Source organism: Danio rerio, chromosome 8, assembly GCF_052040795.2.
Source record: "Danio rerio strain M-AB ecotype USA chromosome 8, GRCz13ab, whole genome shotgun sequence".
NCBI lineage: Eukaryota > Metazoa > Chordata > Actinopteri > Cypriniformes > Danionidae > Danio > Danio rerio.
In genome coordinates, this window is record NC_141028.1 from 48,236,331 (window position 1) to 48,524,688 (window position 288,358).

The 288,358-nt window shown below is 36.5% G+C and overlaps 7 protein-coding genes across 15 annotated transcripts in view; 4 read left to right on the forward strand and 3 right to left on the reverse strand.

Moving 5' to 3' along the window:
* The first annotated feature begins 14,546 nt into the window (after nucleotides 1-14,546).
* On the forward strand, nucleotides 14,547-21,934 carry LOC147842822 (uncharacterized). Its single transcript, XM_087265244.1, has 2 exons — nucleotides 14,547-16,148; nucleotides 16,237-21,934. The coding sequence occupies exons 1-2, from the start codon at nucleotides 16,040-16,042 to the stop codon at nucleotides 21,099-21,101; spliced, it is 4,974 nt and encodes a 1,657-aa protein (XP_087121370.1). The 5' UTR covers nucleotides 14,547-16,039; the 3' UTR covers nucleotides 21,102-21,934.
* A 30,299-nt stretch (nucleotides 21,935-52,233) lies between these two features.
* On the reverse strand, nucleotides 52,234-99,611 carry dok2 (docking protein 2). 2 transcript variants are annotated; one of them, XM_087265254.1, is made up of 6 exons: nucleotides 99,534-99,611; nucleotides 85,339-85,470; nucleotides 83,963-84,130; nucleotides 75,755-75,857; nucleotides 58,188-58,363; nucleotides 52,234-55,397 (listed from the first exon to the last, which is right to left on the reverse strand). In XM_087265254.1, the coding sequence occupies exons 1-6, from the start codon at nucleotides 99,591-99,593 to the stop codon at nucleotides 54,399-54,401; spliced, it is 1,638 nt and encodes a 545-aa protein (XP_087121380.1). In that variant the 5' UTR covers nucleotides 99,594-99,611; the 3' UTR covers nucleotides 52,234-54,398. The 2 variants fall into 2 exon arrangements, with proteins under 2 accessions (XP_087121380.1, XP_087121381.1); XM_087265255.1 differs by lacking the exons at nucleotides 75,755-75,857; nucleotides 83,963-84,130; nucleotides 85,339-85,470; nucleotides 99,534-99,611 and adding an exon at nucleotides 72,869-73,034.
* Nucleotides 99,612-111,725: 12,114 nt separating this feature from the next.
* kazald3 (Kazal-type serine peptidase inhibitor domain 3) lies at nucleotides 111,726-124,014 on the reverse strand. Its single transcript, NM_001123319.1, is given in 4 exon segments — nucleotides 111,726-112,258; nucleotides 112,361-112,508; nucleotides 120,997-121,157; nucleotides 123,407-124,014. Coding segments are annotated over 4 exon segments (891 nt in total). The 5' UTR covers nucleotides 123,906-124,014; the 3' UTR covers nucleotides 111,726-112,175.
* Nucleotides 120,938-136,350, forward strand: crybb2 (crystallin, beta B2). 3 transcript variants are annotated; one of them, XM_087263337.1, is made up of 9 exons: nucleotides 121,361-121,387; nucleotides 121,884-122,479; nucleotides 122,561-122,700; nucleotides 129,250-129,556; nucleotides 129,733-129,820; nucleotides 129,899-130,017; nucleotides 132,378-132,510; nucleotides 133,705-133,847; nucleotides 136,043-136,350. In XM_087263337.1, exons 5-9 carry the CDS (start codon nucleotides 129,758-129,760, stop codon nucleotides 136,209-136,211), a joined length of 627 nt encoding a protein of 208 aa, XP_087119463.1. In that variant the 5' UTR covers nucleotides 121,361-121,387; nucleotides 121,884-122,479; nucleotides 122,561-122,700; nucleotides 129,250-129,556; nucleotides 129,733-129,757; the 3' UTR covers nucleotides 136,212-136,350.
* A 5,536-nt stretch (nucleotides 136,351-141,886) lies between these two features.
* Nucleotides 141,887-211,953, reverse strand: si:ch73-138n13.1. The gene is made up of 13 exons (XM_087265243.1): nucleotides 211,664-211,953; nucleotides 195,538-195,629; nucleotides 193,250-194,549; nucleotides 191,724-191,799; nucleotides 187,385-190,567; nucleotides 187,107-187,229; nucleotides 154,376-154,491; nucleotides 152,053-152,206; nucleotides 151,584-151,749; nucleotides 149,327-149,466; nucleotides 148,214-148,353; nucleotides 146,510-146,599; nucleotides 141,887-143,298 (listed from the first exon to the last, which is right to left on the reverse strand). Exons 3-12 carry the CDS (start codon nucleotides 194,539-194,541, stop codon nucleotides 146,518-146,520), a joined length of 5,472 nt encoding a protein of 1,823 aa, XP_087121369.1. The 5' UTR covers nucleotides 194,542-194,549; nucleotides 195,538-195,629; nucleotides 211,664-211,953; the 3' UTR covers nucleotides 141,887-143,298; nucleotides 146,510-146,517.
* Nucleotides 211,954-216,254: 4,301 nt separating this feature from the next.
* Nucleotides 216,255-222,565, forward strand: zgc:194007 (the record flags this gene model as incomplete). 4 transcript variants are annotated; one of them, NR_137284.1, is given in 6 exon segments in its annotated part: nucleotides 216,255-216,308; nucleotides 216,401-216,440; nucleotides 217,140-217,240; nucleotides 218,113-218,201; nucleotides 218,324-218,401; nucleotides 221,053-222,565. NR_137284.1 is itself a non-coding variant. In NM_001135974.3 (6 exon segments), coding segments are annotated over 4 exon segments (363 nt in total). In that variant the 5' UTR covers nucleotides 216,255-216,308; nucleotides 216,401-216,440; nucleotides 217,140-217,170.
* A 37,505-nt stretch (nucleotides 222,566-260,070) lies between these two features.
* kcnip3a (Kv channel interacting protein 3a, calsenilin) overlaps nucleotides 260,071-288,358 on the forward strand; it is a 153,453-nt gene continuing 125,165 nt past the window's right edge. For 2 of the 3 annotated variants that reach the window (XM_087262973.1, XM_087262972.1), the window contains exon 1: nucleotides 260,071-260,179. Coding sequence is in view for 2 of the 3 variants with exons in the window: in XM_087262972.1 (XP_087119098.1) it covers nucleotides 260,174-260,179 (6 nt within the window). In the remaining variant the exon portion in view is untranslated. 3 annotated transcript variants of the gene reach the window in all.

Here is a 288,358-nt window from a genome sequence, read left to right on the forward strand (position 1 = left end):
CATACAGGAGTCTCTGGAATAATTAGGTAAAAATAAATGCAGATTATAAGACCATGAAAGTGTTTTTTGACTTTGCATGCATATTAGACTGTTGTTGGAGACCCTTACAACCAAGATATGACCCTATTTCATGTATAATATGGGCTCTTTAAATATATATATATATATATATATATATATATTTATATATATATATATATATATATATATATATTTATATATATATATATATATATATATATATATATATATATATATATATATATATATATATATATATATATATGTGTATATGTTTTGGCATTATAAGATAAGCTTATTGTGCTGTAGGTTTTTGCTTCAACATTTTACTAACAGTAAACAGGAGCATTATTGAACAAAGAAACATACAATAAACATGGCCTTAACAATAAGTGACATAGCAAATCTACTCTTATCACTTATTCAGATAAAAAGACAAAAGTGAACCCTTCCTTTTCATTGATACAACCTTTATGCAAAAATCTCCAAAAATGGGCTCTCTACACTTTTGAGCGAACTGTTAATTTTCCTGGTGTGAAGCTGGTGCTGTTAAATTGCTTCCTGTTTGCAAAGTACAGCTCTGCAATTGCAGCAAGCTGAGCCACTGCATTTTGAGAGACACCTTTTCTCTGGAACGCTCTGGTCATGGTTGGTCCACGTCTTGTCAGCTTCAAAAGCCTTTTGTAGCAATGTATGACATCACGAACAGCTGAAAAACAATTTAAAACAATTAATACCTTCATGACCAAATAATCACAATGCAACCACCTATCGTAAGCCTAACGAGCACGTAAAATTATAGAAATAAGTATCATTAACATGCACATTTGTTTGTGTGTGTGTGTGTGCGTGCGTGCGTGCATGTGTGTGTGTGTGTGTGTGAAAGACAGCATGTGCTAGGGTGTGTAAGAGAGAGAGCCAGTGCATGTTTATGAGAGAGCATGTAGAAGTGTGTGTGTGAGAGAGAGGGCTTATCTTTGTGAGTGAGAGCATGTACATGTGTCTGTGAGATGTCTATGTGTTTGTGTTGGCAACATTGTATCATTTAGCCATGCTAAAAAAAGTAATTCTGAATTGAATTGAGATAGAATGTAGGTGTGTGTGAGAGAGAGCATGTACAAAAGAGTGAGTGTGTTAGTGAGAGTGTGTACAAGTGTGTGTGTGTGTGTGTGTGTGTGTGTGTGTGTGAGTGAGACTAGTTAGTTAGTGTTGTGCTGAAATTTGCTATGTCCTGAAAACTTGTCAGACCAAACAGTTATTTACTTTTTGGGTTTATTTATTTAATTATAAAGAATTATAAAGAATATTTTTACATAATCTAATCATTTTTATTTAAAAATTTTATTTTAAATAATAATAGGCCTACACACACACACAGTCTAAAAATTGATTATTAGGCTTGTAATACACACCCAGTCTAAAGACACATTATTAAAACATGCAAAATTACTTGAAGTTTATACAAGTTTTCATGACAGATGGTGATTAAGTGGCCAAGTAAATTGTTTTTGCCTTTATCAATCCATCTGAACTTGAAAACAGAATTATTTATGCTTTTTAAATCTAGTTTTATAACAACTAACTACTATATACTGTATATAGGCTAAGTTGAAATGGATCTAAGAAACTATGTTGATGCGAGCTGATCACTTTCCATTGGGCCTACTTGAAACAGTAACACAGTAAAATCACAAGTAACATTAGGTCAAAACTTCACACGTACCTTTTCTTCCACGGTCGTTGCATTTGGGTTGATCACGGAGAACAAATTAGCGTTCCTGTCGTTAGGGGAGCTTCATTTAGGCAGCAATCCTTTATAAGCGCCTTTTAAGTAGTTTTCCTGTAGAGGGCGCATAGCTGTACATAATTCAAAGTCGAGTCTTATGGAAAAGATTAAAAACACTCATATTTTTATAAAAACGAGTTATATTACAACTAGCTATATCATGTACAAATCAAAATGGTCCAGCAAACATTTAAAAAAAATTATTGAATAAAGTTTTTTGAATCATCGGAAATGACTGTGATGACAGCGCTTAGAAATGTAACAGTTACCCTGTGACATCGACATAAGTTAGTACCCCGAACAGTTGGGACCAATAATTTTAAAAGCCGATAGAGATATAATAAAAATAATAAACTTTACGAAGATTTCTGATTAGATTAATATTATAAATTCAAACCGCAAAGAACAAAATAACTTTAATTATCTGGGCCGCCAAGTCCCGCCCATTTTCGGATTTGTCTTTTCCGCGCCAACAGAGCATTATGCTGCATCTAAATTCATGAGTTCGTGTTGTAGCAGTTTAGGTAATGTATTTTCGCGAATGTAAATTAGTAAAAATAATAGGTTTAATCAGATGTGTAGATGAGCACTTTTTTAAGATCACTCTGAGACAGCTTATATTAGTGAAACAAGTCACGTCTGAAATTAATACAGTGAATGCAAAGAAAAAGACAACGAAAAGCATGAAAATGGTGAATAATCTTGTAAAATAAAATCTTGTAAAGAAGGCTACATCTGGTAAGTATATTACATTTATTTTATCCATATCCTATTCAGAAAATAACATCAATAAAAGTAAGTTATTATTGGGCTATTATAGCATATTTACTTCAAGTTTAACAATTATTTTAAGCACTTACAAGTTTCACCCTCTTATTGTAGCTGACGCTGATTGGTCAGCTTGTAATTTTGTTTATGGTTTTGAATTTCATTATTTAAATGTGTATTGGTATATGTTTGTTAATAATTTCTTTGTTTCCGGTTGGCCTGAGTGAGAAGTCACATGATTCTCATTGATTGATTTAACCTGCGAGAGTTTGTATGGTCACTCAGGATAGTGAGATCTCAATGCAAGCACCTGTTTAATGTTCCTGCGTATTCTACAGCTGGTTATCAGGCCAACACGGTAAACTAAAGATTGTTTATATATTATTTGTTTATTTTGATGTCCTTTTGATTGTGTTTGTGTGAAACATTTGGTTTGTTTATTTGTTTATCTTTTAGTTTTCACGGTGTTCAATAAAGAAAATCCATATGGACATCAGTATTTGGAAGCGTGGAGTGTTTTATTAACCGGCGGGTAGTTACAGTGAAAACGTGGCCCAAATTCCACCTTACCAAGGTGTTTATCAGCGGTGCACAGCAACGGTGAGCAGCTCGTATCTCTGGACGGACCTTTGTGCGCGGCTGGGCTGCCTCTGCGGTGACGGAGGACGCTATTTTCGGCGCGTGATTCCTCCGTGAAAGTCTGGGACTGTGGAAGCTATTTAGCAGCGGCGGTCTGTGAGGAACTGGTTTCGTGACGTCATACAAGCTGCTGCCTTGGTGTTGGCAGCAGCGAGATTCAGAGCGCAGTTTGGCGTCTTTCTCACGTGGCGGATCCTTTCATTCATCGGCGTCATAGCAGGTCAGACTGTGGTATTTGAATGCCGTCTTTTGGCGAAAAGTTGATGTTTTAAAGAGTTGGATCCAAGTTGTTTAAAGGTAAAGTTGCTTATAACCAGAGAGAGAGAGAGGAAAAAATATGTGCTGATGGTAATGGTTTGAAATTGCTGTGACTGTATCAATGTTTAAGGGTTAACATAGATATTAACTTTTTGTAGAAAAAAAAGGTTTTAAAATGCAAGTAAATATTTCACAGTATTAAGGGTATTTTTTTGAAGTGAGTTTGAGTGTCTAATAATCTCATGGTTGTGTTGTGTAAAGTGTGTGTGCACATAGAAAATAATTTACAAACGAACAAAAAAAATGTCTGTTCAAGATGAGTCAGCTGAGCAAAATGAATGTTTATTACAAGAGCAAGTAGATTTAATGGATGATGTATATGAAATTGAGGGCACTGTGAGAAATCGCTATACATCATGTACCACATGCACTGAAAAATCTGAGGCGAGATTTAAAGAACTTAATTCTGGTTCATCAGCGGTAAATGAAGTTAGAAAATCTTCCCGTGACAAGCGTTTGACACCAAAGATGCAGGAGTTGAAAGAGCAAGAATTGATCCAGAAGGAAAAGAAATTTAAAACTGCTTATGAGAGTTGGAAGGTCTATGTAAGAGATGTTCGCTTTAAACTGAAGCATGAGTGTCCTGAAAGTGATTTGTATGATATGATGGATGGGGTGGAGAAGAAAGAGTCTGATATGAAAGGGTTGTATGATAACATTCGATCTCAAGTAGTACCAAGTCAAGAAACTAGGAGGAAAATTGATGCATGTTCAGCGGTCACTGCATATTTGCTGAAGATAATGAGGGTACGCCTGGTGGAAGATGGCATGGAGTTTGATGCTGAAGCTGAGAAGGCAAGACTGCGCATGCTGCTGGACTGTGAGTATGCGAGGTCCATTTATGGATCTACAGTGTCTAGAGCTGCAGCTCTTAGTAATCATTCAAAACCCCTTTCAGAATCTTTAAGCATTTCTGTTAAGAGAGCAGAGGCTGCTGCTTTGTTGGCCGCAAAGAAAGCTGAAATTGAAATGGAGGCCGATATCAATGAGCAAAGGCAGCGATTAAAGAAACTTGAAAATCGCAGAGATGTTGAGGTCATGGAAGCAAGACTTCGAGTGTACACTGAAGAGGAATCAAGAATGAACAGCCAGCAATCTGGTTCAGCCTGCGCAGATGTGAGTAACCCTATTCTCCTTGTTTCTAACACACCAGATTTGGATAAACAAGACCCAGAAAGTAAAGTATCTGTCACACAGACATTACAAGAGTCAGTGGCCTTATCCCGTCTTCCTGTTCCAGAACCTTTTGTATTTTTCGGTGACCCACTTAAGTTTATAGAATGGAGCATAATGTTTAAGTCACTTATAGAAAGACGGTGTCCAAATTCAGCAGACAGACTCTTCTATTTGCAAAGGTATATTGATGGTGAAGCCAAATCAGTTCTTGAAGGCACCTTTTATAGAAAAGATGATCAAGCTTATCAGCAAGCATGGGAAAAGTTAAATGCCAGATATGGTCACTCCTTCGTAGTACAACGTGCCTTTAGAGAGAAACTTAGTAAATGGCCCAAGATTGGTGCATCCGAATACGTTAAATTAAGAGAGTTCAGTGATTTTTTGCAATCATGCAGTGATGCCATGCCACACGTCAAGAGTCTTAATGTGCTGAACGACTGTGAGGAGAACCAGAAGATATTGCTTAAACTTCCCAATTGGGTGACTCATAGGTGGAACCGTTATGTCACAGAACAGTTGGACTTGAACAAAGAATACCCAAGCTTTTGCACCTTTGTTTTGTTTATCTCTAAGGAAGCACGCATAGCATGCAATCCTGTGTCATCTTTGTATGCATTAAAGACATCTGATGGGAATTCAATTAAGGAGATAAAGCATCCTAGGATAAGCTCGTTGGCAACCACTACGGACAATGTAGATGGAGCATGTGATTTGGCTGATTCTAGCAATTCTAAGGCGTCCAATTTAAGGAGTACATTAGTGCTTGGTGCAAGTTCAGTCGAATGTTTGTTTTGTGGAGAGGGACACTCAATCTATAAATGTCAAGATCTAACAGAGAAGACTGCAATGGAAAAGAGAGGGTTTATTATGGAGAATAAGTTGTGTTTTGCATGCTTGAGAAAAGGACATTTCTCCAGGGACTGTAGAAACAGGGCCATATGTGCTGTATGCAAGAGGCACCACCCCACTCCGCTGCATGAAGATCGTCAGATAACAGATAAGCCAACTACTCAGGGTGTTTCACAAGTTGAAGAAAGTACATCCTCTTTATGTTGTATGAATGGTGGAGAAAAAGGTTTAACATCCATGATTGTTCCTGTATGGTTGTCTTCATCTAATTCTGAGAAGGAAATCCTTGTATATGCTTTATTAGATACACAAAGCAGTCACACTTTCATTGATCAAGAGATATGTGAGCGATTGCAGGTAACAACAGATCCAGTAAAATTGAAGCTGTCCACTATGTTGGGAAAGGATCATATTGTAGAGAGCCAGAGAGTTTGCAGACTCCAAGTTAGAGGGTTCTTTTCAGATAGTTCATTCTGTTTGCCTCCTGCTTATATGAGGGACTTTATTCCCTTTGAACGAACACATGTTCCTACCTGTGAAACGGCTAAAAGATGGAGACATCTAGCAAAGATTGCTGATGAAATTCCTGCACAAATGGATTGTGGAGTAGGTCTCCTTATTGGTTATGATTGCTCTAGAGCATTGGCACCTCGACAGGTCATCAGTGGACGTGATGAAGAGCCTTATGCCATCAAGACTGACCTGGGCTGGAGCATTGTGGGGGGTACTCCACACTGTACAAAGGTGAATGTGACTGGCTTATGCCAACGTATATCAATCCAGGAGCTTTATCCTGTGACACCTGCTGCTGTCATCAGATCATCGGAAATGGATTTTGCAGATACTCGATTGGGAGAGAAGATTATATCACAGGAAGATGTTCCGTTTCTGCACTCTATAACCGAAGGTGTTAATCAGAATGATGGTGGCTGTAATAAAAGTCTCGCATTAATACGATTAAAGCACCCTAAATGGAAACACTGCCCTGGCAAGTCATCAAAACACTTCAAAAAGAGGAAGATGTCACAGGGGAAGGGCCGTCCCCAACATAAGAGTTTTAAGTCTGCTGACTGGGGAAAGAAAGCTTACGGAAAGCAGTTTGGGCATGAGAAAATACTGGGAGGAGGTAACCGGTTTAAAAGGAGTGGAAGTGGCAAGAAATTCTTTTGGAAAGGTGAAGTGATGGTTAAGCAAGGCTTATTGGTGGGAGGCCCAGAGGTAAAGGATGTTCAAGTATTAAAAACTGATGTTAAAATGCAAAGTGATTTTCTACAGCAACCATCACTGGTCTCAAAATGGACTACAGTTTTAAACGTTATTGCCCAGTTTCACAGACATACAAAGAAGTTGAAGATGTCAGAACCTTTAGGAGTGAAGTGTTCCACTTGTACAACAGGATGCCTTTATGGAAGTGTTGCATGTACTCAACCTGGAATCAGGAAAGATGCCTTGTAATCAAACATATCAGTTTGACCAGAGTCCAATTCAAAAGTTAATAGTACTGGTGAGCAGAGTTTAAAAATTGAAATGCTCTATAGTTTCTTTAAATTACTTTGGTATGAAGCCCTCATTTTGTAATATAACCTTTATACTGTGGATAAATTGAGTATTAAAGTAATTATCAATTTTAACTAGAATGTGTATTTAAAAATATAAATAAATAATAATAAAAATTGAGTACTTTAATAAATTGTAGATTTTAATTAGAATATACAAATTATGAATTTAGTTGGTAGGGTAAAATTTATGGTGTTAAGGTTGGAAAATTCCCATTGACTGTATTAATGTCTGAAGTCAAAGGTAATTTGGTGGGAGTGTAGCTGACGCTGATTGGTCAGCTTGTAATTTTGTTTATGGTTTTGAATTTCATTATTTAAATGTGTATTGGTATATGTTTGTTAATAATTTCTTTGTTTCCGGTTGGCCTGAGTGAGAAGTCACATGATTCTCATTGATTGATTTAACCTGCGAGAGTTTGTATGGTCACTCAGGATAGTGAGATCTCAATGCAAGCACCTGTTTAATGTTCCTGCGTATTCTACAGCTGGTTATCAGGCCAACACGGTAAACTAAAGATTGTTTATATATTATTTGTTTATTTTGATGTCCTTTTGATTGTGTTTGTGTGAAACATTTGGTTTGTTTATTTGTTTATCTTTTAGTTTTCACGGTGTTCAATAAAGAAAATCCATATGGACATCAGTATTTGGAAGCGTGGAGTGTTTTATTAACCGGCGGGTAGTTACACTTATAGTACTGTAACTGTTTGAAACCTTTTAAATTTAGATTTTCTTTCAATGCTTTCAACTTTTAAATTACTTTAAACTATTGTTTTATTCAATATAGAAGCAGTCCTCTATAAATGAGACTGAGATTACTTTAACTTGTCTATTTGTTTGTTTGTTTGTTTGTTTGCATTGCCAAAGGTAATACATGTTTATGAATAACTTTACTACTTATTTGCAGGCAGTGCAAGAAGTCATGTTGACGAATTTGGAAAAGTGTAAGGACGAAGTCTGTATTTTTCCATTCCCATGCAAGTCATTTCAGTTGGATGAAGTGTATTTACAGGCAAGTTTTCATATGATCTCTACAGCATATTTTCTATCTCTAGTAGCCTGTTCTCTAGTATTCTACATATACATTTTTTCATTCAGTTTTTTTACTGTAATATAACATTATTTAGATTTCACAAGGTCTTCATATGCGACAAGTGGATATGATGTTACCATTGTGTGTATATACATAATATAAATATACTGTTGTATACAAAATACTGTTGAAGTCAGAATTATTAGCACCCCTGTTTATTTTTTCCCCAATTTCTGTTTAATAGAGGGAAGATTGTTTCAGCACATTTCTAAGCATAATAGTTTTAAAAACTTATTTCTAATAACTGATTTATTTTATCTTTGCCATGATGACAGTAAAAAATATTTTACTTGATATTTTTCAACACACTTCTATACAGCTTAAAGTGAAATTTAAAGGCTTAACTAGGTTAATAAGGTGAACTAGGCAGGTTAGAGTAATTAGGCAAGTTATTGTATAACGATGGTTTGTTCTGTAGACTATCGGAAAAAAAAATAGCTTAAAGGGGCTAACAATTTTGTCCCAAAAATGATAAAAAAAAAAATAAAAAACTGCTTTAATTCTAGCCGAAATAAAACAAATAAGACTTTTTCCATAAGAAAAAATATTATCAGACATACTGTGAAAATTTCCTTGCTCTGTTAAACATTATTTGGGAAATATTTAAAAAAGAAAAAAAATTAAAAGGGGCTAATAATTCTGACTTTATTTCAACTGTGTGTGTATATATATATGGCGACGCAGTGGCACAGTAGTGGTGATGTTGCCTCACAGCAAGAAGTTCGTCGGTTCAAGCCTCAGCTGGGTCAGTTGTGATTTTTGTGTGGAGTTTGCATGTTCTTGCAAGTTCGCATGGGTTTCCTCCATGTGCTCCGGTTTCCCCCATAGTCCAAAGACATGTGGTACAGGTGAATTGGGTAGGCTAAATTATCCATAGGGTATAAGTGTGTGCGGATGTTTCCCAGAGATGGGTTGCAGCTGGAAGGGCATCTGCTGCGTAAAACATATGCAAAATAAGTTGGCGGTTCATTCTGCTCTGGCAACCCCGGATTAATAAAGTGACTAAGCCGAAAAGAAAATGAATGAATATGAATATATATATTAGTAGGGCCTAAAATATCATCATACCCATTTGCTTTAAAATTCAAATTTCTTTATTCGTCATACAGCCTGCTAAAAAAACATTTTTGTCATTAATTGTAATTCTACAGTGAGATTATTGTCTGTACAAGGAGTCTGATAAAAGGCAGTGCTCCACCCAGAGATCTGATCATCATACAGTCTGTCTGGAATGACATGAATAAATAGAACAAACTGAGACAAACAACTGTACATACAGAAGAACTTTGGCAACATCTCTAAGATGCTTCAAAAAACCAACCTGCAAAGCTAAAGTACTGTTCAAAGTTTTAGGCTGTTGTGCAAGCAAGCTGTAAAATGAGAATGTGTTCAAAATAATGCTTAAATACTTTTTTAAAATACTTTTTATTTATCAATTAACTTATATTAACTAAATCAAAGCAACTATTTGTATGACACACTTAGTATTTAAAACATTTGGTACACATGTCCACAATTTTTCAGGTAGCTTTACAGGTAGGTTTTTTGAAGCATCTTAGAGATGTTGCCAAAGTTCTTCTGTACGTACAGTTGTTTGTCTCAGTTTCTATTGTTTCATCATATCAATCCAGACAGGTGATGATCAAATCTCTGTGTGGAACACTGCCTGTTACAGAAAGATATAGAAATAATAATATAGTGTGTGTGTGTGTGTGTGTGTGTGTGCGGTGACGGTCTCATTTCTCAAACAGCTTATAAATCCTACAGAATGAGTTTTATCACAGAGTAAAGCTGTACACAGTCTCCTGTGATGGTTGGGTTTAGGGGTAGGGTTGGGTGAGGGCAATACAATATACAGTTTGAACAGTATAAAATGAATGAAAACCTATGTAATGTACCCACTTTTCACAAAAACAAACGTGTAATTATATATATATATATATATATATATATATATATATATATATATATATATATATATATATATATATATATATGAGCAATATCACACGAGTAGCAGTGCGATATGGCTGTATATCGGCACCGGTGGGAGGCGTGCGTTAGTGTCCCCAAGAGTGGCGATATACAGCCATATCGCAGTGCTACGAGTGTGATATTTCGTTTATACAACAGTTTGATAGCATAATTGTGGATATAAAAACTAAATTAAACATGGTCTCAAAAACCCTTTTGTATGAGGAACTACTTTCTTCCGCATTGGATTCAAATCATAAGCTGACAGTTAAACAGTTGAGCAAGCATTTTTTAAACTTTAGATCTGTAGTGTCTGCATTCTGCTGGCTGTATGTGGGCGGAGTAATACACAAAGGGTAAAGAGGCTGTAGGAGTTCTGATATTACTTAAATATATCACTGCTATCAGCCAATCAGATTCGAGAACCAGAATTGTTTTATATATATATATATATATATTTATATATATATAAATAAAGAAAGAAAGAGAGAGTGAGCAAGAGCCATTTAATGTTCCGTTATGTTTACTGCATTTTTTTGACAGCAATACATTAAAAGCAGTTGGACGAACTAATGACTCTGGTATTTATTTTTATGTTCTTGTATGTGTGGTGCTGTTGTGTCTGTCTTCAAATACTTGCACCAGTGTTGCTACTACCTGTCTGTTGACTATCTGCTGAACATTTACAGAATAGTAACCATGCTGTCTGTGATGTTGGCTTCTTACAGTCATTCAACAGCATTTCTTAGGTTTTCACTTCATTTTGATGGGCCTAGCCCTAGTGTGACAACAGATGAGCAGATAAATGTAACTTAAAGTAAACTAACTGTCTACTGAAAGTTAGGTTAAATGCAATGAATAGTTAGTTTAACACTTGCAAATACATGTATGAAATTTGTACCTAACCCTAGCTTAATATTTGTTTAAAGTTCATTTTAAATTATGTTACGTTGCTACTTATAGGCATCTGAATGTTTACTGAAGGTCTATTCATAAACTGATTAACAACTACATGCAGACACTGACAACAAAAAAATGTTGATGGTAAATGTACTGAAAACTTGCTGAAGATTTGTTGCATATCTACTAATACACTGTAATACACTACAACCTAATTTGGTAGCATGTAACTTATCAAAAGTTTAATAAATGTTGAGGATTTGTTGCATATCTACTGATACTTTGTTGAACATCTGTTGAAGATTTGTTACATATTTACTGATACATTGTTGAACATCTAGAACCTTAATGCTGAGGATTTGTTGCTTATCTACTGATACTCTGTTGAACATCTAGAACCTATATTGGTAACACAACTTACCAAAAGTTTAATAAATGTTTACATGTTGTAGACATTGTAATGATTGCCTAGAAACATTTAAAAAACAATCTACAGATACTACCCAGATGAGAGTAAACAGATAAGAACTTGAAAAGTAACTTATGGTCAACAGACTATCTAAAGGGGGACCATCAAAATAAAGTGTTACCAAATGTTGATATTAAATCAAAAAGTAATTCACAAAAATTTGAAAATTATATGATTTAATGACAATAATTCTCTATGGTTACAACTGAATTACAAAATATTGTATAGAATGATAAAATATGGAATGATAAAACATGATATAAATTGTACCCAGCTTAAATGTAAAATTAAAGTTACCAGAGGTAAAAGGAGAGACACAGGGGGAGGGAGAGAGAGACAAAGAGAGCAGGCCCAGAAGTTAGCCTGATTGCAGTAGAGTCAGAGAAGATAGACTCCAGAGGAGGAGAGGAGCAGAGCAGGAAAAGACAGGCCAGGAAAAGAGACAGAGCCAGAGTTTACCACCTATTTTGTATCTTTCTCGACCATGTGACTAAAGCCCAAATGCTGTGACATTTAAACTTACCAATCAACATGTGACCACACCATAAAACCCCCAAAGTCCACATAACAGGCCCTGATCTTATCAGTATCTCCCTTTGTAGTCAGTATGGACCTTCTTGAGACAAAAAGACATGTTTGTCATATAAACAAATGCATATCATAATTTAGCCTCTTACACATTTACACCAGCTAGAGTGTGCTTCCCTTTAAAACAAAACCACATGTCATAATATATTGCTTACAGAAAACATTAATGAAGAAAATCATCAAAATCATCATCAATTTGAAAACACATACGTACAAATACCCACAACACGTGCAAATACAGAAATGTGGTGCACCTAAAAAAAACTAATTGAGAAAACATCAATTTGACAACACACACATGTACAGGCACACACACATGTGAATTCCCACAATGCATGCAAATACAGAAAGGTGCTGCAGATATTTCAGAGCCCTAAAAGGGATAAACTTCTTATTTAGAGTCAGTTGTGTTGTCGGAGGTCTGCAGGAAAAGTGATTTTTTTTTTGTTTTGCTGTTTGTTTATTTGAACTCTAAACAGGACGCAGCTGGGTATTTGTCAATTTTTTTCAATCCTTCAACATGTTTACCTTGTGGTCTGCTCTATTTGCTGGGTGTTTCATTATTTGTATGCATTGTGATAATTTGCATGTGTGTGTGTTTTCAAACTGATGAAAATGTTTTTCTATTAGCGTGTTTTATAACTTGCAGCACATTTGAGCTCTCTTGGCCACTTTAGGAAACAAACACATTGGTTAATGGGGAGGTTTGACATTCTATCATTGTATTTAGAATGCCAGACATATATGAAAGGCAGCATATATGAGCCTTCCACACATATACTGTATACTAGAGCTGCACGATTCTGGCTAAAATGAGAATCGGAATTTTTTTTTTTGGTTAAAATAAAGATCAAGATTCTCTCACGATTCTGTAGATGCAAAATAAAGGTTAATATGAGTCTGCAATTATTATTGTTTTTTTTTCATACGTATGGTAAAACTACGTTTGAGGTTACAAAAGTAACCCTTCGTTCCCCGTAAGTGCTATACAGTGCTATACAGTGGATTTGATATTGAAAATCCACGTATGGGAAGGATTCGGTTCAAAAGACGCTTGTCTGAAAGAGTATTGAACGGGCCAATGAATGCAATGAATTGGCAGCGTAAGCTTGCACAGGTATGCTTCATTGCCAATTATCCCAGCATATAAGCACACCTGGACCGAGCAAAAACCATCCTTTTAAGCTGAAGAGACTTTCAAACAGCTGAGGGACAGTCATTATGGCGGCGGAGTATAGCACTTCCGTTCCCCTCCTCGGGCAACAAAGGGTTACTTCTGTAACCTCGAACGTTCCCCTTCGGTTGGGGAACTTCAGTGCTATACAGTGGATTTGATATTGAAAATCCACGTATGGGAAAACTACGGTAAGCGCCATAATGACTGCAACTTACCAACGCCCCCAATGAGGGGATAGTCAAGCAAGCGTGACGCACACCCACATCATGGGAAGCGCGGTCCTCCAACGTGTCCCTGGCCCTAATTTATCCTACTTCAACAGAAGTTTTACGGATTTGGATATATTTTTTGGGAGTCGTGAGCGTCTAGATAATTTTGGGAATATACGACAGTACGTTGGGAAACGTGCAATCCCTATAGAGAGGACGCTGCGGAGGCCATCTGCTACCCAAGGTGGGAATAGATGGCAGAATTTACATATGGACTAACCCTAAGAAGTGGGAGTACCCATAGAAAAGTGGTTAGCGAAGAGGGAAGACACGGGTCCACCCAGGGGGGGGACTTAACCGTGGCGGAATAAGCATATGGGACCGCCAAGTGGGGATCGCACATAGCAGGCACCTATACCCAAAACGCGGGCTGACCAGCGGGCAGACCTACAACGTAGTGGGCCTGCAAGGGACTCCTCCGCTGAGTCAGTGCTGGGGGCCTCGGAGGAATCTGCAGGGCTCACCTGACGGGGAACTTTACTGACAGATAAAAAGGTGCACGTATCTCCGTGTTAGGGAGATTGGCGCAGCAAGCGTGTTTCAACACCCTACCGAGTTGTTTCCTCAATCACCAAAGGGTTGTCTAATACCCTTGAGGAAACTGGCTCCACTCGCAGACTGTAAGACCTTGCAAATGTGTTGGGTGTCGCCCAGCCCGCAGTTCTGCAAATGTCTGTTAGCCCGCGCCCAAGAGGATGCAACGCTCCGAGTGGAGCGTGCACGCACTCCTGGGGGACATGGCTCACCTCTGCTCGAATAAGCGAGTGAATGGCATCCACAATCCAGTGGGAAAATCTTTGTTTCGATATGGCACTTCCCTGCTGCCGACCGCCATAACAGACTGTGGCGGATAAAATGCTCTCCCATTTTCTCAAAGTGCCACTAGGAGGCGCTGCTTTGTTCTGCCCTCCCTCGAGCTTCCAAAACCTTATTTCCGGGGTCGGGAGGAAGCGGAAGGGCAGGTACACAATAGGAGACCATAAAAGGGGGTGTTGAGGGTTGCTCCGGGTGGCTGTTGTTGTTGTTGTGGTTGCTGCTGTTGGAGTTGCAGTTTTCTTTGCTGTTTTTTTTATTCGTGTGTTGGTGGTGAAATCGTGGGGAGAGAAAAAGACGAGAAACAAGAAAGATGCAAAAGGTGAAGAGCTGTTGGCTTTGAAGATGGAGGTGTGGCGATAAATACTGTGGTGTGAAAGTGATGGTGGACAGGCTGACCAGAAAAACTACACGAGCGATTAAGTGCGAGGGGTCTGCAGGATCTTATGGGGATCGAAAGCCAAGGTGGACCTGTACAGAATCAGCGTTGTTTGCCGGGTCAGTTATTTAGGTCATTTACATTCATTCATACACCCATACAATCCACACCCATTGCTACTCAATTTCACAAACTTTCTTTGCAATTCTCTTTCTCTCTGGTTTCCGTTACCTCAGCCACACGTTATTATTGTTTGCTTGATTGATTGTTTGTTTGATGTTTTCTTTCTTTTATTTTATTGACTTATCTAAGCAGTGATTTCTTTTTTGTTGTTGTTGTTAAAAATCGTTCAACCAAGATTGAACAGGGGTAAAAAGAATTGGTTATTATTTAGAAAATATATTTGTTGTACTGTGTGATAAAAATACAACAGTTGATTTCATTTAAAGTGTGTTGCGTTGCTATTATTTATCCTTTTCTTTTGCATTGTGTATGGTGGTTAAATGCCGGCTGTAGCTAACCAGGGTATTGGTAAATGTTTTTCTTTTTGGCAAGTAAATCTTGTCTGGCGCCCAAAGTTTAATTAAAAATATCGATAACTAATTTTTTTTTTTTTGAGGTCTGCTGGGAGTGAGATTAAGGGCCGGGAAAATATTTTTTTATTTTTCTTCATTCAAATTATATTTAAACTGAATTATTATTTCCAGCCACCGTTACATAAATGGCGCCCAACGTGGGGCGTGGCCCAACTTGGACTGAACTTTGAACATTGAACTCTGAACTTTGAACTCTCATTCAAAAAAAAAAAAAAAAAAAAAAAAACGCACACACAACTTTACAAAAAGGCATTTATTGTGAACATTTGCATACTAATTGTGAAAAGTTTTTTTTTTACTGCTTACTTTGTGAAAAGAGGGTTTTCCTTCCTGTGAAAAAAATGGATTTTTCTTTGTGAAAATTGATAGTTTTCTTTGTGGGAAAAAAACAACCTTGTGTTCTTAGTGAAAGGGTTACATCTTTATTGACAATTGTGAATATTTTGTAAGTTTTTCTTATCTGTTGTAATTGATATTTTTTGGTGCTCCTGTCTACTTTTCACCAAACATTGACCATACCCAGTTTTCATTTAGGATTTTTTATTTTCTTGCCATTTTTTTACCTGTGCCCTTTAGAGATATTACCTTCCACCAAACATGGCCAATACTCCCCCATCACCATTTGCCTGTGTGGAAATTGATCCTCCAGACATTGCAACCCCTAAATGGCCACATGTGCAACAAATGATACAACAGCCTCATTCTCAACCACAGCAAGTTTCCACCTTTCACTCAACTCCTACCCAATTCCACCAAACCCCTCTCCAAACTCAGGTGCACTTTGGATTTCCACCTCCAAGCATTACTGCCCCTCTTTCTTCATCTGCTACTCAATTCCACCAAATCTCTCTCCAAACTCAAGTGCGCTTTGGATCTCCACCTCCAAGCATTACTGCTCCTCTCTCTTCATCTCCTTACCAGGATTCCATGCAGTTGTGCTCTGTTGCTAAAGCCACACCATCATCTGCAAGTACTCAGCATGACTTGCCTGTATTTCTCCCAACCCCTGGACGAGAAATATATCAGTTATCGACACAGGTACAAGGAAACTGGGATTATATTCTTAATTGTCTGAAGCAGCAAGATGAAGTTTTAAAAACACTTACTCAAGAAGTTGCAACAACCTCTTCACAGTTTCAGTCAAAGTTTGAAATTTTGACCACCAAAATTGACTCCAACCATCAACATCTTCAAACTGTATTCGCTACTCAGAAACAGCATGAGCAAGAAGACAGTGGACAGTTAATTAAAGCTTTTAAAGTGATGCTGGAAGATAATCTGAAGCAATGCGAACTGGCTTTAACGGCTGAATTCAGATTCATGGTTGAGCAATTGCAGCTGGAGGTACAAAGAGACATTGTAAACCTTGAAAAAAATTCACAGAAAAATTATGATCAACTTTCACAAGCCATAAGTCAATGCAACAGCCAAGTTAATGCTCTAATTCATTCCATCAAAGAGCTTAAGTCTGATGTTGTTAATATCAAACCCTTTGCACAACCAGTGACTGCTCTACATGTGATGACTCAAACACCTTTACTTTCCACCGATCCAGAAGATGACGCTGTTCTCCCAAGCACAGATACTTTACCTTTACACCTACCTCATCCCACAAGTACCATACCCAAAAGTGATCATTTGAAATTGACCTTTCCCACTTTTGGTAGACCTTCTGATGATGGTGATCCTCTGTCATATTTAAACCGTTGTTATGACTTTCTAGCAGTACATCCCCTGAATGATACTGAAATCTTGGCCACCTTTCGCAGTGTTTTATATGGTACCGCAAGAGACTGGTGGGAAGTCGCCAGAGCTAATATAAAAACCTGGACTGAGTTTGAGACCGCATTCCTATCAGCATTTCTCGCTGAAGATTATGAAGACGAGTTGGCTGAACGAGTCCGCACCAGAGTCCAAGGGACAAAGGAAACTATTAGAGACTTTGCTTTCTCTTATAGAGCTCTTTGCAAAAAATGGAAACCTTCACTGAGTGAGAATGACCTGGTGAAGATGATCTTAAAAAATATTAATCCTTACCTGGCCAGTCAACTGCGCAGCAGAGTAAAGACTGTAGATGAATTGGTAAAACTTGGTCACCAACTTGAGAAAGACCTTGCACAGCAGTTACTGTATGAGGGAAGAATCTCAAGTAACCCTATAGCACCCAAACCTACCTCCAATCGTCCATTAGAGAGATCTTCTGTTCAATGCTGGAGATGTAAAGGTCAGCATGCCCCAGGAAATTGTCCGCAATATTCTTCTGCATCTGCTTCCACGCAACGCAGCAACCAGCCTGTAGGAGATAAAAGAAATATACCTGCACAACATCAAAGAAGTGCACCTTCCAACAATAGCATTTCTGTTAAAACTGCAACTCCAATTACTGAAAACCCACGTCATCCTCCGACCTATGAGTTTATACCACAACAACTTATTGTGCCAATCACCATCGGAACATGGTCTGGCAAGGCCATAATCGATACTGGAGCCAGCTACACCCTACTTCATGAAAGTTTGTGGTCAGCACTTACCTCTCTTGATGGTCTTCATAAATGGCCCCATGGTCCCCTCTACCTGGCTAATGGTGAAACAGCCGTTCCTTTAGGATGGACAAACGCAGATATCAGTCTTCACAATATGGTCTTTCCTACCCCTGTTGCTATCCTCCCTTCCACAGCACTCACTTATTCAGTGGTCCTAGGATTGGATTTCATATTCACTAGTGGACTACAGATCAATGTGGCTGGCGGAAATTACACCTTTACAACAGCCCCAAATCAAGTGTATCCTTTTCAGCCTGGGCAGGCCAGCATTCCCGAAAAAACATACCTGCACCAGAAGAAAAAAGTTCACAGAAAACATGCAAGCCAAGTTCTTTCATTGTTCACGTCAATCCCCCCACCACAAAGACTGTTCCAATTACCAGACAATTCAGATGACAAGACGCTAATACAAGCATTAGTTGATAATTCTCACCTGCATCCAGAGGAAAAGTATCAGTTACACCAGCTACTTCTTAAGAATCCTCAAGTCTGTACTTCCCAGCTCGGAAGAACAACTGTGTTACAACACCGTTTGTATACTGTCCACCCTGTGCCAATCAGACAACGTGCATACCGTCTAACCCCAGAAAAACAAGCAATTGTAGAAAAGCAATTCCAAGAAATGCTCATGAATGGACTCATAGAACCCTCACACTCAGCGTGGGCCTCACCCATTGTCCTCGTCCCCAAAAAGGATGGTAGTATGAGGTTCTGTGTAGATTATCGGAAAGTGAACGCTATCACAGAAAGAGATGCCTACCCCTTACCCAACATCACGGAAATATTGGAATCCCTCTCCGGTGCTGCCATTTTCTCCACCATTGACCTCAACAGTGGGTACTGGCAGGTGACCATGGAACCTGGAAGTGAATCCAAAACTGCCTTCATTGCTCCCTCGGGCCTATATCACTTCAAAGTTATGCCCTTTGGACTTAAAAACGCTCCCGCAACATTTCAGCGGTTAATGGAGTCGGTCCTAGGAGAATTACGTGGAAAAATATGTTTCGTGTACATTGACGACATCATTATATACTCACCCTCAATCACCCAACACCTCAATGATCTGCAAAGTGTCCTCACTCGGTTGTACAGAGCAGGCCTAACCATTAACCTGAAGAAAAGCAAATTTTGTCAACATGAATTATCGTTTCTGGGACATGTGGTGAACACCCAGGGTATCTCTGCTGATTCCACCAAAGTAGAAGCAATAAAATCCTACCCGGTCCCTAAAAACATCAAAGATGTTCAAAGATTTCTTGGATTGGCAGGATGGTATCATAGGTTTGTGCCCAACTTCTCTCAAATTGCAGAGCCTATCAACTCCTTAAAGAAAAAAGGGCGAAGTTTTCAATGGACACCACAATGTCAACAAGCCTTTGAGAAATTAAAGGCTTGTCTCACTTCACCACCCATTCTAGGACATCCTGACCTCCGACTCCCATTTGTAGTTTACACTGATGCCAGTGATTGTGGCTTAGGTGCTGTGTTGACACAACGCAAGGTGCAAGGGCAGGAGGAGGTTATTGCCTATGGAAGCCGAACTCTGACCAAACCAGAGGTAAATTATTCAGCCACAGAGAAAGAATGCTTAGCCATACTATGGGCTATCGAAAAATGGAGACATTACCTGGAGCCGAAACTTTTCACTATAGTCACTGATCATTCCGCTCTGCAGTGGGTCCTGAACTCTACAAAGACCACCTCACGTCTAATCCGCTGGGCCCTCCGTCTTCAAAAATTTGATTTTGTGGTTGAATACAGAAAGGGAAAACTGAATGAAGCACCAGATGCTTTATCTCGCATTCATCCTCTACCTGGTTGTCATGTGTATTCCGCTCAGCAAGAACCAGAATTTCCCATCTCCACTGCAGAAATCTGGGAAGAGCAACACAAAGACCCAGATATCATCCATATATTCAAAACCCTGGCAGACAAAGATTCTAGCATGCATGAACAGTTCGAGGTGATTGATGACAAGTTATACCATCGTACCCTATTAAAAGAAGGACACAAGCACTACAGGATTTATGTACCTGCCACCCTTATTCCAAATCTCCTCCACCATTACCACGCACACCCGTTAAGTGGACACTTGGGTATATACAAAACTTATCAGAGAATACATCACGTTGCTTTCTGGCCTGCAATGTGGACATCTATCAAAACGTATGTGAAAAGGTGTGTGAGATGTCAAACACTAAAAAATGAAAGTCGAAAACCTGCAGGGAAACTTCAACAGACTACTAAAACTCGGCCAAATGAAATGTTAGGTGTCGACATCATGGGACCTTTCCCTTGCAGCCCTCGCCGATCACAGTATCTGTTGGTTTTTGTGGATTATTACTCGCGTTGGGTTGAATTATTTCCCATGCGAGATGCCACTGCTCAGACAGTTGCTAAGTTCTTCAGAGAGGAAATACTTACTCGATGGGGAGTACCCGACTTCATTTTATCTGACCAAGGCACCCAATTCACATCCGCAATTTTCTCTGAAGTCTGTAAAAAATGGAAAATCAAACAGAAAATGACAACAGCGTACCACCCCCAGACCAATCTCACGGAACGAGTAAACAGAACCTTAAAACAAATGATTTCCTCATATGTAGATGATAACCATAAAAAGTGGGATCAATACTTGCCGGAATTTCGCTTTGCTATAAACTCCGCAGTCCAGGAAACAATCGGCATGACCCCAGCAGAACTTCAACTCGGGACGAAAATCCAAGGTCCTGTAGACAAGTTAATGCATGGACATAACCTGTCTCCTGATTCTCCGGCCTATGAAGTTGCAGAACAACTATCAACTTTGAAAATGAAAGCCAGTGAGTGCAGCAAAAAAGCTATGGCACGACAACTCCGCAATTACAATAAAACACGACGAGAGGTATCCTATAAAGAAAAAGACCGTGTATGGGTAAGAAATTTTCCTCAGTCAAGTGCATTGTATCATTTCAGTGCGAAACTTGCAAATAAATGGAAGGGACCCTACCGCATAATTCACCAGCTAGGACCTCTGAATTATCGGGTTGCACTGGAAAATACTGGAGAGGATGTACGAACTGTAAATGTCTGTAACCTTAAGCCTTGTTTTCCAACAGCTGAGGAATTGGAGAAACAGGAGAAAGAGAAACTTAAGGCCATTTTCCTCCAACCGCTAGAAGAAGAAGAATTTTTTGGGTTCTGATAGCTCTTTTTCAAACAACCAGGGGTTGTTTTCTTCAAGGGGGGGAGAGTGTGGCGAATAAAATGCTCTCCCATTTTCTCAAAGTGCCACAAGGAGGCGCTGCTCTGTTCTGCCCTCTGTCGAGCTTCCAAAACCTTACTTCCGGGGTCGGGAGGAAGTGGAAGGTCAGCTACACAATAGGAGACCATAAAAGGGGGTGTTAAGGGTTGCTCCGTGTGGCTGTTGTTGTGGTTGCTGCTGTTGGAGTTGCTGTTTTCTTTGTTGGTTTTTTTATTCGTGTGTTGGTGGTGAAATCGTGGGGAGAGAAAAAGACGAGAAACAAGAAAGATGCAAAGGTGAAGAGCTGTTGGCTTTGAAGATGGAGGTGTGGCGATAAATACTGTGGTGTGAAAGTGATGGTGGACAGGCTGACCAGAAAAACTGCACGAGCGATTAAGTGCGAGGGGTCTGCAGGATCGTATGGGGATCGAAAGCCAAGGTGGACCTGTACAGAATCAGCGTTGTTTGCCGGGTCAGTTATTTAGGTCATTCACATTCATTCATACACCCATACAATCCACACCCATTGCTACTCAATTTCACAAGCCTTCTTTACATTTCTCTTTCTCTCTGGTTTCTGTTACCTCATCCACACGTTATTATTGTTTGTTTGATTGATTGTTTGTTTGATGTTTTCTTTCTTTTATTTTATTGACTTATCTAAGCAGTGATTTTTTGTTGTTGTTAAAAATCGTTCAACCAAGATTGAACAGGGGTAAAAAGAATTGGTTATTATTTAGAAAATATATTTGTTGTACTGTGTGATAAAAATACAACAGTTGATTTCATTTAAAGTGTGTTGCGTTGCTATTATTTATCCTTTTCTTTTGCATTGTGTATGGTGGTTAAATGCCGGCTGTAGCTAACCAGGGTATTGGTAAATGTTTTTCTTTTTGGCAAGTAAATCTTGTCTGGCGCCCAAAGTTTAATTAAAAATATCGATAACTAATTTTTTTTTGAAAATCTGACACTTCCTAGTGGTCACGTGGACTAGCGGTTGAGCGTTGGACCGTGGTGCAGACGGGCCCGGGTTCGAATCCCACCAAAACTGTTTTTTGAAATTTATTTTTATTTTTCTTCATTCAAATTATATTTAAACTGAATTATTATTACCAGCCACCGTTACAAGACAAAGAGCTGCTCAGCTGATCTAAAGTTCTGAGTACGGTCCACATAATGCGCAGGGCGCGAACTGGAAAGGGCTGGGTCTGCCTCCTCCGGGGGCAGCGTTTGCAGGTTCACTACCTGATCTCTAAAGTGGGTGGTAGGAACCATGGGCACATAACCGGGGCGGGGTCTCAGGATAACCTGAGAGTAGTCCGGCCCAAATTTCAGGCACGAGTCACTAACCGAAAATGCCTCCAGGTCCCCGACCCTCTTGATGGAGGCCAACGCGACCAGCAGAGCTGTTTTCAGGGACATAAATCTTAGAGATACTGAATTGAGTGGATTGAAGGGAACTGCACGTAACTCGTGAGAACGAGGGCGAGATCCCAAGAGGGCATGAGAGGGGGGCGGGATGGATTAATTCGCCTAGCACCCCTGAGAGACCGGATGATAAGGTTGTGCTTTCTCATGTTGCCGCCAGCTACCGCGTTATGAAGAGCGGAGATGGCAGCCACGTAAACCTTGAGAGTGGAGGGCGACAGCCTGCTGTCCAGCTTCTCTTGGAGGAAAGAGAGCACAACACTAATCTGACAATTTCGGGGGTCTTCTCTGCGAGAGACGCACCATTCAGTGAATGGACTCCACTTCAGGGCATAGGCGCGCCTCGTGGAGGGGGCTCTAGCCTGAGTGATGGCATAAACCACCGCACTCGGTAGGTTACCTAAGTCTTCCTCGCATCTAGGGACCACACGTGGAGGTTCCAAAGATCGGGGCGAAGAACCCTGTTCTTTAGTTTTGACATATTTTTGTTGTAAATGTAAAATATATGTTAATGTTTTGATATTATATCTATTTGCATTTTTGGAGTGTTTTTTGGCGTCTGGAAAATCTGATATTTAGGCAAAATAATAAAAATTGGAAAATGGGAATGAAAATCTTAATTTTTTCCAGCTTTTGTTTCTTTTTTTTTACTTCTAGAGATTCAATGAGCATTTGAACATTAGAAAAAAAGTTGTAACAAAAAAGTGAGCATTTTATCTGCACAGAACGCAAGTGATTCTTGAACAACAATCAAAAACAAACCAAAAACACATCTGTGGATCATTCAGGTACAACAATATAGGAATCAAGTCGTAAGTAAATGTTTAAACATGATCACCTGTTGCTAGAGTAATTAGCAGTTCATTCTGCTGTGGCGCCCCCAGATAAATCAGCAAATAAGATGAAGGATAGTGAGCGAATAAGACAGCAAGGTGTATATAAACTTTTCTCTTCAGCTGTAGCTCTAAAGTAGAATCCTGGTCTCTCACAGTTCAGTATGTTACCTCAGTTTTGTGGTCATGGTTCGATATGGTTTGGAACAACAGTAATATGCAACAAATCCCCACTCCTTGCTCCTTTTTTGTGAATATTGATCATGGTGTTGATGTCTATTTTATTAGATACAAAAGTATAAACAAAAAACCTATTAATAAAATTTATAGACTGTGTATTAAAACGTCAAAGGTTGAGCCCAACCCTTTCGTTAAACAACAGAACAATATTAATTGTGCATTAAATTTAAGATTTAGTAACCTTCAATGAGAAATCTTAGTTAATGGAAATGCCAGCATGGGTGGTCTGCCCATCTGTTGTTAATGCAACAAGTCATGTTCAATCACTGCTCTTGTGTATGTGAGAAGGGACCACAGAACGGCTTGTGTGAGCACAGGATGGAACAATGTCTAATATTTCCATTGTGTTTCTATGTAAACATGTGCTTGATGGACGTGTGTGACCATTATTCATTTCTGTCTCTTGTAGCTTCTTGTACACATGAGCACCATGCTATTTTAGACACCATGTCAAGATAAAGGAATTTTTTTATTCACATTTTTCACCTCTCCGGCACGCAAGTGCAAATGACCATCTCTTTGACTGGGGAAACATCAAATCATCCAAATTAAATCCCATTTGCCAAACTTACAAACTAATTTCATATTTGGAATCAGCAATCTCACCTGCTCTTTCAACAGAAACTTCGCAGCAGGCACAGGGCATCAATATTATGTCAGATTGACATTGCACCCCATCGTCGTAAGGACGTTTCATTTTGTTTGGAAATGAAAATTGGGTTGACATCAGAACCCAACGTCAGGCTGACGTTAACGTTCAACATTCAACCTAAAATCAACCAAATATCAATGTCTAATGATGTTACAGCTTGACGTTGTGCAGACATTACTGTAAGATTTTTTTCTATCAGCCCAACAACGAAATCTGATGAATGGACAAAGGTTAAATGCATGTAAGCCTTTTTAGCACTTCTGAAAAGAGTTGTGTTATTTATTCAAAGTTATTTATATTTGTTTTCAGCTCCGAATTCAATCTGACTCCAATTTTAATTGATCTTAAAATTTAGACTGTATTTTTAATTGTAAGAACAGATCACATTCATCATTTATGACTTAATTTAGAGTTTTGATTTGTATCTGATCCCATACTTTTCAGGTATACATTCATTAGATACCCAATGCCCCACAAACTGTTCACGCCCTGGAGTTTACATGTTTCTCATGGACAGGATCTCGACATTCTGAATTTAGTCAGCGGATGCCGGGTTAACTAAAACCCAATTAGTCCGGTTGCCTCCTGCTCACGTAAAATAAAAGTGTAGTTAATTTAGTCATTTCCTTGCAACTTGCATGTAACTCAAATTGTCTGCGAGCTGAAGTGCCGAATGCTTCAAACACTCTCTTGCCATTCGTTTGGATATCATGTACACAGATCAAGGTAGCACCAGCCTCCACATAATCTACTGGATATAAAAGATTTCAGGAGAATTCAGAATTAATCAAAAAGGTTAACATTTGTTTTTGTTTTTTTAAGACACAAGTGTATCATGCCAATTACAGAATCAAACAATACAAACCAATTCAGAAATAAATGCACAACATCAATTAAAGATAAATCTAAGAGTAAAGATGGAAGTTCAAATTATGCATAGTGTTGAGAGCTTTTTATCATGGGCCCCTATGAATACAAACTTGCAACCTGAAAACATTTCGTCCTTCTCTTTAAATATCCCATGAAAGCAATGAATGGTTATTTTGTCAAAGTTAACTAGTCACTCGAAGATTTACTCATGTGTTGGGATTTAATCAAAATTTATCAAAGATAATGAACAAAACCTTGTTACTAATCATACCTGAGTATTTATCAATATCAGAGGGGAAAGAAAGTTCAGAAAAGTAGATCCTGGGCCTTTTTCTTCTGATCAAAGAGTTTTTTGTTGTTTTATTACATGGCACATTTAAGTCTGTCTAAAATTCGTCCCTACATTATCATTATGAAGTCCATCAGACATTGGAATTTGGTTGTTGTACCTAACAAATAAATGTTAGTTTTTGACATTTGTTTAAGATGTTGGCTCGACATTGGATTAAGGTCAAGTTCCAACACAACCTTAAATCAGCCAAACGTCAATGTCATTTGACATCATATCGGACGTCAAAATAACATTGTCCTTAGAAGCTGGCTGGACATCAAATTTTGGTCACCTGACATCACAACCTAAATCTAACCTAATATTAATGTCTAATGACATTGTGTGCCTGCTGGTTTGTTACCACAGTAAAAATTACAGTTTTTTTCAGTTGCTTTGGTGCATTTCTCACTACACTATTTACATTTGCACAATAGTTAACGCATTTCTCAAAACAATTAGTCATTTGTGCACATCCTAGAAGCAGTTTCTCATTCTTTTCAACACATAGCAAATGCTTTTGGACATGCATCAATTGCTTTCGTACAACTCTCTGCTAGTTATAACATTATCATTTGCTTATGTCATGTCAGACAAAATTAACTAAACTTGTAAACGCTGAATAGTCATTCCATATAAAACTAATAGTCCTTGTTTCATTACTTGAATCATTACATACAAAAATGTTGAACAAGTTGTCAAAATCTGTCTAGCAAATTTTATTAAAAAAAAATTGTAAATCTTTATTTTCCTGAAAATGTCTTAAAAATTGAACAATTTGATGAATAATTTACATACCTGTGTATGTTGTAGGTTCAGTTCCAATATGTACTGCAATATTGTGTACAGTTGTGCACAGCTCTACCCAAAGGAAATTTATGTTTGTTGTAAATAAGGGTGTATTTATTCTTTTGCACAATGCTGTAAATAAATTAGGATTGTAAAGAGCAAATGCAGTAAAAATGTGAAACATACATATTCAGTGTCTTGGACTCAGATACCTTACTAAATGCAGTGATGTCTAACTTTACTGTAGTGTTCAAATGGCTGTACAAATAGTATATAGTGCTGTCTTGAGCATTTTCAGCAAGTGTCACCAAAATCTGACATTTTTTGCATTGAAAAAATGTACAGAGTAAAGTGTCATAATGAAAACATGACTTAGCCATTTGACTATCTTGTTCATAAACAATGGTGACAGGACTTTTCATTTTGATGACACTGACACTTTGATTGACATCAATACTTGCTTTTGAGGAATGAACTATCTATTTTGAGCAAGTGACGCGCTTTTGCTGGTTATCAGCTAGGTTTTGCAGTTTGCACTAATTGTTTTCCAGTTTGCATTAACTGTTGTGCAAATGTAAATAGTGTAGTGAGAAATGCACCAAAGCATCTGAGAAAAACTGTAATAACTTACTTGTTACACATCATCATCATCATCTGAATAATGTCATATAAGTATATTGTCACGCCCTCTGCTCGCTCCTGCAGTCCCAGTCACCGCACTCAGTCAGCATCCACCACACCTGTAAACCCTCACCAAACTACCAATCACCCTCTCACTACATATACTCACCTCTGTCATTCACTCACTGGCTGGAATCAAAGTCAGATGGTTCTCCTTGACTATTGTTACGATTTCTCTTGTGCTCCTCCTTGGATGTCTTTTTCCTCCTGTGGATGCAAAAATGCCCGATTCAGGGAAGTGAAATTTGTTAAATTGGTTTTTGCCAAAGAACTGAACTTACCTTATGAACTGTGAGATCGCTCTCCTTTTGCCACACTACTCACCTGCTTCACTTCACTACTGTTGTTGCATCGCAATAATAAACCCTTGAAGTAATTCCTGCTTTATCTCCCTTGTTTAACCGTGACAAATATAACATAATAAATAATTCCCAACTTTATTCCTGATGAGAAATCTCCTGCCAAAATGACCTCTTTGTTTATACGTTTGTGGTCGTTTAAGTGTTTGTAACATTCAGTTTCATATAGATTACAAAACAGTGAATAGATGGTTTCAAGTGTTGCTTAAAAGTAGAGATTCTAAGCTTTATGTTGATATATTCCTCATGTCTGTGTGGCAAGTATTTGCTCAGATTCCAGTGTGTCTGACACCAGAGGATTTATAACAATGAAGCTGCAGAAACTGTCATAAAGAACACACTACTGGACTGAACCCCTTCACTGGAGAGTCAGCAGTCAATAGTAATTGACGATTGGCTCCTTTACTAGAAGGCTTTACTTTACTAGAGTTTCCTTCAATAGAACAGTTATATTTCCCCATTCAAAACTACACGAGTGAACAATATATTGTGTACTCAATAGTCTTTGAAACAGTTCTGCTCATAAGTTTCAAAGTAACTTTTCTGACAACTTTTTATTTGATGGTTTTCAGATGCAAAGACATTTTGTTTGAATGGTTTATATGTTTTTGCATTACTTTGGTCTGTTTTTTTTTTTTTTTTTTGCCTAACTCCAGTGACTGACACATCTGGACTGACTGTATTTGTCATCACAGTACATCAATCAAACTCCAATGCCTGCATCGTGACGGTTCAGGACATATACATGTACTGCTACAGCTCTAATATCTGGACATGTTTTATTACTTTCTTTGCCAAGTCTGTTCCAAATGGCAACAAATGGCTTATGACAGTCAAGTGCCCTGCTCACTCTGAAATTCCCACTTCAAGGCTTCTTGCCGTTCAAAGCGAGTGTTCCCGTTTCTGATTGGAAATCGCCTCTAGTCCTTTTTATCCAAGCATTCGGAGAAAATAGCTGGATCCCATTACACACACACAGACCTTTATGCAAACAGCAGTGCTGTGGCTCCAGTCATGTTGTTGCTAGTGCAGAACTCATCGTCTCACTGAGCAGAACTGCAGCGGCGTAATAGATGCAGGTGTCACGCAGCCCGTTCTGCCGCTTTCCTCCTGTGCTCCATCTAGCCGAAGGAGACTTTGCAGAGGGGGGAGGTGGGGGTGAGCTGAAAAATGGGGATAATTGTCCTCATGCTGCGTGGGCTCTGAATTGCGGCCATTGCTCTCCACACAATGCCTTTCTTCTTTTTTCTTCTGCTTTTTTCGCTCTGTTTTTCTGTCACACAGCCAGTGGCACTCCACGTTGACCTGTCAGTCTGCAGAGCTCGCACAATGCCGTCGGCCACAGAAGTTAATGCTAGTGCGTGTGTGTGTTCATATGTGCTTTGAGTCGTGTTGGCGTGTTGTGTAAGGAGTGGGGGAGTTGACGGTTTGGCCCCAGCTGCCCTATTATAGTCGATATTCACACAAGGTCCCAGGTCAATCACTCTTTGCCCCCTCTTTTGAAGTCCAAGGGATTTATGTATTAAAATATGCATGGTTATGTATTGTACAATTATTTATGTGTGTGAAAATATCAGATTGTGTGTTTCTGAAATCTAGTAAGAGTACTTGACATGCAATAGATTATATGGGTGCTTCAGAAACAGATCTTAAGACAGCCATTGACTTCACATCTACAGTACATGCTACTCTTTTTCTTATTGTTGAAAAGAGAGAGACTCTAGAGATTTTCCTGGAAAGTATAAAGACTATGGCTGTATCAAGCACCTTTAACCTTTGACCTTAAATGTCTGTGTGAATCACTGTAACAGCTAAAAATGTCAGGACTGGAATATCTTAGGGGTTTAAAAGTTTGAAAAACTGCCTCTGCCTTACGTAAGGGATGATGTACAGCCATCTGCTGTGCTGCATATGTAAACAACAGGGTAAGCAGAGCTGGATTTTATATTTGATTTGTTTTTGACTAACTGAAAATGATCCTGCTTATTAGACAGCTGCTCGCCTGATAAAAAATAAATATGTGGACATGAAATTACTGATTTTGATGTTGTTGATTGTCTTAATGCTTCAAATAAATATGCTGTTATTAGCTCTACATTCCAAGTGCTTAATATATTTAAAAATTTCTGTCATTCAGTTCATTGGAGCTTTTATTTTTAAGTGAGAAAGTGAGAAGCTCAGGACAGTTTTCAGAGTCTTAGGGTGCTTTCACATTTGGTTCAAATGTCTGGACCATACCCAAGTTCGATTGTCTCCCCTTGCCACTTTCTCAGTTGCTTTTTTTTTTTTTTTGTCCTTCTGAACCCCGGTACGCTTGTGTCATCAACCTGCTGTTGTGTGTATGGCTGTTTTTAGGTGATGGACATGAAAGCATAGCGCCAAAATGGAAAGACATCCGTACATTGCGGTCATTCTGCTTTTACTGAATCTTTTGGTTTTAGGCATACAGAAGCGACTTGCGTCTATCTGCTGCCAAAATATTATAAACGTTCAGAATATAATGCGATGTCTGCAGAAGCTGTTTTTGGAGGAGACAAGCAGACATGATTATATATCTGTATGTAACCAATGTACAGTAAGTGATACACAGACACACACACAAATGCACAACCCAGGCTTATTCTGAAAACGTTGTTTTGTGAACGTTTCTGGAGACCGCAAAATACGTCCTGGGAGGTACATATTTTTTCAGTTTTTGTGAATCCGCAAGATTCCGCTGTGTGCGCTTTTTCGTATCTCATATGCCTCTCGTGAGTGCGGTTCACGCCCATGCTGTTCTCACGTAAACCCACCAGAGGCCGCTGTCGACCGACTGAATGACTAAATGATTGACTGGGCCAATCGACCGGCCAGTCGACTGACCCACCCTCCTCCTTCCCTAAACCCAACCAATTTTCCCGATTGATTTGCCCACCCACTTCCCTAAACCCACCCAACGGTTTACAAAAGCCATTCAGAAAAAGAAAAACTCTCATCTGATTTTTACCACGTTTTTGGATTTTACCACATTCTCACCCTGTTATTCACTTGTTAATTTTTTATTTTTTTTTTTGGATTCTGTTTTTGTCTTTTTTTTTGTTTTGTTCTGCGGCTTAGGACGCAGTTCAATTTACAGCCACGCCACAGAGCGCCATCTGATTAGTTTCATGTTAAATATCATTCGAATGTGCGTGTCTGGTAGGTGATACTTTAAACTGTCATGTGCGTGCCGTGTCGCGGCGCCGAGCGGCGCTTCTGGTGTGCGACATGCTTTACAGTGGCCCAATTTATAGTAAGTTCTTCATTACATTAATTCGTGTATAAGGGCCTGTTGGTATGAGTGGTTTATGCGTTTTAAAATCCAAGATTCAGAAAGCATCTCCCAGAGACTGTATCTATAATCAGATAATGATTTGAAGGTGATTTTGAATGTTTAGGTTAGGACTCTGTGCTGCCATTTCAGTATATCAGTGTTTTCAGCTTCAAGGAACTACTTTAGCTTTTTTGCACTGTCTAGGCTCTTTGTCCTTCATAAAAAAATAAATAAATAAATAAAAAAATCTGGTTAATTGAGTGATGAATGCAGGGAAAGAACTGCATGTTGCAGAAAGGACTTCTGATAAACATTTGCCTCTAGTATTTACAATTATGAGCTAATAATGAGAGTGGCACAATGGTTCAGCGGTTAGCACTGTCGCCTCACAGTAAGAAGGTCGCTGGTTTAAGTCCCAGCTGGGCCAGTTGGCATTTCTGTGTGGAAATTACATGTTTTCCCCATGTTCATGTCGGTTTCCTCTGGGTGCTCCGGTTTCACAGTCCAAAGACATGCAGTATTAGTTGATTGGATAAACTAAAATGGACTTAGTGTATGAGTGCAAGTGTGAATGTGACTCAGTGAGAAGGGCATCCGCTGTGTAAGTTCATTCCTCTGTGGTGACCCCTGATAAATAGGGGACTAAGCCAAAGAAAAAGGAATGAGCATTGTTCATTGTTAGTTCATGTTAACTCATAGTTCATTAACTAATGTAAACAAGCACACCATTGGATTTTAATAATGCAGTAGTAAATGCTGAACTATGATTAATAAATGCTCTACAAGTATTGTTCACTATTAGTTCATGTTTGTTAATACATTTACAAAAGTGTGACCAAAATGGCTGATGCTGTTTTATTTTCTATACTAATTCATTAGTTATAATTCGTCACAATTAGCATTATAATTAATAGGAGCATGCTTTTGGACATAATAAATTCTCTTGCTTATGCTACTTATATTCCTGATAATGTTCAAGTTCTTTTCATGTGTTGTATCTACATTCCATAGACATATGGTACTATCCTGTAATTTGACGTTTGAAACATATGCATTTGAATTTGTATTAGATGTTCTTTCCCAAACCTGGTATTTACATACATAAGTGCCGGTCTGCTGCTTTTGCACAAAGGGTGTCAAAACCGCAACCCACATGACCAAGACTTCACTCTGACCTAACTAGCTGAAAAAAAAAAAAAAAACATCTTGTAAGATGTATATTGGTGACATAATGGATACACTCATTTGACCTTTAGTGATCAGCATAAACATCTGGTGCTGACAAGATGGAAGACAGAAGTTATCCTCCCTTTTAAGCACTTGCTGCCATGTCCTTGTTTTTTCTGTAAGCATATTAAACTCAGGCTTTAAAACTTAGATCATACACTTAGATTGTTTTGGGTTTTAGATTACTTAAACTTTTTTAGATGAATTTGTTAGTTCTTTGTCCGAAGTATTGCATCATATCTGTTGACTATATGTGATTCCATATATGATTGATTAACAGTGTTGTAAAAATAAAATGATTACTTCCAATCTTGAGGAATCTGGCTGACTAAACCTCATGCCATATATATATTTAAAAAAATAGGCCATTATTTAGGCTTATTAACGTTAAATTAACTATTTTTCACAATACATTGAACTTGTGCTCACTGTAACATTCAAAATGTGCTTAACGTCAGCATTTTAAGTTTAAAAAAATGGCTACAAGCAGCAGGATTTTTGATTTGATCACAAAACTACTGCAAATTGCTGCTTTCCCTTTGACAAGTGTGTCTCGCACCCCATGAGAAACTATTGTAATATTAAAGTAAGGCTATTGCTCGGCCTGAATGTGATTCCCAATTATTCACTCAGGGTTTGCAGCTTTAAAGTAATTCTTTAAGAAATGTAGCCTACTTCTTTATATCAGTCAGCGCTTTCTTAATATTATTTTTTTCATTAAAGTTTTGTAATTCATATACAGTATACAAATATAGCTAAGTACGCTCCTCACAGATCCCTCTTTTAAATTAAAATGTTCTATAGGATGCTTTACAATAATATATTTATGCATATACTTAAGATTATTCAGTACCAAAGCAAAATTTGGAACTAATTTAACAAAAAGTAAACTTAGATCATAGTCCAAAAATGAATACACCCAAATTAATATATTGGGAGAAAATATAAATAAAATTTTAATAAACAGAAAAAAAAATCAACAGTAACAAAAAAAAAAGTAGTTGAAATGTTTCATTTGCAATAACTTATTTGAATTTAAATGTATTATCGTATTTCATGTGTTAAAGATGTTTGGTGCACACACACACACACACACACACACACACACACACACACACACACACACACACACACATATATATATATATATATATATATATATATATATATATATATATATATATATATACATACACACACACTATTAAGTGACAATAAAGTTTTAATCATTATTAGAAGGGTAATTCAATTAAAATGGCATGCAGGCGGATGTTAAACTTACTTTGATTAAGCATGAACTTAAGACTTAGCCTGAGAGTTAACCTGCCCCAGAACAGACTAGTTACTCAGCAAAAGTTGCCAGAGAATGAAATTCATGATTCATGAAACAAAATCTGCCATTAATTAAATTGACTTACCACAATAAGCCTGGCTTATTCTGTAAGCTAGGTTTATGGAACTGCCCCCAGACTTGTGTCTAGGGGGTTCGTTTTGCACATGATTCCCTCATAGCAAACTAACAGTAAGAGGGGCATGTTAATGAATATTGTGGTTGAAGCATCAACCAAGACATAAGCAAATAGTCAGACTTTGAAGATTAACAAACTTTTTTTCAGCATATTAACTTGCTCAGATTAATTGTTCACCTAAAAATAACAATGTGAACAAGCTCAAAATACATTATACATTTTGATTTCTCACAGACTTCTAACAGAACAGTACAAGTTTCATGATTTCCAATAATTGGATTTTTATATTCGGTCACACTTTATTTTAATGGTTGGTTTGTTGAATTTTAGTTGCATTGCATCTGCCAACTAATTTTCATTAGATTATAAGTAAACTGTTAGGTTGGGGTAAGGGTTAGTGTAAATTGACATATACTGGCAAAGTTTCTTATAGTCAGTTAAATGTCTGTTGAAGGAGCAGTATCAGCAGATATTAAGCAGACAGTCTACTAATACTCAAATGGACCATCAAAATAAAGTGTTACCTTATATTCAACCATATTTAGTCCAGAAAAAAAGTAAAATGAAATAAAATAAAAACTAAACTGGAACATATTTCATAGGTTTAATGCCTAGCACTGTTAACACCTACTATAAATACATTCAACAAATAAAGACATGGAGGTGAATGCTTTCTTTATGTCCTTTGGCACACTGGGCTATTTTCGCTGTTTATATGCTGCTTTTCACCTCTTCATCAGTTTATCAGATGGGCAGGTCAGGCAAGTCTTGTTCGTTATGTTTATTTGGACTTTGATGTAACTTAAATAAAGCTGTGATTTAGTTGGCAGCATCAGTTCCACAAGGACAGAGCGTTGCCTTTTTCTGACCTCACCATTAGACTCCATAAACACTGCATGTTACATGAGAACACGCATTGCTCATAGCAGCCTAACGTCCAACTGAGCTAATCAAGAGGTGAAAAGTTACTTGTAGATGTAGGCTGTTAACTTTAATCACCACATATAACTTCAAAGATTGCACAGAGCACGATTATCTACCATTGGCCGACGTCCAGTTTCAATCTGTTATTCACTTAGATCTCCATATGTCTTCACTGTGCTGCAAGAGTAGATCATGCTCATTTGAAGAGATGAAAAAAATAAATCCCAGCATCATATCAGAAAGTGCTTCTAACTCTCAGTACACTCTAGTTAAAAAAGAAAAAAAGTATATGCAAATGTGTCCGATATATCTTTAAAGTGACAGTGACCCCTATTTTGCTGTCATCCTGCAAGACAAGCAATGCGGAGGGTAGAAGTGATTCTGAGAAATGGCTTTAAATGCCATACATTAAGCTGTCAGAACAGCATCGCTCCATGTCAGGGTGCAAGAAAAAAGAAAATGTTTTCATTTTCTGATGTCACTGCAGCAGGCGATTCAAGAGTCCTGATTGAAATATCAGAAAAGCGGACATGGATATGATCATGCAGTAAATTAAGTCAGATATGATCATGAAAAAGAAAAAAACATGTTGCGGACAAATGCACATAGGGTCAGTGGCTAATAATATATAAATACTTTTTGCTGTCATCATCTTCATTAGTAAGAATTGGAGTATGAATGGTAAAGAACTGTGCATTCTCTATAAAGCATATATGAATGTTCCTTCATTTTAGCATGACTTTGTAAATGATTAGCTAACTACTTAAAGGTGTCCTATAATGCAAATACTGATATACCAAGGCATAGCTGAATAATAGTCCACAAAATTACATAATGTATTTCTTAAATATCATTTCCTTGTTCTCAAGTTCTGTAAGTGTAAAAAAAAAAAAAAAAAAAACTGTTACATTTCACATGGGATCTTTAATATGCAAGCCACAGGCTGCATTTCATTGGCCAAAATGTTACCCAGTGAGATAACAGCAATGATTATTTTTCCCCTTAGATTTAAGCTTATCTAAACTTATATTGCACTTAGGACCAATCCCAAATCTACCTCTTAGCCCTCCGTCCTTACCCAGTGCTTAATTTGTAGATTGCAAGATGCCGGACCAGATAAGGGTAACGAATCAGGCATGTTACCTAAGGAGGGAGAGTTGTCGGAAGAAAGTGAAGAGTGGGTGAGGTGTTGCGAACAAAAGTGAAGAGCAAGGGAGGGGGGTGTAGGTGTGCATGTGGGCTTAATTTTAAATTAAGCTCTGTTCTTACTATTCATGTGAAGGGGTAGGGGTATCCAAATTCTCTTAGAAAAAAAAAGTCTAGTGGCTGGGAATGACCTTTTTACAGTGTCTGGTATAATATTCATTTTGTTTTCTTGTGTTTACATTAGGGTTGGGCATCTAAGCTATAATGCCGATCCGATACGCATCTCGATACAAAGAATACGATCCGATATATTAGCGATACATTTGTGACATATTGCGATGCAACACGATACGATTCTCACCCATATCACAATACGATGCGATATTTCAGCACTAACTAATTAGATCAAGTTTATGAGATGATGTGAAAGAGGATGCTGTGCCATTGAATGAGTTTGATTATTTATAAACCAAGCAAAACCAATACTTTTTTTACAAACTGGCTCTTCTCTCAGAGCCAGAGTGTCAGTTTACAGTAGAGGGCCATTTTAGAACATATAGCACATATTATTTAAGTATTTTCAAGATAAACAGAATGTATAAGTGCAATGTATATTAAAAATATATATATATTTGCACTCTTTCAACATAAAGGTTTACCATTGCACAACAAGAATTGTGATTTAACTTTTCAACTATGAAAACAAGTTTTACAAAGATATTTTGCCACTGATTATTCAAAACTTAAGGTTGTGAACTAGCAGTGTTATGCTGCTTTGAAACATCACTGTCACTGTAAACAACAGGCTAATAAAAATATAACAAACCAGCAATCTTCTTGCTGTGAGGTGGTCAAATTACCCACTGTGCCACCGTGACACCCATTATTTTTATCATTATTATCATTCATATTATTATTATTATAATTAAATAAAAATTAACAGGAGGAGGTGTTTAAAACCTTCGTTCTCCGTGACACTAGGCTGAATATCTTTGCAGATGAACAATGCAATAGCATTCGTTATTGGTATAGAGCGCACAAAACTGTTGCGCACGGAAAAAAAAACTTGCAATGCTTTTCTCACCACTTTTGGAGCTGGTAGCTACAGTTGAAGCAGTGCAAAAGCCGGGGATGCAGGAACACTGGAAGATGCTTTCACAACAACACCGTGGCGCCGCTTCAAGTGAGATTTCAGATTAGTCATACTGCCCGCGTATTTTACAGATGCGCGGCACATTTTGCAAATTGCATCTGTCCTGTCATGTCATCCATCCTTAAATCCATAATGTTGCTTGCCATACTTTAGATTTAAAACTCAGTGAGGAATAAAATGTTTGTTTTGCTTCTCGCGCTTTCTGAGGGCGCACCACTAGCTTCATCCGCACACCTGATACACTGAGTTGTAGTGTAAGTGTACACATCTGCAAATCCGTTGCTAAAGCTTACTTTATGTAGGTCGATTAAATTATGCGCCAAAAACAGGTTGACAACACTTGTTAATAAATAAAAAATACATTCTATATTAAAAATATAAGCTGTATCTCGGAAAAATCGATGCATCTCGCAAAAACCGATGCATCTCGATTTGCTTCCAAAATTTCATTCATCCTCTGCGGCTCAACCGATGTACTCGCATCGTGCACGCGCATGACCGCGTATCGATACATATCGATGAATCTTCCCATCCCTAGTTTACATGGATGAATATGCCCATGGTGTAAATGCACAGTACAGTTACGATCATATTGTCATATTACATCATTATAACATGATATTGTTGCCTTCTGTGACTTCCTGAAGATGAATTCAAAAACAATACGCAACTGGGATAACTACAGCAGGCGCAATGGTCAATCTCATAAGAAGCAAGAGATTGTTCCCCCATAGCAAAATTTCTCTGACCCAGATCTGGCCCACACCATCAGCATTTGCTTGGCCTACATGCCACAGTGAATTACGGTACATGATTGGATCAAGTCTGGCTTCCATACAAGTGGCAAACATGGACCATAACTGAGCCAAGCCTCAGCCAAGTTAATAGCCCATAACTGGGCCTGAACTGGGCCAGATGTGTTAGTGTGTCACGACTGCAATGTTTTTATGTAAACCCATGAAGCATTCTGCTTTATGGCTGTGCTTTTTCTTGAAGCGACCTGATTGATATAATTGTTTTTTAATCAAACGTAATTTAAATGTATTTTAAAAGTGGGTCAAAATAGGCCACACTTACGTGGCCCACATATAGACTTTTAACATCTTGGCCAAATACTAGATTTAACATCTGGCACAAGTCTTGAGTGCCGCCTCTAAGACGGTGCCACCTTGGCCAAACCTGGGCCATGTTTGACCCACATGCTGTATGCCAGTGTCAGACGAATGCCTGCTGTGCCAGCTTAATGCCAAATCTGGGCCAGAATTCTTTGCTACCTGGGTTACGACTAATGATCAGGTGTTGTAGTGGTGTCCCATTTCTTGGGGGTAAATTTTGTAGCACTTCCCCTTCATATGTAGGACTTTATATGTGGGACTACTTTTTTGAAAATGAGCCAGGGAGACTAAAGCCTACAAAGTTGTGCTGTGCCACATCATTGTTACTTTAATCTGTATATCGATAAATTTGCTAATTATATTATGTTTGTAACAAGGCAACAAACACATGTAATCTACTAACACGTTAATGCACATTTGTGCATTGTACCATATTCAGAAATGTTTTTAGGGCTACATTTTTTAGAATGAGCCTATGCTGCAACCAAAGGAGTCCAGTCCAAAGCAGCAGCATCACAATTCCAGCCATAGGGTTTCTAAAGGGTGTAGAGAAGTTAAAGTCAGGTGTGTCCTATAGCAATTAGATTAAGGCGGAGCCTCCATCCAAACCAGACGGAATCCACTATGTCATAGGACGTTACAGTGGAAGTGAATTCTTTATATGGGTTGAGCATCGGGCCAGCACCTGGGCCAGCGCATGGATGAATCTAATATTTTGCTTTTTGTGTGTGTGTGTGCGGGTGTGTGTGTGTGTGTGTGTGTGTGTGTGTGTGTGTGTGTGTGTGTGTGTGTGTGTGGCTGTGGCTGTGGCTGTCAGTTAGTGTGGATTGGCACTTTGGAGCCAGAGATTCTTACATCTTGACAGTTTGACCCAAATAAGAATTTTCAACAGAGAATGTCCTCTGCAAGGAACGTGTGTCACTTTCGATCTGACCAAATGAGGTAGTGATTATATGACTTCAATCCATTCAACTAATATGTTACAGATATGGCCGATCAGACACCGTTATTTTGCTTTATTCAACAAATAATAAACAATCAACCTCTCCTACCCAGAAAGACTGGATGGTCAGTGTGTGATACGATTCCAAAGGTATTTAAGACAGAGAGGAATGTGCCCCTTTGGAATTGTACAGGTGGGCCACTTCAGGCTCACATCAATTTTGTCTGGGCCGGAAGTAGACCACCAGTCCCCCATAACTGCCTAAAGTGGCGCACATTCATATGCTATCTGGGTATTTTACATTTAGGTTGGTGCACTCTAGAAAGCTGCTCAAAATCCTGCTCAAGCTGGGCGTTTTTTTCCAGTTACTGGCTCATCTTCGTTATCAGTCGTCTCCTCGCTGCACATCTACACTGCGTTTACCAGGGGATGTTTACACATGCTGTGAAATTTTTCACACCTCCCCGGCTGCGCACTTCACGATTTTTGCGTGCTTCATTATTTATTCACAAAATATGTCCGCATCTACAATTTGCAAAGGGCAACAGCCAATAACATTACTTTTCCAGAGTTGCATAAATGTGATTAGCTAGCTTATGCTCTAGTGTATTTGCACGGAGCGATCTAACTGGGATCTGTTTGGCGATTTAAAGTTCACATGAATCTTTGATGCTGACATAAAAAAAATAACATTTTAAAAACGACTTTAAATAATTTGATGGCAGGTTCATTCAGCGAACCACCCTAGTGTGTGAAGTTGCCATGTAGTTCAGGTCAAAAAACGCATGATCTGCGAAGCACGACTAGTCGACGTTAATCAAAAAACGTGACGGCAGAGGATTGAATTTGACTAGTCGATGAGTCGATTTTGTTACCCTACTTGGTGGACTTTCCACTTTCCATGTTTTTTTCATCATTGCACTCTCTCAAACGCTTGTTTTTCTTCCTTTACCCTTTTCTACAACCTGTATGAATGTGTGTTTGTGTTACGTGTTAAAAGCTTCTTTTTGTATAAAAAATGGTGCCGCACATTTTTGAATCTAATGTCTTAAACTTCGATCTTAGATGCTTAAACATTAATGTTTTTTTTTTTTTTGTTTTTTTTAAGTCAACTCTCCATTCAAGCGAATGCTGGACAATTTGTTTGTTCAGATTTAAAGAGTTGATTCTTTTAAAGCCCCGTTCAATTTAATCTACACTTCACATTGAGCTACAAATTATTTTCATACATTGTTCTGAAATTGTTAGCGATGACAACAAAAGAATTGTGGATTTTATTTTCTGTGTATTGACATTACATTTAGATTCCATTTTCTGTACTGTCTATTATTTAATTGTCATAACATTTAAAATTCGTATTATGCCAGAAAATTAAACCCAAAAAGCAAATTGAAGCTCCTTAGAACTTGTTCTCTTTTCAAATTTCCCATTTATTGTAACTGCTATTATAAAAGGCTAAAAGTGATCCACCACCTGCAGCTCCTCTCAAAAACCCACCGGTACCACTCAAATTATTAAGCACTATTACAAGCTTACCACTGTGAATCAGACTAAGGTAAGGAGATCAATCAATTCATTTTGGGTCATTTTTAACAGCAAAAAAAAAAAACAACAACAACAATAATAATAAATGTCAGACTGCAGTCCAGCAATGAATGCTTGCAATAACTAGCAACATGTTGGTGCAGAGGCTTCACACAGCAGTGTTTTTATTCACAGAACTTCAAATTTGACTTCTAAACATGAAAAAATTGACTGAAGTCTAAACCTCTGTGACCTCATAACCGCCTACAGAGGGTCATTATAACCTCATAGCCTGCATAAAAAAATCTTTACATTGTCATTAGTGTAATCAATGGTGATGAATTGGAGTTTAAAAGCCGAGTTTCTTGGATATGAAGTGGCCGTTAAGTTCAGTCTATTATATTAGGTAGTTGCTTATCATTAGAAAGTGCCACTGCTAAATTGGATCCACTGGAGCCAATTAACCACTCGAAGACACTGAACGCCGTGCATCCTCATGTATTTATTGATCAGACACAATTGCTTTAAAGTAGGGTTATCAGTGTTGGAGGACACGCTTCTTGCTCTTTAACAACACATGAACTAAATATGTTATATAGCTAATTATACCAAGAGGAAAACAAAAACAAACAAGCTTGTATTTGCATTTGGGAAACAGTTTAATATTCCTGTTAGAGATTTGCCATTTTAACAGATGCTTTCATTTAAAAGGGGCTTACAGTGCAGTAATAGTGGGCCCGATGCCCGTGGGATAACCGGAGGTGAAGTGTTTTGCTCAAGGGCACAAAAATGATTGAGACGGACTGTAAACTCAGTACTCAACAGTTCACTGTTGTCTGGGACTGTACATGCAGCTTTTGTGTTGTATTAGGCCTGCGGCTGCATTCTACATTCATCCTGGAGCACAATATGTACACCAATGGTTACAACAATGAAAGTAAAATACTATTTTACAGTATAAGCATATTAATTATACAAAATGTCTTTATTTATTAATACTATCTGTCTGTCTGTCTGTCTGTGTGTTTATCTATCTAGTTCAATCTTGCAAAGAAGCATCAAGCATTAACAGAAATTCACCCTACTGGGCGCATATGAGGGTAAAATAGGGTTCATGGTGTTAGGGCTTAGGGTTATTTATTGTTAGGGTTTAGGGTTATTTACTGTTAAGGTATAGGGTTAGATTTATTTAAGAGGGTATAAAGCGAGTTATCAACTTATTTCTTTCACCATCATTAGAATATTCAATCTGATTGGCCTAGATTTACATGGCTGTAGAGGCCCGTAGCCAGCCTGGTGAAAGGGTTGGTTCTTTTTTTCTCAAAAAGTGGATGTTTTTGCAGTTATACACCTCAGTTTTTATTTAACTATAAGATTTAAATACTGCATTTTAGTGACTTTTTTTTCTGGATTAGCTAGTCAGATTTTATCATAACTACACTTTTTGATGTACTGAAATATTTCCTTAAAATTGCAATTACATTTTTTAAACAAGATTAATTAAAAAAAAAAAACTAATTACATCATATATCATTAGAAAAAATAGCAATCTGTTAAAGTCCTAAAGTAAAAAAAACTGTCTACTTTAATTTATTAGACAAAAAACAAACTGACCAGCACATTCAACTGCCTCAGTCACAATTTGGACATTTCAATTAAAAAAAAAAAAAAAAAATATATATATATATATATATATATATATATATATATATATATATATATATATATATATATATATAGTAAATAAAATAATATATATAATAAGTAAATAAAAAAATTACAACATAATAATAATAATACAATATTAATTCATTCTTCAGATTTTTTCTATCTTTGGTTAAAAAACATAAAGCCTTATTCAATGGATTATTTTCATTATTTATGATGGCATAGCAGTCAAAATAGGATGAAAATAGGACAAAGCTCATATATGGGACAAATTTTGGACCTTTGTCAGTGAAGGGTGGGTCTTTCGAACCACCTGAACCCCCCTGGCTACAGGCCTGAAACGTTATAACACGTTTTATGCTTATAAATGTTTAATAGAATTTTGGCTGTAAAAGCGCACCTACAGGTGTTTCAGGCGCAGGTCAGACGTGACGGGATTAGTGCCTTTTGCTGTGAAGTGACACCTGATGGCTGAGGACTCCGCTTGCCATTAAAGCCTTCGTCGTACAGTTATTAAAAAAATAATGTCAAAAATAGATTGTGTACAGGACAAGTCAATAAACATACAGGACGTCCCGGCTAATGCGGCCAGTTAGCCTATATGGATAGATTTTCATCTGTTATGAAGTTAGTAACTTTTGCCTTAACATTACCCTTCTTGGCAGTCTTTTTGAACATATGTTCAATATTTTGCGATAATGACGCCGCTGCCTGCCTTTTCTGCCTTGCTCTTTTCGACCAACACAGTTACTCAAGTATCCATGTCGCATCATTCAAATGTTACCACTCAGTGGGTTATGTCACGTGATTCACGTCACATTATTGAGCCTTCGAGGCTTTTTGGGATTCAAATTACTGGCCAGAGTTATTTAAAATGACACTTTATTACAATATATATTAAATATAAGTATATTATTTTAATTATTTAATAAATATATTATATAATATTAAATTACATAAAATAATGAAAGGGACAAATTCTGGACCTTTTGGCTGTGGGGGGTGGTTCATTCGAACCATCCGAATCCCCCCTGGCTATGGGCATGCTGTATGTCTTGAAACATAGGTACGGCGTGCATGTATAAGGCGTCAATCGATTCTCTATCTATTTGTCTGTCTGTCTGTCTGTCTGTCTGCCTGCCTGTCTGTCTGTCTATCTATCTGTTTAGCTCCTTGTCTGTCTGTCTGTCTGACTCTATTTATGATAATGATTCATTCATTCATATTTTTTCCGGCTTAGTCCTTTTATTAATCCGGGGTCGCCACACCGGAATATGATGATGATGATTATTATTTGTTATTTTTTTTTAATTATTATTAACATTGTTTTTTTTTTCTGTGTATTACTGTTATTAAATATTTATCTGTTATTATTTTTATTACTATTATTGCATGTTTATACTATTATTATTATTAGTAGTAGTATTATTATTATTAATATTAGTGATCTTGTATTATGTACTATTATTTTTAATAATAATAATAATAATAATAATAATATCATTATTTTTTATAATAAATTATGTGTAATTATTGTTATACTTTTAATTAAAATGTTTCTGTCTATCTGTATATCGGCCTGTTTGTTTGTCTCTGTCTATTGTGATTCCTCTGAATATATATGTGTACGCTCACATTCAATTAATTGATTTCCATGTTCACATAATGTGTATTATATTAATCTATAATATATAGTATTCATTGAATATGCAAATGGACTATTATAACACATATAACTAAAAAGACATGCTAGCAATCACTGATATGGTATACAAAATTTTACAAGCAACCTATTTAATTTTTTCCTAATTTACATGTTATTATTATTATTATTATTATTTAATTAGTATTAATATATGCATATCTAGATTATAATAAGTTTAAATGAAGCTTATTTGTGTATTATAGACTTCAAATGGATTGCTGGAATCTCACAATATCAGGGAGTGCTTTATCAGTATTTCTAAAACGAATGTGTTTGCAGACCTTCCAAATTGCATTGACGTTAACTTACTGCCATGTGTACTTCAAAGGAATCATGTACATGGAGCATAACTCATATATATATATCATAACTGTAACTCATAATATTCATGACATAAGTAATCCAGCAGCTCTTATTTATTCAAGCACATTCTGTAGTTTTTTCCCCATTAATAGTTTGAAACATACCACTGGATCAATTTCTGCACAACAATAGAGAAAATATTTTCATTAAACAAAAAAAATAAATAAATAAAAAAATCTACATGCCTGAAGCTTTCAACAGTCTCCCAACAAACGCACACCATGAGGCCGCATGAGCAGTGTTTTCTGCAGAGGCTCCCTATTGAGGACAGACAGTGACCCCTGCTGATCAACAGCCCATTTTACACACAGAGGAACTAGGCCAGAGAGTCGGTGCTCAGCAAAAGCTTTCATCTTTTCAACCATTTCAGCAGAAGAGCTCATCTCACGCCAGACTTCCAAAGCTGGAATAAGTGCATAAGTGTGTACCATGCGTCGCCTGAAGTCTGAGCTAGTTTGATGAGTTGCACAGCTATGCTAATCTACTCCAGTCGCAGCTGCCGCCACATCCAGATCCACTGTCCTCTGCGGTCTGATGGAGAAAAACAGCTTGCCATTGCCCTCACGTTTGCTCTGAACTGTATCCAGTCTAATTACACCCATATATGCAGTGCGCATTTAAAATGTGATAATTATACAGTAAAATGTGTCAAAACAATTCCCATCACGTGCAATGCTGTTCTGGAAGGCTCTGAAGGAAGAAGCGGAAACTGAATTGATAAAAGCTGTAAAGTGTTTTTTTTTTTTTTTTTCTTTTGGCTTTTAAAAGTCTGGAGTCTGTGTGGGACTCATGAAGCGTGGCAGGCAGGAGCCCAGCAGCATCCTAACGGTGCCCCAGTTTCCCTCCACAAGACAAGTTATTATTATTCATGTGTTCCTCAAAATAGGAAGCCTGTGAGACAGAAAGTCAAAGTCTGGCCTGAATAACACCATGACACTCGGGCGAAACTCCCTTGTCCATCATTAGCGAGCTGAGGATTAAGTGATGGGCGTCATCCATTCTGGGAAAGATCTGCAGGACTTTAATTACCTGTGTGAGCTTCTATTGAAAACTCGTTGAAATGAGAAAGTAAAAAAAGAGCTAGCGCAGTACTGAAGGAAGCTAAATTACTCTTTGATTTACAACCGGATAAAATCAACTACGCCTTTGTAGATGGATGAAGGTCATAGCCGGAACGTTTGTCTGCTATTAGAACACTTATAAGGCAATTCACTAAAAGGTGCATTCACACTTGGCTGATTGTTTCGATTTAAGGGGTCATGAACTGCTTCTGTTGTTTGTTTGTTTGCTTAGTTCACCCAAAAATTAAAATCTTCTTATGATTTACTCTTCCTCAAGTGGTTTCAGATCTTTACGAGTTTCTTTTTTTCTGTTACTACCTGACAAAATATATACTACCTGACAAAAGCCCCTTTCACTCATACACACCTTTCCGAGAAAATTACCGGCAAATTTTCCGGAAAGGTGTCTATGTGTGAACAGGCCCTTTTTGAAAATCCCGGTAAATTCATTCTGGCTATTTTCCGCAAAGAGAAGTTGTAACATTATTGGTAATTTGCCGGAATGCTGTGTGAACGCAAAAGGAAGATTGCCGGAAAGAGCGTGTGCACGTCTAGAACGTGCTGACATGAGACGTCTGCTTTAGCCAATCAGATCAGTCAGACGCATTCACGTCCACACGGTTTGTGAGAATAAAAGCCTTTGAATATTTTTCCAGACACATTTAGCAGCTATAAATTAGTCAGATAACGTTTAAATGTTCATCTTAATGCCGTGTAATTAATTATCGATAAGATGCTTATGATAAGCCGTTGTTTGTTTACCTTCAAGCTTTGCGTGTGCCGATGAAACAGTCCATGAGCACCAGCACACACACATATCATGTACATCTCGACATGCGAAAGTGTTTCTCTATATGTTTTCATCGAAGTTGTTCACAATACTGATCATCCACAGAGTTTGTGATGTAGTCAAATGTTTACAAATACAAGCGCAGCCGTTCAGAGGTCATTTCTGGTTAATGATGTCAGAATTTACCGGTATTTTGGAATGGATGTGTGAATGCTCTTTTCCGGAAAAATTCCATAACGTCCTCGCCTGTGTGAACAGCGCTTTTTTTGAATTTACCGTTAAAGTCGTTCCGGAAATTTTCCAGATATTTACCGGTATCACTGTGTGAAAGGGGCTAATGTCTTGTCGCCTATCCAAGTATTTAGAACAACATATAATAACTTGGCTTCTAGTTGATCATTTGGTACCAGAAGTGGCTTTGTGACATTCGTCTCTCTGATTGGGGCTTTTCCTCAATATTAAGTAGCCTACACGCAGTTCAGTCCTGCATCCTCTCCTTGTAAGTTCAGACTTCAGACAAAAGGAACAAAGTTCTTTATAACCTTATTCACATCATTCTGGCTACGTTGTTTCACTATCTTAACAATAAAATGAAAACATGATATACAGTAAGGAACTGCTATTTTTATTTGATATTAACAACTTAACAGACAGCAGAAATGTTGAGTTGTCGTGCTGCATATTTGAGCGTCATCTTCACTGTATGCATATTTATAACAAAACGGAGCCTATATCAATCACTGCCTCCTTTCATTTACATTAAAATTACGAAACATACAGTACCCTCTCTTTTGCTGAATATCAGTTTTAATAATCAGTATTGACCATTATAAATGTATAGCGTACAATAAGTTTATACAATATAGGAAATAAAGTCAAACACTTAATCAATATACAGAATGTACGTGGTTACATTAATTATTAACTTATCTTTGAACTTAGCCAAAACACGTTACCTGAGAACAATTAATAGATTCAAAAGACCAAAGTCGGGGAATATGTCGTTAGATATAGACAACAAGACGAATTAAATATCACGTTTAGCAAATATAGTGACATTGGATCCAGCGGTAGATGCTTGATGAACACCTCGACGAGCACAGCTCTTATCTGGCTAGACAGGCTGCAGCGCATGCCAGTGTGTGTGTGTGTGGTTATGTGTTTTCAGTGGTCTGGTGTAGATGGAGAGCTGTTCAGAAATGCTGGGTGAAACGCTAATGTGGACGCGGATTGTTTTCATTCTAAAACGTTGTTTTAGAACTAAAACGCACTAGTGTAAATGGGGCCTGAATGTAACCCCAAACCGTGATTTTTTCATTCACCAAACTTGACTGACTTTTATGAAAAATTTGGGTCAATGTGGGTATTAATAGCTCTTAGTATTTGTGATGATTGTGATGCAGTCCAACAGATGATTTATCAAAAAAAAAATCTACCTTCTGCCACTTTTCCTAATGATCAACTAGAAGTCAAGTTAATGTTTTTTGCTCTTACAACTGGGATTGATGACAAGTCTTTTATCAGGCAGTGTATATATGATATAAAACTAATGGCCTATTTTTAGTCCTGTTTTGACACCCCTCAACAGAACACACTGTTTGTAGACTCTGAAGTAAATGTAAGTGTTCGAAATGTCAGCTGTGAGCCCACCGATGTAAACACGTGCATGTATGTTTGACAGCCTATATGCTTCATAGATGGATGCTGCTGTGATTTAGATTAAAAATTCATGAATCGCATATCAAATGATAGTGAACACGTCATAGAAACATGCTACCTGTGCAACATTGCTGTCAGATTTAATACCATGTATTGTATAAAAAGTTAAATTTAAATTTAACTGAAAGTGTTTTCTTCAACGTTGCTTTTGTCAATATTTTATGCAACTTTGGGTTATGACAATCCAGCATTTTTTATAGTGCAGAAAGTTTCAAGTTGTGAAACTAACAGGATGCTTTTTAAAGTATAATAACCTCTTGTATTGTATGTCAAGCAATTAGGGGAATTTTGATTTCTAAGTTTAAGATCCTTAATAATCGTTTTGTTACATCTATGTGTCTTTTTTTTTAGTAAATCATTTAAAACTCACTTCAAACCACCTGCAAAATCCAATACTTTTTGCATTAATATATACTTTTCTTAACCATTGCTGTGTGCCACAATTCACACAATTAGTCTCCAAGGAAAACTTAAAAAATATTAAAATAAAAAACTTACTCAGCAGCCATATTTACAATGCCTCAGGAATGGAGGAATCCTGAAATATTCTATTGAAGTTTACTAATAAAGTAATTTCAAGAGGATTACGTGCTTATGATTGACCACGGCTGGTCCTGCATTATCAATGATTTACCAATCAGACAAATCCAAACATAAATAAATAAACAAATTTTAATACCTATAAGCAGGGCTTGACATTAACTCTTTTGATCACCAGCCAATTTCGCTAGTAGATTTCCAACATCACTAGCCACAATTTTGTTGTTAGGAGAGTATATTTTATATGCATAAATTTGATTTTGACATGCTAAAATCACTTGATTTAGATTATGTGTTATGTCCACATGCATTTAACTTTTTTTGTGTTGTGTGTGATCTTGCTCAATGTGCATGAGCAAATGGGTTGTAGTGTAGCACTGCAATTAGTTTTTATTTCACATAACTCTTCAGGGCTCAAAATTAAAAAGTTTATCTCTGACCACACCAAGAAAAAAATAATTATTTCTTAGCCACAAATTTTAAATGTGTCAAAACAAGCAAAATATAGCTGTATACCTGCTTTTTATTCAACAAAACTTTTTTAATAATTATTGGCATCTAAAAAAATGCTTAAACTGTGTCATGGCTAAAGGTCCAAGATCACCAGTTAAGTAAACAGGGAGTTAATCTCCTATTAAAGCAATCTTATTGTAAAAAAAATGCAATTAAACCATATTAGCAAAAATAACTATAATCAAAAGAAAGCTGGTAAAAACATACCGTGTGTGATAATGAAAGGATCGCGTTAACATTAGGCCTGTTAAAAAAAAAAATATATATATATATATATATATATATATATATATATATATATATATATATATATATATATTTTTTTTTTTTTTTTTTTTTTTTTTTTTATCTGGAACTCTTGAAAGTAACTGGACTGTATGTGCACAAGCATCACCTTTTGTCCAGTCTATTTTAAAGAAAACGAATTGCACCAGTTGAGTTTCCAGGCACAGTTGCTTCGCGGAAGGAAACGGGAGCATGTACGCTTTGTAAGCAGCCGCTCGCATCACATCACCTGTGTGTACGAATGATCATCCTCTCATTCGGTATTCATCTGCTTTCTTTTCCTCGCGCGAACACAGTTATTTTTGTTTTTATTTAGTTTATTTCGTGCTGCTTCTCGAATCTAAGATCACATTTGCACACTTATTGGGCGATCTTTATTATTCAACCCTGCTTTTAAGAAAGTTACAATTTGAAAGTTATTTCCAACTAGCAAAAGTGGCTAGTGGGAGCAGCTGTGTTACCTGCCGCTGCTGAAATCTACACGCATTTGGCGGGTTGGCGAGTGTTAATGTCAAGCCCTGCCTATAAGTCATCTTTGTCTTGAAAAATCCCCCCATCCACTCCTAGATTAATCAAGGGCAGGGTGGCACGGTGGCTCGGTGGTTAGCACTGTTTCCTCACAGCAAGAAGGTTTCTGGTTCGAGTCCTGGCTGGGCCAGTTGACATTTCTGTGTGGAGTTTACATGTTTTCCTCGTGCTTAGGTGGGTTTTCCCCTGGTACTCCGGTTTCCCCCAAAGTCCAAAGACATATTGTATGTATGTATAAGTGAATTGAATCAACCAAATTTGCACTGTATATGAGCGTTTTAGTACTGGGCATTCATAGGAATGTCCCAATATGTTTTTTTTTTTTGTTTTTTTTTGCCCTCAAGCCTGAGTCAAAGTAATTTGATTTTGAGTATTTGCCAATACCTAAACACAAAACAATACTTTTATAATCCATAAAGGCTTAGTAGAGACATGGGACAAGCTTCAAATGTCTGTGGTGAACGAAACATGGGGTACATCTCATAAAGGACTAGTAGTTTGTCAGAAATCTTCTTATAAAGGGAAAAGTGGCGGGAGGCATTCCAAATTGAGGTTCTACGTTTGTTTTTGAGGTGTCTTATCAGGTTTGTTGTGTTAAACGTAGCCTTTTTCTTTATGCCTCTTGCAATGCCAAGTTTACATATCTCACAATGTTGGCAATGGCAATGTTATCGTCATCAACTTTATAATACCTACATACCACAGACGTACTCGTACATTCCGCATCAAGCTGCTTTCGTGTTCTACTTTGCCGGGATTTAACCAAAAGTATCTCTGCAAAAAAGTGATGTCATGCCGCACGCGTTGCTGTCAGATTCCTATCAAGTCTGAAACCTTATGATGGGATCTGGACATCCCTAAGCATTCACCACCTAAAAATATGCTGGTATAGTTGGCAGTTCTTTCTGCCGTGGCATCCCCTAATAATCAAGGGCGAACAAACAAATTCAGGAGAGCTCTCGAGACTTTCCTGAGCTTAGACTCCCCGTTTCATTAGGAGTGAGCCTTGGGGTTGAGGATCCTCTCAGCTCGGGGCTCTCTCCGGAGACATCCTGCCAAACACGATTTATTATCAATCATCAGCGAAGCGTGAACTCCTGAAATTACATATTTCAAATCAGCAACAAAACCTGTTTCATTATTGTTGTTGCTTAAGCACTAATTAAGCTTAAAACATGCTTTTTCCAGTTTGATTTAGCAAAGGCTGACACAACACCAATCTCCTTTATGGCTGTTTCAGTGCTAACCAGACAGTCACAAACACTGGAAGAAGGCAAAACCTGCAGCAAAAGCTAGGGGACAACACTGGCAAGACAATATGTGACGTTTGTGCTGGCCTGTAATGTCATCCCTACTGTCAAAATTATTGCTGGCACACAGTTTTCACCAAATAGCATGAGTTGCGATAACAAACATGCACATCTGTACAGACTGCTCCCCGCAAGAACAGAGAATGTATAAAGACTGATGGATTCATGGGCTTATTTCAACCACTGGGAGGGGCTTTTTACGTGTCTTCTTGTAGAAGAACTTGAAAAGGAATTCCTGGTGCAAGATTTTGACTGCTTTTTATATCTATTTTATAAGCTCTCTGTGAGTTCTTACCTTGCGACTTGTTTTGGATGTTCCGTAAGTTCTGTTACAAAATATTTATGATAAAAGCCATGTATTTGAAGGGACAGCTGCAGAAGTTCTTGACTTGGCTCTTACGTGGTGGAGGCCTGATGTCCAAGTTTAGACTCTTGACACTGTTAAGAAGCTTCTCTGTTGGGGCTTCCAGTCTGGAGTGTTGAGGGCTTTGTGGGAGTTTGGGCCCATCTCTGATCGATGTGTCACTCACCATACTATAGATACATATATTCTGCACCGGGGCTCTCATTGGTGAAGAGGTCATGAGATCTGGGTTTTAATTTGATATCTGCTTTGTTAGTATATTGACTCTTATAGATTGATAGCGGCCCCTTTTATATCTATTTTATAAGCTCTCAGTGAGTTCTCAGGTTGTGAGCGCACAGACTTGTTTTTGATGTTCCAAAAGTTCTGTAACAAAATATTCATGGTAAAAGCCATGTATTTTTAGATTTGGCTTTTAAAAAAAAAGACAGCATGAACACTAAGTGAACCAATGCAAATGAGTTAACACTGCAAATGCACTTGTGAAGAAATTGTGAGGAATGCAAGTGCTCAAGATTGGTTTGAAGGAGTTCAAGTTTGCCATTCTTTGTTATAAAATGTTATCTATAATAAGCCGACATTAGATAATAATGACATGTTTGCATGAACAAAAATATCCATTAGCCATTTCTTCAATAGTGCATTCAACGTCTGGTTAAATTGGATTGCAAATGCTCATTCAAAAACCAAAAATGTACGTGGCTGAATAAGTAACACTGACAAATAGGTTCACATGTGTTCTTACTTCTCACTCTAGGTAAGTTTCCATTATGACTAACCATACTTAATAGTATTCACTTCAATTCACTCAGTGGTTAGCACTGTCACCTCACAACAAGAAGGTCGCAGGTTCGAGTCCCAGTCCAATTGGCATTTCTGTGTGGAGTTTGTGTGTTCTCCCCGTGTTGGTGTGAATTTCCACCGGGTGCTCCAGTTTCCCCCACAGTCCAAAGACATGCACTATAGGGGAATTGAATGAACTAAACATGTTTGAAGTGCATGGGTGTTTCCCAGTACTGGGTTGCAATTGTAAGGGCATCAGCTGTGTAAAACATATGCTGGGAAAGTTGGCGGTTCATTCTGCTGTAGTGACCTCTGATGAATAAAGGGACTAAGCCAAAGGAAATTAAATTAAATAGAATCACATAATCAAACTAAAAAATAGCAGGACATATTGTGACTAACATGCATTACATATCAGATAATTGACATAAAAGCCAAGCTTCTGCTTAAATAACCATATTTATTTCACATTTATTTCTTTTATTTGTTCATTCTCTCTTTTTTTTTTTTTTAATTGTTAAACCAGATTGCGGGTGCTCTTTAAAAAGCCAAAAGTGAGCTTGGTCAAATAAATTCAATTGAATCAATAATTGTTCACCTCATTCATACAACACAACAATAATCTCACAAGCAAATAGCAAAGCATGAATAAGGTGCAGTCTTCTCTGCGTATCATTACATTACCACTACAGAATTTAGATGATGATTTTCAGGCACTCTTTTACATTTTTTCCTCAATTGCTTTGGCTCAATTCTCGATTGAAATTTTTACTTTATAAACAATACATTTAGGTCTCAGAACAATTAGCTTATTGTTCACTTCAGAGTGGCATTTATTATTAATTTAAGCATATTGCAAATGCTTTAGCACATGTGTGCAACCAGTAAGTAAAATTTTCTGTAGTATGGACAAAATGGATGAGTCAGTTCTCAATTAAACTGTCAAATTCTTCACAACTTCTTAATTATTTTTTATCGTGTAAGCCTTTACACTCAAAACTGTTTATTCAATTATCACACATTTGTATCTGCATTTTTTCACCATAAATATCTGATTCTGACATTGCAATATCTGCTAAGTTGGAAAATGACCTCAAGTTGCGATACAATTTGCGATCTACTTATTAAATATAGTACCAGAATGTACACAATTGAAGTCAGAATTATTAGCCCACCTGTTTATTTATTTTCCCTATTTCTATTTAATCAGAATTTTTTTAACACATTTCTTAGTTTCAATAACTCATTTTTAATAACTGATTCATTTTAGTTTTACCATGATGGCAATATATAGTATAACTAGATATTTTTTAAGACACTGGAATTCAGCTTAAAGTGACATTTAAAGGCTTAACTACATTAATTAGATTAACTAGGCAGGTTAGGGTAATAAGGCAAATTATTGTATAATGATGGTTTGTTCTGTAGACTATCAAAAAATAGCTTAAAGGGGCTAATAACTTTGACCTTAAATTTTTTTTAAAAAATAAAAAAATATTTTTTTTTCAGCCAAAATAAAACAAATAAAACTTTGTCCAGAAGAAAGAATATTATCAGACATACTGTGAAAATGTCCTTGCTCTCTAAACCATAATTTGGGAAATATTTACAAAAGAAAAAAACAAATTTAAAGGGAGGGCTAATAATTCTGACTTCAACCGTATATAGATTGCCCACAGCACAATCACTACATTCACAATCCCGAACTACAGTAACATGCTTGTGGAAGAGCAATTGGAAGAAGTGTAATCTCTGAGTAAAAGAATGTCTACCAAGAATATTTTTTTTTCATGGATAAGTAATTCGACAAGCAATATTGCACTTTGCACGTAATACATTTGTACACAAATAAATTTACTCTATAAATACAAATGTTCCTTTATTTGTTTATTTTTTTCTATGTACTTTTGACTCTTCTCAACAAATATCAAATTTTTTTAAACCTTAATTTTCATGGTTGACTGTCATGGTGAGAAAAAAAAGAATCCTTTTGACGAGCGAGTCTCACACAATAACAAATAGACTTTGTGTTTTGGTGGCATTGGCCAAATTAGTTACAAATTAGCAAGGTTTTGAAGCATGGATTAAATGTTTTGGGGGAGTAACTACATTTTGCAAAGTTCTGAAATTCCATCAAACAGTTTTGAGATTTGCACCCACAATTTAGAGAATGTTAAGTCTGTTTTAATAAATGAGCCAAAGCAATTGAGAAAAACTGTAAAATCTGAATAAATAAAACAAAGTGTGTTATTTAAAAAAAAAAAAAAGGTTTGTGTTTGTTCAAATAAATGGCTGGTTATTTCACACATGATATTTTAACATAAGTATTCACACATTTAATATAATGCACTGTTAATTTAATTTTATCACATTGTTTAAACTAGTTTGCTGTGCATAAGATGTAGGTTTTTTTTATCTTAGAACACAGCAGGCAAAAAGTATTTAGTGAATCTGCAACATAGACAATGTTGCAGTGAATCTTTTCTCCATAAATGATAAATGTTGCAGATCACAGCTTTTTGGAGAAGAGTAAAGCACTATCTGCATGTTAATTGTTTAAATATACTCATTCATTTGCACACTTGTACTTCACTTCATTGTCCTCACAGCATTCCAAATCACTATGGTTTTCTTATATAAGATTCTGAAGCAGTCTTTAGTTATTCTTTTGCATTACTTTCACCATGATGTTATCATATGGTGAGCAGTCCTCTTCCTCACCCTCCATTTGTTTTGCCAGCAAGGCCCTCCGTGGAGGTTTAGGAACAGCGTAGTCATCAACAGAAGCATTATACGGGTACTCATGGCCACTCGGATCCATTACTGTGCCCAGCATCTTCCAAGCATGACCTTTAACCTCCTCTGGTTCATCATAGAGTGATGGAGGTGCATTTGGGGCAACACCACAACCCTCCGGTTCATCATAGATGTGCTCAACTCTTTTGTATGAATGCGTTTGTTTATTTGCGAAACGGCTTCTAATAGCAGACTCATCTATGATGTCGTAAAGTGGTTCAGTGTTCTCTGCAGTGCCTTTCTTGTTATTTTCACAATTGGATTCCCCTGCGTTTGGTGGAAAGTTTGTTGTGGCAAAAATATCTACCATTACATTCTTGGCAATGGTATCGAAGGGCAGCGAATAGTCCGATTCCTCTGGGTTGGAGCACGTGGAACGTCTATCCTTCAGTTCTCTCTTCTCCTTTGGACTTCCTCTTTCCGGATCTGGGGCCATTGCCCGGGAATACATCTCGTCCTCGGTGTTGGCCAAGGGACAGCTGCGGAAGTTCTTGACTTGACTCTTTCGCGGTGGTGGCCTGGTGTCCAAGTTTAGACTCTTGACTCCGGTGAGAAGCTTCTCTGTTGGGGCGTCCAGTCTGGAGAGTTGAGGGTTTTGTGGAGGTTTGGCCCCATCTCTGATCGATGTGTCACTCACCATACTATAGATACCTATGTTCTCCACCGGGGCTCTCATTCGAGGTGGAGAGGGCATGAGATCTCGATCTGAATTTGACATCTGCTTTGTTGGTATGTTGACTCTGTGTAGATTGATAGCAGCTTCTACGGATTGGAAGATGGCGTTGCCTTGCTTTGTGTCAAACTCAAAGCTGCCTTCCCCGGAGTCGCATCTTCGCCCGGCCTCAAAGGAGAATGTTGCCTGTTTTATGAAAAATTACAGATGTAATTAGTTGCAGAATTAGTAGCATTAGCTTAATTAAAGATCATTTTCACCAGAAAGATGTTATGTTTTTAAAAGAGTGTGTTCCAACTTAGGGTGTACTACATTGAACCATTCCTAGGTGCGATTGTGCCCCCTTCTCCTTCCCACTCGGCCTGCACTCACACGTTTTTTTTTTACCCTCCAAGCCCGAGCACACTTACATCATCGATGATAAGACTGTTCAGTTAGAAAGAGACGCGCTAAGTACAATGGAGATTGCTGTAGTTATATTGTTTTGTATTATTTTAAGTCGTTTGGAATGCAGTGACACACAGTCAAATCTTTTGCTGAACATATCCACCACGTTTGATGCTCAGAAATGTTCATGAAAGTCATTGTGCTGCACGTATTATGAGGTTTACTGATGGTGGCACCTGAGGTACAGCAAGGTGTTCGCATCTTTAATAAACCATAACAATTCGTAGGATTTAAAATGTAAGAATGAATAATAAATCCACTGGAAACAGTCCCTTAAAAATGAAGTCGTGTCTTCAGTTTTTCCCATTCAGGTGCGCTTTGCAATCACACTACAAACATACTACGTCTGACCCCAAGCCAACCACAATCTAGACCACCTCTTCCAAATGGCAAGAGCTGGCCAACTGAACTCTGCCCGGGCACAATTTAGAGCACTCAAACTTGTCAAACGAACCGGGAAATGGGGTGAAATGTGCACCGGCACAGTTCCTAGTCTGAGTACACCCTTATGCTGTGTTCACACCAGACGCATCCTGCACGGTTAAATCACGCTATTTGCATGTGAACGTTTTGAGTTTACTTATTTTATTTGGGTGTTAAATCCATTTCAATCGCGCATCAAATTCACTTCACAATTGACATGGATTTGTCTCATGTGAAGGGCTTTTGTCTGCCCGATGACTCTAGCTTCGTTGCTAAATGGCTAACATGGATTTAATTGAGGGAATAACTGTGTTTATGTTCTTTATTATGGCTGAAATACAGCGTTATTTGTTTGGAGCAGTCTTTGAGTCCACTAGATCCTTTCAGAGGTGCACCCAGGTCTGTGAGTTCATAAACTCCCCCAGAAACTTAACTTGGATGATCGAGGCTTTCAGCAGTGCTTGCGACTGAGCCGAACCCAGTTTGATCAGCTGTTGTGTCGGCAGGAGGATTTCCCTCCAGGACAATAACAACAGGCGTTATGTCATAAGCACGCCCCTACAAGCGAAAGCTCCTGATTGGTTAACGCAGCGCGGATGTTCGTTGAAGTTCAGATATTCCAACTCGAGCGATTTGCGAGCGATCAATTGCACGAATTGCATCATTCACTCCGCAGGATGTCTATGTCGATCTTTGCATTGACTTAACATGTAAATCCCTTGCGCTTGACGCTTCTTCCTTCTTCCACGTCTGGTCTGAGCACAGCATTAGTCTTCCATTCTAAGTTTGTCAAAGTCGACTTTGACTCCCAACTCATACTGTAAGAGTTGATGGAATCGACTTTACTTAACATTTACTTTATATAAAAACAGGGTCAGGAATAAAAGCCTTAAATTGCAGCTATATTCCACATTTAATTTATTTTTCTCCTTCTACATTTGCCTTATTTCAAAAATACACTTTCAGCTAAACTGTATGATTACACCTGAAGCACTAAAGTCACATGGACTGGTTTGACAATGTTTTTGGCTCCTTTTCTAGACTTTGAATGTCTTTGAATGATGAGGGCGCTCTTAGATTTCCTCTACATCAGTAATCAAATTATTTGCCTTAATCTGATTAGGACAATAATATAATTAAGGTGTTTACATCGTTACTTTTTGAATGTTCCTTTCATGATCTCGTTTTACATGATTTAGCACATAGATCAATTAACGTCATTGCATTACCACGCTCTCCCTGTATCCTCAAGAGTTTCATGTAATTATGGGTGTTTCATTTTTAATTTTTCAGCTTTAACTGCACTAACTGCATTTAACTGTTTCACTTTTATTCAGGAACATTTCCTTTTTGCCCCTATGACAAAATAAGGTATTGTATTCGAGTATGAATTAAGGACTGGTGGAAGAGTGTTGTTTTAGTAGATTAAACTATTTGGTCCCACTTTATATTAAGTGTCCCTAACTTCTATGTACTTACATCAAAAAAATAAATAAATACAATTTACTTACTGTGTTTATAATGTATTTGAGAACACTTGTGGTGATTTTGGGTTGGAATAGAGGTTGGGTTATGGACAGGTTTGGTGGCATGGGTAGGTTTAAGGGTAGGTTAAGGTGTAAGGGATGGTCAATAGTGTATTGTATTGTAAGCATAAGTACACAGTAAATACATGTATTTACACAATAAGTACATTGTAACAATTATAAATAGCAACTATTAGTTCCTATGTAAGTACATATTAGTTAAGGCCACTTAATATAAAGTGGGACCAACTATTTAATTTGACTTGATACAGCACACATGACGGTAATAGTTTGATTGCTGTGTGTACATATCTGTTCTGCACTTCAATAATGCGACTAAAATTGGCATACTTCATGTCTTAATCCAATTTCTGTTTTGTTCGATTATGACCTTAATCAGATTAACTTATTCAAAAATTATTGTTTACATACTCTTAATCAGAGTATTGCCTTAATCGGATTAAAATTTAATTTAAATAATCATTTGGGGTAAACTAGTTATTTAAGAATCACACATTGACACATCTTGTCGTCTCACTAACATTAAATGATTGACTACAAAGTATTTTCAAAGGCATACCTTGTCTCGTCCGAACCTGCGGAGGAAACGGTAGGGCCAGGAGTACAGGACCTCTCCTGTCTTCGGGTCTTTGAGAAGAAGGCTATCAGTATCAGTCCGTAAAAGTACTACTCCCTTCAGACTGCATCTCTCAGAAGCCTCCGATCGCCTCACTGTCACCTTAAAGTCTTTCATTGCTGCAGACAACAGAGAAGAAGCTTCACATGAACGATGTGCCCAGAAAACAGAACATATATTAGACACTTTTCACTCAGATACTCTACACTTCACCTAAAAACCAACAATGAAGTCAGCTAATTTTTAGAGGGCTAGTTTGAGTTAAATATTTGTGAAAGCTTTGTTTAGTTTGTTTTACTGTTTATTCCTGTCTGCTGCCTGCGTTTAGACCATCCGCCTGTTTATAATCACGACTCAGGATTTCCCTGCACCTGTACCTGTTTTGACCCTGTTGACCATTGCTAGTCTGACCATTCTTGTTAATAAACCTGCATTTAAATCCATTTAAAATTAAAATACATATATTTTTTATCCTAAATATGAATATAACTGTTTAATTCAAATTATTTTGTGTATTCAAAAACATTCTTATAAAATATTAAAGGCTTTTCTCTGTGAATAATTATAGATTTCCATCTGTTTTCAGCTCTTTTTTCAAGCAGATGGTATGTATCAAAGGTTACATTCTCACATATGTACAGCATAATAGTTTTTTTTTCTTCAAGTGCACAGATTTAGCACATGCACTGCTGTGAAACAGGCATCTTATTAGCTGTTTTCGGTTAAGAAAGGTCAACACCCCGTTCGTTACTGCTGAACTACATGATGAACTCTGCGGTATGCTTGTTTCCGCTGCTTCTCCAAAGGGATTGACGGTTAGAGGCCTCGCCATGCAGATGTTTTTCTACACGGGAGCAGACATGGGTGATGAAACTCCATTAATTTCCTGAGGTGAAGTGTCAAAAGGAGATTTTTGCTCATGCTAATTTAGTTCAAAACCAGTCGATATATAACTGGAATATATTTTAAGCCGCTGAATCAGGGCCATTGTAGTTAACTAAAACTAAAACCAATAACTAAAGTTTCACTAAAATAAAAAAAAATAAAAAAAATGTTATGTTATAGTAATAAGGCTTGTAGTAATGGCTTAGTCCTTTATTTATCAGGGGTCACCACATTGGAAAGAACTGCCAACTATTCCAGCATATGTTTTACGCAGCGGATGCCCTTCTAGCTGCAACCCATCACTGGAAAAACCCCAATCACACACACATTCACACTCATACACAACAGCCAATTTAGTTCACCCTATTCACTTACAGAGCGTGGCTGCGTGCAAAACCACCTACTACACAGTAGGTACTGCATTTGAATTCAAACGTACTGCTCGGCCGTTAGAAAAGTACGTTCTATACCAGCGTCTGACCAGAGTCAATTCTCTCGTGGGGCATTATAGGATAGCGCAGCGTGCATGGGATGTGCACTCCAGAATCTCGCCAAAAGTAATAAGTCATCCGCGTACTTCTCGCATACTGATTTTCGAATTTTATGAATTCGAACATACTACTCGGCTTGCAAACTGATTTTAGCGTACTATATAGTAGGGAAGTATGCGGTTTCGGACGCAGCCCATGTCTTTGGACTGTGGGGAAACTGAAGCACCCAGAGGAAACCCATGCCAACACGGAGAGAACATGCAAATTCCACACAGAAATGCCAACTGACCTAGTTGGGACTCGAGCCAGTGACCTACTTGCTGTGAGTTGACAGTGCTAACCAGTTGCGTTTCTAGTTTAAATGGCACCTTGGGCAAACCACCCAATATACAAGCTATCAATCCTAAATGTAACTGGAAAACAATGTAAAGACACAACTGGAGTAATACTGTACGTTAAGATCATTTAAGAAATCATTGGCATGAATATTAATTACGACAATTCTATAGAATACACAAAAAATTTTTTTTTTAGTTTTATAGAATTGTCTGTTGTCTTAGACCCGACTTAATAACATCACATTGTATAAACTTAAGTTTTGTCGACTTGCAACTGGGATTCACACCGGGAGTGTGTGTGTAATGTGTATTTTTTTTTTGTGTAATGTGTATTTTTGCAATGTGTAATGTGTGGAATGTTTTTTTTTGTTTTTTTTTTTGTTTTTTGCCAAAACTGTTGTTTCAGCTGCACATAGACAATAACAAACTTGCATGTGCAAAAGATGCCAAATGTGAATGGCCCCAAATCATTCTTTTGGAGTTACCACTCTAAATTAATACACTTGTGTACAGTAAATTGTATCTTACATTTACTGGGGCACTGTTAATTTTTACTAGGCCACTTTTTCTTTTTTTTTTGTTTGTTTTGTTTTGTTTTTTGTTTTTTTGCACCAACAACCCGTGCCTCCCCAAGCAAGATCCCTGGGGTGCGTTTACCCAAAGAAAACACATAACTCATGGTTGAACAATCATTGTAAGATGCATAATTTGGGAAAAGAACAATATAGTGATGAGTGTTTCCCAAAACCGTAGTTTCTGTTGCAGATCCATCGATTGAACCATGTTTGTTATAACATAAAAACCTCCATAATGACGTTCTAAAGGTAGTGGAGTAATAACTTTTTTAAAATGAATATCCCCAGAACTTTTTTATGCAAATTGTTTTACACACACACACAAATTTTACCTGAAATATTTGTAAATGGCACATACAAGGCCTATGTTTTCTTTGCAAATAATATTGAGAAAATTCCATATTCTATTCTAAAACTAAAAACCACTTACAAAAAAGCTAACGTACGCTAATCTCATATAAATCATCACATTTATAGCTTTAATTTATACTAGACTCTTTGTTAAGAAATAAAAAAACAACACTCTACTACATAATAATAAAAATGTATACAAAACAATAGACTACGTAAAAGTTATGTTTGTATAATTTTTAAGTAGTCTATTGTTTTATTTTTTTATGTCAACTTTCACAGCTTTGACACATTTAAACCACTGCAGAAATGTTCTAGCAGGCCCAATGCGATACATATACAGTTATAACTCATTTTGAGTAACTGGTTTATTTTAATCTTTGCCATCATGACAGTATTTAATATTTGACTAGATATTATACAAGCCACTTCTATACAGCTTAAAGTGGCATTTAAATGCTTACCTGGTTAATTAGTTTAACTAGGCAGCGTAGGGTAATTAGGCAAGCAAGTCATTGTGTAATGATGGTTTGTTCTGTTCTGACTATCAAAAAATATATATAGCTTAAAGGGGCTAATAATTTTGACCTTAAAATGGTTTTTAAAAAGTTAAAAACAAAAAAAAAATAGCATCAGACATACTGTGAAAATTTCCTGTGCTCTGTTAAACATCATTTGTGAAATATTTAGAAAAAAAAAATCTAAGGGAGTTTGATTTTGATTGCAACTGTACATTTCTTAAAAAATAGCCTAGGCTACTATAAATTAAAACCATTAATATATGCTATATATTTTTGTTTTCACAAGCTCTGGAGACAGATTCCGCTTTCCATAGGTCACCTATAACTTGCTTAATGAGCCACAGCTGCGTTCAAAATGGCATAAATGATTTCAAAGTGCACTACGAAGAGGATGCAATTGTCAATATGAAGATCACTCAAACTGAACAGTAAAAAAAAATTGAAAGCAAATTACATGTAAGAGAGATGATTTACAAGTTTGCGACGGAGTTTGCGAATGTTCATTGGAACGATGGATTTGGAAAACACCAAATCAACGAACGACAGAACTTACGACCTTAGTTGGCTAACGATGGTTTTCGGGAAAAGTACCTCAGGGCAATCGCCCACATTGCCCATGCCTAAATCCGCCACTGGTGCTAACCACTGAGCCACCATGTAAGTGAGGATAAAATAAGCACTCTGAATCTTCACAGAGCAGAAGATGCTAAACTAAAACTAATAATTAATGCTAAGATATAACTAATAAAGATGTGCTGCAAATCATCTGAGAGCAGCAGAAAAATAATATTAAATCAATACTAGTATAGTACAAGTAGTGCTTAAATAAACTAATGCTAAAGTAAACTAATACTAATACTTAAAAAAATACTAAAATCAGATTAAAAATATAGTAAATCACTATTACTTACTGGTTCTACAAAGACCTTTGACAAGGTGTGGCACCACTTTTTAGATTATCTGCTGGCTAACACCTGATTCTTAAGCTGAGCAATATATATATATATGAAATTGTCAAATAAAAATGTGCTGCAAATGTTTGCTTCATTGTTCAACAAAAATTGTGGATTTTTTAAATATAATATCTACATTGTTTATGATTAAGTCTTATACTACAAAATACCTTATTATAAACAATACAAGCAATACAGCATTTAATGGCTCATTGCTCTAAAGGTATCAAGTACAACTATAATAAAAGGTCAATTAAAGTAAGTGCAAACAAAATGTTTCTGAAGTTGCAATTTAATTATGAATCTAAAAACCCATAAAATTTCCATAGATTATTTATGTCCTGCTTTTAGGTAATTAAGATTTTTTTTTAAATATTTTTACAATTTATACTTTTTATACAATTAACTTTATGGCATACAGTAGATGAGAGATATTTCAACAGAGAACAGAAAGAAAGGGGAAGCATCGTGACGGCATGTTGCCCAAGGCGCATCTATTCTAAATATCATCCCTCTGCTCAGCAGCACATGAATATAATCACACGATTATTATTTATGCCATCTTTCCAAACACAAATACTCAGTTGCATAAGTCTGTCAATAAATACAAACAGAGTGTGTCATGTGGTTTAGAGGTATCATTTTTCCGCTTGAAGCATGTGGCTATTCCAGCCTTACACACACTTCACTGAGAGGAAGTGTGTTTTTGCACAGACAATGAGCTTCTGTTTGCAGCTGTCAGAACACATACTCCGCACCTCTCAGCGAATGAAAAAATGACACTTCCTGCAAAAGAGCTAAAAAAAAAAAAAAAGCCACACTTCATATACAGAGTAGTGTAAAAATGTAAAAAGAGACTCATTTCCACATTTGCATCCTGTTGCCACTGAGCATCAAGTGGTGAGATTCATGCGCGAGGTTTTCTCTCTTAAACTCTCGCTCTATACTGCTCTGCATTTGGCATTGCACCAAATTTAAGGCAACTGTTTTGTGGTTGTAACCCCCATTTCCACTTTCCACATGACCTCATTTGCATAACAAGCTTCTCATACTTTGTCTTTTTCACTCCCTGCAGGTGTGTTTGAGTTCAGGATGTTGTAAAAGTGTAAATGCATGTTTGATGCTGACTATTCATTTCAGGCTCTAGGGTGCAAGAATGTGTTCCTGCTTGTAGTTTGAATGGTTTGGACTAGATCGAAAACTAAAATGAGATATTTAGTGCTCTATTTTAAAATCTAAGAACATGATCTGAAGCTCACAGCGCAGGTGCATTTAGGGCATGTCTAAATGCACTTTTGCTATTTTAAGGACGAGAAAAACCATTGACATGCCCAGCGCATAGTCTAAAAGTTGCCGTTCTCTTAATGAGTTATATGCGTGTGTTATGTAATGTGCATTGCACCAATCAGAGTCTCATCTCCTATTCCTTTTAAGAGCAAGTTGTGGTTACACTATGGTGCATTCGCTATTTACATGGCGAGATTTTGTAAGTGGGAAAAATTGACCACTTCACAGGCAAGAAAACAGATCTATTTGTGCTTGAAGTTAAAGGGTCACGAAACACCAAAACACATTTTTGAGATGTTGATAGTCATATACAGTTAAAGTCAGAATTATTAACCCCCCTAAATAATTAGCCCCCCTGTTTATTTTTTCCACAATTTCTGTTTATCGGAGACAAGATTTTTTTAACACATTTCTAAACAATAGTTTTAATAACTCATCTCTAAAAACTGATTTATTTGTCTTGGCCTTGATGAAAGTAAATAATTCTTACTAGATATTTTTTTCAAGACACTTCTATACAGCTTAAAGTGACATTTAAATGCTTAACTAGTTAATTGGGTTAACTAGGCAGGTTAGGGTATAAAGCGAGTTATTGTATAATGATGGTTTGTTCTGTAGACTATCGCAAAAAAAAAAAAATTGCTTAAAGAGGCTAATAGTTTTGTCATTAAAATGGTGTTTAAAAAATTTAAAACTGCTTTTATTCTAGCCAAAATAAAATAAATAAGACTTTTTCCAGAAGAAAAAAATATTATCAGACTTACTGTGAAAATTTCTTTGCTCGGTTAAATATAATTTGCGAAATATTTAAGAAAAAAAAAAAATCAAAGGGGGGCTTATAATTCTCACTTCAACTGTATATAAACTGTTCCTGAACGAGCTAAATGACTTTTATGCCCACTTTGAAAGAGACAATAAAGAACCCTACACCAGGATCACATCCTCAACCGACCGCTCACCTATCACACTCACCACCTCAGAAGTCTGTACCTCACTGAGCCGAATCAATGTGCATAAGGCTGCGGGAGCAGACGATATTCCTGGGCGTGTCCTCAAAGCATGTGCAGAACAGCTCGCTGGGGTATTTACAGACATTTTTAACCTGTCGCTTAACCTAGCAGCTATGCCAACATGCTTTAAAACCACCTCTATTGTGCCAGTGCTTAAACACTCCAGCCCAACATGCCTGAATGACTACCGCCCTATAGCACTCACACCCATCATCGAGAAGTGTTCGAGCGGTTGGTCCTGGTACATCTGAAAGACTCTCTGCCATCCTCACTGGACCCACATCAGTTTGCCTACCATGGCAACAGGAGCACAGAAGATGCAGTCTCCGTAGCACTGCACTCTGTACTCACACATGTGGACAATAAAAACACTTATGCACGAATGCTGTTGACTTCAGCTCAGCATTCAACACTGTCATATCCTCCAAGTTAATGATCAAACTTAGAGACCTGGATATCGACACGACTTTCTGCACCTGGGTTATGGACTTTCTGACCAACAGACCTTATAATGTTAGATAAGGCCACATCTGCTCCACTACGATCACACTCAACACTGGTGTACCACAGGGCTGTGTGCTGAGCCCCTTTTTCTACTCCCTTTTACCATCGACTGTAGGCCTATGAACAGATCCAACACCATTATCAAATATGCAGATGACACTACAGTGATTGGTCTAATCAGCAACAATAATGAGACGGCCTACAAGGAGGAGATACAGCATCTGGCCACTTGGTGCAACTACAATAAGCTGCATTTTGTTGCATTGTACTTGTACATGTGTAATGACAGTAAAGTTGAATCTAATCTAATATGTTCCATGTTGCTAAAAACACTATTGGGACACATATATTAAGCTAACAAGTGAAAATTGGTTGTTTTTGCATTGTTTTGAGTAAATTCGTTCTTATGGTATGAAAATAAATTTTGAGGCTATGGCAGGGCAATGAAATCATTGTGTAAATTCCAGTGTGGAGACTGAATGTCTGTACCGGCCGTGTTTCAGCTTTAATACATGAGAAAAACTTGGTTTGAACCAATCAGCGCACTCTATTGTGAATGATATGCAACATCATTAATATGCATGATATAGCTTCAAGGACTTTTACTTGTTACAGTGTTCAGAGAGACGCCATCCTGTGTTGCCAGCCTTAATTAAAAAAGTGTAAGAAGAATTGTTTGGAGACAGGGACTGTTAGGGTTCCATTTTTAAATGTGCCAAAACAAAAGTTTTGTTTTCATTTTCCTACGATGAGAGCTCAGCTCGCGTCTAGACCCAAGCAGTTGGATAACTGTGGTCTGCTAACAGGCGACAAATATATGTTTGTAAAAAACATTTTTTACCCAAGACCTTTTCAAATCTGGAAATGGTGAAATCCAGATTTGCCACTCATCTTCTTTTAAAAAAAGACGATGTTCTAGTTTGTGTTGATTGTCCTGCCTCTCTAGATGGCAAAGATAGTTAGTATCGTCATCAATACTCTTTTAGTTTTTGAAGACAAACAATACCTTAGTCAAAATGAATCTAGTTACTAAGTTTACAGTAATATCACTATACTATTCAGATTGCAAAGTTAGATTGTATCGCCAACAATACTCTTTCAGTTTTTGAAGATTACTTAGTGAAATGACTGAAGTTACTAAGTAGTTTACAGTAATATTACTATAATTTTATGGACCAAAAATTATTTGTTTGGTGTCTTTTTAAATGGTTGTACAACTGGTTGTCCTCTGAACTCTGAAGTGTGGTGTCAGACTGATGTTTTCACAACAGATGTAGCATGCTAAGATTACAACAGAGACAATTACGATTACGATTGTATTTAATAGTTATTTGTTTATTTCAACAAATACAATTGGGAACAATAACTACCACTGCGAGACTTCAATATTCGCCTCGTAATGAGCATTTTCCCTTGCATGCATGGGTGTGTTTGTGTTGAAAGGTTAAAATGATAAGGCAGTGGACTTGCACTGTCATCAACCAGATAACGTGACAGAGGATAATCTGCTGGGGAGAAATCCTCCACTTCCACACAGCTCTCAGATCTGTAAACGCTGCTCTATAAATTGCTGTCCGTCTACACTGCGTCTGTGTTTTGGTTGCCGCATGTAATGAAACTCCCCTTTACATGCAAACCCTTCCTTCTTTTGCCGCTGGACACTCCCACCTAAACAAAGCTGCACTCACCCACTTCCCTTACTTTTTTTAAACTACAGGTGTGAAAACACCCTCCTAAGACAGGGTGGTTTCATATCCCTTTAAAGTGAGAAAACCTTGTAAGGAACTAGATGAAAAAAAAAATATTATGGACAATAATAATCTTTTACATTTTAATCTTTGGTGCATCAAGGTGGTGCAGTGAGTAGCACGATCGCCACAAAGAAAGAAGGTCGCTGGTTTGAGCCCCAGTTGGCATTTCTGTGTGGAGTTTGCAAGTTCTCCCAGTGTTCGCGTGGGTTTCCTCCAGGTGATCCTGTTTCCCCCACAAGTCCAAAGGCCTTTCTTTCAAAATTTACCATTCTGTATGTGTGTGAATGAGTCTGGATGTTTCCCAGTGATGGGTTGCAGCTAAAAGGGCATCCACTGCTTAAAACATGTGCTGGATAAGTTGGCCGTTCATTCCGCTGTGGCAACCCCAGATTAATAAAGGGACTGAGCCGAAAAGACAATCATTGAAAATACAGTCAGTAAGCACATTATATATGTGCTTAGAAGTCAAGAATGGAGCATTTGTATCTACAACTGCTTACTAACATCTGTTAATGTGGAGGTAATGCTTAACAGATAATAAATTAACTAATTCCTAATGCTTAACTAATTATTAATATGGTGTTATTATGAAGTGCTACTAAATTATTCTGTGGCCATACTTTCAAACAATACAACATTACCAACACTATGATGCAGGGTCTGTATACAGGAGTTTGCTGTATTGGATATGGTAATGATAATATTTTTATTGGAGGAAAATTCTAAATGTTGTAATATTGCATTGAAAAAATAATGGTATGCTTAATTTATTCAAAATATCAAAGTGGTCCACAGCTGCCATTATATCTGAGATATATACAATCTGCAGTATATATTTCATACACCAATCCAACTTTGACTGTGAGCCAGCACTAATGATTTATTTACCCACCATGTGGTTTCAGTGACTACATGTTCTGCTTCTTTTTGTTGTGGTTTTAACATTTTTTTTTTCTTGGGTATCACTAATTCCACCAGTGGGTATTTTTCATTGATTCATTGATGTTTTTTTGTGTTGTAGTTAAAATCCTGCCTTGAATATTTGCATATAATGTAAATAAAGCTGTAGTTTTACAGTTCCCTTCAGATCATTTAATTCCTCATGCTTCCTGTTTCCCTGCTGTCGCTCGACAGAACAAGGCCTTCTGATATTAAAACTGAAACAGATGGATTTGATCAATTGTCGGAATCTGAAATTCCCACAAGCTCAGCACATTCCACAGAGAAAAGAAAGCAGTAGCTCAGACATATGGTCCAACTTTTTGCATAGTGGATTAAGGCAGTTACTGTAATGAGATTTTATGTGCTATTTCTGAATGCAAGTATACCATCGGATGTTCTGTTGTGTTGACATATCCCCAGCATCTCATGGAAATGAGACTTTTTATTAATATGACAGCGGATGCCTTTCCAGCTACACCCTAACACTGGGAAACACTCATACACTGTCATCCACATACATAAACTATGGCCAATTTAGCTTACTCAATTCACCTATACCGCATGTCTTTGGACTGTGGGGGAAAAGCTGAGCACCCGGAAACCCTTGCCAACACGGGGAGAACATACAAACTCCACATAGAAATGCCCACTGACCCGGCCAGGCTCGAACCAGCGACCTTCTTGCTGTGAGGTGATTGTGCTACCCACTGCACCATCGTGATGCCTTATTTAATTATTTATTTATTTATTTCCAAATAGGCTCATTTTACAAGTCTTTATAAATGTTTTAATCCATTCTCTGGGTTTTTTTCTAAAGAACTTTTGTTTGCTTAGCATAAATCATTGAATCAGATTAGACCATTAGCATCCCCCTCAAAAGAATTCAACAAAGGAGTTTAGATAATTTTCAGCTTTACTCTTCTGCAATTACATTGTGTGTTAATGATCAAGGAGTTTTGCTGCTGTACCATGGCTACAGCCTGTGCAATTATATTACCCAATGCTTGAAAATTAGCCCCAGCTAGGTAACATCCCTGTGTAAAAACATTACATCTGTTGTCATCATGATACGGCAACACATTTTGTTATTAGGTATCAATTTGATGTCATTTTGACATTAAAGAGCCCATATTATGGGTTTTTGAAAACGACCTTCCATGCAGTGTAACACAGCTCTAAGTGAAGTGAAATATCCAGCTAAGGCTTAAATTTGAAAGTGCACTGTGTTTAAAACTACTGATTCATATATAAAAGAGTCGACTCATAGTGGTTGAAATGAATCGTGGACAAATGTTTAGCCCTATAGGCGTGATATTGATATAGAACTCAAGCCCCGCCCATCTGTTGCGCACGCAAACCCAGGAAAATTGAAACCCTCAGCCCCACCCACAAACACTGTAGAAAGAAAAAAGAGGAAGACAAACACTGAAGCAGATCCCAGTTGAATTTTCTGGTTGAAGTCGCGAAGACGCTTTGCTCTAAAGTGTGAGGGAAAGTTAATGTTACTTTCCCTACCCGAAGATGAGGCTGTGCAGAGTCAGTGGTTGAAGTTTATTTTTGCAAAAATACCTCAGCATTATAGCCCCAGCCTTGTGCTGTGTTCCCATCATTTTCCTGACGAGTGCTTCAGCAATCTACATGCTTACAACAGGGGATTTGTTGGCCATTTGTTAAAGGAAGGATCAGAAAAGACTATCGATGTATGGGACTGTCAGAACTTGACAGTTCTGACAGTAAAATGGTTGCCTCCTTGTTTTTTCTAGCTTGCACTGCTCTATGCAGCTTGTACTGCATCTGGTTAACTCGTTACACTCATTGCGTCTAAAACAATGTTGAAATGGCGTTATGCAGCTTTGTTTACCGATTTAAATGTGCTTGTGAGCTCGCAATTGACTACTGTTTGTCATTGCTATGGCCACCGTCAGCGTTTCCTGTACCTGTTCACACATGTGCAGCGGTCAAGCTTCAAAGTAGTTCAGCTTTTGCCACTGTGTGGATTAAAACTGAATGTGTGTCGTGACTAAAATAAAGCAATATGCTGGTGTTAAACATTATTCTCTCTGTCTAACAACATTTTTTTTTTCTGTCTCACACTGAAAGCAGTCGACCAATGACAATAGACTGGGCCATCGGACCAAGAAGTGCAGATTAGCTTCACGCTAAGGAGGGGTTTGGGAACAAATGAATCACTGAACAAATCAAATGGGAGTCATTGGGATAATTAGGTAAAACAAATGCATATTATAAGAGAATGAAATAGCTTTTTTGACCCTGCATGGACTGTTGTTGGAGACCCACAAAACCAAAATATGACCTTTTATAATGCATAGTAGGGGCTCTTTAATGTAGTTTATATGCATTGTAGAGATGCAAAATCCACTGTAAATTTATAATTTGGAAAGAAGCTTTTTGATTACTGAACTTTTTCTTATATTGTAATACTTTTTAGTGGTCAAAAGGGCATACAATTTATTTGCATTTTGAAATTATTTTTTTTTAATGTTGTTTTGACATTAAGGTGCACGCCAAACTGTTATGCAGTAAATGAAGTAGACGTCTAACATGATTAAATCATTTAATCAATTACTAATTATTGAAACAATAATCAATTAATTAATTATTAATTTCACCAACGATCAATCAAGGTTGCATTTAAAGGTGTAGTTCACCAAAAAAAAAAAAAAAAAGAAAAATTCATCTCCATTTTTTTTCCTTTTTTTTTTCTCTTCTTTTTAACTCAAAACAAGATATTCAGAAGAATGTTGCAGACCAACAGACATTGACTTTTTCTAGTGGAAAAAAAATGCAGTGACAGTTAATAGCTACTGCTTTACAATACCTTTCAAAATATCTTCTTTGGTATTCAGAGGAAGAAAGAAATTAAGGGTGCTTTCAAACCTGTGAATCAATTCAGTTGTTCCTAAACAGGGATTAAAATTGTTACAATGTTGCTCTTTGTTCTTGGTGCGGTTCGCTTTCACACGGCAAAGTTTCTAAATGGACCAAAAGAGCTAAAACAAGTCACGTGTGAGTAAACTCTCCTCACATTGGTCAGTTTCACGATTTAATTCACGGTTTAGTCCCGCTCAGCTGTCAGGGGGGTGGTGGTTTGGTGGTGATTGACAGGGTGCGTGTGACCTGTCTGAAAAGCGAGAAGGGATGCAGTGGGGAGGGGATAGAAGCGTGCGCGGTGTATTTGAGGACCAGGAGGGATACGCGCGTTTTCCAGGGGATAATCACTCATTTGCGGGCATCCGGGAGTGTCTGTGCATTTGCGGGAGACTCCCGAAACTTCCAGGAGACTTGGAATGTCTGTTAAAAGACCTCCCGCCCTACTCATGATTCTCTCTTCATATAGCCGTATGCCGATTATACACCCATAAAAAACCTTGTGATATAACCATGCTCGGATCATATCGCTTTCTCACTACAATCGATCCGCTTCAGAGTTCACTTCAATTGAGCCGAGACCACCTCATTCAAACGATTTCAGAGCGATTGTTTTGGCGCGGATCCGAGCACGACTGGTGGATTCACATATGCCAAACGAATCGCTCTAACTGGGCAAACAAGACAGCTTCCGAAACAAAAGTCTAGGTGTGAAAGCACCCTAAGTATCTACATGCCAACTAATTCTCATTAGATTATTAGTTGGGGTTGGGGTTAATGTAAGGTGATATGTACTTGCAAAGTTTCTTATAATCAAATTAAATATCTGTTGAAGGTATCACAGATATTAACCACTAATACTCTAATGTCTACTAATACTCAAGTGGACATCAAAATAAAGTGTTAGCAGAAACTCAAGCAGGTTTGGAACAAGTGAGGGATGAGTAAATTAACACAGGATATTCATATTTAGATTAACTAGCCCTTTAAATGGCCTGTGTTGTCAGATTGTCTGGCACCTGTGCTGCATCACCGATGTGTGTTTTTTCATACTTCCTCCTCCTGTCATCTTGCTAAGAGACACAAAGTGAAATGTGTCCACTGAGGACTTTTATCTGCATTTTTCATCTTTGAGGAAGTGTTTTTGGTTATGTGGTTCTGCATTTGTTTCATGGTCTGTTGGCCTCTTTTTCCATTTACTCAATGCAACTGAATAGATGAAAGAAGAAACACGAAGCAAGACTATAGAAAATAGTGTGTGTGATAGAATGTGTTTGAACAGAGTGTTTGATTGATTCATCGTGCACTCAAGCAAATTTACGCAATCTGAGGTGTTTTGTCCTATTTAAACATTAAAATGTAAATGATAAAATATAAAATAGACATTTATTTTTATTTTAAAAATTTATAATGTATATTTCTAATGTATGTTTGATCAAACATTGCCGGTTTTGTGAGAAAAGAGGTTATATTAAAAAAAAAAAACATTAATAAATAAAAATAGAAATAATAAAAAATAACGTGAATATAAATAGATAGATAGATAGATAGATAAATAGATAGATAGATAGATAGATAGATAGATAGATAGACAGACAGACAGACAGACAGACAGACAGACAGACAGACAGACAGACAGACAGACAGACAGACAGACAGATAGACAGATAGATAGATAGATAGATAGATAGATAGATAGATAGATAGATAGATAGATAGATAGATAGATAGAATTTCACAACACTTGAACTTTTCACTTAACACTTTCTTTTCTACTGTCCTTTGTACATGTTGTAAGTATACAGTATACTTACAATACCAGTAAACTATCCAAAATATATGTAATAACCCCAGTAGTGTTGAAATCTTGTTCTGGCTTTTCAATCTCTTGGCTTTTTAATCTATGTTATGCTGCTTTGATATAACCTGCATTGTTAAAAGTGATATAAAAATAAACTTGTCTACTACACTCATCTACTACATTAAGCATATTGTATAATTATATTCCTCTACATTTAAACAGACAATAACACTGCAACTATGACACCATCAAATAAAATGTGATTCTAAATTCCCAATTTACAAAGACCAAGTGCACCACATCAATTATAAAACAATAACACTTACCCATCATTAATGAAGAGTTAAAAATAGACAATTGATAGAAAGGAAGTCAAAGAGGGTACTGAAGCATCTCTGAGAACAGCAGGATATTGCGCATTTACACACTTAGGTGGTCAATCTGCAAACAAGGCGGACACTTGTGTGATGTTTTTTCCACCACAAGTGAACTAAAACGAGCCACGACTTTCCACTACGTAATAGAGGAATGAAGAAGTTGACTGTTTTGCTTTGCAATACTCTCAACACAAAATGAACTACACTGAAAAGAGTAGTTCATTGGATGTTTTTAGGGGTTGTAAGCATTTTATATGGGCTGAATTTAGACAAAATAATAATAATAAGTGGAACATTACTGAATTTTATTTGTTTGTTTAAATGCAGCCCATATATTTAGTTTGCAACCACTTACCTTAAATAAAAAAAGTTCATAAAATGAATCATTTTTTTCAGTGTAAACACCAAGCGATCATGGCAGTGTACATACAGTAATCAGCATTTTTTTCTGCCTCCACTTTCTCAGATGAGCTGGGTTACCTTTTAAGGTGAATATTAATGGTGGAAATTTACAGATATTTATCACTATCCCTTCAGTTGACTGATTGCATTAAAAACTGCATTGTTGTATTACATGTGTTTTGTTTAAATATGTATATGGTTGTTTAATTCAATAATGTGCAGACATTTCTAGCACAAAAATCAGAACATTTGGTAGAGTGGGGATGGGGGGTTGGGGTCAATTTCCGGGAGATTATAATTTTTTTACGGACATTTGGGAGTCTCTGTGCATATGCGGGAGATTCCTGAAACTATGCGGGAGAATTGGGGTGTCTGTTTACAGGTAATATTGGGGATATTTATTATTATTATTATTGTTATTATTATTATTATTATTATTATATTATTATTATTATTGTATCACTGCTAATCCAATTATTTTATGCAAATAACAGTGCAGATGTTGGCCAATCACATTTGTGTAAAGCTTTTATAATGACAGCTGGTGATCACACTGTGCTTTATGATCAATCTTTATACTATACACTAATCTGCCACTTTATTAGGTACACCTGTTCAACTGCATGTTCAAGCAAATTTCTAGTTAGCCAATCATATGACTGCAACTCAATGCATTTAGACATGTACAGGAACAGAAAACTGAGGCTACAATTTAAACAGGCTCACCACAATTGGAAATAGAAGATTGGAAAAATGTTGCCTGGTGTGATGAGTCACAGTTTTTGCTGTGACATTCAGATGGTAGGTTCAGAATTTGGAGTCGACACCATAAAAGCATGGATCCATCCTGCCTTGTATCAACGGTTCAGGCTGCGGTTCTCTTGGTTCATTTTGGGCCTAGTAGTACCAATTGAGCATAATGTCAACGCCACAGCCTACCTGAGTATTGTTGCTGACCATGTCCATCCCTTTATGACCACAGTGTATCCATCCTCTGATGGCTACTTCCAGCAGGGTTACACACCATGTCATAAAGCGCGAATCATGTAAGATTGATTTCTTGAACATGACAATGAGTACACTGGACTCAAATGGCCTCCACAGTCACCAGAACTCAATCCAATAGAGCACTTTTGGGATGTGGTGGAACAGGAGATTCACATCATGGATGTGCAGCCAACAAATCTGCAGAAACTGCATAAAGCTTTCATGTCAATATTGACCAAAATCTCTGAGGAATCTTTTCAGTTCCTTGTTGAATTTATGCCACAAAGTAATAAGGCAGTTCTGAAAGCAAAAGGGTCCAACCAATACTAGTAAGGTGTACCTAATAAAGTGGCAGATGAGTATATATCTTTATACACTACTACTACTACTGTGCTTTTTTGTGTCGCGGTCAAGCTGGATGCGATTGGCTGATGATCTCATCAGTGTGAAGCTTTAGACATACCCTTTATCAAGCGTTAACCACAATACCCCATGAGAATGACTCCATAGTAAATGTATGTCCTAATGGCCTGATGTCTTTTGTTTTCAGTTTATTGGTGACAAAAAGTGCTCTTGGAGTTTTGTATGATTACTGTTTAACCACTAAAGTCACATTGAATGCTTGACAATGTTTTAGTTCTGGACTTGTCTCAGGATCCTTGCTGTCTATGGGCAGTCAGAGAGCTCTTGAATCTAAAATATCTTAATTTGTGCTCTAACACCAAAGGTAATGGAATGACATGAGGGTGTCAGAGAGCTTTTCATTTTTTTAGTGAACTAACCGTTTAAGAAGGCGAACAGCAAATAGCCACGAGAAAAAAAAGTTGTGTACAACAAAATGTTGCATATAATCTCTCAAAATATGTACAGTATGAAGACATAAAATAGGAATGAACCCTCTGTTAAAACCTTAAGAAAGCAAATATGAATAAAACTTTTTACCATTTACAGCTCAGTACACGAGAAATTTGAAGAAAACTGCCTTTAAAAACCTGTATTACCATTGTTTTTAACTGACAAAATCAATGAAGTGTAACACTTAAAGGACTTAAATGTGTATTTTGGATATTGTCTGTACATATGACTGAAGAAAAAAACACTAATGAATCTTTTGTTTGCCTTTAGTGTAAGTAATGGGACTTAACAGGTCAGTGACATTCTGGCTTTGTGACTGTAGCAGTTCTGGGAATATTCTGCTGAGTAACTTGTGTTTTTGACAATGCTATCTCATAGCAATTTGTAACTTTTTGAATTCATAATTTGCACAGTCTCGTTCCTACATCATTTACCCCCCCCCAAAGAAGTGCAGGGTTAGGTGGTGTGGTTTTAGGGGCACACATCCTGTTGTGCAGTTTATTATGAATTAGTCTTGACAATACATACAATGCTTGTTTTTTTGTTTTTGTTTTTTCGTGAGATCAAGATGTGTTTGCTGTAGGCTCTTACTTGTTTCTCTGCTGCAGTACAATGTGTTGTCTGCCATCGTGGCATCATCAGGTTCACCATGTAAACTGTTTCCTCTCATCGTACCTTTCTCTGGCCAGTTCATCTATAACAAACACAAATACATGATAGCTGAAATGACATAAAACACAAGCAAACAAGTCAGTTCTTAACAGAGTCACAAAAAAAGAAAGACATTAAGTGATTTACATTTTGATAGGTTTTGTAGGAATTGCAAGAAAATAACAGTGTAAAAACCATAATCCTAAATTTCTCACATTACAACTATAACTAGTATTAGAATAATCAATTATGTAAATTAGTTCCATTTGAATATTTGTAGACTGTCTGCTTAATATCTGCTGACACTGCTCCTTCAACAGACATTTAACTGACTATAAGAAACTTTGCAAGTACATGTCAACTTTCATTAACCCTAACCCCAACCTAACAGTCTACTTATAACTGTCAGAATTTCACCAGCATTGACCACACCACACTTTGAGCTGGACTTTACTGTAGGGATGTAGGGATGAAAAGGATGGTGAAAGAACAGTTGGATGAAGGGGAAGGGAAGTAAGAGGATGTCTGGTGAACAGGTGGGAAGGTTGATCGAGAGTACTACTATGCCCAGATACTCAGAGAGGGGGTACTGTCTCTATAATATGTAGGCAGTGATTGGACCCCCCGATTCAACCTCTTCATTTAGGAGTGAAGAGGGTTATAGGATTGTGAATGGGAAGTGAGGACATAGAGGAAGGGAGGAAGGGTTCAAAGAGAATGAGAGAAACAGTGCTATAGAGGGATGGTATTCCTTAAATATGTTTAAGGGAGTAGGTTATTGGCTAAGGAGACAAAGTGAGGCTAGGTTTCGCCGCTGAACCGTTATTAACAAGTTAACTCCATTAGAATGATTACAAAGGTACGTGTCAATTCTAGACTAAAAAGTATTTACTACCAAATAACTTGACATTAGCACATTTTTCTAGGAGGACATTTTATGACCAGCATAACAAGTAAATAACTTACTTAAGTGGGAAAATTGACTTCTTACAAATGTTGAGCATCAACTGGTATTAGATTTGTATTATAATTTATTTTTAAATAATTAAAGCTAATTGTTTTGTTATGAAACTTTTGATAAAGCTTGGAAATATCAAAGGTTTTTAATTGGCTAGTCTTCAGGGCTTGACATAAATTGTTTGATCACTAGCCACTGTGGTTAGTAGTTTTCCAATGTTACTAGCCATTTGCCTTTTTCACTAGCCACAATTTTGTTGTTGGGAAAATATATTTCGCATAAATTTGACTTTGGTAGCCTAAAATTACTTGTAATTTTACTTGATTTAAATTTTGTGTTATGTTCACATGTATCCTCTTTCATTTAACTTTTTTATGTGTTGTGAATTTGCTCAAGGAGCATCAACAAATGGGTTGTGGTTTTCTCTGGCCACAACAACACACACAAAATAATTATTTCCTTGCCACAAATTTTAATAAAGTGTCAAAAAAGCTAAATATAGCTGTAAACACTCTTTATTCAAAAAAAAAAAAAAAAATATATATATATATATATATATATATATATATATATATATATATATATATATATATATATATATATATATATATATATATATATATATATATAAACAATTGACATTTAAAAATATATATTTTCATGTATCTAGTTTGTCCAGGCTAAAGGTCCCAGATCACCAGTTAACTACATATAAATATGGAGTTAATCTCCTATTAAAGCAATGTTGTTGTAAAAAAAATGATAATTAAACCATTTTAACAAAAATAACTGTCAGCAAAAAAAAAGCATGTGAAACACATTCTGTGCGGATAATGAAAGGATAATCGGTTAATAATAGGCCCAGTAATAAACTGTTCAAAGAATGGTTAAAGTGAAAGCAGCAAAAAAATCTCAAGTACTTGAAAGCAGCAGGACTGTGGATGCATGAGCCACAATTTTTTCCAGTTCAAAGAGAAACAATCGCACTAGTTTTATTTCAGGGTTGCTTTGCTCTAAAAAGCGGGACACAGTATCTTTTAAGCACTCGCATGCTCACGTCCGCTGTGCGTGCAACACCAAAGCCCTTGTCAGTGAGTTATGATAGCCTGTCTCATCATACACCAGATCATTCTCTCATTCAGTATTCATCTGCTTTCTTTTCCTTGTCATCAGTCCTCCTGCTTCTTGATTCTAAGATCACATTTGCACGCACATTAACAATTTTAGTTAATATTTTAGTCTTAAACTAAAATACTCAAAGACCTGGAAATTTGAAATTATTTTCAATCAGCCAAAATGGCTAGTGGGGGTAGATGTCTAACCCACCACAGCTGAAATCTATCTGCATTTGACAGGTTGGCGGGTGTTAATGTCAAGCCCTGCTAGTTTTACATACAAAAGATAGTGTCTCAGTATTATTCAAACATCTGTGTCAAATAAGACTTTTCTATGTTACATGATAAATTAGTTTTTTGACAAAGAACCAAAACAAGCAAATGCTAAAGTTATGGCCTGTGGTGAGACAAACTGCAAAGTAACATCACATGCTTCTCAGGTTACGGTGAATAAGTAAATGTAAGTGTACAGCAGTGTCAATAAGCCAGTTCAGTAAGTAAGGGGCTACTTACACTTTGGTATCCAGACCGTGCACAGGCCTGTTTTCCGTATCGTTTGAGAAGTGTGAATGCTCTGAATCGGGCTTAGGCACGGTTCACTTTGCTGGCCCTGGCCTGATAGGAAGAGGTGTGCCAAAGCACGGTTTATTTGTGCTTTGGCGCGGTACGCTTGTGTGTAAGCGCAAAACGCGCCTAAGCCCGAAACTGAAAGCGAGATGTGACTTTTAAGGGACTGTTTCATATAGATGACTTTATCATTCTTACTGTTCAGCGAGCGCAAACTATCGTAGTTTATTAAAGATGCAAACCCTTCACTGCACAACAGCTGCACACCTTCAGCAAACCTCCTAATTCCTGCAGCACGAGGACTTTATGATCTTTATGATCTGATCTGTTCAGTGAAATGTTTGACTGCGTGTCACTGCATATCAAATAACCCTAAACGATATAACTAAAGAAATCTCCACTGTCCTGAACGAGAGCGTTTACTGAACAGCGCAGAATCTATGACATAAGCGTGCCCAGGGCCGAATGTAATGTGAGTGCGGGCCGTCGTGGGAGATGGGAGGGGGGACAAGCGTGCTGTGGCCAGGTTCAAGGCAACTTTACATAGTGTAAGTACGCCCTTGTTTTCCCTCAGTCCTCTGTTTTGCAAGTGTCATTTTTTCAGTGGCAGCAAAGGCTTTTAAAATACTTGTTGCACGTCTTCATGTTCTTGCCCCAGCTGAGAAGAGCAGTTTAACTTCACCACGTGAGGTTTGGACAAATGGCCTTTGTTGGGAAGCAGCGTTCTGAGCCAAGAAACCCTCTCCAAAACTGTGCCAAAGTGATCATATTTTGTAACACAACAGAAAGCTCCACAGCATAAAGCCGTATTCATTTCCCCTAATGCATTACATCAAGCTGTTCTACTCCTCACAGTGTTGCTCATTCAGCACATGACACAGCTTCACTGCTGGCTTCTGGAGCAGCTCTTCAGTTGATAATCCTCAAAGACAGCAATCTGTTTTAGAAGAGGCCAAAAAGCTAAAGGAACCTGACATCTAATACATAACATTAACTTGCCTGTTGTTCTATCTCAGTATGGTGGTCCTTCGCTATAACGCGGTTCACTTTTCAGGACCTCACAATTTTAACGATTTTTTTCATGCAATTTGACATGCTATTTTTCTACAGCGCATTGTGTTCTGCGTCCTGACTGTTTGAAGACCATTATCAATCAATCTCCCCTTTGTCGTGTCTCCTGTACAGTACAGAATGCGTTCAGCTTGCTAAATTTACATTAAAGAGCCCATATTATGGGTTTTTGAAAATTCCCCTCCATGTAGTGTGTAACACAGCTCTAAGTGAAGTGAAGTATCCAGCTAAGGCTTAAATCTGTTAGTGTACAGTGTTTAAAACTGTTGATCCATCTATAAAAGAGTCGACTCATAGTGCTTCAAACGAGTCGCCTTTTCATTAGGTGTTTCGCCATGACGTACGAACGAAACCAAGTTGTTCACGTGCACGCGCAAACCCGGGAGATTTCAAACCTGAGGCCCCGCCCTCTGACGCAGAAACCCAGACACACACACACACACACAGTCACCCACAAACACACACACACACACAAACATGCCGGTCGATTGAAGTCACACTGAAGATGGATATATTGAGTCTCTACCCAAAGATGAAACCTCAGCATTATAGCCAAGCAGTTGGAAACTACTGGAAACTTCTGGAAGCTACATGCTACAAAGTATACTTCCTCAGCATTTGTTAAAGGAAGGATCAGTAAAGAGTAACTTACTGATGGACGTCAGGATGGGTTTCTTCCTCCATTTCTCAAGTGTAAGTACGTGCGATTAAAGTTGCCTCATTGACTCTAGCTTGCAAATGTATTTAGTTGTGATTTGTTACTTGTAACCGCGTGTACTGTATCAGGTTAACTGGCTATATTCTCTTATCGCGTGCAATGTCACGTTAAAAACGCGACGCGTGCTGCTTTGTTAACGGAGCTCCGTGGAAGAGGAGTAGTGTGCGTGTCTGTGTGTGCGTGTGCGCTCGCTGTCGTCCGGAGGTGTGTGTGTTTGTGTGTGTGTGTGTGTGTGTGTGTGTGCGCGCGCGCGTTGTCGTCCAGAGCAGGGTTAAGTGCGAGCCTGTGTGTGTTTGTGTGTGTGTGTGTGTGTGTGTGCAATATGTGTGTGTGTGTGTGTGTCTGTGAAAAGAGCAGAGTGAGAAGCTAAGAGATCTCCTCAACTGTTTTTGGAGTTTTTGCTCAATAAAATAGTAAGTCGTCTGAATTTTCAAGTTCATAGTCTGTATTTACATTGACCCACTGGCAGCTAAAATCCACGCCTACACTATCGAGCGTGTATGAACTGTGATTAGTTTTATATTGCTGATTAGCTGTTTGGCATTTCCCTCTCTGACTGAAGGCAGTCGACCAATCGCGACAGACTGTCATTGGTCCAATCAGCGCAGATTAGCTTCGCGCTAAGGAGGGGTTTGGGAACAAATGAATCACTGAACGATTCATACGGGAGTTGCTGGGATAATTAGGTAAAAATAAATGCAGATTATAAGACCACGAAAGTGTTTTTTGACCTTGCATGCATATTAAACTGTTTTTGAAGACCCTTACAACCATGATATGACCCTATTTCATGTATAATATGGGCTCTTTAATATTTGATCGCTAGCAGTGTGACTCTGAATGTACTCTGTTTGCAATTTTTTTTCCCTCCACATTGTCGATGAAATGTTCTGAACCGTCAAAAGCACCGGCAGTAGCACTCAAAATACAGAGAAAGATGCTAGCCATCGCACAAAAACTTATGGACATGCTAAAGGAAGGTGGAAGTTACACAGCTGTAGGGGCCATTGCTGAATGGATAAATGAAGATCAAATGGTTTTGATCTTTGGTTTCATTTTATAATATTAGACTTATTTTTCTACGAAGGTTTGAACTTCGAGAGTGTTTAAACAAAAGCGAAAAGTTTAAAAATGTTAATGCCTGTCTGAGAAAAGTGTAAATAGTGTGTAGCGAGAGGTTTTACAGTCTTAAAGCATCTATAATGATGGTAAAAAATAAAGCTACTTCATGGATTTGCCTATTGCTAGTTTTAGAATGTAACTCCCGTGAATAACGAGGGACCACTGTATACTGAAATGCATCTGACAAGCATTACTATTAGCATTGCTGAAACTAAGGAATGATGATTTGAACAAACAAGCGCAAACATTTAAAGGCACATTATGCAATATTTTTTTGCCTCTAGAGGGCGCATATTTACAACAAACAAATGCATAGTTTTATGACGTTGTGATTGAATGTGGACTCATGGAAGTTGTGGTCTATTACATCGTATGGGACTTTTGCATAAATCATGTTCCTTTATGAAGAAAGTATGTAGTATGAAGCAGTATGTAGTATGAAGCCGAAAGCTGTCAAAGTAAAAAAGCGACTACAGAAAACCAGTCATTATCTGGTGTGAGCCCTATTTACCACATGTAGTGCAACACATCTTGCCAACTTGCAACAATTCATGTTGCCCATGAATTGAATGTTCATTTCACTGCATGGCGCATGCCTTGCATTTACAGTATACTTCTCATTATGTTTTTGGCGCTCTACAGTAACACTTCTGAAATGCTAGCATACATCGGAAATGTGTGAAATGCTAACTTACAGTAGAAGTACGCTGAAACTTACACTCATTCAAGAAAGAAAGAGGCAGACTTTTTATCATAAAGTAAATGCAAATGTAAGTTATCCATCTAGAGTTAACCAAGGAACTATTGCTAAATATTTTGCACCGAGATCGCTCCTTTCCCATGGCTCTCTTCTCTGTCTACACTCGTCAACAATATCTATCTATCTATCTATCTATCTATCTATCTATCTATCTATCTATCTATCTATCTATCTATCTATCTATCTATCTATCTATCTATCTATCTATCTATCTATCTATCTATCTATTGTCAAAACTAAATTTATTTAGCCCTTAACAATTTTAGCCCACTGTATTGGAAGCATTGTTGGCTATTTTATGTCACAGTTTACTTTATTTTGCTATCCTCACTTATATAAATGAAATAGATCAGGGGTGTCAAACTCAACTCCTGGAGGGCCGAAGCCCTGCACAGTTGTTCCAACCCTGCTCCAACACACTTACTTGTAGGTTTCAAACAAGCCTGAAGGACTCAATTAGTTTGATCAGGTGTGTTTAATTAGGGTTGGAACTAAACTGTGCAGAGCTGCGGCCCTTTTGGAACCGAGTTTGACACCTGTGAAATAGATGATATAATTAAATTATTAAATAAAACGTTTATTTATCTGTATTAAATGATTTACATGGTTTCAATTGTTTACTTAATCCCATTGTCTTTTCAATAAAAAAACTTCAGTTCAAAATCCACTTTAGTTCAAATGTTAAAAACTGAGTTTGAAAGCCATTAATAATTTGTTTTATGCACTGTTGGAACCAAAACTTCACTCCAGCCACTTTAGAGTAAACTTTAGTAACTTTAGTAACCACCCAAGCATCACCCACATGTACTTCAGACACCCATAAAAAGTGTTACAGGTGATAAAACTCAATCAAAAAAGATGTGAACTCAGACCTGGTAGGAACTGCTGAAGTGATAAAATAAGAATTAATAGGAAGAGGAACTCTCTTAACATTTGACACTTTGCACCAAAAAAGCTCATATAAGACCACAAAGCATTTAGTCTGACTCACAGCCAGAGCAAGAGCAAAAAATTGTCCTTTTGCATCCATGAAGTCATGGTAACTACCTATTAACTTCCTATATCACCCACAATGCAAAAATACCATACAATGTGATAAACTATACAAACAACTTCCCTTTTTTAAAGCCACAAGTGAGCAAGGTCACGGTGAACAGAAGCTTTTCTTTGCACAAGCATTAAACTGCTAGCATGAGAACCCCGATGAATCATATGAGCAAGTTTCTGATCAGCTTTGACGGGTTTTTACATCTGCTTAGATGACAAAAAACAGTGGCGAGCTGCTGCAGTCTAAAATTTCATGTCTGCAGAAATTTAAGCACAAGGAGCTGACAAGCTTTCAGCAAAGACAATCTCTCTTGGCAGACAGCAGAAGTAAACACAAAATGTCTGAAAGATTTCAGGAGTTAAAGCACAACTCTGGTTACAATCCCATGAAAATAAGACAAAAACTAAAAACTTTGACTATTTTATAACTGTTTTATACTGTGTACAATGTCGAGTGATCTGGTTTGCACTTGAATACATTATAATAATAATAAATATTATTTATTTATTATTTTTTTCCAGGGCCAGAAAAAAAAGGAAACAAAGTAAGACTTGTCAGACGAACAAAAATTGTAAGATATAAACTCACGAATCTGAAAGTGTGAATAGCGAGACCCAAAGAAATAAAATAAATATTTTTTGCTTGTCTAGAAAACACTTCTTGAATTAAGCATTTTTAAAAATGTTGACTAGAAATAAGAAAAAGTAAGAAAAGCATTTTTCCAGTGCAATGTTCCATGGTTAATATATATACCGGAATAATATATTATATTATATTATAAATATATACCGGAAAGGCGATTTCACACAGTTTTTGAATCCAGTCATCCAGTTCAGCTGTCTCAACAGCAAACACAAATGTTTTTTCAGTTGTCTCCACCAAAAAAGGCCCACAATCCCGTGGACAGCCTTCCACGTCAGCCTCCGAAACACGAATACAGTCGCTCATTTTTATCACCTGTAAAAAAAAAATAAAATAAAATAAATAAATAAAACTTAAGTTCAACACAGCTTGTTATCTTTTAGAATATTCCATACTGACCATTTAGCCTTTTTATAATAGTATATTAAAATAGTATATTGAATTTTGGCTTTCCATATTAATTCATTCATTCATTTTCTTTTCGGCTTCGGAGGAAAGCAATGCGAAAACAGGGAGAACATGCAAACTCCACACAGAAATGCCAACTGACCTAGCCGGGGATTGAACCAGAGACCTTCTTGCTGTAAGGCAATCGTGCTACCCACTGTGCCATTGTGACACCCATTTTCCTGGTATTATATTTCTTTTTGCTCATTTTGGCTTTCCATAATATTGTATTTTTTGTCCATTTTGTATTTTCATAATACTATATTGAATTTGGACCATTTTGGCCTTCCATAATATTATATTAAATTTTGGCCATTTTTGCTTTCCAAATTAGTATATTTTATTTTGGTCGTTTTGGCATTCCATAATAATATATTTTTTTGGCCATTTTGGCTTTCCATGATATTATATATTTTTCGCCATTTTGGCTTTCCATAATATTACATTTCATTTTATAATACATTATTTGGCTATTACTACTACTATCAATAATAGTATATTGAATTTGGGCCATTTTTGCCTTCCATAATATTATATTTTATTTTGGCCATTTTGGCTTTCTTAATAGTATATTTCATTTAATAGTATATTTTATTTTGACCATTTTGGCTTTCCTATATAGTCTTATTTATTTTGGCCATTTTGCCATCATGGTATATTGCATTTAGGTCATTTTGGCTTTCCATAATATTATATTTTATTTAATAACATATTTTTTGGCCATTTTGTCTTTCTATAATAGTACATTTCATTTAATAATATATGTTTTTGCAAATTTGAAACATGACTCATAATTATCAAGAACTAATTATCATCCACATGCTTTCATTTTTGAAAATACTACAATTGTGAAAGTCCTTTTTTTTTTTTTGGTAGAAGGGATCATAGCAGAAATAGGCACATGTTTAATGGTACTTCCCACAAAATTTTGTTCTCCCACACGTAACGCATGACCCATAACTGGTTTTGATTATTCATAAACCGTGGTAGATTTTGAATTACATCACTCTCCTCAAATACGCCACATCTTATGTGTTCTATTCTGGAAAATTTGAGCTCCACAGGCTGTCCTTTACCTTTTTGTTTTCATGTTTGCGGTTTGCTTTCTCCAGCGTGTTAGGGGTTCCATCTTTAATCTCGAAAAACTCAAGGCGAGAGATAGAGCAGGAGCTTTCTCGATACAACACAGACCAGACCTTTCGCCATTTCTGAAACAGAGAGAAGGTTGAGAGTCAACTTACATATTTTTTATATTTCAGAATGTTTACTATCAGACAGCTTTTGTTAAACTTATCCAAGCTACATAAATATAGTTGAAGTCAGAATAAGCCCCCCTGAGTTATTAGCCCCCTGTTTTTTTTTTTCCACAATTTCTGTTTAAAAGAGAGAATGTTTATTTTAAACAGATTAGTAAGCATAATAGTTTCAGTAACTCATTTCTTATGACTGATTTATTTTATTGTTGCCATGGTGACAGTAAATAATATTTTACTAGATATTTTTCAAGACACTTCTATACAGCTTAAAGTGACATTTAAAGTCTTAACTAGGTTAATTAGTTTAACTAGGCAGGTTAGGGTAATTGGGCAAGTTATTGTATAACGATGGTTTGTTCTGTAGACTATCGAAAAAATATATAGCTTAAAAGGGGTAATAATTTTGACCTTAAAATTAAAAACTGCTTTTGTTCTAGCCAAAATAAAACAAAAAAGACTTTCTCCGGAAGAAAAAATATATATTTATCAGACATACTGTGAAAATTTCCTTGCTCTGTTAAACAATGTTTGGTAAATATTTAAATATTTAAATAATAAATTAATGTTGTGACAAAATTTCTAATGCTACATGTGTTAAAATTAAGGACTGTAAAATAAAATATATGTTGTAACCTAAATTAAAACATAGTAAAATTAGTCCACAAAATAGTCATGTAAAATTATTTAAATTAAAAGTAAAAAAAAAAAGAAATAGAATACTAAACTTAACATTTTAAAAACATAGACACATACAGAAAAAAAGAAACTTTGAGAGAAATGAATTGTGAGGGAAGTAAACGTCACTAAGATATAAATGTATCATTTAAAAAAAAAATTATTATAAAATACATTTATAAATTTCATACTAATATTTCAGACATTCATAATTAGCATATCTTTATGCTATTTTATAGTTGATAATGTTTAATAATTAGTATTAATTCAATTATTATTTGCATTACTTGAATGAATTTAACATTAACATTGCACATAGTTTTTAAAAAACATTATTTATTATTATTATTATAATGTATTCAAGTGCAAACCAGATCACTCGACATCATACACAGTATAAAACAGTTAAAAAATAGTCAAAGTTTTTATCTTCAGCCAATTAATTCTTCTTTCTGTAATACATTTTAACTTGGGTAAATTTATTTTACCTGCCAAAAAAGTCCTCAAACATGCATTGAAAACTGCTTACATGCATCATGCAATGGCATATGACCGGCCTTTTAAAATATATGGTGTCTACACAAACATAATTCACAGCTATAGGCAACAACTTAACAAAAAGAACACTTAAACCAGAGACTTTTCGGTCCCACTTTATATTAAGTGTCCTTAACTACTATGTACTTACATCAAAAAATAAATACAATGTACTTACTGTGTTCATAAAGTATTTGAGAACACTTGTGGTGCTCTTGAGTTGGGATAGGGGTTGGGTTAGGGACAGGTTTGGGGGTGTGGGTAGGTTTAAGGGTGGGTTAAGGTGTAGGGAATGGTCAGCAGTGTATTTACAAATGTAATTACAGAAGTTAATTACAGATGTAATTACATACAGGGCATAAGTACACAATAAATACATGTATTTACACAATAAGTACATTGTAACAAACTATTAATTCTGTGTAAGTACATATTAGTTAAGTACATACAGTTAAGTACATACAAGTACATATTAGTACATACAGTTAAGTACATACAAGTACATATTAGTTAAGGCCACTTAATATAAAGTGGGACCGACTTTTCAAAATGTCAGTGATCCAACATAACACTGCATAAAAAAACTGCTCTTTTGGCCACAAAATGGGAAGTGATTTAAGGCAAAATACCCCAAATACTTCCCGTATGCAAATGTGATATATGTGCATATATTAAACTTGTGTAAATAACAGTATAAAAAAAATACAATTATACTAATGTGCAAGTTATGTAAATGTTACCTACATATATGTATCAGTCTTAGTATGGGTTTTACATATAAAAGACAAATGTAAAATGTGTTTTTTCATGATGACTACATGGGAAATATAAATATCTAAAAACATGGTGTGCACATATAAATCATATGTAAATATAAATAAATATTGAATATGTTTGTATTTATAACTTCATATATTCTTTATATCAATTGCAAAAATATAAAAATGTATTAAAACAAATGTGTTCCACATAAAATTGTAGACAAGTATACTAATATAATTTGCAGATATGTTGTTTAGTTCAATGTGTATATATAAATGAATCCTAAAATTATTGGGGGATAAAATTAATGGTGTTACTAGCATAAGCACATTTGTCATTTAAATATATTTGAATTACTAATTTTATTAACCTAAATATGAATTGAACACAATGTTGAACACATTTTCATTAACAAACCAGTAAATATGGACCTTGTGGGGACATTTATTTGATTCAGTACTGAAGTTTGAAGTTAAACAACTAGAATGTATAATAATTGAGGAAGTATTTGAGTCACGCTGAGGAGGTAATCTGAAAAAAAGATTAATACAAAAAGAAGCGCACTGGATTCATATTTATAATCACTTACACCAAGAGGAATAAATGAGTTGTACCTTTTATTTAATGGTTTGTTGTTTATCTATAATATTGTGGAATTTGAGTATGTAATAAAACAAATAATGAGATGGAAATGTATTTTCTAATGGTTTTTTTTTTTTTTTTTTTTTTTACTGTCAGACTTACATTGTATTGATGTAGACATGAATAATTGAATGATGATAATTGAAATGCTATTTTCCTGTGCAATGGATATAATGCTTTTAAAGGTGAAGGAAAATATTTCTTGTGTATTCCTCTGTATATAAACGTAATTGACCATATCACTTTAATAACAACAACCTTCATTTATTGGATAAATCCAGTAAAAAAAAAAAAAAAATATATATATATATATATTTATATATAATTAGCCCCCTTTTGATTTTTTTTTTCTCTTTTAAATATTTCCCAAATGATGTTTAACAGAGCAAGAACATTTTCACAGTATGTCTGATAATATTTTTTCTTCTGTAGAAAGTCTTATTTGTTTTATTTTGACTAGAATAAAAGCAGTTTTAATTTTTTTTTAAACTATTTTTGGGACAAAATTATTAGCCCCTTAATTTTTTTTCAGTAATCTACAAAACAAACCATCATTATATAATAACTTGCCTAATTACCCTAACCTTCCTATTTAACCTAATTAACCAAGTTAAGCCTTTAAATGTCACTTTAAGCTGTATAGAAGTGTCTTGAAAAATATCAAGTAAAATATTATTTACTGTCCTCTTGGCAAAAAGTAAAATAAATCAGTTATTAGAAATAAGTTTTTAAAACTATTATGCTTAGAAATGTGCTGAAACAATCTTCTCTCCATTAAACAGAAATTATATTCTAAATGCAAATAAATACACCAATGTCCAATGGTGAAATGTACTCATCTCGATTAGAACCACACGTAGAACATTGAACACTGATTATAATAATGAGAACTTGTTAAAGCTTTTTACATCGACACAAAGTGCCCACAGAGAGTTGGATCATGAACCATCAACTAGTATTTAAACTGTGAGATTCCTCCATCAGGAAACAGCCATAATATCACGAAGAGTTTTAAAAAACCTCTGTGGTTCAGACATTACCTACCATTTCAGCGAAATCCATGGCCTTAAACAGCAGATAATCTATCACAGATGCACCAGACTGCTTGCGGTTTGCTAAAGAGACGATTCTGATCCTATTGCTAACATTAGCTTCCTTTAATGGACTCCAGCAGCCCATAAGTCCTCTCAGTGATGCCAATGGGCTAATTCCCCTCTGCATATGGCACAAACCAACAATATGATCAACGGCATCAATCAAAATCAAGCCAAAATGGGTTTAGATCAGAATATTAATTTGTTCGAATAGATCACGTAGTCAGTTTAAGACGTGGTTCCTGACACTGGCAGAAAGCTTAATATGATTCATGAATTTCTTTCTAATTCTAAACGCTCTATTGATACAGAGTATTCGCTGACAAACATGTGGTTCAGATTGGGGGAAGGCAGCTAAATGAAGCACTAAGGAAAGCAGCTAATTGAAATGTATAGAAATGTATAGAAATCCACAATATATATATATATATATATATATATATATATATATATATATATATATATATATATATATATATATATATATATATATATATATATACATATATATATATATATATATATATATATATATATATATATATATATATATATATATATATATATACACACATATATATGTGTATATTATGTGGATTTCTATACATTTCAATTAGCTGCTTTCCTTAGTGCTTCATTTAGCTGCCTTCCCCCAATCTGAACCACATGTATGAATATATATATATATATATATATATATATATATATATATATATATATATATATATATATATATATATATATATATATATAAAATGGAGAAGTTACTACCTCTTAACATCCAATGCGGTTTGGATTTAGAACTAATCACTACACCGAATCTGCTAATTGTTATCCTATAGAGAATATGAAATCCAAACTTGACAAATATGGAGTAAAAGGAGCAGTTTGACACAGTAAATCATAAGGTACTCTCAAAGCTCACTCTTTTTAACTTTTTATCTGAGGCTATTATGTGGATGACTTCATATCTAACAAATAGGAAACAATGTGTGAGTGTTGATAATAGTCAATCTGTCAGGGTTCTGCCACTTTGGTCTTGAAAATTCTTGTTTTGGTGGCAGAGCTCTGACACTTCTCATGTCTGGTCCTGTTTTTGTCTCTGTGTGAGCGCGCGCCGTCGTGGGTGTACGTAGAGTGTGCGCGCTCCTGCTTGACGCGGCCGCGCGCGCGCTCTGCGTCCCTCAGACGCGTGCGCTCTTGTACTGTGTTTGTGTTTTCGTCTGTCAGCAGCATGGTGTTTCATTCCCAGCGTCTCAGTCTTGTTGGTTTCGGTTTTGGTCGGCGCTGGGATGAAGCATGCATGCTGCATATGTGAGCGCATGGTGAGTGTTTTCATTCATCGTGTGCTCATGTCTTGCGTCTTTTGTCAAAGCACATGGCTCGGTGTTTACATTGGTCACGTGCTTTTGTCGTGTGCTTCAGTGTTGTGTTATGTGAGCGCATGGCTTGTATTGTCTCTCTGTGTCATGCGCTCTCCCGTCTATTGTCTAGTCCCACCCTCCTTGTTAACCCATTATTAGTTAATTGTGTTCACCTGTGTTTCAATTTACTTTTTTGCTTTATAATCCCCCCTCATGTTTTCAGTCCTTTGTCAGTTCGTCGTTGCTAGTTTCCTGTCTTGTTGTGTCCAGCCCTGTCTTGTCCTGCCAGTCCTGCCAGCCGTGTCAAGTTTGTTTTTGCCTTTGTATTCAAGTTTTCCCCATCGGGGTAGTTTTGTTTTGCCTTTTATTTTTATTTTATTATTAATAAATACCCATTGTTTCGTTGCACTTGAGTCCTCGCTCCTTTTCCCCTCACCGACCGTGACACAATCAGTATACAAAATCAGTAATTGTGGAGTTCCTCAAGGATCCATTTTGGGCCCTATCCTGTTTAGTCTGTATATAAATGACCTTCCACAAGCCAAAGCAAGTTACTGGCAGCAAGTTATTTAACCGAGGCATTGGTTCATGTCTCTGATTGGTTGTGTGACTCGTATCTTAATTTGAATATAAGTAAAACGCTTTGTTTATTTTTCTCACAATCATTGGCAGTTACCCATCATTAGGGCCAGACGGAATCTGCAAACGTTTTTTGCTATTTCTGCAAAGAATTTTGGTAAAAATCTGCATATTTTTGCAGAATTACTTGGGGAGTATCCAGCGGAGTATCATAACTAAAACCTTAATATATTAAATAAAAAGTAATAAAATACTGAATAAACACTGAATAAATTCAGATTTACAGATTTACTCAGGTAAATAAACAGAATTAATAATGGGCTAAAAATCTGCAGAAATCTGCGGAATTCTGCGCGCGCATATTTCGTGTGGGCCTACCCATCATCCTGATGTATTTGTTAAAGGAGAAAAGCTCAGGGTTGTGTCTGATTTTAAAAATTTAGTTCTAATTTTAGATTCACAACTGACATTTCAAAGGCATGACAAGAAGGTCACTAAAGTTGTTACATTTAATCTGGCCAACTTCAGGCATCTACGATCCTTATTTCTGACTAATGAAGCAGCAAAACTTTTTAAGCACTCCATGATTTTTTCGCATATTACATATTGTCTTACTAGTTGGTCACACATTAGTTTTAAAATCAGTTGAATCACCTTATAAACAGGCACATAAAGTATTTGATCAGAAGTCTATTAGGTATCATCATTGCAATATAATACAAAAACACTATTTATTGAGCTTTGATAAGAATAAATATTTGGCTGATGCCTGTGTGATTTTTTTAAATCTTAAATGGATATGCTCCTCCATTATTTGTGACACACAAGAATAATAATAGTCAAGCAACATGATCTATTACCAGGGGAGACTGTGCTGTGCAGTTTAAGCATATCTTTTGCATGGTTAGTCTTCTCAATTAGAGGCAATCATTTCTGGAACACACTTCCAATTGATTTAAGGGGTGTTAACAAATTATTCAACATTTAAATACAAGTTAAAGAAATGGCTAAAAGGAAATCAAGTCTGGTATCATGTGTAATTCTTTTGTCTAACATTTTAAGAAATTCTTATTATATGTTTGTTTTTTTTTTGTTGTTTTTTTTAAAGTTGTCTTTTCAAATCTGACAGGGGGCAACTGTTGGAAATTAGCCCTTGTTGTTAACACTGGCTTATTTACAGTTCTACTGTTGATTAATGACTATTGTCCCTGTTAAATAAATAAATTTCAAATCTCATTTTTTTTTGTACTGATTTATAGGTAGTGCAATAGTGATAAGTTGAGTTATGTGCTAAACAAGAACTATCATTAACTGCATCGTGTTGGTTAATAAATGTATTAATTAACATTTTAGTTTTAGCTTACGACTTGATAATGTGTTAAAATGTCATGACTTTACTTGAAGGGGCACATTATTATCAATTCATTCTTATCTGCTCATGAAGTCCTGTGTTTAAAAGTAATAGTTATGGATGTGAACTAGCAAGTAATTAAGGTAGCAATTATGTACTCACATTGTAGTTAACCATAGTTCATGAATAGTGCAAGCCTTAACTCATCACTAACTCCAAATTAAGTAATGCTTTGTACATTTTGTCAGATTATTATTCATGTACTGTTATTGTGAAGTGTTACCATTTTTTTATTCATTCATTCATTAGCATCCACATCACAGCAGACCTCGCTTGGGCGCTAAACACCACCAGCCTGGTAAAGAAAGCTCAACAAAGACTTTCCTGCCTCAGGAAGCTAAAGCAGGCTAGATTCTCTCCTTGGCTACTGGTGAATTTTAATAAGACTGCCATAGAAAGTGTCTCATGCTATTGTGTGACTTTGTGGTGTGCCAGCTGCACTGCACTGAACAGAAAGGACTTGACCTGGGTGGATTGTTAGGGAGCCAATTCCAGACTAGGTCTTGGTGTATGCATAACGCCTTCAGAAGAAATGAATTGCTGAAGATCCCACCCACCTAAGCCATAGACTTTTTGACCCCCTGCCCTCAAGTTCAAGATACAGGTCTAATAAAGTACACAGACATAGACTTAGAAAAAGCTTTTTTCCAAGATCTTTTGCACTCACACACTCTTGTTAAAGTCCGGGTGAAATCAAAATTTGCAATATTCATTTGGCCAGTGCACATTGATATTCTTTAGGGAACCAAGTTAATCCACTGAAAGAAAAAGGTTTGTTTCTGTAATGTTAAAACAAAAGCTTCTACATTTGGAGAGACTGTCCTTCTCTGTTGATTTCAGTTTGACAACATTCATTCATTTTCTTTTCGGCTTAGTAGCTTTATTAATCGGAGGTCGCCACAGTGGAATGAACCGCCAGCCTATCCATCATATGTTTTACGCAGCGGTTGTCCTTACAGCTACAACCCAACACTGGGAAACCAGTTTGATAACTTCAGCCACAATATTCTTTAGCACACTCCTCTTACCATTAGTTTGCTATGAGGGAATAATACACAAAAATAAAGCCAGGGCCCCTACTCAAAATACTGTTTCTGTTTAATGTACATCAACATACTGAAATCAAAGTCTCAGCGAATTAAGGGTCAGTTGCACTTTAATTATTTTTCAAAAATGTTGATTGTTATTTATTCAAGGTTTTTGTAATCTTAAGATTCATCAGATATTTTTTCTATAATGTACTATGACAATAAAACAAATTGATGGATGGATGGATGGATGGATGGATGGATGAACTCATTCGTTCATTTACTTTTTTATTTCACGCTTGCAGAAAACATCTTCTTTCTCCAAAAAAATTCATGTCAAAGTTTTTATCTTGCAATATCTGGACACAATATAATTGCGGTGACAACATATACACTAGGTTGTTTTGTCAACAGAATTAAATTGTATGTGTTGTCTCTGTCATATTGTCTGCTTTCTGTGGCACTGAATATAGGCCCAATCCCAATTCTACCCCTTAGCCCTACCCCTTACCCCTACCCCTCATTTTGCGCGTTTACATGTAGGGGTAGAGGTGTCCCAATTCTCTTTAGCTTGAAGGCATAAGGCTAAGAGGAAGATACCCCTTTCTAACTGAGATTTTTCAGGACCACATTCAAAACCAAAAAGGAAATTTCCCAGAATGCAACAGCATAGCTGCACTTGGAAGTAAGGAGATCCACAAGTGAGAATTTTTTGTCATAAATGCACAGTACAGTTATGATCTTATTGCCACATTATATTATTATGACAACATGATATATGCTTTCAGGGATTTCCTGAAGATAAATACCAAAAAATAACGCAATTGGAATAACAGCAGTCGTGATGGTCAATAAAGTATGAAGCAAGAGATTGTGATGACATATGATGACGTGTGCAGGTGTTGTAGTGGTGTCCCATTTCTCAGTGGTAAATTTTAAACCCGTCCCCTTCACACTCTGTTTCAAGGGCCAGGGGGAAGGGGTAGGGGTACAAAAAATAAAATTGGGATTGGGCCATAAAGAGTGGAAAGATTTGGTTTACAACTTTAAAACTTTTTTACAAGCCTACCATCAGGGTTTAATGCATCTTAAAACAGGCTAGCATCTTTACTGCACTAAAACATTTTTAGGACAAAATTATTAGCCCCTTTAAGCTAAGTTTTTTTTTTTTTTTTTCGATAGTCTACAGAACAAACCATCATTATACAATAACTTGCCTAATTACCCTAACCTGCCTAGTTCACTTTATTAACCCAGTTAAGCCTTTAAATGTCACTTTAAGCTGTATAGAAGTGTCTTGAAAAAGATCAAGTAAAATATTATTTACTGTCATCATGACAAAGATAAAATAAATCAGTTATTAGAAATGAGTTATTAAAAGTATTATGCTCAGAAATGTGCCGAAACAATTAAACAGAAATAAATTTAAAAAAATAAACAGGGGTGCTAATAATTCAGGGGGGCTAATAATTCTGACTTCATCTGTATATATATATATATATATGTGTGTGTGTGTGTGTGTGTGTGTGTGTGTGTGTGTGTGTGTGTGTGTGTGTGTGTGTGTGTGTGTGTGTGTGTGTGTGTAAAAATATATACAGCATACAATAAGGTAACAATTTCACAAGGTGTAATTTCCCTAAACACCCGATATTATAAAACTCAGGCACTAAATAAGGGTACTAAGGGTACACTGCATTTCGTTGCCTTGTCCTTGTACAAGTGTAATGACTATAAAGTTGAATCTAGTCTATAATTAATGTACAGTACTGATGCAGGTGTTTGCAGGTTGCATAAGGTTGTCAACCCCTTTGCAATCATTCTTTTTTTGTATCCAATAATTACAAAAAAGTACTTCATAAATTCAATATTTAATTATTCCCTAAACATTATGGTTTATTACTTTGCACTTTATAGAAAAGTGCACCTTAAATTCAACATACGTATGCGGTTCTTTGCGTGATGCATATCTAGTTGTTACCTCCTTATAACCCAGTATTACAGTTTGTTCCCTTATACTAACAAATACGTTCTATATATATATATGTATATATGTATTATTATTATTTTTTTTTTGAAATTCACAAAAGTTTTTATCCTCTTGACTGTGAATAAATGGTGAGAAAGATTTCAGTTGTGGATGAACTGTCCATTTAATATTCTCATGTATCAACGTTTCTTGATTTTAGAATGTAACTACTCCTAGTAAACGCTGATGTTATCACTGTTTAATAAAAAATACTTTGTGAAGATTTTTCTGTGATCTGATCTGTGGCACATATTTGTACATTTAAATGAATATTGGTATTTAAAATAATAGTGTTTAAAATGTCAAACCCTGTGAAATTACACTAGATCATCAGCATCTCGTGCCTGTGTCTAAATCAGATGTGATCATCATGACGTGCCTAAAAACTATACAACCCTACAGTGACCAAGTAGTGCACAACACAATGACATTTCAAAAATCAAACATTAATCTCACAACACAACGGCGTTAAGATCATAACGCAACTAAAACACACCATACAACCCACCCTAATCAGTGGATTTGTCCACAGTAGATGCAGCACAGCATGACAGGGTAAATTCCAGACAAAGATGCTGTTTAATTTCTGAAGATCTTTAAGCATTGCTGACATTCAAGACAAATGGATTTTGCAACAGTTGCTTTGTTGTGTCTAATGCAGACAAACTTTCAAACTGACATTCAAATAAGACTATTTCCATCAAACTTTCAACAATCCAAGCAATTACACAAGGAAATCAAGCCCTGTTTCACTCAGATATCACAATGAGAATGAAAAGATTATTGGAACTTCCTTTCCATGCAAGCTTTAACACTTCTAGTGTGCAATAGTGGCTGCATTTTAATGAGAAACAAAGCACTATTTATTTAAAAAAATGCATAATTTATTTTAAAAAGCCAGAAAGTGGCTGTAGCAGATCACTTGTTTCTTATATTTATACAGGTAAAGATATTTTCAATGTTTTTTAATTTAGTTATTTTTTGACCAATTAAGGTATTGCGCAATATGGTGGCTCAGTGGTTAACACTGTCACCTCACAGCAAGAAGGTTGCAGGTTTAAGTCCTGGCTGGGCCATTTCTGTGTGGAGTTTGCATGCTCTCCCTGTGTTGGTGTGTATTAATAATAATAATTGAATTAATAATGATTATTATATATTATTATATATCCATTCACTCATTTTCTTTTCGGCTTTGTCCCTTTATTAATCAGGGGTCACCACAGTGAAATGAACCGCCTATTATTAAATATAAAATAATGATAATAAAAAAAAAATAAAAACGGTTTCCCCACAGTCCAAAGACATGCACTATAAGTGAATTGAATAAACAAAATTGGCCATAGTGTATGTGTGAATAAGTGTATATGGATGTTTCCCATTACTGGGTTGCAGTTGGAAGGGCGTCTGCTGTGTAAAACATATGCTGGATAAGTTGGCGGTTCATTCCGCTGTGGTGACCCCTGATGAATAAAGGAACTAAGCCAAAGAAAAATTAATGATTGAATGAATTATGGTATTAGGAGTGTTTACTAAAAAGTAGGCATTTTGCGCATTGTGTTATTGTAGCGTAAAACTTACGGGCTGGATCCCAAGGAAATCATACCCTATTAAATAGTATGCTATAAGAATAGATTGTAAATTGTGCTTCAATGTCTCTTCCAAATGTGTAAATATGAATTGTGTCCTTTGGAATTAAAATAATAATGGATAAGAGTCCTCAAACTGCAATGAAATGAATCTCCATTTTGATTGGTTACACCAGTTTTATATCATGTGTAATTTCCTGGTCCTGACTCTCTGTGGTCGTTAAAAAAATCCCAGGATGTTCTTCGAAAAAGAGTAGGGGTTTAACCCCAGCAACCTGGCCAAATTTTCCTACTGGCCTCTGTCCATCATGACCCCCTATATCCCCATATCATAAGTGGCTTCATCACTCTGTCTCCTCTCCCCCAATCAGCTTGTGTGTTGTGTGCGGTCTGGTGCAATAAGGCTGCCATTACATCATCTAGGTGGATGCTGGACACTGGTGGTCGATGAGGAGAATCCCCCCCAAAAATGCGTAAAGCGATTTGTGTACAGAAAAGTGCTATATAAATGTAAGGAATTAATATTATTATAAGCAAGAAGAGTATTACCAGATACTGGTGTAAGCATGACACTCCCTCTATTAGTGATTGGATAGAAATTGTGAAGCAAACAGGCAATATGGAAGAATTGACATTTATTTTGAGACTTAAAAAGTACTTATTTTTAAAACATTTGAAGAAATGGATTGGTTAATGGATTATTTAAGACTGTTGAATATACTGAAGTAAGCCCCCAATGTTGTGTTTTTTATTTACTCATTATAATTTTAGTATTTGTTTATTATTTCATGTGCAATATGGTAAAATTTTATATTTTTGTTTTTGTGAATGTAAAGTGTTCTGTTGTAAATGTAAAAAGGTTCTCAATAAAAATAAAGTACTAATGAAAAGTAGCTAATTCATTCAAATTCATATGAATATATTCATATGAAAATGTAGGATTTTTTAAAAAAGAGGCATATTTCCAAACCACACCCCTTAAATACAACTGTACAAATTAGGCTGTACATGTCAATATGAATTAGCCACTTAATCAAAAAGCTATGAATGGTTGTAAAATGATTTTAAATTATTACATGATGATACATGCAACACAAAACTGTCATTATTTTAACACCAGCTAGAGGGGGCTTAACTTTTTTTTCTTCAGCTTAATCCCTGATTTATCAGGGGTCGCCAGAGTAAATGGCAGGAATGAACCGCCAACAACTCTGCCATGTTTTACACACAGAATACCTTCCAGCTACAGCCCAGCTCCCAGTCCAGACGGGAAACCGCTTAACTTTAATATACTGAATGTAACTATTGATTGTAACAATATATTATGCTGTTATTTAGTTAAATACAGTTGAAGTCAGAATTATTACCCCCCCTAAAATTTTTCTTTTCTTTTTTTTTTTTTTGAATATTTCTTAAATTATGTTTAACAGAGTCAGATAATATTTTTTCTTTTAGAGCAATTCTTATTTGTTTTATTTTGGCTAGAATAAAACCAGTTTTTAATTTTTTAAAAGCCATTTTAAGGTCAAAATTATTAGTCCCTTTAAGCTATATATTTTTTTGATAGTCTAAAGAACAAATCACCTTTATACTATAACTTGCCTAATAACCCTAATTAATTAACCCTGCCTAGTTAATCTAATTAACCTAGTTAAGCATTTAAATGTCACTTTCCGCTGTAAATAAGTGTCTTAAAAAATATCTAGTATATATATATATATATATATATATATATATATATATATATATATATATATATATATATATATCAGTGGTGTACGATTGTCTTAATATACTGAACATAAAAACAATTCAATACATTCCCCTGAGGTTAAAAATGATAAAAACAACTGAAAACAACTTTAAGTGCTGATATAAAAGCTTGAACATCAAACTTTACATTTGACAAATTTAACTTATTAACAGTTATTTATGTTTTTTTTTTTCTGTCCGTTTGAATAATGAACAGCTATTCTGCAATTTTGCAAACAACCGCGCACAGAACTTGCAATTTTTACACAGGAAATTATAAGGGCCAACTGTCCGGTGGCATCCTGCAACAGAAAGTTTTGCAATTTTGACATTAAAAAAAAAAGACCCAACATAGTTTTCATTGTTTTGTGGTACTTTATGTAACCTAGTGGCTTCTCTACTCATGCCAATTGATTTAAGGCTTTTGTTTACAGCATTTATGAGAACAGAAAGAGAAACACTTATATTGTTCTCCAAAAGAAACCAGTTGTTCTTTCATATAGTCTCATATCAATCCTTCAACTCAAAGCCCCCAGTAAAGAAAGCATGTTCGCCTTACCTTCCCGAACCGCTGCTGTTGTAAATACAGCATCCCCTTCTTTCGAATGTCTTCCTCCATTTTTTCAACCGTGTCTCTGATCCTAGAGACGGTTTCATCTACTGTATCTTGTGCTAAACTTGCTTGTGACGCAAACAGCATCTCCAAGTTCCGCCATATCTACTTCCTGTAGAGCCTAGAAGGGTTTACACTTCTCTGCAGAGCTGTGCAAAAGTGTGTGTGTGTGTGTGTGCGCGCGCCAAAGCCACAATGATTACTCAAGATCATGAGTTTCCTCAAGTTATTTTGCAACTAAATGATACTAAACAATAGCACATTTTACATTTACAGACATCTTGAAGGCCTTAAAATATGAAAATGAGTACATTTAATTATTTTTTTGTTGTTGTTGTTGTTGATAGCATGAGGCCTGAGGATTTCTGAAAATACTGCTTTTGCAGATATTTTCTTGTTTTTTTCTGGTTGTTTGTTGTTTTTTGAGAATTTTACCATTAAATTGTTTATCGGTTATAAAGGTTAAAAAAACAGGTAATGTAAGTAATCATCACTGATTTATATTTATCACACAGGAGCTATTTTAAGATCTGAGGTCTTATTTTTTTAGGGTCTGTGGTCATCTGCATACTTCCTGTTCTACGCTGTGTCAAGTTTCCATCACAGACTCAATCACACACATACACACACAAAAAAACAACCTTTTTTTCTAACCATGTTTCTGTTTTCTCACATGGCGCCCAAAAAAGGGCAAGATTAGAAAATGATAAATGGTCAAAAATGTCAGGCCCCTAGCCAGGGTGGGGTTTAGGTGGTTCGAAAGACCCACCCCCAACTGACAAAGTCCACAATTTGACCTTTTATATGTGCTCGTTTATCCCATTTATATATATATATATATATATATATATATATATATATATATATATATATATATATATATATATATATATATAGTTGAAGTCAGAGTTATTACTATTTTTCTCCAATTTCTGATTAATGGAGAGCAGATTTTTTTTCAACATATTTCTAAACAAAATAGTTTTAATAACTCATTTTTAATAACTGATTTATTTATCGTTGCCATGATGACAGTAAATAATATTTTACTAGAAATTTTTCAAGACACTTATACAGCTTAAATTGACATTTGAAGGCTTAACTAGGTTAATTAGATTAACTAGGCAGGGTAGGGTAATTAGGCAAGTTATCGTATAATGTTGATTTGTTCTGTAGACTATCGAAAAAATATATAGCTTAACAGGGCTAATATTTTTTTTCCTTAAAATGGCTTTTAAAAAATTAAAAACTGCTTTTATTCTAGCTAAAATAAAACAAATAAGACTTTCTCCAGAACAAAAAATATTATCAGACATACTGTGGAAATGTCTTGCTCTGTTAAACATAATTTGGGAAAAAATTCAAATCGGGGCTATTAATTCAACTGTATACCTTGGAATTATAAGGAATTATCAGTTATTAGAGATGAGTTATTAAAACTATAATGATTAGAAATGTATTACAAAAATATTTTCTCCGTTAAACAGAAATTGAGAAAATAATAAACAGGGGGGCTAATAATTCAGGGGGCTAATAATTCTGACTTAATATATATATATATATATATATATATATATATATATATATATATATATATATATATATATATATATATGTGTGTGTGTGTGTGTGTGTGTGTGTGCGTGCGTGCGTGCGTGCGTGCGTGCGTGCGGGTGTGTGTGTGTGTGTGTGTGTGTGTGTGTGTGTGTGTGTGTGTGTGTGTGTGTGTGTAATATAATTAACAAAGGAAAAAAAATTAAAAAAATTACAAAGGAACATGGATTGAAACAAAAAAGACACAATACAACTGTCAAAGGCCACCGAATACAATCTTATTTACATTCATATATGGTTGATAAAATGTTGCTATATAAAATTTAGGTTACGTATCAAAAATCAACAGACTCCAAATATATATAAGGCTTGTTGTCTCAAGGAAAATGTCAGTACTTCCATATCCTATTCCTATTTTTTTAAATAATGGATCATAAAAAAATTGTATTTAAAAATAAGTCTTTTTTTTCAAATGCTAATCTTATAACATGTATAAAACTGTAATAATTTACTGTTTAAACGCAAATTAGTCAATAAATACTTTGTAATAAAATGATATGGTAAGCACTTTGAAGAAATTGTCGGAAATATTTTAGTACATCAAAAAGTGCGGTTAGGATCACCATCCGACAAGCTAATCCTGCAAAGTTTAGAGTTTAAAATGTAACTAAAATGCATTATTTAGACCTTGCATAAGGTGAATAACTGCAAAACAGGTCTACTTTTTCAGAAAAATGAAACCATGTAGATATGTACTGAATGTAGATATTAGGAAGTAGCCCAAAAAGCTGAATTCATTCATTTTTATTTTCACAGCGGAATATAATCAACCTCACTTTTTAAGCACAACTGGTTTTATGGCTTTGATGCTATGAATAATCTGCCTTCTTAATAATAATAACCACTTAACAACGTGTCTTTATTTTAAAAAAAAAAGTAATAATTTAACTCTCAAAATGATTTAAGATTTAAAACACTGGAATTGTGAAGCCTATGTTTAAATATAGTTAACAGGTCTGAAACAGATAGCATACAAATAAGTTAGCAACACATAATCCCCAAAAACACCTACAAAAGCATCTGACCGCTAGACCTAACAAACAGTTTGTGTTTAGTTTACCAAATGTAGATTAAACATTTAGTACCAAACATTTAGGGAAGAAAATAGCTTGAAAAAAGTACTTTTCTTATTTACATTTGCTACCACACACTGAAAAAAAAATCAAAGATGATTCCTTAGATTTACAGATTCTTTTAAGTTAAGTGGTTGTAAGCAATTTATTTGGGCTGAATTTAAACAAACAAGTTAGGTTGAACATTACTAAATTTATAAATATATATATATATAAACGGACTTTACGGTTGTAAGCAGTACTTTGTCACTGCCCTCTAGGGCCTCAAAGCGGTACTGCGCATGATCTGTCACAAGACCTCACACACTTTGGATAATAACGCCTTCTGGCATACAGATGAATATGATTGATTGATAGTAGGTATACCTCATCACATTTTTTAATCAAAGTTAAAATCTAGCTAACCGCTGACATGCTTAGATAGGGACATATAGAAAAAGATTAATAATTGACTATAAAGCAGATATAAAAAAAATAAATTTCTAATAAATATATATATATATATATATATATATATATATATATATATATATATATATATATATATATATATATATATATATATATATAATTAAATAATTTATTTTATTTGGTAACACTTTATTTTGATGGTCCATTTGAATATTAGCAGACTGTCTGCTTAATATCTGCTGGTACTGCTCCTTCAACAGACATTTAACTGACTATGAGAAACTTTGCAAGTACATCTCAACTTACATGCAACCCTAACCCCAAACCTAACAGTCTACTTATAATCTAATGAGAATTAGTTGACATGCAGATGCAATGTAACTTAAATTCAACAAACGAATCATCAAAATAAAGTGATCTTTATATTTATTTATTTAGCATATGTATTTTTTCATGTAAATATCATGTCCCATCATGCGTGTTTCATAAGTGATTTTGTGACTGAAGCTCTAAAGCACATAAGACTTTTTTCTTCATTTGTGAAACCAATATAATTCCTATTATAATAACCATTTAGACCTTTACCATAATTTTTCTCAGCAGAGAAAAAATGTGTGAGAAAAAATATTTTATATTTAAAAATATACATAATTATATTACGCTATATTAACCTTTTAAATATCAATATTAAAATTATTAGCCCTCCTGTAAATTATTTTAACATTTCCCAAAGGATTTTATACAGAGCAATGATTTATTTCCTTCTAAAGAAAGACAAATTTTTATTTTGGCTAGAATAAAATACTACTACTACTACTACTACTACTAATAATAATAATAATAATAATAATAATAATAATAATAAACATTTAAGTTCAATATTTTTACTTAATTACCTTAACTTGCCTAACTGACCTATAATCCTAGTTTTGCCTTTTAATTGCACTTGCATCTTAAAAAAATATATTTTGTGTATTTTATCTTGTAAAATAATTACTGTCAACATGCAAAGATGAAAAAATCAGTTATTAGAAATATTTAAACTATTATACAGTGCATCCGGAAAGTATTCATACTCAGACTTTGCCCTAAAGCAATTTGAGCTCAGATACATTAGAAAAGGCATACACATGTCTATATAAGGTCACAGGGTTGACAGTTCATGTCAAAACACAAACAAAGCATGAAGACAAAGGAATTGTCTGTTGGCTTCCAAGACATGATTACCTCGAGGCACAAGGCTAGGGAAGGTTACAGAAAAATTTCTGCTGCTCTGAAAGTTCCAATGAGCACAGTGGCCTCCATTATCTGTAAGTGGAAGATGTTTGGAACCACCAGGACTCTTCTTAGAGCTGGCCGGCCATCTAAGCTGAGTGATCAGGGGACATAGTCAGAGAGGTGATCAATAACCTGATGGTCACTCTGTCTGAACTCCAGCGTTCTTCTGTGGAGAGAGGAGAATTCTACAGAAGAACAACCTTCTGTGCAGCAATCCACCAATCAGGCCTGTATGGTAGAGTAGCCAGAAGAAAGCCACTCCCCACCTGGAATTTGCCAAAAGGCATCTGAAGGACTCTCAGGGCCTACTCACACTATGCCATCCATACCGTGCCCAGTCCCGTTTCCTGGATCGTTAGAGAAGTGTGAGTGCGCTGAATCGGGCTCAAGCACGGTTCACTTGGCCGTCCCTGGCCCGGTTGGAAGAGGTGTGTCTGAGCGCGGTTCACTTGGGCTTTGGCGCGGTACGCTTGTGTGTGAGTGCAAAACGCGCCAAAGCCCGAAACTGAATGCGAGACGTGACTTTTAAGGGACTGTTTCATATGGATTTATTAATCATTCTTACTGTTCAGTGAACGCAAACTGCCGTCGTTTGTTAAAGACGCAAACTCCTCACTTCACGACAGCCGCGCGCCTTCAGCAGACCTCCTCATTCCTGCAGCACAAGAGCTTTATGATTGTTTATGAGCGCCAAAAGTGGCGGATCTGTTCGGCGAAATATCTGACTGCATGTCCCCGCATCCCTAAGGACTGTTTGGCGAAATATTTGACGGCATATCAAACGACTGAATCGATATAACTAGAGAAATCGCCACTGTGCTGCTGAGTGAGAGAGCGATTCTCACTGAACAGCCCAGCAGCGATGACGTAAGCATGCCGAAGCCCGTTTGTGGTGTGAGCGCGGGCCGTCAGGTGAGACGGGAGGGGGGACAAGCGTGCTTTGGCCCGGTTCGAGGCAACTGTACCTAGAGTGAGTACGGCCTCAGAGCATAAGAAACAAAATTCTCTGGTCTGATGAGACTAAAATTGATCTCTTCGAGTGAATGTCAGGTGTTACATTTGGAGAAAACCAGGCACCGTTCATCACCAGGCTAATACCATCCCTACAGTGAAGCATGGTGGTGGCAGCATCATGCTGTGGCGATGTCTTTTAGCAGCAGGAACTGGAAGACTAGTCAGGATAGAGGGAAAGATGAATGCAGCAATGTACAGAGACATCCTCAATGAAAACCTGTTTCAGAGTGCTCTTGACCACAGACTGGAGCAATGGTTTATCTTCCAGTAGGACAATGACCCAAAGCACACCGCCAAAAAATCAATGGAATTGCTTCACAACATCTCGGTGAATGTGTTTGAGTGGCCCAAACCTAAATCCTATTGAACATCTTTGGAGAGATCTGAAAATGGCTGTAAACCATTGCTTCCCATCCAACTTGATAGAGCTTGAGAGGTACTGCAAAAAGGAATGGGGAAACATTACCAAAGACAGGTGTGCCAAGCTTGTGGCATTATATTCAAAAAGACTTCAGGCTGCAATTGCTGCCAAAGGTACATCAACAAAGTATTAAGCAAAGGCTGTGAATACTTCTGTACATGTGATTTTTCAGGTAAATAGTTTTTTTAATCAATTTGAAACAATAAAAAAAAATTCACATTGTCACTATGAGTTGTGTGTAGAATTTTGAGGAATAAATTAATTTAATCTATTTTGAAATAAGGCTGTAACATAAAAAAATGTGAAAAAACTGAAGCACTATGAATACATTTTGGATGCACTGTATGTTGAAATGTGCTGAAAAATATATTTCCGTTAAACTGAAATTGTAGACAAAAAAATATATATATACAGGAGGGGTAATAACTCTGTTAAAAAAAAATATTTTTCCATTAAAAAAAAAAAAGTTTTGTTTCCAGTTTATCTGACTTATATTTAGATTAAATCTCTGCTGTTTGTCACTTGTCAGTTATTCTTCCTCAGTCACGAACATAAACTCTTCCTGTTGTCTTTCACTCACGCTTTATTGATTACAATAAATCCTATCTGAAGATTGATGATCTTTTGCACAGCACATGGATCCCATTATCCCCAAACTGGAAGGAAAACAAAAGCATGGAAATGACTTGTTTAGGAGTCTGGAACTGCTTTCCTTTATTTAAATCAGAGGCCGCACTTTTGGAGAGCACAGAGGCATTTCCAAATGGCTATCATGGTTTAGTGCAGCCGTGTGCTGAATTCAGCAGGGAACTTCGAGTGCCTGTGGTTGAGAAAGTTAACCCATTTAAACCCTTTTTTCACACAGTTTGAGTGCATGTGTTCTCAAATAGAAATATGGCCATATGTAAACAAATATTTACAATTATAGCTATTATATGTCCATTGACCTGTATGTTTGTATTTATAATTCCAATGGTTAAAAATTATATATATATATATATATATATATATATATATATATATATATATATATATATATATATTTATATACATATATATTCACACAGTTGAAGCCAGAATTATTATTAGAATTATTATTATTATTTTTTATATTTCTTAAATGATGTTTAACAGAGCAAGGGAATTTAACACACACACACACACACACACACACACACACACACGTTTGATTTTTTTGTGAAAAGCGATACATAACATAGGTTTCCATTCATTTTATACTGTTCAAACCATATATTGTATTGCCCTGTCCCCACCCTAACAATAGTATCTGGATGCAGCCTTTATGATGCAAACTGAGAATGTGTTTGTGTGTGTGTTTATATATGTATAAAAACAGCCATTTTTCATTATTCTGAGATACACACTGTAAAAAAAAATCTGTTGTTTTTTTTTCTGGCAGCTAGGGTGCTAGAATAAAAAACTTCGAAATAACGGCCGTTGAATTTTAGAAATGTTGTGATAAAGTACATCCAGGCGGTTGTTATTGCAGAATTTACAGCCAGACAGGTTACAAACAATGCAAAAAGTATTTTTTGAATATCTCTAAATCAAAAAAAAAAATTTTTTTTTTTCATCTATTTTTAGTCACAATTGTCAGATTTTACTGGTTAAAGGCTTAAATGAGCGGTAATACTTTTAATATGTCTGTTGTTCACAAAACATGCTTTTCCACCAGTAATACCAGTGCTCAGCATAATTAAGTACTCCCCATTTTGAAAATGAATATTTTATCCATTTCTCAGTGCATTTGAACAAAACAGGTTTATTAAACAGATAAATTTATTAAAATAATATTTTAGCCACCAAACATATTTAGAAACTGAAAGATAATACACTTAAATTCTATTTTACAAAAAAAGATTGCAAACTACAAAAATTCTACAAAACTTTTAAATGTTTTGCTTCTCTTGATTTTTCACTTTTTAAATTTTGTATTTAATATTTTTCTATAATATATCAATTTGGGTGTGCTAGTTTTTAGACCATTGTCGTAAGATATTTTGTCAGATTAGTCCCGGAATTAGCTTCAGTACTGACTAATCTAATGTATATGCACAAATTTAATATTGTTTAGCTTCCTATAAAAAATCTGAATGTTAAAGATAGATTTGTGAGGGGTGTACTTATAAATGCTGAGCACTGTAAATCTGGAAAGAAATTCTTCAATATCTTTATGGTTGTCTACACTTTACAGCATTTTTCAATGTTTTGTGCTTGAATTTCAGGCCTTAACTTCAGTCTGTGTTTGGCCTCCATTGCTGTGCCAGTAATGTATTTTCATGACACAGGATATTAGTGGATTCTTGGGCAGAGATGGGAAGGCCCTTAGTTCTGGCTCTGGAGGTTCACACGATCCCCTGAATATTTCTTCAGTTTTTCCACTGAATTCGGGGAAAGTAAAAGAACTGACGCCAATGAAACAAGAGCCATCAAGCCTCTTACATTGCTTGAACAACTCTTCTGACTTGCAGAGAACTGCCACTGTGAAAAAAATCACACAGCATGAGGAGGTAAAACACTTAAGCTGTAACAGAAGACACTGCTGGTCTAAAACTAAAAATGCCTATAGAGACAAGAGAGGGCAGTTAAATCCAGATGCTAAGTCAAAATCTTTCTTACACTGATTGAGTTTATTTCTCACAATTTGGTTGTTTCTCCTCATAAATTTTATAAATCTAACAATTACTACTCTTTTCTCAGAATTGGGAGTTTTCAGCTTGCAATTTTTATTTAGTTTACCTCATAAATATGTACGGTATAACTCAAAGTAACTCGAAAGTAACTCAAAGATCCACTCGTTACAACCGAGGTCTGCAGAAGAGCATGTCTAAATGCACAGCACATCCAACATTGAGGCGGATGCGCAACAGCAGCAGAAGACCACACAGGGTGCCACTCCTGTTAGCTAAGAACAGCAAAGTGAGGCTACAATTTGCACAGGCTCACCAAAATTGGACAATAGAACAATGGAAATTGGAGATTTCTGCTGCAACATTTGTATGGTAGGGTCAAAATTTGGCATCAAGATCATGAAAGCATGGATCCATCCTGCCTTGTATTAATGGTTCAGTTGACAAATTTGCAGCAACTGCGTGATGCTATCATGTCAATATGGACCAAAATCTCTGAGGAATATTTCCTGCGCCTTGTTGAATCTATGCCACAAAGGATTAAAGCAGCTCTGATTCGGTCCAAAACTGTGATAGTAAGGTTTGCCTAATAAAGTGGCTAAAATACCACTGAAAATTGATTAGTAATGCCTTACACTACTGCCTTTAAGCAAAAAGTAATTAGATACTGTAAAGCATTACTTTTCTAACGTCAACACTGCAAATTTCAACACAGATTTAGGTGCTTCATTTCAGTGCCACTTGAGCTGTCAAATGGAACAGGAAATAGAGGTCTGAGCTGTGAAACGAGTAGTCACTAAATGACCCATTTCTACTGTTGTTCTGCAGCAAAAACAAGCTTTCGCTTTATTTTGCAGCGTGTTTGGTTATTTCAGGAAAGAGGAAATAACTCTGTCCCATGTGCTCTCTCGGTTTGAATGATTTAGACCGGACTGTGGGATAATTGCTTTAACAGCTGACTACTGGGTGGAACTGAATGCAAATGGGCCCTTAAACCACATGTTGTTGGATTATGTGTATTACACTTGCTGGCTTATAACTCTGAATCCGTACTTTTAATTTTCTTTTTTTTTTACATTACAATTTCAGCACAGCACAGTAAAGCTATGTAGAGAATCATCTGATAAGAAGTTTCCAAACAACATAGTGTCAAAATGGAAATCATATACACCCTGTAAATAAAGTAACATCCAAAACCAAACCTAAGATTACACGCATAGCTCTTACTATAATTGTATGTGTCCCAGAGAACATCATGAAAGGGCATGATGAAGCGAGAATGAGTGGTTAAAAAGCCGTTGTTGTGTTAAATACAGGTCTCTTCTACACTAAGAGGTGAAATTAGAGGGTTAAGTGATGTTTTTGTTTAGCGATAAGTAATCTGATGGTGTTTTTTCATCAAAGGAAGTGTGCAACCTGTGAGCACATGTACTGAAGAATTAAGGCTCTCTGTGCTTATGTCTTAAGACAGGAGATCATAAAGATATATTAAAGCCAGCTGTGTGCTCAGCCAGCTCACCCAGATCTGACAAACACACACTCTCTCACACACACATAAAGAAAGAAAAATCTAGTAAAAGAGGGATGCCACATCTGGAAACATACATAAACTCACCAGCTGATACAGAGTCTGCTAGAGTAGAAAAAGTATAGTTCATGAAGTGCCGAGTGGACTCAAAGAAACTAGTAGATAAAACTGTCAGTCGATGTATTTTTGTAGGGTAGGGATTTTTCAGTCTCTTATTTGTGCATGTTATCTTAGAGGACTTATCATGCCCCCTTTTCATTCTTATTCATTTCGGCTTAGTCCCTTTATTAATTAAGGGTCGCCACTGCCAAATGAACCGCTATCTTATCCAGCATATGTTTTACGCAGCAGATGCCCTTCATGATGCAACCCATCACTGGAAACATCCATACAGCCTTATTCACACACATACACTATGGACAATTTTAGCTTACCGAATTTACCTGTACCAGGTTTTTTTCGGACTTGTGGGGTAAACCGGAGCACCCGGAGGAAACCCACGTGAATGCAAGGAGAACATGCAAACTCCACACAGAAACACCAGCCGAGGCTCGAACCAGCGACCTTCTTGCTGTGAGGTAACAGCACTACCTACTGCGCCACTGCCTCGCCCAGGGAATCTGGATAAACAACAAAATAACTCACCTTTCAAAGATCACCTACAGCTTCACTGAGCAATAGTCATGGCAAAAAAAAAGTCTGACACACTTGAGGGTTTTATTGAAACATTCTTGTTGTGTTCTGTTCTTTTTGCAAGCACTGTGAGAAAATGCAGGAGTTTTCGTAATGTGCTTGCCTTGTAAAAAAAATTGCAGCGCATTTTTTTAATGTGTATGCATTAAGGGATTTGCAGCACATATGTTGTCAGACGGATGGAGATCTTTTCTCAAATTGCTGCTAATTTGTGTACTTGCAATTGTTTTCTCAAATTGCAGCATGTTAAGCTCTCGCTTTTTTAAAGAACAAAAAAAGAGTCAAGAGAAAATCTGGGTTCTGTGGAAAAAGCAGTTGCGATATTAATTTGTCCATTTATCAAGTATTATCCCAGACTACAAGCAACACAAGTTACGTATTCAGGTTGTTTTATCAAGTTAAATACGCATAACTTCACTGTAATATACTCTATTAATTTTCAATGTAATTTTCCCCAACACTGCTAGCAAGATGTGCTTAATAATGTGGTCACTGAGTTTAGGATGAAAATATGCATATTACGACGCAACCTTTGACTTTATTTTTGACTGAATCCCTTATTCAGCTAATCTGTCCAAAATAATAGATGTATTCATGAATTTCAATGTTGCTTGTTGCAAAACGACAATTCCTCCATGCCTTGTTTTGGATCTACAATCGTTAATGGAGCAAAAACATACCAAGTAATTGGTAATAATTGCTATAATATACAAGCGACTTTAAAATACGTTTTTTTTTTTTTTTTATGAAAAGTATAACATTTATTTATTCATACATTCATCTTCTGCCACTTTTCCGGGGCCGGGTCACGGGGGCAGCAGTCTTAGGAGAGAACCCCAGACTTTCCTATCCCCAGACACTTCCTCCAGCTCCTCCGGGGGGATCCTGAGGCGTTCCCAGGCCAGCCGAGAGACATAGTCCCTCCAGTGCGTCCTGGGTCTTCCCTGAGGCTGCCTCCCGGTGGGACATGCCTGGAACACCTCCCTAGGTAGGCGTCCAGGAGGCATCCGAAACAGATGCCGGAGCCACCTCAGCTGACTTCTCTCGATGTGGAGGAGCAGCGACTCTACTCCGAGCTACTCCCGGGTGTCAGAGCTCCTCACCCTATCCATTAGAGTGCGCCCTGCCACCCTTCGAAGGAAACTCATTTCGGCCGCTTGTATCCGAGATCTTGTCCTTTCGGTCATGATCCAAAGCTCATGACCATAGGTGAGAGTAGGAACGTAGATTGACCGGTAAATCGAGAGCTTTGCCTTACAGCTCAGCTCCTTCTTCACCACAACAGACCGTTTATTTTAACGTTTATTTAACAGTTCAATAATTACAATTAAGGCTTTTGTGATTACCCAAACATGATCCTGTCTACTTTGGGGGCTTCAAAATATTACGTCCAAAAAAAAAAAAAAAAAAAAGTTTAGAGCTGTAATAAAAAGCTTTTGTAGCATTAAAAGTATCCAAATGAATATTCTGTTTATTTAAAACTGCACTTATAATATGAAAAGAGATTATCAAAAATACATATTTGTCATATTCAAACAGCTATCCTCCACAGTTCTTCATGTTTTGTTATTCAGCTTGTCTCTCTGAAGAAATGCATTGGTGAAACAAAAGAGACATTCAGCTGCAGTAGCAGCTCTCTGTACTGAATCGCACAGCTTCTAACAGCTCCACACTCCCTCTCTCGTCTCTTTGTGTGTTTTTCATACGCTTCAGAGCCCTGTGCCATTGGGAATTTATTTAAGCTTCTTCCCCGACGCCTCCATGTTTGATCATCCAGATGTAGCAAAGCTCAGGGGGAGGGTTTTTTATATGCTTTTTAACAGTCATGCCTGAGTGTCTTCATGTCAAATTTAATGTCTATAAGTGAAAAAAAAACATTGATTTTAAGGAGCGTCTTCAGAAAGTTTAGTAATAATCTCTGTCATAGTCTTGTTGGTCATAGGCCATCATTTTGTTTATGTTTTTCTTCAAATAGGCGGACATCTCATCTGAGTAAGAAACAAGAAGAAGAAGAAATTGATTATATATAAAGGAATGAATGGAAGAGAACATTTTACTACATGATATTACAGCTCAGATATATCATTTACCTGGTGGCAGGACTCCTAAAATTGCAGTGGCCGAGACGTGGCCAAGCTCATTTCGAGCGATGCACTTGTATGTGCCAGAATCTGTTTGACCAGCCTCTTCGATCTGTAGCCAACTGGAAAGTTCATACTTCTGAGGACCACCTCGTGACTACAGGGGGAAAAAAATGCTGAGGTGATGTCCTGTATCTTAACCTGTATGTTTAAAATACACCTGCTTTATCACATGATGCACCACAGCCCCAATGATTAAGTAAATATTGATTAACGATAAGTATATATCGTTTTTTGGGCTTTTCTGTTTTCTGAATATATTGATAAACATCATAATTACATTTTGGAATATCTGATATTCCGATTCTCAAATGTGTATAAGAACATGTATTTTGTTTCAGTAATATTATTTGATCTAAGAGTGATGGGCGCTGCCATGTTAGTCTATGCTATAGTGCACAGGTGTCAAACTCAGTTCCAAAAGGGCCGCAGCTCTGCACAGTTTAGTTCCAACCCTAATTAAACACACCTGATCAAACTAATTGAGTCCTTCAGGCTTGTTCGAAACCTACAGGTAAGTGTGTTGGAGCAGGGTTGGAACTAAACTGTGCAGGGCTTCAGCCCTCCAGGAATTGAGTTTGACACCCCTGCTGTAGTGGATATTAGAGCTGCTGGATTTACAGCATGTTAATTAATTAACTTTTCCTGAATTTAATGAAAGCAAGTAGCCGTTTAACTGGGAGGAAAGTATAGTAGACGTTCTTGTAACCTAAACAGTGTGTACCTGACGCACATTGTATTATGCACATTGTCCACCTATGTTTAAAAATTGTAATAAATAATATTGCTATAGACATAGTGTGTATTTTACAAACCATAAAGGTTATGTTCTGCTCTTATGTGCATTTAAATGTCTGAAACCTAAAATACACATTACTTGTTTGAAAATAATGGTCATTGACAAGCGATCACCACAGGAACATATATTTGAATGTAGTGGCTGATAAACATGTTGTTCTGAACATTTATATCACACCGGTGATATACAATATATATGATTGTATATTCAAAGGACCAGCCAAGACTGATCACACCAGTGTGACTGTACTCATCAAAGCTTTGGAAAAGTTCATTAACTATCTAATATTGTTCATTTTAGATTCACACAAACATTCAGAACATCTATCCAAATTAGAGATGTCCAGATCACGCAGTTTCAGATTTACAATTTGAATGTTACCTCCCAATCAAGACTAGAATATATATATATATATATATATATATATATATATATATATATATATATATATATATATATATATATATATATATATACAGTTGAAGTCAGAATTATTAGCCCCCTTCAATTTTTTCTCTTCTTTTTTTAAATATTTTCCAAAAGATATTTAACAGAGCAAGGATATTTTCACAGTATGTCTGATAATATTTTTTCTTCTGGAGAAAGTCTTATTTGTTTTATTTTAGCTAGAATAAAAGCAGTTTTGAATTTTTTATGTACCATTTCAGGGACAAAATTATTAGCCCCTTTAAGCTATATTTTTTTCTCGATAATCTACAGAACAAACCATTGTTATACAATAACTTGCCTAATTCCCCTAACCTGCCTAGTTAACTTAATTAACTTAGTTAAGCCTTTAAATGTCACTTTAAGCTGTATAGAAGTGTCTTGAAAAATATCTAGTAAAATATTATATACAGTCATCATGGTAAAGATAAAATAAATCAGTTATTAGAAATGAGTTATTAAAATTATTATGTCTAGAAATGTGTTGAAAAAATCTCTTCTCTTCCTTAAACAGAAATTGGGGAAAAAATAAACAAACGGTCTAATAATTGAGGGGGGCAATATATATATTGCCTTGCCTTTCTGTGTTTGACCCTTGCTTTGTTTTGTTTGTTTATTTACGTTGTCTGCTGCCTGCCTTTTGACCATTCGCCTGTTTTATGACCACAACTCTGGATTTGCCTGTGTCTGTTTGCCCCCATGTTGACAATTGCTTGCCTAACCATTCTTGTAATAAACTTGCATTTGGATCCGCACCTCCGTTGTCAGCATCCACATCACATTACAGAATATTTAAACACATCTACAGTTATGTGGTAGCACAGAGTTAGACCTCGTTCTTGACACAGAAACAGCAACACGACATCACGTGCGACATGACATCACTTTGTTGCAGAGACGCTTTTGGTTAAATGCTGGCAAATGTAGAACACAGAAGCAGCTTGAAGCAGAAAGTGTAAGTATGTCTGCAGTCTTGAAGTATTATAAAGTTGATGAGGCCTTATAGTGCTGATGCAAACGTCCTTGATGAGAACAGAACAGAAACAGGCTTAAACCTGATAAGGTAGAAATGTTAGGTTTCATTAAAGAAAACATACATTTCCTTCTGTGAAACTTACTTCTGTGATGACAGTAACCGTACGTTCACACCGAAAGCGGCGAGAGCGTCAAAGTAGCCGGAAGTCACTCATTTTCAGTGACTGCTGGCGGCGATAAGCGGCGAGGAGCAGCACGGCACGTCTTCTCCGATGTGGGCGTCGAGGAGAGTTGAAATCAAGTCAACTTTATGGTAATGAGCTATGACGCGGTTCGGCGGCAAGCAATCAGAATGAAGATTTCCACCGCTTGAGAGGAGTTCAGAGAACACAGACCTGTGAACTTTGGTTCCGATCAAGGGTTTGATGATGCGGTTGCCGGATTTCCAATTATTTACAATGTTTTCTTACACGAACATGCATTAAATAAGTTACTGGCGAGTTAGTGATGTGCATTAATGTTATATATATATATATATATATATATATATATATATATATATATATATATATATATATATATATATATATATATATATTTATCTTTAAAAAAACGGGAATCTCATGCGATGTGACAATACAAAACAGTATTGCTGCTTCAGGATATTTCAGACATATGGACACATATTGGATAAATAGAGCAAAGCCACAGCACACGCAACTTGATCTTCCATTGTTATATGAATTTGATAAGAAGTGTGCAACATTTTCACGCTAGAAACATGTTTTATGCAGGAATGTAACTGACATGCTGCAATGGCTCCTTTAAATACGAGATCAATGTAGCGAGTTTTGACGCTCTCGCCGCCGGAGCTGAAGGCAGACAGCGTTGTCGACAGGGCAGCCAGAGCGACCTTAGACGCTTTTGCTGCTTTCGGTGTGAACGTACGGTAAGAGTGCAGTTCCTAAAAAGCACATTACTGACTTTGCAAACCCTGTGGCACTTACTTACTTACTTACTTTACTTACTTTACTTACTTACTACTTACTTACTTACTTACTTTTGTTTACATGCCTGCAGGGTATTTTGAGTTGAAGTGCTATTTGTCTTTATATTAGATTTTTTTTATATATATTTACTGTTGCACTGAAGTACAAAAGTGAAGATATGATGTTATTTATTACTTGATTGTTCAAGCTACCTCACAAAAGGGCTCTGTTTGTTAACAGAGTTGTTGAATGTTACAATAAGGTGAATTAATTAAAAAATAAGGAACATCCTGGATCTGTTTGTTCGCTCTTCTTTAATCTTTTTTGTATGTATTACAGAAGTATTGGATCATTTACATTGAACTGAAGCCAATTAGTGTCTACTCCAGTAGACCAAGAACTGTGTTTTCAGACAAAATATGACTTGTATTAGGTTTTGCATTTGGATGTGTATTTAGAAATTGTGAAAGTCTAGGCCATTCTTTGTATTGTTTAATACATTGACTCCTAGTGCATTTATTATTTATTTCTGTTATTTTGCATGCAGTTTTAATATTTCACTTTTAACTGTCTGCAAGATTTAATCAGTTTATCTGTCTGGAACCAAGGATCATTTTAAGAAAAAATAAAGTTACCCCAAAATTAGAGCAGAAGCACAAAGTACAGAGCAAAACTAAAAAATCTATGTCATTCTCTAAAAACGCCAGTATCTCTTCTATTATCTGTTTCATACTTTAGAGAAGAAGATTGCAGAATTACACCTTTAATAAACCAACCACTGCATATCAAGAAAGAAGAAGAACCCAATCTCTTGTGAATATGCAAATGACAGTTAGCAGAAGCGAGAGATCACATTTATAAAGTTTCACAAGTGGATTTTTGTTTCACTTCATTTTTATTTGAGTTTTTTGTTTGTTTGTTTGTTTGTTTGTTGTTTTATATCATGAATAAAAGCATGTTTTTGTCATTCACTGCTTTAAACACAAGGATACATGAAAGTTAATAAAAGGTAGGGTGATTTTCATTTTTGGGGGAACTATCCCTTTAACCAAGTCCTCTTTGCAAAGACTTTTTTCAAATGTTTTATGAAACAGTCATTAGCTCTAGACTTTTACAGAATTTGCAGCATCTATAAGTTATTTTTACAAGTAGAATTTAACCATTGCTTATGCAATGAGCCAGATTTGATTGTTCCAGTAAGTGGGTAGCCTTTTTTGTAACAGGATAAACAAGTACTACTGAACATGAACATATTTATCTGCTTATGAATTAGGAAATTGTTGAGCATTTTATCTATCTATCTATCTATCTATCTATCTATCTATCTATCTATCTATCTATCTATCTATCTATCTATCTATCTATCTATCTATCTATCTATCTATATCTATCTATCTATCTATCTATCTATCTATCTATCTATCTATCTATCTATCTATCTATCTGTCTGTCTATCTGTTAGTTTGTTTGTTTGTTTTCAATTTATTTACAAGGGCAATCAACTATGCATAGTCACAGTACATAAATAATTCTTTAAGTGATTATTGGAGTTGGGCTCATCTATATTTATCCATTTTATTTTCAGGTTAGTCCCTTTATTACAGTTTTTCTCAGTCGCTTTGGTGCATTTCTCACTACACTATTTACATTTGCACAACAATATATGCATTTCTCAAAACAATTAGTGCAAACTGCAAAACCTAGCTGATAACCTGCAAAAGCGCGTCACTTGCTCAAAATGGATAGTTCATTCCTCAAAAGCAAGTAATCATGTCAATCAAACTGTCAGTATCGTCAAAATGAAAAGTCCTGACACCATTGTTTATGAACAAGATAGTCAAACGGCTTAGCCATGTTTTCATTATGACACTTTACTCTGTACATTTTTTCAATGCAAAAAAGTCTGATTTTGGTGACACTTCCTGAAAATGCTCAAGACAGCACTATAGACTATTTGCACAGCCATTTAAAACTACAGTAAAGTTAGACATCACTGCATTTAGTGAGTTATCTGAGTACAAGACACTAAATATGTATGTTTCACATTTTTACTGCATTTGCTCTTTGCAATCCTAATTTATTCACAGCATTGTGCAAAAGAATAAATACACCCTTATTTACAACAAACATAAACTCCCTTTAGGTAGAGCTGTGCACAACTGTACACAATATTGCAGTACATATTGGAACTGAGCCTACAACATACACAGGTCTGTAAATCATTCATCAAATTGTTAAATTTTAAAGACATTTTCAGGAAAATAAAGATTTAAATTTGTTTTATAAAATTTGTTTGACAGATTTTGACAACTAGTTCACTATTTTTGTATGCAATGACTCAAGTAATGAAATGAGGACTATTAGTTTTATTTGGAGTGACCATTCAGCATTTACAAGTTTAGTTAATTTTGACTGACATGTCATAAGCAAATGATAATGTTATAAATAGCAGAGAGTTGTATGAAAGCAATTGATGCATGTCTAAAAGCATTTACAATTTGTTGAAAAGAATGAGAAACTGCTACTAGGATGTGCACAAATGACTAATTGTTTTGAGAAATGCATGAACTGTTGTGCGAATGTAAATAGTGTAGTGAGTAATGCACCAAAGCGACAGAAAAACTGTAATCAAGACTCGCCACAGCGGAATGAACCACCAACTTATCCAGCACATTTTACGCAGCAGATTCCCTTCCAGCCACAACGCAACACTGGGAAACATCCACACACTCTTGCACACACTCACATACACTTCAGCCAATTTAGCTTTTTCAATTCACCTTTAGCGCATATGTTTGGACTGTGGGGAAAACTGTAGTGCTTATTAATATATAACGTTTATTTTGTGTCATGTTTACTCATGTTCTTTGGGTAAATCAAAAAGTATGTAACTTACAAATAATAATATTCATATGTCTTTATGGTTTTTGTACGTTTAGAGCAGGGGTTCTTAACCTTTTTTCACTTTAAGGCCCAACTCCTTCTGTGAAAAGAAAATGCTTATTTTAAACCTTTAATTATTATCAAAACATTTATTTTGACTTTTATTATTATTCTCTTTGTAAGGTGAAGCTGACAACAGGGAGTGAGGATCCAAACGCAGGGTTTATTATACAGAGATGGTCAGGCAAGCAACGGTCACAATCAGGACTAAACAGATGTACTGTATGTAGGCAAATCCAGAGTCATAGTCAAATACACAGGCAGATGGTCAAACGGCAGGCAGCAGACAGAAATAAACAAACAAAACAAAGCGAGGGTCAAAAACACAGCAAGACAAAGCAAGGAAAATGCGTCGTAAATGTTCACAAAACTGTTCAACAAATAACAGCCATGAAGTGTGTGTGCGCTTTATTTATAGTCTATGTAATCAGTTCGTAACAATCCTCTAGCTGTGTGTATGCAATCAGTCCTGATCAGAAACTGGTTGTGAGTATGTGTGGTGCATGACAGAAGCTTGTAGTCCGTTAGTCCGATTTGTAGTAGATACGCAGTTAAAGTCAGAATATTTTTAGCAACCTTTGATTTTTTTCCTTTTTTAAATATTTCCCAAATGATGTTTAACAAAGCATGGAAGTTTTCACATTATGTCTAATAATATTTTTTCTTCTGGGGAAAGTCTTAATTGACAAAATTTGGCTAAAATAAAAGCAGTTTTTTATTTTTTAAAGCAGTTTTTAATGTTAAGGACAAAATTATTAGCCACTTTAAGCTAAACTTTTTTGCTAGTCTACAGAACAAACCATTGTTATACAATAACTTGCCTAAATACCCTAACCTGCCTTGTTAACCTAATTTACCTAGTTCAGTTTTTAAATGTCTCTTTAAGCTGTACAGATGTGTCTTGAAAAAATATCTAGTATTATTTAAAGTAAATACTATTTACTGGCATCATGACAAAAATAAAATAAATCAGTTATTAGAAATAAGTTGTTACAATTATTATGTTTAGAAATGTGTTAAAATAATATTCTCTCTGTTAAACAGAAATGGGGTAAAAAAATAAAAATAAACTGGGGTGCTAATAATTCAGGGGGCTAATAATTCTGACTTCAACTGTATAGTCCGTTAGCGATCTGAGACTGCTAGATCGCTCATACTCTTATTTTTCTACAGCATTTTGTGAAAAGTGAATAATATATATATATATATTATATTATTATTATTATTATTATTATTATTATTAGATTTTTATTATTACTCATATCCACTAAAATTAAACAAAGAAATGTAAAATACAGCAACACCACTCTTAATCGGAGAAACGCATCGATCTGAAGACGGTTGGACTTGCAGCTGGATGTTATTGGAGTTTGTGGACAGGAACAGCTGTTCACCACTGAAACACCACCAAGTCTCACTAGATCCTCCTGTACATGTGCGTGTCCGTTATAAAACACTCGCGGGACATTCTTTTGGACAACTACGCAGATATTTTAAAGTGTTCACACAAAAAGAGCACATATAGTTTGAATCAACGGACAGTGCGAGTTGCAGACATGAGGCCCGGTCAGTACCTGGATGAGAGACCAAAATCGGAAAACTAGGTTGCTGCTGGAAGTGGTGTCAGTAAAGCCAGCAGGGGGGCGCTCAACCTGTGGTCTGTGTGGATCCTAATCCCCAAGTATAGTAAAGGGGACTGTATACTGTATTATTATACTATACTATTATTATTATTAACTCTAATCACAGTACCTTTAAATTTGCATGGCGGTTTACTCAAACAATAGAGAATGTAGTCCTAGTTGTGTAGGAAGTTTAAGCCAGAGTGTTGTCTTTATTTAAAATGAGGCTATTTTTGCACGGAGTCTGATGTAATCAATCCGAGATGCCATTATTTTGATTATATTAATATGACATATTTAATAATGAAATCGAATAATTATAGCATAATATTTAAGGTAATTTAAAGCTATCTTGGGGCCCACCTGCAGGATCGCTGAGGCCCACCGGTTGAGAATCACTGATTTAGAGAAAAAGTTTCAAATAGAGATATCAGTTATCATTTTTTAATTTTACAAAGACTTAAAAACTGAGTAGATCGTAGTAAATGTTTTTACAGTGTAGTGACGTTTTGGTCCAAAATGATTTATTAATATCAGTGATGTTCTACATCGCTAAAAGTGCCAAGTACTGTACACACAGCAAATAAAATAACACAGAAATATTCCCATAAAACCTGCTGACTTTATTTACAGCGTATGATCTTATTTGGGGAGGAGGGGGAGGTGGTCTGAAAAGAATACAATGGTTTTAACATGGCCAAAGAAGGGGATGAACAGGCTTTTATGAATGACATGAATATCTGTAGAGTTTATAGAGCTCTGTGTCTGCATAATTCAGAGCTATACATTAGCATTTTTGAAGCACTTTACCTGTACAGATATGTGGGGGTCATCACCAGGTAGAATAACCTCTTTCCCCTCTTTCCTCCACTCCACGAGCGCCATAGGAAATGCAAACACCTCGCAGAGAAACGCTATACTGCTGCCTGTGACATTAACCAGATTATGCGGCGCCACTTTGATGATGGGCTCTTTCCAGAAATAGAGAGAGGAACAGAGAACAGGGTAAGAGGTCATATCAGAGATCACTTTCAGAAACCACTTCCTATGTGAGTAGACTAGAAGGGCTGGTTAAAGGTCATAAATCCCCTCTTTAAAGCCACTGGGAAAATTATAGGGGCCAAGTTCAAAAATCCCAAAGTGCTGGCGGCTTAGAGAGGAAAACACTTCAGCTCCATGAGTGAAAGAATCTAAGAAAGAGGTAAACAAAACAAACCTGACACCTTTCTGCATGAGAATAAAAAATAAATCAATTTTGGTCAGATAAACACTACTGAACATGTTTATTTATATATCAAAAACTGACAGGCAGACAGACAGACAGACAGACAAACAGATTTATCTATTTAACATATATTTAGCTAATGTTTTTTATTGATGGTTAAATTCCCCTGTTAAATTGTGCCAAACTGCATTAATATTATAGTCAGTCATGTGGCTGTTTATGCTGTAAAAATAAAATGAACTTGGCATTGATTCAGACGGACAGATTAATATATTGCAGACAATTTGAACACAAAATAAATGTTTTGTATGGTCAACATCTTTTCCTGTCATTCAAACCTGCAACACATTCCAAAGAAACTGATTGGGATACAGATTAGGGCTAGTAATAAGGTATATTGGGTAAATAACGATATGATTTGAAACAGGTGATGTCAACAGGTGATTGTAATTATGATGTGCTACAAATGCAGAATCCAAGAAAGTCCTTTAGGAGCAAAGATGGGCCAAGGAACATTGGTTTGCCAAGAAATACGTGAGAAAATTGTTGAAATGTTAAAAAACAATGTTCCTCGAAGACATTTGGATGTTTCACCTTCAATAGTGCCAAACATAGTTAAATAGTTCAAGGAATCTGGAGGAATTTTAGCGTGAACAACAAGGGCGCAAGCCTACGCTGAATGACTATGATTTCCGATCCCTCAGGCAGCACTGCATCAAGAATAGTCATTCATCTATAAGCGATATCACCACATGGGCTCAGGATTACTTTGGCAAACCTTTGTCAAGTACTAAAATAAAAAAAATTATATTGACAAATGGCAGTTAAAACCGCATTGTGCCAAAAGGAAGCCCTATGTTAAGAGTCCAGAAGTGCTGGCAACTTCTCTGGACCATCACACAGTGGAAACGTGTACTGTGGTCAGAGGAATCAGTATTTCAGGTATTGTTTGGGAAAAAAATTAACACCATGTGCTGAGGACCAAAGGGATCATCTACTGTTACCAGCAACAAGTCCAACGGCCAGGGCATGTTATGGTATTGAGTTGTGTCAGTGCCCTCTGTAAAGGTAACTTGCAGTTTTGTGATGCCACCTTTAATGTTAAAAAGTACATAGAGATTTTGGTGCACAATATGCTGCCTTTTCCAGGGAAGTCCATGCATATTTTAACAAGACAATGCAAAACCACATTCTGCACACAGTGCGAAGTCTAGGCTGCGAAGAAAGCAGATACAGGTACTTGACTGGCCTGCCTGCAGTCCCAACCTGTCTCCAATAGATAATGTGAGGTGCATTTTGCATTGCTTTAACTTGTTTGCAAGAAGAATGGGACAAAATTTACAGCTGAAACACTATCATTTGGTGTCTTCAATCCCTAAACGTCTTTTAAGTGTTGTGAAAAGTAATTGCAACATTACAATGTGGTAAATGCTTTTCTGTTCTAACTTTTTTTTTTTTAAAATGTGTTGCAAGAACCAAAATTGTAATATGTGTTTATTTTTATTTTGAAGAGAAATATCATAAGGAACACATTAAATAATGTGCTGTAGTATTGTCTGCAATGAAATAAAAGTAAATCTGTAAATCTCTTTTCTTTTTTTTCTTTTTTTTTGCGTTTTCCATACTGTCTCAACTTTTCCTGATTTGGTGTTGAATACACAAAATTAAATTTAGGAATTGGTTAAATGAACACTTCAATAAACAGCTATTGCATTGCAAAATGTCTAGGCAAAACACTTCTGTTTTATTTCTTTAGAAAATTGAATAAATAAGTAGTTTAATACACCACTGTAACACATATTTTAGATTTATTAAATAAAAAAAAAAAACTAAAACTGTGATTAAATTAAATGTGTGTTGGGAGACAATAATTCTTCTGCATCACATGCAAAGTGAATTTACAAAAGAATCTAAATCGCCATGAGCAAACAAAATTTTTTAATGTTTATACTGCTGGTTAAAAATATGATCTAGGCTAGTTTGCATAATTCATACCTGTCCTGCACGGCCCGTCGCTCACATTAAGTCCAGGCTTTAAATAAGCCGCTTCTTTATACTTGCAGACATTCATGTAAGTCTGTCCGTCTGATCCACACAGAGGATCCTGAGACAAACACACACACTGAGCTTCAGGCTCCTCCACATCCGACCTGTCCGGTCTGCACTCCATGTCCTCTCCACACAGCCCATAATAGACGCTTCTCTGGCCGGGATCACACGTCTGGCCCTCCAGGTTTGCGCACTGAGAGCAGCAGCCGCAAACATCCATCACCAGCCCGGCTCTACAGCCCAGCGCGGGCGGACAGAGCTCCGGCACACACTCCTCACACTCCCGCGTCCTGTTGCCCTCCTCAAACTCATCATCCTCCGTGCCTTTATAATAGTCAAAGGTGGCCAAGTCCTCGTCCATGTAATCATCTTTGTAATTGGGAAAAGCCTCTCCGGGTCTGACGCTCAGAGCTAAAAATGCCAACATAACTATGTGGAATAACATCTTGAGAACTTATGTCTGGTGGTCGAGTTCTGCTTGCTAAAAATGCAACTTTTTTTTTCCTCTCCAAAGCTGCGTCTTCATGCCCGACTGTCGTTCTCCGTGTGTCTTCAAAACCATCTGTGGCTGGACGAAAATAAACACAGCTTTCCTTCCCCCCACTGCCGCGATCTTATACTGCTTCGTCCTGGATCCCAGAGGGACAGGGTAAAAAAATAATAATAATGGTGAATTTTTGTGGTGTGTTAGAAGTTTAAGAAATGTTATATATTAAGTTTATTTGCATTTGGAGAATGCTGACAACCACAAGATGGCGGTATATCTCTAAACTTCAAAATTAAATCTATTTGTGAATGGGAAAAATGGGGAAAATCTCTCTCTCCCTTCTCTCAAAATTTTAAATTGCTCTCAAATACTTCTCAGAAGTTTTATTTGATGTGCAGGATATGTTAAAAACAGGTGGTCTTCATGTTACTGGACTTTCACATAAATAAGTTACATCTTAATAACAAAAAAAGTGTTTTGTTTAATATAATACAATTTATTTATTTATTTATTTATTTATTTATTTATTTATTTATTTATTTGTTTGTTTGTTTGTTTGTTTATGTTGTCCCCATGAGGAAAACAGCTCACACATCTTTATTAAAATTTTATTTAAATTATTTTTAATCTTCAATTAAGTATTTGTGTATGTTGCAAACAACATGACATAATGACGACTACTTACTAAACGTTTTTAATCAATCAACGCCAAGCTCAAAGCATAGTTTCAAAGTTGTAACAAAGTCCCCCTAGAACAATGGTTCCCAAACTGGGGGTCTGGATCCCCTGGGGGGTCGCAGGGCAATGATGAGGGGTCGCATGTTGAATAAATTAATTAATTAATTTATTTATCTATTTATTTATTTATTTATTTATTTATTTGTTTGTTTGTTTGTTTATGTTGTTCCCATGAGGAAAACAGCTCACACATCTTTATTAAAATTTTATTAAAATAATTTTTAATCTTCAATTAAGTATTTGTGTATGTTGCAAACAACATGATATAATGACAACTACTTACTAAACATTTTTAATCAAAGCATAGGTTCAAGGTTGTAACAAAGCCCCCCTAGAACAACGGTTCCCAAACTGGGGGTCTGGACCCCCTGGGGGGTCGCAGGGCAATGATGAGGGGTCGCATGTTGATTTCCAAAACTCATTCATTTATTTTCTTTTCGGCTTAGTCCCTTTATCAATCTGGGGTCGCCACAGCTGAATGAACCGCCAACTTCCAGCACATGATTTACGCAGCGGATGCCCTTCTAGCCGCAACCCATCACTGGGAACATCTATTCACACACACTCATACACTACGGTCAATTTTAGGATACCCTATTTACCTGTACCACGTCTTTTATCAAACTTAAAATTATCATATTTTATTCACCCACGCGAGCACCTGTGGAAAACCTACACAAACTTCACACAGAAAATGCCCCAGCCAAGGCTCAAACCAGCAACCTTTTGCTGTAAGACGAACATGCTACCCACTGCGCCACCACGTCACATTCCAAAATTCGAATACATTTTATTAAACTCTTAGAATTACCATATTTTATTCATAACCCACAAAAGATAGTTAATAGTTACATCAAAGAAACAACAACATACAAATAAAAATGTATCAGCCTTGATATAAATAAAAATGCATCAGTGTTTAGAGTAGCCACACAACAATAGTGTCAGCTGCAGCAGATTAATTTCATGAGGCCAGGTTAAACTTTCTGACGATCTTTATGGCACTCTAATACATTAAAATATGATCATTGAGGTTAATAATAAATTAATTAATAAATGTTTACGGTTGGGGTGAAGCAGGGGCGCAGTAGGTAGTGCTGGTTCGAGCCTCAGCTCAGTTGGCATTTCTGTGTGGAGTTTGCATGTTCTCCCTGCGTTCGCGTGGGTTTCCTCCTCGTGCTCCGGTTTCCCCGACAGTCCAAAGACATGTGGCACAGGTTATTCGGGTTGGCTAAATTGTCCGTAGTGTGTGTGTGTGTGTGTGTGTGTGTGTGTGTGTGTGTGTGTGTGTGTGTGTGTGTGTGTGTGTGTGTGTGTGTGTGTGTGTGTGTGTGTGTGTGTGTGTGTTTGAATTTGTGTGTGGATGTTTCCCAGAAATGGGTTGCGGCCGGAAGGGCATCTGCTGCGTAAAAACTTGCTGGATAAGTTTGCGGTTCATTCCGCTGTGGTAACCCGGGGTTAATAAAGAGACTAAGCTGACAAGAAAATGAATGAATGAATGACTGTCTATGGTTATTAGAATGGTGCATTTTTGTGTTGTTAATATGCTTGTGTTTATAAAGGCCTATGGTTGTGTGTGCAACGTTTGTATATTAACCACATTCGAGAAAAATGGGAGTCGTGAGTCACTGACATTGTTATGTTGGGGGTTGCGGGCTGAAAAGTTTGGGACACAATACAATAAAAACATAAACTTCTTGATGCTTTTTGATTTGTTCTCATCAGAAGATCCCGAGTAGCCTATTAAAAACAGATGAGCTAATTGTTTCTTCGTGGTGGGCAGCTCTGGCCCTCAAGGTTCGCTATCCTGCAGAGTTTAAACACAACCCTAATCAAACACACTTGAAAGTCTAACTAAAGACTTCATTACTCAAAAATTAGATGCAGGTGTGTTCTATCATGAAGTTGAAGATAAACTCTGGGTCTCAAAAGCTGGAAACCAGTTCTATCAGGATCTCTGATGCTGGAATTGGAAGTTAGCAATAAAGGAGTCCTATTGTGCTCATTTCAGTCTTTCTTTTGTTCGGTTGGTCTACTTGAACATTCTCATGCTTTTTTTTTTTTACATTATTTAAATGGTTACAGTGCCTTTTCCCTTCCTGGAACTAACAACTCAGTTAGCTCTGGGTTTGAATAAGTCCTTTCTTCTAAAAATGAAATATATTGTGATTGGTTAACTGTCCTAATGCATTGTGATTGGTGAATTGCTTACAAGTTGTGTCAGTACTGCCACACCCCCTTGCCCAGGCAGCAAGTTCCATCTGTTCATGGAGGCTGGCACTGAGCCAGACAGACGAGCACCTTACTTGTCAGAGATTAAAACTTATTAGTAACATTTGAATACAGGTGCTAGCAAAACAAACACTTATATAACATTTAAAATTTGTAAAATACACATTGATGACTTTAAAGATGGCAGTTATAATCTGGCGATGTGTGTTAAAAACATTGCTTAAGTTACTAGGTTTACTTTTTTTTTTCTCTCCAACAGCCTCTTACTTTCATGTCGCCACTAGCTTGCTTGGTTAGGACTTGTGGAGCTGCGTATCTATGGATTTACTCTTTACTGTTTGGACTTTTAGCAATGAAATGCAAACCATACTGAACTAAACTGAACTTCAACTCTAAAAACTGGACTGACACATTTTTAATTTACTAGAACGTCTATGTTAAGCTGCTTTGACACAATCTACATTGTAAAAGCGCTATAGAAATAAACATGAATTGAATTGAATTTATTTTGTGAGAAGCTGATGAGTTTACATGTAAATCCAGCAGCTCTAATCTCTCCACTGCAGTGCTGCAGTCATCAGCCATCATAGATCAGCTTATATTATCTTTAAGTTTTTTTTAAACAGTAATATACGTGCTCATACACATATTTGAGAATCAACTTTTGTAAGCTGTTTGGACAGAACTGTGTGTATGTATAGTGTTTCCACTGTCATATTGAAGTTATAAAAACACAAGTTTATTTTTTATTTACTGATGATTAAATAGTATCAAAATCTCTGTGATTTTGAGGCTCACCACAATGTGATATAGGAGTGCGGTTGTAGTAAATGTGCATATGTGTGTTTGTAATTCAAACTGCATTTTTGTGCGGCTCATCATTTCAGAAAGGCTTAAATAGTGTCCGACGCAAATACATCAAATAAACTTACTTGGTATTTTTGACTTGTGACCTTATTTCAGCCTTATCCATGTCTATCTCTATCACTGACTGCTGTTTATTTGATGTAACACATGAGTTACGCACGTTGGAGTGGTGGGCAGGGACAAGCAGCTCATTTGAATTTAAAGCCACAGGCTTACAAAAACAGCTGTATTGCCCTCAGACACCAAAATGGCCAGATTTTACAAAATATAATAAATAATCTGATGGGTATTTTGAGCTGAAACTTTACAGACACATTCTGAAGACACCAAAGTCTTATCTTACATCTTGTAAAAGAGGTAAAATAGGTGCCCTTTAATGTTGTGTTTTCCCTCCCCTACCACTTGAATTTCCACAGGGTTTGGACCACTTTGTGACATCATTAATCCTGGAAAACAAATCTTGCAGTCCAAATGAGCTGTTTGTTTTTATTCTTGTTCTTTTTTTAAAGTAAATATCTCCCCTTGGACTTTAATAATGTTTTACCTAGTAAAAGTTTTTAAAACCCAAACATAAACGCAACACACTGACTACAATAAAAACGAAGTGAAAATGCATATTAGGACCTCTTTAACAAAAAGTTGACCTAATTTGACCTAATGAAGTGGCCAGTGGTTGTATGGCCCACAGTGTTGTAGAGTTCCAAAACACAAAATACCTGAACCAGCTAAAATCTTTAAACTCACTAGAAACAACTATGAAAGATTACTGGAGCCAAAATGGATGTGATACTCAATTTAACTTAACATTGACATAATAAATAATTGAAGTTAGAATTATTGGCCCCCCTTTGATTTTTCTCTTTTTTTAAATATCTCCCAAATGAAGTTTAACAGAGCAAGGAAATCTTCACTGTATGTCCCATAATATTTTTTCTTCTGGAGAAAGTCTTATTTGTTTTATTTCAGCTAGAATAAAAGCAGTTTTAACATTTAAAAAAAAAAGAAAAAACATTTTAAGGTCAATATTATTAGGCCCTTTAAGCAATATTGGTTTTGGATTGTTTACAGAGCAAACTATTATTAATTACCCTAACCTGCCTAGTTAATCTAATTATCCTAGTTAAGCCTTTAAATGTCACTTAAGGCTGAATTCTAGTGTCTTGAAAAATATCTAGTAAAATATTATTGACTGTCATCATGGCAAAGATAAAATAAATCAGTTATTAGAAATGAGCTATTAAAACTATTGTTTAGAAATGTGTTGGAAAAAAATCTCTCCGTTAAACAGAAATTGGGGGGAAAAAAATAAACAGGAGTGCTAATAATTCTGACTTCAATTTTGTATTTTTTTCATTTGATTTCATCAAACTAAGATGTTCCTGAAAGGACGGTAATTGTAAAAAGCAGAGATGCATCAGCCTGTCCCTTTCAGCTCCGCACCCAGAGTCAGTCACTCTTGTTGTAGGTCCTGGACTCTTGGCACAGGCTGTGCTGAATCATGGGATATGGAAACAAAGCATGGCTGGGTGAAAACTGACAACTAATGAAATAACTTTGTGGGGTATCAAAAGAAAAGGGAGGGTAGGATGGCGAGGATGAGGATGTTTGGCTGGTACTTCAGCCCTCCCAGTGCCAGCCGGTCAGCCTATTAGGACCTGACGATGAGTTTGTTCTGGACAAAGACATGTTTTGGCAGTGTTTCCACCCCTGAGCTTGCCATATATATTGAGCCGCAGAGGCCACCACACAGCGACTGGCACATCCCGGAGCTGGTAAGACACACACACTATTTATGCCTTATTATTTGATCAGTGTGCTATTTGCATCACTATTTGATTTATCGATGTATTAAATACAACGAAGTGCATTAGTAATATTCAATTATACACACAACTGACGCTAATACATATTGCTTGCTTCCTATTCCTAACGTTATCTCGGAACGAAGCTCATCACACCCATCCTGGTTCACTATGGCAACTGATCACCAGAATCCTGCAACCAAGCAAAAACAACCAGTTGCCAGTGCCTTCAAGGTAAATAAATAAGAATATCCGTGGTGCGTCTGTCACTCTTGCTTATTTTCTTTTAATACCTTCTCTTTTTTCCTATAGTTGGTGATCTACGAACAGGAAAACTTTCAAGGCCGCTGTCATGAGCTGACTGGGCCCTGTAACAACCTCCAGGAGGCGGGCGTGGAGAAAGTGGGCTCAGTACTGGTGCAGTGTGGACCGTGAGTTTGTGTGTGACTGCGAGTGTGATGTGCCATTCCATTTAGCAGTAACGTGGGGTAACCTGTGCTTCCAGTGAAGTCAGTTCATAAACATAGTTTGTTACTTCACAAAAAGAAAGTTGAAGGAATGGTTCAATAAAAAATTAAAATTTGCTCTTCAGTTTACTCACCAATGCTATCTATTTCTTTTTCATCATTAGAACATTTTGGCAACTACATTAAATTATTTTTTAATTATAAATTATAAGTTTTTACAATATGTGAGTGAATTGAAGCCACAGCTCAAATACTCCACTCCGGATTTTTCATTTCACTAGTGAGCAGAGAAAACGTCAATATTTCACTGTGGAATTGGGCTAATTTTAAAAACCTTTCAGATCATGTATAAATTAAAATTGACCAAAGATAGATGGTAAAACTAAAGAAAGAGATAATGATTCAGTCAGGGGATTTCTGTGAGGAAGTGGTCAAAAAATTTCAATTCTGTCATCATTAACTCACCATTCATTTGTTCCATACAAGTTTGAGTTTTTTTTTTCTCTGCTGAACAAAAAAGGAGATATTTTGACTAATGCTATCAATGGTTACTAGTTTCCAACACTCTTCAAAATATCTTCTTTTGAGTTTTAAAACCTCAAACATCAATCACGAGTGAGTAAATGTAGCCAGAATTTTCATCTTTGGATGAATTTTTTTTTTTTTAAGAAACACTGTAATGTAATGTATTTTGTGATCCATGTGTTTCCATTTATTTATGCTTTTGGATTACTGTGTATGGAACCTTGCTCTCTGCTGACATATTTGCTGTTGAAATGTTTATTAAATTTATATTTTATTGTCATTTTTAGTAGTTTTAAATTACATATTGTGTGAGCTGGTAGTGTAAATTAAAATACAATAATTGTATAAGTTAATAAGTTAACTTTAAAACATAAAAGGCTGACAGGGTAGAGATCGAGGTCCCATAACAAGTTCAAAAGTGTAAAATAAATTGAAGACAACCTCAAGAATTACAAAAAAAAAGCTTAAACTTTGCAAGTTTAATTGGTTTATGAAAACAGTACATGAAACACTGACTATAAAATAAGGAGCAATGGCTTCTTTGTTATCATATCAACTTTGGACTGCAGGGGAGGGACTGTGTTTCAAAGCCACGCCAGATATCGTGAACGCGCCCACCGCAACACGACAGCTGACAACCCACTAGTTCATGTCATTCGCCAGTTAGAAGTGCATGTATTGGTTGGCCGGGCAGCGTGCAGGAATTTCACTTATTAATATTCTAAGCCACACTTTACATGCTATGTCAGAGCGAATATTCAGCATGGTAAACAATATAGGCAGCACGTCACAGGCTGTCATTGTTCAGAAGTGACCCAATGTGAATATAAAAGCAACTTCAGCTCAATATTGTTTATAAATTATTTACCATATGGCTTCTTTGTTAACATTATTACGGTAACAAAAAATCTATGTTACTTATGTCAGGGGTGCCCAAAGTCCTGGAGGTCCGGTGTCCTGCATATTTAAGTGCCAACCCCAATTAAAAACACCTGAAGCAGCTAATCAAGCTCTTTCTAGGTATACTAGAAATTTCCAGGCAGGTGTGTTGAAGGAAGTTGGAGCTAAACCATATAGGATACCGGCCCTCCAGGATCGAGTTTGGACACCCATGACTTATGTATACGCTTAAAGCATATATATATATTTGCTGCTTGTCCAAACTTTTTATTTAAAATAATCTGAAGCTAAACAATTCTGGAGATTTTTTTTTTTTTGGGGGGGGGGACTTAATTGTTTTATGTTCAATCTACTTATATTAGTTACATGAACTTAATGTATTTGTGTTGGGACAACATGAATGAATTGTGTGCAACCCTGCATCTTTTTTTACAGTTACAGTGTATATTAGTTTATGTACTTTGGCTTGTGGTGTTTGGGCTTGTTTGACTGGTAATTGGGGTTATTTAAATCACTTTCTCAACCACGTTTCTGGAGGACCACCAGCACATTTTCTATGTCTCCTTAACCAAACACACCTGATTCAGGTCATCAGCTCATTAGCAGAGACTGAAAGGCCTGTAATGGGTGTGACTGACAAAGGAGACATCCAAAACATGCAGTGTTCATGGTCCTCCAGAAATGTGGTTGAGAAACACTGATTTATATTGTCCATAGGCTGCTTTTAATTATACAAACCTGGCAACCACTCCAGACTAAATGAAACTCTGCTCATACTTTTATGTCCCAGAGCTTTTGGGCTGTAATATCAACACGCTTGTAACTCTGCTTGAGGAATCAGATTGTAGAACTGTGCTGTATTAAGAGAGCATGTCATAGATGTGCATTTGTTGTTGTAGGTGGGTGGGATTTGAGCAGCCCGGCTGTAAGGGGGAACAGTATGTGTTTGAGAAGGGTGAGTATCCTCGCTGGGACTCCTGGACCAACAGCAGACGCAGTGACTGCATCGTCGCCTTCCGCCCCATCAAAGTGGTAACTAAATACAGTACAGCAGAATTGTGAAAGTGTCACGTGTGTAAAGTACTGATTTAAACACAATTAACTTGAATTAAAAACTTAAAATTAAAACTTAAAATTCAATTAAATAATTTATTTTAAAACTAAACATTTTACACAAATCAAAACTTGTGTATTTTGTATTTAGCAACTTTATGGGATGCTTTTTTTTCTCAAATAATAAAAATTCTACATAATTTCTATTTCTATATATATGGAAATAATTAACTATACTAATCTAAAAATAAAATAGTTGGAAAAAATACATTTAAAACAAATGAAAATTAGATTATTAATTTTTAAACAAACTTTATAGGCTGTGTTATATGATTTTAAAAAGCATTTAATGAATTTACTTGTAAACTTGATTAAAAATATTGATTCTAAAATAGTTATAACTTTAAACAACAAAGCCATATAAATAAATAATTTAATAAAATTACAAATATTTTAAATGAATCAATAAAAGACTTTTTTTTATTATTTATATTGCTTGCAAGAATTCACATACAGTGCATCTAATACTGATGTTATTACCAGAATTGTATACGCATTTTGTACAACAACATGTGCTTTTTTACTAACACTAAACCTGGTCTGATTTACAGACCATAACTTATAAAGAAAATATACTCCACAACAATGTGTTAAGCATCTGTCTTTGTGAATGTGTACATAAAAAATATATAAATATACATTAGGTTTAAATAGCTGAAGACGCCATAGTTGGGAAAACCTAAGAGCCCAGTGAATGGAAATAATTTTTTTTTACAATATAATCTGTTCAAATAATAAAAGAAAAACTTTACAATGGTGTTATAAAGACTTTCAGAAAAAGGAAAAAAAAAATAGTGCGAGACAGAAGAGAGAATAATGTCAAATTTACTGTCCTGTCCCATTGACGTTACATTAGAAATGCCTTGCGCGAGCAGTAATTCGTTTTTGTTTGAAGCAAAGATGATATAATACATGCATAAATACATATAAATGTTCATACGTTTAAAAAAAACAAATCAAAATATTAAATACATTCAAGGATTTAAGATGCTGATGAACATTAAACACATTGTAACAGGCTTGTGAAAAGGGTCTATAAGATCCTAAAACATTTTTCTGTCCGAATGTTTAAACTAAACATCACAATATACATTACATTATACGTCCCTACAGGACAGCCAGGAACACAAGATCGTCCTCTACGAGAACCCAAGCTTCACTGGGAAGAAGATTGAGATCATAGACGATGACGTTCCCAGCTTCCACGCTCATGGATACCATGAGAAAGTCTCTTCAGTTCGTGTGCAGAGTGGCACGTGAGTAAAACCCCCAAAAAGCACTGACATGAGTACAGTCTATATACTATTTCTGATAGTCATCGTTTCAATCTTATAAAAATCTTTTGTCTTTGCAAATCAAAATTGCAAAGTTAAATTTAAAACATCAAAGGTTAATCATAATTGAGGTCTCATAACGCAGTTCAAAAACGTGAAATAAATTAAAAACAACTTGTTAAACGCAAAATAAAAACTTTGAATTGATGGATCATTTTTACAGCGTCAGTTTATTTATGAAACCTGTAAAGTATGAAACAATGACTGTAAAATAAGAAGCAATATTAGGGTTATTTATTAACATTTTTCCATTAGTTAGCACAAAATAATACTGCATATTATTTATGTACACTGTAAAAAAAAAAAAAGCTGGGGTGCTGGAAAAAAGACCTAAAGTAACTACCGTTAAATTACAGAAATTTACTTTAATCTAAATTTCTGGTAAAATTCTGTAGTTTAACGTCTGTTAGTTTATGGTAAAACTCTGTAATTTTATAGTCATTTTTTTACAGTAAATTTCTATAATTGAACACCTGTTATTTTACGGTAAATGTCAGTTATTTAGCATCTGATATTTTGCGGTAAATTTCTGTAATTTAACATGTGTTATTTTACAGTAAATGTCTGTAATTTAACAGTCGTTATTTTATGGTAAATTTCTGCAATTTAACGTCAATTATTTTACGGTAAAGTTCTGTAATTTAACAGTTGTTATTTTACGGTAAATATCTGCCATTTAACAGTCATTAATTTATGGTAAATTTCTTTAATTTAACATCCATTATTTTACAGTAGATTTCTGTATTTTAACATCCGGTAGTTTACAGTAAATGTCTGTAATTTAAAAGTCATTCTTTTTATGGTAAATTCTGTAATTTAACATCTGTAATTTTACAATAAATTTCTGTAATTTAACAGTCATTATTTTAAGGTAAATTTCTGTAATTTAACAGTTGTTTTTTAGGGTAAATTTCTGTCATTTAATATCCATTATTTTACTGTAAATTCCAGTAATTTAACAGTCATTATTTTACGGTAAATTTCTGTAATTTTACAGTCGTTATTGTATGGTAAAATTCCTGGTTATTTTACGATAATTTCTGTAATTCAACATCCATTTAATTACTGTAAACTTCTGTAATTAAATGCAGATATTTAAAGTTTTTTTTTTTTTTTTTTGATAGTGTATATATATATATATATATATATATATATATATATATATATATATATATATATATATATATATATACACATACACAGTTGAAGTCAGAATTATTAGCCCCCCTGACACCCGTGTTTATTTTTTTCCCAAATTTCTGTTTAATGGAGGGAATATTGTTTCAGCACATTTATAAGCATAATAGTTTTAGAAACCTATTTCTAATAACTGATTTATTTTATCTTTGTCATGATGACAGTAAATTATATTTTACTTGATATTTTTCAAGACACTTCTGTACAGTTTAAAGTGACATTTAAAGGCTTAACTAGGTTATTAAGGTGAACTAGGCAGGTTAGGGTAATTAGGTAAGTTATTGTATAATGATGGTTTGTTCTGTAGACTATCGAAAAAAAAAATTGGCTTAAAGGGGCTAATAATTTTGTCCCAAAATTGTTTTTTAAAAAATTCAAGGAGGTTCAAAACTGCTTTTATTCTAGCCGAAATAAAACAAATAAGACTTTCTCCAGAAGAAAAAATATTATCAGACATACTGTGAAAATTTCCTAGCTCTGTTAAACATCATTTGGGAAATATTTAAAAAAAAGAAAAAAAAATCAAAAGGGGCTAATAATTCTGACTTATATATATATATAATATTTGTTATACAAATCTGCCAACCATATTCCAGAATGAATGAATCTCTCTAGAGCAGTGGTCTCAAGCTGAATTCCTGGATGGCCGCATCTCTGCATAGTTTAGCTCCAACCACCTCAAACTCACACCTGCTTTATAGTCTCATGTAGTCATGAACACCTTGATTAGCTGGATCAGTTGTGTTTGATTAGGGTTGAAGCAAAACTGCGGGTCTCCAGGAATCAAGTTTGAGACCTATGCTCTAGAGTGTGTTTTGGAGACTAACCCCCAGAAAGCACTGACATAAGTACAATGAACATCCTGTATATATAGGAAAATTGATGCATGTAATATTCATTCTCTCATATTTCTGTCACAGCTGGGTGGGCTATCAATACCCAGGATACAGAGGCTTCCAGTATTTGTTTGAGAAAGGAGAGTTTAAGGAGTGTTCTGAGTTCGGGGCCGCTCTGCCTCAGATCCAATCGGTGAGACGCATCCGGGACATGCAGTATCACCCTCGTGGAGCCTTCCAGGCCACCAGCTAAATGCCCATCAGTCCCTCTCAAACCCCCAAAGCTTCTGAATCCCCACTCTTCACCCTTTGAATGCTTCTCTTTGCCTCCTTCAAGTTGTCAGTGATTCCATTTGCTACTGCTGAGAAATAAATACTTGATTTTGCGTTAAGAACGTTTCTGAGTTTTTAATTGGAGTTTTTACTGAAATACACTGAGGATTGAATTTATTTATTGATCGTACACTGATACATTTCGTCTGTTGGAAAAGTGCTAGTAAAATACCTCTTAACCTGTGCCCCATTTTGAGCGTCTTCCAGAAAATGGCTTACCCAAATAAAAATGTCTGTAGCTCTTGAACCCTGTGGTCTCTGTTCACAAGTCTGATCTTCTTTGAAACTAGACATTTGCTAGGTTCTTACTTAAGGGTCAATATAACTCAAAGTAGTATAAAACAAAGTAAAGCATGGTAAACTATAGGTGAAAGTGATTGCAGGTTAAGAGGTTAAATATCAAATTAACAGTGCTTTTCTCAGTGTTTATTTAATTGTTCCATTAAAGTTGACTTGTATATAAATTTTCACATTAATTATTGTTCCAAAGCAGCATTATAAAAATTTTTCACAATAATTATTGTTCCAAAGCAGCATTATAAAAGGTGTCATTACAACACAGTCAGAAAATGTAAGATGTTGTGTATATGGTGGGCAGTATATAAGCATAATTAGTCTTTAGTTATACAGTATATACTGTAGTGGTATTTCCATAAACATCCGTCAACCCTCCTGTTTTTCTCAAGATTTTTCTGTATTTTACAATTCTATACTGCTATCATCCTCTAAAGGTATTTCCTTTATTTCTCCCATTTTTCTCAATCTTTCAATAGAGGGTGGCAATAAACATTAAAAAGCCGATCCTCCCTACATTTACAAGGTATTTCCTTTATTTCTCCCATTTTTCTAAATCTTTAAATGAAGGGTGGCAATAAACATGAAAAAGCCGATCCTCCCTACACGCAACCCATACCGCCGAACCACCAGAGGATGCTCCTTGCTCTTAACTGTGAAATTGTTCTGTGCTTTCATTTTATTTAGGCATTAAAACACTTTAAAATAAATATAAAAACGTTGGCATTCCCTTCCTTTCCATTGCAGGTGCCATTGCCGCTCCTACAGGTATGCAATCTTTAATATTAGACTGTCAGTCGCTGTTTCTCAAACGGATTCTGTAAACGCAATTTGAAGGGGAGCAAAAGTGGACACTCTGGGTTTTGGGTTCGTGTTTGAACAGACAGACACATAATAATAATAATAGCCGATGGTTCAACCCTCAGCTGGCTCAGTTGGCGTTTCTGTGTGTGGTTTGCATGTTCTCCTTATGTTCCCATGATTAATAAAGGGACTAAGCTGAAAAGAAAATAAATGAATGAATACTAAACATGTTAATTTAGGTGAGCTTTCTTTTAAACAACTAATTTTGTTTTAAATGAGAGTAAACAGTTAGGAAAGGAATTGAATGCTTTCATTCTAGACCTGCATTTTTAGTTACACCTTTGTTATTTAATGTATTAAGACAAAATATCTAAATGAGAGATTCATTCGCTGCTCTTTAATAAGACTATAAGTTATACAGTGCAGAAAAGATTATTGAGATTTGATAACCTGATTCAATTTCTTTATAACAGCTATTCATTTTAATAGGCGAAACTGTTCGCTAATTTATTTGCAGTTTTTTTTGTATACTATTTATTCTATCATTTGTGAACAATAATAATAATAATAATAATAATAATAATAATAATATAATGGGATCTCTTATTTCCACATCCTAATGTTGACAGGTGTGTCAAAAAATGCGATGTCTATGTGTATGATACCCAGTGATTTTCACTGAAATGCATTTCTGTCCTGCTAATAATTCTGTGTTGTTTGTTCCTTGTCTGTTAACCTTTGTAAAACATATCACACTTAAATCACACATGTAATACAAAAGCGGAGTGAAAGCCTTTTTATGCTGTGTGAGATTAAACAGAGCAATATACACCACAACCAGGTTCTTGAATCAAAACAATCTCTATGGGTTTGTATCTCTAGGTCTCTATAGAGCTATTCACACTGAGGAGATTGTTTATAGGGTGCATTACATGATTTTAAAAAGGCATTTAATGAATTTGGGCTTTGACCAGTGTCAATGTATGTATTGTTTATTAATTTTCTATTTAATTATTGACCATTTGATGAGATGAGGTGTCCAGTTAGATTAGGTCATGTTGTTGTTTTGGGTGCTAAAGCACAGAAGGCTGTTTGAAAACCAATGTAGACTCCAAAATGTAGCATTCCAGAAAAGATACGAAGTGTTGGAGATGACTCTATTTTCACAGTGAAGAAGTCTCAATGCAAAGAGTAAATGAGAAAATGGGATTTGTTTAAAAGTATATATAATGTTTAAGAGAATTTTCTTCAACATCAGTTCAGAATGTGCTTTCATGAGAGCTGAAAGACATTGCTCTGTTGACGTATGAAGCCTAATCTCTTTTAAAGCATCAAGTGATCACTGTACCGCACAAGCCTTGCAATGTTATTTGCACTTTTCTGGGCTTTGATTGGTGCATGTTTGTTGCCTCTGGATTGTGGATTGCATCACAAATATCTTAATTTGTTTCCCTAAGATTAAAAAGTTTGGTCCAACATAAGGATGAGTAGATACCCACAGAAGTGTAATGGAACCGAAATGACTTGTGGAAAAAATGGCAGTGCAGTCTGCCTAAAAAATAAATAAATAAAATAATTACTTTTTCTTTTTTTTTGATGACGTACAAGTAATTTGAAAAACAAAACAAAAAACATGCATATTATGAAGCTATTGCATTTAATTAAATGATTAGCCAATTGCATTTGATAAATTTCAATAAATTGACTACACTTTGAATACATAATTAGCCATGTTTTTGTAAGAGGTTTTTAATGGTGGTCAGTTTTATTTATATAGGACTATTAAAGGTCCAAGAAACCCTGGAGTACTTTTTGTGATTTTAACAGATTTTTGTGCGTTAAGCATAATTTAAGACAACCTGTAAGCTTTAATTGTAGGGAAAACTGTAAGCAAATTGTAGGCAAAACTGGATCACTTTGAGCTTTTGTCAGCTAATTTCATATTCTGGATTTATAATGATTTTTGGGGCGGGATCAAAATCGGTGATGTAGCACCAGTCTGCCTGCCCAGTGATGACGTGTCGGATTCTTATTATTATTCACAGCTGAGTTTTCTTATCCATTTGCTGAGTTTTCTTATGTTTGCTGAGCTGAGTTTTCTTATGTTTGTTTCCACCATCCACGGGGTTTGTTGCATGTTTTTCCCCACGATGCTGTCAGGGCCACCAATACAGCACAGCTGTTGTTTTGTAGCAAGTATTTTCTGGGAGAGCTGCATGAGAATTAGAGAATGGCGGACTGTCTTTTATTAGTTGAGTTTGCTACCATTCAGACACATCGCCTATCCGTGCTGCTGTGTTTGCCTATGTTTAAAATTCTCGGCAGAGCTAATGGTTAAAATAGATAGAGCAAGAGACCTGCTGCACTGCTCCACTGTGTCTGCATTTAGACCCAGGGTTTCAGAAGAAGAAAAGACCCCATCGTTTAGTGTTTATATAAACATGATTATCTTTATAATGATAAAACAAATTGTGGTTGCGTGCTTATGAAATTACAAATAACAATGTAGCAGGACATTAAATTACTTACTGTTCATTTCTATGCATTTTAACATTGTAAACTAAAAAATCACGGGTCTCCTCACAGTTTGTGTGTTATTTTGTGAGCCAACTGACAACAGTTGTTCGCTTCCCTTTTTCCCCTGCTCTGCAGGCCACACCCACTCATTCCTCTGCTCGCAGCGATCCACGCCCATCATGAAGCAGTTTTGAAAACATTCTTGAACTGAAAGAGAGGAGGTTCATGACCCCTTTAAACACAACCAAAGGTTGATCAATATTTTGTTACCAAAAGACGTCAAATGTGTGTGGTGTTTTCACACACATCAAAACTGAATCATTTTGGGAAGATTCTGTATACATTTGATTTAGCTGATTCAGTTAGAGCTATCATAAGCATGGCTTCTCCCATCATTGTCAATACTGCATCTTTAACCATTCCGAGACTGAAAAGCTCTGTGTGGTTAAAGCTGCTGTCTGCAGAAAATCTTCTTACAGTTTATCTCAGTCGCTTTGGTGCATTTCTCACAACACTATTTACATTTGCACAACAGTTCATGCATTTCTCATAACAATTAGTCATTTGTGCACATCCTAGCAGCAGTTTCTCATTCTTTTCAACAAATTGCAAATGCTTTCGGACATGCATCAATTGCTTTCATACAATTTTCTGCTGTTTATAACATTATCATTTGCTTCTGTCATGTCAGTCAAAATTAACTAAACTTGTAAATGCTGAATAGTCATTCCATATAAAACTAACAGTCCTCATTTCATTACTTGAGTCTTTACATACAAAAATGTTGAACTAGTTATCAAAATGTATCAAGCAAATTTTATAAAACAAATTTAAATCTTTATTTTCCTGGAAAAGTCTTAAAAATTGAACAATTTGATGAATGATTTACAGACCTGTGTATGTTGTAGGTTCAGTTCCAATATGTACTGCAATATTGTGTACAGTTGTGCACTGCACTACCTAAAGAGAGTCTATGTTTGTTGTAAATAAGGGTGTGTTTATTCTTTTGCACAATGCTGGGAATAAATTAGGATTGTAATGAGCAAATGCAATAAAAATGTGAAACATACATATTCAGTGTCTTGTACTCATGATAACTCACTCAAGGCAGTGATGTTTAACTTTACTGTAGTTTTCAAATGGCTGTGCAAATAGTCTATAGTGCTGTCTTGAGCATTTTTAGAAAGTGTCACCAAAATCTGACTGTTTTGCATTGAAAAAATGTCCAGAGTAAACTGTCATAATGAAAACATGAAAAGACATTTGACTATCTTGTTTATAAACAATGCTGTCACTCTGCAAAAAAATGCTTTTCTTGCTTAGATTTTTTGTCTTGTTTCTTGTATAAATATCTAACATTTCTTATTTCAAGAAGCATTTTCTAGACAAGCAAACCATATTGTCTTGTTTTGAGAAATAATATGCCAATATTAAGTTTTTCCTTAAAACAAGCAAAATAGTCTGCCAATGGGGTAAGCAAAATAATCTTGTTTTTTTTTTTTTTGATGTAAGATTATTTTGCTTACCCCATTGGCAGACTATTTTGCTTGTTTTAAGGAAAAACTCACTTATTATTGGCATATTATTTCTTTAAACAAGACAATATGTTTAGCTTGTCTTGAAAATTCTTCTTAATTTAAGAACTTTTAGATATTTGGACTAGAAACAAGACAAAAAATCTAGGTAAGAAAAGCATTTTTTTGCAGTGCAGGACTTTTCATTTTGATGATACTGACACTTTGATTGACATCAATACTTGCTTTTGAGGAATGAACTATCTATTTTTAGCATGTGACGCGCTTTTGCAGGTTATCAGCTAGGTTTTGCAGTTTGTACTAATTGTTTTGAGAAATGGTGTTGTGAGAAACGCACCAAAGCGACAGAGAAAAACTATAATACACCAGCTCATCCCACTGGCTTTATTGACTGCATGCTATTTTTACAAGCAAAGGAATGAAAAGAAGAATAAGAAAACCAAGATATGTATAGCATTTTATTATGAATGTACATTATTGGACACTGGCAGTACAACAGTGCAATAAACATCTTTACAGTCAAATTTAAAATAAAAAGGACAAATTACCCTTAGACTATAACAACTGTAGGCAGACAAAGAAACGGATATTAGAAAAAAAAGCAAACGAACGTTACTCACATACCGTCAGCAAACCAAAATCACAACATAGACATCAAGTGTGAAGACTCATGCGTTACAAAAGTGACTGATGGTCAGAGCCGCTGTTCAGGTGAAAAGTGCTTGTTAGGTGGGAGTGGCACAACGGCCCAGCGTTAAAAAAAGCCAATATTAAGTGTGCAATGTAATGTGAACGATGTTTACAGTACTTTGACATTTCCCTTAAACTAACTAGTAAACACAAAGACACATGTAACCAAAACTGAAAAATTTTCCCTTTGTATTCGTCCATTATTACATAGTCAGGGATGATTTATATGCTGATTGTGCAATTCTCATTTTTGGCCCGTTGTTAAAGCAAGTATTGGGATACAAGTGGAATAGGGAACGACTGATTGTACATGCGCAATTTTCCAAACATGAAATTATAGTTTCAACTGACAACGGGATGGAATCGTCTAAACAAACAATACATTTTCCGTCATCAAACAAACCTTTTCATGTCCAAACATCCCAAATCTAAATAAAATGTATGCGTTATAAGACGAACAATAAAATAATTCAATCATTCATTCACCAATCCATCCAAACAACTTTCAACACACACCTCTGAAGCGTTTCATTTGTTTGATCATCATTAAACATTTACAATTGTCTTCTTTCAAACCGACATTATTACAAATATAACGATTCGATTACACTTTTAAACATTTGTCGTAACTAAATACACTTTCTATACACACGAGCTCAGCGTTGATTTGTGGACTGTTAAAAATCATCTATGGGAACGCAAGTGCAACTGATGCCTATAACCCATCTGAATGAAAACAAACAAAACAAAGGAAGCGACTAATATGAACATAATTAGGTAAAAATAACCAACGTCATACTCCAGTTACATGAAGCACTTCGGGTTGCTTGTTGGTGAGCGTGGTCCCATGTTTCCACAATAAAGGATGATCTCTCGCTCTCTAGAGGTTAAAGTGTCTCTATGCAAAAATAATTTTCTCTGGTGTGAAGAAGAGCTTAAGAGAAAGCGGACGACACATACATGGACACGCGCTTCACGCTTCGCCATTAACGTCCACTCAGAAAGGCACCATGCACATGTACACGACTGGAGGAGAAGGCCAGAAAAATGAACAACGAAACGGAAAGATGTCGTAGTCGTCAGCAGCAGAATTCCGGTCAACTCCAGGTCAAAGGTTAAGGCTTCTGTCATGAGTTATAGCTACAGATACTGCAGTTATAAGGCATCCTGAGATGATGGAGAGAAACGTACATAGGTTGGGTTAGAAATGTGCTGAAAGTGCATTAGCGATACATTCAATTGATGGGCATTGTACTTATGGCTTACACAGTAATACAGCAAAGTATAGTTTGGTATGGGCAAGGGCAGGGATGGGCAAACTTGATCCTCGAGGGCCGGTGTCCCTGCAGAGTTTATTCCAACACTAGTCAAACACACCTGAACAAACTAATCAGTGTCTTGAAGATCACTTAAACTCTATAGGGAGGTCTGTTTGAATAGGGTTGGAGCTAAACTGTGCAGGACACTGGCCCTCCAGGACCGAGACTGCCCACCCCTGGGCAAGGGTGTACTGTTATTTTGATTTTAAAAGTGAGGTGGATACAAAATGGAGGACTATGTTCTGAATTTGAATCCATATTTATTTATTTTCCTTCGGATTAGCCCCTTACGTATATCAGGGGTTGCCACAGCGGAATAAACCAACAACTTATCCAGAGTATGTTATACACAGCAGATACCCAGTACATGGAAACACCCATACACTCTCACATTTACACACATCCACTACAATTTAGTTTATTTGATTCACTTATAGCACATGTCTTTAGACTGTGGGGGAAACCAGAGCACCCGGAGGAAACCCACACCAACACAGGGAGAACATGCAAACTCCACACAGATTATCTTTATAATGATATAACAAATTGTGGTTGCGTGTTTATGAAATGACGAATAACAATGTAGCGGGACATTGAATTACTTACAGTTTATTTCTTTGCAATTTAACATTGTAAACTATAAAATCATGGGGGTTTAGTTTATTTGATTCACTTATAGCTAGGCCCACGCGGAATCTGCGCGTGCAGGATTCTGCAGATTTTCCGCAGAATTCCGCAGATTTCTGCAGATTTTTAGCCCATTATTAATTCTGTTTATTTACTTGAGTAAATGTGTAAATCTAAATTTATTCAGTTTTTATTCAATAATTTATTACTTTTTATTTAATATATTAAGTTTTTGGTTATGATACTCCGCTGGATACTCCCAAAGTCATTCCTCAGAAATTCGCAGATTTTTACCAAAATTCTCCGCAGAAATAGCAAAAAACGTCCGCAGATTCCGTCTGGCCCTACTTATAGCACATGTCTTTAGACTGTGGGGGAAACCAGAGCATTCTGAGAAAATCCACACCAACACAGGGAGAACATGCAAACTCCACACAGATTATCTTTATTATGATATAATAAAACATGTAAACTCCACACAGAAACGCCAATTGGCCCAGCCGGGACTCAAACCAGCAATCTTCTTGCTGTGAGGCGACAGAGCTAACCACTAAGCCATCTTTCACCTGAATCCAATATCTTGCATTAAATTTACTGACTAGGTCAGTGTTTCTCAACCACGTTCCTGAAGAACAACCAGTTCGACACATTTCTACATCTCCTTAACCAAACACACCTGATTCAGATCATCAGCTCATTAGCAGAGACTAGCTGGGTCTCATTTCAGAGGCTTCAAAGGTGAGTCCTTCGAAGTCCACACAAGCCGAAACGAGCATTTTGAAATAATACGATGTACAGAGGGCAGATCTTGTCACCTAGCAACCCTAACAGTTGCTGTTAATAAGCAGTGAATTTTTAAAGATTTTTTTTTTTAAAGTGATTAAAAAAATTATTTTAAGAGATCTAAAGGCAAAGCAAGGTTTACAAAAGCCAGAAATACACCAACCGAACACTTTGTTAGATACATCAGTTTAACTGCTCATTAAAGCAAGTATTTAATCAGCACATCAAAATGGGAAAGAAAGGTGATTTAAGTGACTTTGAACATGGCATCGTTTTTGGTGCCAGGCGGACTGGCCTGAGTACTTCAGAGACTGTTGATCTACTACGGTTTTTACGCACAACCATCTCTCGGGTTTACAGAGAATGGTCTGGGAAAGAAAAAATATTCAGTGAGCGGCAGTTCTGTGGGTGCAAATGCCTTGTTGACACCAGAGGTCAGCGGAGAATGGCCAGACTGGTTTGAGCTGATAGAAAGGCAACAGTAACTCAAATAAGCACTCATTACACCTAAGGTCTGCAGAAGAGCATCTCTGAATGCACAACACGTAAAACCATGAGACGGATGGGCTACAGCAGCATAAGACCACACCGGGTGCCACTCCTGTCAGCTAAGAACTGGAAACTGAGGCTACAATTCACACAGGCTCACCAAAATTGCACAATAGAAGATTGGAAATGTTGCCTAGTCTAATGAGTCTCGATTTCTGTTGCATCATTCAGAATGTTAGGGTCAGAATTAGGCATCAACAATAGGAAAGCATGGTTCCATTCTGCCTTGTATCAGCGTTTTATGCTGATGGTGGTGGTGTAATGGTGCGAGGGATATTTTTAGCATTCTTTGGGCCCATTAGTACCAATTAAGCATCATGTCAATGTCATGGCTACGTGCCATGTCATAAAGGGCGAATCATCTCAAACTGTTTTCTTGAAAATGAAAATGAGTTCACTGTACTCAAATGGCCATTAATATTTTCAGTACCTTACTGAATCTATGCCACGAAGGATTAAGGCAGTTCTGAAGACAAAATGGGGTCCAACCCGGTACTAGTAAGGTGTACCTAATAAAGTGGCAGGTGAGTGTATATTATTATTATATTTAAACTACACTTATTACACTTACTACACTTAAAAAAAACAAAAAAATAAAAATAAAAATAATAATAAATAAAAATAAAAACAACAACGTAAAAACTTTAAACATAAAAATACGTTAGGCATCATAGTATTGTTTTATTTTAATTTGCATATGTAGCAAATATGTAACATTAAATAAATTGTCAAAAGGTAATACTAATCAAAACTTGTCGGAAAAGGCTGCAATTGCCATCCTCTATATTAACATTAGCGTTATGACAAGTTTACTTCTAATGTAATAATGCACAGCGGTGCGGTGGCGATGTCAACTCACAGCAAAAAGTGTGTGAATGAGTGTGTGTGGGTGCTTCCCAGTGATGGGTTACAGTTGGAAGGGCATTCGAAGCATAAAACATGTTCTGGATAAGTTGGTGGTTCATTCCGCTGTGGCGACCTCTGATTTATAAAGGGATTACACCTGATTAATACCTTTGTCAACCCTCTCATTAATTAAAGATTAACTAAGCCGAAAAGAAAATAAATGAATGAACGAATAGACACGTGAGCCCCTTTACCTGCTTGTTCAGGCTGTACTGTCGGGTTCATACTGACTCAGGCGTTTTTTAGTCTTTAGTTCTTTCAGCCACTGAGGAGAAGACTCTTCTCTGAGACGGAACAAAGAGAGAGAGAGGGTAAAAAAATGTGTTTTAAAAAAAATAAATAAATATCACAGAATAGGGTATATGCCGAGCTAGTGTTCTTGCCATACTGATAAACTTCCAGTGACCTGTTAATGTGAGTTTTTTTCCATTTTATACGTCTCCTTTTACAGCATCAATGTTGTAAAGCAGGGTTTTTCAAAGTCTAAGACAGTGGGCCTCCCTTTTGACACAACTTATCCATTGGCGCCCCCCCTCCTCCCAAACACACACACACACACACACACACACACACACACACACACACACACACACACATATATATATATATATATATATATATATATATATATATATATACACAGTATATATAAAGACACAGACAGATGTCAGACTGTTAACTCACTTTTATCATCATTTGCATGAAAGTGCAATTATTTAGAGTAATAACAAGTATTTTAATATAACGTTTTTAAAACTAGGATGATGGTTCAATATGAATAGAACAGATCCAAGAACTGTCCATACTAGTCAAAACAGTCGAAGTTTAGCGGGTCTCATGCTGTCATTAGCCAATATATTTTGACAAAACACACATAAAGGTCGTGGTTCATCAGCTGGTCCTGTCCACGTAAATCCTAAACTCAAATACTGATCATCATATCGTCGTCTTTTAGGTTTAAGCCCTGAACTTGAAGGCTTTTGTGGCGAGGGGGCGTGGCCGAGAGCCGTGGGAACGGAGTGAGGCCACCGCGTAAGTGGATCTGCGGTGCGCACCTGCCTCGGATCCCACGGAAGGAGTAACAAGGGCAGAGGAAGCCGAGAGAGGACCGGGCCGGACATATTTTACTTTTGCTTTCAGTTTGACGGCAACCTCCGTGAGGAGCTGCCGTCACTGTTATTAATAAATCATTTTAAAACTGCGTCGGTTCTCCGCCTCCTTCTTCCCGGCGGCCAAAGGGCTGTGAACTTCATTACAGCTTTGAATCGGGGGGTCTCAGAAACCGACCCATTGTATTAGCAGGCATATACCTGTATTGGCGGGCTTGCCAAACAGAAGCAAATTCACAGCTATGGCCTTCTGGGTAAAAAAGGTTTTCTTATATTTGACGTATTATTATTATTATTTTTTTTTTTGCTTTATTTAATTAAAACGTTTAAATATAATAAAAAATACATATAATAATTAAACTTAATAATTATATTTTTATAGTATTATATTTCTTCCCGCGCCTCCCCTGACATGCTCTGGCGCCCCCCAGGGCAGGCGCGCCTCACACTTTGAAAACCCCTGTTGTAAAGCAATTAAAATACATTCAGTTAAATAGACTTTGCCATTCATTTAGTTGCTTAATCGTAAAACGAGACAAAAAGCCATTTACTCGCACGTGCCATCAGAATCGGCAGGCTAGCGCAGAAGCTCCATTGAATATACTGGGGTAAAATAAATGCTCATATTATAAAGAGAGAGATCGCTGATTTTTAAAGAAAACAGACCTTAAATGCCCCGGTTTTGCATTGGCATACAGTTCACTAGAAGTGCTTAACCCAGGTTACTGGCAAATTAAAAGTCCTATTAGCATACTTCGGCATATACTCTATTCTAGCCTGAGCACTCACCCGTTCTCCTTCCCACCAGCAGGAGGCAGCACACGAGGAGCAGCTCGAGGCAAGAATGGAGATTTAGGTGAGCGTGAGAGCTGAGAAGGGGAAGGGCCGTCTGTCTGATTGTCTGAATCTCCTCTTTTCTTTAGCTGAGCCTGAAGAGAACAAACGAAGGTGAAAGAAGCAGCAAAATCATCAGCATCTTTAAAACAAGCTTTCAGTTCTAGCATTTAAGGCCAAAAACAACAACTATTAGGAATCATGTTTTGTTAGGTCGTCTCCAGCACACAATGGTACGAAATTTTAGCAGCTTGCTAATGAATAGACAGAAAAAAAAAAATTCTCACGAAAAAGTTTGTAAATTTGTTAGCTAAGTTTGTGAGATGGTGAACTTTGCAAACAAACAAATTTAAAAATGTACACAATTGCATGTCTTTGGACTTATTCGCATGTATTATTTGTGCAGGGTTTCTGCAGATTTTAATCAAGTTAAATTTAAGACTTAAGACATTTTAAGACCATTATGAATGAAATTTTAGACTTATACAGGGCTAAATGCTAAGGATTCTTTTCAAATGTTCCAGTTAGAAAATATTTTTAGGTCCCACTTTATATTAAGTGGCCTTAACTATGTTCTTACACAGGAATGAATAGTTTGTTACAATGTACTTATTGAGTAAATACATGTATTTACAGTGTACTTATGCTTGATTAAATACATGTAACTACATCTGTAATTAACTTTTGTAATTACATTTGTAAATACACTGTTGACCATCCCTTACACCTTAACCCACCCTTAAACCTACCCATACCACTGTCCATAACCCAACCTCTATTCCAACCCAAAAGCACCACAAGTGTTCTCAAATACATTATAAACACAGTAAGTACATTGTATTTATTTATTTTTTTAATGTAAGTACATAGTAGTTAAGGACACAATATAAAGTGGGATCGATTTTTACTTGCCCTATCAAAAAATGATTAAAACTTAATAAATTTAATAATACAATAATAATAATTTAGTTTTTAGTTTTTCAATATTTTATATGATCTTCTTTTTCACATATCATGCTTTGCAGGGTTAAAAAGCAACTGAAAGAAGAGTACCCATAGTACCCTCACCTTCAAAGCAGACGGGTCCATGCCAGGGAAAAGAGCCACTCTCTGAGGCTGAGACATGGAGGAAGTGCGGGTCTCGATCCCCTTGGCCTGCTCCTCAGAATCCGACTCTTCCGCCTCCTTAAAAGAGTCAGCTTTCTCCTCTGCAGACAGACAGACAGACAGACAGACTAAAGTGAGTGTTAAAGACTAGAATTCATTGACTTCCCCGCAATTCAGAGACAATAGGCTATATCGCCGCGTTTGATCTAGTTTGTTTAAAAGCAGTGGTCTTTAATGTCTGAATGAGATATGTTTTAAAGTGGATCTGATGCCAGGTGTCTTGTCTTTAAAGGCCCTGTGAAGTGTTTTGAAATGTGCATTTTTTATTTAATGTTTGATGTAATGAATGTTAAAGAGAGGGAGAGACAGAGTAGCTCCTCCCCTTTTAAAAACACAGCCAATAGCGTTTCATTAGAGGTGTTTTCTGTCACTACTTGTTTAGCCTGCCTTAATGCATCCATTGTAAGCTGCATGTCTAATCATTAAAAGATCGGGATCTCAACAGCCACGCAAGATAAATTATAAATGACGATGCTTTGCATATGTTTATTAATCCTTCAAATTGCTGCATTCAAATCAGTGTTTGAAAACACGCAAAAATCAAGAAAGAGATTCAGTCTCTAGTCTTATAAGTTATGAAGTTACAAACAGTCAGAAAACACTGAAGTACTGGGATAACAGTTTATAGTTTAGATAATAGTTTATATAGTTTATAGTTTAGTTTATAGTTTAGATAAAACCACTGATGTCTATGGTAAAGATTAAAATCACCGTCATATGCATTTAACAACTTTTATAATTAAAGTTGTATGCAGCAAATACATTATTTAACCAATAGATATTGACAAACAGCCATCAAAAATATGCCACTGAATAATTCTTCAAAACTTATCCATCCAGCAAAGAAAGTTTATACGTGTTATTAAGTAATAACTGATTCACTTATGGCGAGGCAGTGGCGCAGTAGGTAATGCTGTCGCCTCACAGAAAGAAGGTCGCTGGGTCGCTGGTTCAAACCTCGGCTCAGTTGGCGTTTCTGTGTGGAGTTTGCATGTTCTCCCTGCCTTCGCGTGGGTTTCCTCCGGGTGCTCCGGTTTCCCCCACAGTCCAAATACATGCGGTACAGGTGAATTGGGTAGGCTAAATTGTCCGTAGTGTATGAGTGTGTGTGTGAATGTGTGAATGTTTCCCAGAGATGGGTTGCGGCTGGAAAGGCATTCGCTGCGTAAAAACTTGCTGGATAAGTTGGCGGTTCATTCCACTGTGGCGACCCCGGATTAATAAAGGGACTAAGCTGACAAGAAAATGAATGAATGAATCATTTATCAAAAATGAGACTAAAAATAAATATGGTTTGTACAAATTATATTGTTAGATTTATACATTTCGCATTACTAGCATTAACAGAAGTAGTAACAGTGAATTTTTCACAGTACTGAATACTTTGCCATTTTTTTTTCTGTTCAGCTTATTAATTCATTTTATTTTTTATAAAATTACAGCTTCTAAGTTCTGTTTGTTAAAACCAAAAGTGTCTTGCAGTACTTTTTTTGTAATAAATGGAAAGCAAATTACATGTGTTTCCTCCCCTTTTGGCTGATCAGAAAAATGGTTCGATCCGTGACTAAAAAACCATAACATGATCCGAACGTGAGATATGTGATCCGTTACACCACTAGCTTAACTTCTACTGGTGCTCCTACTGGCTGCTGCTGAAGAAAGTTGTTCTTCATTTGCATAAAGTTGAAGGATTCTCAACTTTGTCAGATCGCTCGATATGCCCACTTGGTCGCCAATGGTCGATGTCGCTCGCGTAGGCGGAGGTTGCCGGAAGTTGCTCCTTCTCCGTTGAAATGAACGGTTGCTTGTTGCTTTGCTGATGCGAGTCGCTAGTATTCTGACTGAGGCTTAAGTCTATTTAATGAACTATATTTCAGTTGAATTGTATTCATTCATTCGTTCATTTTCTTGTCATCTTAGTCCCTTTATTAATCCGGGGTCGCCACAGCAGAATGAACCGCCAACTTATCCAGCACTACCTACTGCGCCACTGCTTCGCCCCCCACTGCTTTGCCCCTGAATTGTGTTATTAATGCTAACACATATAAAATTGAGAATAGTGACATCATCAAGTTAATTGGTGGCTTAAAAACACTTGCTATGTGTATAGCACATCAAGACAAGAATCTCACTGCAAAGATGAAGTTGTAGTAAGTACCTGTTGAGTCCCTGAAGCGCCATTCATCGTCTCTGGGTCCCTCTGGTACTTGTGTTAGGAGGGCACTGTGACGGGCGGCTCGAGATGGTGGAGCTCTGCGAGTGCTCTTCTGGTTCAGTCTGACCCTGCCACGCAGCACACTGGTGTCTAACAATGCTGTGGAGGTCTACAGAGAAACACAGACAAACAAATATCATTCTTTTGTATTTAGTAATTTTTGAAACATAAATTACAGTATTTGTACTTATACATTGAAAGGAAATGTCAGTTTGACAAGGTTTCACTTCTAAAGAACATCTTCGGAGGAACTAAATGTCTGATGTGTTTTGATCAAGGTTATATATAAAAAGCATAAATGAAATCTGTTGTGTCATGACATGGTTTTATTGTATGCCTTAATTAATTTTTTTGTTTGCATGATAAGTGAATTAAACACCCACTATTAATCATTACATGAGTAAGAACTGACCTCTGGGAACAGAAGCTCTGTCTGCTTTTGAGGTGATGTGGTTGAGCCGTCTGGAGTGTCGATGAGAAGGGGTTGGTCAGCCGTGTGTGGTGGAGTGGACTTTCGTGGAGAAGGAGTGAGGTTCCCTTCTGATGAAGGTGTAGCTGGAGTGAGGCTGAAGAAAAGAGAAGAACATAGTTACATCTTGTCAGTGTTTAATATGTGCAGTAAATGGAGGCAAAAAAATGTTTTATGTTAGAATTTGTGAATCATGTTGCAAGAGGAAACTGTGACTGTGTTTATACAGTACTTATATTCATTATGTTATTCAGGACATGTTTTAAAAAGCTAATTCCCTGCCACCAGACTTTACAGACAGATTGGCCTATTCTGTCAAGTCATCAAGTACCAATATCGATCAGAATTTAGCAATTCAAACTATATATATATATATATATATATATATATATATATATATATATATATATATATATATATATATATATATATAGTTTGAATTGCTAAATTCTGATTGATATTGGTAACTGATGATATACCTGAAGGTATAATTATTAGCCCCCTCTGTTTTTTTCCCCCTATTTCTGTTAAACGGAAAGATTTTTTCAACACATTTCTAATCATAATAGCTTTGATAACTCATTTCTAATAACTGATTTCTTTCATCATGATGAAAGTAAATAATATTTTACAAGCTATTTTTCAAGACACTTCTATACAGCTTAAAGTAACATTTAAAGGCTTAACTAGGTTAGGCTAACTAGGCAGGTAAGGGGAATTAGGCAAGTTATTGTATAACAATGGTTTGTTTTATAGACTATTGAAAAAAATATAGCTTAAAGGGCTAATAATTTTGACCAAAAATGTTTATGAAGAATTAAAAACTGCTTTTATTCTAGCCGAAATAAAACCAAAGACTTTCTACAGGAGAAAAATATTATTAGACTTAATGTGAAAAATTCCTTGCTCTGTATATATTTATATTAGGGGTGGAGCCGAACCTGAATATGGTATATATATATATATATATATATATATATATATATATATATATATATATATATATATATATATATGTGTGTGTGTGTGTGTGTGTGTGTAATTGTTGATTCGGCTCCACCCCTATTATATATATATATACACACATGATGGTAATGCCCGTAACACATTAACACCATGTGTGTTTGTAGAAAAAAATGACATTTTGCTTGCTTTTGCTGCCCTGTTATTGCTGTAGCTGGTACATTCACGGAAATTTCTCATACCCCTTTATTTGTAGTGTGGTCCTGTAAAATCTAAGACTGAGGACTATATGGCACTTTTCCCTCACCCCTTCTGTTTTGGGAGGTATATTGAGAGCAATCAAACTGTTTTTTCAGCTTGTTCAAACTATTGGTTGAAAATGAGCTGCGACAACACAATTCTTTTAAATGTTTGTGGGGACATTTTAATTTTGGGAAACAAAAAAAAACTTAATTGGTTTGTGATGGCGGTGAGAAAGGCTTCATTAATCTGGTTTAAGAAAGAATCAAATTCAAATTGTGCCAAGTTTAAAATGTGTACGGAAGGAAAACATACTCTTTTTATTGTATGTATGCCTTATAATGGCTGTTTCTCAGTATGTGTTTTTTAATCGATCTTGGAATTGAGAAACAGCCATAATTTGTATTTGTAACATGTAAAATACAACTCTGCTTTTCTGTAAAATCTTCTGCAATCAACAACCAATTCTCACGCTATATTTTTTCCTTTATCAATAATCTGTTAAGGTTGGATGCAATGTCACAACATGGAAGAAAAGCTTCTATGCAAATTTAGTTACATCTGAACTTTAACAGCAGATAATTTGTACACCATGTACTTTGATTTGCTGCCCTACATGGGTGTCTTTCCTACAATTAGATTTAAACCATGCATAATTGTGCTGTGCAGTTACTAATAAAGTTACCAGTTCCTGGGCTGCTACATCGCTTTTGCAACACATTGTCCACCCATCTCAAAACACAGCCCATGAAATCTAATGATCCGCATATATTAGCCCTGATTTCATCTGAATCCCTTTTGCACTGGTCACTACTGTAACCAAAGCTCTCTGACAACCCCTGTAATGAAGATAAATGTGTCTGTGTGTCAGTCCAGCAGATCATTATAGCTTTGCTACAGATGGTCCACTCGATTGATGCAATTGATCGTGGTGTTGATTTACAAAAAGTGGCTTTGACAATTTGGGAGACATTCAGGTCAGCCTCAATGTTAGTTCGAGGACAAAAATGGATCTTTTATGAGTTTGTGTTTGGTTTAAGTGTGTGTGTGTGTGTGTTTTCACCTGTCATCTGTGTGAAGTCCAGTCTCCCACGTGCCGTATTGACTGTCAGTCTCCTGCACCAGATTGTCTGTGTCTTTATTTTCCTCCTTTCCTCCAACGCTCTGCTTTATAAGCTCCTGCAGGGAAGAAAAGAGGATTTTAAACTAAAAAGCTAACAAATTGTCATTATTCTACAAAAGGGGAAATAGGGACAAATAATGATGTAATAATTTTCAGTTTCTTGCATAAACAGTTATTAATTTATTTTTTCCATATGAATTTTTGACTTTTATAACACCACGGACTACTGTTTCAAGTAAAATAACTTTTATTATTTTATAACTATAAGTTCTAAAATAAATTATTGTATAACTTTAATTATTTTACCTCAATGGGGAATAAATGGCAAATAAACACTACCGGTCAAAAGTTTGGAGTTAGTAGGATTTTTAAATGTTTTAAAATAAGCTTATCCTTCTCACCATGCAGGGCTGCATTTATTTAATCAAAAATGCAGTACAAATTGTACAACTGTGACATATATAAAAATAATTTTTCAAAATTAGTTTAAATTTTTATTTAATAATTTATTTCAGTGATTTTAAAGATGAATTCTCAGCTTCGTTATTCTAATCTTCAGAATCACATCCACAGTAATAATGACTAAAAGTACTAAATAAATAATTAACAAATAAGTATTTAACAATTTAATACAACTTTGATTTTTTACATTTAATAAGTGCCACCTATATATATATATATATATATATATATATATATATATATATATATATATATATATATATATATATATATATATATATATATATATAATTCATAGATAATAAATAAGTATTCAGAGAGATCTGTGATCAAATCTTGGCATAAACAATTACAGTTAAAGGGGCTAAATATATTTTAATTATCTCAGTAACCGTTTCCCAGTTTTTCACACTTAAAAATGTGATTTATTTCTGTGACCCAAAGCTTTTTCAGTATCTTTACTACAGTGGTCACATAATAATTAAGAAAAATTATTTATTGCCCATGCAGGAAAAAAAAGTTTCTCTGTATTCTTTAATTTTGTGTGTTGAATAATTTGTATTTTAATATTATTTCATTCTATAAAGTCTGGTGATATTCCTCAAACATTATAGTCACAGTCATTTATTATCATATTTTTGTTTTGTGTGTTTTTTTTTTCCCAGAAAAAAAAACAACAACTATTTTTAATTTTTTTGTTTTTTTTTCAGAAAATGAAACTTTGTCAGAATAACTAATATTTTAATTTCTTGTGATTGAAAATATGGATTATTCCACCAAATAATTAAATAAAAATAATTACAATAAAAAAAACGGCATTGTGTAGTCTAAAAATTAATATAAACATATATGAAAATGTTCCAATCTTAGTTGGTCTAGGGAAGTGACTGCAAGAAAAAATAAATAATTGGTGATGGGTGATATGCAGGGGCTGAAAACAGAACTATTGTCTCCACGACCAGAATGGCTAATGACTTAAAAAACCAAGGTTAAATCAAGAAAAAGATATATAACAAATAAAAATACAAAATACATAAAAAAACAAAATAACAAATAAAATAGAGCTAACTCCTAAGAAAAACATTTCAAAATCTGAAAAGAAAAAGAAACTAAAATACGTCAACATAAACTTTACCGGAATAAATAGGAGAAAAATAGTAAATCAAAACAAAATGGCACCCACGTTCTATATATATATTAATAGACCTGGAAGCTGGTAATATCAAGCTTTTCTGAATGAACATGATGCTTCAGATTGTGAAAAAGCATGAATGTAAACGAAAAGAAAAAAAGTTAAATTATCTTGCAGCACTGCAAACAACCAGCAGGTGAAGCCAAATCTCTGAACAACCCAGTCATAAAAACCCCACACTCTCCCTATGGATGTGACATCACAGCAACAGAGCTGGACATCAGCCAATCACTGAGTGAGGAGACTCAATCTGCCCACAAGAGCCATACAAGTAATATATCACAGAACACAACAGCATTAACAATCCTGTAACAAATTACAGTGCACAGCATAAATGAGTACACCCCCTTTTTGAAAAAAAAAAAAAAAATTATATAAAATTTATATATATATAATATATATATATTCATTCCCCACTGTACATATACTCTATATTTTGATACATTTAAACAGTTCTATGAAACAGTTACATTTATTAAAACATGGGTGTAATCAACTAACATCTTAAGGATTTTCAAAACTACAAACTACACAATTTTAACAAAATTGTATATAGTTAAAGGCAGAAATATTAATCCTCCTAAATTATTAGCCCCCTGAACATTTTACTCCCCAATTTTCTGTTTAACAAGCATTTCTACATAAGTTTTAATAACTCATTTGTAATAACTGATTTATTTTAGCTTTGCCATGATGACATTACATAACATTTTGACGAAATATTTTTTAAGATACCAGTATTCAACTTAAAGGGACATTTAAGGCTTAACTAGATTCATTTGGCAAGTTAGGGTAACTAAGCAAGCCATTGTGTAATAATAGTAAATGTTTTTTTAAATAAAAAAAAAAAATGCTTTTATTCTAGCCAAAATAAAAAAAAATAATAATAAGAAAAAAATATTCTAGAAAATACTGTAGAAAATTTATTGCGCTGTTAAACATAATTTGGGAAATATTTGAAAAATAAAATAAAATTCACAGGAGGGTGAATAATTTTGACTGCAATTATACACACACACACACACATATACACACATATATATATATATATATATATATATATATATATATATATATATATATATATATATATATATATATATATATATATATATATATATCATATATCATATAATATATATCATATAATATATTTTTGGTTCTGTTGATTTTTCCTCTATTAAAATTGCTAATTATTTTTCCATTACATTTACATTTTGTACTAATATGTGCACCTTGATATTAAGACCTTAAGATATTTGAAATAGATTAGTTCCTGTTTTTGGCTTTAGTAATGACTAATCAAATGTGCATCCTGTACAAAATAGGGCTGCAAAATGGGGTTGCACGATATTGGAAAAATCTAGCATTGCAATTTTTTTTTGAAGTGTGCTATATATATTGCGATATAAATACAATTGCAACAGAAGACTTACTGTAATATCTGTTTGGAAAGAATTTATAATGTTACAGCAATTGGCATGATTCTGCAGTTGGAGTGTATCTCCATAAAATCTAATAAGCAAATCTATAAATTTCCCAGACCCACTTTTGTTGTGGTCTGTGCCATTTGCAGTGCATTTCTTTATTTGCATGTGTTATGAGTATTTTCATGCACGTGTTTAGTCAATGATTGATGAATTGATGTTCACTATTTGCATCTCCATAAAGTCTCATTATTAACAATCTATATTTTGTGGTCCGTCAACACATTTTCGTTGTGGTCTGTGCTGTTTGCAGTGCATTTCTCTACGTGCATGTGTTCGGAGTATTTTTATGCAAAACAAACTATAAATACAATCAAGAAAAAGATACAACAAAAACATAGTGTTTTATCATTTCCCGAGTCTAACAGTGTTCAAGTACAGTAACTGAATGACAAAAATCTAAATAATTCTATAAAATGAATCGTTGTTAAAGTGGTACAATTTCTTATACCTGAATGCTTTTAAAATCATTATACAATCAAAGGCAACAAAAACACATGCAAATGCTAAATTATAACACAAACTCAACATTGCATATGTCTTGCGATGTGTCTTGCGAATTATCCCATTGCAATATCGATGCTGAATTGATATATTGTTCAACATACAATGTGCACTGTGCAAATCTGTAATAGTCCTTTCGCAGGATCTAAAGAGATTTTTAGATTATTAGATGTGATTAATTGGGTTTATATATTTATACAATGAAGACCCTGTTGTTTTACATGTGATTATTAAATTTCTATATCTCAATACTGTTAGACTCCACCGAAAGCTATTGTGCTGTTTATCTCTGCTATATTGTTTTCATCCATACTTTACATGATATTATTTTGTGTACTTCTGTATAATCTTGTATACGTTATGGGGATGTGCTCCCCAACAAACTCATCACAATCAGTGTAAAACTATGATGTTTTTTTCCGAATAGTCATCTTGTGTAATTATTTTCATATCGTAATGTATATTGCAGAAAACAAAATATCGCAATGCCATTTTTTCAATATCGAAATGACAAGTAAAAGCACTTCAGGAATATACTGGACTGCCATGAAAGCACAGCGATGACCTCATAGAAATATACTGGTTGAACTGGTGAACGTGTTCATTCAGCCATGCCCTTTTTAATGAGGAGACTACAGAGGGTACAGTGTAATACACGCACACACACAGTCACCATCTTCCTGATCACAAGCAAAACTGAACTGCACACGATGAGAAGAGAAGTTCGAATCAACTTTTGAATAAGTTCATACAGGAAAAAAAGTATGCTCAAGAATTGTGGAATTCAAAATAGATGGACATTTTCATGATAACTACATCTTTTACTTCACATTATTAGATTTACATCAGTAACTGTGTTATTTTAGTTATATATTTTTCTAGTTTTTATAAACACTTAAAGAACACTTCACTTTCTTTGAAAATAGGCTCATTTTACACTCCACTATAGTTAAGGCCCGTGCAAACCGGTAGGGATGCACCAATCCCGATACTTGGATCGGATATCGGTTCAATACCACATATTTTTGCTGGATCGGTATTGGCCAGTTGGCACCAATCCAAATCTGATCTTGCGCGCGTGTGTGCTATATTTAGAGTAATTTATAAGATATACAAATGTATAAGGTGTAAAAGCGTCATTTTTTTGAGAAGCGCCTCATGCTCGTTTTTTGTTTCGATGCACTGCATCAAAACCTTCTCCACCAATCAGATTGGCACTATTGGTCATGTGCATGGAGCTGCTGAAGTTACAGTAAACAGCACTTGGAGGCACTCAAGTGCAAAACTGTCGATGTGAGCGTACATTGAAGAAGATGCCCAGAGGCGATATGAATATGGAGCTGCTTATTGCACTGCCGAAAAGTAATCATTTCTTCATTTCTAGAACTCGAGCTGCTACGAATCGTAACTTTAACAAGCACGTTAACTTTTTCTTTTCTTCTTCTGTTACAAGCGAGTGTCAGAAGCTTTAACTTGTGTAGCGCCACCCTGTCAGGGTTTTTCTGTTTGTCATTAAGCACCACCCAACATCAAGGAGTGATTTTGTATACTCTTCTGCTCAGTGCAAGTGAAAATCGATTGGCTTTGAATGGGGAAAAACATCTTGAATAACGCTGAAGATAAGCGCAAGCGAAAAGCATCCCCGGTGTGTACGAGCCTTTAAACAGTTGAGTTTTATCATTTTCTAATCACTTTTAGCTTAGCTTAGCATAGATCATTGAATTGGATTAGACCATTAGCACCTCGCTCAAAAATGACCGAATACCATGACTATCGGATTCTAACTAGTGGTGCCAGTTTAAGGCTTGGTGCTGGGGACTATTTTCATGGGCTGCGTAATACATTACGCCTGCTGCAGCTATGGCTTTGCACTTAATTAACAAATAATAATCACACGCAGACATAGTTTAAATATTCATGTTAGCTAACATTTTCCAAAATACTCTAAATTTACCTTCAAAAACTACAACATGAAGCATATTTAAATGAAAGAGACCTTAAACAAAACATGTGATGTGGAATTGTGATAGTAAACTAATAATATACAGTAAATTCCTTTCCTGTTCCCGTTATTATTGTAATTTTTATTAACTTTAAACTCACACTTACTCATGAACGGAAAGTGAGAGGGTCACCACAGCACATTTCAGATTTTAGGATTATTATATTTTCATCAGTAACAGTGTTATTGTAATAGCACTATTATATACTGATATAGTTTTTATGAACACTTAAAGAAACACCTCACTTTATTTGAAAATAGGCTGGTTTTACAACTTCCCTAGAGTTAAACAGTTCAATTTTACCATTTTCTAATCAATTCAGCAGATCTCGGGATCTAGCAGGAGCACTTTTAGCTTAGCTTAGCATAGATCAATGAATCGGATTAGACCATTAGCATCTCAAAAATGACCAAATAGCTTCAATACCATGGATATCAGATTCTAACAAGTGGTGCAAGTGTAAGCCTTGTTGCTGGGGACTATTTTCATGGGCTTCATAATATGATTGTGCCTTCTGCAGCAATGGATTAGCACTTAATTAGTAATAAATAATAACATACAGACATAATTGATATAGATTCATATCAGCTTACATTTCCCAAAATACACTAAATTTACCATCAAAATCTACAACATGAAGCATGTGCACATGACAAGAGACCTTAAACGATACATGTGATGTGCAAATGTAATAGTGGACTAATTATATTCAATAATTTCCTTTTCTTTTTCCCGTTTCATACTATTAACTTTAAACTCATGAATGGAAAGTGAGCAGGTCACCAGAGAACATTTCAGATTATAAGACAACAGGTATCGATCAGAGCATTAAGTCATTAATGGGAGAGAGTGTGGGTGTGTGTGTTTAAGTGACTGAATGGGAGTGAGTATGTGTGTTGTGGCTGTTTGCAATAGAGAAAAGAGCACCGGATGTCATTTATCAGCTTTGCCTTTCCTGACAGGAAGAGTAACAAGCAACAAAGAGAAGTGAGAATCAGACTGGACACCATCAGTGGACAACTCTCACCTGACAAACAGTTTGCATGTACGCATGTACACACACACACACACACACACGCACGCACGCACGCATGCACGCACGCACGCACGCACGCACGCACGCACGCACGCACACACACACACACACACACACACACACACAAACACTGTACTCTCATGAAAAGTTCATGTGGACTCTTTCTATGGATATTATATGATGTTACTGTATATGAACTGTACATTTTACTTTCTCAATATATAAGGGCCATTAATCTTAACACATTAATGAATGCAATTAATCTGAAAGCTAACCTCTTGATATTTCCCTAATATAAACTAAACGCTGGATAAAGTTTGACCCAAGGTTTTTGCCGTCATTGCAGACATGTCATTATGATGGATAATATGATAATACAGTTGAAACCAGAAGTTAACATACACTGTATAAAAAGGCACATAAACATTTTAAAAATGTCTGATGTTAATGTGACTAAACTTTTTCTCTTTTAGGTAATTTAGGATTATCAAATTAGTTTATGTTATGCTTAATAGCAGAATAATAAGAGAGATATTTTTTGAAAAATTGTTATAACTTTTCTTGAAAGTCAAGTTTTCATACAATAAGATTATTATGCCACTGAAAAAGCTCAGATGGTGGTGTCAAGGTTTTGGAAGTTACTGATTGGGTAATTGACAACATTTGAGTTAATTGGAGGCACAACTGTAGAGTAGTATTTAAGGAAAACCTCAAACACACTGCTTCCTTATGTGACAACATGGGAAAATCAACAAGCCAGAATCAACAAAAAAAGCCAGATTACAATTTGCTAAATTACACTGAGAAAAAACAAATATTTGGAGACATGCCCTATGGTCTGATGGAACTAAGATTGAACTGTTTGGCCATAATGACCAGTGTTACATTTGGATGACAAGGAGGAAAGCTTACAAGCCTAGGAACACCATCCCAACTGTAAAGTATGGGGTGGCAGCATCATGTTTTGGGGCTGTTATGTTGCAGGAGGCACTGGTCCACTTCACAGCATAGATGACATTATGAAGAAAGAACATTATGTAGAAATAATGACATCAGCCAGGAAATTGAAACTTGGTCACAAATGGGTCTTGCAAACAGACCATGACTCTAAGCATACTGCCAAATTACTTAAATTACTTAAAATATGCTTCAAGGACAAGAGAGTGAATGTTTTGGAGTGGCCATCACAAAGCCCTGACCTTAATACAATAGAAAATTTATGGGCAGAGTTGAAAAAGCTTGCGAGAACAAGACAGCCTACAAATTTGACTTAGTTACACCAATTTTGTCAGGAGGAATGGGCCAAAACTCCCTCAAACTATTGTGAGAAGCTTGTGAAAGGATACCTAAAACATTTGACCAAAGTTATAAAGTTTAAAAGGGAAAAACAGGGAAATGGAAACTTTCAAAAAAAAAAAAAACAAAAAAAAAACTCATTATTCTGGCATTTAGCAAATGTAAATCATTTGGGTAATCCTAACAGACCTAAAATAGTAAACATTTAGTATGATTTACCATCAGACATTAAAAAAAGGGTTATGTTCCTTTTTTTAGAGTACATGTAAACTTCTGGTTACGACTGTATATGATGGATTAAGACATGATTGCTGACAGAACTGCAGGAACCATTATAAAACAGGTTTTAAATGGAAGTTTCAATTAAACCACAGTTGTGTAAACTTATTGTACTGTCCTTCCACTGAACCATAACAACTCTGATGTACCATCTTCAGGCCAAATGTATTTTTGCAGATGTTAGCAAAAATGTCAGAGCAGAGACAGAGTCAACCAGCCACATTTATCAAAAGACAAATCCGAGCAGCAGTGCAAGCCTGTAAAAAAAAAAAAACCTACTGCAAAGCTAATTGATCCTGTCACTAAATGAATATTCACAAACTACCAAGGTCAACTATTGATAATACGAGAATACAAGAAATGTAGGACACTTAAAAAGCTTAAAAAAAAAAAAAAAAAAGTGAGTCAGATTGCAGAAGACAATTCCATTGCACTTACTGGAGACTATTGCGCATCAGCAAGTAACCAAAATTACCCGTGTAACAGTGCAGCTAATCAAATGACATCTGCATTTTTTTCATTTTAGTCATTAAAATGATAAATTATGATTAAGAATAATATGACCAGAAGACTAGAGAAGGGTGTCCTGCTGAGTTTAGCTCCAACTTGCTTCAACTCACCTGCCATGAAGTTTCTAGGGCTGTTTCTCAATATGCGTTCTTTAGCGGTCTTGTGTCCTTGTGTTCTCATGTAACGTCATCATCAGCTGCCAAAGTTTAGTTCCAATATTCAAGACTGCAAGAACAGAGGATGCATAAAACTTCCTGGATGTGTTCTTGATATTGAGGACACACCGCTGCAGACTTGAGCACCGAACTCACTCTAGAAGTCCCAGTAGTCATTGTGACTAGGGGTGGGAAGCGCACCATTTCATATTGGTTTATTATTACAGTTCAGAGAGATAACTTATTTAACTTGTTTCCCTAAATGGAATGGTGAATATAAACATTACCTTTAAAATCTTAATAAAGGAATAAACACATTAAGGGTATTTGTTTGCAGAAATTCGTATTAAAATCTGTTTTATTTATATTGTGCAACGTCTATTTATAATGTTTTTATGCAGAGTATATATTTTGAAAAGCGGGTAAACAGTAAATCGTTGTATGAATGCTGTAATGTTTAAATAATTTTACATTTAAAACCAGTCAAGGTCATGTGACCATCAGGAAGAACGCAGCATCTTATTTCTCACAGGACGTGCTCTCTGTTCTCGTGGTCTCCCGAGTTCGTTCTTCCGAGGACACCCAACAAGACCGGACTCCACAAGAACGCAAGTCCATTCTCTGCATTTTTGGAATTGAAAAACAGCTTATGTCTAGTAAGAGCTTGATAAGCTGGTTCAGGTGTGTTTGATTAGGGTTGGAGCTAAACTCTCCAGAACACCAGCCCTCCAGGACAGAGTTTGGACACCCCTGGACTAGAGTATCTGTTCCCTTAAACTAGATTTTCATGCATTTCTTTAATTCAACAGTGCATATTTGCAATTAAATCCTATATTTTAAACTTGTGATAAATATAGAATAATCAGAGACCATAAATGCAATTGATGCATTATTTAACTTTTTATCCTCAATGGAAAGCCAGTGTTTCCCCTAGGTTTACAGTTTTGGGGAGGAGGGGATTGGGGGTGCGGCGTGGCTTTTCATAACAGCATTAAATACCTGAACAATGATTTGAACTGTACAACCATACAAGCTAAAAATGAATATTTATTTTTATTTATTTTTTTTTTTATCCACAAGTGTGCAGCTTTTGTCACTGCAGTGTATCTTTCTGGGCTTCTGGAAGAACATTTCCAGAGCTTCTTGGTATGGAAAGTCAGAAATGTCCAGCCCATTTATTGAGATCCGCATGCAGACTGCAAAATGGTCTATTGCGAATGTTTATTCTTGACCTGTAAATACACTAACTGTTAACATTTGCTTAAAGCAGCAAATGGTGTTGTAAAAAAAAATATATATATTACCCTGATCATGGTTGAGAAGTCCCTTTAACAGTTTACACTGCTGACTGGGACCGTCAGGGCATTAGAAGCTATTTTAAACTTAAAATGGAAAACTACACTTTTAAAAACTAGAAAGTGGGCCAGTTTGTCTAGAGCGCCATAAGTACACAAGTACACTACTAGTACATTGCTATTAGTATACTTACCAAATAAAGTACACTTTTATACTTGACTTTTGATCGAGTGTGCACAAGAGAGACCAAATGCATGAGACAGGCCAAGCGTTGCTGCGCGAGAGAGGCCGAGAGACTATACTATTCTTACCGTCTCTCACGTTCACTCTGCCTCTCCCTCGCCTGCACCCGGTCTACCTCGCACACATTCAGTCTCTCGGTGTTCGCTTGACTTTTATCCAGTCTGGAAGCTCATACTTTGGGACCCAGAGCAGAAGAGCTACTCCGGTTCCTCCACGCAGAAGAGCGAGAGCTGCCATTGTCACTACACTGTGAGCATTTAAAGAATTCTGATATTTTTTCTGTTTTCTGTAGGTTGACGTGACATCCTAGCCAGCCAAAATCTATAGAGGTTACGTAATCAACGTAATCTAACCAAAACAATGTTGTACTTGGTGTCAGATGACATTCTGGGAGACTACAAGTACAAAAAATACTTTTAAATTATCATTATCATTAATATTTTACAAGAATTAAACGACAATTGTGAAATTAAAGTGATTAACTCCTGAGAAACTATCAGTCCTGTCAGATATGTCGCGCACTCTCATTCCCATACAGCAGAGAGTGTCTATTTGGAACTTCACCGTGCGTGATTCGGTCAGAAATTTGTAAACGCACGACCATGTAGAGACAAAAATAACATACTGTTGTGTAAATAAGATACTAGATAAGGCTATTTAGCTTGTTTATTAAAAGAGGTTATGATCTGGTGCTTTATAGAAAATTAAATTTGACTTTAATAGGTGCAGGGAAAGCTGTTGGGACCCTAATATGATGGTAGAGGTAACACTATATTTACCAGTTTTATGCATATCTGCAATTGTGTTTTGAAGATTAATGAAACAACATAAAGGTGATTAATTCATGTATTTTATATCATTTGTAGATAAACTAAACCTTTATGTAAAGATTTCATATTGACAATAGGGTATTCTGGTCTGTAGATATCAGCTCCAGCATTGGATACTAAAAAAAAAAACAATTCAGTTTCCAGTTTACTACCAGTCATAAACACATGCTGACACAGACAGGAAACAACGTACTCAATGTCCAAAACAGCTTGATGATATTGGCTGCTAGAGTCACTGAATTATGAATGTCTAGTCCAACCAAAGTAAGTTGCCACTAAAACACTGCACTAAAGCTACCACGCTTGTTGTTAAAATAAGTAAACAGTGTAAATTACTATTAAATAAAACTTAAACTTAAAAAAAAAAAAAGTTATTTAATGTAAATATTTGACAGTTTAAAGTAGATAATTTTTTAACCAAATATTCCACAAAAGGAGGGATAATAGTAGGGGAATTGAACCAACACTCTCTCGGTTCAGTTACAATTCTCAGGTCATCGATTTTGGTTAAATATAATATCATTATGCACTGATGAACTGTAACTTCATTTTTTTATTTAACTTCACAAGTATATAATTTTGTCATGAAATACAGTCACACAGGTACTTTCAGTAACATTGTTTTTAAAAGTCAAGATTACGATTTTCTTACAAGTCTTTAGATGTAAAATAAAGTTTGATATGAGTAGACCAACACAATCTCACGGCAATTCGTAACTTTTTCATTTAGTGGCTAATTCGTATGAATTTGTACGATCTAATTTGTACAATTTAGTACGATTTGCTTATCCCCCAATGACGGTTGGGGTTAGGGGTGGGGTCAGGTGCCACGCCTCCTTTTTAAAATCGTACGATTTCGTACGACTGAACTCGTACGAATTCGTACGAATTAGCCACTAAACTGGCAAAACGTAAAATACTTACGTTTTCTCGTGAGATCAGGATGGAGTAGACTATTATTACTGTTATTTCTCAAACATATTAAACAACAATAACAACATTAGGCCTATCTGTAGGTCTATTGTTTGTTAAAATGCTAAATTCTAAATAAACTTGGAAAGGTGTACTAGAAGAAACTTTAAATATGTCCTGGTTGTTAATTCACAGAAAAGTGATGACATTAAATTACAACAATTCATAATGCTAAAGCTGAATAATTATGTTTGAGACATATGCGGGACATAAAAACCTGACATTTTTCCTTGACAACATTATATACATGCAAATCATACTTCCCGCGCCGCTTCCAAATGATAGCTCTGTTCAACAAACTGAACGTTATTTACAACTTTATTACCTGTTATTCACAGCCTTTGCAGGTTCTGTTTACTAAAGTAGATATAATTTACTGACACGCGCATGTCCTCTCGATAGTAAACAGTGCGTCAGTTCATGTGTGATTTTGCGGCTGAAAATACACCATTAAATTAAGACAGAAATGATATTTTGGGGTGAATTATACCTTATAAACACAGTTTTTTAATACCATTTAGAGGTGTCCATATTGCTGAGCAACGTATAAATAAATAACAACGTGAACATTTTTGAAACCACCGTTATGCTTCTCTCCAGAGCTTGAAAATATAATTGGCTGAATCGTAGAAAAGCTGAATTAAGATTGTGTGTAGGGTCGAATCGAGAACGCAATCTTTGTTTGATTAATCGTGCAGCCCGACCTTCAGTGCCAGCAAAAGTAAAATATACACCCTTATACGTCTTATAAGCTTGTTGCTAAACCAACACCGAACCAGAATGCAATAAAGAAACAATTAATTTTGACACCCTACATAACTGCAGTATTAATCAAGCAATAGAAACAAGAGAACATAAAGTTGTTCAAGCTTTTATCACCAGCAGAATGGATTACTGTAATGGACGAAAAAGACAGTCAGACAGTAGCAGCTCATCCAGAATGCTGCTGCCAGGAACTCTGACCAAAACCGGAAAACAAGAGAGTCCTAAGGACTTTACACTGGCTTCCAGTTACATTCAGAATGGAAGAAGTATTACTATTTGTCTATAAATCACTAAATGGCCTAGGACCTTAATATATTACATATATACCTGCTGAATACAAACCTAACAGATCACTCAGATCTTTAGGATTAAGTAAATTAGAAATTACAAGGGTTCAGTCAAAGCATAGTGAACCCGCCTTCAGCTACTATGCCCCCCATTGCAGGAATCAGCTTCCAGAAATGATCAGATGTGCTCCAATTTTAGGTACATTTAAATCCAGACTAAAAACACATCTGTTTAGACGTGCCTTGACTGAATGAGCACTGTGCTACTTCTGACAGATCGCACTTAAGTATCTTTCTTTTCCACTTATTTAGTTTTAGCACATTTTAATCTGTTTTTAATCATTTTTAATTATTTAATTATTTATTAGTTTCTTTTATTCTTGTTTATGTAAAGCACTTTGAATTACCTTGCTTTGCCTAGTCAGATTTACTTTTTATAGGATAGGATAAACTTGGAAAGGAAATTGGTCTTTGGCAAAAAGGTGCTACAATGTTGCTCTAAGACAATAAAATTAATAAAACAAACAAAACAATTAAGACTATACATTGTTTACAAAATAAGAATAATTTATAAATATATAAATATGAAATATATAAAGCACAGAACTCAGTCAGGTACTAATGTACTACAGGTGCAGTGTTCTTGGTAGAGTTCAACAGTTTTATCGAGGTAGGAACAAACGAAAGCTTCAATCTATTGGTTTTACACATTGGCATTCTCAGTCTTTTTCCTGACGGTAACAGCTGGTGTTCACTCAAAAGGAGGATGTTTGGAATCAGCACTAATATGTATTGCTCTTCTCATGACCGCCTGCTCATATAGAGTCTGTATGGGCTTGTATTGTTTTATCCTATGATTTTCATAGCTGTTTTTTAAATATGAACCAATTTATTTTTCTATTAAACAGACAAACTTCCAAACTAGACTGATTCCATAGCCAATAAGACTTTTAAGCATAGCTCGGTATAAAACAAGCAAGATATTTGAGTAACAGTACCATACTTGGTATGTTTGCTTGCTTTTTTGTAAGCTAACTCGGAAACAGATTATGCTAGCTACTCATAAAGCAAGTAAAAAAAACACACTGACTAACTAATCCAAATCCATAACACAGGCAGAATTTTCACCATATATGCCAATCACTTGACTATAGAAAAGCCATGAGGAATGTCTCAAACAGCTTGTGCTTGATTAACCTAATGCTTTTAGCACACATTGCAGTGCTAACTCATTAGCATTGGTTCTAAAAACTGCCTCAGCACAAGGTCTGTATGAACCATTGCACATCTTTGCATATATCTGCTCACAAAGACTAAGAAATGGGTGTGTTGAGTTGTAAATGATTTCATTTTTGGCTAGTCAAACAATTCGGGTTTATTTACAGCAGGCAGACTGTCCAAGTCTCATAAACAAAGCTCGCTAATAACAGCGACGCACTTCAAATAAAGACACACCTATGAACTGAGTGATATCCTGTGTTGCCGACCACACATAAATAAACACACACACTGAAAGGGAGTGGAATTCAGGACTAACATTAGTTGTAGTAGCCTAAAGCACTAGCATTGACAATATAAGGGTGTAGGCTCCAGATAGAACAATATCTTATTTTAAAGGCAAAAGTTACGGATAAGAACCCTTATCTGAACCAATACACACCTAAAAAGAGAGAAAACCTCTCACTACATGAACAGGAAGAGTGCGTCAGGGGAAGCTTAAGAAACAATGGACGGATGGAAAGAAAAGATGAGAGAAAGGGTAGTCGTCACTTGAACTCAGACGTGCTAATGCTTGGCCTTTTTATAAGCAGCGTCTGTGTTTCTATTTACATTTGAGAATGTCTCATGTCATCTTCTTTTTGTGTCTCTTCAAACTTAACACTTGCTCAGCCTTTCTTCATTTCCAAACGTGCATGGCAGTGTTCACAGACTCGTGTTTGCATTCTGACAACACATTCCCACTGAAGGTGTGGCTACATTTACCTCAGGGAATATCAAACATTAACAGCTGATGCTTCTGTGTTATAAAGGAGTAGTGCGCAAGGGTTTTAAAGCTGACCTGAACTAAAGCGGACATAAATACATCAAACTATTAAGATCATTCTCTGGATATGCAGGGTGAAAAGAGGGATGACTGTGAAGTCCCTTCCAAAATAGAGTCTATAGTCAAAATAAATACCATATTATATGATCAGTCTATGTAATCATATACTACGAAATGTTAAATAATAAAAATAATAATAATAAAATTGTAGTTTCGTGATATGAATCAGTGATGCCCAAACTAGGATCCACGAGCCAAAGTTGGCCTATGGTAACCTTTGATTTGGCCCACCATCCCATCTGAAGAGGCAGGGCTCGAAATTGCGACCATTTTGGGTCGCATATGCGCCCGTAAATTAATCTATGCGACCTCATAATATATATGGGAGCATTAGTGCGACTGCAGATAATGGTTGTTGTGCGACCTGTTTTGATTTTTTTCTAAAAACGTGCTGAATCGCTCTTCCCTGCCGCTATATTGGTTTATATAAGCCATCAATCACGCAAGGTATTCCGCTGTCAGATGACAGGTAAGGAGCTTTTATGACCACGGGAAATGCAAACGGCTGAAGAGTGAAAACTTAAAGCACGCAGGTTTGCAAACCCCACCTAAAGTCGAGGCGCAGATAAGATCGATCATGACGTGGTGAATATTGATCCGCCAGCTGAGATCAATCGAGTACATGCTTTTCGGAGAAAGCGCTCGAATCTCGATGCGTTGCGTTCACTAAGTGTTCAGCGCAAATGTCCGCTAAAAGTCTAATCTAATACTGTACATATCATCGCCAAAGAAGCTTGCCTTTACTAAGTTTACACTGAAACTGCGGCTCATAACAAACAGCGGTATTGCACCGGTGGTCACCGCAAGAATCCTGCTCTGCCTGCTCATAAATTGGGTCGGCTGACTCGCCTGCTTTCCACTAACACAGAAAAATGAAAATCAGCTCAGACTGAATAGTTCAATTGACACAAACTGAAACCAAAACTTTTAAAGAGTGATAGAAGTGAGACTTTACTTACTTTCTTTTGTCTATTCTTTCTTGAGGTGTATATATATATATATATATATATATATATATATATATATTTATTTAGTTACTGATGACTGTTTTGCAGCTTTTAGCCTTGAATTTAATTATTATAATCTTTTGTTTGTTTTGTAGCTGAAATATTATTTATTAAACTGATATGCATATATAAACAGCAGTACAAAATAAATATTTCTTACTGCAATGCTTCATTTTTGTTTGATGCAAATTATACATTTGTTTTTTATAAAGTAACAGACTTTTTATAGCAGAAAACTTGCATTCAAGCACATTCAAGGCAGCATGATGATGACATGTAATTCATTGTTACTATTATTGTCATTTTCATCATCATTAATATTTTATAATTATTTGACATTCATTTTGGAATTATTGCACACAAATATCAATGTCATCACAGCATTAGTTAGATAGCTGTTTCTGGTTTTTGTTAGTCCTAATTGATGTTGTTTTAAAATACAATAAATCCCTTAAAATACAATTTGCAGCGGTGCTTAATCATTTTTGGTGGGTGCTCCTAAATGTTTTCTGGTGCTCCTAAATTTTTGAAGTTGGGAGCACCGGTGCTACCAAGTAAAAAAGTTAATTTCGAGCCCTGAGAGGTCAACATTTCTAATTCAACATAAACTTCTGTTTGCTTGTTTATTTTATTGCTCAGCAACAGAAAAAGCCAACTGAAACTAAATGTTTCAATCAAATGTATCTTTAAATAAATCAGATTTTTAAAATGTAAATGCTGTCATTCGACAGTCAGAAAACATCAGGGAGCAAATCAATGCAAAACTAGATGCTCCAGTGAACTTCATTCTGTTATAAATGGGATTGTTTTTAATAGAATAGGTTTATTATAAAATATAAACAACATACTGAATTAATTCATATGATGCAATGTTTTCTATTTTTTTAGTGTTTTTTATATTATTGTTACTGTCAGTCCACCACCCTCAAGTTTGGTTTTAGACCCTTTATAAGAAAAAAGTTTGGACACCTTTGTTATAAATGAATAATAATACAATTAGTACATAAAGCACATAAAGAAAAACAGAAATGTTTAAAACAGCCAAATTTAAATTACAGTTAAATTTTAATGTTCCATAGCCTTTACTTCAATCTTCAGCATCACATCGTCCTTCAAAAATCACTCTTACATGCTAATTTGCTGCTCTTATTATTTGCAATATATATATATATATATATATATATATATATATATATATATATATATATATATATATATATATATATATATATATATATATATATATATAAAAGAAAAGTGGCAGGAGGTTTTTCTGACAAGTTATCTGTTATCTAAGATTCTGACAGGAATCAGTCAAGTTTGTCGAAGGAAAAATTATGGATTGTGTGTGAGAGATCTGCAGAGTGGATGGCAACATCCACAGCCTGATGTATCAAGACATTTGTGCTAAGATTCTCCAAGATTGGCCAGCCCAGTCACCACACATGGACATTATTGAGCTTGTCTGGGGTAAATGCTATATTGCCTCAATTATGATATATGATTAATTTAGTAAAGGTTGGTGAAAAATATTGTTAAAAAAATAATACCACTATGCTGGAACTGTAGTGTAAATGATGTATTTTTTATTGGTAAACCCAATATTTAAAAATTGGTCAGTCAAAAAGATTAGCATATTTTGCTAATTCATCTGAGTTCAATTAAACATTTGCCTCATAATGTTTAAAGTTTTACTAATGTGCACATTTAATTTCAGACCTTTACAATTCTCAGCCTGAAACCCTGCGGCTTTGTTACAAAGTTCAAACTACTCCAGTCTAAATGTCTATATCTCAGCTCGTTCATGTGTGAGAATATATAGTAGAGCTAAAGGGGAAATGGAGCACTGTGCCTGTGTATGTCACCTAGAAAGCGATGATGCTTGAAGGACACAGGAAACACCTCATTGTGGTTATTTAATTCTATTACTAGAACTACAGATGTGACATTGAAATCAAGTATCAATGTGCAGCACTGTTCTTCCTGTTGTTAAATCTTACTCACACTGACATAGGCACACAAACAGAGTCTGAGGTATGGAGGTTAAGCTCTTGACTGACAGACAATGTGAATGAGCATTATGAGATGTGACGTGAATGAAGCTCAGCTATCTAGTGGTTTGTAATAGTTGAAAATCTCCCACCAGAATTACTTGATTCACTCTCTCCACCTCACTGCCTTAGATAAACAGGAGATTTGTGTATTTGGGATCACAAACACCTTTGAACTGACTAAAAGTGGTACATAATGTTTTATCAAAGAAGAACATCGCCCAAGAACAAGCATGTAAATCTCAAAGAAGTGTATGCAAATTGTTATGCAATGCGCTGCCAGTTTACAAGCCTTCAGTATTCATGAGACCCATGCAGATGATGCCTACATTTTGTCAATCATGCTGACCTAGCTTTTCCACGATGCCCCTCTGGGCTCAATGTACATCTCAAAGCTTTTCTTACACCACTGAAAAGGTCAAGCTACTAGCATACAAACAAATAGACTGTAGGAGATTAAAGTAGACAAGAAGCTTCTTAATCCAGACAGAATGATAGGTTTCTTACAGTACCTTTTGTATGACTCCTTTGTTTGATCGATTTCAGGTTTAACCCTACTTCTAATTATTCATACTGCTCAACAACAACAGTAGTAACTAAATCTGAATTCATAGTATTCCAAAAACAGAAAAAAACAACTAAGATTATCTGTATCTGTCATGATTCTTAAATCTGCATCCAACAGATACTTGAAAGTCAGAGGGAAGGTTTTGGTAGTGGCCTTGAATTAACATAACTGACATTACAAGGGCAACATGACAATTTCAATGTATGGAAAGGCAACAAGAGCCACCCAATTCCAATATACTGGGATTACTGGAAGACTCAATATCATTCAATAGTCATTCAGACAACTAAAACCAATTGGGATCCTCTAAACATGTCTCTTACACACTTTATTGGTGCACATCCCAGTATATGTCACTTTACTGTGTTTGAATTTGTCCCTTTAGTCCACTAGAACAGCCAACTTGAAGGAGTGAATAAAAACAACTGAGCAAATTTTGACAGTGAGTGCAACAAAATGGCTGCTGCTTTTACTTAGTTAGTCACTGAAATGTGAAGCATGTGTGAAAGTTTAAATTATTTAAACACGTAAAATACACCTTTATGACTGCTAACTTTTGCGATTTGGGAAACAGATGAATAAATGAGTCATTTCAGCAGCTGTGCGTACCATCTTCAGGTGATATGCAGGAATGTGTTTGTCATGCCAACAGGGGCCCAATCCCCAATCATCCTCATTGATGAGTATTCTCTGATACTGTGTTCACACCAGATGCGGAATGCGTGAAATTGTACTGATCGCACGCAAATAGACAGTGCAGGGCTTCTGTCTGCCTGGTGACTCTAGCTTCGTTGTTAAATGGCTAACATGGATTTTATTGAGAGAAAAGCTGTGTTTATGTTCTTTAGGAAGGCTGTAAAAAAGTGTAGATTCATTCAGCGCTGTGTCTAGAGGCAGACGCAGCACTGTGAGAACTTCTCCAGAGACTGTGTCTGGATAATGGAAGCTTTCAACAGTGCTTCAGACTGAGCCAAGCCCAGTTTGATGAACTGTTGTCGGTGTCTGCAAGAGGATTTCCCATCGGGACACCAACAACAGGCACTACGTCATAATCACTCCCCTACAAGAGCAAGCTCATGATTGGTTAACGTGGTGCAAATCTCCGCTCAAGATAATCCAACTCGAGCAATTCGCAAGATAAGCACGTAAAACGTGTAAACCGCACAACTTGCGCTACTTCATTTGTGCGTATCGTGTCATTCGTGCCACCTCATTCACGTAAAATGTGCCGCAGGATGTCTATTAGCCTATTTGCATTAACTTACTACGTAAATCACTCACGCTTGATGCTTCATCCACATCTGGTGTGAACGCAGCATAACAGTTGAGTGAACATCGGTTGTAAAATAGTTTTGAACACCACTATTTTTCACTGTGCCCTTTTTAAGGACAAGGGACAGTTTTGGAAACATTCATTCGTTTTCTTTTCGGCTTAGTACCATAATGAACGGCCAACTTATCCAGCATATATTTTACGCAGCAGATGCCCTTCCAGCTGCAACCAATCACCAGGAAACATCCACACACCCCCATTCACATTCATACACTACGCTCAATTTTAGCTAACCCAAGTCACCTATACTGCATGTCTTTGAACTTGTGGGGGAAACCGAAGCACCAGGAGGAAACCCATGCGAACACAGGAAGAACAAGCAAACTCCACACAGAAATGCCAACTGACCCAGGTGTGGCTCGAAGCTGCAACCTTCTTGCTGTGAGGCGATTGTGCTACCCACTGCGCCACTGTGATGCCAGTTTTGGACACAGCACTACTTATTGAAAATAAGTAATGTAAATAGTCACACTTTGTAATAGCTTAAAGATACAAAAAAAAGAATTGGGCCTTCGTATAGTAGAATTGGAAAACTTCAGTCTTGGAAGGCCACAGTCTATACCTAATCAAACACACCTCCCTGCAATTTTCAAGCGATGATGAAGTCCTTGAGCATTTTGAACTCCCATCCCTTTACTGGAAACAACCACAAAAGCAACCTCAATTTCAGGTTCAAAAGAAAAGTTATAAGCAAATGACAAAAGAAAACTCATAAGCAATTTTGTCTGCATAGAAAGTGATCGCCTACACAAAGATTAGTGTCTACATGATGCCAGAGGGGAAATCAGTATATGCACAACTTTGTATTTGTGGTTGGTGAGATAAATGCTTTAAGAGAGGATGATGTTGAGTAATGAAAAGATGAATATAATGAGAATGAGAAACTGAATATAGGTAATCTTACAGAAGAGGGTGTGCTTGGTGAAGCCAGTGAGGTGGTTCTTCTGCGCATGGACAAGCGCTGCTGACTTCTCAGGCTGAATCGGCGAAAGGAATCACGACTCCGACTGGCCAGGCTGCGTAGAGAACCAGCCCTCTTAAAGCCAACTCCATCCTCTCCTCCTCCTCCAGATCTTCTCTCTACACTGCTGGAGACCAAGTTGAGGGCACCTTGAAGGGACCGACGCACATTCCCCATCCAGCCTGACACTTGAGAGTGAGCCACTGACAACTTGTCCCCCAGGTACTCCATCTTTAGCCAGTAGGAGTAAGATGTTCGCGTCCTTATGAAGCTCAATGTCCAGATTAGCTTTTTCAGTAAGGTTCTTTAATTGGTAACACAATGGACATCCAATCAAAACTCTCGAAATGTCAGCATACGGTAGTCCAAAACCACTTTCAGGGAAGTGGCCTTAAATGAAAACCTAGTGCAGTCAGGTCCAGTTAAACGTTTTAACTCAGCTACATAACACAATGACACCTAGGACTCTTCTCTTCAGCCCAGTCATTCGAATTAAAGCGTTGTTCTGGTACACTGTGTCTCCAGAGGAAGGCCAGGACAGATGTGGCTCCAATTTGCACTGCAGTATGAAATAAACTGCAAATCTCCATCAAGCAGTATAATGTACACTAACTTCCCACCATTCTTTGCAGACAATTTTCATACGGCCAGGCTTACTTCTCACACTGCTGAACTATTTTCTTACTCATTCAGCTTAAATGAAATGCGATTATTTACAATTAGATGGGCCTGAGTCATTGTTCTACAACTCAGTGTCCAAGAGTTGAGACATTATAGTCATCAAGAGCTGGAATACAGGACAGAGAACCGTCCCAGAGATCACATCAGCTCTCCAATGCCTCATGCTCAGTGACAAAACAACAAAGTTACAGTTATTATGCAACCGCAGAGGCACCTGCAATTACATCCCTAACATAAAATCGAAGGCTGTGATGTCATGGAAGCTGATTACTTAGTGAGGCATGCTTTACCTACCCACCTGAGCAAGACTTTTAAATAGTTACATTTCAATCAATCAGTGCATTCATGAATGAACTGCAATGTCATTCATAGAGAAACATCATGTCGCTTCAAGCTGCGTCACTAGAGATGGTCTGAAACAAACAGTGCACTACTCCTACATGAATGTTTGAGTCTTTTGAGTCGATCTGTCAGCACAGTCACATATTCAAACAAACATTCGTCAACTCATGAATCAGACCTGACACACACACACACACACACACTTTCCCAGTCACGTCTCAAACCTGTCAGGCAGAGTGAGTAAACTTCAATACAACTGCATCTCCCAAAGAGCATCAAAACTGTCCACCTGTCAATTGACAACATCCACAATTCTCAGCATAAGGTCAAACCCGAAAGCTGAAGACCAAGATGAGTGTTTCCGTAGTTCTTTGTTGGTAAGTCCAGGATGAAAGTCTGCCAGTAAAACATGTAAGTTACGAGCCAGAAGTATCCAGGTGCTTTCGCAGATGGTGACAAGAAAATACAAATGCTGTTTTGAGGTGGTCTCTTCCTATGGTGTCCTTAAATGTGTTCCTGCAGGTACAGGCAGGTGGAACAAAATGCGTCAGCTTTCCTGCCTCCGTCCCCCTGTGCTACAGGACTTGTGCTCAAGGAGAAAATAGAGGGAGGAGGAAAATGAGAACAGAAAGAGAGAGAGAGTGAGGAAGGGAGGGGTAAGGGAAGCCTGCGATATGAGCATATGAGAGAGAGAGAGAGAGACAGAGAGAGAGAGAAAGAGAGAAAGATATATGCACTGCAGTGTTCCCTGCTACTGTTCCCAAGCTTAGAGAGAGAAAGGGAGAAGGAGAGAGAGACAGATGGAGAGAGGTGCATTGGTTATGCAATGTTGTCAGCAGCTCATTTTCGCTGAGAGCAGAAGAATACCTCATGTAAGGTCAAAATTAAACAATTTAAATTAAAAATTAATTAACACCTGTCATGGTTTAGCTACAAAACAAGTCACTTTGGCATTTAAAAGCTTTAAAAACACATAGTGCCATGAGTTAGTTTGCTTTGCAAATGGACACATCTGCCATGCAAACATCACTGAATACCAACAAACCTTGCTGTCCTTTTTTGGCCTGACATTTTTATTTCCATATCCAGATACTCCAAACTAGGTCTGGAGTCTAGTAAATCAACACGAATTCCATATATATATATATATATATATATATATATATATATATATATATATATATATATATATATATATATATATATATATATATATATATACTGTATATAGAAAAAACGTATTAGATTCATTGAACAAATATGTATTAAACTATAATAATGAGTTTAAAAGGTGATAACAAATGTGAGAACAGAACTAGGTAATCAAAAATTCTCACTACCACCTACTAGTGGATCAAGAGTGAATTGCACTGTTATCATATTAATAGAATAAAGTCAAAGATTATTATTAAGCATATGAAGTGTACAATTTGACATCTGAGACTAATTCATACCTAAATACAACTACTATTACCACCACTACAGTGCTTCCCACAGGTTTGAAATATACTTCCAGTTGTGGCTGAACTGAAACACATCTTTTACCCACAAACACATTAATAGTTAACTATTTGCGACAAACAAAACATAATTTGACTTTTAACAATAATTTTATTATTTTGTTTTAAACAGATTCTTTTCAATCGGTTACAGTAAAAAAAAAAAAAATCAACTATTTCTGTTTTATGTTATTCAGGAGTCATGTATACCCTCTGACAAGTAAAATCTGCTTCTCTCAACCCTTCATTCAAGTTCAGGTTGCTTTATTGGCATGACATTTTGTACAGTATTGCTAAAGCATCTTAGATGTATAAAATATGTAATATACTCATATCATCAAATTAATAAAATAGACAGCAAATGAGAAATCACAGAGAAGATGACAAAAAGAGACAATATCTCTAAAAATTATAATAATTCCAAGAATAAAATGTGTAGATTATTTAAACAAGAGATAAAACCATTTTTAATGGTGTACAAATATTTTGAAGCCAATTTAGATGTAATTTCGACCTCTTCGAGTATTTAGTCAAGTTTAGATATAAAAATTAATTTTTAATGTCTCTCTTGCTCTCGCAGCTGTGTGCAAAAAAATTAACAGCAGCTTTGAAAATGAAAGCTAAATCAAATACCGGACATTTTAGTAGATTTAAAAACCCCGGCCAGACGCAAAAAGGTGCGGGTCTGTTTCAATGAACTACTACAGCTTTCTAGGTCATGTTGTAAAATTAAGAATAAAAATTATTGACTTATTTCTATTTATAGCTTAAGTAACCTAAATGAAGCATGAAATAGAATTTAACCAATTGTAATATTTTAAATATTGTAAGTAAAAAAAAAAAAAAAAAAAAAAAATATATATATATATATATATATATATATATATATATATATATATATATATATATATATATATATATATATATATATATTGCGGCAAAACAAAATATAGTAACAACAGATTTTTCCAATATCATGCAGCCGTATGTGAGAGCATGTTTTAGCAGAAAAGGACAGAAAAGAGGTACAGATATTGATATTTGTTAAACTAATTCCATGACCATATGAACCCTGTATTAAGCAAAATAGCATTTGTATTACATTATAATTATAGTTAGATTTGTTATAATCACCAATAATGTAAAATAACCCTTTTCCTTCAGTTTATAAAAAAGGGAAACAAAAGAAAATGAAGTATAAAACAATTCGATAAAACCAGATTAAGGAACAGCAAGACTATCATTATAAATGTCAAAAGCCAATCAAATTAGTTTGTGTTCCTTATAAAGTCAAAGCAAGAGTTAAGTAGGTGGAATTTGCTTCCTTCCCTTATGACGATCAATCCACAACCACATATTAATCATATACTTAATACACATTAATCACCATAGAAGCAAAGAATTAAACTGTAATACAAACTGACATGATGATCTAGCCAACATCCATATATTGATTAAGTGCATACATTAGGCACAATGCTGAGTGATAAAACGATGACCATGCTTTTATAAATGTATCAGCACTACAGCCAAGATTTAAGATGAGTAACTCACTGACTCACAGCTCATGATTCTGTCACTGACCTAACGGTAAAACACATAGGGAACTGGAATCTTTTGCTTACTACATTTTCAGGAAATACTATTTGGATCAAACAGTTTTTATATTTAGGAGTCATATATGATTTCTTAGAAAAAGTATACCATGCGTAACCAGTACATGGTATGGTTAAAAGTATTCCACCCTACTTTTGGAAACTTCATAGCTATCAACTGACCTAAATGACCCAAAAAATAAGCAAAACCAAGACTTTCTAAAATCTGGTAAAATATATACTTCAAATTGATGTGAAGGTACAAACCTAAACTGTTTTTCTAACTGATGTACTTGGCTTAAAGGCGTCCTATTATGCTCTGTTATAAAGTTTTGATTCCGTTTTGGGGTGCACTAGAACATGCTCTTATTGTTGGTGGTTCAGAAAACATTATTCTTCACATGATTTACATTACTACAAAATAGCTTTCCTCTCCAAACTCACACAAACAGCTCGATAAATACTGGGTTTTTAAAGGTATACTGATTGGTTAGCTGCCCCAGTGCACTGTGATTGGTGAACAGATGATGTTTCAAAACAGTCACGCCCCCTTGCTCCAACAGTAAATTCCGTCTCTTCCACAGAGCCTGGCACTACTTTGTCTACTTGTCAAAGATCAAAACTTTTCAGTGTGTACAATAAAATAAGAAATTAATAAACATTATGCATTTGCAAAACAAAACATTTACAGTTTGTAAAATACACATTGTCTATGGAGATGGCAATAATTGTACTTGCGCACATAATCTGACAACATGTATTGCTAACAATAGATGTACACCATTTAGGAAACTAGAATGCTTACTCTATTCTTTTTAAAGTTAAACAGTCTCTTACTTTGTGTTTTGGGTTAAGTTGATGTTTTATGTGTTGTAAATCCAGCAGCTGCTGATCACTATAGATTTCACTAGATCACATAGATCACTATATGTTTATAGAATATGAGAATGTTTCAGAATATCAAATATTTCACAATACAATCAATCTGTGCCAAGAATAGTGGTCAAAACGGCGTGATAGTCTTGTGGAAAGTGCGGTCACATATAGACTGTTTCTCAATATGCGTTCTTCAGCGGTCTTGTGTCCTCGTGTTCTCGTGTAACATCATCATTAGCTGCTAAAATTCAGTTCCAATACTCAAGACCGCAAGTACGAAGACGCTTGAAACTTCCCGGATGTGTTCTTGATATCAAATACGCAAAGATGCAGACTGGAGCACCGAGCTTGCTCTAGAAGTCTTAAGGCTGATATATACTTCTGCGTCAAACGCCAGCGTATGCTACGGTGCTGACGCATAGCCCTTCGCCGTGGCCGTCGCCGTCACTGACGTGCACCTCTCAAAAAATGTAACTACATGTCGCAACGACGCGTAGCGCAAGCTCTGTTATTGGTCGGCTTGGTAGCGCTGACGAGTCTGGGCGGGACCGAGAGCCGCGTGAGCGATTGTTTACAAGTGTGGAGTCCCGTGAAGAAGCTCCAGATGGAAAGTTTTGTTTTGTGTTTACCTCATAGTTAAAGTTGTTGCACGTCCGCCGGTTCCTGCCTCAAAATGAGCGAGTTTGAGTCACTTGTACAACCAGGAAGTGTTCAGGAAAAGCAAAAAAGCAGTGAAGAAACTCGACACAGAGGAACATTTACACCTCACTGCCAACTAGCATTTCGGAAGTGTTAATGCAGACCGACAGAGACAGCGCGCAGAAGTATAAATGCACAGTGACACGCGTTGCATGCGCCGTGGGTTGCGCCGGTCACCTGACGCAGAAGTATAAATCAGGCTTTAGAAGTCATTGCGACTGGAGGTGGGAAGTGCAGCATTTTATTTAAATTTATTATTAAAGTCCAGAGATATAACTTATTTACCTCAGGAGTTTCCCTAAATGAAACGGTGAATATAAACATTACCATGGACTTCTTAATAATGAATAAAGATTATATATATTGAAATAGGGAAAAACAATAAATCATTGTATGAATGCAGTAATGTTTAAATTATTCACCATTAAAAACACGTAAAGGTCATGTGACCATTAGGAATAATGCAGCACCTTATTTCTTACAGGTTGCGTTTTCTGCCCTCGCAGTCTTCCGAGTTCGTTCTTTCGAGGACACCTGACAAGACCGTACTCCACAAAACACAAGTCTGTTCTCTGCATTCTTGGAATTGAGAAACAGCCATAGTGGAATTATGCTAAGGGCATCCTGAATTCTGACTCTCAGACCTTTCCTGATCCCATCCCTATCTCTCAGTTCCTCTCACTTACTGTCCTCTCAAATAAATGCAAAATGGCAAAAATAAAGAGCAAAAAAAACAAAAAAAAAAAGAAGAAGAATATCGGTCTAGAGGGTTGTGCAAAACCTTTGCACACACACGCACACAGATATAGCAAGACCCAGTACGCTGTGATTGGCGACCAGATAGTATTTCAGTACTTTCAGGCCTCCTGTCAACTGGTCAAAGATTAAAACTAATCAGTGTTTGTAACAAAATAATATTTGAATACACATTGTGTTTTAGCAAAACTAAACATTTACAGCTTGTAAAATCATTCTGGTGTCTATAGACATGGCAATGATAATAATAGTACACATAATCTGACCATACTGCTCACAATAAATACACCCATATAGGAAACAGTTTATTCTATTCTTCTGTAAGTTAAACAGCCACTTACTTTAATGTATTTTGGTGGAATTATTATTTTTACGTGTTGTAAATCCAGCAGCTCTAATCTCTTCACTGCAGACTAACATGCCGGCATCAATTGGCCACCATAGCTAATATGATCATTAATAAGATGTTTATAGAATATGAGAATGTTTCAGAATATGAAATATTTCACAATACAATCAATTTGAGTCAAGAATAGTGGCACTGATACCCTAGTGGCTAAGTGTGCTAACATATAGTGCAATTAAGTTGAGGGCATCCAAGTTCGAGTCCCAAATCACAGACGTTTCCTGACCCCATCTCCATCTATACCTTACTTAAGTTCCTCTCACTTACTGACCTCTCATAACAAAAGCAAAATGCCAAAAAATAAATAGTTTTTAAAGAAAGGATAACGGTCTAGAATATTGTGCAAAACCTTTGCACACACACATATAGCAAAAAATATGACAGTGGTGAGAGAGTTATTTTTGTTGTAAACCCCTGCCCACACCACAGCCACTCAAATTTCCATAGACAGAATTTTAGCCACTAAGTAAGATCATTAAATCCCAGAAAATAAGATTGTAGTCTAAAGGAGCCATTGTAATTCTTGAAAAAGGATTTATTTAAACACAATATCTCCATTTAGAGTGAACTTTTAAATTAGTATATATTTATACCCAAACAATACAAACTACACACTGACTACAGTTTAAAAAGTAAAACAGCATAATAACACACATTTAATTAATGTTGTCCCCAAAATGACAGTACCGTATAAATGTATGTTTGCTTGTATAGGTATATTTCACTTAGAAATTACATAAACCTCTTTTTAATTTCTGTCTGTCTGCTCCAATATTCCAGCAGCTATTCTTTGTTAAGACATGAACATACTAAAAAGACTAAGTGTTCTGCAGTTACTTGTTTTACTGGGCATTTTACATCCTATTACTCTCACTATATCAAGATAACAAAGAGCAATTCTAAAGTCCAAACAGAACAAGAGGTCTAAACAATTTGATGTTCCTCTTTAAACCACACGTGGCCCTTACAGGAAGGATAATACAGACTGGTGCTACTTCCTTTCTGTACACATTATTAAATGCTGACAATTATACACAGGTGGCCCAGGCTATGAAATGCATCATGCAATCCATTTTATTTTTAGACGGCTCAAAGTGTTTATATTTATAAACAAACTTAAGTACTTTCATTTAATGAGAACTAAGGTATTTTATTTGAGCACAGTTTTATGATTCAGAGGAAGTGTTAAAACAGGTACTGAAGATGGATTATTTTTTTTTGCTTAAAAAGATCAATTGGTTTGGGAAAATAAAACAATTTAAAGTGTGGATAGGATGAGACGGATTCAAATGCTGAGATCTTGGACCAAAGTAATAACATAAAACAATCCCTTAAGTAAACAACTATAAAGAACTCTACAATTCATATTTAGAGGTCTCTATGGCAGTATGTATTGGCATTGATTTGCTCCTACAGTCAGCAATATGACAATAAAAGAGTAATATATAGAATATAGAAGGGATATAAAGTTAAAATCAGAATTATTAAACCCTCTTTGATTTTTTTTTCTTTTTTAAATATTAACCAAATAATGTTTAACAGAGCAAATACATTTTCACAATATGTTTGATACTATTTTTTCTTCTGGAGAAAGTATTATTTGTTTTATTTCGGCTAGAATAAAAGCAGTTTTAAATTCAAAAGGTCAAAATTATAAGCCTCTTTAAGCTATATATTATTTTTCGATGGTCTACAGAACAAACCATCATTATACAATGACTTGCCTAATTATCCTATCCATTCTAGTTAATCTAATTAAGCTAGTTAAGCCTTTAAATGTCACTTTTAGCTTTATAGAAGTGTCTTGAGTAAAATATTATGTACTGTCATCAGGGCAAAGATAAAATAAATCAGTTATTAAAAATGAGTTTTTAAAACTATTATGTTTGGAAAAAAAAAATTCTCTTCGTTAAACAGAAATTGGGGCAAAAAATAAACAAGGGGGCTAATAATTCTGACTTCAACGGTATACATACAGTATAAATATAATAACAACGTAATCTAACAAAATACTGTATTAGTGGTGCACTGTGGTACGGTAGGATTTTAAATCATAATAAAAAAAATAAAAGAAAATAAATAATAAGTGCCTGTCCTTTGTGTCCAGAATGGGATGCTCTAAAACTAAAATGCGCTTATGCACTTGCATTAACAGAACTGGTTTATACAGTTAGCATGTCTAAAATGCTTTGTAAGTGATGCAACTATGATAAGAAATAAATATTTTGGGTTAGTAAGGGGATGCAGATTAGAAGGTGACAAAAATAGAACTTAATAAAACTTAATAATAAAACGATATTTATCCATAGTGCACACTTTAAAAATAAAAAACTGGACTAATTTTAGCACAATATGAGCAAGAAATGAGGCTAACAACTAAATAAATGATACAAAAATGAGTAATTTAATAATTCAATTAATAATAATAAGTTTTTTTCTCTCTTTTCAGAACTGCTTCTCAATCTAATCCAAATCTGATTCATCTAACAATTTCTTTGTTTTTTGTTTTTGTTAGTTTTTTTTTTGTAGAGAATAAGGAGCCATCTCTCCAACTCCATAGTTAAGTAAGCTAATTACTTTAAAATTTTACTTTAGAATTAAAAAAAAAAATTAAAGTGACATAAAGAAGCGATCTCTGTTTGATTTATCAGTGAAAAGGAAGCAAGTGTACATCTACAGAGGCCTCACCATGGTCATGTGAACATACATCGTACAAAACAATACTTACAAATTACGGGAAAAGAAACAACTTCATAAATCAATGAGCTATAAACACTATAATTGCATCTATGAAAGCAAAAGGATAAGGAAAAGCAAAAGTCAATCTTGACCAATAACATTCTAAAACATCTGACTGTCTTTTGTTTGCATTTGTCTTGTAGTGTTGTGATATGTGTAGTTAGACTGCAATGTGGAAAGTCAAATAAAGTAGGCTTACCCACAGCCACCAACAGCAGGAAGGACAGAAGTGGTAAGCCATCTTTCTATAAAGCAAATCTTTATATTTTACGCAAAAGAGTGCCTCGAAGCATATCTATCTGACCATAGACAGATCTGAATGCTCATTACTTCTCTACCTCACTCTGTGTCTCTGTAAGTAACCTGTGCCAATGAGCCCACGATGATGTAAAAGTGACTCTATCGGTGACCAATACTGAGAAAAGATGAGAGTGAGTGAGAGAGATAGAGAGAGAGAGAGACTTCCTCTACAAAAGCCATATGTATACACCCACATCCCTCATAACAAGAACAAACCCAAACATTATATTTCTAGTTTCCATTTCAATGGTTTCCATTTCAAACTAAGTTAAAGCTGTAATATTCCCATCAGATTAGCAGTATTTTACAGCTTGTGAATCATAAAAAAATATGCTGTAATACTTCATTTATACAGCAGATGGCGATGTGTATTAACTCAAAGGCTCTGTAAAAAGACAACAAGCCTTATGGAACAAATTAATCACTGGAAAATCTTTCTTCACTCTGAAAGCGTCAATAAACTCACACAAACTATCAAATTCTCTGTTCATTAAAGCAATCTTAAATCCTTTAACTCGGGGGTCAACAAACTTGTTCCTGGAGGGCTGATTTCATGCAGATTTTAGCTCCAACCCTAATTAAACACACCTGAACAAGCTAATCAAGGTCGTTCTAGGTATACTTGACACCCAGGCAGGTGTGTTGGGGCAAGTTGGAGCTAAACCGTGCAGGGACACTGGCCCTCCTGGACCGAGATTGGTGACCCCTGCTTTAACTCGATGTTTCTTTAAATCGTTATTTTGTCTGCACGTATGCCCACATTCAAATTCTCCATACATTTCCTCTTGTCCACACGCTTATGATCTGCTTTACATTGATTTGCTGCTCACGGTCTTACCCACTACTAGCTACTTTGATATGTTACAAAAATGCTCTGCCATTACACAGTAACTTTAAGGCACTCCTTCTTTCTGTCATCAGACTGCATTCCTGCACCACCCTCTCAATCACAAGCTTGAGTTACCTTCTGTCCAAAAAAACCATACATATAAATAGAAAACAAAAAGTAGACATTAGACTTTAATGACTCTCAGCCAAAATGACTGTCAATATGCTTATACAGTCATCAAATACAAGCATACATTATTAGTCAAGCACTGCATGCCAGAAAGAGTCAGATGACAGCTGTTATTCACATTGCTGAGGAACTTCTCCAACATCTGGTGCTTAAAAGCTGGTGACATCATTAGAAGCAAAGCACTTTCTCCATCTTTGGTTTTGTACACTTTCCGTTAGAACATGGTGAAGAACTCTTATGTAATATGCTTGCTGGACCATGTCTCTAGTATGCCTGGGTCATACCCTTTATACTTTTCAGCTTTTTTGAATATAATCTATTATGTCTGACTATTCATCACTTTGCCGTAGGTTAAAGAAATGGTGATTCAAATACTAAACCCAAATAATAATCTATAATCAAAGCATGCTTTTTCTTACCGATCTTTCTCCATCTCTTTCTTTGTGTGCACTGCGACTTCTGCGAGTTCTCACATGGGCAACCGGACCATCGGCAGAGCTTTCTGTTGGGGCAGATCTTCGACACATACTCCTTGAACGTTTCTACACAAACACACAGATAAAAAGTCAAGTTTCCTCTGTGTATTCATGTGATAAAGAATGCAACATGACAGGAAAATAATTTGCTAAACCCAATAGTTGGGTGGTTCTGCATCAAACTGACCAGTGTCAGGTGGTGTATAGAGTTTCTTCCTCACCTGCTGTACTTTGTCCCTGTGTGAGGTACGGTTCTCTCTCTGTCCCTGGGAAGCCAGCTCCCAGTTTGGAGTCCATATAGGATCAGAAACAGACAGGGCTGAGGCTTGACTTCTGGGTCTTGAAGTTTCTTTTCTAGATAATGGTGTTGGGGGAGAAGAAACTGAATCTCCAATTGACCCTACATTTAAAGGTACTGAGGTCCAGCATCTCTCTGGAGCCAGTATAGGTGCTGCACTGGGTCCAAGATTTGGTTGTGCAGTCATCATAGGGGTTTGAATTTGAACCATGGGTGGTGCAAGAGTGGAATACTGTACAGGAGTAAAGATTGGACCCATGGAAGAGGTTGAACTGGGCGCCAAAATGTTACTTAAACCTCTATCCTCTGGCCGCAAAAATTGTTGCTCAAAACCACCTGGTCTGGTGCTAATTGGCCTTCTGGATCCCTCCATGGGTGATACCCAAAGAGGTTCATCTACAGTCAACTCTGTTTCAGAATGAGCCCAAACACTGGTTTGATCAGGTGGCAAAGCTGAGATGGATTGCTGAGCGCCAAAGGCCCAATCTGAGGTGTCAATTAATGAGTGAGGTTGTGGCCTAGGTTTTTCTGTAGCATATGCGTTTGACATAGGTTGGGTTTGGTGCAGAACTTGGGGTTGCAGAGGTGGAGGGAGTTGAGTTCTCATACGTTCTGTTGGGGAGGGCTGGAAGTAAGTCTGGGACTGAGGGTAGAACTGGGGATGAGGAGGAAACTGAACTTGAGATGCTGCTTGAGAATGGAGAATGTTCGTTTGCGTGGCCTGAGGACGAGCTTGTGTCATGGAACCACCTATTCCAGACTCTACACTTACAAATCCAGTTAGAGGGAAGATATTAGATTGGGCTTGGCTCTTAAACGAGTCAATGTCTAATATACCTGGTTTGTAAATTTCATCAGGACGAAGTGTGGGCTGCTTCCATCGAGCAGTGGGGCTGTTATCATGACTGTCCCGAGCAGTCCTAACACCCAGAGACACAGCATCCAGATCTAAAACTTTGGGTCGTAGTGGAGATGTAGGCTTTGCCATCTCTTGTTCCATCTCTTTCCGGTGTTCTGTTCCTTTGTGCCATTCAACCTGATGTTGTTTTTCATCCCGTTCTTTTTTTGATCTTTGTCTCACTTGGTCTTGCTGGAGTGGCCTTTCCCGTATTCTCTGTGACTCAAAATCAAGAAGCTGTTGTTTCTCAAGCTCCTTGATCCTCTCAAGTTCCTCTAGTTCTTTCTTCGCCTCCCTCTCCTCTGCTTTTTGTCGAGTCCATCTCTCAATATCCAGGTCCATCTGCTTCTGTCTTTCAAATTCTTTCTGCTTTTCAATCTCCTTCTGTCTTTCAATCTCACGCTGTCTCTCCAATTCTCGTTGCCTTTCAAGTTCCCTTTGCCTGTCCAATTCTTTCTGCCTTTCTAAGTGTCTCTGTTTTTCCCTTTCCTGCTCTTTTTGTTTCTCCAGCTCTCGCTGCCTCTGCAATTCTCGCTGTCTTTCGATCTCCTTTTGCCTCTCTATCTCTCTTTGTTTTTCCAGTTCTCTTTGTTTTTGTCTTTCAATTTCCCTCTGTCTCTCCAACTCCAGCTGTCTCTCCCTTTCTTTCTCAATCTCCTTCTGTTTTTCAAATTCTCTAAGCCTAAGCCTCTCTTGCTCAAGCATTCTCTCTTTTTCCCGCTCAAACTCTTTTTGCCGTTGCCTCTCAAACTCTCTCTGCTGTTCAAGTTCTCTTTCTGCAGCCTTCATTCGCTCATATTCAATTTGCTTCAGTTTCTGACGTTCAATTTCTCTTTGTCTCTCTATCTGTCTCTGTCTCTCCCTCTCTTGCTCTCTCTGTCTTTCCAACTCCTTTTGCCTTTCTTTTTCTTTCTGTATTTCAGCCTCCCTCCTTTTCTCTCTTTCAATTTTGCTTTGTTTCTCTATCTCCAAGTCTCGTTGTCTCTTCATTTCTCGCTGCCTTTCTAACTCTTTTTCTTTTTCAATTTCTGCTATCATTTGTCTGTCTATTTCAAATCCTTCCCTAACTGCTTTCTGCCGTTCCCTTTCTTGTAATTTGGTATCTGTTATTGGTCCTGCTTCATTTTTATTCTCCAGCGAATCCCTCTGCATTGCTGCATCTAATGAAGGATTTCTTCTAAATGGAGCAATTGAAATCTGTGGACTCCACTGCCCTGACCTAATAGCGAAGTCATCAAATGGAACCTCATGATTTATGCCACTGGCCTCTTCACCCACTTCTCTGTGTATACCTCTCCTGAAGACTGCTTCCTCCTGCACTCGCTCACCTTGATAAACAGGCTCCTGAATCTGACCAGTCAGAGCAAAGTAAGTGGCTCTAGGTTTGTTCGTCTGGTCTTCTGCATCTAGCATCTTAGGCCTTTTGGGTGCTGCAACTTCCTCTCGTTCCCTTTCCATGTCTCTTTGTGCTTCTGACCATTTCTTCCTTTCTGCTTTGCTCTCTTTCTCTTCTTCCTCGAGTGCTGCTGCTGCAGCAATGTGCAATTCCGTTTGTCTCCTTATTTCTTCTTCCATATTTTTTACCATCTCTTTCTGTCGCTCCCTCTCAGCTTCAAACTCTATATCCGTCTCTGTGGCATTCCATTTCTGTAGTGCCCCAACTCTGAGGTAACGTGGCATGGTTGCATCATCCTTCAGATAATTAGTAATCTCATGGGTAGGTTTTCCCTTTTCCACTTGAGGAGCTGATCGCCGTGAACGTAGGGTAAGTGCTCTGTCCTCAAGTTGAGCAGTTGGCAAAGCCTCACTTACAGCACGACTCTCTCCAGACAAAGCCACAGTGTCAAAGACATGCTCCACACGTACAGGGCTAGAAGGAGAAACTTGTTCTCTATAGGTCGCTTTGACCAAGCTACCAGGATCATCATCTTCAGAAGCATTAAAGGCACTGTCTTGAATCCGCAAAGAGTGGTTTCGTCTGGGCATGGGTTTAATTGTGCTTTCCCGGTGTGCTCTAGGGCCTTGTAAAGGGTTATCCTCCATCACTTGAACATTGTGCCTTTCCACCACATTCTCAAACATGGACGCTCGTACTGTTTGGACTCCATCATTGCCAAAAGTGGACAGTGTAGGCAAGTCCTGAACACTTGTTGATACTTTCTTGACCTCCTGTCTGTTGAATTGTCCTTCAGTTGTAGAGAAATCAAACTTGAAAAGAAAAAAATATGTTTTACATTTTTTACTTAATTTTATTTGCCATACCTCTTGTGCAGCAAAAACTTAAGCTTTTCTATTCATTTGCCGATTCCCTTCTTTATCTCGGGTTATGTAGTTTCATGAGTAAGCAACAACCAAGAGCTTAGATTGATTTTCAGTCAGACAAAGTGAGCTCTGTCTACAACGGTGATCTTTAAAAGAAGTAGCCTTTAACAACCCCCAAGTGTAATTATAGCTTTCACTGACAGGTATGACATTTAAAGGTAACAATTTCTTTGCTATGTTATGAGCTATCATTACAGTAAAGGCTGTGTACAGAATGCCTATTACAAGATTGATTTTGAGTCAAATTTAGAGAGGCAATGAAACATGTTTATAATGCAAAAGGCATAGTTGAACACAGAAAGAATCTGATATACCCATATGTGATTAGAAAGAGATTTTCAAATTTTTCAAAATATAAAACTGGTGTTCAAATTTATATTAAAGTACAAAATAATGAAATGGAAACAAATGTTTTAGAGATTGTATTGGGAAGGGTTTGCTAACAGTACTAAAAATTTAAAGTAAACATTAAGAGTACTTGAAAAGGGAGAAGAGCATGACAAGTGTGACCGAGATCACTGAAATGGGATATACATGCTCTTTGTCAAAGCTCATAAGGAAGGGTGGGGCACGAAGGGGCCATAATCAAAGCCTCCTCTTCCCTCTCACAAACAAACCTTTCCCACCCCTCTTCCCTCCAAAGCATGCATGTTTCATAATCACAATATGACTAATGCCACAGCTCGGGTTACACATCTTTGGAGTGCCGCACCTTCAGTGACATCAGGTGTTTGACCTCATTTGTTATTCCTCTCTCCCTCAGAATGAAATCCTTACATTTATTATTTCAAAATACCAAGCAATGTTTGTTTTGGGGCTGCAAGCAGCAGTAAGCCATTTACTGTCCTAAATTTCATAACAAATGGCCAATTTCTACATTTATTGTCATAATAAGTGGCATATCGAATAACTTAATTAAGGTAAGAACACAAAAAACAAGGCTCTTAAAATTTAAAAGAGCTATATGAAACGCTAGGTGTGCCATGCTGCTCCCTAAAAATATTATGCAGTATGATTAATGGTAGTGATCACAATTCCATACCTTTTTGTTTAGATCTTCAACCTGCTGGGGGCCTTTGGACTCACTGGAATTAGGGCCTTCGAGCTCTGTTTGAAATCTGCAAAAATTAGGGTAATTAGAAAAAAATAGGTCTTGTCAAAATGAATCATGATGAAAACAAATCAAAATTGTAATGTTCATAGCACCTCGGCACATAATATACATTTTTGCATACTGTGGCAAAGAGTTTGCCCATGGAATGATAATCAGCATCAGGGTTTACCGCTAAAATTTTACCAGTATCCCCAGCAGCAAATAACTATGCACCTCAAAAGCTACTGGTCAGCCCAAGATTCAGACATTTAAAAGAAGTGACCACAATGCAGTGACACAGTGAAATGTTTAAGGGTGCTTTCACACCTACACTTTTGTTTTGGAACGTATCTCGTTTGCCCAGTTAGCGCGGTTCGATTGGCATATGTGAACAGGGCAAAGTAATCGCTCCGAGATCGCTTGAATGAGGTGGTCTCGGCTCGATTGAAACGAACCCTGGAGCGGTTTGATTGCAGTGAGAAAGCGATCCAATCCGAGCGCGGTTATATCACAGTGTTTCATGGATATGTAATAGGCTTAAGGCTATATGAAGAGAGAATTATGAGTAGGGCAGGAAGTTTCGCGAGTCTCCGGATGCCCGCAAACGAGTGTTGATCTTCCGGTAATCTTGCGTCTCCCTCCCGGTCCTCAAATAGGCATCGTCGCGCATCCTTCTCACCCCTCCCCACTGCATCTCTCCTCAGACACGTCACGCGCGCACCCTGTTAATCACCACCAAACCACCACCTCTCCTGACAGCTTAGCGGGACGCTGCAAAATAAACCCTGACACTGACCAAGGAGAGTTTACTCGCACGTGACTTGTTTTAGCTCTTTTGGTCCGTTTAGAAACTTTGCAGTCTGAAAGCGAACCGCTCCAAGAGCAAAGAGCAACAATGTAACATTTGTAATCTCTGTTTTGGAACAACTGAATCGATTCACAGGTGTGAAAACACCCTAAGGAAGGTTATAATACCATGAATTTTAAAATAGCACTTGCATATATTTTCAGTATTACATGACAGAGGTCTGCATAAAATACTCAGGTATATACACTTTTAGGTCACACTTTATTTTAATGGTCTGTTTGTTGAATTTAAGTTACATTGCATACATGCCAACTAAATCTCATTAGATTATAAGTAGACTGTTGACATGTACTTACCAAGTTGCTTATAGTAAGTCAAATGGACCACCAAAATAAAGTGTTACCCACTTTTACAAAAAAAAAAAGGGTAAACAAAATAATAACATTTACAATGCATTTTGATGCATAAGAGCTAAAATACTACCTAAGTGTACAAGTAAAAAAAGAAAAACAGAGAGTTCCAAAGACATTAATTTGATTCTGGCCAAAACCTCTTGAATGTTACAAATTCTTAAAGACATATGTCAAACGGTAAAGGCATTGTTCTGAGCTACAGCATCAACATAGCAGACCTCTACAATGAATGTTGAAAATCCACTGGGCCTTACTTTTTAGTGCGGTCAGATATTGGGTTCCGTGGCTTATATTGTGGCTTCTGGGGTTGTGACAGTGTAGTAGGTACTTCATCGTTCAATTCTTTGACTCGCTGTTTTACTCCCATTGCTCCATCAGTTTCAGAGAGAGACAGCCCAGGTGAAAGAGGTTCCGTCCCTGACATATCTGCACGCACAGCTGAGAAGGATGAGGAAGAAGAGTCCAAGAGCAGGCTGATGCGTCTCTTTATAATGCTACCTCCTGTATCCTCAGCTTTAGGGTCCTTTCCGGAGTCCTCATCTTTCAGATTTATCTTCTGAGTCCTATTCTCTGGTAAAGAGGCCTTTTTTAGCCTTTCCACCCCATCACCACCATATTTATTCTCTTGAGGTACAACTCTAACATCCTCTGGTGTTTCAGGAGTGTTTTCTTTCCCATCCTCGTGGGCTGCTCGACGGTTTAGGGAAAGACCAATTGACTCAAACTTTGAGGTAAGGTCAGATGAAAGGGGTCGTGCTTTTCCCCAACGAGGAGCAGGTGTAGGGGGTATAACCTGAGGCTCAGACTGTGCAGAGTTTTGAAGAAACACAGCTGAAACTGGTCTTGGTCTGGAACCTTTAGTTTGGGGCCGAAGAACAGTTGGAGAGTTTTCATCCTTGGCACCAGTCTCCTCTTTACAGTCCTCATAATTGAGTCCAATCTCTGATAAGAAACCTAATGATTTAGCACGAGTGATTGAAGGGCCAGACTGCTTTTTCCGAGATAAAAATGGCCATTCAGCACCAGGAGTGGAGGCATGACTATCGGTTTTGTTTCCAAAACTTGTTCTTCTTAGCATGGCTCCAGAATAAGAGGTTCTAGACTTGTCGGAATCCACAGAGGCAATAGTAGGTGCTGGTTTAAAGGGTTGTGCCACAAGTTTGTTTGTTTGTCCGCTGGGCTTGGGGCCCATTTTAGAGGCAGATGGCAGACTAGGTTTACTGGCTGGCTGAGGTTTAGGTGTGCTGGGTAGGTCTGGCTTGTAGGAAACTGGTCGAGTGGACTCAGACCTAGGTTTTGGATGTGGTTTGGGAGCAAGAATGGGGCGTATAGAAGGATTTTTTTCCACAGTGTATGGTTTCGGAGTAAGTCTGGGCTTGGGGCCCAGGACAGGTTTGCTAGGCTCCGAAACATTAATAAGTGGCCCCTGGGGGGCACCTGAACTCTCCATTAAGCTCGTGGTGCTAGAGTCTATGAGAGCACTAAGGTGCAGACGACTCCCGACCACACATGGCCGCCCAGTATCAACCTCAACCTGGGCAGCCATTGGACCACCTGAAACAATTAAAAACATAAAAATTAATTTATTTAGATAATAATCACTTCTATGAATAATTTAACATGAGTGTGATCAAATCTCTAGATAGTGAAGAGTCTGTAGGCTGTTGGTTTGTAGAACGTAGCCTGACACTGTATGGTAGTCAAGTGAATCATTTCCTGACAGCCTTTGTTTGTTGCCAAATCCTTTTCTCATAATGTGCATACAGTTAAGCTCTGCTCAACACTGCCTCACTGTCAACAGTCAGTCTTCAGTACAAATCACAGGCTCTCACTAAAACAGTTTGCCTTATTGAACCTCATCACTGCCAGTGCAAATCCTCCTTTAGGTTGGCAGGACAAGTCTATATTCAATTGAACCCACTGGCCAATTTTAGCAGGATTTAACATCCACCATGCAAAATGGATCTCAGTGCTATGATTTTATACTGCGGAACAAATCAGTGTTCTCAGAAATGTTGTTCTGATGGGGTGTGTCTATGAACCCAAAGAAAAATGCTCTCTAACCCTCTCCTTCTCTCCTGCTATGGACTTTGCCTTGGCACATCGAGCGCTTTACTGACACATCATTAATCATGCTGTGAGAGTGCATGTGTACGGGTGTATTAAATCAGCATGATTGGACATTGCCCAGGAGGGAGGGATCAATTTGCTGAATTAAGAGTCCAGACTGAGACCAAATCTGTGCGTAGAATCCTGGTACTACAGGCAAATACAAAAGGAATTCACAGGAGGATCCAGAGAGCCATATTTGCTAATGCAATACACATGTAGATCTGGAAGCCGCATGCTAATACAAACACGTGTTCACGCTTAGACACACAGACTTTTGCAAAGCACAATCACTCGCATTTTACACTGTTAAAAATAAGTGTCAATAATAACCTTCACGTCTGTATGTGCACATGCATTTCACATGCTTTCCCACGCAGTTATTAAATTGTGCTTTGTCTGCAATTTCCCCAACACCACAACAATAACTCACCTGCCTGGCTGTCAACCGTCTGCAGTGGAGCCCTGGTTTCTGTGGTAACCGCAGAGTGATGTCATATCATGGAGAGGAGGCGGAGCCAGACTCTGTTGCAGGGAATACAGCATGGTCAGACACCGTTACTACTGCACAATTAAGGTATCAGACAATGTCCTTTGTGATTTTGAACCCTACACGAGGACTTTTTAAGGCACAGAACACTCTTAACACACTTGAGCCTGCATCTGAAACCTAAACATTATTTTCCAACATGCAAATTAGACCTGATCAGTCTCTTTTACAAACAAATGAGTACTCAGAAAACACCAAGATTCTTGTTTTGAACATTTACCAGCATGACTGACCTACATCTACAGATTACTAAACAAACCAACACATCTGATATGTCCGCTAGTGAAATCCTAGCTGTGTGGTTGCGAAAGGGGGACAGAAGTAGTGACATGGAAGGAAGGGGACAGCAAACCGATCAGGAGAAAGAACGACAGCAAAGGAAGGAAAGGAGGAGGATCCTGATCAGAGTGCATGAACTGGTATGCAGTCCTTGTTAACAGGAAACGCCTCTGCAGCTGGAATGTTTAATATCTACAGCTTCAAAACCAGTGTTTAGGGAAGTTAATTCTGGCATCCCGTAGAGACACATTTACACACAAACATGATCTAGTTTGAAACATTCAAACAAATCTTTGTAGATTTTTTTTACTATTATTATTAAAGTGACTTGTTTTACATAAATCTTTTAATATTTCTCGGTAACAGCAAACTTTACAATAATTACAACAATACTAAAAAAAGACTTTTCTTTATCACAACAAAATTAATAAATTAATTACACTCATTTCACAGTGCACAAATCAAATATCGGGAGGGTGGAATTGATAGTTAATAATGTAGCAATTCAAATGTGATAACTCCATATCACTTTATTTTGATTCATAATTATAATTTATTAATATGTTTTTGATTTTGGTGACATGGCACAGAAAATTTTTTTTACATTCTTAATATATTATTAATTTCCCCTTACTTTATAACAAAACTAGAATTAAATTTCAATTAAATCAATACATATGGCTTAATGAAACCCATCTGATTTTGTAATACATTTAAAAGTAATTATTTAGTAATTATTCTCATTTCATTGTCTAAGACTTATTATTATTATTATTATTATTATTATTATTATTATTAATATTATTATTATTATTATTATTATTATTATTATTATTATTATTATTATTATTATTATTATTATTACTACATTAATACAATTACTTAGTTACTTAATTTTATTTTTTTCAGAACTTATGTCCAGCATGTCCAGTTAATCATGAAACCCATTTAATTTAACAGCAACTCTTAAAAGTATAACATAAATTACATTTTAGAAACCTTGTGAAATAAGGTTTAAGGTAAATAAAAAATGTCCCCCTTAAATTCTGTTATTTATTATGTTAAAATTAAAATAAGAAAAAAATAAAGTTGTATATTATTTTTATTTTTATTATTATTACTATTCTTTTACAAAGTAAATTCTACTGTATATATGGAGTCCATATAGGGTCATATATACTTACAAAATAAAAGTTTTGTAAACAAAAAAATCAAGTATTGAGCAATAAATAAATAAATAAATGCAAATCTCCAAAAATCGCAAAGCAAAAATGTATTTTTAAGATTTTTTTTGGTAACAAAAATTAGAAACTGCAAAGGAAAAATTAAGTTTTGAGAATAAAAGAAATTTGCGAACAAAAAAAAACTGCATATAAAAATCAAGCAGAGGAAAAAAAAATTAAATATTTGCATATATTCAGCCTGAGTTTTCAATGCTGTTTTCACTTTGCACTTCATGTTTCTGCACATCACTTTGTAGCCCTGATTTGACAAAGGGGCGGAGTCAAAGGAACTTTGGCATTTACAGCAGGCCCGGACTGCCTCCATTTAAGCGACATCATCATCTGGAGACACAGTATTGCCGAGGTGGTCTTGCACAGCTCCGAAGGTCCGGGTCTGCCATAAACGCCCAAGTTTCTTTGACTGTCAAATCAGGGCCACAAAGTGAAACATGCAGAAACGTGAAGTGCAAAGTGAAAACAGCATCGCAAACTCACAGTTGACTAAAAAGCTAATCAAAATGAGCATTGCAATTGACTGGATGTTTTTTGAAAGGCAATGCTAGCTAGCTAGCTATTTATTTATTTATTTTGCTCAATACTACATTTTATGTTCGCAAAACTTTCTTTTATTTTAGATTATTTTTAGATGTCCTAGAGTGACAGAGCTAAAAACAAACTTTTAAAAACTGGATTTTGACCAGTTGTTGTTCCATTAATATTCAGACAAAAATGTTGTTATTTAATAAAATACTAGTCCACATCAAAATGTTATTAAATGAGGATAATTGCATTTTCTATTGATCCAAAAAAATGACAATTTCCATGACATTTCTGAGTAATTTATTTTTGATGACCTAATTTCAACATTCCTTCAGCATTTTCTGCATTACAAAATATAAAAATAAAAAAATAAATAAAAAAATTCACACAAATCACCTGGTGATGGACTACAGTTACTTTTTTGTAAATGTAATGCGAGTTACTTTTTAAGTTTAATAAATGAGCTTCATAAAAAATTAATTGCTGAGTTAAAATTAGTCAATGAATCACACAGCCAATGACAGAATGTGTTCATTATTTTGAATGCATCGAAGAAAAGAAAAAGGGGATTGTCTCAATGGGCAGTGATTTTACTTAAGACAAATAGTACAAGTGTAGCAAACACATTGCTTTAAACTTTCTATAATCTGTATATATGGCATGTATGGCTCTGGGGTCAGGACGTTCTCAGATAGCATTATCCTTAAATATTTATTTGATGTGTTTTTTAAAGGTATATGAAGGATTTCTAATTGCAGAGCTCTATTAAAAATAAAGAAAAAGAAAATAAGTCCTGATAGAAAACAAGCCTAAGCCATGTAATAAAAAGTAATGCAAAAGCAACTCAAAAGTAATGCATTACTTACCATAACATAAACGTAACACAACTAGTTACTTTTTTGGGGAGTAACTCAATATTGTAATGCATAACATTTCCTAGCACTGATACATCAACAAACCTACATTAACCAAAAACTTAAGCACTGGCTAAGAACAGAATATTTAGCCAACACAAACGATTTTACTATTTTTATACAGCACTCAACTTAAAGTCTGTCTAAAACTTCCCTAACAAGTAGAAACTATGGTCTCAAAATTTATCCTGACCTTTGCCATCGAACCAATTGCAATCAAAAAAAAAAAAGTCCAGCACCTTAACTTGATCTTGAAACATAAACCAAGGCTGTAAAAATCAGTCAATCAAATCTGAGATCAGCTTTCAGTGGAAAGTTAAACAAGAAAAGCATCCTCAGGCATTGCGTTAACTGTCCACAAAAAATGTGTCAATTACCAAGTGTCATTTAAAAAGAAGCAGCCAGAGTTCCTGTGAAGATCAGATCGTGTGATGAGATGAGAGACTCCGCTGGATGTTAAACGTGCTCTTCAACTAGGGGTGACACAATAAGAGTAAACAGGTTCACACACAGATGCTGTGTGTAACAATCAAATGAGGTTTACTGTTCTTTAAAACCATAAAGATTTAATAGCTTTATAAGCCCAGTACAGAGAGATAACAAAGACAATTTTACAAGAAATATTCTTGAGGGTTATTTACATTTACACATCTAATAACAGCCAGAAATAAAGCAGGCTAAGCTGTACTGCATTACTATATTTTAGCATTTTTGGGAAATCATGCTGGATAATACATAATAAATTAAATTACTTTAGGAAATTGTAAACATTGTAGCATTCATTTAAGCGGTGTATTTTATTTTTTATGTGTAAGAATCTAAAGAGTAAGTTAAAGGTCACATGAAATTAAAGTAAAAGCCTTTATATGATAGTATCAGTCTTAGTTTTAAGGATATCTATTAGCAAGTGTGCTCCAACACAGTGACAAAACTCAAGTTTAGAAAATACAAAACTGATATAAACTTGAAAGCTTGTAATTTGTCACCTCCGCCTAAATGGATCAACGATTTTTTCATATCACCTCATCCTTAGGCTTCTCATCAAATCTTGACCAATCAAACGCTCTCTAATATCTGATATGCCCCGCCCCCTTCAAGACGCTTTTCACTGGCAGAGCTGAGATAAAAACGTAACACCAAAGGCTGTTTTTTTTTAAAGGGGAGGAGCTACTCCATGTCACAGCCTCTCTTCATATTTCAATTGCGATTACGTCAAGCATCGAATACATTTTTTTTTTCATTTTTCAAAGCACTTCACGAGACGTTTTATGTAAATATATCCTTTTAGCTAATATTTTTCTACCGAGACTACAGTAAATTTGACCATTTAAGTGAAATATAAGTGCTAAAATTATAATCAATGTCAGATTGATTGAAGACTAGAGTTGTTAAAGATGTGATATTTCAGCATGATCTCACGAAGAAAAGTAACTATTTTACGTTCAGTCATATGAAAATGCATGATTTTAAAAAGGAGGCATGGCACCCAATCCCGCCCCTAAACCGTCATTGGGGGATGAGCAAATTGTACTAAATTGCATGAATTCATACGAAATACCTACTAAATCAAAAAGTTACGAATTGCCGTGAGATCATGTCAAATATTTCAACACTGACAGTGAGTTTGGGGCCATATTTTTGTGCCTCCTGTCACATTGAGTAACATTCATTTTATTTAGTGTTATTAAAGTATTACAACCTACACATGAATGTTAAATAATTTCAAATGACCCATCTATTCGAGTAATCTAATCTGATTATGGAAAAAATCATAACCATGATTATTTAGGGCTAGGCGGTATTACGGGTTCTGGAGATATATCGATATTATTTCCAAACACGATCCGGTATTATCCAATATTGTTTATATCGATATGGTTTGAGGCCACACGTGCGCATTCTGCATGAACAGACCACTCCAAGGTAGCACGCGAACTACACTTGCACAAATGTTCGCATGCGAAAATGAATGATTCACTTCATGAGTCGTACAAAAGATTTGTTCAAAATGAACGAATCGTTCAAGAATGACCCATCACTGACGCGACATTTACTGGTGTGACTCCCCGGACAAATCTGACTACCCCTCGCGTGAACACACGTCACACGGTGCCTGCAGATGTCACAGCGGTTTATCAGAAACCTTTTATCGATTATTTCTTCCGCAATTGACAGCAAAAAACGAACACAGAAGCCTTGTCAAATTGACAAGCAGCACCTGAATGTGTTCAAAAGAATTAAAAGTGCCAAAATGGAACAAATTTATACCGCATTTCGAAAGTGAAACCACTTCATATTCACTGATTATAAGTTCAGTGTTTATTACAGTATGGTCTCTTCACATTTTTGCTATAACACATTTAGCTTTGCGTTGATCTGTTATAATGATCAGCATTTCATCACAGTACTCTGAAACTATATCGTTACTTCTCATATTTATAATTTATTCGTTTTCATCTCCTTATTTAATATTTCGTAAAGCAAGTTTAGTCAAAACAAAAGAAAAAAAGTGTAGGATTTTTTACAATGAGTATAAGACTTATCTTTAGATATCTTCGACGTTAGCACTGTTTATTAATTTTGCACAATACATACATGTAAATGTGTAACTAAAAACATATACAGCTGATTTAATTGTTGTGTATAAATCACACAACTGTGGTTTACAAGATTACTTACATTATATTTTTTGTGCCACTGTTTATTTGTAAACAGAGAGGGAAACCCCTGTATTTGAATTATATTTTACTCAAAAATGGTTAATAATGTTTTAATAAAGGCTTTAACTCTCAAGTAACCATAATTGTAATCACGATTATTCAAAACGATTATTAGTTAATCAGTTATTCGCCCTTGTGTGAATTGTTTATATAAAAGTTTCCTAAATTCTGTTTAACAGAGGACTTTTATATTTTTTTACAGTATTTCCCATAATATTTTTTTCTTCTGAAGAAAGTCTTATTTGTTTTATTTCGGCTAGAATAAAAGCAGGTTTAAATATTTTTTAAAACCTATTTTAATAGCTCAATATTATTAGCCCGCTTAAGCAATATATATTTTTGATTGTCTGCAGAAGATCCTACTGTTATACAATGACTTGCCTAATTACACTAATTAAGCCTTTGGATGTCACTTTAAGCTGAATACAAGTCTCTTGAAAAATATTTAGTAAAATATAATGTACTGTCATCAGAGCAAAGATAAACAAAATCAGTTATTAGAAATGAGTTATTAAATCTGTTATGTTTAAATGGTTTAAGCATCTTCACTGTAAGAAAAAAACTTTAGCTACAAAAGTGCTTCAGTAAAGAGCAGTGGGGGATTTTCTTCATTTGTTGTTTGACTAATGACAAAAATTGCGCGTTGTCACTTTAAGAATAGTGCGGCTCTGATATGGTTTCTCTTACGCATGTCTTTTGATTCTCAGCTTGTTTGTTTATTACACAAACGAGGGTTAATATTAATAACCCCATAACACCGCGCTCTGACACAAATGTGCATGTATGATTGTGTGTGATGTGTGTGTGCTCTGCTCATCTCCGAGCCTGTCCGAGGCTAAGCTCACACATCAGCATGTGCTCTTTTGCGCTTTTAAAAACATGAATGATGCGCATCCCGTTTTGCAAAAGTTACATTACAGTACATGCTTTTAGTCATTTTCATGTGGAACTGAGCTTTGCAGAGCAACAAATGTGTACAACTAGAAAGGGGACAGTATATGATGGAATAATCGTTTATCTCGATTTATAGTTTTAAATAATTGTTAGAAGCCAAAATCAAATCGAAACCGGATTTTCTATTAACTGCACAGCCCTACCATTTATGGGAAAATACCGGATATATATTGCATATCGTCATTCCTTCTAAAAGTACTGAGATATGATATTTTGCCCATATTGTTCAGCCCTAATATTGGTCATAATTTTAATCATGATTACTTAAAACAATTATCAGTGGGATATAGGACCAAAATTTCACACATATTCACAATACTTAATACAAAAGTAGAATGGCAAAAACTAACAAAAATTTTAACAATTATGGGAAAAACAATAAATACAATAGAACAAAAATATACAAATGACACAAACCCTGCTTTAAGCATCTTCACTGGAAGAATTCAACTTGAAGTGTTTCTTAATAAAGCTACAAAAGACCTTCAGTCAAGAGCAGTAAGTGATTTTGTACTTGTCTTAAGTTGTTTGATCAATAATGACAGTGATTGATTAAGAATATAGTGTGCTGTCATTTAAAGAGCTGCATAGATCCGTTTATGTTTTTACTTTCCGATTCATTCTCAACTTTTTATGTTCGGTTATTTCTTCATAACAAATGGGGGTTAATCTGAGCATTCACTAACCGCTGCGTTTTGACCAATTTTTTGGATATATTTGACCATTTAAGGCTGATTTATCCTTCTGCGTCAAACGCCGGCATATGCTACGCCGCTGACGCATAGCCCTTCGCCGTGGCTGTCGGCGTCACTGACGTGCACCTCTCAAAAAATGTAACTACACGTTGCAACAACGTGTAGCGCAAGCTCTGCGATTGGTCGGCTTGGTAGCGCTGACGAGTCTGGGCAGGACCGAGAGCCTCGCGCAAATGGCGCGAGCGATTGTTTACAAGTGTGGAGTCCTGTGAAGAAGCTCCGGATGGAAAGTTTTGTTTTGTGTTTACCTCATGGTTAAAGTTGTTGCACGTCCGCCGGTTCCTGCCTCAAAATGAGCGAGTTTGAGTCACTTGTACAACCAGGAAGTGTTCAGGAAAAGCAAAACAGCAGCGAAGAAACTCAACACAGAGGAACATTTACACCTCACTGCCAACTAGCGTTTCAGAAGTGTTAATGCAGACCAACAGAGAAAGCGCGCAGAAGCATAAATGCACAGCTGCGCACGTTACCTGCGCCGTGAGTTACGCCGGTCACTTGACGTAGAAGTATAAACCAGGCTTTAGACGCTCACCTTAAGATGCCATTAGATGCGCTCTGAGGCTCAGTGCACACACATAACAGCATGCATTCTCTTTCACGCTTTTAAAAACAAGAATGAATCCCATGCTGCAAAAGACACGTTACAGTACATGCTTTTATTATTTTCATGTGAAACTGAGCTTTGCAAAGGAACAAATGCGTAGCTTCTGGAAAGGGGGCAGGATATGATGCTTTATCCCAATTAATGTTTTTTTCATAATCGTTAAAAGCCAAAATCGAAATTGAAGCTGAATTTCCACTAATTGCACAGCTCTAGCATAAACCAGCATTTCAATTTGACCTATGCGTCCTAAAGTGACAGTAGCCTAAAGGTGCCTTCACATTTGGTTCAATTACCTGGACCGTACCCAAGTTCGATTGTCCCCACTTAACACCTCCTCAGTTGGTTTGTGTTCGCACTGTCTTTTTTCCTTCTGTACCCCTGGTACGCTTGCATCATCAAGCTCCTGTTTTGTTTACGGCCGTTACTAGGTGACAGTCACGAATACAAGTGCCGAAATGGAAAGATGTCCGCCCATCGCGGTCATTCAGCTTTTACTGAAGCTTTTGGTTTTGGACATGCAGAAAGCGACTCACGTCAATCTGCCGCAAAAAATATTATAAGAACATCACACAGTGTCTCTCTGCAGAAGCTGTTTTTGGAAGAGACAAGCAGACATCACTGTGTATCACTGTTTGCCCTGGCTCAGTCCTGCGCGTCACCAAGGTACGAAACATGACACATACATACATGCATACATATGTACGTACACACATAAACACATACACACACAAACACACACACATACATACACACACTCGCACGTACGCGCACACATGCAAGCATATGCGCACACACACACGCATGCGCGCACACACATGAAATAACGTTATGAAAACGCTAGTTTGTTGTACAGTTAGAGGTTCACTTCTGTTATTTGGTACGATTGCATTCACATCATAAGTGAACCGTACCAGTGTTTGCATGAACCTTACCCCAGACCACCTCTTTCAGCCAGACTCGGGTACAGTTCACAGGTGCGCACCCGAGTTCAGAAGACACATTCACACAAGCTAAACGTACCATACTATGATGTCAACTGAACCCGGGTGCGGATCAAAATTTGCTAGTGTGAAAGCACCCTAAATAACAATTTTCGGCCAGCTAAATAAAAATGTTCTGGTTGTTTTAAACAATAAAATACAGAGAGAAATATCACTGTTAAGGCTGATTTTTACTTCTGCGGCAAACGCACGTGTATGCTCAGGCGTAGCCTATGCGTGGACACATAGCCCTCGCTGAAGCTGGCGTGCACCTCTCAAAAACGGTAACTACACGTCGCAATGACGCGTATCGAAAACTTTGTGATTAGTTGGCTTAGTAGTGATGACAAGTGTGGGCGGAGGTGAGAGCCCCACGAGCAAGATGGAGCGATTGTTTACAAGTGTCAAGTCCCATGAAGGAGCTCCAGATGGAGACTGTTGTTTTCTGTTTACCTTATGATTAAAACACAGGAACATGAACACATCACTGCCAGCTAGTGTTTCAGAAGTGTTATAGCTCTGCAAATACAAACACCATGCAGAAGTATAAATTGCATGCACCGTGGGTCACGCCGATCACTCGACACAGAAGTATAAACCAGGCTTTAAAGAAATAGTTAACCCATCTTTTACTCATCCTTGTTAAACACAAAAGAATATATTTTAAAGAATGAGTTTGAGGCTACATGTCCGTGCCTCCTGTCACATTGAGTAACATTCATTTTATTCAGTGCTATTACAGTATTACAGTCCAAGTCTATGTTACACAGACAAATTTGTTAAATTATTTCAAATGACCCATCTTTGCGAGTAATGTAAGCACAATAGGTTGTGCCTTAAGCGTAAACTAGCATTTCTATTTGACCTACACCAGGGTTTTTCAAAGTCTAAGACAGTGGGCCTCCCTTTTGACACAACTTATCCATTGGCGCCCCCCTCCTCCCAAACACGCACGCACGCACGCGCACACATACACACACACACACACACACACACACACACACACACACACACACACATACATATACATATACATACATATATATATATATATATATATATATATATATATATATATATATATATATATATATATATATATATATATAGTATATATAAAGACACAGACATATGCCAGACTGTTAACTCACTTTTATCATCATTTGCATGAAAGTCCAATTATTTACAGAGTAATAACAAGTATTTTAATATAACGTTTTTAAAACTAGGATGATGGTTCAATATAAATAGAACTGTCCATCCCAGTCAAAACAGTGGAAGTTTAGCGGGTCTCATGCTGTCATTAGCCAAAATATTTTGACAAACCACACATAAAGGTCGTGGTTGATCAGCTGGTCCTGTCCACGTAAATCTTAAACTCAAATACTGATCATCATATCGTCGTCTTTTGGGTTTAAGCCCTGAACTTGAAGGCTTTTGTGGCGAGGGGGCGTGGCCGAGCGCCGTGGGAACGGAGTGAGGCCAACGCGTAAGCACCTGCCTCAGATCCCCCCCCAGGGGAGGCGCGCCTCACACTTTGAAAACCCCTGACCTACACGTTATCTCTTAAAGTAACAGTAGCCTAAATAAACCATATTCTGCCTACCAATTTTAAACAACAGAATGCAGAGAGAAAGATCACTGTTAAAGGAATTTCTTCTGTTGAACACAAGAGAAGATATTTTAAAGAATGAGTTCAAGGCTTTATGTCTGTGCCTCCTGTCACATTGGGTAACATTAATTTTATTCAGTGCTCTTAGAGTATTATTATATTATATTCAGCCCACAGATGAATTTGTTAAATTATTTCAAATGACTTGTCTTTGTGAGTAGTCTAAGCACAATTGGTTATGTCTTAAGTCAGCATAAACTAGCATTTCTATTTGACCTACACGTTATCTCTTAAAGTGACAGTAGCCTAAATAAACCAATTTCTGTCTACCAATTTTAAACAACAGAATACAGAGAGAAAGATCACTGTTAAAGGAATAGTTAAACCATCATTTACTCATCTTTTACTTGTTACTAGTTTTTCTTTTTTCTGGTGAACACAAGAGAAGATATTTTGAAGAATGAGTGCCTCCTGTCACACTGAGTAACATTTATTTTATTCAGTGCTGTTAGAGTATTACAGCCAAGTAGGGCTCGGCGATTTTTCAGATTTTTTTCGATTAATTCGAATTTACGTTTTAAGACGATTTAATTTTTAATTAAATCGAGAAATCTCGATTTTTAAAAAAATATATATTTTGTCCATTATAATAGCACCTATGCGCTTTGGTTCACTCTCTGTATGAAGCAGGAAGCACACCAGAAGCGCCTCTCGGCGACGCGACGCACAGCACCACGCAGCGCCATGGATTTTAGAATTCTAAACAGGTTTCTATACACACACCGGCACCGCCCAGCCACGATACACGAAGCAGTTCTCATTTCAGCCGCGCCACAGAGCGCCATCTGATTAGTTTCATGTTAAATATCATGCGAATGTGCGCGTTTGGTGTGTGATAGTTTAAACTGTCAAGTCCGCGCCGTGTCGCGGCACTTCTGGTGTGCGTGAAGTCATGTAGGATTTTACTTGTTGCACGTCTGTGTGGATTGTCAAGACATTCCCTCATCAAGTCGATAAACTCGATCTCAACATGTATGAAGGACGTAAAAGCCTGCCATGTGAAAAACCGCGCCGATCTTTTGGTTTGAACACGAGCAGAGGTGAGGGCCTGTAGGAGTGAAAATGAAAGTACCCGCCCCCCTGACGTCATTTAGCGGACCTAGTTGAAAACCAGACAGATCAGGCAGCATAATACAGAAAGTGGAGCAAAGCGCATCAAATGATCTGTATTTAAAAGAAGGAAAAATGAAAAATAGATTAAATATATTATTTTATATCAGACACACATCTGGTGCTTTTATTTGCTCCTTCTATACGTCCACAACTTCACACATTGGGTTAAATTAGGCTTTACAGTTTCCATGTTCAGTCCTTTACTTCCACTGTATCTTTTTAAGAAAAAGGCAGCAGCATTACAACCTGTCATTTAATCAGAAGACAAAGTCAAAGCCGAGCTGACAGCCAATCTTTCCTAGGCTCAGCAAAACTTGCAAAAAAAATACCTCTGTATTCCTGCAAGTGCAATATTTACACAAATATTTCTTATTCAAATCTTCAGCAACGCTATTTAACTCGTGAATTTGTTTTACATTTATTTACACCTTGACCGATTTTTTTGACATGCCAATTAAAAATACAATGTTCCTTAACCAGATGGTTTAGTACTTTACTTTCAGTCATGTTGTTGTAATGTTTTGAGAAGACTAGTTACACAATAAAAAATGTTACACAATAAAAAAAAAAATCGAAATCGAAATCGTGAATCGGTCAAACTTTATAAAAAACCTAGATTTTTTTTGGGCTAAATCGCACAGCCCTACAGCCAACATATGAATTTGTTAAATTATTTCAAATGATCCGTCTTTGCGAGTAGTCTAAGCAAAATTGGTTATGTATTAAGTGAGCATAAACTAGCATTTCTATTTGACCAACGCGTTATCTCTCCAGTACCCTAAATAAAGCATTTTCTACCTGCCAATGTTAAACAAAATACAGAGAGAAAGATCACTAATAAAGAAACAGTTAACCCATAAATTTACTCATCCTTTACTAGTTACACATTTCTCTTTCTTTCTTCTGTTGAACACAAGAGAAGATATTTTGAAGAATGAGTTTGAAGCTATATGTCCGTGCCTCCTGAGTAACATTTGTTTTATTCTGTGTTATTACAGTATTACACACAGTGTTATTAAGTTTGTTACAGAGATGAGTTTGTTAAATTATTTCAAATGACCCATCTTTGTGAGTAATCTAAGCACAATTGGTTATGTCTTAAGGGATAATAACCTAGCATTTCTATTTAACATTACGCATTACGCATTATCTCTTAAAGTGACAGTAGCCTAATAAACCATTTTCAATATTAAAAAAACAAAATACAGAGAGAAATGTCACTGTTAAAGAAAGAGTTGATTCATAATTTACTCATCCTTTATCTGCTACACGTTTCTCTTTATTTTTTCTGTTGAACACAAATGAAGATATTTTGAAAAATGCTAAAAATCTGTAACTATTGGCTTTCAATGCATTTGTTTTTCCTACCATGGAATTCAATGGTTACAGGTTTTCAGCTTCCTTTAAAACATCTTATTTTTTTGTTGAACTGAATAAAAAAACTTGTAAAGATTTGGGACTTCTTGAGGGTGAGTAAATTGTGCACATTTTCATTTTTGGGTGAAACTATCATTCGGTATCAAACACTTTTTCTATCATTATTGATGAAGGTGTACCATAGATATATTTTGACACCATTTGATCTTTGCCTAAAAGATTGTAAGTTTTCTTCAGCATAGTTACTATAGTTTAACCAATCTTCCAAGTCAACAAGGACCATTAAGCATTTTTATGCCACTGTTTCCTGTCTTTTTTGAGTGAGTGTGTGTCTGTGCGTGTGCACAATTAACGCTCTGGTTCAGCCAGTTTTGCAGAAGGAAAATACTTTCCACGCAATACCTGAGCAATGAATGAGCGCGAATGACTGGCAGACTTTATACAAAAGCCCAGTGCCTGCACACAGCTGACGCAAATCTGTGTGTAAATAATCTGAAAGCAGAAAACCATGCAAAGCTAACCTGCCAGGGAAAACTATGAATCACAACGACAAAAAAAAAAGTGGACAACAATCCTAAAATGCCATATTATATATGGCTGTATCTGATTTAATTACACACAACAAAATTTTGGTTCTTCAGCAGTTCCTTTAGAATGCCATACCCCCAAAAAATAAATAAATAAAAATAAAAAACAAATGTAAAGCCTTTTAAAGTTTCTCTAACTCTCTCTTAATATCTTTTTAGTTTAGTTTTAGTTTAGTTAGGCGGAAACATACGGTGATACAGTTGTTCTCAACATTTAATAAACATTTAATGTTTCCTCATTAAACAAATTAAAAAACACCCACGGGGCCACGAGAATGTTTTGACCTCAGAAGAACATAAAGCTTTTCAAATCAAATCAGCTTTTTTCATTCGTAGCAAAACACATGACCGTGAAGTAACATAATCTAAACTTATATTATTCATTCATTTTATTGTCGGCTTAGTCCCTTTATTAATCCGAGGTCGCCACAGCGGAATGAACCACCAACTTATCCAGCAAGTTTTTACGCAGCGGATGCCCTTTCAGCCGCAACCCATCTCTGGGAAACATCCACACACACATTCACAAACACACTCATACAATACGGACAATTTAGCCTACCCAATTCACCTGTACCGCATGTCTTTGGACTGTGGGGGAAACCGGAGCACCCGGAGGAAACCCACGAGGAGGCAGGGAGAACATGCAAACTCCACACAGAAACGACAACTGAGCCGAGGTTCGAACCAGCGACTCAGCGACCTTCTTGCTGTGAGACGACATCACTACCTACTGCGCCACTGCCTCGCCCCATCTTATATAATAATTAATAAAATGAATATCTAACATATATATTTTTACTACACAACTGACGAAATTGCTGCTGTGTTAAAAGGACTTGATGATTGTATCAATTTTAAATGATAACTCATTTACTGTAAGAGCAATTTCATGCAAATGTCAACCTTACCATGAAAAAAAAAACATTTTACCAAAATAGCGAAACCCTTTTTAGTTTTTTTTTTGTGTCAAGGCTTGTATTTTACAGGATTATAAATAAAAACTTCAAAATGTCTTTGTCAATGTTCTCAAACAGAGTGGCAATTTCACATGCATAACAGAAAGACGTCACATCCATAACAAAGCTTTTTTCCTCATAAACACAAAAATGTTAAATAAAATAAAATCAGTCATTTTTGTTCTAAAGTGAGCAACTCTTATCCTTTTGATTACCATTATTTCTTTTGGGTTGTGCAGTTTAATTCACAGAATTTCTGTACTGTAAACTTGCAGGCTTGTTTGGTCACATACATAACGCATGTTTATTTTCCTCATTTAAAGTATAAAAAATATTGACAGATTGAGATTTTTCTGCTATCATAAATCTCTGGTTAGTTGCTTTGGAAAATATCAACAGAGGTTTCAATAAAATGTTAACAAATACTTTCTTTTTCTCTTATGTTTTGAGTTTTTTTTCTGCAAATGTCACATGCATAACACTGGAATTGCTTGTATGCAAAGGATTCAGGGAAAAATATAAATGAAAAAGCTGATTGAAAAAATTGAAACATCCACACAGCTACAACAATCAATCAAAACAAAAGATACACAGCATGACAGTGAAAACTTGACTAACAACTACTAGAAATAAACACCCAATGTTTATCATAGAAACAACAAGAATGACAACTTACACAAATTTATACAAAAACAATAATAATAATTATGAATAATAACTATGAATAATAATAATAATAATAATAATAATAATAATAATAACAATAATAATAATAATAATAATAAATCAAGAAAGTGCGAGTCCACAACATTCCACGATGTAAAATAAAGCACAAAACCTGAAATAAAAGTGTAAATCAGACTATGTTTATTTTTCTAGAGGGACATAAATAACACATTATTATTGAATACCACAGAAACCACAGTTGCAAATAAAATTTGCATATTAACTACTGAATAACCTGTCAATAAAAAAAATCTTTGTTCCCTTCGAACAGCTTTCTTTCACAGTAAGTTAGCTTAATTTATACTTTGTTGAAAACACTGGCTAATAACATAGCTAACTATAACTTTCGTTTAAATACTTTAAAGTTTCTTAGTTGAAAGATTACAGACGGTAACCATTACATTCTGACGTAGACTGAGGTTACCATGATACATTTGTAAATGTAATAATCAGAAATGTAAACAGCTTTCGTGAGTTTCTTTGTTAGCTGATTTGACTAGCCTATTTCTTTATTCTGATTAGTCTAAAGAACATAAGAAAAGCAAAGTGACATGAATCGGCTTAAGCAATCACACAAATACAAGCGCAATGTTTTACTTTACTCACCTTTTTGTCAACTTCAAACCTCCGTCTGTCTGTCCGTCCCACCTGTGTGTGATCTGTTTGGGCTCTGAGCTCAACCAAACCTCGCTGTCCGCGGTCGGGATAGACCGGGGAGAGCGTCCTGTTGATCGCGGATTAATGTTCGGCTCCGCCGTCGTTATTTGCGTGCTTTTTCCAGCTTAAATCACACCAGGACGTCATTCCTCACACCATCCATGAACTGTAGTATTTCTATGATCACAGGCTGGCTCACACAAACTTGCTGAGAGAGCCGGAAGGCGGTGCGGGATCGCATTGCACGGAAGGATGGAGGATTTGTTTTGGTACGCCAGACTGGGACAGTGTGGTGGAGCGGGAGAGTGGGTCTCCCTGCCCCCTTGTGGAGGATCATGAAACATGCCTATTTGGATTAGAAAGAAGATTTTGGTCACGTGATAACGTAGTTTTTCGTTTCCTTGAAGCATGTTGTTGTGTGGGTTGACTACGAGTGGGGATGGATTACAGACCGGGCCAATAGGGCCATGGGGGAGGAGGCCATGAACTTCAAAACGGAGTCATGTTTGTAGGAAACCCAACTACGAGAATGAATGTTTGTTTATGCTTCAATACATGGGTCCCATACACCATACAAGACTTCTCAGGCAAGACTTTTCGTTTATGAGGAGGGGCTCTTGGCACTTTTTCGTTTGCTCATGTGAAAATGAAAGCCTCTAAAGGTCATATTAGATCATGTTATTATAGTATGATGATTAGATTTAATCACACTGAATTTATTGTATTCAGTAAAGTTTTTTTGTCATTGTGTTCAGCAGCATTTTCCAACACAAGTGAATAATTTTTGAAAATTACATATAGGCTAAAGATCAGTCATAATTAAAAATAATTTACATTTATAATGGCAACGTGTCAGCGCCAAAGTGCTAGGCTATTAGTTTTTTCACCAAAAAATATAGTAAATTGTTAATTGTAAACGGGTCACACTACTATTCGGTGCAATTTGTGTATCCCAAGACATTATATGCCGGTGTTCTGATGATCTGTGCTACTTGAGGCACATTGAGGCAGCTCAATATGTTAATCTAAAAAAACAGGGTTAGCACATCTTGTCAGCTTCAAATGTATATCAGAATGAACTACCTGCTTAAAGAAGGGTGTAAAAACTGGAGTAAAGCATTTTGTCAGCTTCAAATGTCAATCGGAATGAACTACCACTCTAATAAACAAATTAAATATGAAACTGATGAAAAAACTAAAAACAATAAGGCAGTAGTTTACTCTGATAGACATTTGAAGCTGCTACACTTTTCTCTACATTATTCAATAGAGTAGGTAGTTACAGTAATATAGATATTTGAAGCTGACATATATATATATATATATATATATATATATATATATATATATATATATATATATATATATATATATATATATATATATATATATATACATACAGATTTCTCATCTAGTCACATCATTTTCAAAAATTTAACTCACATTTAAGGAAAGAAATTTGACTACAAAAAGCAGAGTTTGTCTAACTCTTTTATCTTCTTTTATTTTCTACATTTCAGAGTAGTTTTCTGTTGTGGTAGAGCATAACACATCCAGCCTGTTTGCCATTTTATATAGAACACAATAAATATATAAATATATATATATATATATATATATATATATATATATATATATATATATATATATATATATACATATATATATATATATATATATATATATATATATATATATATATATATATATATATATATATATATACTTTTTTTTTGTAATTTTGAGTTAATAAACATGTTTCAAATCTTCCTCAGATCATCATGTTCTAGCTCGTTGTTCACCATATCAGTAGATTTGCACAAAAAAAAAAATCATTCCTGTTACTGTCTGCCCTGTTACTGTTTAAATATTGCTCTGCGTCCATGGTATTGCTATTTATTATTATTAACTTATTTTATACAATCAAAGAAGATTAGTTTAAACCATGTGCATGATTTTTTTCAGGGAATGGCACTCTTGTCTGCTGCTGAATAGCAGAGATGATACAGGGCACATCATGGTGCAAACCACCATAAAAATTTAATTTAAATTCATTTTAATTCATATTAATTAAATATAATCAACATATACAGTATTACACATATTTTTCTGGTTACTTGCATCCAAAGAACTGACAAAATTTGGTCACTTGAAAATGGGATTTGATGAAATTGCAGTCTTTTTTTACACTAAATGAAAAACATAAAATTTTAAATGTGCCATAAATCATAACATGTCTTTTTTTAGATAATTCTTGTTTAATAATACCTTAAAAAAAAAGACTAGAAAAAAATATTTATTTTGGTTTTAATATTTTTATTATTAAAAATTTTCGCATAAATTCACTTGATTATACACTTTAAAAATATATAAACATAAAACTTACATTTGAACAATTAGGTATTGGAAAAATAAATAAACAAACAAACAAACAAAATAATAAATAGGGTATATCTAATTTTATTTCCAGATGTAATGTACCTGTTAACTCTGTCAGCCATAAGAGTTAAGAGTTGGAACTTCTTTTTTCTTCAAAAACAAAAGTATGGGTTTTTTACCATATGAAACAAACTATTTTTGTACCAATGTAAGTCTCAAAAATTATTCAGAAACTCCAAATATAATTAATACAGGATCTGGTACAATCGGAATCTAATGTATCTGAAAAAACTTGAAATATTTTGTTCCAGAAACTCTGTAATTTGGGACGAATAACATAGGAATGAGACAGGTTGGAATCTAATAACCGACATTTGTCACACAATGGCGGCCCTTCTAGAAATAGTTTATTCAATTTTACACTTGGAATAATAAAGCCTATGAAGCACCTTAAGCTGAATGAGAAAATGTCTTGCGTTAATGGAACATCTGTGAACCAGTTTCAGACTTTGTTCCTGAATTTCTACTGCAAGTTCTTCTTCCCAAGCTGATTTAATGTTCTTTATAGATGGACTTTTCATCTGTTCTAAACCCTCGTAAGACAAAGAAATGGTACTACTATCTCTAAGACATCTTTCCAGAAATGTGTCCAGATACATGGGTGACACTGTGGAATCATTAGAAATGTTAGACTTTACAAAGTCTCTTATTTGGAGGTATCTAAAGAAGGGGTTAGAAGGAAGACTATATTTTTTACAAAGCTGCTGAAGTGAAGCATTTTTTTTATCTACATATAAATCCCCTACTTTTCTTATTCTTACTCTGTAACTATTTATTTTAAACAACTTTTAAAAGATGCAAGAATGTTCACTTAGGGGGACATTTGGCCTGTGCTACATGTGAAATTCAGTAAAAAACAAAAAATGCCAAACCACAATTTACTGAGCTGGACCAGTATATTTTTCTTATAGTGTAACAAGTATTCGTTCAACTGAAATGATAAAATCCTGGAAAATTTAACATTTTTTTTTTCAGGGACAGTTACTACCCTGAAATAGCACCGAATAGTAAGAATGACCCAAATATTATATAACAACATTATTTTATTCATTAATTAAATCCAATTTTATATATGTGGGCACAAGGAGTCTGACAGTAGCCATTGCTCCATGCATATCTGATTTTACTATATCATCCATGTGAAAAGACATGAAGAACCAGAAAGAAAGAAAATAGATCAACTGAATACAGTAAAACTGTGACAACATCTTCAATTGTACATGTGTCATCTGTTTTTGTTGTTTAAAGACTGATAAAAATATAAGACATTGCATTTTCCACTGTCATTCTATCATTTAATATATCGGAAACAACAAGGTTTAGCTGCATTGCAATTTGTTTTCTGACCTTTATTTTAATTTTTTTCTAGTAACCCTTCTTTTTTAGTTACTGCTGCTCTCACTAGTAATCAGCTACTGGTAGGCATATGTCAAAGTCATATCTAAATAAAATAAACAAAATGCTGCATGCATAAAAAAAAAAAAAAAAAGGAATGGCGACACGGTGGCTCAGTGGTTTCCACTGTCACCTCACAGCAAGAAGGTCACTGATTCGAATTCTGGCTGGGTCAGTTGGCATTTCTATGAAGAGTTATGTGTAGAGTCCTGGAATGCTGCTGGAAATGCATCCGCTGTGTAAAACATACAGGATGCTGGATTAGTTGACAGTTCATTTCGCTGTGGCTACCCCTGATGAAAAATTAGGGATGAATGAATGAATGAATGAAAATAAATGAAAATAAAGAGGATGTTTCATTTTCAATGTCTTATTTTGTTCATAGTTATATGTAGTGTATTTGCTGTGTATATGCTTACAGTGGGCGATGCCAACAGTGATTATTGTGCTACTCCAGCAGATGGAGTAGTTGCTTTAAGTATAGACATGGGAAAGTAAACCTAATAATTTCATTATCTGAATGAAATTATTGTATTCAGAAAATATTTAATAATTTATTCACAAAATTATCTTTTTACTTCTCATGAATGTTTTCTCATGAAAAAAAAAAACGTTCTCTGTGTTCACTGTTAATGCTTCCTGTTCAACTGGTCCTGCATGTCTTACGAGAAGGAAGGTTTTGTTTTTTATTGTGGTATTTCCTTAGATGCATTTTGTTCTCAAAAGAAGAGGGATGTCAACTGTGCTATAAATGTACCAGGTAAGAGATTATTTATATTATGTTTGCTTAAATACTAAATCTTTAAATAAAAAATTAAAACCAGTAAATGTGAGCAAATTCTTTCTGTTTAGTTACAGTAATACCAACATTGTTTGTGTTATTAACAAAAAGGTAAGGAGAATATAATGACATGATCGTTTATGTGTACTATACTAATTCATTGAAAGTTTACCTTCTGTTGTTTCTGTGGAACATTATGGTTAGAAAAAACTAAACAGACAATGGAGAGCATAAGTATAGTTGTGAAGAATGATGCTCTGTCGAGTTTTGTGTTACTTGACTTTTAGCATACTGCATAAGTGTCTCTGTTTTCTGAACTTCAGGTTGAATATTAAGTTTAAATATGCATATTGGAGCTAACAATGTATTTTAGTCTTTTACTTGGTTGTTCAATTTGCTTTGTATCCAATCCATGTAGTGATTTAATCTTGCAGTTACCATAAAGTGTAAACGGTAATACAAAGGGTAATGAATACACAGAGTATTCATTATTTATTATTAATTTTTTTTTTCAAAATAATGTAATATTAATCATTAAAACATTGTATATTAGAATCAATATATACTTTTGTAAATGATACATTTATTACGATTAATTAATGTAAAAAAATCATGTTTTTTGTGTGTTAACATATTTATGCATATATCATTTATAAACAGAATTAAATCTGATGTGGAAAATAGTCAACTTAATAATTAGCAAATATTCCTCTAGTGATGTACGTTCAGGCACTGCTTGAAAGTGATTATAAAAAACTCAAGCAAAGTCAAACACATATATTTCAGAACATATATTTTTTTTCAAAACAGAAATTGGCAAAGGAGCTTTATTACAGAGCACATGATGACCGAGACCATTGATAATAATGTGCCAGAGGAGTCCAGAAAGAGCAAGGACTATCTGTCAAACTGTACGTATTGTAACTATTGTAACTTCACTTTAGAGGGAAACACTTTTCTTGAATATGGTGTTTATAAGACCTTATGTCATGAATATGAAGGTTTTATGCATGTTTAAAGCAGTTGTCATTAAGAGTCATTCACTCAGTTATGTCATTTTAAATGCAAAGATGACATTGTTTGACTTTTTGTTTGTTTGTTTGTTTGTTTGTTTTTTGACAACTTAACATTACCAAGACCACATAACTTGTCATAAATCTGTCTTAAATATGATTGTTATATGGCCATTGTAATTGCGTATTTAATTAATTTGATGAAATATTTAGGAACATTTAATGCCATTTTAATGACAAATAAAATTTGTACCACTAAAGTTGAAGTAAAAAAAATAAAAATTATGATATTTTACTGTTATAAAATTCATGATGTAATTAAATTGGCCTTCTTACAATCATGTTTATTACAGGTTTATGACAAGTTATTTTGTTTTGGTGAGGTCAAGTTTTATAACAAAGACAACAGGCTTTGTTGTATTGGTTATGATGTTTGTTTATGTCAAGTTCTCATACCAAGGACATTTTAAACAACGTCACCTTTGCATTTAAAATGACATAACATATAATGGCAGTTTTTATAAACATACACATAATCTAATTAATATTTATGTGTCATGTTATGAAATAAAAATTTCACTACTGTCTTATGAATACCCCATTCAAGTAAAGTGTTACCATTTATATTAACTTAAATAATAATCACAGTTTTAGTTTTTGAATCAATATCTTTCCTAAATAATAAACATCATACATCCAGCGACGTATCATTAAAAAAAATATATTTTTATTTATTTATCAGTCAAGTTTCTCTTTTCTCCTCTAGTCAGTGGCAAGAACCCACCAGTGCCAATAGCAGACATCAGTATCTCAGATGACTCAAAGCCTGCAAATTCAAATCACAAATGTTTACATTGTGGTGAGTAAATATGTGATTTAGTTATAGAACTGATATGTTCAAAAGGCATAAAAAACATTGGTAATGTAATATTTTCAAAATCTGCATTCAATAATATGTACAATCAACATTTTTTTGCACAGAGGAACCATATGAAAACCACAAAAAAATGAAAAAGTTGTGCAGTGGGATATGGAAGCAAATATCAACTGATGATATGTGTGAGTATATAAGAGTATATAAGAGAAATATCTAAGAGTTAAAGAGTAAAAAATAAGGTTAAAGTCTATGGAAATTGATTGATTGATTGATTGATTGATTGATTGATTGATTGATGGATCATTCTGCCCTAATTTATACTCAATTTTATCTTGTATATTTAAAGGTGCTGTATGTAAGTATGTAACAATCTTTAAAGCAAAGAAATAGCATGATATATTTGCAGATATTTAAGATACGTGCTAAGTGAACATATTTGTAAATTTGAAAAACAATGCTTAAGTCAGTTACTCTCCTTCGAAAATGTGCGTTCTTTGTCTAAATGTCTTTGTTTTGGTCTCTATAACCCACCCACTGCCAGTTTACCCAATAATATTTCAACACTCTGGGTTGCCTTGGTGCAAAATACACTATATTTCATTTCAGTCTTGAAGGCTGCCTTAATGTATGCCATGGCCAAAATTGCTACCTCTAGAGAACAGTAGCAGCCTCCATAATGAGATGCAGATCCAAAGTTATAAATATCCACATTACATAGTTTTTTTATAAGCAAATAATATAAATATTACCAACGTAAACATTTGCTAAGCAAATTGTAACATTGTACATTGTAGCATTGTTTCCTAACAACACGACACAAGATTCCAGTGAAAAGCAATTAGATTGTCTGCACCAGATCGACATGCAACATGATAGAAATATTTAAATACCACCACAGCCATTCAGAAGCGTATAATAGAGCAATGCAGTTCGAAGTTTTGAATCAAATTACTGCATAATAAAGTATGTTAACATTATTAAAAGTGTATGCTGATGACTGATGTTTGTCTGCTTGCACTGAGGCACAGTTCTAACATTAATTTTCAAATATGTTTATTTTATTTTCAACTATTTCAACATTTAAACTATCTGCTAAAAAATAAATAAATAAAATATGGCACTAAACGTCATAACAATTGGCATTCAAACTCACATTTATAGCATTTAACACTGAAAAAAGCACATAATCAGTACCCGATGAGATCATTGTTATAATAATTTATACTGCTGTTCAGCTGCGAGAAATAGAAACCGTTTCTAAAATAGAAAATTAAGTTGAGGGTTAGGACAAAAATTCCTTTTAACATGGAAAAGATTCCATTTATCACATCTAGTTATCTTGTAGGCTCAATAGTAAGGCACGCTCACTCCTGTTAGCAGGGCCGTGCACAGGGGGGTTGTCTGATGGCTAGAGCTACTACCTCTCTGCCCTCATTGGGTGAGGTGCCCCTATCAGCAGGCACTTGCTCGATCGACCCCCCATTGAGGGATAAACAAATCATACTAAATTGTTTGAATGAGATCGTATGAATTCATACAAATTAGCTGCTAAATTAAAAAGTTACAAATTGCTATGTGATAGCATTGGTCAATCTGGTAACCTGCCATCGTCTTTGATCAAAAAAAAAAAAAACTGCCATCGTCAGAGGGGCTGGGAGAAAAGATGTCTTGAATTTAAACTGCAATACCTAGTTAAACCACTGGGTGTCAATCTTACATACAGCACCTTTAAGCTCCTGTGTCTTCTTCACTCATTGTGTTTTCATCCATAATTGACTATGCATAAAAGGGTGCAAGCTCATGCACAAACTGGAATATTACACTCTGGAAAATTCCACTCAGTGAGTCAAAAAGAACAAAATAATTACTTTATGATAAACAAGTGCAAAATATGATAATAAATGAGCTGCGGGTATGGGCATTATTGCTGCCCTGTCGCACCCAAATTCTACACTGAAAAAAAGTATTGCATGCAGAAAGGTTGCAAACTATTTATTTATGTTGAATTTAAACAAACAAATTAAGTTTAATAATGTTCAACCTAATTTGTTTGTTTAAATTCAGCCCAAATAAATTGTTTACAACCACTTAACGTAAAAAAAATTGAGTAAATCCAAGCAATCATCTTTGTATATATATATATATATATATATATATATATATATATATATATATATATATATATATATATATATATATATATATATATATATATATATATTTTTTTTTTTTTTTTTTTTTTTTCAGTGTATCATGAAAGCATATTACCATTAAAGCATTTCATGCAAATTTCCATCATAATTTATGCACATTTTTTCTTATTGGATAAAAAGTTTATCCTTTTCATTTGCAAATTTTAAGCGGATCTTGGGGTTTCCATTAAGCATTTTTCATGCCATAGTGCAAAATGTGCATAAAAGGTGAATGAAAACTGGGTAATTAAGCTAATGCATGTGTTGTGATTGTGCACAGCTCACTTATTATTTTTTTAATTAGTTTCTCTTTTTTTTTGTAATTATTATTACAATGAATATTTATTAAGAAACAGATATGATGACATTTTATGTATTGTATATTTATAGGTTTTCCCATGAATATAGTCAATGCTGCTGATAAATAAAAATAAATAAATTAATAAATTAATTCAAGTGTAATATAAAGTATTATAGATTTGATCAACATGTTGATACTGTTTTGCCTCTTCTGAGTTCTTCTCTGCATTATAATGATCTTCCACATGATCCCACAACAAAAGTTCACAGCGCTTCATGCATTTATGTTAATATTTACAATGAGGAGGAGATTAATTCATTTGAATGTGTTTGCTTTGCAGCATCAGACAGAAACTCTATCACTTCAGTCATTTCGTCAGACTCAGGATATGCTTCAAGAAAGAACACAGATTTAGAAGTCTCTGAAATAGAGGATGTGGATTTTTTAAATAAAACCTCCTAAAACTTTTCCAAAGACAATGTACCAACTTATAAACCCCTAAGAAACACCTTCTCATTCACACAAGAATGTTGGGCAATTTAGTTGATCCAGTTCACTTATAACATGTCTTTAGACTTTGAGGGAAACCAAAGCACCCAGCTGAAACCCACACAGACACTGGGGGAACATTCAAACTCCTTCCTTTCGCCTGTTAAACATAAAAGAAGATACACTGAAGAAGGTTGGAAATGAATATGGAGATTTTAAACTGCAGCTTTTGACAACTGTTATTGTGTCTCTTAGCTTAGTTGTCATTTTTAAAGCAAAGATTATGCTGTTTGAGATGTCTTTGTCATGACAACTTGACATTACCACAAAAAACTTGTCATAAATCTTTCATAAACATGTTTGTCATGAGGCCTATATATTTTTCATAGGCATATATTTTTCTCATCATATTCGTTCAGTGGAACAGGCTGACACCTGAGTTTATTTCTTCTGTTAAACAAAAAAGAAGATATACTAAAGAAAGCTGGAAACCTTCCATATTTGTTTTTCTTACTGAAAGTTAATAGTTACAGGTATTCAGCTTTCTTAAAAGTATCTTATTTTGTGTCAAACGGATAACAAATAAACTAATAATTATTAAGAACCACTTGAGGGTGAGTAAATTATGAGTAAATATTCATTTTTGGGTGAACTATCCCTTTAATGTCGTCATAAATTATTTTTGTTTAACAAAAAAAAAAAAAAAGATTTAATATGACTTAATATTTTCAGAAGTTTCACACAAATTGCTTTTACAAAGCCAACCCTTTATACCAGTTAGCCTAATATTCTAAAAAGAACATGTTCTGTGTGCTGTAACAACCTAAAGATACAGCAGAATGTAATGTAACTTTATTTATTTTTTTATTTCCGTAGATCAGTGGGTAACCCAAATAGCTGCATTTAAGTTACTTTTTTTCCCCAGAGATGGGTTGCAGCTGGATGGGCATCGGCTGTGTAAAACATACTAGTTGGCGGTTCATTCCGCTGTGGCAACCCCAGATTAAGAAAGGTACTAAGCTGAAAAGAAAAGAAATGATTGAATGAAGCTACATTTTACTAGCTGCATTTTACAAAGGGAAAACACCCATAAACATTTCATCACTTTTACAGGTCAAGAAGTTAGTAAAGTAATTATACCTGCAGTCTGTGGAAAGTGCAGCAGAAATGAAACATTGTTAGAAAATATAATGTAGATCACACTGCATGTCACATTCGCTTTTTAAATGTTAAACCTTGAATGTATATTATTTTTTTTTCCCTAGAAAACTAACATTTATGCATATCTAACAGCATGCTTAAGTTGACAAATGAAACACTGTTGTTTTATTATGTGAGAAGACTGCAAGGAGCAAATTTAATTTAACAAATATATAAATAAACTGAGAAAATGATAATTGTGTTGCTTTTTTTATTATGGTGACCTTATAGTGAAACATAAGGGGGAAAAAAGAATAATAAAGTAATTTTATTTTTGTTTACAATCTTTTATTTTAGAGATCATTACATTTACAGTCCATGTAAAAATCAAAATTGACTGTCTATTTTTCTAGCGTACATTGTAATCCATAAGGTAAACAATGGTCTGTGTAAATTAATCCACTGGGGGAAAAAAAAGTTTTTTAGGGAATTCTATCAAAGTCTGTCTATTTGCTTCCATGTTTGGGGCATGCTTTAGGTGAACTATCCCTTTAATATAAGCCTTAGATGTATGCGGAATTCAAGTTCAAAATCAAAACAGACTACTCCATAGATAATTTAATACATCATGTTATTCCACTAGAGCATGGGTCTCAAACTCAATTCCTGGACGGCAGCAGTTCTGCACAGTTTTGCTTCAACCCTAATAAAACACAGCTGATCCAACTAGTCAAGGTGTTCAAGACTAATTAAGCAGGTGTGAGTTGGAGGTGGTTGGAGCTAAACTATGCAGAGCTGCGGCCTACAGGAATTGAATTTGAGACCACTGCAATAGAGGAAGCTACACTAAAAAACTGTAAAAACAAAATAGGAACTTTTAAAAGCTTTTAAATTCATACACAGATTTGTACATTTTGAAAAATAACAGACTTTCCACAACATTTCTGGTGAACAATGTTGGCACCTAATGCACACATGGTTTCTATGCATGGGACATTGTAGGGGAGGGCGAGGCAGTGGCTCAGTAGGTAGTGCTGTCGCCTCACAGCAAGAAGGTCGCTGGGTCGCCGGTTCAAACCTCTGCTCAGTTGGCGTTTCTGTGTGGAGTTTGCATGTTCTCCCTGCCTTCGAGTACACACACTTATTCACACTCATACACTACAGACAATTTTTAGCCTATTCACCTGTACCGTCTGTCTTTGGACTGTGGGGGAAACCGGTGAACCCGGAGGAAACCCACGCGAATGCAGGGAGAACATGCTAACTCCCCTCAGAAACGCGAACTGACCCAGCCGAAGCTCAAACCAGCGACCTTCTTGCTGTGAGGCGACAGCACTACCTACTGCGCCACTGCGTCGCCATGTGCTTTTTATGTTACATTTATTCCAAATGTGACAGGACAGACAGAAACATGAGGACAATTTTTAGTATTTATTTGAAGGACTTATTTATAATTTGAAACTTTTAATCTGTTGATATGAATGATAACAACTTCAACTTGCTATTTTTGAAGTATTTTATTTTTCTAAATAATTATTAATTATGTATTAATATATTATATTAATTTAGCATAACAAAACTTTTAAACTGTAGGTTCGATTGAGCTGGGAACAAGGACAATGATAGGGTTTGTAAATTAGTAACGTGTTTTTAATAAAGAACATAAATCTGAGAACCAAATGAATGACATGCACCTTTACAGAACAACTCACAGAAATCAACCATTAGTCCATTTTAGACATTTTGGGGATGACATACTTTTTATTTGCTGCATTTATGTTGTGTTTTTATTTCAGGGACAGATAATGTACATTTCTGAGGGAATGTCTCGGTAACCCCTTACAATAAGGTTCATTAGTTAATGCATTTACTAACATGAAGTAATCATGAACAACACATGTACAGCATTTATTAATCATTATTGAACATTTACTAATGCATTATTAACATCGGAGTCCATTGTTAACATTAGTTAATGCACCATGAGTTAACATGAACTAACAATGAACTACTGTATTTTCATTAACTAACGTTAACTAATATGAACAAATACAGTAGTAGATGTATTGTTCATTGTTTGTTCGTGTTAGTAAATGCATTAATTAACATTTACTATTGAACCTTATTGTAAAGTGTGACCAATGTCTCTTACAAAATAATGGGCAGAATCAATCAAACTAGCAGCATTGCAGTGTTTTATGTAGCAGACGTCAGATACTTCAACCTGCTTCTGCTCTTTCACTATATACACTTATTCTTACAGACTAGCTAAACATCTTTCTTGCAGTTTTGCTGCTAAAATTGTTTAGTGCCTTGCAATAAGAACAAGGGTTTACTTTGTCATTTTTCGCTAAAAAGGATAAATGAAACCATATTTCTGCCATGACGATTTTCTGATAGTAAAGAAGCCAGCAGAGGGAGCTATTTTACTTGAAATCATTGTTGTACACACAAAGTTGCTTACACGTGTATGAACATGCAGATTCTGGGTAAATGTGAATAATTTGAACAAAATAAAGAGATCCTATAAAATGCATGCTTTTTCTTTTTAGTTTTTTTTTATTTAGAACTAAATTTGAGTAAGATATTTCACATGAAATATATTTGCATATACAAGATTAAAAAAAAAGAAATTGCAAAATAAATAAATAAACCCCTGCAAAAGTTTGTGAACGTGAACCATTGATTTTTTTTAACACTTTTATTTTTTAACCAAGATGATCTACGACATTTTTTAAAAAAATGTTCATGAGTGCCTTGTTTGTTCTAAAGCACAGGTGTCAAACTCAGTTCCAAAAGGGCCGCAGCTCTGCACAGTTTAGTTCCAACCCTAATTAAACACACCTGATCAAACTAATTGAGTCATTTAGGCTTGTTTGAAACCTACAGGTAAGTGTGTTGGAGCAGGGTTGGAACTAAACTGTGCAGGGCTTTGGCCCTCCAGGAACTGAGTTTGACACCCCTGTTCTAAAGTATTAAAGCAACAGTTGACAAAAAATGGCATAATTTACTTAATCTTCACTTGTTTAAATCATATTTACATTTCTTCTTTTAAGCACAAAATAAGATATTTTGAAGCATGAACTTCCATAGTGTTTGTTTTTCCTACTATGAAAGTCAAAGGTGATAGTTCAACAGAAAGAAGAAACTCATAAAGGTTTGGAACCAACCACACAAGGGCTAATATTGAGTATGTTTGCTTTTTTGGGGTGAACTATCCCTTTAAAGTGACGCTCTTCAGAAATGTCCTCCATGTCCTGCATATTTTTCATCTTATCCAGCATATATTGTATACTTGAACTCTTTCCAGCAATGACTGTGTGATTTTGAGATTTTGAGAAACTAGCAGCACTTTTAATGCCTTTTCAAAAAAGTTAATTTTGCATAAAATGATTATGATTAAAACAAACTATGTTAATTTTAAAGATAAATAGTACTATAGTGGCTGAGTGGGTAGCACGATCGCATCACATCAAGAAAGTTGCTGGTTCGAGCCCCGGCTGTGTCCGTTGGCATTTCTGTACTATAGGTTAATTAAATAAGATAAATTGGCCGTAGTGTGTGAATGCAAGAGTGTATGGGTGTTTCCCAGTACTGGGTTGTGGCTGGAAGGGCATTCGCTGCATAAACATATGCTGGATAAGTTAATGGTTCATTCCGCTGTGGCAACTCCTGATTAATAAAGGGACTAAGGCGAAAATAAAATGAATAAATAAAGGAATATTATTATAGTGTGATGCTATGAAATCTTTACCTTGACACGATTAGCCTTGTCTGCAAAACATAAAATAATAAATAAGAAGCCATTATCTCTGGTTCTCCTCATGATAAGTCAGGACACAGAGCTGGAGAATGTGAACATCATGAGAGAGAACACTGATTTAATGTGCCAGAAATGACCAGACAGAGCAAGGACTATCCTCCAGACTGTGTGTTATAAATAAATGTAACCCTGTGTTCATAAGAGTAAGCTCATACCATGGTGAATTAAATAATACAGTTCTGTGTCTCCTCTACTTAGTTGAGAGCACCATGGTGTCTCTAAGATTTAACCAAAAGCTGGATGGGGTGAATATGAAGCAGCATGTATGTTATTTTATTCACTTAAAATTAAAATAATTAACATTTTCCCACTGAGAATTTAAATGCAAGTATTTACACATGTGATTATTCAACTAAGAATATTCACACAGTTTAAAGCGCCAATAATCTATTTATGAGAAGCACGTTTTAAAATTTGCATGCAAAACAAATAATTTTGTAAATATTTACTAGCTGTCATGTGCACAATGCTTTATAATTGGCATCATGGATTATGATATAATGTTAATAATAATCATAAAGAATATTACATGACCAAACAGGAATTCCTAATGCAGTAAAATGCTTAAAATTATACATAAATTAGCAGTTTTTTTTGTGATTCCTGTTTTTAACTTTTTATTTTTTATCGCCCATTTTTTATTATGCATTTGAATTGCATTATGTGACCTTGATCTTTCTTACAAAGAAGTTTAACCTTAAAAAGTAAAAAAAAAAAAAAGGAGTTACTTTTATTAACATTTATAATAGATTAAAGTGATATATTTTCTGGGTTGGTGTTAATAAATACTAACCGTTAAAAAGTTGTAATAAACTGCAAGTACAATCGTTGTTATTTTACAGACTCATTTCTCATGTGCTCCAACTATAGAGGATCTCCTCAGCCTCCCAAGAAAAGTGTCACTGTTGAGGTTGAGGAAAAAGGAGCGAGGACTCAAATGCAAAGAAAAATTGGTATTTATTAAAAGTAAAAATAAAATAAACAGCAAAATAAACTACCCCGAGGAGGAAAACATTAATGAAATAGACAAGTAAACAAACAAACAAGACTGGGCAGGCTGGCAGGGATCCGGACGGGAACACAAAGGACTGGAACAGGACAAAGCAACATATGATGACGAACTGCCACAAGACAGCAGACACGAGGAGAATATAAGGAGAAGTAAACTAACACAAACAGATGAACATAATAAACTAATAACGGGTTAACAAGGAGGGTGGGACTAGACAATAGATGAGAGTGCACATGACTCAAAGACAACACAAGCCATGCGCTCACATAAAACGAGACTAGAACACACAGCCAACGAGAGAACTCATTAACTGTGTGTTCATGACAACACAAGCACGCGGTGCATGTAAACATACTCCAAGTGCTAAACACAACACCAACAGAAGACTGAACGAGAGACACGAGTACACGATGAATGAAAACACTTACGATGCACTCACACACACAGCGTGCATGTCTTATCCCAGCGCCGACCAGAATCGAAACCAACTAGACTGAGATGCTGGGAATGAAACACCTCGCTGCGGACAGACAAACGTGAACACCCGACAGGAGCGCGCAATTGCAAACACGCATGGACCTCACGCGCCCGCATCAAGCAGGGACGAGGACAGTCCAAGCGCGTTCACAATTGGCGCTCATACAGAGACGCACACAATGACAGAAACAGGACAAGACAGAGCTAGTGTCTGGACTCAAGAATTTACAGGACCAGAGTGGCAGAACCCTGACAGAAAGTCTATGCCAGAGTACTGGAGATGAGGATCCGGCAGATGGTTGAACCTAGGATCCAGGAGGAACAATGATATTTTCGTCCAGACCGTGTTACACTGGAACAGCTCTATACCCTCACCAGGGTGCTCAAGGGTTCATGGTAGTATGTTCAACCAGTTCATGTGTGTTTTGTGGACTTGGAGAAGGCGTTTGACTGTGTCCCTTGTGGCATTCTCTTCTGGGAGTTTGGGGTCAGAGGTGTTGCCCTTTGTAAACAATTTTTATGGACAGAATTTCAAGGCGCAGCCTTGGGCGGGAGGGGGTCCGGTTTGGGGACCAGAGGATCTCAACTCTGTTATTTGCAGCTGATGTTGTTCTGTTGGCCTAATCGAACATGGACCTTTAGCACTGGGGTGGGTTGCTGCCGAGTGGGACGCAGCTGGGATGAGAATCAGCACCTCCAAGTTCGGGGCCTTGGTGCTCCACCGGAAAAAGGTGGTTTGCCATCTCCAGGCTGGAGGAAAGTCCTTACCCCAGGTGGAGGAGTTCAAGTATCTTAGGGTTTTGTTTTCATTTTGAACAGACAACAAAAATGTTAAGGCTTTATGTAGCTACATATTTTTATGACCGTCATCTTCACTGTATGCACATTTATAGCAAAACGTTCAATGTGCACAGCTCTCACCTGGGGAGGTGTGCTTAAAGCACCCGCTGACTGCCTGGAGCTCATATGAACACATACGCTGCAGTGCATGCCAGAGTGTGTGTGGTCATGTGCTGTGCATTTTCAGTGGTGTAGTGTGTACGGTGATCTTTTCAGAAATGCTAGATGAAACGCCGGTGTGGACGTGGATGATTTTTGTTGTAAAACGCCTTTTTAAAACGAAAACATATTAATGTAAGCTGGGCCATAGTCCTCCCAGTGTGCCCTGGGTCTTCCCTGTGGTCTCTTCCTATTGAGACATGCCTAGAACACCTCGCTAGGTAGGCGTCTTGGAGGCATCCGAAACAGATGCTTGAGCCACCTCAAGTGGCTTCTCTCTCGATATGGAGGAGTAGCGGCTCTACTCTGAGCTCCTGCTGGCTGACAGAGCTCCTCACCCTATCTATAGCCAGCTAGCAAAATTTATGTGGCTCAAATCCGACCCACACCGGATATTTAGGGTGCTTTCACACCTGCCTCATTTAGTTCAATTGAATCGCACTAGAGTTTGTTTCCCCTTTTGGTGCGGTTCGTTTGGGCAGGTGAGAATGCAGCAATCGTACTCGAGTGCGCACCAAAAGCGGACCAAATAAGCGTACCGAGACCTACTTGAAGGGGTGGTCTCGGTACGCTTTCAAACGAACCCTGGAGCGGTTCTTTTGTGGTGAGAATATGATTCGTACTAAAACAGGTCCAACCGCAAAAAGTACTGCGCGTTTTGGACTAATTCAGCTGCCGTAGGCCGATGCGCTGTGCATTATGGGATATGGAGGAAAAATATTTGTTGACAGCGCTTTACCAACAGAGAAAGAGAGAGGGAAAAAATTACCTGATGGATCGTTGGTATTTCCGCAAGATGACCATGTTGCAGTTTAGCTAAATTAATTCACAGCTCCTCCTGAAGTGACGAGCGATGCATTAAACACTGTTTTCCAGCCGCGGCCGCGCTTCATTTTCGTAATGTATAGTTTGTCTAAGGCAGGGATACAATCAGCCAGCGCAGTCGTTCCTCTAGAGTAAAAGGTTTTGTTTACCTGCGGGAGTTCACTGGCATTTTCCCGCACGTGAATTCTGACCAATCGATAAGCAGTTTAGAAAATATGTTTAACAACATCTGGCCAACAAGAGATGTGGATTTTGTCAGATGACTGCATTTTGGTTCGTTTCAACTGGTTCGGACCAAAGCCAGCAGTGTGGTGTGAAAACAACCCAAAGACGGCAGAAGATGCAACCATGTATCATTTATAGCGCTTGGTCCGGACCAAATGAAGCAAACTACAGATGTGAAAGCACCCTTACATCCGGCCCACTAAACGCATGGAATGATGTCTCTTGGGCAGTCTGCTCCTGTTTTGTCAGATCTGGGCCACGTTTAAGCCATAGCAAAACCACAGCCAGAATTCAACCAAATGAACCACAGGGTTTCTGCAGGTTTCACAGAGTTAAGTTAAAGACTTTTTAAAAGACTTTTGAGACTATTATGAATGAATTTTTAGACTCATAAAGGACTAAAGGCAAGAGAATATTTCAAATGACACAAGTAGAAATTTTTTTTTTGCCCTATCAAAAATATATATTTTAATGTAATACATTAAATAATACAATAGTAATATGTTTTATATATATTTTAGATTTTTTTCTTAGCAAAATACTTTAAATATTGTGTAAAAACATGCAAGCTTTACTTGCATTCATACACTTTTTTTTTCAACAAACTTTCTTTAAAATAAAAAAAAATTAACACATTTTTTAAAAGTTTAAAAAACTATAATAAACTAAATCTATGCACAACAGTCTGTCCATGTCAGTGTCCTTAGCAGTAAATACATGGGGAACGTTTAAACAAATGTTATTGTAAGGAAAATAATTTAACAATTATGATAAATAGAGTCAAAAAATACTGTTTAAAATAAAAGTTTAAAGTTTTATTGAGATTTATTGTTTTGTATGGGTTTAGCCAGATTGAGTAGCAATACATAAACAAAGATAAATTAGGACCTATTTAAAAAAAAGATTTAAGACCTACAACACAATATTTCAATAAATTTATGAACTGACCCTATTTTGGGTCACAGTTTGCTTTAATTCTGGCCCAGATTCGGCCTACACCACACACTTACATCCGGACCACATACTGAATGGAATGATGGCTGGTCTGCTCCTGTTTGTCAGATTTGGGCCACAAATAAGCCAAAGCAAAACCACAGACAGAATTCAACCAAATTAACCGGAACACAGTTTTCTTTTATTCTGGCCTACACTTAGAGTGCACTCTGCCACCCTGTGAAGGAAACTCATTCCGACGACTTGTATCTGAGATCTTGTCCTTTCGGTCATGACCCAAAGCTCATGACCATAGGTGAGAGTAGGAACTTAGGTTGACCGGTAAATCGAGAGTTTTACCTTTCACCTCAGCTCCTTCTTTACTTAACGGAATGGTACATCGACCGCATTACTGCTGCCACTGCACCAATCCGACTGTCAATCTCACGTTTCATTCTTCCCTCACTTGTGAACAAAACCCAAAGATACTTGAACTCCTCTACCTGAGGCAAAGACTTTCCTCCAATTTGCAGATAGAAAACCACCTATTTCCCCAGTTAAAGCAATAATTTACCCAATAATGAAAATTCTGTCATCATTTACTCACTGTCTTTTTGTCTAAAATCTATTTGAATTATTTTTTTTTGTTGAACACAAATAAAGAATTTTGGAAGTGTGTTCAAAAGCAATAATCATTAGTATTTGCTATGAATGTCAATAGTTCATTTGCAACATTTTCAAAATATTGTCTGTTGTGTTCAACATATTAATAAAAACTCATTAATTTTTGGAACCATTTGATGGTCAGTAATTAGTAAATGTAATTTTTTCAGTAAAACTACTCCTTTAAATTGATTCCGACTTTACATATTTATGCATACACATTTATATAAATCCACTCAGCTTCTGATTTACATGCCAGTTCATGTACAGTACATCTGAGTCATCAGTGTCTATTTTTATTAAGAATGTGTCCCTTGGTATGCCATAAATGACTTATAAGCCTGAGGGATGGGTCTTGGGTTGGAAGTGGGCTGACGGTCGCAGCTGAACACACATCATTATGTATTCCATTACACGTTTCAAGAGATCTAATCCACAACCGGATCAAATAAAGCAAAATGTAGCCTCTCTGATTTCAAATTAATTCACAGTTTTAAATGTCCTCTGAGCTAATTGTGTGTATTGTTGATTAAATCACTCTTTCTCTAGCATCGTCTCCCTCTTTCTCACACACACACACACATTCGCTCCTCTGCCATAATTAAATCTCTGAATGCTCCCGTTCTCCAGGGGTCTCTCGCTGCTTGAGGTGGGCTAAAAATAATTCTGGCCATTCAAGTCTAGACTCAACTCCAAGCCTCATGAGCGAACACGAGCTACACCTTTTTCATGTTACTGTCCTGTTATTGCACATTTTTCAAGTCACAGCCTACAAAAAGCAACAACAAAAAAAGTGTCTGTGGCTTTTAGCTCAATCTGTTACTATGCTTCCCTGACACTGCTACTTAGCAACAGTCTCCAGGACAACAAATTCAGCCCTCTCCTCCTCATCTTGTTTTACTTTGCCTCTCTTTTTCTTCATTATTGAAGACTTAGTTTGGCTATAAATAGTAAGTCAGCCCTTAAACCTTCTGATTGTGTTGTGAAGCACTAAAAGTTTGCAGTCTTGCCTTTCAGACTGATTCAGTAATCCACAATGCAGATCTGTTTTCATTGGATTAGGTCTGCGGAGAAGTCATCCATCAAGTGTGAGGAATGCAAATCATGGCAGTGAAAAGTCAGCTATTTTTAAAGGCATCTAAATTTAGACCTGCGGCTCCCCTTAAAATAAAAAGCATCAACGCTTTATAATTTTAGATTATATGTAGTCATGTTTTGATTGAATTACATTGGCATTTTAGTTACATTTATCATTGGACTCAACATTTACAACAACAAGAAGACAGATTAGTCTTATAGAACTTAGAACATTTACTGTTAGTGTCTTCATTTGGACATAATATGTATATTACCATCCCAGGCTCATTCTAAAAATGTACTTCTATATACACTTCTGGTGAGCGCCAAATATGTCCCAGGAGCTACATTTTTTTGCAGTTTTTGGTTTTGCGAATCCACCAGAGGCCGCTGTGTATGTTTTTTCAGATCTTAAATTTCTCTTGCGAGTGCTATTTGTGCCTGCTGTTCTTGCGTAAATCCACCAGAGGCCTCTTTCGACTGACCCAACCTCCTCTTTCCCTAAAGCTAACCAATAGTGTTTTCAAACGCACCGATTGACACCCACTTCCCTACACCCAACCGACAGTTTTAAAAAGCAATCCTGAAAAAGAAAAGCCCTCGCCTGATTTTTACCACGTTTTTTAAGATTTTACCACATTTTCACCTTGCTATTTAATTGTTTATTTTATTAGCTTTTTGTCTTACCTCCTTTCTGAAACTGTTCTTTACAGGAACCCTGCCATCATGAGCCCCTTTCACACACACACACCTTTCCGGAAAATTACCGGCAATTTTCCGGAAAGGTGTGTATGTGTGAACAGGCCCTTTTTGAAAATCCCGGTAAATTCGTTCTGGCTATTTTCCGGAAAGAGAAGTTGTAACATTACCGGTAATTTGCCGGAATGCTGTGCTGTGTGAACGCAAAAGGAAGATTGCCGGAAAGAGCGCGTGCACGTCTAGAATGTGCTGACGTGAGACGTCTGCTTTAGCCAATCAGAACAGTCAGACGCATTCACGTCCGCGGTTTATGAGAATAAAAGCCTTAGAATATTTTTCCAGACACATTTAGCTGCTAGAAATTAGTCAGATAACGTTTATATGTTCATCTTAATGCCAACCGTGTAATTAATTATCGATAAGATGCTTATGATAAGCCGTTGTTTGTTTACCTTCAAGCTTTGCGTGTGCCCATAAAACAGCCCATGGGCACACACACACATTATGTACATCTCGACATGCGAAAGTGTTTCTCTATATGTTTTCGTCAAAGTTGTTCACAATACTTATCCATCCACAGAGTTTGTGATGTATTAATGTTGTGATGTCAAATGTTTACAAATACAAGCGCAGCTGTTTAGAGGTAATTTCTGGTTAATGATATCAGAATTTACCGGTATTTCGGAATGGATGTGTGAATGCTCTTTCCGGAAAAATTCCGTAACGTTCTCACCTGTGTGAACAGCGCTTTTTTATTTTACCGGTAAAGTCATTCCGGAAATTTTCCATATATTTACCGGTATCACTGTGTGAAATGGGCTATAGTCAACTTCTCTCTGTGCTCAAGTCCACCAATGAAAATGGCAAGCTACTTGGATAAACTGGTAACAGCTGGAAAGCCATCCATATGGAGGTAAGTAGTCAGCTCTTAAGCACGAAAAGGAATGTCACCATACCAGCCCATATCATTCGTTTTAAAGTTGAGATGCCGCCATATGTTCTTCTGGCTACATAATTTGTGATCTCCAGAAATGTACATAGGGCTACGTTTTCAGTATAAACCTATGTTGCAAGATTACATATAGCTCTTATGACATATAGAAAGAAAATGGGTGCACTGTAAAAAAATCTATCTGAAATCTCTTGATTAATTAAACTGCATTTGCTTCAGATTAATGGAAAGGTAATGAATGGAAACATAAAATGAAGAGATCACATTTATAATTTGTTGACAATGCATATTTACTGATCATACTCCAGATCTTAAACACTTTCATACTGTAAAATTTGACCTGAGAAAGAAGACAAGGTGCTGACGTTAACCAGGTTTCCATTCTAACGGGAAGCAAATTATTAATCCTAAATGCAGATTAGGTGCATTTTTAAGTTGTTAGAGCAGCTGATTAAAGTCAAAGTTGTAGAATACAAAAGACATGTCACTTATGTAGATTTGCCTACTAGTACTGGAGCCAATCATCAATTGCTATAGACTGATGTTTCAAGCTCAGAGCAGATGTGTGCTTTTACGACAGTTTGGTGGTAAACAAACACACTGGAATCTTGGCGAATACTTGCTTCACAGACATAAGAAATATATCCAAATAAAGCTTGAAATCTCTACTTTTAAATGAACCAAGTGCACTTAAAAACTAAATATTTTTGGTTTAGTAATTTGTATGAAACAAACATGAGGTACTGTCAGATCTGTCAAACGCACATCACATGACAGCAATAACAACTCAATTGTCCACATTAGTTTAAACAAAGAGTCGCTTTTATTTCTGGAGGAGATTCGCCATCAAGGCCAAGTTGTGGATTACTTCAGAAGACTCGTTCTTTTCAAGTGCATATGGTAGGCGCATCAGTTTGAGTAACCTGAAAATATGACGATTTTGTTTGAATCGGATGTTTAGAAACTAAACTTATGAGACAGCTGTTTTTTAATTTTATTTTTTAATTCCAAATACGTAATGTAATTGAAAGCTTGGCTAACAGTTTTGGAGAATTTAATGTTTCCCTGTGCAGACAGATTGCCCGAGCATATACTGCCTGAGAGGCATTTCAAAGATGGCCACCGAGTGAAATGAATTGCCTTAATAGGAATAAACAAGCCAAGCATATATAAGTCAGATGGGTGTAATACGCTTTCATCTTCCATAATTTGCATTCACGTTTTTTGTACAAGTCTAAAACTACCTCAAGCAGGCATAAAAACATGTAAGTTAAGATATATTTAATTGAAATTGACGTCTCCATCCCTTATATTTCATGTTATACTTCAAAATGAACATTAGCACAGTGTTACAGAAACCCAGCTAAGGAGCAAACAGAACCAAACAATATACAGAGTGAACACATTGATCCATGCAAGGAAAAGGTGAACAAAGTTAGCATTAACTATACATGCACACTCTTTAAAACATAAGTCCTTTCTTTGAAGTTCGCTTTGAAATTGTCTAAGATGATTTAGCAGATCTTGGATTTTTAATCATGATAACTAGTGGTTAAAACTGTCGCCTCACAGCAAGAAAGTTGCTGGTTCGAGCCTCGGCTGGACTAGTTGGCATTTCTGCGTGGAGTTTGCATGTTCTCCCTATGTTCGTGTAGCAGAGGCCAGCTAGCAACCGACTCTCATCCACATGCAGGTTTATTAAGGCAGTCAGGCAAGCAATGGTCAACATGGGTGTAAACAGATGCATAAAGACAACCCAGAATCCTGGTCGGAATAACAGGCGAGAGGTTGGAAGGCAGGCGGCAGACAGGGACAAGAAGACAAACTAGTCACTTACGTAAACAAGACTCGGCCATGGGAGTGTGTGTGCTGCTTAAGTAGTGTAATGAGTCAGAAAAAGGGAACATGTGTTTGTGAACGGAGTGCATGTTTGAAGTAGTAGTCCATGAATGGCGGATTTGTAGTCCGTACGTAATTGTGAGTGTGTACCTGCGATCTAAAGTTACGATCGCTGGTGATTGTGACCATTACTGTAACAAATTTAAATGAACTGAACATAAAACAATTGAGCTGTATTGTTTCAGCTCAATTTAGTTCCACGAGTTCACGAGTGATGGAAAGTTTGGATCATTTTACTGACTCGGATCTTTGAGTCATTTCGTTAATTTGGTTCAATTTGACAAAATATTATTAAAATGTTACAAATTGCTTCCAAACACATCTACAACTAGCCCAAAAGGTTGATCACACGACAAATAAGTCATAAATAGAATACTATAAGGAGAAAATAATTATTCAATGTTTATCTGCTCTTTTGTCTATGAAGGCATTTTTTCACTTTGCTTAGCTCACCTCTTCATATCTTCAAATGTCAGTGGTTCGTTCACGTTACACTGACAGTCCAATATAATCTTAATCAAGGCACACAGTCTGAGCCAATAGTAGCCATGATCGTTCGTTCCTCACGTGACAGAATGACTCAAACCGAGGACTCGAGACTTGAAAGGATCAAATTTCTTTCCAGCTCTAAACGCATATGATTGGCCCGTGAGAACCGAATGATTCAAACCCGATAGAGGACTCGAGAGATGAACGAATCAATTCTTTTTCCGGCTCTAAACGTATACGATTGGGCCATGAGGAACAAATCACTCAAACCCGATAGAGGACTCGAGAGATGAACGGATCAAATCTCTTTCCGGCTCTAAACGCATATGATTGGCCCGTGAGAACCGAATGATTCAAACCCGATAGAGGTCTCGAGAGATGAACGGATCAATTCTTTTTCCGGCTCTAAATGCATACGATTGGGCCATGAAGAATGAATCACTCAAACTCGATAGAGGACTTGAGAGATGAACGGAACAAATCTCTTTCCGGCTCTAAACGCATATGATTGGCCTCTGCTTTTCCACGATGAATGACTTAAAAGACTTGAAATGAACGATACCACCTGCACAAATGTGCGCACGTGTGCATAAACAAATCACTCCCTGAGAGGACTCGTAGTTCCCGAGTCATATCGAAGATTCGTTTAAAATGAACAACGAACCATCACTAGAGTTCACACTCACAGATATTTGACTGAATAGAATATGCATATTTGGCGTGCTGTCCAGGGAGAGGGCTCTGAGCTCGGGAAGCCACCCTAACTAGTGTTATTACCCTTATCAGGATAAAGAGAGATAGGGTCCGAGCGCAGAGTCTAGCCCAGCCCCAGAACACTCCCCCCTCAGATTTAAATAGGTATCTGGTTTAATAGTGTGGATTTGGGGTGGTGGAGGGACGCTGAAGTCGAGAGTAAACGGAGGTATGATGTGTTCGACTATTTATAGGGGTTTGCTCTTGAGCTGATTGGATAATAGAATGATTGTGTGTGTGATGAGTTAGCCTCGTCAAAGACTGATTGTGCTCCTCCCGAAATTTGTTTATAAAACATCACTTTAAGTAGTTTGAATAAGCAGCAAAAATATTTTTTCAGTGTGTTAACTTTACAGCTATTTTTCTACTTGACAGTATTTACATTTCTTAATTGCATAAGGCACGACTGGCTATATAATATTTATTTTCACACCAAAAAAAAAGCACTGTGGTATTGTTGTCTGCATCTCCTGCACTTGATCAGACAGCCTGCATATTAACTGTCAATGTTCCCTGTGCAGGACAGGTTTCGATTTACAGACTTGTTTATATGACAACAGATCCTTGATGATTTTTGAAGAGTGACATTTTCCTGGATCGTGTCAAATCTTCAGTAATAAAAAACAGCTAACTTAGTAATCCATATATGAAGAACAGAACCCAGAGCTTTATTTCTCATAAGAGAAAAAGAGGCTGAATCAAATGTCTTTCAGATATCATGCGATGACTCAAGACTGTTTGCAAATTATGCTATGTTGCTAAATGCTTCCGTTGTGTTAGTATGCTAAACTAAATTTCATTGCATGAAGGTATCCTGATGTGACTTATTAAAGAAATGTGATGTTTGTATGCTCCCTGGGGTGAGACGCCTGAGTACTCTTGGATTGTGTGTTAACAACTCTAATGACCCTCAGGGACCCTCATCAAATGAGTCGCACTGAGGTGGGTGGGAGGCAGCAGGACCGGCGCATCCATAGAGGCGACCTAGGTGGCCGGCTAGGGCGGCAGAACAGAGAGGGCGGCGTCCCCGACTCTACCTTCACCACCTGCGCCATCAGTTTCATTCGCGACTAAGAGAGGGAGTTGTCCACGACACTACCCTCACTACACGTGCCCTCAGTTTGCGTCTAGGGCAGCAGGATAGAGAGGGCGGCGTCCACGACACTACTCTCACCACCCGCGCCCTAAGTTATATCTGTGACTTATAGAGTGGGCGGTGTCAGCGACAATACCCTCACCACTCGCGCCCTCAGTTAGGCTATATCTGTGTCTAGTGCGATAGAATAGAGAGGGCGCCGTCCATGACACTACCCTCACCACCCACGCCCTTAGTTATATCTGCGTCTAGGTCGATAGAATAGAGAGGGCGGCATCCCCGACACTACCCTCACCACCCGCGCCCTTAGCCAAAAGTCTTACATACCCCAAACTTGACGGTTTTATTCAAATGTGTATTATGAGGGTTTTTACAGAGAGAAATGGCCATAAATGTCCACTGATTTGCCAAATTTTAAACAAGTTTTTTTTTTTTTTTTTACAAAAATGTAGAAAAGTTCTTGGAAGGCATGCGACTTGAGAACCCAAATACAGTTCATTAAATAAAAAGTAAACAAACCTAAAAATAGACAGCAAGGATACTCACCATGTTGATGTAGATTTAGAAGATAAACAAAGACAAAAAGAAATTTGAGGGTTATAGAAAGACCAACCATAAAGGTGAAAATAAGTTGCTGTTGTTGTTTGTTTTTAATTGTTTTTTTTGTACTCTAATATGTCAAGAATAAAAACAAAATTTTTGGACCAGACCTGGAATGACCTATTAATTGACTTATTTAAGTCAATTATTGTCAGTTATTAAGTCATAAGCTTTAGTTCCAAATACAGACTTTTCTGATGCACTGGATGTGAATGGGCGAGGCACTGGCGCAGTAGGTAGTGCTGTTGCCTCACAGCAAGAAGGTCGCTGGGTCGCTGATTCGAACCTTGGCTCAGTTGGCGTTTCTGTGTGGAGTTTGCATGTTCTCCCTGGGTTCGCGGGGGTTTCCTCCAGGTGCTCCGGTTTACCCCACAGTCCAAAGACATGCGGTACAGGTAAATTAGGTAGGCTAAATTGTCCGTAGTGTGTGTGTGTGAATATGTGTGTGGATGTTTCCCAGAGACGGGTTGCGGCTGGAAGGGCATCCGCTGCGTAAAAACTTGCTGGATAAGTTGGCGGTTCATTCCGCTGTGGCGACCCCGGATTAATAAAGGGACTAAGTCGACAAGAAAATGAATGAATGAATGAATGGATGTGAATGGTCATTGAAAAGATGGATTCAGGAAACACTGAATTGCTGAACTATATTGCTAACTATTGTATTAACCTACAAACATGATTGAGTTACTGATTGAGTTCCAGTTTCTGCAAAGCTCCTTCTTTCATAAACCCCAGAACACTCTGATTGGTCACTTCATACAGTGTGCTGTGATCGTGATTGCATGTTCTCCCTGTTATCGTGTGGGTTTCCTCCGGGTGCTCCGGTTTCCTCACAGGCCAATGACATGCGATATAGGAAAATTGGGTAGGCTAATTTGTTCGTAGTGTTTAAGTGTGAATGAGTGTGTATAGATGTTTGCCAGTGTTGGGTTGCACCTGGAAGGGCATGTGCTGCGTAAAAACATGTGCTGGATAAGTTGGCGGTTCATTCTGCTGTGGCGACCCCAGATTATTAAAAGCGACTTAAGCCGAAAAGAAAATGAATGAATGAATGCTTTGTGGAGCCAAATATCATGAATATCTTAAATCAGTGTTGTCAGACAATATAAATTCATGGGCGACTATGTGCTCTGCTAATTTCATAACTTTCACTCAGCTATTTTTGCTTGTTCAACGTATTTATTAAAAATGAGCTGAATCAACTCAATTCTTGAGCATTTTTCAGAAAAACTTAATTGTTTTATAGTCAATCCACTTAAATTTGTACAAGCAATTAGGTTAACTTAATCAATTTGTGTTAGGACAACATGAAGGAATTGTGTGGAACCCAACATTTTTTACAGTGTTATACATGCACAAACTGATAATCTACGCCCTAAAGGCAAAGCAGCTCATCTATCCCTTTAAATCCTGTTTTTAGAAAGGAACCGTCAGCAAGATTGGCAAAATACTCAGAGATATGACAGGATATTTTTAGAAATTATCATCCCAACTTGTTACCTTGAGAATCGCTGTGAGAGTTGTGCTCTCAGCTCCTGAGGAAGTGAAGCGCCCGGAGAAAAAGTTTAATTGGCAATGTTCATTCAGACTGTAGAAAGAGAGTCTGAGTGAGGGAGAAGGGAGAGAGAAAACTAATGCTCATTCAGTCGGTCCAGCGGACTCATTAAACACAGCGTAAAGGGCAGCGAGACTGCATGTGTAGGACAGACACAGCTGCACAGACTAGTACACTGTCTGTTAACACCATACACTATATTCCTGCTTGTCAGTGAGATGCTGCTATAGGAATTAAATTGATTTGCTGAATTTTATAATAAAAATACCATTTTTAAAGAGGTTTTAGCTTTAGAATTGATTATCCCCTATATTAGTGAAACTGGTGGAGAATAAATAAACTGTAACCAGCAAATTATTGTCTGTTCTTTTGCTGGATTCACACAAAATGTGGTATTAAGTATTTACATGAATAAATTACATACAAGTAAATGCAAACACACAAACAGAGGCTTAATTTCACCATGCAGCATGAATAACATGGAACGCACTACACCGGGGGCCTGTAATACTCAGAGTATTTTAACCCTAAAATGAGAGAAACTCTGGGTTTTCCGTTTCAAAATGGCAGGTTTGTTAAACTCGAGAAAGCAGGGTAGAGAAATCAGGGTAAGTCAAGGCTGTTTCTGAAAGAGAGGTAACTTTAACTCAGAGTCAGTTACCGTAGTTACTTACTCTGTGAATGTAACCTGGTCAGGAGCAGGTTTTATTCTCTAAACTCAGAGTTTTTTTCGGTCTCCTCCCCTTTTTAAAGACGAAGTGGTATTTCTCGCCTTAGCCTTACGTTTCCACCCACCCATTTTAATGCTCATTTTGGAAATGCGCATAAAAACAATTGATGGAAACTTTGAAAAATTTGCATAAAAACACGAGCATAACCGAGTAGGATAAACTTTTATTCGATAAGAAAAGATGTGCATAAACTATGATGGAAACACTTTTACTGAACAAATTACAGTAGGCATATACTGTACATTAAAAAAAAAAGGTTTGTTATAAGAGATGATGATGAAAATGTGTGTGAATGGACAAACCAGCAGGCTGAGCACATTGTAAAACATCTTAAATGTTGTTTTGGTCATTCATTCTAAAACGCCTTAGCCGTTTCAGTATTAATGTTAATATTTTAGTAATGACCTCCAGAGCGTCTGGAGAGAGCGTCTGTTCTCCGCGTCTCATGGCTTTAAACGCCCCTACTTGTTCATTGTGTGTCAGCATTGTCTTCTAAGGCGCAAGTAGCCTACATTTATTAAGTAAAGCAAAGATTGATGCAGCTTCTTCTACCGCAGTAAATTCTGTTTTTAATGTTGATATTTGGCGCCAGTTTAATCAGGAAGTGGTGATTTTGTTATCTTTGATTTGTTAGATGGAAACACTGCTTTATTTGCACGTCTTTTATGCGTCATTCCAGTTTTGCACACAAATTTAATTGATATATTTGAATTGAAACATCTGTTAACTACATTTCAGTCACACAAAGAACAAAGTCACATACTTTTTTAAATAAACAAATAGCTTAAATTCACTGACATTTAACATATATTGTAACTAGATTAATGGGATTATTATTCTTTCTAAAAGCTATTGTTTAGTTCTGCTTACATTTTAAATGTCATATCAACCTCTATCACTTGATCAATAAAAAAGGCAGACACACAAGTGCACTTTTAAATCTATTAAAACTGATCAACATGTATAAAAGTGGGAATGTATGTAAATTCTTTTTTTATAAATGTTCACATTACATTACATTACTTTTATACATAAATATTTACATACTTTAAATGTAAAATTGCGCATTAACTTGAGCTGTTTTCCCATGCTAACAGTCTGTTTCACTGATGCAGTTGAGTTGCTTTTTAAAATATATGCTCATATTTGCTATAACTTTGCTTAAGCACATCAAGTTCAGCTGTAGAAAGAAACGGTGATCTCTTTTTTCATTGTTGTCATGGTCACTCGTAATATCTGCGGTCCATTGATAATGCCTTTTTATAGTCACAGTGTGCGCGCTTAACTCTGACTTGGTCTACTCAAAGTTGATTGACCTAACTCAGATCCGCTATTATGAAACCGAAAACTCTGAGTTTTTATTCTCTCAGTAAATAAACTCAGAGTTCAAGTTTAAACTCCAAGTTGGTTGAACCTCCTTTCTGAAACAGGCCCCAGGAGTGCCCGCGCCTTTTAAGCATGCAAGCTACTTATAAAAAGACCAAGTCAAAATGATCTACCTAATATAAAAACGTGTTTATTTACAGACATATTGAGAATTCTGTATTTGTACAATATGCAGTTAGGTCCAATTCTAACATTTTTGGCTCTATACACCAACACAATCGATTTGATGAAATGAAACAAACAAGGTGTGCTTTAACTGCAGACTGTCAGCTTTAATTTGAGGGTATTTACATCCAAATCAGGTGAATGGTGTAGGAATTACAACAGTGTGCATATGTGCCTCCCACTTGTTTAGGGTCCATAAGTATTTGGACAATTGGCTTCTAAGCTGTTCCATGGCCAGGTGTGTGTTATTCCCTCATTATGGCAATTACAAAGATCAGATAAATAGTCCAGAGTTCATTTAAAGTGTGCTATTTGCATTTGAAATTTGTTACTGTCAACTCTCAAGATGAGATCCGAAGAGCTGTCACTATCAGTAAAGCAAGCCATTATTAGGCTGAATAAAGTAAACAAACCCATCAGAGAGATGAACAAAAACATTAGGCGATGCTTAACAACTGTTTGGAACATTCTTAAAAAGAAAAAATTCACTAGGGAGCTCAGCAACACCAAAAGACCTGGAGGACCACAGAAAACAACTGTGGTGGATGACCAAAGAATTATTTCCCTGGTGAAGAAAGCATCAGTTTGCCAGATCAAGAACACTCTCCAAGAGGTAGGTGTATGTGTGTCATAATCTTAAGCAGTGGTGGTAATGACATAGCATGGGCTTATATGGCTGTCAATGGAACTGGTTTTATTGTATTTATTGATGATGTGACTACTGACAAAAGCAGCAGGATGAATTCTGAAGTGTTTCTGGCAATATTTTCTCCTCATATTAAGCCAAATACTTCAGAACTCATTGGACGGCACTTCACGGTGCAGATGGATAATGACCCATACTTAAGAAGGGAGTCATTGTGCTCCAAAATCTCTATGTAATTTTCAGCATTAATGGTACCATCACAGAAGTGCACGTTATCACTGACACAACCCCATACCATAACACACCCTGGATTACAGACTTTTTGCTGGTAATAGTCTGGATGATCCCTTTCTTCTTTAGTCCACAGCATACAACATCCATTTTTTCCCAAAAATTACCAGAACTTCTGGTTCATCTGACCACAGTACACATTTACACTGTGTGATGGTACATCCCAGATACCTCCGAGCCCAGAAAAGTCAACAGCACTTCTTGACACTGTTAACATAGGGCTTCCTTTTGACACAATACAGTTTTAACTGGTATTTGTGGATGAAACTATGTATTGTGGACAAAGGTTTGCCAAAGCAGTCCTGACCCCATGTGGTGATATTGCCTATAGATGAATTACGATTCTTGAAGCAGTGCCGCCTGAGGGATCGGAGATCATGGTAGTTCAGCTCAGGCTTGAACCCCTTGTTGTTTACATACTGAAATACCTCCAGTGTTATGCACTGATGAAGGTGAAATATCCAAATGCCTTCCAGTCTTTCTTTGAGCAACATTGTTATTAAACATTTCAATACTTTTCTCACGTATTTGTTAGCATATTGATGATCCTCGGTCCATCTTTACCCCTAAAGGACTAGACCTTTCTTTGATGCTGCTTTTGTACCAAATTTTAGTTACAATCACCTGTTTCAAATGATATTATTTAACCAATTTACCTGATTACTAGCCGTAAATTGTTGCTGTCCCAGCTTATTTTTGGGAAGTGTTGCAGGTCTGAATGACAGCAAAGGGTGTATATTTACAAATTAAATGAAGTTGACCAGAAAAAGCTTGATATATTTTGTCTTCATATTGTTTGCAGTGAAATACAAGTCAAAGCTAATTTAGAAATCACTACTTTTTCTATTTGCGTGCTCCATACTAAAGATGTTAGAGATGTTAGGGTTAGGGCTAGGTCTAAACGTTTAAATGTAAATGCATTAACTACCGTTTTCCAACAAAATCGTATTGTAAAATGTAGCTGTCACAAATTTACACCTATTAAAGTAACCCTTCTCGTTGCATCTTATGTAAATATTATGTCATAATACTGTATAGCATGATAAAATCTCCAGCAATTCAGCAACAGAGACATCATATGCCAAGTTCTTTTTTTCTAAACATTTTTAAAGCCTTTAAAGTGTAAAACTTGTACTCGGAATGCTTTAAAAATCAATAAAACATTAAGAGCTGGAATAGACAGATGGATGTAAAGTAGCTCGAGGAATAACCGTCAGAAATCATCAACAGAAGTGTACAGCGTGTTTGATCATCCACTAAGGGAAAACTGTAAGTTTGATCTGCTAGAAAAGATGAAGCAAACTGAGCGAGAACAGACTGACATTCTGTGCTGAGTTTGCTGGATGCTGCTTGAAGGTTTTAGGAGTTTGTCAAGCCGATGTCACTTTTTATATTTCATATTATTTTTACTCATGGTTGTTTATGTTTAATTGGCTTTGCCTGGAAAGGATGCTATTTTGTAGCCAAGTACAAACAGGACATTGAATAACAGACCTCAAGCTGTCTCTACAGCACAATATGTCCGAGCACAACCCCCTAAGACAATGACTCTGACAGGAATAACTGTTTGCATGTTTTTATTCAGGCGTTTAATCAAAAGGAACCTATATAGTACACTAATCACTAGAATCCTTAACCATTAACCTGTAGTTAATTGGCTTTTCCGAGACCACATTGATTATACAGGTTCACAGGTCAGCATTATCTGACGTTCTGTGTGAATTTTATCGCTTTAATTCTCATTAAGTTACCAACACCTCTGCTAGCGTTGCAGTTTCCTTTATCTACAAATAACACCATACATTATAATCCATCTAGGCTCACTAAAACCACAGTCTGTAGCTAATCTCATTCATGCTACATCTTCTTTATGATTACAGCGCAGAGCCTTTATTATTTTCTTATATACTACGCTTTAACACTATAAATATAAAGTGCTTTGAATGAAAGCCCACTTGAAACAAAATGTCATTTATATGATAATGTGAATGTAGATAAGGTGACATTTTAAAACATTTTTTTTCTTATACATTTTTTGGACACCTTACTTGTACCAGGTTGGACCCCCTTTTGACTTCAGAACTGCATTAATACTTAGATTCACCAAGGTACCTGAAATATTCCTCAGAGATTTTGGTTCATATTGACATGATAGCATCACGCAGTTGCTACAGATATGTTGGCTGCACATCCATGATGCAAATCTCCCATTCCACCACATCCCAAAGGTGCTCTATTGGATTGAGATCTGCCATTAGAGTACAGTGAACTCATTGTCATGTTCAAGAAACCAGTCTGAAATGATTCACGCTTTATGACATGGCCGGAAGTAGCCTATATGCTGCTGAAAGTAGCCATCAGAAGATGTGGTCACTGTGGTCATAAAAGGATGGACATGGTCAGCAACAATACTCAGTTAGGCTGTTGATGCTCAATTGATACTAAAGGGCCCAAATTGCTGCAAGAATATATCCCCCACACCATTACATCACCACCACCAGCCTGAACCATTGATACAAGGCAGGATGGATCCATGCTTCAAGGCAGGATGGATCCATGATCTATCCATGCATGACACCAAATTCTGACCCTACCATCCGAATGTCGCAATAGAAATCGAGATTCATCAGACCAGGCAACATTTGTACAATCTTCTATTGTCCAATTTTGATGAGCCTGTGCGAATTGTAGCCTCAGTTTCCTGTTCCTAGCTGACAGCAGTGGCACTCGGTGTGATCTTCTGCAGCTGTAGCCCATCCACCTCAAGGACGTCTATTGCTCCGCCCTTCTGCATACTTTGGTTGTAACGAGGGCTTATTAGAGTTACTGTTGCCTTTTTATCGTCAGGAACCCGTCTGGCCATTCTTTTCTGATCTCTGGCATCAACAAGACATTTGTGCCCACAGATCTGCCGCTCATAGGGTATTTTCTCTTTTTCGGATCATTCTCTGTAAAGCCTAGAGATGGTTGTGCGTGAAAATCCCTGTAGATCAGCAGTTTCTGAAATACTTAGACCAGATAAGTCACTTAAATCACCTTTCTTCCCCATTCTGATGCTCAGTTTGAATAGCAGCAGATCGTCTTGATCATGTCTACATGCCTAAATGCATTGAGTTGCTGCCATTTGATTGGCTAATTATAAATTTGCGATAACGAGCAGATGGACAGGTGTACACATTTTTATAGGTATTTTTATTACAAACAAAAGATATTTTAGTAAAAACAAGTCATTCAATCAAATATAGATATAGCTACACTATGCACTGTATTATATACTAGTGATTCCTATCCTTTTTAAAGCTCATTTTTAATTTCTTCACCATGCTCCATAGCCCATTGCATATTTTTTAAATAAACCCACTCTTTGTGGTTAACTTACTCAGACACAAGACTGTTAGGCCTTATTGGCTTTATTAAATAGGCTGCCAATGATTTGATTAAACATAAAATGCACAAAACAGTTCATCAACCCAAAGAGCTTCAGCCTAACACTTGAAGAAGCAGCGGAGCATTCGGAACAGGCAGAGTGCATTCAAACTAGACCTCGGGGTGAACACAGACTTATTGGGAAAATGTGCCCAGGGCTACATTTTTGAGAACTGACAAATATGTGCCTGTGGGTAAATACGGCTGCATTTTATGTGTAAAATGAACACTACGAGCTGTTCTGCTGACTGCTTACTAAGGTTGGGTACCGAAACCCGGTGCCTTTATTACACCGGTACCTTTATAACCGGTATGTACTGGTTCAAATCAGCATTTGAATTTCGGGAAGCATAAAGGGGTGCATCAAAGGCACACATAGGTTACGCGTTATCACACCATCTCTAAACATTTAATTCTAAACAACTTTGAGGAATTCGAACAGGCAATAGCCCCTTTCACACAGTGATACCGGAAAATTTCTGGAAAATTTCCGGAAGGACTTTACCGGTATATTCAAAAAAGCGCTGTTCACACAGGCGAGGACGTTACGGAAATTTTCCGGAAAAGAGCATTCACACATCCATTCCAAAATACCGGTAAATTCTGACATCATTCACCACAAATGAGCTTTAAACGGCTGCGCTTGTATTTGTAAACATTTGACTAAATTACAAACTCTGTGGATGATCAATATTGTGAACAACTTTCGCAGGATCACTTTCGCATGTCGAGATGTTCATAATATGTGCGTGTGCGGCGCTCATAGGCGCACGCAAAGCTTGAAGGTAAACAAACGGCTTGTCATAAGCATCTCATCGATGATTATTTACACTTATGATTATTTACATTTATGATTATTTAAAGAAGAACATATAAACGTGATCTGACTAGCTTCTAGCAGCTAAATGTGTCTGGAAAAATATTCAAAGGCTTTTATCCTCACAAACCGCGCGGACGTAAATGCGTCTGACTGTTGTGATTGGCTAAAGCAGACGTCTCACGTCAGCACGTTCTAGACGTGCACGCGCTTATTACGGGAATCTTCCTTCTACATTCACACAGCGCAGCATTCCGGCAAATTGCCGGTGATGTTACAACTTCTCTTTCCGGAAAATAGCCAGAACGAATTTAACGGTATTTTCAAAAAAGGACCTGTTCACAGATACAACCGTTCCGGAAATTTGCTGGCAATTTTCCGGAAAGGTCTGTATGTGTGAAAGGGGCTAATGTCAGGCATTTGTTATTGTTGCTTAGGAAACAGACGCATGCAACATCAAATTTGCTTAAACTAAATTGTATTTTACAAGCAAGGATTTATACACAGCAATGGGAAGCAGATGCTTTACAAAAGTTGTGTAAGGGTGGAAACACGTCAAACTTAATGACACATTTGAGGGCTCTAAGTTAAAGGAATGCACTGTCTCTGACATCATCTGGCAATTTCAATGAGTATGTACATGGACACCAATTCTCCGATTATAATATGATTTAGACAATTCTCTAATTTAGAGTCTAGACTACCATGTAAACAGTGATTTTTGATAACCTTAAAAGGACCACAGACACCACGGGTTTTTTCTTTCCATTTTACGTGCGCTACCATATCCATTAAAAGAGCACTCTTCCACCAGTCCCCGTGTCAACAAACATGGCCCCCCTAAATTTGGACTTGTATTATTGTGTCAAAATGCCACTGAAAAGTGAGATCTGCCATCGGTGGCAGACTGCGGAGATATGACTGAGACCTCTCACGCTCTAGGTGTCACATGCACTAGCTCTCTCGGGCACTCGATCCCTCTGGCACTCGCTCCCTCTGCTTTCGCGCGCACTTGCTCTCTCTGTCAGTGACGGGGCTGCGCGCATTAGCCTAGTGCTCCACATTCGTCAGAGGTTGACGCCCAAACTGACAAAGGTAATAGCGATTTTAAAATTTTTAACATAGGAAGTCATATATATTAACATATATTGACATAATATATTGTTAGTATTGGTGTTGTACATATGCTACAAAAATATCCTAGTACTTTTTCTGTTCATTCATTCATTCCTTCATTTTCTTGTCAGCTTAGTCCCTTTATTAATCCGGGTTCGCTACAGCGGAATGAACCGCCAACTCGTCCAGCAAGTTTTTACGCAGTGGATGCCCTTCCAGCCGCAACCCATCTCTGGGAAACATCCACACACATTTATTTACACACACACACACTCGTACACTACAGACAATTTAGCCTACCCAATTCACCTGTACCGCATGTTTTTGGACTGTGGGGGAAACCAAAGCACCCGGAGGAAACCCACGCGAAGACGGGGAGAACATGCAAACTCCACACAGAAACGCCAACTGAGCCGAGGTTCGAACCAGTGACCCAGCGACCTTCTTGCTGTGAGGCGACAGCACTACCTTCTGCGCCACTGCCTCGCCACTTTTTCTGTTATTTTATATAATTTCATATATAATTTATTGTTTCAAACTACTAAAGCATCAATAAAAGTCCATTTTGTTAAACTGCAGAATTTAATTTTCAACATTCATCAAGTGTACAGAGATAAAAGTTCCATAAACTCATAACCACGGACAAACGAAAAACAGCAGTCAACCATAAATTTTTTTATTTTTTTGACATAGCACCCAAAGCATCATATTTTATATATTACAATAATATAGGCTGAGACACATATTTCCAATGAGTCTGATTTACCATTTATGTCGCACTTTAAAACTCTGCAAAGCTTTTACATTCAAAACCACTTAATTACCTTACAGCACATGAAAGGGAATATCTGCAGGGGAATCGCTTAAAATAAAACCTTAGAATTTCTCAGATTCAACCAAAATATATATTTGCTACATATTTTTTCATATTTTCAAACCACACAGTATACCCTATAAGTAGAATATGAAGCATGAAAATGTAAGTAAATAAGCACTAGTGCAGCACATTAGGGTTCACAGTGATTAACTACAGCTTCAGGCGTTAATGGCATATCAAGCTCAACAGTAACATCTCATTTGCATATAAATGTCTCAGTTTAGTGCCGAAACGAATGTTTAACAAAATATGGTCGCACGCTTTAGGGCATTATGTACTTGATTTTTGCACATTTATATATTGTTTTCTTGCCTGAAGTGCACATTCTGCAGGAAAAGTATACGCCTGGAGCAGTGAGTCTTGTGTAACTCCCAATTATGTTTAGCTATATTTGTGTTATCCTGCATTTATAATCTGCTAACACCTGCAGTGCTTCTTTTGATTCCTTACATACTTTCATTTGCCTTATTTGTCTGTTTATTTTGATGTGTGTTTGTTTGTGTGTGTGTGAGAGAGACAGAGAGTGATTAATTGATGTGGAAACCCCACAGTCTCTGTTTATTTGTCGAATTGTAATTACACTGTTGTTCTATACTTAGAAATATGCTGAAATCGCTCTATATCCCCCATCTTATGTAACGTCAGAATATGACACTGGCGTGTTAGACTGTGACAGAGATTACTGGGTTGTGGCATTTTTGCATTAGTCATGCATTTCAACTCAAAACATTGCTGAAAATGTGTTGCCGGGGCTTGGATGGATTACACATATGTCAAGATTATTATTTTGTTCCCTATGCTATATATATCAAATTCTCTAAAAGATGTAAATGCCACAACCACACAGCTAAAAAGTTATGTTGCATTTATTAAAATATGTAATATTAACAAATTAACATTAAGGGGAAATATGCACAGATGAACAATACAATTGAAGGCACATTTATTAGCCCTCCTGTAAATTAGTTTTTCTTACTCAAATATTTTCAAACACATGTTTAATAGAGAAAGTACATTCCTTTTCCTTTTTTTCCCCACAGTATTTCCTATATTTATTTTTTCTGGAGAAAGTCTTATTTTATTTTGGCAGGAATAAATAAATTTTTTAATTTCCTCAAACATTTTTAAGTATTTAATATTTTAATATTTATACCCCCTTCAGATTTTCTTTTTCTTTTTTTTTTATTCAACAAGCCTCTGTTATCCAATAACTTTACTAATTTGCGGAAAAATCTGTCATCATGACAGAAACAAAATGAATTAGTTGTTGGAAATTAAAAATGTTATGTTTAAAAATGTGTTAAAAAAATGTTCTACGTCAAACATTCATTCATTCCCTCATTTTTTTTTTTGACTTAGTCCCTTTAATAATCAGGGGTCGCCACAACAAAATGAACCGCCAAATAACTAGCATATGTTTTATGCCACGGATACCTTTTAGCCACAACCTAACTCTTGGAAACACCTATATAGAAACCCATGTGAACATGTGAAAATATGAAACTACACACAGAAGTGCCAACTGACCCAGCCGAGGCGATTGTGCTACTCACTACACCATCAGGACGCCCACTTGGGTAATATTTGAAAAGAAATACAATTTTGGAGAGCTAATTAAAAAATTCAGAAGGGCTAATAATCTTGATTTCACAAGCAGCTTACGGATAGAAACATTTTTAAAAAGTGTGTCAATGATTCATTCATTTTCTTGTCGGCTTAGTCCCTTTATTAATCCAGGGTCGCCACAGTGGAATGAAACGCCAACTTATCCAGCAAGTTTTTATGCAGCAGATGCCCTTTCAGCCGCAACCCATCTCTGGGAAACATCCACACACACATTTGAAAAAAGTGTGTACATGTAAAAAATGTGATACCTAAAAAAACAAACAAACTAACTAAATAACTAAACTAAATAACTAACCAACTAACTGTAGGGATAATGCACAGTTTTAACCTAAAGAATGACCAGTCTGTCAGATGAAGAAGAGCCAGAGTCAGAAATTCAAATAAATAAATAAAGTTTAGTGAAGATAGTTTGCAGTTTCATCAGCAGAAGCCAGCTTCAACACTTGCAATAAGTTCCTAGGCCGCTCTGCTTACAATCACAAATCTATAATAAATATACTCCCACATAACGTCATTAACCACTTAAACTCTCTGTGACGTCATCGACATTCGCTTTCAGATTTAAAGGGCTAGCGTTGCACCAGACCCCTGTGGTTTCGTTTGAAAGTGTAGAATCTATATTTTATGCACATATGCATAACTTTGGTTTTTATTGTACTGTATAAAAGCTATTCACACATAAATACACAGTATTTTGGATACCCGAGCTGGGTATTTTACATTGGTTCATTTTCCTATTTTTTTTATAAGACACATGTACAAGTCATAGCTCAAATGAAAGCTCTTGCCGGTGCTCATACACTTCTAGCATTCTTTTTACTGAATTAAATTCATATGACAAACAGTTGTTGAATTAATTGTGGTGTTTCCATGGTGCAGAAATGTAAACAATACATTCACGATCAATAAGCAGCCCCAGATAGCACAGACAGCTGTCATCTCTCACCTTATGCTGTGCCCTTCAGGGCCAATCTCCTCTGTTTTTGAGGTGATGTGCAAAAGTAATCCTTTTATATGTCTGATGTGGTCCAAAAACAGTGAATTATGTTTGATCAAACAAAAGAATAGTGAAATATGTAAACAAGGATCAGTCCCTGTGGCTTGTACAGCACCTCTCATCAGTTGGAATACAATAACCTTTGCATAGATTATGGTAGAGACCTTTTTCTTTTTTCCTATGATTACAGACATGTGCAGGAACCACCAAAATTATTACAGCACGCTAGACCACACAGAACCTAAAAGGTACACTTTCAAATTTGAGTTTATAAAAAAAAAAAAATACAAAAACCACCTCTTTTTTTAGATGTTTATTATAACACAGACGACATATACAGTTATTTTAAACGCTTTCAATAATGTTTTATGAAAATTCAAAGGGTTTTCTTTAAAATTTTACCAAATTTTTGCATTTACACCTCTTTATGTGGATTTGGGAAGCTTTTAAATTTGGGTAGGCAAAATCCAGGCGGAAATTCCCAAATAGCAGCAGATTTAAGTGGTTAACTGTGTCATACATATAGGTGTTCTAACCTAATTGGTTAAAACACAGACTAGGAAGATTTCAACATGGATGGTTTGCCTCATGTTTTAATTGTTATGTATATGATGTGAATTTTATTTTTATCATTAATTGTGTTCAGCACTTTGGGCAATGTTGTGTTGTAAAAAATGTGCTATATAAATAAACTAATGAACTAACTGCGCGCAATTCTGAACAATATCTTGCTTATAGCATACAAGCACATATAGCATATGGGATCCGGATTCGCTTGTAGTTTTCTCTTAATAAAGACTCGGCTCTAGTTGCTGGTGATTGTCCTGTCTCTACAGATTTGGTAAGTGAGCGACCAGTGCTCTTTGTTTATTCAGTTCGTATTTTATTCGTATCGAAAAAAACTATTGCACCGAGTGTAAACAAGTTAGCACTACAACCAAACTATAACCTCGTGTAGGATTTTGTGACCGGAATAACACACTCGGCTTTCTGATGCTACCTGCCGTGTGCATCTAAGTCTCCGGGAAATGGAGTTTTTTTTCTCTCATTCACCGTACGGTATCAAACATTGCATGAAAATACAAGCTTAGAGCAGTTCCTCGAATCAAATATCTCGTTTGTTGCGAGGGGCATGAATGAATTCCCTGAATGAAAGAGCCAAACTGCAGTTAAAGTTCACCATTTAATAATTTGGCAAATAATTCGACTACAGATGTCCATGTAAACACAGTCACATTGTCCGCTGTGGGTGTGTGTTTTGACTCTGAAACTCGCACGTGCCCAAATACACACTCCCACACCATCCCACTTTAGTTCCTCCGACACTCCCCCCTAAACAGAGCTGGACACGCCCACTTTTCTGACTTTTTCCAAGGTAGAGGTGTGAAAACACCCTGCTGAAACGAGGGGGTTTCATGGCCCTTTAAAGTACAATCTGTTTCTTACCCAAAGCTAAGTGTGTTCTTAGCCGTCTTTATCATAACTGGTTGAAACTGGTTGAATCACTTTAAAAGAATTAACCGTAAAAATAGTAAAACCACTTTAGACATTTTAGACAGTATTAACTTATAGAAATAACAATAACAGTTGCTTCCAGTCCTCAGCCCTTCAGTTCCACTCGAGGTCTCAGTGGCCTCTGACCTAGTTTGGTGGCTCCTGAAAATAGTTATAAAGAGACAGGCAAATGCACTGAACATTCTTATATTAAGCAATGTGTTAACTTCATTCATTATTTAATAATCACCTTTAATAAAAATAATGAGAAACAGGGCGATGAGAAAAGGATAAACGTTGATCCATGCTGAGACAGATTGGAAGATATAAATCTGAATCCTTCATAACTAACTGACTAACTAGCGAACGAACGAATGAATAAATAAATAAATGTTAACTATTAATACATTTTCTAGATTTAAATATAAGATGGAAATATTGCTTTTTTAATTCTTTCAAGTTTTGATTAGTTTTTTTAATCTAACTAACTAACTAACTGAATAAATAAATAAATAAATGTTAACTAATTAATAAATTTTCTTGGATTTTAAATATACGATGGAAATATTGTTTTTTTTAATCTTTCAAGTTTTGATTTGTTTTTCATCTACCTAACTAACTAACTAACTAACTAACTAACTGAATAAATGAATAAATGAATAAATAAATAAATAAATAAATAAATAAATGTTAACTAATAACGCATTTTCTTGGATTTAAATATACGATAGAAATATTGTTTTTAAATTTTTTCAAGTTTTTATTTGTTTTTCATCTACCTAACTAACTAACTAAATAAATAAATAAATGTTAACTAATAAATACATTTTCTTGGATTTAAATAAACGATGTAAATATTGTTGTTTAACTCTTTCAAGTTTTGATTTGTTTTTTAATCTAACTAACTAACTAAATAACTAACTAACTGAATAAATAAATAAATAAATAAATAAATAAATAAATAAATAAATAAATGTTAACTAATAAATACATTTTCTTGGATTTAAATAAACTATGTAAATATTGTTGTTTAACTCTTTCAAGTTTTGATTTGTTTTTCATCTACCTAACTAACTAACTAACTAAATAAGTAAATAAATAAATAAATAAATGTTAACTAATAAATAAATAAATGTTAACTAATCAATGCATTTTCTTGGATTTAAATATACGATGGAAATATTGTTTTTAAATTCTTTCAAGTTTTTATTTGTTTTTCATCTACCTAACTAAATAACTAACTAACTAACTAACTAACTAACTAACTAAATAAATAAATAAATAAATAAATGTTAACTTATAAATACATTTTCTTGGATTTAAATATACGATGGAAATATATATTTTTTTTATTCTTTCAAGTTTTGATTTGTTTTTCATCTATCTGTATATACAAAACAAAAGGCATACAATACTAATAGAAAACATTTTAATATTTTAATATTATTCTCCTATAGGTAATATTTTCCCTACTGTTTCTTATAAAGATCTAAGGAGTGCACAGCAAACTACATTACCAAAAAAAGATAAATCTTCAACAATATCGGTTGTTTCTGCCTATCGTTATGTTTTGTGTTATCATTCAAGACAGATAGCGTGTCTAAAAGTGTCTAACCAACTGAGACTGCTGTTCCACCTGCCAACAAGCACTGACTGCAATGCTCTTGTGCTTCTTTAGGGCACGTGATGAGTGTGTTGTCCCAGAGGATGGAGAAAGCGTGTAACATCCCTGACTGCAGACACTCAGAGCCTCAGCCATGTCTATCTAAGCGTCCAGACATGCTATTAGTGGAGGCAGTGCAAATTGATTCACTGAGTCATTACTGCGTGGAGGAATCTCCTCAAGACTTTTAATTACGTTCTGAGAAACGCCTCTGGTCTTTAGCTTTCGGTCAATATGGTAGGCTGCCTAAGAATGGAACTGCACTGACTGTATAGGCAAATTGGCCGGGTTTGGAATGGCTTCTCAGAGGCTACATTTAAATTGTAAAGGCTTTTTTATGATGGGTGAGAATTAAAAAGTGAATTGCAGACAAACATGAAACAACTGTTTGCCAATGGCAAATTCGTGTCTGCATGATGAGTGGCACTGACCATAAAAATGCATTTTTTGGCCGTCTGCCCACTCCTAAACTTGTCCCAGTCTCACCCCCCCCACCCCCTCCCCCCTCGTGTAATGGAATTTTGCATTTGAGTATAATCTCATCTGTAGCCCAGTAACAGTAAATTAATATGAAAACAGTTTGTTACTACATCCAAATAATAAATCTATTATTTTCATGACTACAAAAATTAATCTTAGAATTGAATCCTATTTTCTCTGCAATTGCTTTCCACAAAAATGAAACAAAAACAATATACACTGCTCAGCAGAAACGCAATGGTGTAAAATAACTAATTACAAATAGTCAAATTACTGTAATTAAGTAGTTTTTTTTTTATCAGGAATTGTTATATAAATGTGTACTTTTACTTTCTCTTGAGTACATTTTTAGTACTGTATCTGTACTTTTACTCCTTTACTTTCCTTTAAACTGCAGTCACTACTTTCTTTCTTCCCTATATGGAGATTAGAAAAATCAGTCATGCGAGTCCAATCAAATCACACATACAGTGGAAGTTAAATCGCATCATAATGCACTACCTCAAGACATGGGTGCTTTAAAAATGCAGCAAACTGTTTAAAGCATTAAAAGTGTCCAAGATGACCAAAAACTTTACACGCATTGACCCAGAGACTGTTTAGATGCATGTCACTGATGACAAGATGACAGATGTTTACTGTATGACGACCGAAATGGGTTAAACAGCCAGCAGGCACCAGACATCAACATGACAACAGATTGCGTTGTACCCCAATGTCATGGAGATGTTGCATTTTGTTTGGAAATTAAAAATGTGTTGACGTCAGAACTCAACATTAGGCCAACGTCAATATCCAAAGTTCAACCTCAAACCAACCAAATATCAACGTCTAATGATGTTACAGCTTGACGTTGTGTGGACGTTACCACTATTGACATTTATCAGACGTTGGATTTTGGTTGCCATACCTGATGAATGAATCTCTGTATTTGACAATGTCAATATGATGCTAGCTTTAGATGTTGGGTCAACGTTGGATTTTGGTTATTTTCTAACAACCTAAAATCTACCAAATGTCAACCTCATATGACATCATTATTGGACATTAAAATTAGTCTTAGATGCTGGCTAGACATTGAATTTTGGTCACCTGACATCACAACCTAAATCTAACCAAATATTAACGTCTTATGACATTGTGTGCCTGCTGGACATTAAGTAGATGCACTACATAATGTTACGTTTACACACATCCTCAAAATATATGTAAACGCTTCAGTTTTTCACAGTGTAATACTCACTACTCTTGAGTACATTGAAAAGGTCAACTTTTTCCTTATTCTTTGAGTAATATTTACATCAGATACTTTTACTCTACTTGAACAACATTTTTAGGCAAGTAATGGTACTTTTACTTGAGTAGGAATTTGCAGTACTCTTTCCACCACTGCAGAAATGAGTACACCCATTTTTGAAAATGAATATTTTTATCAATTTCTTACAGTGGCCGAGAGAACCTAACAGGCTACAATTTAAGAAAACACAATTACAAAAAAGCCAACAAATTGAGAAAAGATCTTCTGCCTCAAAGCATACAAATTTAAAAAACACACTGCATTTTCACACAACACAAACACTTTAAGAAAACTCGCTGCATTTTCCCACAACACCTTCTAATAGCTCAGGACACAACGGAAATGTTTCAAGAGGACTCTAAAACGTGACAGACATGGCTATTTAGGTTCTGGTTATTTAGGCTTATAAAAAAAAAAAAAAAAAAAAACACCTTTCAAGGATCAGCTAAAAACTTCACTGAATTATGGTCACAGCACAGCAGCATTCACCACTTTTCTGGGTCCCCTTAAAACATTTCCGTTGTGTTCCAGTGTTTTTGCAAGTGGTGTGAGAAAATACAGCGTGTTTTCATAAATTGTTTGCTTTGTGAGAAAATGCGGCATGTTTATTAAATTTGTTTGCGTTGTGTGAAAATGCAGTGCTTTTTTTATGTGCATGCATTGTGAGGATTTGTAACACGTGTGCTGTCAAATGGATGAAGATCTTTTCTCAATTTGCTGTTTTTTTTTTTTTGTAATTGCATGTTTTTTTTTTTGTTTTTTTTGTAATTGGTGCACGTTAATCTCTCTTGGCCACCGTAATTTCTTAGTGAATATAGGTTATATATTTTGGTGCATTTAAACAAACCATATTTGTTAAACTTATGTATTTGTTAAAACAATATATTAGTCACTGAACATCTTTAGAAATAGAAAGATAATACAATTAAGTTCATTTCATTAAATATTTCAACAATTTTATTTTTTTATTTCTCATGATGTTTGCGCTTTTAATTTTTTTAATTGTTTATTTTCCTAAAATATATAGATTTGGGAAGACTCAAATCTAATTGGATGACCCATTAAATTGCAAGGTGAAAAAGGCACAATGTACAATTTGTTGTATAGTTAAAAAGTTCAGAAATTGTACCTTTAAATTGAGCATTTTTTTTTTCAGACTACTTGGTGCATGTTCAGTCATTTTAACTTAATGGCAAGGAATATGTTTTGTTTTCATGGCCTTTAAACTGAAATAGCTGACCATGAACACGAGTCCTATGAAGAGCATTTGAGAAAAATGTTTAGAGGTTTTGCTTCTGTACTCTTCATAATTTTTTCTGTGTGAAAGGGCTTATAGTCTTTGGGAATAGCAACCATACTACTGATGGGTTTGCGAATTATACAGCAGTTTACATTTAAAGCTCTAAGTATTTCTATATGAATGTGAAATGGCTGTCAAATCTGTATTGTTATAATAAGTATAGTGGCTTTAGAAATATCAAAGATTTATTTTAAAATCTTTATGTCAGTACATTCATTCATTCATTTTCTTTTTGGCTTAGTCCCTTTATTAATCTGGGCTTGCCACAGCGGAATGAACCCCCAACTTATCCAGCATATGTTTTACGCTTCCATGCACACTCATTCATGAATACTTATTCACTCATTCATACACTACAGACAATTTTATCTTACCCAATTTACCTATAATGCATGTCTTTGGACTTGTGGGGAAAACCGGCACACCTGGAGGAAACCCATGCGAACACAGGAAGAACATGCAAAAACAGAATCGCCAACTGACCCAGCCGAGGCTCGAACCAGCATCCTTTTTGCTGGTTCAAGCATCGGCTGTTGGCATATCAGTTGGCATATCTGTGTAGAGTTTGCATGTTCTCTGTGTATTCACATGGGTTTCCTCCGGGGGCTCTGCTTTCCCCCACAGCCCAAAGACATGTGCTACAGGTGAATTGAACTGAATTGAATTGTATGTGTGTGAATGAATATGGATGTTTCCCAGTACTGGGTTGCAGCTGGAAGGGCATGCGCTGTGTAAAACATACACTGAATAAGTTGGCAGTTCATTCCGCTGTGATGAACAAAAAGACAAAGCCGAAGGAAAACGAAAACCATATATGGCTAATTTTGATAATGTTAACGTATCCAGCAGATGTTTATAACCAAAACAGCTAAAACTCATTTCCCTTCAGCCATAATTGACTGTAACAATTTACCAATAACTTCAAAAAATGGGCTTGAACTACCCTTTACACCGTGTTCAAGATCGTTCCAGTTCACGCATCTCCTGAGTAGCCACCGAACCCATGACCTTGGTGTTGCTGAAGCAAGCAAGCGCCTCAGTTGAAGCAACATGAAATCTAATAGAGCTTTTCCCATAACGCAGAAGGTGAGAACAGCAGCTCTTTTAACTTTAGAGGTCGTTTTATCGACAATTTACGGTCTCGACTAAGCAGCTACTCCATTTGAATCCTAATCTAGCAGCGGAGGTTTATGTGCTTCTTTCTTAATCTGCCAAGATAACAAATGACTTCAAATGGATAAAAGCCACAGACACACATATTTCATCCAATCTGTCTGGGCGCTCACTCTTGACGCACACACATAGAGAGAGAGGAGAGAGCGAGCATCGGGCATTCCCTCACATTCCACTTGACAGATCCGCGCGGAGAAGCTGCTGCTCCTGGAGAGAGTGGAAGAAACACGTTTCTCCTCAGCGCTTGAGGAGGATTCATCACGAGACACAATGCAGGTGAGGAACATCGATGACATCTTTATTATTCTGCTGTCTTTTAAAAACTAGAAGTAGAAGAAATTTATAATAATCGATGTGGCATCAAGTGGGAATCGCGAAATCGCGACAACATGGAATAACGCAAACATACTAGCAAAATAACATCCAATAAATATTAGCATTCATATTTCTCAATGGTTTCTAGTTCGAGTGTTGGATTTGTGAAAGACTGAGTTGATGATAGTTACATAATTTCACTGGAACTGTGCAGCTCGCGCGTCTTCGGAGCGCGAGAGGTCGAGATGTCAGTCATCGCGTCCGCGTGAAGTGTCTTAATGTGACATATTTGATGTGTATTATAATATATTATGCATCATTTGAGTTCGGGCGGCGATGGTGACTGGCTCTCCACTGCACTTAGAGACCTCTTTAGAATAGAGATGGTTCTTGCGCGCGCTTTGAGTGCCCTTGCCATTTAGTCTGGTTTAATACTCTAGGGTGAAAACAATCTCCTTAAATTAAATGGCATGCTCTCATAACGAAGAAGTAGACACGGAGATTTATTAGGATGAAAAGTTATGCGTAAACATAGGTCGAGTGAGGTTGCGTAAATTTAGAGAGCATTGCGCGCAAGCCTCCAGAGATAAGAGGCTTATTCACAGATTTTAGATTTTTTTTTTCATGTTTTTTTTTTGTCTGCTGTTGTTTTGGAGGATTCTGGCACACCACGTACACTGAACTCCACTGTGCGTTCATCTTGTAATGACTGTTGATCTGCAGATTGTGCTTTGTACCTCAAGTATTATCTAATATGATGAACGGATGGCTTCGTGCTGTTGACTCATGTTTGTGAGTCAGATGGTTTCAAGCTGATGAGTTTTGAACCTTGTGGTGTTTGATGGCTTCTAGCTGCGAGAACCCTTCTAACACGCTGCATGGAAGGTTTGACATTTAGAAGGTTCAATCATTTGTTTATGTCAGCTTTGAAATAATTGCATGGATTAAATCCTGTGCTCACTTTGACAAATGAATGCTTGTTCTCTGGGGAGCAGCAGTCCGGTGTGCTTCCCCAAGGCTTTGATCTGAGATGTAAAACCTGGAGCTGTTCATTGTTTTTTTTTTTTTTTTTCTATGATAATGAGCTCTATGCTTTCCTGATGTTTTGAGACAGCTGAATTGTTTCCTATGTGTACTGGAAAGGCTATACCATCACCTTAGAACTATAAGGTTCTTTCTGACATTTTTGTCAAAATTAAGTTGTTGACATTCTTATTAATTGATAACTTATTTAGATTATTGATTGTTTTTAATAAGCTGCTTACATCTTAAGACTTTTTATTTTAAAAACAAATGGTTTCACAAATACTGTTTGCTATGGAATGCAAACACTTTGAAGCTCAATATTTCAAAATCATTCAGAATGCAGACAGAACCTTACAATTCCAAGGTGACGATATATTAATATTAAAATCAGGCATGAGTCATCTGATAGTTTTCAATATATATATATATATATATATATATATATATATATATATATATATATATATATATATATATATATATATATATATATATATATATATTGATATATATATATATATATATATATATATATATATATATATATATATATATATATATATTGATATATATATTTATATATATATATATATATATATATATATATATATATATATATATATATATATTGATATATATATTTATATATATATATATATTGATATATATATTTATATATATATATATATATATATATATATATATATATATATATTGATATATATATATATATATATTGATATATATATATATATATATATATATATATATATATATATATATATATATATATATATATATATATATATATATATATATATATCAATATATATGGACAAGATTGAAGATAATTTAATCAGAAAATTAAAATTCTGATTTAGTCCTAACCTGAATGACTTTTTTTTTTATTTTGAAACAAAATATTAGAAGTTTTGAAAAATGCTCATGCTGTTTTATATGCAACATAATCATTTAATGCAATACAACAACAAAAAAGAAATGAATAAACGAATGAGTATCCATACAAATGCACTGACCACCACTGGAACTGGACAAAAGGTCTTTCTATTTATTGAATTTTGATGGATTTCTGAATATAATCAAGTCAAACCCATACATAACAGGAAGGTTCATAAAAAGGATTGGATATTTAAAGCAAATTTGAAGGCACACATCTAGTTAGGAGTTTGTTTTTGGGGTTCAGGACAGCTTGAGTATATAAGGTAAAGGGGTAATTAAATTCAAGATCATTTTCATATTTATTCAATTTATTGTATTAATTATTAATATTGTATTAATTTATTGTATTAATATTTATTTATTTTTGATTGATTTCGGAATATAAGTTAAGTCGACTCCATACATAACAGGTCAGATATCATAAAAAGAACTGGACATTCCTGAAATGAAATTGAAAAAAGAACAAAATTAGTTTGGAGTTTGTTTTGGGGGTTCAGAGGTGCTTATATCACACTGTAAAGCCCAAAAAGTTAAGGTCACTTAAACCGTTTCAGGAAACTGATTGCAACAAACCATTTAAGTAAAAAAAAAAAAAAACTAATCCTAATGGTGTAAGCAAAGAAATTTTGCACAGTAAAACTAAATAAATGAAGAGAACTCAAACCAACTGAGTACAGTAAAACTCAATAAGTTCAGGTAACTCAAACCGTTTGAGGAAACCGATTGATACAAACCATTTAAATTAAGAAACTAATCTATATGAGTTGAGTACTGTGAACTTAATCCGTTTAAGCTGAAGTAATGATGTATTTTATTAACTCATTACTTTCAACACTGAGTTCAAAACTCTTTTTAAATGAATAGAAAATAACATTCAGTAAATTTTGAGTTAACTACACTCATAGACTGTTAGGTTTTACAGGTAAAGGGGTAATAAAATTCTAAATGCTAAAAAACCCCATTTATTTAACCGTATAGTTGGATGTAACTTACAGTAATACATTAATATATGATCATCACTGCATAAATTGAGACTTTATAGCCTACATTAGGCATGGCCTGGTATAAGATTCTGATGGTATGATAACCTTGGATAAAAAATATCACTGTTTCACGGTATCACGGTATGGTGATTACCAGAGGTGTGAGAAAGTCACGCATGCAAACCTTGAGCCAAAATAACCTTTAAGTCTTAAGAAAGTCAAGGACATTTTTGTCAGACTCAAGTTAAGTCGAGTCACTGCTTATCTCAAGTCAAGTCAAGTCAAGTCATACAGTAGCTTGGTCTAACAAGTTACTTTTAAAGTAAAATTTTTGTCAATTTTCAAACTTTTGCAATTTATATTTACATAGCTTTTGTTTTTTTATGTAACGCATAATATATAACAAACAGTTATTTATTTAAAACAAACAGTTATGACAGTCAAGTCCAAGTCAAGTGGATAATTGTCTAGCACAGGGGTGTCCAAACTTTTTGGGCCGAGGGCCAGATGCAAAAAAACAAACGTTGTCGCGGGCCAAATTTTACATACATCACACAGACACGCATATATATATATATATATATATATATATATATATATATATATATATATATATATATATATATATATATATATATATATATATATAAAAATACAGTTGAAGTCAGAATTGTTAGCCCCCCTAAATTATTAGCCCCCGTTTATTTTTTCCCCAATTTCTGTTTAACGGAGAGAAGATTTTTTTCCACACATTTCTAAACATTAGTTTTAGGAACTCATTTCTAATAACTGATTTATTTTATCTTTGCCATAATGACAGTAAATAATATTTGACTAGATATTTTTTAAACACTTCTATACAGCTTAAAGTGACATTTAAAGGCTTAACTAGGTTAATCAAGTTAACTAGTCAAGTTAAGGTAATTAGGCAAGTTATTTTATAACAATGGTTTGTTCTGAAGACTTAAGGGGCTAATAATTTTGACCTTAAAATGGTTCATAAAAAAATTTAAACCGCTTTTTATTCTAGCCGAAATAAAACAAAAGTCTTTGTCCAAAAGAAAAAATATTATCAGACATACTGTAAAAATGTCCTTGCTCTGTTAAACATAATTTGGGAAATATTTAAAAAAGAAGAAATAAATCAAAGAGGGGCTAATAATTCAGATTTCAACTGTGTGTAGATAGATAGACAGACAGACAGACAGACAGACAGACAGACAGACAGACAGACAGACAGATATATAGATCATAACAAGAACTGCTGCCTAATTGAACGCATGAAATAGCGACACCCGGTGGTTATTTATTGAATTACGTTCATTTTTGTATAGCGGGCCAGATTCTATTGATATTTATAAAAAGCTTCGCGGGCCGCCACAAAACTGATTGCGGGCCGTAGATGGCCCGCGGGCCGTAGTTTGGACACGCCTGGTCTAGCAAGTCTCAAATACTAAATTTTGCAACTTAAGTCTGACTTGAGTCAACTGATGTGACTCGAGTCCCCCTTCTCGGGTAATTACTGCTCAAAAATATATTCTTTTTAAATGTCTGGGTAAAAAACAACAATTTTTGAAAAAAATTTTGACTTTTCCAAACCGCGGTATAACTTAAAAACAGTTATCGTCCCATGCCTAGCCTACAAGGAAATATAAATAGTAGCTGAAATGTAATATTTAAGATGGGAATTGGTGGCATGAGGATGATCACATTTGGGGATACATGGGATCTAAAAAAACTGAAAACCCCTTGTGTAAGAGACCTAATTTTGGTCAGAACTCTCATTGCATTGACAGCATGTCTGTCTAAACTCATTTGCAGTTGCATATGTTCAGACCTGCCAGTTTGACGTCAGTGAAGCTAAAAACGATCACAGTAATAATTAATAAATATCTTATATTTTTGTTCCCTTAAAGGGATAGTTCACCCAATAGCAAAAAATGGCTGTAATTTACCCTCACAGCATTCAGTATTTCAGCTTAAACCATGATCCTTGGTGTTTGATGAAAAAAAAAAAAATCAAAAAGTACCAGCGATGTGAGGGGGCAAAAAAAAGCAAAAAAAATCTACAAGCAAAAAAAAAAAGATTAATACGTTTAGAATCCTTAAGATACATTGTGGTCTGATGAAGCAAAATTGTGCAAGAAACTGAACATTATTTACATAAATATTACCATTAATCCACATTAATCCATTAAGCCTCAGCAAGCTGTTCTGAATGTTTACCTGACAGTCTGGAATGTGAGTTCTCTGTCGCATAATGACATATTTGAAATGCTGGAAAATTCTGGAAAGGCAGTCTTCTTTTTTTAAGAAAGACAAGACAAGCTCAAGTGTCATTTTGATAAACAATACAACAAATGCGTCCTGCCTCTTCATTGTAAACAAACATAATAATGTGCTTCAGACTGCCATGAACGCATGGACTCAAGACCATTTGTGAAGGCTGCGAATTATGTTGCTAATGTGTTGTAAATAATGTCAATTTTCTTGCTCACATCAATCATTTTCCTTCATAAAACCCTCAACAAAATATCAGTAGCCGCTGGTGTTAATTTAATTTCATCTGTGTGTGTTTTTTGACTCTCCAAATGCTGGTATTTGTTGAAAGTATTTGACTAATTGTATATTGTATGTGTTCCTTGGATGGCAATTCTTCATTTACAGCATTTCTTCATTCTTAATTTTGGGTAAATAATGCTTTCATCTAACTGTTGGTCAAAAATGTACCAGCCCATTTGTGAGGAATTTTTCAGGTTTTGTTTTATTTTTTAAACCTTCACGTGTAACGCCCTATTCACACGGGGCTTCAGCGTCAACGCTTCCCATTCACTTTGAATGGGTGACGTCAGGCGTTGCCGAACTGCATTGTGGATCCGTCGGCGCCGCTTCAGAAGCGTTCCTCGCTGCAGAAGTTGGGACTAGCTCAACTTTTCAAGCGCCGACGGAAGCGTCAGCCAATCAGATCGCTGTATGCAAATACACCAGCTCAGACAGTGGCCTATTGCTGACTGAATTTCATTGGCTGACGCTTCTATGACGATCGTTTCAGCGCCAACTTCAGACACGCCCTCTGTCAAGCGTTGACGCTGAAGCCCCGTGTGAATAGGGCGTAACGCCTGTTTCACACCGCAAGCGTCAGCGGCGCGTGAGCAGAGCGTGAGCAGCGCGTGTGTTTTCGGCGTCCATGTTAACAGATTAGAGCTTTCATACCGCACGCAGCAGCAGTGCGTCAGAGCAAGCGGCGTGAGCGTCGCCGAAGCAGCAGTGCAGCGATAGTTTCGGCGCTGGGTCTATTTTTGACGCGCTGCTCACGCTCAATTAAAGTGACAGTGCATTGATAATGACCAAAACTCATTGAATGACAGTAAAAAGTAGCAATTTTACCCAATAAATGCGTTAATAATGTCAAATGGTTTATATATAGTCATTCAAATTCACTTAAAACGATTTAAAACGGCAACAAACATTTATTTAGGCCCGAACTACAAAACCAAATGTAAAACAATTTTAGTATCAGTTTTGCTTAAGTTGCACACTAGTGTTGTAGGAGAGGGGAAATAGAATATTTACGGGAATTGTAGTCCATAGCGAAGTGTATTGTGGGTAGTGTAGTTCGACACGCATGCTGGATGATGTGAGCTCGCTGTGTTCTGTGCAGCTGAGCAGAGGAAGAAAGTTTTAATCGGCTTTGTTTTATGTTCACTCGAGTTATTCCTACTGGGAGCTGTTTGCACACATTGCACTGTGAATCTGACAACACGAAAATAAGTAAAAGAATGGCATGGATTGGTTACTTTTGTCCGTCTCATCAACTGCACGAGCATGAATTAACGAGCTGTTTTTCTGCCGCAGGACATCACCGAAGCGGAGAAAGTAACACTAGTTTGATCATGTATAAATATCATTATAACTATATTGTATAAATATTATTATAACTAGGTCTACAGCAACCTGATAATAAAAAACAAATGACATGATATCACAGGCGATTGTCTTCTGACTGTAGACACTTCTCATATAAGTTAGATTGAGAAGCATACATCACTATTTGATCTATAGAATTTGTAAAATAAACATTTGCCGGTTAAAGAAACAGCATAGGAGGGGCCTTGGTGCAGATGAAAAGTTTAAAAAGTGTATTTGTATATAGAGAGACATGGGTAATTAGATAGAATAGACAGAGATAGGTTGATCTCTGCAGCAGCTGCCGAAGAACTGCGCGCTGCAGACGCAGCTGGTGTGAAAGGCAAACGCCTGTGTGCTGCTACTGCTCGTCACGCTCTGCTCACGCGCCGCTGACGCTTGCGGTGTGAAACAGGCGTAAGTTTTAAATACTCCAGCTTACCCCCCTGTATGAATTCTTTTCTTTTCTTTTTTTTAACGTGACCAGTCACTTTAATGTTTTTATGATGATGCGTTGTTTATGACCTGACACACTGACTGTGTTTTTTGTTGTTGTTTTTTTTCCCCTCTTTTTTGCAAATATTAAAATGCCCTAATTATATTGCGAAATGTCTGATCCTGTATCTATCTGTTTTTTGTTATTTAAATAACTTAATAATGATCAAGTTATTTGATCTATGATACGTGATGGGCATGCTGCAGTGGATAAAATAAAACTGTTAAAACTTGTTAAATCTGATACTGGGTGCTCTGGTATCCCCAAGAAGTCCAAAGACATGCAGAACAGGTGAATTGGGTCAGCTAAATTGTCCGTAATGTATGTGTGTGAATGAGTGTGTATGATTGTTTCCCAGTGATGGGTTGCAGCTGGAAGGGCATCTGATACATAAAACATATGCTGGATAAATTGGTGGTTCATTTCGCTGTGGCAACCCCAGATTAAAAAAGGGACTAAGCCGAAAAGAAAGAAAACAGGAACAAATTATAACATAACAGCAAAAACAAAATAATCCAATAAAACCAGGTGTTACACATTTAAAATACTATAGTAAATTATAGTTAGGGAAATATTTAGGAATAAGCATTATATTGTATATATATTTAAGTCTTCATTAATGAATTACACTACGTAATGTTGTATATCATTAGTAACTGTCATGAACTATTATTACTTACCATAGTATAGTTTAACCTTTACTACAGTATACTATAAATATATAATTCCTCTCCCTCAGTCATCTTTCTATTAAGCAATGATTTCTCGTGTTAGCCTAATTGGTTGGCGACATCACCGACCAGAGCGAGAGGTGGCAGTAATGTTTGTTGTTGAACACTGTAAAACAAGAAGAAGAAATCGTCATTCTTGCCATCATATGGCTTTACTTTCATTGGCTAGACACCGGCCTCAAAGTTTCGTGAATGGCGGTGCCATCACTTATTGATTCGCGATGGGTAAATGTAGCTTGTGTGGATGCTACTGCACTACTTGACTAAAAAAATAGCTTCGCTACTGAAAAGCTTTTTGATTTAGAAAGTAGCGACACTACCGCCACGCTAATGAGAAATGTAGTTAAGCTAGTAGCATCACTACTTGTAGCGATACTCCTGCCCAACACTGCTCAATACTATTACTTTTTTAAATAACAAGTAAAGTAATGCATTATTTTAAAAAAAGTAACAATAATGCAATTACTTTTTAAAAAATGAAAGGCGAGTTTTTATCTTAATTAATTAGTAGGGATGTAACGGTATTGTAAATACTGTCATACCACAATATTAATTTTTTTCGATATTACCGTAGTCGCATGACTCGGTAAAACTATAGGTCTTCTGAGAAAATTTGCTCAGGCGAATGAAGCGAACGGGAGGTACCGGAAACTACAATTCCCATCAGCCCAGGTTTGGCCATAATCCCTTGCGGTCTGTTGTCGCTACAGATCCAGTAATGCGGAAATGGAGTGTGCTGCTAGAAGCGGGGATGAAAAAGCGCTGGAAAACCCTAAAGCGGGTGTTGTCGCCGCGCGCGTACTGAATAGCTGTGTTGTCGCGCGAGTTCTTATCAGCTGTGTTGTCGCGCGCGTTCTAATCAGCTGTGTTGTCGCGCGCGTACTGTAAAGCGGGGACGGAGGGTATGTCGCGTCGCGGGGGCACTTTTGATCATTTTGGAAGGGCACTTTCTATCCAAGACTAAAAAGGGCATGTGCACTGCACAGGTTGAGCCCTGTGTGTGCACGTGCCTGCAAGTTGGGGAATACGACTAATAATCAGTCATGGGGACTGCAGAAACACAGCACACTGTTCAGATTGATGCAGACATGAGATCTCTATCTCACTCATGGTTTGTCCTCTCAAGTGGGGGAAAGACAATGCACAACGTTACCCACTGCTGTCAACCTGGGCCAAGTCATATCTCTCTTGTCCCAGAAACCTCAGTCCCAAATGAGAGGGTTTTTTTCTATTGCAGGGGACATTGTAAATACCCAGAGATACCAGCTTTTACCAGATTATATTTACATGATAATTTTCCTTTAAACCCATCTCTATCTAAGTGAGTGAGTGATTAAATGTTGAATGTGATGAGTTTTCAACACTACTAAATTGAAACTTAATTTTTTTACATGGTTTAATATTTTTTTGTTATTAAAATTGAAGTTCCTGTTTCAAAGCTTACAGATTGATGGCTAATTTGTATGTCATTGACACTTTTGGCACTTTTTTGGAGTATTTTCATAAGTTTTGTTTTTTCCTGTAAATGATTCAATAAATACCGTACCGTGACATTAATACCGAGGTATACCGTGAAATTCTGATAGCGTTACATCCCTATTAATTAGCTTTAAAAAATAATTGCTGAATTAAAATGAATGTAGTCAGATTGAATTATGCACTCAATAAAAGAATTTGCTCCCCTTGGGAACAAACAGAAACAAAGAGGGCAGGCCAGAGCCTTAAATTGCTGCGATGGAAGTATTCTCATTATTTTGAACTCATCGAAGGAAAAAAAAGGGATTGTCTTAAAAGACAGCAATTTTAGTTAACTAATAACACAAAAGGTTGCAAACACATTGCTTTAAACTTTTAATTGTATGTATATATATATATATATATATATATATATATATATATATATATATATATATATATATATATAAGGTCAGGAAATTCTCAGAAGACAGCTAAATTATTTGTATAATTATGAATGTAAATGAAGGTATAGGTTACATAGTGAGTTGAAAAAAAATAAATAAATAAATGAAAGATTAAAAAAAAAAACCTGCAAGTTCTGAAAGAGATCAAGCACCGGCCAGGTAAGAAAATGTAATGCAAAAGCAACTCTAAAGTAACACATTACTTACCATGAAAAGTAACACAACTAGTTACTTTTTTAGAGTAACTCAATAGTGTAATGCATTCCTTTCAAAAGTTAAATGTAATGTTTTGCTAGTATTTATATATTTATATATTTTTAAATGTTTGAAACCTAAAATATTTCCCAGAGATAAGTTGCAGCTGGAAGGGTAATCGTTGCGTGAAACATATGCTGGATAAGTTGGCGGTTCATTCCGCTGTGGCAACCCCAGATTAATAAAGAGACTAAGCTGGAAAGAAAATAAATGAATGAATGAATGAATGAATAAGGCAAAAAGAGAATGAATGAATGAATGAACGAATGAAACCTAAAATAAATAATATTTGTTTAAAAACACTGATAAAATGTGATTCATGACAGGCGCCATGCTCATCTTTCTCTCGCTTAGCCAAGCATCACAAGAAAAAAAGACCAGTGTGATCGTACACTCCAGGGGCCAGCCAAGACCGATCCAACCCAGTGTGATCATGCGCATCTAAGGGTTAAGTCTACAATCAATATTGTTCATCAAAACCTCTTTATGACATCTACAGATGTCATCAGTATATATGTCAGCACCACGTTCCCCTCAGTTACTGGCATATGGAAACCAAATACCATCGTTCTATTCACACCAAATCAATTGGTATAGATTAGGTTCTTTCATTAAGGGTAATTCAATGTCCCCTCACACACATGTGGCCTGGTCTCAAAAGGGTCCAGGTGAGTGAGAAGCTGAATAATGAATAATTTGGGGTGGTGTGTAATCCAAACTGCCGCTAAAGTGAAAGGGTGAAGGAAGTGGCTGGAAAAGGGGAACGGAATAACATGATGCCGCTGTGAAGCAAAGCAGGGCTCATTTATCCACTGATGAACATGACTGAAAGCGTTCTCAGTCAGTGCTCTTTCCCTTTGTTTGCAGGTAGATTTGATAGAAATCCTTCAGGACGATTTGAGAATCGTGGAGTAGCACAGGCATGTTATAGTTCTTTGATTAACCTGAAAGCAACTTCCTATGACCTGCTTCACTCTTCACTGAATTGGTTGGCGCAGTGTGTTGTTTGGCCTCGCTTCTCTGAGTTTTAATCAGTCCGCGGTTCTGAATTTTAAGCCAGTGTAAGCCTAGAACCTGGAACAGCGATACACGCCACCCTGAATTAAACAAGAAACATAAATTGGGAGGATGTGGACAGAATACTAAATGTAGTATCGGCTTGTACAGTATATGCTGCAGGCTGCATGAATTAAGTGCTCTGTGTAAAACACAGAGTAAAGATGCATCTTTAATTGACATTAATGATGATTTAATGTGCTTATTTTACACCCAGAACTTGCATATGGAAGTGATATCTACCGCATTGTAGATGCTTAATAATTAAAAAGTTGAATTACTACAATATTATCAAATGCTTGTTTCCTACCACAGATGGTCTTACAGAATCACTCTACTACATTATGAATATATATGGATTATTAATATATTTATGGACAAATAAATTATTTAACATTGAATGTTAAAGCATTTTATCTGAAAAATCTGAATTTGTTTTTGTGAGATAGTTCATCCGCATGTGATTAGCTATAAATGTCTCATTTTGCATTTTAACAGTGTTATAAACATTTTCACTTATAGGTGTTTAATTAAATTTACTCCAATGCTCCATTTATTTAAATGAATCACAAAATCATGATTTTTTTATTTAGTTAGGTTTTAATAATGTCAGGGTAGCAATAACAAATTTGTCACAAATTTGGCAACATCATACAAATTTGTTAAGTAGAGTGTACATGAGTTTTACAGAGAAGTAAAGCATCAAATAAGCACATACAAGAGAAAAAATTACTAAAAAGGCAAACAATAAATAAAACAAAATCATGTGTTAAGAAAATTCAAAAAGGAAGTCAACAGTTCTAATAGCTTTAAGATTTTTAGAGGAAGCAATAGTTCTAATGTACTGTTGAAGTTCCTTTTCAAAAACAATAAAATAAGGTATACCTTGAGAGAATTTACTGCGGTGTATATGGAATTTTTTTTTTAAAAATGAAATACGCCTTTCTCTTATAACCGGGAGTATTGAAAAAAAAAAACAACAACAACAACAGGATATCCTGAAAAGAACAAGAATCCCGGTAGTGTTTTACCATGAATAATCAAGTGTCAGTGAAAGACTGTCCAGAATTTTTTTTTTGCATTTTTAAGTAGTTGACGCCTGGAGTGTTGTAAATACCCGCGCTCGTCTCCTTCGCGACAGAGCGCATATGAGATAAATGACGTCAGTAAATAATAACCGATTATGATTATTACTGAACCGATACTGAATTGTTCGCGGTGCACTGAAGAAACATTCATTTTGACACCCGTAGTTCTTACTGTAGTATTTCTCACAAATGTTTTTTACTTCATGTCGGTCACTGTGCTGTTTATCTGACACAGCTGAGGTGGAGATTGAGGCACACTCTGACAGGAAAGTGGGAACGATAGGCAGGGAGAACTAGCATTAAAGGCACAGGCAACAAAAACCGCTACATTGTATTTGAAACTGAAAATTCTAATATTCTGAAAGGTATAATAAATAATCTGATTGGTGTTCTGAGCTGAAACTTTACTTATTCTGGCGACAAGAAATACTTATCTTAAATCTTGAAAATTATTTTCCATTATCATATAAAGTCTACGTATTACTGGAAACAACATTAATTAAAAAAATTACAGAATTATTAGAATTTTTATGGAATGGAACCTTGCTTTAATCAAACTTTTAAAGAAATCTTGCTATTGACTGCTACTGATTGTACAGTATTTATTATTTTTTTTACTTGGTGATTTTTTTTTTTCTTCAGTCGAAAATTAAAGATTTTACCTAAAAATGAGGTTCTTACTTCTAAAATGCAAATGAATGGCTACTGCCTTCTTGAGGGTCTATAAAAGAAAATAAAATAAAAACAAAAAATGCATGAAGGCAAAAAAAAATTAACACTCATGGCTTCTGAAGATACATTGAGGTCTTTTTAAACGATCGGTCTGAGCATAGAACAATATTTACAAGATTATTATTAATCCACAGCCTCAGCAAATAGTCCTGAGTGTGCTTTTTTTACATTAATAATGTGCATATTTCACACCTAGAACTCGCATAATGAAAATAAACAGTAGTTGCTGAATAATTGATCAAATTAGCATTACTACAACGTCATCAAATGCTCATTCCTTACCCCAGATGGTCTGACAGACATGGCAAAAGGCCTGGAGATCTATGGGTAAAGCTTCATCAGCTGTGTGTCACTAATTATGATAAATACGCTACTGTACTTGGATCAATCAAAGCGAGTGTGTCATCTTAAATCTCCGTCGTCTGTAGTCTTTTAACGTAGGAGGACCGACCTGCCGGCTGTTAGCAACAGATGAGAAATGGTGCGTGTTCTCCATTGACTATAACCTGTCCCTGTAGACCCATTATCAACAGACCTGTGCCTACAGCTGAGCAGAGACACAAGCCAAAAGCATTATTGAAACAGTTTGCTTTTCTTGTGCACAATTCAATAAACAGCGTTCCTCAGAGAGCCATGGTTTGCTTTACATGAAATGTCCATCAAGTTCAAGGTGATGCGCATTTTGCATCTATCTATCTATCTATCTATCTATCTATCTATCTATCTATCTATCTATCTATCTATCTATCTATCTATCTATCTATCTATCTATCTATCTATCTATCTATCTATCTATCTATCTATCTACCTATCTATCTATCTATCTATCTATTCATCCATCTACCTATCCCTCCCACCGTCCGTCCATCCATCCATCCATCCATCCATCCATCCATCCATCCATTTATCTATCTATCCCTGTATTTTATAAATTAAAACTAAAAAGAAACACATTAAAACAAAAAGTGTAGATTTTTTAAAGATTTTCATGTATCAAAATATGCAAAAAAATGACATGTAAATAATTTAATTCAATTCAGCTTTATTTGTATAGCGCTTTTACAATGTAGATTGTGTCAAAGCAGCTTCACATAAATGGTCACAGTAACTGGAACAGTGTAGTTCAGTTTTAAGTGTTTAAGTTCAGTTCAGTTCAGTTTAGCTCAGTTCAGTGTGATTTAAAATCATTACTGAGAGTTCAAACACTGAAGAGCAAATTCATCGATGCGTAGCTCTACCAATCCTGAACCATGCGAGCCAGTGGCGACAGCGGAAAGGGAAAAAAAACTTCACCTGATAGGACCTTGAGAGAACCAGACTCAGTTGGACAATGTAATAACAAAATAAGTGGTTATATATTTCAACAAGAATATACACTCACCGGCCACATTTTAGGTACACCTTACTATACCAGGTTGGACCACCTTTTGCCTTCATATTGACATGATAGCATTTGTAGTATAATACTGTTGCCTTCCTATCAACTCAAACCAGTCTGACCATTTTCCTCTGACCTCTTACATCAACAAGGCATTTGAACCCACAGAACTGCCACTCACTGGATATTTTCTCTTTTTATGACCATTTTCTGTACACTCTAGAGATGGTTGTGCGTGAAAATCCCAGTATATCAGCAGTTTCTGAAATACTCAGACCAGCCCATCTGGCACCAACAACCATGCCATGTTCAGAGTCATTTAAATCACCTTTCTCCCATATTCTGATGCTCAGTTTGAACTGCAGCATATTACCTTGACCATGCCTACATGCCTAAATGCATTCGAGTTGTGATTGGCTGATTAGAAATTTGCATCAACAAGCAGTTGGACAGGTGTACCTAATAAAGTGGCCGGTGAGTATAAAACAAAATAGAACAATTAACTGTATTTCTAAAAAAAGTCATAACTTGATTATTTCTCAAATCATGCACTTTAGACTTTACAAATATAAAATTCATTACAATCAACTTGATTGAACAAGGTCATTTTCATAAAAAAATTATTGTATTCACAGGTAACATTACTTATTTTACTACAAATTAATTTTGATATACTTTTTGATGGCAAGGTATAGGTGATCTGTACACAACCCTCATAATGACCGATACGATTAATGAAAATACTTAATGTTCACCCACAACCCATACATTACCAATACAGTGTGAATAAAGACACAAAAATAAGCTAAAATGGATGGAATCGCTAGGAGCCTTTTATGCATACAAACAAGGTACGCTGCCCAAAACAATTGCTTTCACTGCCCCCCACTGCTCCCTGCAGCGACACACACTCTCATTCAAAATTCACACTCTCACACACACACAGTAATAAATAGATGTGCTCCCCTAGCAGACCTGCCACCCAGACATGCATATGGAGCCTCCGTCCACCCACTCACAGATGCACCAGCTCCATAAAGCACAGAGAAACCTGCGCTTTCCCTTTCCTCACTCCATCGCCACAAATAGCATCTCCACACCTTCACGCTACATAACACCTCCCTTTTGCTGACTAGAAAGGGTTACTGTAGACCAATGCCTTTCAATCCAGATTTTGCGCCTCATTGCTCTGCACATTGTGTACGTTTCTTCTATCAATTCAATTGTTTGTTCTATCTAATTAAACCATACATGCCCTTGGAAGTGGACTCCACAGGATATTCCGCCATGACTCCAGATCAAAGGGGGCATGTATGTTCCATCAAATAGCATATGTGAATTAAAACTGTCTTTCTCCACAAAGGTTTATTTTGCACACTTCACACCAAGGACGTAGATTTGCTCTTGACAATGGGGGGATCTATAGCTCTCCACCTACCTCCTTATGTCCACCTTCTTTTTTTTTTTTTTTTTTGGCTGCCGCCATCCTAACTTGCCTGTGTCACCTACCTCACACACCTAATGCCAGATTCACACGGAGTATCAGCGACAATGCTACTCTTTCATGTTGAATGGGTGACGTCAATCTTTGCCGAACTGAATTATGGATCCATCTCACCGCAGAAGTTGTGAATTTCTCAACTTTTCAAGCACCAGATCAGATTGCTATATGCCAACACTCCAGCTCAGACAGCAGCCAGTTGCATTCATAGGGCTCTATTTTACAATCTAGATGCAAAGTCTAAAAAATATAGTTTAAAAATTATGCCCTAGCGCAGGGTCTAACAGGGTTGTGGTTATTCTCTTAATGAGTTATGGCTGTGTTTTAAGCATAACGGGCATTAAACCGATCAGAGTCAAATCTCCCATCCCCTTTAAGAGTCAGTTACATCACACCATGGCACATTTACTATTTACATGTCAGACTTTGTAAATGGAAAAACTGAATGCTTTACTAGTGAGAAAACAGTTAAACAGACCATCTGCAGCGCGATGATAAAGAACGAGCCTCCTCCATTTGGCCTCTTTACTTTCTTTTTACTTTACTTTTACTCTTTACTTCACTCCTTTGCTTTCATGGATAAGGAAACGGTGTTGTAGGCACTGCACTAAAGACATTTATTAGCCTACATATTAATTTAGTTTAAGCACAAAAATTTGTTTTAAAACTATTTCTAAATTCAGTTCTAATTTCCAGCAAATGAATGAAGAATAAACATGCATATAATAAATAATACTGCTAATAATATTGTTATAAAAGTTTTAATAGTCAAGATAAAAAGGAAAAAAGCATCTCAACATGAATAAGGCATGGAGGTAGTGTTTTTTATGTAAAAAATATTAATTTTGTACCATTTTAATTCTTAGTTTTTTTGTTTCACATGTAAAGATATTTGTGTATTGTGTATTACATCATGTGTATACTAAGCAATGTGTACAAGTTCTGGACCTGGATAGGTGCATAATTAACTTTAGACTGGCTTTTAGTTAGTCAACGTTGTAGTCTATTTTAGTTCCTCAAAATAGCAAAGCGCCAAAAATGCACCTTAACACCCCTCTTTTATAGATTGGCACACCCATAACAACCCATGGCGCAAACTGGTTCGCCATTTAAATAATGTGGCACAAAAAATGAAAATTAGGGTTGCACTGGTCTGAAAATAGCAACAAATCGCACCAAACATGTCTTGCACCTTATTGCGCCGGCGGATCAATTTAAAATTGGGGAAAGACTTATTCATGTAGTGGGCAGACACACCTGGTACTTTATGACCAATCTTTATATATACAGATTGGGTTTTGGTCTAATTTCCTTGAGTGGCACTGCTACAATACCATCAGCTCCAATCTTTAGACAGCCCCATGGGAATGTACTGTTATTCCAGCCTGATCTCATGAGAAAACGTAAGTATTTTGTCGATTTAGTGGCTAATTTGTACAAATTGTACGATTTTTAAAAAGGATGTGTGGCACCTAACCCCACCCCTAAATCCAACCGTCATTGGGTGATGAGCAAATCTTACTAATTTATATGAATTAGATCGTACAAATTCATACAAATTAGCCACTAAATCAAAAAGTTACGAATTGCCGTGAGATTATGTTGGTTTTTTGTACACCTGAAAATTCCCCTTCAGTTTTAGCACTGCTTACATCTGAATGTAGCTACAACCTCTTACATGACAACAGGTAAAGGCACAGCCAATTACCATGTCCATACAGTTTGGTAGAGATAGTACTCAAGCAGAAAATGTGCTTTTACCCTTTCTGCAGTTCTAGGTTAATTTTGACCGTGCAACTTTTATTTTTAAGAGAATTTAAATTATAGGTCAGGACATTGCAATAGACACTGCAACACAGTTCAGGAATAAAGCTCTCTTTTAATGTAGTGGTTCACAATGTGGGGGTTGGGGGCCAGGGGGTCAAAGGCAATGAGGAGAAAGACAAAAAAGCTATTATTCATTCATTTTCTTTTCGGCTTGGTCCCTTTATTAATCAGGGGTTGCCACAATGGAATAAGCAAGTAATCTGGGATATGTTTTAAGCAGCGCATGCCCTTCCAGCTGCAACCCAATGCTGGGTAGCGATCATGCTACCCATTGCGTCACCGTGACGCCCCAAAAAAGCTATTAGAATTATGACATTTTATCCTTAACAAAATATATTTTTTAAAGTGGGCAAAATAGAACTTAAAATAGTTAAATAAAAAACTTAACATGCAAATAAAAATCTATTTTATTATTTTTTCTATTTGAGTGTGACCCCAGGGGTAATGTTATGTTAGATTAATACACAGTAATACCATCAGTTGCAGCAGATCAATGTTAAACACAGTACCATGTTAAACTTTCCGACTCCTATTTGACACTTACATACATTAACAATAAATCAAAAGTCAAAGGAGCTTAACAAAGAAGTTCTAGACTTTGTCTGAAACCGCCTACCACTAGTAGATACTGCATTTGAATTTAAACATACTACTCGGCTGTTACAAAAGTATATACAATTTGAACGTACTACATTCACCATTTTGTTAGGGTCATGTGACCTACCTGCATCAGTTGCTTCACTTCACTCCCATTTATGAATTCTCTCACGGGGCATCATAGGATAGCGTGCATGAGATGCGCACTTCAGAAGGTACATCCCACATACGGATTTTCTAATTCTATGAATTCGGACATACTACTCGGCTCGTATACTGATTTTAGTGTACTACATAGTAAGAAAGTATGCGGTTTCAGGTGCAGCCCTAAGCTTAAAGCCCAAAGTCAAAGCAGCTTAACATAGAAGTTCTAGTAAACTGAAACCATGTCAGTCCAGTTTTCAGAGGTTAAGTTCAGTTTAGTTCAGTTCAGTGTGATTTAAATTTCATTGCTGGAAGTTCAAACACTGAAGAGCAAATCCAAGTTAAGTTCGTATGAAAAATCATATGGTTGTTAGACTGTTGCATCGATTTGTGTTGTCAACATGCTTGTGTTTATATAGGCCTATAGGTATGTGTGTGTGCCAATGAGCGCAATGTTTATTTGTATATTTATAACCACCTTTCACTGGGGTTTGCGAGTCACTGGTATTGTTATTTTTGGGGTTGGGGGCTGGAAAGTTCGGGAACCTTTGTTCTAACAAGCTAGTTATCTGAATCAGGTGTGCTACATAAGACAGACATGCAAAATATGCATTTTTGTCTGTCGCAAGGACTAAACTGAAAACCTTCTGTAGATACACCAGTCCATTCTTACAAGAACAGACGGATCTCTCGGAAAAGGTCACCACTCCCTTTGTGAGGAGTCACGGATGAGGCATTTCTCCAGAGGCAGGAGTTCGCTGAGGCATCCGAGTGTTTGAATTTCCTGAAAGAGGAGAGGAAGCTTTGAAATCAATCCTGTGTTCTAGTCTTTGTCCCCTCCGAATGTTCACCTTGGGAGCAGCAGAGTCTGTTTTCTGTTTTTCGTCCAACTTTTCAATCAGGCTCTCATTTAGGGCAAGGCAAACAGCAGCGGCCATCCCTCAATCCAATCACTCAGCGATCGGTTAGGAGCAGATCTTCTGAGATTTGAAGTCCACCACTAGGATTTAGAGGCTTTCTGTGTCGATTAATTTGGTCTAATCCTGGAGGACAGGGAGAGAGTGAAATAGACTTGCTCTGAGTGAATGTTTCGTAAGGGGATTTTACAGGTTGGTAAAGCCATTTGGATTGACAAATGCTGCACTACTGTCATTTTCCCCGCTGATTGATTTCAGGGAATTCTGGGAAACCGATTTTAAGAGTACAATGTACTACTGATGTCTGGAAGCTCTTTTTCTTTTATCTACTGGACTGTGGAAAAACATGCAACACAGGCTCATTCAATCATACCAGGAATTTATGATCCTTTTGGTGATTTTTGCCTTTTTTATTTTGCTTTTTTGGTGGTAATTTCCAGAAGGTCACAAAATAAGTTGTTGTTATATAAATTTTTTTTTAATTTTTTTTAAAAACTTAACGAAACAGACAACAGCAGGCATAATCTGATATCTATGCTTAAATTAGACGTACAGTAATCTGCAGATCCTATACTAACATCTAAATCTAAACATCTACCAATATCCATGTTATTTTTTTAAGTGGTAACCAATTATGTTAACTGCTAAATTACAGTAAGCCTAGAAGAAGAAGAAAACAAAAACAAAAACTTTTGTCAGCATTTTGTCAGCTTTAAACCCAATGCATTCAGCGTATTATTATTATGGATATCATAGCCAAAACCAAACTGCTGCTCGGCCTGTTTTTTGCTAATGTCTCTTTAATTAGTAAATTGTGTGAATTTAATTTGCAATACTAGATTCGAAAAGTAAGAAAAGGCCCATATACCCAGCCCCCACCCAAGTGGTGAAAAATGGCTTAAACAGGATTAAAATGTCAGGTATAAATGGGAACGCATACAAAAAAAAGTTAAAGCTCCTTCAAAAATCATTTTAATGCTCTGTTCACACCAGATGCAGCACATGATATTCACAAGTAAATAGAGGCGTGAACATTTTAACTTCACTGACTTTAATCAATCATTCATTTTCTTGTCAGCTTAGTCCCTTTATTAATCCGGGGTTGCCACAGCGGAATGAACCGCCAACTTATCCAGCAAGTTTTTACGCAGCGGATGCCCTTACAGCCGCAACACATCTCTGGGAAACATCCACACACCCATTCACACACACTCATACACTACACACTAATACATTACGGACAATTTAGCCTACCCAATTCACCAGACTGTGGGGGAAATTGGAGCACCTGGAGGAAACCCAAGCGAATGCAGGGAGAAGATGCAAACTCCACACAGAAACGCCAGCTGAGCCAATTTCACTTCACAATAGACACAGATTCGTGGGCAGGGCTTCTGTCTGCCCGGTGACTCTAACTTCATTGTTAAATGGCTAACATGGATTTTATTGGGAGAATAGCTGTGTGTATGTGCTTTAGGAAGGCTGAAAACAGCATATATATACTCGTTTGGAGCCATATCAGAGTCCACTAGATCCATTCAGAGGCGCACCCAGCACTGTGAGTTCATCAACTCCTCCAGAAGCTGTACCTGGATGATGGAAGCTTTCAGCAATGCTTCACTCCCTCCACTTCATTCGCACAAATCACCTCATTTGCACTGACTCATTCATGCACATCGTGCCGTAGGATGTCTGTTTGCGTCTTTGCATTGACTTAACATGTAAATCACTTGCGCTTGACGCTTCATCGGCGTCTTGTGTGAACGAAACGTAATAGTAAGATGATTTGATTTGTTTGATTTGATATATGATTTGTTCAGCGATTCGTTTGTTCCTAAACCCCTCCTTTTTTGTGAAGCTAATCTGCGCTGATAAAGAAATGCCCACCACGCTTATGACATACTCAGAGTGCAGAGTGTATGTGTGAGATCAATGCAGAAATGCAATAATGCAATGCAGTTAAACACTAGCATAATACTCTACTCCTAACAATAAACCCAAGTAATAACAATGACACACATTCAGTATTAATCCACACAGTGGCAAAAGTTGAACTATTATGAAAACTGACCATGCTGCGCATGTAAGGAACAGCTGATTGTGGCCATAGCAAAAGCAAATGGCAGAGGAACGCGAGTTCAGAAACATGCTGTAACAGCCCTTTAGCTTCTATAAAGGAGGCAAAGAGTTTTTGACAGGTGCATTTAAATTGTTTACTCAGATGCAATAAACGTTGTTGCCAAAATCTTCATTGTCTCAATTCTTTGTTACTTACAAGCATCAATTCTCATTTTCACCGGGTTAGTGGTCTTATAACTCATACTTCTTTGCACATGACATCATAGAACCCTGTAGCACCTGGTAGCATCCTATCGGTTTATACCACTAGGTAATGGTAGATCGTTACTAAAATATTGATATCTCCGATACCAGCCTTGTGTATACTAGAATCGATTATCTTATCAAAATATCGATATTTCGGTAACTTGTAGCAAATATGTAGTTATACAGTGGAAAGTATCCACAATTACCCAAGTTTATCTGAATAATGCCAACTTAGTCGGATTGATTTGTTCTTCCGCCTGCCGAGTCATGTGCGTAATATGGTACTGTACAACTGCAAAGCACGCTAGCTAGCCACTTAGTCAGTCTGCTGGCACATGTTGTTCAGTCATGCTGTCATTGTATATGGGTGAATGCAAGCAACGTTTTGTATGGAGCTACTTCACATCCATAAACTGAAACGATGCTGTTTGTGTCAAGTGTAACAAAACAGTGACGTACTGTGGTAAAATCACAAACCTAATCAAACACCTACATAAAAATCAAAAGACAGAATATGAAAGCATCATGACTAGGTGGTAAGAAGAGGAGGAAAGGAGAGGCACAGATGCTGCTGTGAGAGACAGACATCGCTTGCTGAGTCCTTAGGTGCAGCAGACTGGCACTATCCAGGTACAGAGGAAGAAAATGTGGCGATGTGGCTGTATTTTTCTTGGGTTTTTGTGACAATCAAAAGATAAAGGTTAAAAATCTTCAAGGGGACTGGATTAACATGTCACTAAACTAAAAGGTGTGAATGTTTATTGTTTTATGTTAAGATGTTCAGGCAGGCATTTTAAGACATACATGCTCAGATGCTCTCAAGAAATATGTAAGTTTGCTCTTTTTATGTAATAATTCTTAATCAATAAACAAGAATAACCTGTAATATGTCTCGTATTCAGTATAAAGTGACTTTTTAGTACACTACCTGTTACTTTGATTTCCCAAACAGTAATTTTTGGGCAAAGTATTGGTATCGGATCAGTATCGCCGATACTCGCCTTTTTTTTACTTGGTATCGGATCGTATAGGAAACCAGTGGTATCACACATCACTAATACCACCCTCCAGAGTAAACTCCACGTAAAGCAAGCAAAGCAGGTAAAATTAATAATGGCAGTTGCATGCATTTAATCGATTTCTTTAATCAGTAAAGAAAGAAGCACACGCCACATTTTCAACATGGTTTTGGACACAATACTGTATGTGAATGGCCCCATACAGATTTAACTTTAGAGATACAGTACAAGCAATGAAGTGTAATAGATAAGTGATTACAAGGTACAACACACAATTAAATATATATATATATATATATATATATATATATATATATATATATATATATATATATATATATATATACATATACATATATATATATATATATATATATATATATATATATATACTGTAGCGAGGCAGAGGGAAAACAGCGGCACAACAGGATGAGTTTACAGACAAGTCCCCGGAGGGTGCTTTATTTACAAAAGTGAATGTGCTGTAAGAGGTGCTCTTCTTTAGGGTGAGGTGCTCTGGTGCTCCGGGAAGTAGGTGAAGGACGGTGAGTAGTCGGGTGCAGGATCGTCACTAGCTGGAGTCCGCTAAGGAGAGACAGAGAGACAAGCATTAGCACAGGGAGTCATAGAAGGAATGAAGCTCATCTTCTCCTGGCGTAGGTTGGGCTTATATGTCTCTCCGCTTGATGAGCTCCAGCTGTGTCCGATCCTGGCTTGATGAAGGTCCAGCTGGGTGAAATTTGCGACCAGGGCGACGTGGCATATAATTGCTCGTTACATTCCCCCCCCCTTAGCGTCGTCCTGGTCCTGGGTGTTCTGCGGAGGAAAGGTAGAGTATTTAGAGGGGGGGTAGAATGTTTTGACAGACCTGCCCATCCTGACCATAGCCTTGAGAGCCCGTCGGCGTTTCCGTGGGAGGCCCCGGCTCGATGTTGAACAGTGAAGTTGTAATCCTGGAGCGACAGGAACCATCTGGTGACTCGAGCGTTGTTATTTTTCGCTGTTGACATCCATTGTAGTGGAGCGTGGTCGGTCACCAGGGTGAATCTTCTGCCAAGTAAGTAATACCTGAGCTCCAGGATTGCCCACTTGATCGCCAGGGCCTCTTTCTCTACCGTGGCGTACCGGGTCTCTGCAGGGGTAAGCTTCCGACTCACGTACATGATGGGGTGTTCTTCATCGCCGTGGACCTGGGAGAGGACCGCGCCCAGGCCCGAGTCGGAAGCGTCTGTTTGTAGGATGAAGGGGCAGCCGAAGTCAGGTGCGTGCAGTACCGGAGAAGATGTTAGTGCCGTCTTCAGGGCTTGGAACGCGCCATCTGCTTCCCTGTTCCATTGTATCTTCTCTGGCTGCCCCTTTCTGGTCAGGTCTGTCAACGGGCTGGCTATGGATGAGAAATTGGGAATGAAACATCTATAGTAGCCCGCTAACCCCAGAAATGCACGTACCTGGGTCTTTGTGGTGGGTTGTGGAGTTTCTTGTAGTGCTCTGATCTTGTTCTGTTGTGGCTGTATGAGACCTCTACCGATGTGGAAACCGAGGTATTTTGCTTCTGCTAGACCCAGGTGGCATTTCTTGGGATTAGCTGTGAGCCCAGCCCTACGAAGATCAAGGAGCACCCTCCGCAACCGGGATAGATGTTCTTCCCATGACTCGGAGTGGACGATTAGATCGTCGAGGTATGCTGCTGCATACGGCTGGTGGGGTCTCAGCAGGATGTCCATCATACGCTGGAATGTTGCTGGAGCCCCGTGGAGCCCGAAGGGAAGAACCCGGTATTGCCAGTGCCCACCGGGAGTGGAGAAGGCGGTTTTCTCCTTGGCGCTTTCACTTAGTGGTAGTTGCCAGTAGCCTTTGGTGAGGTCGATCGTGGATATGAATCGGGCTCCACCCAGCCGATCCAGCAGCTCGTCCACCCGAGGCATGGGGTACCCGTCGAATTTGGAAATTTTGTTCAGCTTCCTGAAGTCATTGCAGAAGCGGAGGGTGCCGTCGGGTTTGGGGACCATCACTATGGGGCTGGACCACGGGCTACGAGATGGTTCGATGATTCCCAATTTCCTCATCTTTTGGATCTCATCGTTGATAGCCAGCCGGCGAGCTTCTGGTACTCGATAAGGCCTCTGCCGGACGATGGTGCCAGGTGGGGTGATGATGTCGTGCTGGATGATGGTGGTTCGGCCCGGTTTTTCTGAGAACACATCCCTGAACTGACCGACCAAGGCTTGCAGCTCCGCCTTCTGATTCGGTGAGAGTTGCTCACCTATATGGACAACGGGAGAAGTTTCTTCTGAGAAGGCAACTAGATGACCTGGAGCTGCAACCCATTTCTTCATCAAATTGATGTGGTAAAGTTGTTCTTCTCTTCTTCGTCCCGGCTGACGGACTCGATAGTTTACCGGCCCTACCCTTTCTACCACTGTATATGGCCCCTTCCAAGAGGCCAAGAACTTCGAGGTGGTGGTAGGTATCAGGATCATTACTTTGTCCCCTGGTTGGAACTCTCTGGGTTGGGCGGGCCGGTTATATAATCGCTGTTGGGCGCGCTGGGCTTCGGTCAGATGTTGCTTGACAATGGGCATGACTTTCTCTATACGTCCTCTCATGTCCCGTACGTGCTCAATCACTGACCGTTGTGGGGCTGGCTCTTGCTCCCAAGCTTGACGAGCCACGTCCAATAGCCCTCGTGGTTGACGGCCGAACAGCAATTCAAAAGGTGTAAAACCTGTAGATCCTTGGGGAACTTCTCTGATCCCGAAAAGCACGTACGGGATCATGAGGTCCCAGTCGCGCCCATCCTCTGCCACCACCCTGCGGAGCATCTGCTTCAGCGTCTTGTTAAAGCGCTCCACCAAGCCATCAGTCTGCGGATGATAAACAGAGGTTTTTATTTGCTTTACCTTTAGGAGGCGGCAGAGGTCTGCCATCAACCGGGACATGAATGGGGTGCCCTGGTCGGTCAGTATCTCTGCTGGTATTCCTACTCGGCTGCACAATAAAAACAGCTCTTTAGCGATTGCCGATGACGTGGCTTTTCTCAGAGGTATCGCTTCTGGATATCTGGTGGCGTAGTCGAGGATGACAAGGATGTGTTCATGTCCCCGGGCCGACTTCGGCAAAGGCCCTATCAAGTCCATGCCAATGCGGTTGAAGGGCACCTCAATGATGGGTAATGGTATCAGAGGGCTGGGGGGTGGTCGTTGGGGAGACGTTCTTTGGCAGATGTCGCATGCCTGACAATACCTCTTAACTTCTCCATCCAACCCGGGCCAATGGAAACGATCTCTGATCCTCTTGATCGTGTTGGCTGCTCCTAGATGTCCTGCCATCGGGTGAGTATGTGCCAGTTCCAGAACAGTCTCCCTTTTGGTCCTTGGGACGACCAATAGCGTCTTCGTTTCCCCCCGCCTCTCTGCGACACAGTACAGCAGACCATTTTGAACAATAAAATGTGGGAGGGGGTGAGGGCTGGGAAACCGTTCGTTACCGTCTATGATCCGGACTTGTGGCCAGCAGTGCTTCAACGTTTCGTCTTCACGTTGTGCTCTCCCGAAATCGCCACCTGCGGTAATCTGTTGAAAAAGATCATAGTACAGGTTAGCCGATGATGACTCACCCCCTCTGTCGCTCTCGGTGGCCATCAGCGCTGTTTGGCGGTCCCGTTGAGCCCGTCCCTTGCTGTTCTTCTTTGCCCGAGCCGATCGAGCCTGATGGTGGGTGAGGAGATCATCGAACCCCGGCCAGTCTCTGCCCAGAAGGAGGGGTATTGGAAGATCTGGGACCACTCCTACTTCGATGCGCCAGCTTCCCGACTTCGTCGCTATGGTGACTCTTTGGGCGGGTACGTGGCGGGTATCACCGTGTATGCATGTAATCGGGATTCGACCTTTCCCTTCTTGATGGTATTTTAATGTGTTTGGGTGGACCAGTGTTATTGCACTTCCTGTATCCAATGTGGCCGTCTGTATTTTCCCGTCTATGCATACTTTACGGGTGGGAGCTTCGGGAGGGATGTTGCGATGTACCACGCACCCTGCCGTCCAGGCCGGGGCCGAGAGTGTTGTTGGCTCTGTGGGCATCGGCTCGTCGACTGGGCTGGGGACCGCCGGTCTGCTGCCTGGTCGTGCTGTGCCCTCCACCGGTCGCCATGGCGCATTTACCCTCCGGGGTGGCAGAGCCGCTCTCTCCCCAGTCTCCCGGGCCACGTGAGCTTCCGCCAGCTCCACCGCCTCCACCAAAGCGGCCAGCGAGTCGGGGTTCCTCATGCTGGTAAGTGTGCGGAGCCGTCTGGGTAGCGCCCTCATCATCTTTTCAATGACTACTTTCTCAGCGACCTGGACTGCGGTTGGATCTCCTCCCAGTAACCATAATCTTCCCAATCTGGATAAGTTGGCTGCTTGGGTCCGAACCGGCTGTTTGTCATCATATGACCACTGAGAAAATTGTTGTGCTGCGCTTATATTGGAGAGTCCCATTCTGGCGAGTATCTCCTTTTTCAATGCTTTATAGTCGTCATTTTTCGGTGTCTCTAATGCGAAGTAAGCTCTTTGAGCTTCTCCAGTCAGGAATGGCGCTAACATCCTCGCCCAACTTTCCTTCGGCCATCTCTCTCTTTCTGCTATTACCTCAAAGGTGTGCAGGTAAGCATCAATATCGTCCAGGTCGCTGAGTTTTGTGATAAATCTATGAGCGCTCACCTCAGAGAACTGGCTGGAACCGGCCGCTTGGCGGAGCTGTTGTTCCATACGGTCTTGTCTGGCGGTGAGTTGTTCAGTTATCACTTGTTGTCTTCTTGAGATTTCCGCTAGATGGCGTACTACCTCTTCGATCGACATGACTCAGGAGGGGATGACAGCCGAGTAAGAGAGCGTGAGTGAGAGAGAGAGCGGATGCCTGTCTGTAAACAGAAGAAAAACAGAGAAAATTCAGTGGTTACTTCTTCTTACTGGTAAGTGCTGAATTTTTTCCCTCTGAAAAAGCGCGCATTCTCCACCAGTTGTAGCGAGGCAGAGGGAAAACAGCGGCACAACAGGATGAGTTTACAGACAAGTCCCCGGAGGGTGCTTTATTTACAAAAGTGAATGTGCTGTAAGAGGTGCTCTTCTTTAGGGTGAGGTGCTCTGGTGCTCCGGGAAGTAGGTGAAGGACGGTGAGTAGTCGGGTGCAGGATCGTCACTAGCTGGAGTCCGCTAAGGAGAGACAGAGAGACAAGCATTAGCACAGGGAGTCATAGAAGGAATGAAGCTCATCTTCTCCTGGCGTAGGTTGGGCTTATAT

What these genes read in the sequence shown, in the direction of transcription:
- LOC147842822 (XM_087265244.1), top strand. Translation starts at nt 16,040, where the DNA reads ATGGCCACATGTGCAACAAATGATACAACAGCCTCATTCTCAACCACA. An exon ending in AAACCCCTCTCCAAACTCAG is followed by an intron (nt 16,149 to 16,236) that starts GTGCACTTTGGA and finishes TCCAAACTCAAG; the next exon opens with TGCGCTTTGGATCTCCACCT.
- dok2 (XM_087265254.1), bottom strand. Translation starts at nt 99,593, where the DNA reads ATGGAGGAAGACATTCGAAAGAAGGGGATGCTGTATTTACAACAGCAG. An exon ending in AACAGCAGCGGTTCGGGAAG is followed by an intron (nt 85,471 to 99,533) that starts GTAAGGCGAACA and finishes TCTCTGTTTCAG; the next exon opens with AAATGGCGAAAGGTCTGGTC. An exon ending in TGTGTGAAATCGCCTTTCCG is followed by an intron (nt 75,858 to 83,962) that starts GTATATATTTAT and finishes TGTTTGTTATAG; the next exon opens with ATGAACTGGCCAGAGAAAGG.
- crybb2 (XM_087263336.1), top strand. Translation starts at nt 129,758, where the DNA reads ATGGCAACTGATCACCAGAATCCTGCAACCAAGCAAAAACAACCAGTT. An exon ending in CAGTTGCCAGTGCCTTCAAG is followed by an intron (nt 129,821 to 129,898) that starts GTAAATAAATAA and finishes TTTTTCCTATAG; the next exon opens with TTGGTGATCTACGAACAGGA. An exon ending in CCTTCCGCCCCATCAAAGTG is followed by an intron (nt 132,511 to 133,704) that starts GTAACTAAATAC and finishes ACGTCCCTACAG; the next exon opens with GACAGCCAGGAACACAAGAT.
- si:ch73-138n13.1 (XM_087265243.1), bottom strand. Translation starts at nt 194,541, where the DNA reads ATGGCTGCCCAGGTTGAGGTTGATACTGGGCGGCCATGTGTGGTCGGG. An exon ending in AAAGAGATGGAGAAAGATCG is followed by an intron (nt 154,492 to 187,106) that starts GTAAGAAAAAGC and finishes TCTTCCCTGCAG; the next exon opens with GAGCTTATAAAGCAGAGCGT. An exon ending in CAGAGCTTCTGTTCCCAGAG is followed by an intron (nt 151,750 to 152,052) that starts GTCAGTTCTTAC and finishes GTTTCTCTGTAG; the next exon opens with ACCTCCACAGCATTGTTAGA.